At 35.9% G+C, this 238,658-nt stretch overlaps 12 protein-coding genes across 18 annotated transcripts; 4 read left to right on the plus strand and 8 right to left on the minus strand.

Annotated features, from left to right (window-relative positions):
* Positions 1-2,394: 2,394 nt before the first annotated feature.
* LOC120624576 lies at positions 2,395-3,892 on the minus strand. The gene is made up of 4 exons (XM_039891211.1): positions 3,751-3,892; positions 3,485-3,653; positions 3,173-3,387; positions 2,395-3,038 (listed from the first exon to the last, which is right to left on the minus strand). Exons 1-4 carry the CDS (start codon positions 3,890-3,892, stop codon positions 2,395-2,397), a joined length of 1,170 nt encoding a protein of 389 aa, XP_039747145.1.
* A 4,549-nt stretch (positions 3,893-8,441) lies between these two features.
* On the minus strand, positions 8,442-18,994 carry LOC120624272 (adenosine receptor A2a-like). Its single transcript, XM_039890720.1, has 3 exons — positions 18,976-18,994; positions 18,643-18,917; positions 8,442-9,198 (listed from the first exon to the last, which is right to left on the minus strand). The coding sequence occupies exons 1-3, from the start codon at positions 18,992-18,994 to the stop codon at positions 8,506-8,508; spliced, it is 987 nt and encodes a 328-aa protein (XP_039746654.1). The 3' UTR covers positions 8,442-8,505.
* A 6,808-nt stretch (positions 18,995-25,802) lies between these two features.
* On the minus strand, positions 25,803-27,598 carry LOC120624215. 2 transcript variants are annotated; one of them, XM_039890631.1, is made up of 2 exons: positions 27,275-27,598; positions 25,803-27,157 (listed from the first exon to the last, which is right to left on the minus strand). In XM_039890631.1, exons 1-2 carry the CDS (start codon positions 27,396-27,398, stop codon positions 26,172-26,174), a joined length of 1,110 nt encoding a protein of 369 aa, XP_039746565.1. In that variant the 5' UTR covers positions 27,399-27,598; the 3' UTR covers positions 25,803-26,171. The 2 variants fall into 2 exon arrangements, with proteins under 2 accessions (XP_039746565.1, XP_039746564.1); XM_039890630.1 differs by having other exon boundaries at positions 25,803-27,597.
* A 2,281-nt stretch (positions 27,599-29,879) lies between these two features.
* Positions 29,880-32,114, minus strand: LOC120624214 (serine-rich adhesin for platelets-like). 2 transcript variants are annotated; one of them, XM_039890628.1, is made up of 2 exons: positions 31,916-32,114; positions 29,880-31,870 (listed from the first exon to the last, which is right to left on the minus strand). In XM_039890628.1, exons 1-2 carry the CDS (start codon positions 32,062-32,064, stop codon positions 30,061-30,063), a joined length of 1,959 nt encoding a protein of 652 aa, XP_039746562.1. In that variant the 5' UTR covers positions 32,065-32,114; the 3' UTR covers positions 29,880-30,060. The 2 variants fall into 2 exon arrangements, with proteins under 2 accessions (XP_039746562.1, XP_039746561.1); XM_039890627.1 differs by having other exon boundaries at positions 29,880-32,114.
* A 5,866-nt stretch (positions 32,115-37,980) lies between these two features.
* LOC120624216 lies at positions 37,981-38,943 on the plus strand. The gene has a single exon (XM_039890632.1). It carries the CDS (start codon positions 38,094-38,096, stop codon positions 38,682-38,684), a length of 591 nt encoding a protein of 196 aa, XP_039746566.1. The 5' UTR covers positions 37,981-38,093; the 3' UTR covers positions 38,685-38,943.
* Positions 38,944-97,619: 58,676 nt separating this feature from the next.
* Positions 97,620-98,386, minus strand: LOC120624273 (adenosine receptor A2b-like). The gene has a single exon (XM_039890721.1). It carries the CDS (start codon positions 98,061-98,063, stop codon positions 97,620-97,622), a length of 444 nt encoding a protein of 147 aa, XP_039746655.1. The 5' UTR covers positions 98,064-98,386.
* A 2,650-nt stretch (positions 98,387-101,036) lies between these two features.
* On the minus strand, positions 101,037-107,774 carry LOC120624577 (kelch domain-containing protein 10 homolog). The gene is made up of 3 exons (XM_039891212.1): positions 107,198-107,774; positions 106,028-106,239; positions 101,037-104,896 (listed from the first exon to the last, which is right to left on the minus strand). Exons 1-3 carry the CDS (start codon positions 107,522-107,524, stop codon positions 104,239-104,241), a joined length of 1,197 nt encoding a protein of 398 aa, XP_039747146.1. The 5' UTR covers positions 107,525-107,774; the 3' UTR covers positions 101,037-104,238.
* A 1,688-nt stretch (positions 107,775-109,462) lies between these two features.
* On the minus strand, positions 109,463-118,182 carry LOC120624448 (RING finger protein 10). Its single transcript, XM_039890994.1, has 11 exons — positions 117,794-118,182; positions 117,319-117,496; positions 116,536-116,727; positions 115,864-115,954; positions 114,055-114,276; positions 113,306-113,464; positions 112,626-113,103; positions 112,135-112,271; positions 111,728-111,842; positions 111,087-111,364; positions 109,463-110,423 (listed from the first exon to the last, which is right to left on the minus strand). Exons 1-11 carry the CDS (start codon positions 117,882-117,884, stop codon positions 110,199-110,201), a joined length of 2,166 nt encoding a protein of 721 aa, XP_039746928.1. The 5' UTR covers positions 117,885-118,182; the 3' UTR covers positions 109,463-110,198.
* Positions 118,183-118,839: 657 nt separating this feature from the next.
* Positions 118,840-124,709, plus strand: LOC120624746 (zinc finger CW-type PWWP domain protein 1-like). Its single transcript, XM_039891448.1, has 6 exons — positions 118,840-118,997; positions 119,172-119,263; positions 119,480-119,667; positions 121,218-121,414; positions 122,446-122,965; positions 124,177-124,709. Exons 1-6 carry the CDS (start codon positions 118,932-118,934, stop codon positions 124,290-124,292), a joined length of 1,179 nt encoding a protein of 392 aa, XP_039747382.1. The 5' UTR covers positions 118,840-118,931; the 3' UTR covers positions 124,293-124,709.
* An 8,980-nt stretch (positions 124,710-133,689) lies between these two features.
* On the plus strand, positions 133,690-138,894 carry LOC120624661 (elongation factor Tu). The gene is made up of 7 exons (XM_039891330.1): positions 133,690-133,729; positions 134,243-134,443; positions 135,508-135,674; positions 136,222-136,465; positions 136,886-137,077; positions 137,722-138,088; positions 138,627-138,894. The coding sequence occupies exons 1-7, from the start codon at positions 133,690-133,692 to the stop codon at positions 138,808-138,810; spliced, it is 1,395 nt and encodes a 464-aa protein (XP_039747264.1). The 3' UTR covers positions 138,811-138,894.
* A 1,370-nt stretch (positions 138,895-140,264) lies between these two features.
* On the minus strand, positions 140,265-142,807 carry LOC120624501 (GTP-binding nuclear protein Ran). Its single transcript, XM_039891087.1, has 3 exons — positions 142,654-142,807; positions 141,835-142,287; positions 140,265-140,761 (listed from the first exon to the last, which is right to left on the minus strand). The coding sequence occupies exons 2-3, from the start codon at positions 142,258-142,260 to the stop codon at positions 140,546-140,548; spliced, it is 642 nt and encodes a 213-aa protein (XP_039747021.1). The 5' UTR covers positions 142,261-142,287; positions 142,654-142,807; the 3' UTR covers positions 140,265-140,545.
* A 141-nt stretch (positions 142,808-142,948) lies between these two features.
* Positions 142,949-238,410, plus strand: LOC120624499 (syntaxin-1A). 5 transcript variants are annotated; one of them, XM_039891085.1, is made up of 9 exons: positions 142,949-143,266; positions 182,934-183,017; positions 201,614-201,713; positions 219,111-219,185; positions 220,171-220,427; positions 223,035-223,172; positions 224,145-224,255; positions 234,417-234,530; positions 238,184-238,410. In XM_039891085.1, the coding sequence occupies exons 1-8, from the start codon at positions 143,234-143,236 to the stop codon at positions 234,492-234,494; spliced, it is 876 nt and encodes a 291-aa protein (XP_039747019.1). In that variant the 5' UTR covers positions 142,949-143,233; the 3' UTR covers positions 234,495-234,530; positions 238,184-238,410. The 5 variants fall into 5 exon arrangements, with proteins under 5 accessions (XP_039747019.1, XP_039747017.1, XP_039747016.1 ...); XM_039891083.1 differs by lacking the exon at positions 234,417-234,530 and adding an exon at positions 234,662-234,756; XM_039891082.1 differs by lacking the exons at positions 234,417-234,530; positions 238,184-238,410 and adding an exon at positions 228,933-233,642.
* Positions 238,411-238,658: the final 248 nt, after the last annotated feature.

Here is a 238,658-nt window from a genome sequence, read left to right on the forward strand (position 1 = left end):
ATGTCGGGATAAAAAGTATTCTATATTACTTCTAACACTTCCAAGAATATGTGTACAAAGTTTCATGATGATCGGTTTAGTAGTTTTGGCGTGAAAGCGTAACAAACAAACTTATATTGACATTTATAATATTAGTAGGGATAGGGTGTCTTTCAGTTCCAAAAGGTTGCAGTGTTGAGAATTGCGCATTCGACCAGACAAATGCAACGGGAATTTGTTATTATTATAGAGTCTTTTAGTTCCATAAGGGTGCAATATAATGACGCATACGGAAATTTCCCTGATACTGCAGTGCGTCGCACTTATTCGGCGAGAATATCGATTTCTTTGGTACCCAGGCACGTATTATTTCGGAAAAGATTTTGTAACTCTAGCCATAGCATCCTCCAGGAAGTGTGCCAGGATTTCAATTACAATTAATTTGCATTTTACATTTTTAATACGTTACTTATACATTGTTCATTATAATATCAAAATAATAAAAATCAGTTGTAATGAAAACTTGTTAGGGAGCCGCAATTGGGGAAGTAGAGGGGTAGACCAATTAATAATTAAAATTATAATATTTCATTACTTTAAAAAATAGTTACCTGTGTAATAAGTTTTATTATTTCAATATTTTTAAAGGTATATATGAATACGTTATAACCTTTTTTTTTAATTCGAATGCACATTGTATTTGGACCAGAACTATGCAATTTTTAATTTGATTTTTATTAGAGCAAATTACGATTACGATTACGATAATTACGATTTCGCCGCAGCTCATGATAACGTAGGAAATACTGAGGCTGCTTTCGCACGAATTAAGCTATTTCCAATATGGGTTTATATAATATATACATGGGAGGTTTAAGATTCCTAAAGATTTAAAGTCTTGCGCACAGCTTTCCTTATTTTTATATTAGGTTAATGCGTACTCACTAAGACTGGCATGTTGGATCCCGACACATTGAAGTCGAAATAGGAAATAGTTAAGCAGACCTGAAGGTTAATGCAGGTGCAGTATAAAATTCTAAATATCAGAAGAGAAAGAACAACAGGAAGAAAAAAATACTTTATTGCACACAAAACATAAAGGAATGCAGATAATAAGAAGTTTACATTGCGGAACATTCTAATTTTAAATCTGTAAAATTGTTTTGTGTTTGGGTTTTTGCCATTATAAAAAAGTAACATTATTATTATACCATGTATTGATTTTTGGTAAGATGTTTGTAGCTTATTTGGTATTTGTATTGTATTTTGTATTGCACGATTTGGTTTTTTCGTAAAAAATGTCCTGTCTGTTTTTTTGGAGTTCTACGTATCCGCGATTTTTTGTTACTATACTTTGATGTACTTGCTTGTATTTTTTGAATCTCTAATTCAAAATATCTCAATTTATGTTTTTTGATAATTATCACTTAAAATTGCAAATATAAGTTACAGTAGTACCATTATTACATTTTTAAACATTATAGACCCTTTTTTTATATATTTTATATACACATCACTTCAATCACGCTCTACTTACTCTACGGCAGGTCTGGTATCGTTCCATTTCGTTTGCAATAGTACATTACTTGTTAGACACATAAGATGATCTAGTCTAAGATGGATATCGGAGAAGCCCTTCAACATTTGAAATAGTATAAAGTCTATGTTCCCGACACTTAATCTAGCTCAACTAGCATCGTCATCAACAACCAATTGACGTCCACTGTTGAACCTAAGTATTTCTTAGAGTTATCCAAATTTCGTGATCTGGTGGCGTTTGCATCCAGTAGCTCCCTGCAAATTATTTGATGTCCTCTATCTGTCTACCTGATAGCTCATCAACGTTTCGTTTACTTGTATGCTGTCGCCACTCCGGCACCTTGAGGCCCAACGCGTGTCCGGGCGTCTGAGCTACGAGGAATAAGCATAACCTGAAACCCGTTTGCGAATGTATCATAGGCAATTGCGAATATAGTATAATTATTAAAAATACAAAATGCTCTTAGTTTAGTTTATGCAATGTTATACTTTAAAAAAACGATACCGAATGAAACTCGTAAAGTGTATCAAAACTTTGCGTAACATCAATTCACTAGGTACTAAGCATTGCATTCTGAGCCCAGTCTGAAATCACTGCTTAACCGTAGCTACGTATTTTAAGATAATTCATTTTATTTCAAAAAATGTGTAACATTTATAATTGAAGTAACAATATGTAAAAAAAAAATTAACTTCACGCTAAATTATTTCAGAAAAAGCTTGGGTTAAGAAAAAACAAGAAATAATCTCTAATATTATTCATTTATAATTTAAGCCTCTCTGACAATATTTCAAAACAATTTGTGTGATCCTACAACTGTATGCGTTTTGTATTTAGAGTGGCTATACTACTATGATACATAAAGTGCGCAATATTTAAAATTTTACTACAGTAATAAATTTAAATATCGCTTGCAAAGTAGTAGCAAACGTATAAATATTTACTGGAATTATATCTGCAGCTAATAGAGTAACAGGTTTTTGAGCTAGCAACATCATGACATAAACTGTTTTCTTTTCCTTCAAATCAAATTTCTCCCACCCGCAACTGTAGACTGCATTTTCAAAATTCTCCGAAGCGTTTATCAGTTTTTGACAAAGGTAACAGTACAAAAAGAAAACAAGGAAACAATAAACGAGAATCGGTGTGAACATCACCCATTCTTGTAACGGTAAGTAGAAAAACAGACTGATGCAAACAGCGTTCGACCCAAAATTAACTCCAATCGGCACGCTGTACAATGCTTTTAGATTTTGTATAATAGCCAAAATCAAGGCATGTCGTTCAATGAGAATCGGCAAACGCTCTTTTACTAAGGCTTTACTTCTGGGGCAATCTTCGTAGTCATCAAACGCAAGCATCTCAGCTGAAAGCATTTGATACATCGCTGAAGTATGAGCTATTAGAAATAGCAGAAGAGCTTGGTAGTTTAGGACTACCGTCATTATTGTCAACTCTTGTGCAAATAATATAGCGTGACAGATCTCTCGATTAGGTGTTGAATTCAGAGATCCTATTCCTGAAACCAAAATAATATCAATGATTTAGAAAACATTAAAATTTAATAGAAACATTTAAATGCCGTATTACAAAGTACCACTCGAAGTGTCAGTCATTGCCACTGACTGACACTTCGAGTTAGCTTTCACTTACCAACACAAGGTGTCATGGAAAAATAATTATTTGATATGTTAACCCGGTGTGGTAAATAAATAAAAACAGCATCCACGAGGTTGCATCCATAGAATATCAACACAATACTTTTAATGACAAACAATAGCCTTTCGTGCTTTTTCTTCAAAAAATCTGTTTTCATCGAGAGCCGGTCATTCCTTGTAACTTGTTCGAGCACTGCTTTCAGTAGAGGTCTATACAATGATATTTAGAATGGTTGGATAAAGTAATATTTACTAAAGTTTAAAACCAGAATTTTATTTCTTTAGGTATAGAAAAACAATACTTCACCTTTTCATTAAAAACCAATAGCTGTTGTTAGATATTAAGATCAATAAGGAGATATTGACATAGCTCTTTATGAAATCACGGGCTCCCTGAGCGTATTGTACCTGGTACACGGCATTGCCCACGCCATACACGTATATAAGCAAAGACAGGTGTAAAATCCAGAAAGGGGCTAAAATTTTGAATAACATGTTATTGTATTAGGAATACAGAGTCATTATATTCCTAACAGTAGGAACATTATAACAGCAGGAATTTAAAGTCCTTACCAGAAATAGTATCTTTCAATATGGAAAAACCTGCTTGGGATGGGACTAAATTTACGAGCCATATTATGCTCTCTAGCCTATTGTTTATTAGATGATCCTTACTTCGAATCAAGGAATTTTTAAAACATGTTATAAATTTCATATTGCGATAAACTGTAAGAATGGTAGATATTATTCGACTATACCTTCGGAGTACCTAAAAGAAAATCAAATATGAAATAAGTCAGGGAAAAAGAAAGCAATTGAAGGTGTGAATGCTATTAAACCAACTAGTAATTAAATTGTTCCACTTATTAAGGACCGCGACGCTGTCTGAAAGAAGCTATTCAAGATTATCTTATGTACTGTATACATTGTGTCATTAGGTAAATGTAAAGTTCCAAAACTAGCTCCATTAGTAAATACTTATTAATATCACAATGTCAAAATTTTCATGTCTTCTCTCTATTTAACTTTTATCTTCTTTACTAATAATTTCTCCATAATACTCTTAGAAAAAGCGAATATTCTATATCTATATGAGGTGATTTAGAAAAACGGTGTTACGATGAAGTAGCTACTTATCATTAGTATATCATAGTATTCGTGATAATAATATAATTTTTTTATAACAACTTTTTCCCGGAATCTTGGAATTCAGAGATCGCCAACCAATCTAAAAAAAAATTATCTTTTGTTCGCGACACTAAGGAACACAAAAAAGGAACATTTCTTTTCTGTGTTAAGGAAACCCCTGATAAATCTCAAAAATCGAAATGGATTCTCTTGAATCGGGTTTAAGAATTACAATAAAAATAAATCTCGAATAATATTATCATCTACAGAATTATTTCTTAATATGGCACAATTGACTGCTAATCTGTACTTGATAATTAACAAATATAGTTTTATTACAGACAGGAATTGGCAATTTTATTTTACATTATCCGTACCTAAAGAATAGTGGCGAAAGAAATTACATGCTTTCTTAAACCTATCATTAGTTAATTGTAGATCAGGACACACGATGTTAGAAATTTTTCTACGCCTGTCATTAGTCAATACACATTACGTGGTGTGTGTCCGCCTTTGTATATATCCTATAATTACTTAAAGTTTTTTTTTATATAATTTTTTTTTAATAAAATCAAAAAATGTAAATCTAAACAACCCAATCCAAAACCCAATTCATTTTCATTTCAACATAGTTCTACCTTCATCCAGAGCTAAGTGACCACTCACAAAATATAAAGATTAGAATCTCTTTACTCAGCGATAGAGCAGACCAGAATTGTCCACATCGGATTGCTCGGGCGTCTAGCAAAGTCAACAAGAGAGCATGCCGTAGTTAGTTAGTCCTCTTTCAAGGGAGGAGTTCCACATGACCTCCGTCCCGGCCAAAGGACGGAAGTAGCCATAAATAATTTCCACCAAAGCTTGTAAAAGATTTAAGCAGATTTGATTCTGTGTCACTTTCCACATAATATTCATTTGCAAATTGATTAATTCGCTTTCGGTGAATTATGGGCCTCTAATTTAAAAAAAAATATTGATTGTTTACTTTTAATATAATGCATGTGCACCATAATAAAATATACAGCTAAAGCTAATGTAACTTTACATGTTATTTTTGTAGGTTTAAATATAATATAAGCTTTGACGATCTCTGTTTTTTTTTAAATTTCAAATAAAAAAAAACCGGCAAACTGTTATCAGGGTAATCGCTAATTACGATATTGGTACATACAACTTTTTTAAGCTTATTTAAAAAAACTGAATTATTTATTTTTAATTTGTAATCACGATAAAGTTAGATATAGAGTTGGTAGTGCGCCAACTTATTAGCGGTAGCCAGTTTATTAAACGCTAAAAATAAACATGGTTGTCTTTAAAACCATAAACAAGTTAAGAAAAAAAAAATACCGAAAGAAATGCCAAATCAAATTAAAATATTTATGAAAATAAAAATAAATTAATTATTATTACAAATGTGTGTTATTCATTCCGTTAACTGAATTTAAACAAACTCAACTTGCGAGATTGGTTATTTGCCTGTATTTTGCCATACAGAACGAACATAACTGCCACCTGGATAAAATATCTTTATCTCTCGGAAACCTCTAAAGTACTATGCAGGCGAAAAAAGGCGCGGGCATCCGCTTATTTTTTATAAAAATAAGTGAGTGCGTATTTAGTTCTTGCGCCTATATAATTTTTAGCATAAATTTTAAATCCACAACCTAGTTATAAGAAAGAAAAGTGCGTATCACAATAATTGGACCATCTAATAGATCACTATGAAGATCTTTCTTTCGATAATAAGTTGTATAAATATCCCTATTTATAGAACTAATGGTAAACCAAACCAACCAAAGGTAAGAAACAACTTCGATATGTTATAAAAGCTCCATCTAGTATAATATGGTATGAATTCTTATGTGCAAACAATCTTGCAAGGAAAGCAGTATATAATATGTTAAGAGAGTAAGCGTTTAACCTGTTCATAGATGGCGCTTGTGTTTGCACTAAGCCTCGATAGATGGCGCATAAATATTGCTACATTATAAGCGCCAATAATTTGGCATCCGTTTTTATTTACACAATGAATATTAGGCAAGGAATTTATAGTAAAGACTCAACCAGTCTAGTATCTTTATATTGTAATTATTTATAACATGTGATCATTTGATGGTTTTATTGTACTTAAATATCGTGTCCTTTGTCCTTACTCGCACCTTGTCGGCACTGCTTCCAGTGGCCTACGATAATGTTTATCATTAAATGTTTCACCGTCATATGATTATTGTTGAGGTCATTAGCAGTAGCCAGTAAATGTCTATCAGATTCATAAGGAAAACCTAGTAGTTTTATTATCACAGGTATCGATTTGTGTATGTTGTATTCTTTATGTAGAACCATATTCATAGTAATATTATAAATGTGAGTATGTTTATTACCTATGTTTGGCTCAACTACTGCACCGACCATTCATCCTCAAGAACGACTCATTCTATCCTTAATTAAAACCAATTTTTATCCCGAAAAAAGCACCAGGGTAAAGTTCCGAGGGGATTTAAAGTAAAGCATTTGTTACATTTGCTATATATGTATACCTATTGCAGCTATACCAAACGCTAGGCCGATTATTTCCAAATTTTCGCATGCATAAATATAGTTTGGATTGTTTCTTCATCACGGTAAAACTAACGGTTCTCGTGGGACTTTTGGAAAAGGAAAAAGTTCAAGCTATTTTCTGGCGCAGTCGGCAGCGACCCTGCTTTCTGAGTCTAAGGCCATGGGTTCGATTACCACAACTGGAAAATGTTTGTGTGATGAACATGAATGTTTTTCAGTGCCTAGGTGTTTATCATATTATTTTAGTTTATATATAAGTATTTATGTATATTATTCATTATAATATTCATCAGTCATCTTAGTACCCATAACACAAGCTACGCTTACTTCGGGGCTAGAGTGCGATGTGTCCAGATAAGTCCAGTGGCATTGTTGGATAGAATAAAACCTTAAAAAATCCTTAATAATTAATTCCAATGCATGATTTCGGTCTAAAGAGATCTATCTCCCTATCTGCAGTCAGTGCAGCTAGTTTTTGGAGCAAGGTGTTGCTGTATCAAGTACGAATGATCTTTATGGAATGCTAGCTATTGCACACGTGCTCTGCTTGATTATGGTTTTTACAAATTCCGTAGGAACCGTAATTTCTTTTCCTGGGATAAAAGGCGTATGTTACTCTCCGTCCTTTCAATTTACACCATGCCTAAATTGATGTTGATTTGGTGCTTAATCAAGGCGTGAATGAAGGACAAACAAACAAATATATTAGTAAGGGTTAGATGCAAAACGTTGGCATATGGTTCGCATGGAATCCCGAAATTCATCCAAAATCCGTCTCTTCTCAATTCTCTCGTCCTTTTGGTGACTCTATAGTGACTCTATATATATTGTATATATTCACTGAAAGTATGGTTTGTATTTTATACTACTGTTTCAAGATTTTTAAATAGGTTTATTACTATGCCAAAAAGGTATATACTACTGATGCATTGGCAATGACTAAACTTGGCTGAACTCCATTAAAAATAACATCAGTTGCTCAGTACTATCTGTATCTTCTCTCCTTTGTATTTAAATTCAAATGAATGCTACGATTTTATGTCATTTAATATTTTGTATTTTTAAATCTGTCAAACATAAACTGGAATAACACTTTGTTATTGTTTGTTTGTTTTTATTTCGCCCTTGAGTGCAATCTCACCTGATGGTAAGAGATGATGCAGTAACTGCCTTACCTATTAGAGGTATGTCTGTTAGATTAAACCCATACTCCAAATTGGTTCGGCCACGCGACACTGTACCGGAACACTAATCGCTCAGCGGCACGTCTCTGACCACAGCCAAAGAATATTCAGAAATTATAAATTCCTAAAAGGGTATCTGAACCAAACCAAGAACCTGCATAATAAATCTAAATGAAGATACCACCAATATACGTGAACATACATGTATTTTTATTTCCGTTATCACGTTAATCACATTACACCAACACATAAACATGAATAATCTTAAATACATTCAATTATTTTAATAAACGCTCTCTTTATATTTCCATAAATAGATAATTTACCTTAGAAAAGTATATTATAAACGTACATCTTAAATAAGTTTAAATAAATATACAAAGTCCTCTGTTCTTAAAGTAAATTAAAGCTTTGATTATGTCACACTATAAGCCGAGGGCACCCGGCTTGCTTCATGTCAGCTGTGCTCAGAGCTGACGCTTCGCACCCTACGGATGAATTCTTCTACTTTTTTATATGGACTTTGGCATACTTGACTAGCGTCTATGAGATATGGTCCGTTATTACTTTCACGGCCATCCGGAGTATGTCTTCCGCTGGAATTTTCATTTACACTTCTATTCAAAAACGGTTCTAAGTCTGGACTCACTGGAGATGCAGTAACTGTCTTACTCCTTTCCTGGCTCGCTACTAATTCAGCCTCTTTTTGTCTCAGCCATACTGGGGAGTTTACGTAAACCCTTGGTCGCTCACGTAAAGCATTACATCGTTCCAATGCAGGTCTTCTAACTGGCACTGGTGGTCTGTACGCTGCAGGTAGCGGAACTCCCCTTCCAAACACAGTGCAAATTAGACCTTTTAAGGCTGCTCGGAAATCTTTTAGATGATATGCGTACAATAGTGGATTCACCGCTGAGTTAAGATGGGAAAATACGATACAAAAGTAAGTGAGCGGATTAGGAATATCTAACTCTGGCATGAAGGCCTTGATCGCGTTGATTGTATAGAGCGGTATCCAACAGACAATGAAAAAAAAGACTATGATTGCGAGATTTTGGGTAGCCTTGACCTCTCGCTTCTGGGCTGCCCCCAGAACCCGTAACATGGTGCCTCGCCCGTGGCATCCTTCCACGGTCACTACCGCGCTCATCTGTAAATAAACGAAATTAGGTTTAAATTTCATTTAAAGTGTGATGTTGTTGTTTGGGTGAAGAAACAGACTTGTTGGCCTTGATAGTTCAAACATCTCTTCGACCTTAATATAAAGACGCTTTAGTTGTCTATACTTGCAGAATTGTATGTGTCCTTTAATTAATTCAAAAAAAATCAATTCATTTATTTCAAGTAGGCCTAATATAAGCACTTTTGAAACGTCAAGTCTGTCTGTGTGTAGTGGCTCTACCACCGGTTGGGAAGGCAGATTCTACTGAGAAGAAGCCGGCAAGAAACTCAGCAGTTGCTCTTTATATCTACAATTTACATTTTACATTTTAAAATTATTTTTTCTATCTTATGAGAGATGAAAGCGGAGCCGGCAAGCAACCTTGTCATTAAGAAATTCATCAATTGTATAATAACCTCGCTGTAATAAATGTGTTTTAACACATTCTTTGAACTTATGCAGGTCCAAAATTACCTATTATATTTTAATAATTGTTTATATGAGGAAACGTGTTGGATCCGCAGTTTTATATTGGAATACCTGCGTATAAATCTTACTTACTAAAAGTATGAATGTGAAAGTGTGTATAAGATTATAGGGAAGGTTATCAATGGATATAGGGAATGGCAGATCAATGGATTTTTGCGATTCTGTACAGATTTTATGGGCCGTTAAGTGACTACTTTTAACTCAAGAATTTCTAAAGTATTTTTTTACCATAATGGTCTTCTGACCATTAACAAACAAAAAAATAACTTAATGCGCAGAAGCGCATGAGTGATGAGGCTTACCACCTCAGTCACAAACTGTTGGAGTCACAAAACTGTGGGCGGTACGTTGTTCCTGGCATGCTCAGTGAAGTGGTGCTTTGGGTATAAGGAATGGTTTTCCACTTCCAACATAATGGACAATCCATCTGCTTGGTCCGTAAATTGTTACTTTAAAAAAAAACAAAGAATCACTTATACTCGATTTAGCGAAATAGTTTTAAATTATACCTACAGTGAAATATAATATTTCAGTTTTCGCATAAAAGTAAACTAAAACACGATTGGCATCCATTACTAATTGTAACAACTAAAAAAACTTTTATGTATTCACGCGTATGTATATAAGTGCGAGTTAAATGGCAAAACGTACCTACGTGTGAGTAAATTATTAATTTTTTTTTTCATCATTATGTATTCTGTCATAACCCTATAGCTTAGTTTCAGTTTCCCAATAAACTGCAGAGATAAACTTATTATTTGTGTCTTCTCATAATTATTCAATTTAAAAATGGTAATGATAACTCAGTAAGTTAAACATGGCGTCACATTTCAGTAAACAGGTGTCAGCTTACTGACACCGAAATAGAACTGAAGTATTGGTATTTATTATCAGTACACGCATTCGCCACAAGAAGATATAATGCTGCGTAAGGCAGTCTGTGAAGACTGGTTTAAATGGCCTTCAAGTAACCTCTAAATTTGACTCATTACATTGGAAACAGTTAAAAATAAAAATGAAACATTTTATTCTCTTGTAATGTGTAACAATTACATGTTCTCCTAGATATAACTAAAAGATTGAATAATTTGAAATGATAAAACCAAAAATATATTCATTATTGGTAATTTAAAAAATTGAATCAAAAATAAAAAATAAAACTTTAATAAGCTTTTATAACGCAATCTTGTTAAATACATGTATAAGAAGGGCTCCACGAAGCTAAATAGTTTTAGAACGATTATTTAAACTTTTTTTTTTATTAACAGAAATTTTAATAGAAATACATAAATAACAATCTTTTAACTGTTAAAAATTCGAGATGTTTTTTTGTTGACACTAAGATTTTTAAAATGTTTGAATTAATATAAAATACTATAAAAAATATCTTTGTGTGATATTGTTTCGAGCGGCGCGGCGGCTTTGCCCCCATACCGTAACGGCCGCGCGGAGGCCTATTTTCGGCATTGAATAAAAAGTATTATACTATACTTTTTATTCAAGATAGTTTACCGAGAAAAAATTCCTTAAATTATTAAAAGTTTTTGAGTTTTTAGCAAAAAACAAATGCTATCTTTATCTTTCTTAATTTATTTGTAAAAATTGCCATTTTTTATGTACTAATAGGTATACCCGATCAAGCCGGCATCCGACCATAGATCAAATACATACGCTGTGGCAGGTTATACAGAAGACCGAAGTATAATCGGCCACTTTGCTTAGCGTTTGTGGACTATGAGAAAGCCTTTGATTCGGCGGACACCTTGGCTGTATGAAGGTCACTGCAAAGATGCCGTATTGACTACCGGTACATCCAAATATAAATACAGGACCAGACTACGAGGCCGATAAAATTGCGTTGCGAGAAAGCGTTGCTGCAATTTTATGCGACAGGGAGATGTTATCTCCCCGAAGCTGTTTACCGCTGCGTCAGAGGACGTCCTTAAGCTTCTGGATTGGAACAAACTTAGCATCAACTCAATGGCGAGTACATCTGGAGAAGAGATTCTGGGAGACTTTAAAACGATGCTTAATGACCTTAACAGAGTTTCTCAACAGGAGGGCCTACGTATAAACATTTAATTTAAAGAAAGAGGTGAAACGCCGAATCCAATTCGGATGGGCAGCTATCGGGAAACTTCGTGACATGTTTTAGTCCAAAATCCCTTAGTGCCTGAAGACCAAGTCTTCGAACAGTGCGTGATGTCTGAAACTATGGACCTTATAAGAAAGCTCAGAGTCACACAGCGAGCTATGGATAGAGCTATCATTATAGCATTAAAGCTTTTATAGCTACGTTAGGAGCTAATGGAATGGCAACCCCGTACCGGTAAACGCAGCGTTGTTTGACCCCCAACCATCGCTCATATTTTTAGGAGCGTGCTCTAGAATTAGCACGTTTTTTAACTAGGTGACTAATACTTTATAAATCATTATTTTCTCTCCTTTACTCTATTGATTTTCTTCGTTATTTTCTTTTGCCTTGACCGTCACCGTCATCCTGCATCTTTTATTTAACCATAATAGAAACATAACTGTGAATATAACAACCAAGTCGAAATCTAACAGCTTTTATAATATTACCATAATAGTCTTGCTCTCAAGAATGTGGAAATCATAGGACGTATTTTAAGATTTCGCTTATATAGTGCCACTAAGTTTCAATGTCTTAATATCCATGTAAATGACGCGCAAGCGGAAAATCCGAGATATTGAGAAAGAGCATTATAATTTTGCAAGATCCCTGGAAAGCTGTGTCTGCTTGTGACTTTCTAAACGCCTCATTTATTATATTGTAAGAAAAGGAGGCTCGTAATTGTTTACGCTGTTTTTATTGTAAGATTGTAACGTTTAATAAGTTTTAGTACCTTCATGCTGGATCCAGGGACTATAATTAATAGATAGTACCTTCTTGTGGAAACCACAGGTAGCAGAGGTGGGGTGAAAAATATTTGCCACTGCCAAGTTGGAAGACAGTATAGTTAGTATAGTTGCACGGTATAAAATGTGTGTTATGTGTGTTTATTTATCTATATTGCCATCGAACTCAGAATTTTATTCTGAGCGAAAAGTGTGTCACCAAAGCGCTCCCTCGATACCATATAAATCGTACTTAACTCTCACGCGATCGAATAAGTAAACGTCGGATGAAAACCTCACACTTGGCATTCGGTCGTTGTACATCGCATATTAGTTTACATTTACTTTTATTTAGTTTATAAGTTTTTTTTTTTTTGGAAACTTTATGTAAATAAATAAATAAAAATAAATACTAAATATGTTAGTATTTAATAATATTGCATTTTACTATTTATAACGTCATAACTACGCAGAAATATAAGGTTGTCCACTTAACTAAAGTCGCTTATGTATGTTTTTTCTTATGTGCAATAAAGTAATTAAACAAACTTACAAACAAACATCGCTAAAATAAAATATGCACATCCAATTGACAACATCGTCCTGTTCAACCGACTCTTTGAACTCCCCAACGAACTACAGCTAGTCACTCGCAATCAGTGGATCGTTTGTCGTAGAATGTGACATGTGTGAGAATCGACAATGTGTCGAAAAAAAAAAAACCTTACTTTGTTGAATTCCATGCTATACAATGCATTTTGTATTTAAGTTATTTTCACAGCATTACGCCCTACAGCATTTTATTATGGGGTAATGATGCTGATATAGATTCTATTTTCGCCCTTCAGAAGAAGGCTGTTCAGGCAATATTTAAAATGAGCCCAAGAAAAATTCATTTATTTCCATAAAAATATAACAAGATTTAAAAAGAAAATGGACTGTAACAATATAAATATTAGAAGCAAAAATAAACTTACTGTGCAGTTTACTAAGCTACATAAAATTGCTAATTCATTCAAAGAAAAATTGTATATTTTCTTATAACAAATTACCGAATGAAATCTTTGAGATGTCTATCAATAACTTCAAAGTTTATATAAAACGTAAGCTTCCAGCAAAATACCATTTTAATGTTAAGGATTACATAAAGGATAAAAAAGCCTGGAGAATTGCTCTAACTTCATAGCTTATTAATTATTTTTTTTAAGTTGGCGAATGAAGTTATCACCATCCCCTTACAATTATGAAAACATATATGTATGATGTGATAGGTCTACATGAATAAAGAATTTATGAAATTTAATGTGCTGTACACCGCTAAAAGCAGGATAATCTGTAGGTACGGTGTAATGTATAATAACTTTAATCTTTATACTCCACACTAAACAGATCCTCGGTAATGTACCTACTCTAAACACATCTCCTGAGGGTGCTCCGATGTCGAAGCGAAACTTGCTTAGAGAGTACATTGCCGAAGATCTGTTTGATGTGGTGTAGCTGAACCAATAGTCAAACGTGGCAGTTTATATGAAGAATCTAGTAACTAGAAACTGTCATTTATAAACTGTGGTACAACATTCGTTAGATAAGTCAATCGGCTTTTTTATTGACGTATATTGGTCATCTAATCGAGTTCAATTTACTTCGGTATTGGTGCTATTTCTGTTATAGATATAAGTCGCGTCACGTAAAAAGAGTGCTAAAGATTCTACTACGTATTGAATGTTTAAAACTGGAATTGGTATTGTGTAAAACTGAACTGGCAACGCTCGTCATTCTGATAAAAGTCCCTGGGCCGAGTGGGTTCTACCCCATTATCATATTAATGTACGCTCCTCATTCTGAGAAGAGCCCCTGGGCATGGTGGGGTCTACCCCATTATTATAATATTAATGTAATGCTTTGATAATGATGGTGAAGAATTAAAATTGAAAATAGCATGCTATAAGCTGTACTAATTCCGTACTTAGTGAGGTTGAATACAAAAATAACCATTTAGTCAAATGTTTAGTATGTGTTTTCATGAGATAATGGGATGGGATATGTGCCACACACGCCATCGTAGACTGCATCACTACTTACCTAAGGCCTAAATGGTGGTTGAATAGAAAATAAAAATAAATCAACAGAAAACGTTCCGTTTTCAAAACTTAAAAAGATAATGGACTGTAACAATAAATTTATATTGTTACAGTCCATTAGAAGCAAAAATAAACTTGTTGTGCAGTTTACTAGGATACATAAAATTGCTGATTCATTCAAGGGCAATTGTATATTATTTTATAACAAATTACCGAATGAAATCTTAGAGATGTCTATCAATAACTTCAAAGGAAACATAAAACGTAAGCTTACAAAGACAAACATTATACAAACGCTATCTACTTATTGTATTTTCCTCATTTGTCTCTATTTGGCCTTCAGTAATTACTGTTGCTATGTTTATAGGTAAATATAATAAAAGCACCGCCGATACAAATACACAAAACGTGTCGCAAAGTTTCACTACTCACGGTTGATTACTTTGCGGGTCACTTCTGCGGAGCTCGCGTCCATTTGCGGAATCGCTTTTCTGTTGTTTGTATGGAACTGTGTTCATGGATTGTACCGCAACAAATAGTCGAATCAACATTGCCTTTTTGTTATGCTTGACAAACTTGTCCTTAGCTACTATCTCATGTAACGTAATGGAAAAGGAGTGGGGTAGTTTTTTTGCATCTCTTATCAGGTAGTAGAGATTACCAAAAACTGGTGAATGAAGTACATTCATATTTGTTTTTTATTTAAATGATTACAACTTTCTCCGAAAAACAAGATCCTACGCAATAAACACACAGCGAAGCTCGTTCGCTTCTAAAATTTAAATTTAAATTTCGAATTCCGAAGGTTATAAATGTAATCAATTTATGAACAGTATATTAGTATTACATAGTATTTATTATTTAATTATTAATACATGTTCTTCCTCGCCCCTCGTTTGGGAGGTATTTGCCTAGGGCAAACGCTATTTAAATAATTCAAGCAGTAAAAGTAAACACTAAATTACGGTTAGAAAGGCAATATTTTTAATACAATTCGAGCTACATGATGAGGGCGGAACATGTTCTCTCGGGGTGACAGGCGTCGTGTATTAGCAGATTCCTGAATCTCCCAATATATTCTTAGGGCGGCCACCGAAGGAGGGTTTTTATTAGAAAGAAATACTATATATAACGAACGTCCTACTGTACATCTTTTGGAGAGATTTCGGATTGCATTTTTTAATATTATTAAAAAACAATAATTAACTAGGTACTAACGATTTTCTAAATTAAACAAAAATCATAATTTTTCTGTGTAAAAGAACTGTATGTCGTGGTCAATGGCTTCTGTGGCGTGAGGTGTGCGGCTTGGAGTTGTTGCGAATTTTCTTTCTTTAATTTTAATTTACAATTTCATTAAAAATAAATATAAATAAAACTTTTTTTTTTAATCTGTGAGTGCGTATTTCTGAGCAACACTTCGCAGGGCATGCAAGGAACACATCCTTCAAGTTGCCGCCCTGTGACCATCAACCTGAGGCGTAGGTGTTGGCATCTGCCAGTAATTACACCGGCACCCACGCCCGGAAACCGGACCGGAACACAGCATTGCAACAATGCTGCTTAGCGGCAGATATAAGTATGGTGGTAGTACTTCTCCGGACGAGCTCTGTCATAAAATGCTCTACTACTACTTATAATGGCGTCTGTCGATCTAGCAACGCTAATCTAAGTCGGGGTATAATTTTATTATTTTATTATAGTTAAATATCAAATATGTAACTATAATCAAAAAGTTCATAGAAAAAAAAATAGTTTGACGGCCGACTGGCGCAGTGCGCAGCGATATGTTTTCTAAGTAAAAGGCTATGGGTTCGATTCCCACAACTGGATAATGTGTGTGTGATGAACATGATTGTTTTTCAGTATCTGCGTGTTTATCTGTATATTATAAGTATTTATGTGTACAATACGCATGCACTCAAACGCATAATTAACATGTCCCACGTCAGGAAAGGAGAAAAACGTAAGCAACGCGTCATGAGGTTGCCCAACAGAAGCCCAACAGCTTGTATGATATGAGTGCGTAATTTACTAGGTATTTGACTGGTTACTCGCAGAAACGAGTGACTCACAACGTTAATCGTAATTCTCTTTCATTATGGTGGGATTTTATCAGGAAACTCACATTGAAATAGCGTTTTTTTTTTCCTTTAGTACGTACAGTTTTGTGTTATTGTTAAGTTGTTATATATCGATGAATAACAAGCTAAATTTTTTTTTTATACGGAAAGAAGGTAGGTGACAACAATCTAAGTAACTATCTACGGAAGGATTGGCATTAATTTTGTAGTTCAAATGTACTTAGTAAAAAAAATATAAACGTTTTTTCCAAGATCTGTAAACCATTTATATTGTGCTGCTAAGCGTTTTAGTGTTCTGGTGCGATGTCGCGTAGAAACCTATTAGGGCTATGACTAACATACTCCCTAACAGGTTAGCCCTCTACAATCTTAAACTGCATCATAACACAAGTTGAGATTGCAGTCAAGGGCTAACTTGTACTTTGTAGTGGAATTGAAAAAAAAATCACGTCCAAAATCAACTGATAGGTCCTAAACAGAAAGTTAAGTTAAAACAATGCATTAAAATAAATTAAATAAATCGTGGTTACTACACGATTGATGAATTTCTTTACGACAAGTCTGGTTGGAAGCAAGCCGCTCCGCTAGGTACATCTCTCACAAGATCAAAATATTAAAACTTAAGATTGTTCGCTGCGAATGCTTTTGAAAAAGAAATTTCTTGCCAGCTTTTCTCGGTAGAATCTGCCGAGAAAAGCTGGCAAGAAATTTCTTTTAGATTTTGACTTTGCAGTGGGCCGGTAATAGGTTGATAATGTAAAGTTGACAGACTGTCTTTACATTTAAAAGTGCTCATAAACTAGGCCTACTTGAAATAAATGAATTTTGATTTTTTTAAAACAAAATAATATTTTAAAAAAATTAGTACTTTTTACCTAGTGTGTAAACAGAACCATTTCGAATATTGTCTGAAGTACTTCTTTAGATTGGATCCCAGCTTAGATCCCACTGCTCATGTGAGACACTGTTTAACAACAACTACCTCTAAACGCAACTTCGCCCAGAATTTACTATTTTCCTGAATTGTAACACTGCTGCCCTATATTAATGTTATAAAAATTAAAAATCCGAAATTGCTGCGTGAAAAAAGGGCTCTTAATTTTACTTGGCATAAAGTACGGAAATCGAGATCACCACCATTTGTATTTAGAAATTAACTAATAATATATATGCGAATGCTTAGTTGTTCGTTTGTTACGCTTTCACGCCTTAACTACTAAACCGATCATCATTAAACTTTTTTTTTAGTAACAAGTTAGCCCTTGACTGCCTGGTGGTAAGCGATGATGCAGTCTGAGATAGTAGGGGGCTAACCTGTTGGGTTGTATGGCAATACCCCTAATCAGTTTCTACGCGACATCGTACCGGAACGCTAAATCGCTTAGCGGCATGTCGTGATAACAAAAAGAACACCCGACTAAGTTTATTGTGGTCTGCTTCTTAGAAGGGCGCGATCGGCATCCTCGTAGCTTTAGTTTAAAGTTTACGTATATGGAAGTCGCCATCGGCTTACTAACATGTACACCTCGACAGCCGGTTGGTGTAGTAGGCAGTGACCCTGCTTCCCGAGTCCAAGGCTGTGGGTTCGATTCTCACAACTGGAAAATGTTTGTGTGATGAACATGCTTTTCAGTGTCTGGCTGTTTATCCGTATATTATAAGTAAGTATAATTGTGTACCTTTTATATTCATAAAAGCATTCATCAGCTATCTTAGTACCAATAACACAAGCTACGCTTACTTTGGGGCTAGATGGTGATGTGTTTATTGTCGTAGTATATTTATTTATTTAGTATTTAGTAAGTGTCATCCTACCATCTATGGGCCTAATTGAACAAAGATATTTTTGACTTTGACTTTGTAGTAGGCCAGTAATAAGTTGATAAAGTAACTTTGTTGAAATAAACCCCATCTCTTACCTGTTTAACAACAACCCTATAAATGTGTGCGTAGAAGGCCGCCAGCAGTACGCTCGGGGTCACGATGGTGGCGAAGTAGAGGAATAGCAGATAGTTGTAGTCCATAACCTCCACGAAGTAGCACCCCGGGGTGGAGTTGGTATCGTAGCCGCGGTGCCACCCGAACAGTGGGAGCAAGCCCACCCCGCCACCAGCTACCCAGCAGGCGGAAATTATAACTGAAATGAAGAAAACAAGTTCAAAGTTTGAATGAAGCGAAAGCTTATAAATAAGTCCTATCGTAGTATAAAGGATTACGTAAACGATAAAAAAAGCTTGGGTGTGAATCTGTACCAGGTTTTTTCTTAAACATTTTCAAAAGACAACGTGAGATGGTGATAACAAAAAGGACACCCGGCTATGTTTGTTTGTGGGCTTCTTTTAGACTGCACGTTTAGAACCCTCGAACTCTTTAGTTTTAGGTAACTATGTACATATTTGAGCGCATCAAAAGTGCCATCTATTTGCCTACTTGAATAAAGAAATATTTGACTTTGACGTTGAAAAAAATACTATAAAAAATCCTACAGAAAATAAAAAAATAACATAATTGTTTAACTTAATCAAAATCAATACACAAATCGTTCCAGCACTTGTTAGTATCATTATAAAATGTCTCTTTTTAACATTATTTGCAAATACGACAAGGTCAGTCATTTGAAGTTGGACTGCCTAAAGTAAATGGTGCCTCAGGTAGTGTTTACCTTATTGTAAAACCGGTTTACTATAAAAACAACAAGATAATTCAATATATAGATGGTTACCTACAACAAATATGCATTTAACAAGCTGTTGATTACACTTCCATTTTAGATATATATACATTATATACATAGACTCGACAAAGCAATAGGAAGTTTTTATAACTCGTACTGGAGATTTTCTTCATTTTATATTATCTTCTATATTAATTATGAGTATCTAATCTACTATTGTTTATTATATATTATATATCTATATCTATGTATATATGATTATTTATATGCACCACCTACCTCTCTTCTTGAGCTGTGTTTTACGCCTTTGGTTGCCTGGAAGAGATCGCTATGTAGCGATAAGGCCGCCAAATTGTATACTTGTTGTTAATTTTTTTTTATTTATAATTTTAATATATGTTTATGTGGTGTACTATAAAAGTGTATTCATTCATTCATCTTCATACCCTGTGCATACCCTCTATGCACGCCACTGGCCTATGCCTCAGGTCGTTGGACACTGCGCAGAACTTTGAAGGGCGTGTTTCTTGTATGCGCTGCGAAATGTTGCTCTGTTTATAGGCGATGGTTTCCCACTTTCTATCCCGTCAATTACTATTACTTATTTGATAATATACATACCCGATGGCAGCGGCGTGCACTTCATACATACACAAAAGCGATGCCTACCCTTTTTTTGGCGTGGTGGAAAAGCTTTATTGCTTTCTCCGACGCTTGGGCAGGACGGAGCTTATGTGGGACTTTCCCTCTAAATGGGTACACCCAAACTAAAAACCACCACGTCGCCATGTCTCTCTTATGTTGACTTTGTTGCATGTAACTGGCAACAGAGAGTGACATTTGATGCCAATTTAAGGCTGCCTGTCCACTGGAACGGAGCGAGGCAGCGGAGCCGAGAAACGGAGAAATTTTAACCAATAGCACAAATCCGCTGCTCTTAAGTGAACCAGACACAGTACGCAACTGCGCTCCGCATTAGTCCGTTTCATTTACATTTATTTCCATTTAGTGGATATATGTTAATGGTTTCATGTAGTTTTTTATAAAGTCTAGAGCTGAGGATGTAAAACTGTCTCCCTGATAAATTGAAATGGAAATTTTGTATTATTTATTAATTATAGACATAAACCTCCTAGAATACCAATAATGATTGTAATTTTAATTCCTTATCATATACCTACCTACCTATTGAGTAGGTACAGAATAAAAATAAATTATTGTTAATTTAAAACATCGTTTTCACGAGTCGTCCGATAAGAGTGGAAAACCACGTTCGGGGAAATCAATTCCTAGTTGAACGTCATTAACATCAGATTTATAATAAATTAATTTGTCAGCCATGTATCTGGGTCGAGATAGCGACACAAACAACCAGAATTTAAACACTTGGTACACTTAATTTAAAACGGCGATAGACTAGTGATTCGGGCTTCTACCCTTTTGGATCAACCGAGTTCAATCCCAGACGCATACCTGTAACTCCTAAAAGTTAGGTGCTTTTTTTATTTAATCAATTAAAATAACCAGAGATACCGACATAGCAGAACGAGTCGCGAAGCTGAAGTGGCAATGCACGGAAAACATAGCTCTGAGAACGGATGTACGTTGGGGTCCTAAGGCTGGATGCAAGCGGCACAAAACCGTGGAATTACGAGCTCCCTAAAAAGATCTATGTCCAGCAGTGGGCGTCTATCGCTTGCTATGATGATTATGATAAATTAAAATAACACAGCGATATCGCTATATAGCGATAAGGCCGCCAAATTGTACCTTCTACCTTAAAACTCAGTTGTATTTGTATTTTTGTGAATTCTCTCTGTGGTGTACAATCAAAGTGTATTCATTCATTTACTCACTTTAACGGTGAAGGAAATACTTGTGAGGAAAACTGCAGGCCTGACAATTTTCTATGACGTTTTCAAAGGCGTTTGAAGTCTACCAATCCACACTTGGCGAGAGAGGACATTTTCTACAAATAAGATTTACTAAATGGTCCAGTGAAACATATGATGAACTACTTTATTTAGCCATTCGATTACCTACTTTATTATGATTGCCAAGCAATTTATACTTGTCACGATGAACACGAGTCATGATGACAGTGAAATACTAGGAGAACTACACAATAATTAACGGCTTAGCGATATATTGATATTTTGTAACAGATGATCAACAGTTGAAATTGAACAGAACCCTCATTTAGCCAATCTTGCATGAAGTGCTTTGTGTCCAAAAACAGTGAATACGCCCCGCGAAAATATCCCTTCACACCCGCGGAAAGTTGCTAGCTCGCTAACTTTTCCCATTTTCTCCATTTTATGGTAAACGTTTAGGATATTAGAGGTAAAATAATTACTGTCGACTACTAACCGCATATTCAAGAAACACTACTTAAGTGGATTGGTTATTTATGCTTCAATATTAGTCGTGTACACGGTTTCGGTAAGTTCTCATTTCTGTGTATTTAATCTTAATGCAAACCAAATCATGAAAAAAATGTTTTTAATAAAGAAATACACTTTGTTAATACGTAAACTATTACTAGTTACAAGTGTAGTAAGTCTGTACAGAATGTGGAATGCTGGAAGACATCCAGCATATCCTTTTGGAATGTGTACGTAACGAGGTGGAAAGAACAAATTTATTTAATAAGTTTAATTTAGAACGTATGAATATTGGTATTTGTAATAGCATTCTAGCTTCTCCGTTATCACGAGAGGCTAGAATGCTATACAAAATGATTTATATAACAATGCGGCGTAGAGAGTAGTAAGAAGTACGTGTAGATACAACAAAGTGTAAACCTATGAGGGTGACATGTTCAGTGTTGAACAAACCCTATAATAAAAGAAAAAAAAAAAAAAAAAAAAAAAGTGTAGTAAGTCTACATATTAATAAGCAAGAAATAAATATTTTTAGATACACTCTTCTTTGGCACTCATTAGCATTTATCATATAGGTAGGTGAGTATTACCAAGTTTGTTTCAGTAGAGTTCGTCATATCGTAACAATGTAATTCGTAACATGTGGTCGTATAACACATAATTTGTATGAAACAACAATATTTTTCAGTTAAAACTACACAGTATACTTAGTTGTAGTTAGGTATTTGTTTCAATGTAATTTTGAAAACTGTTTTACATATTGTTTGTTCAGCTGTACATATATGAGTAACCTTCTGACTAATAAGAGTGCTGTACGAAAATAAGTTTATACATTTTTGTCATTAGCTTATTGGGATGAGTTTCATTGAAGTACTTATAGGCAATAGGCATGTAAAGGTATTCCATATACGCTTGTAACCCCAAGAATTGAACATTTCATTCCAACATGTGGCAATCGATTGTCTGAAATAATATACACATAATTTGGCAGCCACAGTTTTACATTATGAATCTATAGTGTACACTGTGCTATATCGATCATCACACGCGATTTGTATTATGAGCACAAAACGCAAGCGAGCGCGATTTGAGAAACGCAAATGTACCTAATGATCAATGCACACGTGATTTATACGACGTTTGAGAGCAAAAAACAGATTTGACTTTCAAATAGTTTCTAGTACCCAGACAATGAATAAGCATTTTAGCTACTGTAATAGTAGTTTCCTAGGCCGCTAGGATCTTTTTAGATTTTGTCGCCAAAGGCTTGACAGCCGTTCGTGCCGTGACGTGACGTTAAGGAAAAAGGCGTGCAGTATTTTTCTTTTTTTGTTATCCAACGATGTCGCACAGGTTGGAGCAAGAGTGCGAAAAAAAATTAGTAGCATATATTAAAAATCTAATAAAGCTAATATTCATAACATAAATTATAGAGAAATGTAAATTTGATCACATGAAATGTTTAATGATCTTATAGGAATGCATCTTCTAGGCAAGTGCGCTCCACCTTTAGCTGCATCATTACTTACTATTAGGTGTGATCGCAGCGAAAGATTATTTATAGTCAGTTAGGCTATAAATATTAATTATTATTATTATTTTGATTTATTAACAAACAATATATAAGTATTCTTTTTTTAGCCTTAATTAATTTAATGTTTCGACTTCACCTATATATAACTTGCAGTTAGGTAGGTATACCTAAACTTAACTTAATCAAAACAAGAGGACAGTATTGTAAGGTAAAAGAAACGACCCGCGGTTTTTTGATTTTTCATGAATCCTGCGGGAATTTTTCCGGGATAAAAAGCAGTCTGTGTTAATGCAGGGTATAATCTATCTCCATTCCAAAATTCAGTCAAATTGGTTCAGTAGTTTTTGCGTTTAAGATTTACAAACATCCATTCATATAATATAAGATAGGATATGAGCTTTAAATTCAAGTTATTAAACGTTTAGCTCATTTTATTATGTTAGTGTGATAAAATGTAAATTTTTTTGTGTGCAGCAGATGTCAAATTCGAATGCTTGCTTTTAAGTCTGCGCTGGTCGAATACCCTGTATTCGAAATAATAACATTCTCTTTGGTCTATTTCCCGAATCGATATACAAGGCTGGCTGGAGTGGGGTTACTAAAGGGGGTAAATAATGATGATTGCCCTTTTATGTCATCGACATTACCAGCTCACGTAACGCAACGTACCTACGTATCTATATACGAATTTAGTATGCGCGCTTCCAACGCTTTACGCTAGACTACCGGTGCCTAATTATACACGTACGTACACCTATTGTATAACAGACAATAGAGAAGTTCGGCTACGAATTATTATTGAAAATTAGATAGGTATTACCTTTTTACCAAACAAGAACAAAGAGTTAACAATTAAAGCTAGAACTCTTATTAAGGTTGTCTACATGCTTTACAGACGATACAACATTTATGGGCGAAATGCGTAAACATCGCCCCATAAATTTGCCTGCTTTAACATTCACCTGCTTTAACTAAGAGCCTTACGCAATGCATAATAGATAATATGAGCCGCTTATAGACGTAAACGTCCCTTACGTATTTGAATTTTCAGTGTCTCCTAAACTAAACGTCTGAATAACATGCTGTAAAGTGCATGATTCCTCTAAATAAGATTGTCTTGATAGTGAAAAGACAATTGCAAGGAATGTAAATCATTTTCGACATAAAATTCTATAATGTGGCTTATTTCTATGAGATATGTAGTTAGGTATATGGTTCCGCGTTATGTATTTTGGGTGTAATAAAGAACAGTATTTTTATAGTACACAGCATTTACCAATCACAATAAATGTGATTTGAGCAGTCTTGTAACTTTTCGTAACTTCACGCGCATAAAAGGCTAACTTAAAAGCCGCGCCGCTAGAAGGCAGTTAGAAAACGCGGTCTGACCCTTGCGACCCGTTGTGACGTCATGTGACGCCACTTTCTCCGCAGCCCAGTCAAACTACACCATATCTCATTCTTTACATATATTTTTTATTACAAGTTAGTCGTCTGCAATCTCACCTGGCGATAAGTGGTGATGCAGTCGAAGATGGTAGCGGGCTAACCTATTAGGGAGTATGGCAGTTATATTAAACCCATACCCTGCAAAAGATGACGAGTAAATGTTTTCATCTTTTAAAATAGTACAGAAAGTCTCAAAGATGTTTACGGTATTTCTAATCCACTCATACGGTAGGTACTTATATGGATCCTCGTAAAACTTTAAGAATTCCTTTCTACTTTCTTCTGTGCCTCTATAGGTAGTTCTATATATGGGTATATATATTTTAGGTATATATAGTAGCATACATTTGCGCATTGCATTAATTACATTGCACGTATTCGCACCCTGTCAGTCAGAGGTTCGCATTACTAACCATTTTATTGCTTCAGGGAAAATCCTGTCTCAAGGTCTCACTCAATACCTACACAACAGAAAAATTATTATAATCATTTTTAAATTTTTAAATTTGTTTTAGTAAACAAATAGGAAATTTAATAACTATCTACTATAATATTATACTACCTGCCTGTGTTTGTCGTTTATTAATTTTTTTTTTTAAATCCCCTGGGAACCGTTTGTTTTCCTGGAATAAAAGTCGATGGTACTCTCCATCCTTTCACCTAACTCTAAGCTAAAAATCAATTCGATTGGTTGCCGAGTTAGAGCGTAAGGTAAGGACAAACAAACATACTTAGGTCTAAAAATACCTGGAAATATCATGCACTGCAAACAATATTTTGATAATAGCAAAAGAATATTTATTCCACAACATTATCAGCAGTTTTCATGAATAGGATTTATATAGAAATATTTTATAGAGGGTTAGGTACCATTCCTTAGTATATTTCAATTTTAATTAATTGCAAGTAGATAAGGTAGGTACACCAAATCTACTCGCATCTTTATTCTGTTAATTAGATGTAGATTAAAGAGGTACAAAAATGTTATTATTTATTTGAAAGCAAGTCAAATCACATGTTCAAATAAAATAAAACAACATTCAGTAACAAAATTTAATTAAATCAAATACTGTGTCATAAAATATCACATTTAATATATCTCGAGACATTATAAAGATTCTATGATTTTCTACTTACTTTACTGACAAACCTATATAAATGTAAGTACAAAAACAGATCAGTAATTACTTTGGCCATCTTCAGGCTTTAATTCAAGGAAAAAATGTCATACATCTTTCATTCTCTTAATAATTCACATGTATAAGATTTCAAAAAGATACTTATATCAAAAATACTATATCATTATCTGGTATGGAATGCAAATTGTTACAAGTATTGAACAAATGTAATGAAAATAAAAGTCCAAACATATAAATAAGAACTACCTAGCTAATTTTTTTTTTTTTTTTAATAAACAATGAATAAAGTGAAGACTGCACTCAGTATATACATTACTGGAAGATTCCTTGATGCAGAATTCCTTTTCAAAGATTGTGTTGCATATGTCTGTAAAAGGCCACAAGGCACAGATCTTTTCATATTACTAGTTGGACTATGCCTTAGAACATAACACTGCATGCTGGGTGTAACTTCAACCGGTTTCCCTTTGACATCAAGTGCACTGGTGGTTGTGTTTGTTGTAGTGACTGTTACTGACGTCACAGTGCCAGGTGAAGCTGGAATGTTAGTTACATTGGTGTTAGCAACAGTAACATTGACAGGTACCAGTGTGTTGTTTGGCAACTTTTCATACAGGGTATTAACTACCGGAGGTGGAGGATGATCACTTGCATTAGAATTCACAGTTGTAACATTGGTCACTGTTGTGGTCACTACTGTGGAATTTGTGCCACCACTTTGTCTCTTAGCCTCCTCCTCATAAATGAAACTAGATATCAAATTGCAGTCTATTCTAGTTTCCTCATAGTCTCCATTGTCTTTTTTCAGACCAAATTTACACACTTCACCGGGCTTTGTTTTGTAGGTGTCCCCTGACGAGCCGTGAGACTTAGTTGCTGCATAAGTGGCGACGCCAAGTGTACCAAGGTTGAGTAGAGCTAAACCAGCTAAAAGTGTGCCATATTTGCTTCCAGAATCTTTGTATTGGTACACGTATGATGGAGGGCTCCCATGGTACACTGGATAGCTTTGAGGATGTCCGCCGTGCGTGGGCGTGTATCTTATTTGTTGAGGGGGACTGTAATGGTAATGATGGTGGACGTTTGTGGTGTGACCCGCTCCGGTGCCGGAATGACTTGGTGTGTTACCAGACAAGCCTTTTCCTGCTGGATAGCCGTGGCTACCACCCGAGGATGAAGACCCGTGCCCTGATAGACCACCTGACGAGGGATAGCCGTGACTGCCTCCTGATGAAGGATAGCCATGACTACCCCCTGATGAAGGATAGCCGTGGTTGCCACCGGAAGATGAAGACCCGTGCCCGGAAAGGCCGCCCCCGCTCGACGGATAGCCGTGTCTGCCTCCCGATGAAGGATAACCGTGCCCGCCGCCTGACAGACCGCCACTCTTCGGATACGAATGTCTACCACTAGTGAACGATCGTTTGGACCTTATTGGATCGACTATACTAAGTACTAATAAGGCACAAAACAACGCTTTTATAAAGCGATGCATTTTAAATGATCAACTTTCACCACTTTTTAAAGTTTAAAACCAACAATACGTGATACACTACACGACAACTCTTGCGCACTGAACTAAATAAATAAAAATAATAGCCGTCTCACGCAATTTTTTTTCACAGATAATATTTGACTAAAGTATAGATTAGAGCACCAGTAAGCAGTGTTTATATCCTCTTTGCACCAGTTATAGCTCGGCTAAAACACAGTTTACCTTCATGTATAGTGAAACACTGTGTAATATGACTAATATAAAGTGTAATAATGTATATTTCACAACATTTCAGCAATATTTCTTGCATTTAACATAACTAATCTCATTTAGTATCAAATGAGATTAGTTATGTCGAGCCGGCCGGTCCGGACGATTATAAACTGAATTTTCTTTGTGTTAGAGCATATTTTTGGTAGAACAATTTATTTATGACCACGGAGAAATATTATAACTAACCCAGTCATACCAACATTAAAATTTCGAGTGCCATTTGATTATTTTTAGCAGGAACAAGGAAACAAGGATTTATCGAATGAATCTGTAAAATCGGTTAGTTTAGTAATTTAATCTAATGAGAAAGTAGCATGTTCGTAGTATTTCGTTAGGCTATTTTTGAGTAGTGAGAAGACTTCTACTTTTTTTTTTCTAAAAAGTGATATTGTATATTTATCAATATATAATTATCACATACTTATTTTAGAATCGATCTACATAATCTATTTTACTTGATTATTTTCATGTGTGTATCTACATACTTAATGAATTCATTTATTAGGGAGAAGATTTCCACATAGCACTAATAGTCAAACGTTAGGCTAGTATATATCTCACAAGATAGTCGTCTATTTCAAAGAAAAATCATTAATAAGCCAGAGATAGCGTATGAAAACAATTTAAGTCAGTGCATATGCCATATACTATTATCATTCTACGTAGCATATGCTACGCATAAGTTAGGTACCTACTGCACGCCCTACTCACTAGTAACTATCCTTATCATATCCATATCAATTAGGATACAAACGCTACTAATACAAAATTACTTAAATACCAATGTGGATATAAATACTACGTTAGATGGGTACTATTGGTTGGTAGAAATACTGTGACCTCAGTTTATTTTTGTACCACTGGAAAGGTTTTCCAAAAGCAAATAGCTCAAATCTTGTCCAGATTTGAAGCGCCTAAATGGGCATATTGATTTCGGAGCACTTTGGCACTGAAATTCACTGAATTAGTTAATAAGTCAAAGTGACAATAGCCTGTTCAGTTATAATAATAGAGGTTATTGGGTACTATTAAGCTTTTAATAACCCCCAACTATGGAGGGTAGAGGTAAGGAGAGTCATCTTATATGGGAGAAAAGTTGAAAAAGTGTCCAGTGTATGCGCTAAATAACAGTTCAAAAATCCTCCACAATGGCGCTGGTGGATGCACAGGGTATGGTATGAATGTAGCAATCGTAGATGAATTGAAGTATGCCGAGTTAACAAATTTAATGTCATAATCGACTAAAGTAGTTAATTATTGAGAATTTCAACAACTTACGTTGTACAAAATATTGTGGTAAATATAACCTTACTTCCTTAAGTATCTCCATACTTCCTTGTTTATTTTTCAAGCCTACTCTAACAATATTTATATTTGGCGCTTCTTTTAAGAGTTACCCTGATGCAAATGTGGCGCCATCCTAATTTAATACATTTTGACGACACTTTTTCATATACACAGATGACTCTCCTTACCTCTACCCTCCATACCCCCAACGCATAAACGACGAGTGTTATTTGTTGCTGAGAAGGTACTATTTACAAGTTATGTTTAAGTAGCAGGTAAATAAGAAGCATAATTTTATTGTGATACTAAGATTATTTATTTAAAAATTATTACTCTTATGTTCAAAAATTTTTCATCGCATCGGAGCATCAATTTATTATGTTACTACTGTCAAGGAGTATTTACCTATACCTATGGCCTATTAAAGACGGCCGATTGGCGCAAAGGGCAGCGACCCTGCTTTCTGAGTCCAAGGCCGTGGCTTCGATTTGCACAACTGGAAAATCTTTATGTGATGAACATGAATATTTTTCAGTGTCTGGGTGTTTATATTATGTATATTATAAGTATTTATTTATATTACTCACAACACCCACTTACTTTGAGGCTAGATGGCGATGTGTGCATAGTCGTAGTATATTATATATTTATTTATTATTTATATATAAAACCAACCATATTCTAACCAGCCGAAACTAAATTGAACTGCCATGTATTAAAGTAATGTCGTCCTTTTCTTAAAACTTTTTAAGTTGTTGTAATATAATAATCTAGTAACTTTAAGAAGATACATAATCAGAGAACAAACACGCAGTTGTATTACTAAAAAATATATTTATGAAAATTACAAAATCCTTACTTCCTTACTAATATTACAAATGTGTATGTTGGGTTGTTTGTTACAATTTAAATTCCATTAAATATTCTAGGTAGGTATTTAATTTAACATTTAAGGCAAATACACACTTATCGCTTATCTACTACTAATCTCTATTTTAAATTAAAAAAGCACTTATAAATAACACAAAGTAAATCTAACTTTTTAGGACATAATAAATGCACAGATTAGCTAGGTATAACATATATATACATATATTGTATTTTAAACCGCTATAAACAATGACATCCACCAAGGTGGGTTAGAAAGCCAAGATTTTAATTTACTTCTTGAAGGTAAAATAACACTTTTTTCTTTTTTAGGTTCTGGCATTTTTGCATATTGTAACAAAGTGCTGCAATCGACTTTACTTCTCAATACATGTAAATCTTTGGTAACAATGTCCACTTCACACTCTATTTTCGAAGCATTCACAGGTGGCCCTTTTATTGCTAAGGGATCAGTTCTCACAGTACAATTTGTAGCATTCAATACTGTTATATTAGTTGTTGTCATTGTAAATGATGTCGAGTTCGTAGTAACACTTATAGGTTTTACAGTAGTCGAAGTCGTAATATTAGTGGTTTCATTTCCTAAGGGAGTAGATAAAGTAGTAGAAACGTTAACATTTGATAAAGTGAAACTAATATTTGACAAGTTACTTTCAGTAGTGGATGTGGTGGTGTTCAATAAAGATGTAACATTGGACAGCGTAGATGTTGCGTTGACTTTGGAATCCGTCTGATTTGTCACTAAAGTGGAACTGTTTTCTAGTTTCGAATCCACTGATGAAGTAGCGATCGAAACATTATTGGGTACAGTTATATTTACAGGTACAGTTGTTGTTGTAGCAGGAAGCGTTTTATTAATCACAGTATAATTCGATACACATACTGTTTGAGAGAATGTTTCTGGTGCCACTTTTTTGCTGCCTTCGGTAAAAGTCGATACTATCTCACATGGTATTTTAAGAACTTCAACTTTATTATCTTCTTTAATCCTTAAACTACAGGTAGCTTCATCTTTCGGTGTATCATACGAAGTAGATCCAGGCGTGTTATACCTCCGCCTGTAATAATCATCATTATAGTAATAATGATTATGATAGCTGTGAGAGCGGCCCATGTTATATAATGCTAAGCCAGTCAAAAGGTCTCCGTATCGGCTGCCCGAATTCCGGTATTCGTTTATATAGACATGCTGTGGCGCAGTATAATATGTTGGTGTGCTAAAAAATCCTTGGCTTGGCCTATGCGGTACACTTCCATGCCCATAGTTATGCGTACCGTAATTATTGTGTCCTGATCCATATCCATTATTTGTATTAAAGGTATTGCTTGAATGATGTGTATTGGAAGAAGTAGGATAATAATTCTGTTTCTGAATCCCAGAACCTGACATGCCAGTTGAAGGTGGGTATTTGCTTCCTGATCCTGATAAGCCTGTTGATGATGGATATTTGCTTCCCGATCCACTACTTCCGAATCCAAAATGATCAGAGGACGATGAAGGGTATTTAGGAGCACTGCTACCGGAACCAGACAGTCCAGAGTTTGATGAAGGGTATTTAGGAGCACTACTGCCAAAACCAGACAGTCCAGAGTTTGATGAAGGGTATTTAGGAGCACTACTGCCAAATCCAGACAGTCCAGAGTTTGATGAAGGGTATTTAGGAGCACTACTGCCAAAACCAGACAGTCCAGAGTTTGATGAAGGGTATTTAGGAGCACTACTGCCAAATCCAGACAGTCCAGAGTTTGATGAAGGGTATTTAGGAGCACTACTGCCGAACCCAGACAATCCAGAGAGTGACGTAGGGTATTTAGGAGCACTGCTGCCGAAACCAGACAGTCCAGAAAGTGACGAAGGGTATTTAGGAGCACTGCTGCCATAACCAGACAGTCCAGAATTCGATGAAGGGTATTTAGGTGCACTGCTTCCGGAACCAAACCAACTAGACGAGCTTTGAGACGGTTTACTGCTTCCAGAACTGAACCAACTAGAAGAGCTTTGAGATGGTTTACTGCTTCCGGAACTGAACCAACTAGAAGAACTTTGAGACGGTTTACTGCTTCCGGAACTAAACCAACTAGAACTGGGCTTACTAGCAGAACTCGATCCCCAGCCCCTGCTGGATCCAGACGAACGTGATCTTCCAAATCCTTTGCATTGTGAATAGTCCACTACAACGCACAATAACACGAGGCACAGCAGAACCTTGCCGGCCATTATGACGGGGTTTTCGATACGCGTCCGCACTCGAACCGGTCCGAGTTTTATTGAATCGAATCTCACAATATTGTAAGTATAACAGCCTCAGTGGATGACGTCAACGAAGTATTCTGGGAATATCATAACAGAATTGCCCGTTACAGTTGAATGTTATTTAATGATAACAGGGCCAAAGTTGAATACAAACATGCTAGCAATTAAGAACAAGATAGCTAAAATTATTAACAAGAATCATTAATTCTGTTCTAAATTACTTTAGAGAAAAAAAGTTACAGTTTTGGAAGTAGAACATAGAATATGAGCAACTTGTGAATAGAATAAAACAAAACCACAATCGTATGAGACAATATTACAATGGAACGAATGGTTTGAAAAAGTGTTGTGAAATGCAATAATATTTATCAAAAACATAAATTCATTTATTAAATAGTAAAGTTGGAAACTGAATTACGTCTATATAATGCACCTTATAATAACCATTAACGGAAAGGAGAAATCAATGGAAGTTGGTTTTTAATTTACCAACTTCTTTAAGATTTGTACACTTTAAATAAATAACCATATTAGTGTTAACAATATAATAAAATTAAAAAAAGAAATTGTCTCTAATTTAATTAAACAGAATTTATAACATTGAAGTCGCTGCGATGAGCGAGATAAATAAAAAACAACAAACTCTTCAGCTTTATGTTTACTATGCAGTTGTGTAACAATAGGGTGGCAAGAAGGGCTCCCACGGATCCCATCCGTTTAGGACCGAGGAGGAGGTGAGGGCAAAGGAGGCTAGAAGATCTAAACGTGTCACCATGTTTATTGTGTCAACTCTGTACCCTTACCAATATTCTGAATAAATAATAAAAAACAAACTACATATACAATATATTATCATCAATACTACATTAAGTTCTTTTTTTCCTAATTCAAAGGCTGCCTCGCAGAGATCGCTACTAAGCGATAAGGCCGCCTCTTGTATTCTACTTCTATATTTATTATATTTTGTATATGTTAATTTTGTGGTATACAAATGAAGAGTTTAATAAATAAATAAGTTCAACTTAATATAAAGTTTATATTTAATTATTTTAACTTACCTACTAATGTATAGATAAGAAAATTAATCGAAATGATTTAAGGATAATGCTCATTAAAAGGAGTTAAAACAGAAATTGTTAATATCTCTAAATAAATACCCTGTTTGACGTCCTAGTACCCGATTGACCAATATTTGCTTTCGAATACTAAAAAGCCCTTATTACACTAACTGAGCCCTCTTTCCATGTGTAAGGGCAAGATCTCTATGGGACACTGCACTAGCAAGTATGTAGGAAGATACTTAAGTCCAAATCACTATTTTAAAGTAAAGCATGTAAGAAAAGCTATTACTTTACTTTAATTTCTGATACGTGTGTTCGTAACGCCTATTATTTTTAAACTACTGTTCTGCATCATGTATTTTGCTATCATCATCAAAACAGGCGTTTTTCAGATTGTAGTATTTTTAGTTAGTAAATTTCTAAATCTAAATTCTTTATGCTTATATATTTATGTATTTTGATAGCTTACTATTATACTAACCATATATTACCCAGCATGCGTTGAAATAATCTTGTTATTTTTTTTTGCTAGATGAATTCGCGTTTACAAGGTTTTAAGTTTCAAATCATCGCAATAGAATGATTGACAACAAAAATGGAACGCATATAATTTTTCTTTTGATGTAGTTTGTTATTTTGTGATATCTTTATTATAAGACACAGAAAACAGACAAAAAGTCATTTTCTTAAAATAAATTCCGATAAAAAAAATCCGACAAAACAAAAAAGGACCTTTGTTCTAAAAACCAAAAAATATTTTATACGTAGTCATTGAAAGTCCCGTGCCACTTTACTTTACTACTGCTTAAATTGTTAAATATAAAAGTATCTAGTAATTCATACCATAGTATTCATAATCATCTTATCAACACATTACCGACCCACTATAGGGTCAAACCACCTCCCACAATGAGAAGGGTTTAGGCCGTAATCCACCACGCTGGCCCAGAATATTTTGGAGATCTCTAAGGCATTAAGGGTTTCCTCACGATGTTTTCCTTCACCGCTGAAAAGTAATAGGTGCGTGCTGGGATTCAAACTCGGCCCCTCGAAAATGCAGCCTGAGTCCTAACCTAGGCTATCAAACACAGACAATATACAAATACAATAATGAATGCATAAGTTAAAAAATGGTCTTACTGGAAAAAATTGATGGAAAATATGTTATTTTCGTTAACTTTATGATTGAACGCATGTCATTAACTTTATGAGTCTGGCATGCGTGCAAGACTTCCAAATCTTTGCTTATTAGTATTATAGAAAAAAAAAATTTTCTGGCCTTCTTGTAAACTTAGCAGTAGAGTTTTTCCGTGGTATTTTACAATTTTGCATTTTGCAACCGCGATAGGGCAAAAATTACATTTGTTTAATTGTTTTTGTTGCATATGCAAAACTGAGTAGAAACTTTCGTTGAATTACTTCCTTGATAGTATAGGAGCTAGCAACATTTGAAAAGTAAGAATTTTAGGTCAGCTGATTTTGTGATATGTCGTCCTTCTAGCACTTTCGGTAAGAGTCTGGGCTATCTGGCTGGCGATAGCGGTTGCGTCCATGAGTGCGCATCCTAATTCTGGGTTTGAAAAACATTTTAATTTTTTGTTTTTAAATATGTCTACCTGACGTACTTTTTTTATTGCCAGACATTTTTGACAATACTAACTATGTGCCATTTGCGAATTTTATTTTTTTTAATAAAAAGTTCAAAGTATTTTATAATGTCTGTAATTTTAATATTATGTTATTCAGTGGCGTGCATAGAGGGTATGCACAGGGTATGCAGATGATATAAAATGAAAAAAATCTTTTGGTAAACGGGTTATAAAAAACTTAAGGATAGGTATTGTAAGAGTTATAGAAAGCCAACCCTTAATTATTTATAACTCACACTGGTGATTGTATTCATTTTATATCATCTGCATACCCTGTGCATACCCTCTATGCACGCCACTGATGTTATTTAAAGATAACAAAACTTAAAATAAATTTGCCAGACAAAATATATGCCAGACAGAAAAAAAATAAAAAATCGCGTATTTGGCATTGTCAAAAATGTCTAGCAATAAAAAAAGTATGTCGCCTTCTACAATGATTTTAAAATCCAGAATTATTACATGGACAGGTAGGATGCACACTAATGGACGCAACCGCTACCAAGTGCAAGAAGGACGACATATCACAAATCAGCTGACCTAAAATTCTTACTTTTCAAATGTTGCTAGCTCCCGTACCATTATAAAAATGTCTGCAGGCTGGCTTGAAATCGTGCAGTTTTACTGAAAGCAGCCCTCTTCTGCTTGCCGATACAATAACAGCTACAGCTTTTTTATTTGAGCAAGGGTCCCCCCTTGAACAAACGCAGAAATGCCATTTTTATAAGTTTTTGCGAATCGTTATACCAGGAGTGCAGAAATAGGAAAAGATTGCTCTGATAGATGTACGCCTCATTCTTAAACTGATTTGGAGTAATATAACAATTTATCTTTTATGCTGCTTATATTGACACTAAATACTCGCAGTAGAAGAGTAGAGACATGCCTACTCAGCTCGTTTGATAGGATACTTGGCAGAAAATTTGGGAGTTTGAGTTCAGAGCTTGCGTTTATAAAAATGTCTGAAGGCTGGCTTGAAATCGTTTAGTCTTACTGAAAGATACAATAACCCCTGTTAGCTACAGCTTTTTTATTTCAGCAAGGGTCCCCCCTTGAACAAACGCAGAAATGCCATATTTATAAGTTTTTGCGAATCGTTATACCAGGAGTGCAGAAATAGGAAGAGATTGCTATGATAAAAGAACGCCTCATTCTTAAACTGATTTGGAATAATATGAACAAATTATCTTTTATGCTGCTGATACTGAAACTAAATACTCGCAGTAGAAGATAAGAGACATGCCTACTCAGCTCTTTTGATAGGATACTTGGTAGAAAATTTGGGAGTTTGAGTTTTGAGCTTGTGTTTATAAAAATGTCTGCAGGCTGGCTTGAAATCGTGCAGTCTTACTGAAAGCAGCCCTCTTCTGCTTGCCGATACAATAACCCCTGTTAGCTACAGCTTTTTTATTTCAGCAAGGGTCCCCCCTTGAACAAACGCAGAAATGCCATTTTTATAAGTTTTTGCGGATCGTTATACCAGGAGTGCAGAAATAGGAAGAGATTGCTCTGATAGAAGAACGCCTCATTCTTAAACTGATTTGGAATTATATGAACAATTTATCTTTTATGCTGCTGATATTGAAACTAAACACTCGCAGTAGAAGAGTAGAGACATGCCTACTCAGCTCTTTTGACAGGATACTTGGCAGAAAATTTGGGAGTTTGAGTTTCGAGCTCGTTTATAGTATCGAGTGTTTATAGTATAGGAGCTAGCAACGTTTTTGAGAAAGAATTTTAGGTCAGCTGATTATGTGATATGTCGTCCTTCTTGCACTTTCGGTTAGAGTCTGGGCTATCTGGCTGGCGGTAGCGGTTGTCTGGCAAATTTATTTTAAGTTTTCTTATCTTTAAATAACATAATATTAAAATTACAGACATTATAAAATACTTTGAAATTTTGATAAAAAAAAAATATAAAATCGCGTATTGCATATAGCATTGTCAAAAATGACTGGCAATTAAAAAAGTATGTCAGGTAGACTTATTTAAAAACAAAAAATTAAAAATCACGCCTTCTAAAATGTTTTTAAAATCCAGAATTATAGGGGTAGGACCTGTCCAGGTAATAATTCTGGATTTTAGCACTCATGAACGCAACCGCTACCGCCAGCCAGATAGCTCAGGCTCTAACCGAAAGTGCAAGAAGGACGACATATCACAAAATCAGCTGACTTAAAATTCTTACTTTTCAAACGTTGCTAGCTTCCGTACTATGATGAAAGTAGGTAAATTGATAGGACTTAACAGTCACGCTCTTATTAATAAAGGTGGCATAACTTTGCACTTTTCCCACAATTCAAATGACAGCACTTTTCTAATGTCAGAGCGTGTTAAATAAAAAAAAAAAACAAAATCCAAATGTCATTTATGTCAAGTAAGTCTGTTTATTAACACTTTTGAAATGTTAAGTCAGTCGTTTTTTTGTAACTCTCCCACCGGCCAGCAAGAAACTCAGCAGATTGCTCTTTTTTAACAACATTTTACAGTTTACAATCTTACAAATTTCCTATCTCGTGAGAGATAAGAGCGGAGGAGCCTGCTTCCAAGAAGCCGTGTCGTTAGCCTTGCCTTTCGTATTCATCAATAGTATAGTAAACACGATTTATATTTATATGTGTTTTAATACATTGTTTAAGCTTATGCACTGGTAGGTCAAAATTATCTTGGGAATCATATTTTAAAAGCATATATCTACTCAACCCTATAAATGAGGTGGTTGCTTACATCCACTTTTCCTTTATAAAGAGTAATGTTTTGTTTAAAAAATACTATATATGTTGTTACAAATATATTGTGAAGCTACCGTAAGTATACCTATATTTTTTTTCATTTCACGAAGAGATTCACGTGATTTAAGTCTATATATTGACCGTACAGCATTGTCGTTGCGTTATTATTCCAACGTTTTATCATTCCAATGTTTACTAATAAGGGGGATAAAAGTATTCTATAGTCCTTAAAGAATGCAAGTAACACAAGATCACGATCACAAGATCGCGACCTCTAAAACAATTGAAACTAAATTTGGGCACTAAATTATATACAACAATGTACGAGCTACGGCGCTCGGAAGCACTTAGGTATGTTATTAATTAGGCAACAATAAAAGCGTTAATCGTAACTAAACGCTGTGACAAAGAGTCGTAAACTGTAAAATAGTAATCTCATCATCCGATAATCATTGTCTGTGAAGGCAATTCAGTTTGCTTCACTTTTTGTAGTTACACAAAGGCTTCACAATCAGTTTCAATCATGACGTTGTACCAGCTGCGCATTTAAAATGTTATTCATTCTCCTACTCGCTATTCCGTGTATAGCTTCTGTGGAAAATGAGGAAACGAACGTGCCGAAGCCATACGTTATCTTACCGTTGCCCTTGGATCTTCCAAATAGAAACGATCGAGCGGAACAATGCTGGCTGAGGATAGAGGACATCGAGCTAACTGAAACCCTCGCAGTGTACTGCCATATAGCCGAAGCATTCCTTCATTATTTCATCCACGAATACAACACTCGCAAGATGATTGAAGACAAAGTGGATGTCAGTCTATGGAATGAGAAACCAAGGTCCATAGAGGATATTCCGGTTCCTAGGGATGATGCGGAAGTGAGGACAGATAATGAGAACACCTTAATAGACTGGAAATGGACGACCATAGAGGACCCAACGATACACAGACGATTCTACGTCACCAAGAAAGCTGATTGTAGACTCATCATGTACAGTCGCGATGGAATGAGCAATTATCAAGTGGAGTGCGGCAAAGTTTTGTACTTTATCAATGTTCGTATGAACAGCTGTGCAGTGTACAAAGGTAACGTTGAAATATTTGTTATAGCATTGTTTATTTTACTGTTCAATAGCTTATAGACAGCCATATATTTTTTATTTAGTTCAGTTACATTCGTTGGTGATAATATTTTTATAAGTAGGTAGGTAGGTAGTCACTTAGTGTTTGAGTAAAAAAAATATATTTATGTAAGTAGGTTTTATACCAAAAAGAACCTATCGAGTATTATATTTTTGATATTTAAGGTTGCAATGAATTCTTTCACTTTTCATTTTCAAATTGTTATTGTAGGCATATATTGTGGCCTTTATGTTTTTTTTTTCGTTTGCACAATGTTAACCTATTAATTAAAAACTATTAAAGGCTTTGGTATTTAAAGAATATCATTGTTATTTTTATTCAGATGTCCGTTTACCTATCATCGATTTATACCTATTTAAGAACCTCAAGTGTGCTTACTATACTGCAAACTACTACGACTTAGACTATTAAACTTCTAAGACTACTATTACTTGTGTATTCAAATAGAAAAATAGATATTAAGGGTCTGGCGAAAGGCTGCGGCCGTGGCTTGGACCCTACCGACAAAGATGTGCCGCTAAGCGATTTATTTATTTAGAGGTATGTGTTTTATATAATGGCCGTACCTCTAAAAGGATAACCCGTTATCATCTTAGACTGCATCATCACTTACCATTTGAGTGAGATTGCAAGGTTTTTTTTATGTTACATCATTTATCCTTTTTTTTTAGTCCTATACATTAGAATCATCAAGACACCTTTTTTTTCTCTATAGAATTGAGACATTGGTCCCAATTGTATTGGTACCTTTAACACCTAACCTTTAAATATGGGGGGTAACGGAAAATAGTGCTATCCTTTTCTATCTGAAACATTGTGAAAAGGACATAACTTCTTTTAAACCTGTATGATTTCGTACAAATTTCAGACCACTAGTATTAAATTTTTCTAATTTAAAGAATAACTAAAAAACTACCACTAAGTATGTTTTGGAAGAAGAACTTCGCCGAATTAGTATAAATTTTATCTCTTCTTTTTCCATTTCGTTTCTTGTTATTTTGTTTGTTTCATTATTACAAATAATACTTTTTTTCTGTTGTGTAAAAAAATTACCTATGTAGCTATAAAATTTTTACGTATTGGGATTTTCCGTTTTCTTAGTAGGTACCTACCATAATGGCTAATGATGCGAATTTTTGATTCAAAATATTTTTAGATATTATTTTTAGATGTTAACTTGGCGGCGGAAATAAACATGGCGATAGTAGGTACTTCCCCGGACGAACTCTGCCACAATAAGCTCTTACAATCTTCTTAGTTTTGGGCTATTTCTTACTAAATTAGGAAATTCGTGACAATTCACGCTTTATATTGGCACTCATCATTACGGAACGTATTGATTATCCATACAAATATAACAAATGCGAGAGTGTGGCTGCTTGTTTGAATATTATTTTTTTATTTTATTTTGCACATTAACTGCACTCTTCTTAGAGGTAAATGTACTCAGTGGCGTGCATAGAGGGTATGCACAGGGTATGCAGATGATATAAACTGAAGAAAATTTGTTCTTTTTTTTTCTCGTTTTTCTGAGTGGTGTACAAAAAAAGGGTATAAATAAATAAATAAAATCTCCGGTACTAGTTATTAATACTAAAGGGTAGGCTTTTATAACTCTTATATCCTATCCTTAATATTTTTTAAACTCGTAATGGAGATTGTTTTCATTTTATATCATCTGCATACCTTGTGCATACCCTCTATGCACGCCAGTGGATGTGCTCTAAGGAAGAAGGGGACTAATCTGTGGTAAAGGTTCCCATACCCCTAATCGGCTTCTACACAGCATCGTACCGGAACGCTAAATCGCGGTTCTTTGTTGGTAGGTTGGTAATTAGCCACGGCCAAAGCCTCCCACCAGACCCAACAAAACAAAATAAAAAAAAAATCTAAATTGTCCCTGCTGGTGAACCAAGGACCGCCCGGGATTATAAGACCACAGAGCTCAACACTGCAATAGAGCGGTCGTTATTTTTTTCGTGTATTTGTTTACTTTCCAATTAGAAAATAACAAACAAAGAAGGAACTACAAGAAGACACCCATAGGTACTTTATTTATTACGGTTACAGCTAAATGTACCTACATGATACGTGAAGGTCATTGCAACAATAGAATTAGTTTCCATTCGTTCGCTCTTCATATTCTGTTTACATCAAATAAAATAATTACTCGCCTATTAAAAATATCCTCGTATTTTTTATATTGAATCATTTAGTCTAGTCACTATCACTTATATCACTTGTTTTCAACGGTGAAAAAAAACGTCGTGAGGAAACCTGCATGTTTGAGAGCTCTCCATAATGTTCCGTTCGGTGTGTGGAGTCTACCAGTCCGCACTGGGTCAGAGTTTTTTTTTTTAATACTCGATAGACTTGCGCTTGACAACTATCATGCCTCATGTAAAGCAATGATGTATATGTTGGGGCGCGCTTGCCTAGAAAATGCCTATTCACTCTTGCCTTGAAAGCATTCACAAACTTTAGCAGTCCGTATCATAAAAGAAGATGTAAGCGCTTCGTGCGTGTTGCCTGTCTTTCAACCACATAAGGATGCCACCGTTCACGGCGTCCCGCTGTTCTGTGGAAGAATGGTGGAATGGTCTGTGAAATGGAAGACTTGCGGACTAAAGCCTTAACCGTGCCCTTTTGTGGGCCGATAATGGGTTGAGGTGATGATGATGATGATTTACTCGTTAGTAGACAAGTAAAGTAGGTAAAATTATAGGTAGGTATGAATGTATGAATGAATGAATTCACTTTTATTGTACACCAAAGAAAAAAAAGTAGTTACAAAGATATAAATACATATCAAGAGAGTACAATTTGGTTTAGATATCATCACATAATAATACGTTTTTTAACATGAATAATAATTGAAGCGCCAACAAGTTGTGATGGCTCTGAGACTGCGTTCTGGAGATGTTCCTCTAAACGAATGTGGATATCATATGAAAAGGGTGAGTTCACCTAAGTGTGTAATTTGTATTATAGACGAAGATGTCCTGCATTTATTGGGGGAGTGTGTTCGGAATAGACCAATGAAGGACCAATTAATAAAATTAATCTTTATGATGTGGGAATTTAGCAGAGTAACCTGGCGGCACCTTATTCAGAGGTAGCAAGGAGACTATAAGATTTCTAGTTAAGATAACAGAAGAAGGAAGTATTAATTTTCGTAAAAGGAACGATGGGGCTGAGATTCTTATTATTAAGAAAAGTCCCGAATAAATAAATAATTAAAAAAAAAATTGAATCGTGTGTGGATCATCTAGTTCAGATCTAAAACAACTTGGCGTCCTTAACATGGAGCTTGTACACGTGACCAGATGCGAAGCCAATAGAATATTAAAGGTGCAGTCAATCTGTGAAGTTCCTACGCTACAAAATCGAACTTGCTCACGTACACTATGTCTGCTAACGAGAATCGTTACGGCAGTGCGCTTCTTTCCGATTTTGCTTTCGGATTATATACACCTAAATCCTAATTATATGTACTAAGTATAGTTAATTCCGTCCCTCAAATAGTTGGTGCGCTTTGCGTGCGACTGCCAGCTCATGTCGAAAGACTCGGCACGTACTAAGATGATAAGAAGACTTATCCTAAGTATTTAGATTTTACGCTGTGACGTTTAATAAATGTAAAAAAAACAGGTATTTATTTTCAGTTTAAAAAAAAAAAATTTTTTTTTTATTTATTCCTCTACGAGTTATCCCTTGATTGCAATCTCACCTGGTAAGTGATGAGTCTAAGATGGTAGCGGGCTAACATGTTAGAGAGTAATGTTGTTATAGCCCTAATCTGTTTATACGCGACATCGCACCGGAACGGTAAATCGCTTAGCAGCAGGTCTTTGCCGGTTGGGTTGTGACTAGCCCCGGCCAAAGCCTACCACCAGACCAGACCAGAGAAAATTCTGAAATTATAAATTCACAAATAGCCTCTGCCGGGAATCGAACCCCGGACCTCTTGCTTAAATTTACAGCGCTCATAAGCAAGCAAGGTCGTCAAAACCTCTGGGTGAGCTGTAAAGTATTTGAGCGGATAAGAAATAATGACGGTACGGGGCAAAACGCAGATTGCAGGAGACGTGCGCTTCATACAGGCGCTCATCTTGGTAGTGCCCGAAAGCTATTTTGCACATTTTCAAAAGGGCTGAAGGAGTTGATATGGCCTTGCCTTAATAGCGTACTGGCATTTATTACTGATATTGCTGGCACAATACTTCTAACGATATTTCAAATACTCGCAAATCGCTTATGGATCTGCAATTTGATCTGTAACTGCTTATGTTGGTTTATATCACAGGTTATCCCACATTGTGATTTATGCGAATACCTAATATAGCCTCTTTTAGTTTAGGTTTAATTAGTTAGAATCGTCTGATACTATTGATACTTCCTTCCTCATTGGTTTCTGCATCAGTAGTTAGAGAGCTAGGAATTGTAAAAATTAAAAAAATACAATTAAAAGAAATAATAAAAGGAAATGTAGATGTAGGTGCAATTATTATTATTTTCAACTCGTTCGAATGTTTTGATGCATAATTTTAATAAATGAGACTTTTTTTAAAAATAATAACCTAAAGTCAACAAACCTACTATAGACAGCAGGATACTAATAGAGTATATTTGAACAACCATACACTAACTCGTAGCGGGAAATTTTATTTTACTCACGCAATGTTTTTAGATCTTTAAAAAGGCGACTTTCTTCAGGATGAAAGAAGTGGAATTTTTCTGCGTAGATAGTTCTATTTTATTAGCCGTATCATGGTTTGAAATAATATCAAAAGCCTGAAAGAAAGTCGGTGACCTTGCAATCGATAAGGTTATCTGATGCTACTGCGAGTCATTCGCATTTGAACTGTTGAACTAACTCATTAATTAAAAAAAATAAACCCATAGAACCACCTCGTTTTTTGAAGCCTTTAAAAAAGACATTGTGTCTTTACTTTAGTCTACTTATTATTTCCCGCTGAGATTTTCAGCGTAAAGGTTTAGCCCGGATAGGTTTACAAAAAAGAACGGTTGTGCTTGTATAAGGAAATCAGAAGCAGGACACTACTCAAAAAATACTATATCAGGATGCGGTAGGTATATGTGGAAATATGTGAAATTTAACATATCAATTGTAAGATTTAAAAAAATCGCGTTCGTTTACCTTTACCTTTTATCTTACTTTATGATTTGTACCGAATGTAGTAAGCATATATATTGTGTGGATAACGACACCAAGGTCCATATTTCTGCTAGATTTTTAAAAAACCCAAATGCGCCTCCGCGTTTAAATTCATTTTAACAATTACAACTAACTCTAACAGGTATCCAATTTACCGAAGGGCCAATCAATTGCCGATATTACCAATAGTGACCTACTAGGCCTAGACACACGCCTTTTTTTTACCAGAGAGCTAAATCTCTCTTGACCTGGAAGGTCTTCTTTAATGCGGAAAATTATATATATAATAAGTATTCATATTAGCATTGCTTGGAAAAATTGTACGTGACAACCCTAATTGCATCCCTCCAAAGAGTAATTAAATACCAATGTACCAAAGGTCTCATCAGTTAATTGCCTCTTTACAAGCACACAGGCAGCTAATACTTTGAAACTGTCCACGTGCAATTTCCATCAGTTGTTATCTCATCTGGCCCAGGGAAAGTACAAGGAACTTCCCCAGACGAGCTCTGTCACGAAGAGGTCTACCAATACTATCTGCTGTAACTGGTCTTCCTATATCTATAGATTTTTAATGATCCACTGCTAACCACACGCCCCCTCTCTTTAGGAGAAATCTATACCCCTCTTAATTAGACCCGGAGGGTCTTCTCTAATACGGAAAAATTCCCACTACCTCAGTTTTTAGCAAGATTGTTATTTAGCATTATGGAAAATTGTATACGGCAACCCTAATCGCAACCCTCCAAAGAGTAATTAAATAAACACTATTAAAGCTAATCTGCTCTAACAGGTCTCCAATGTACCAAAGGTCTCATCAGTTAACTGTCGCTTCACAAGTAGATAGGTAGCTAATACTTGGAAATTGTGTACATCCAATCTCCATAATTTGATGTATCAGCTCGCCTTGGAAAGGCTTCGTTTAATTAATTGCTTTCTGCTAATTCTAGAGCTATTATACCATGCGACATGGGTATAGAGGAAAATTACCTGGCTATGATAATAAAACCCCGCTCCGTTGGTCTAGCAGTCAGTATGTTGGAATACTGATTACATTTATTGAGGTTCCGAGATTTGAATAACGAGTTAGATCATAAAATATTAGCTATTGTGGATTTTTTGGGCAATAACATCTTAATACCAATACGCCAGAAAGAACTCAGGGTATCTCGAGAGCGATGGAGCTATGCTTGGAGTATCTCTAACATGATTAAAAAAAATAAGGAGATCCATAGAGTTACCGACATAGCTCAGCGTGTCGCGAGTCACGAAGCTGAAGTCGCAATGGTCACATAGCACGTAGAACCGATGAATGTTGGGGTAAACGCACCGTAGGTTGGCCCTTAACGAGGTGGACAGACGACATCAGGCCAGTCGCAGGAAGCCGCTGGAGGCAAGCGACCCAGGACCGTGGATTGTAAAACTCCCTCCAAAAGACCTTTGTCCAGCAGTGGACCTCAATTGGCTTAATTGATAATGATGATGATGACCAACCAGACTGGAGTTAGAAGGTCGATGTGGTTTGGAATTTCACCTACGTGTTTAGGGGTACCTACCTCTGAATAAGTTCCAAGGGCCTTCATTATTTGCTTAGTGGAGTCTCTAAGAAACGAAAGGAACTATCTCGTTTGTCAATTATTAGTTAGCCAGTTCAACTAGCCCATATTTGGTTCAGCTCGAAGTTTGGAAATTGGCTGTACCACCACCTGGCTGGCCACCCTCGTGCACACCGATAAAAATTGTAAAAGTGAGTAAGTATATACATGCTTTTAATGCGGGTTGGACCCGCATTAATAGCATGTATATACTTACTCATTTATTGTATGTTAAAGTATTTAAATATGTAAGTGTTGTTATATATACTAGTTTATTTTTATATTTATTTTTTGTGTACACTAGTTTATGTATTAGGATGCAGTTATTCGCATGTGTGTATTTTAAAAATTTGTACCACCTGCAGTCTATTCTTCGCTTTTTTTTTTTTCTTAATTTAAATGTTGCCTGACAGAGATCGCTATTAAGCGATAAGGCCGGCTTTTGTATTCGACTTCATTCTTTATGTTTCTGTTTTTATTATATTTTGTATATGTCAATGTTGTGGTAAACAAATGAAGAGTGTAATAAATATAATAATAAATAACCCGCATTGGAGCAGCGTGGTGGGTCTCTGAACTAAAAACCCTCTTCCCTGTGAGTAATATGAATGACGTTAGAATAAAATGTAGAAAGGTCATATCTTTAGTAAAGAGACCCTAGTAGTAAATTAACTTGTTTATAGGCGAAAATATTTTAGCAAGATAATGAGATTTTCGGCTTATATAGGAGATTTTTACGCAGCCCTTTCCAAGTTTATGAAGGGCTGGGTATCTTCACCCCATTTGGTTTCAAAAGAGCCTTTTTGTAAAATAATAACGGCATGTTTACCCACTGGCTTTTTTCAAACCTGGTGGAACAGACTAACCTGTTTGGGGATATTTATATAAAGAAATTTTATATTGAGTCCATATTCAATATATAATCGGATTCTAGGCGGCATCATAACGGAACGCTAAATCGCTTGGCAGCACGTCTTTGGCGGTAGGGCGTTAACCAGCCACGGCCGAAGCCGAATTGCGCCTTCCGGGAATTGAACCCTTATTTAGACCGGACCCTTACTTAAAATCGCAAGGTCGCAAGAACTTCTGGGCCGGCTAAGTATATCATTATGAAATTGTATGATTTTGTTCTGTGACATACTTTAACAAATTGATAAATATGCAAGTAGGTTTATAGGTTGGTAACGCTGGTTGTACGTTTGATAAGAAGATAATTGAATTAAAGAATTTGTATAATTATTACCAACATATTTTATTATTTGCTTTACTATCTTTGCCCAAATATATACATAGTAGCAGTTTTGTTCTCAGTTAATTTAATAGAAAACGATTCACAATAATTCGCTAATATTAATTGCTAATGCAGTAGCAACATCCGCTAGCAACTGCGAGAGATGCTTTGCGTTAATATATAACATGACAGTCATTAACTTCAAAGAAAAAAAATACGATTACGTACTTCATTTGATCAGCTCTTTTAATTATTGGAGACTAAACACATTTTTAAGGGTCGCTAGATATATTTTTAGATCAAGTACATAGAGAGAGACTATTATTTATATATAAATAAATAATAAATAAATAAATAAATATACTACGACAATACACACATCGCCATCTAGCCCCAAAGTAAGCCTAGCTTGTGTTATGGGTACTAAGATAGCTGTTGAATATTTTTATGAATATAATACATAAATACTTATAATATACATATAAACACCCAGACACTGAAAAACATTCATGCTCATCACACAAACATTTTCCAGTTGTGGGAATCGAACCCACGGCCTTGGACTCAGAAAGCAGGGTCGCTGCAAATCTACTCTAACTCATATTTAAGTATTTGTGGCATGTTAGAGTATTTATTTTTATATTTATCAATAGTATTGTTGTATTTGTGTAGTCTGGTTTATGTATGAGTATGTATGTACTAAAACCACCTATTCGTTTTTATTTTTAGTTTTCCTAATCCTAAGGTTGCCTGGCAGAGATCGCTACTTAGCGATAAGGCCGACTCTTGTATCCCTCTACATTCTTGAAGTATTTGTTCTTTTTTTGTCATTCTGAAGGATGTGGTTTACAAAAGAGTATCAATAAAAAAAAGAGTGAGACCATGTAATTAAAGACATAACGAGCTCTATTACCTGCGACCTGTCGTAGAATATACCTGCCCCTATTATTTCCGGCAATAACACAAGGGTGTGGTCTAAACAAGCTAATATAATCGATGATTAATGACATAACCGTTAACAAGTACCTGTAATAAGTAAATATAAAGGTGAGTATACGTCTGAGGTAAACGGTATGGCAACATGGCGCAGTCGTTGGTGGGCGTTCATAATATACGTGAGATGTTTAAGGGGAGAGGGGGTCCAGTAAAATCTTATTTTATCTTACGTTGGAGAGAGGGGGGGTCTCGGCAAATATCACGCAATTTTTTTTCTGATTTAAATAAAAAAAAATTGTACTATTTTGGTCTATAGGTCGTTCTAACAATCCAACGCGTTAACGTAAGGAACCCGCATGGGGGAGAGGGTTGAATAAAATCTCACGACAACTCACCAGGAGGGGAGGGAGGGACAGAAAATAAAAAAAAACACCTCACGTAATTTATGAACGCCCCCTTGGTCCCAACAAAAACAATATAATAATTGTATTAAAAGGTATACAAGGTCACAGACGTAAAAAAAGAGAACATTAGTTTAATTTATTATATAAAAAGAGCAATAAAATAGAATTAAAATGATTAGAAATTGACACAAATTATTTTAAAAGGTTATTGTTTAGATATATTTTTCTTTTGTTATTACACTTATTGCCAAACTGCAAATGTTTTGCGAATATCATGTTTGCGGAAGGTCAAAAATATGAAGGCCCTGAATCCCAAAGGATTGTGATATGTTACCTCGTAAACGTATTGGCCGCCAAATTACTCGGTAGATAAATTATTTAATTAAACAATAGGTGCCTCAATTTACTCCTAATTGACTTGCAAAAAGGCAAAGGCTAAAACTGGAAATTTCATTCAACTACTATTATCTATTGATAGTTATAAAAATTATTGTGAAAAAAAACAGATAGGGTACAAAATACTCCCACGTTATTACTGACTTGGAAAGGTATATCTACTTACAATTTTGTTTATCTACCAAGATAGGTACCTATCTTTTTAAATAAACCAAATTGTAAAGAGGGATAGGTACTTATGAACAAACATTGTTATACTACTGGTTCCAAATTTGGTTTAAACAATATAAATTTAATTATCGCCTAACAAAGTAACCCAAAACCTTGTTATCATATTACTATAAATCAGACATTTCTCATTTTGACTTGTAACAAGGGACGACCCTCGAGGGAAAATAAGTGAGATCTCAGTGAGATAGATTCTACAAAATAACCGATATGACTTTTCTTGAGTACAGTTTGGTAGTACATTGGGTTTCATATTGACGAATTTAGTTATCGCCATCAACTCACTTCTATGTCATATTTTACATGTAATGTACGCTTCAATAGTGCAAGTCTATTGGAATAAAGAAATATTTGACTTTGACTTTGTAGGCGTTGATTTTTGAGGTGGGCAATCTGCTTAGTCCATCAAACAAATTTCGCTCTCAATCTAGACATATCCCGGTTAGAAACTGTCTGGTTCGTTACAAAGACAAATACCTAACGTCGCATGCGTCCGCGAGAACGTTTGTACATCAACAACGTTTGATCTTAGCTTGTTCGTTTTGTCACCCACAAATTATTTTCAGAGGAGTAAAAAGCACCAATAAATTTGTTCACACTTCCGCCTCAATGTGTTTAGTTGAAAATTTTGTTAGAAAATAGATTTATTGATGATGTTTGTTGATAAAATCAAAATAAAAAATGAAGAATTTGATAGGGTTCAAGGTACGAACAAGCTTTTGAGTCGCCACTGTATTTAATCTGTTCCTGTCCCACTCCGATGCATAAACGTACCGACCGTTTGTGGAAATATAGTAACCAAAGGATGGAGGATAGACCGCGGAGTCACAATAGATCGCATCCTATCGACATCCGTAGTGACAACCACGGACCAAGCGAATCTGAGCCGCAAGCAGAAGAAGAAGAAGAAGAAGAAGAAAAAATATAGACTGTTTAATTCACAGATTCGGTCTTTGAGAACGATATTGTTATTGGTAGAGACCTACTTCAAACTACGTATCAGGCTAAGATCATAATTCGCTATTACATTTGAATCGCAACATACAAACTCGTAGTCATAATAATTTGTGACGTCAAAGTTGACGTATGAAGATGTTCTAAATATGTCAAAATGTATTTCGCTCGCAGTTATGCCCACTGTAATATGTTAAATGCAAAGTGGGTCTGTTTCTTTGTTTGTTCCTTAGCTTCGGCGCAACAACTTCACAAATCTTGATAGGTTTTCGCACATATATTAATAGCTTTTATCCTTAAGATACCATACTTATTATCTGGAAGATGATTGGTCAAGGTTCTACTGGAATAATTAATAGCCTTTGTTACATGCGCGCGGCTTTACATCTAAGTCAACCCTTTTGCATACCGAAATAACGAACGGCACTTTTTAAAACTGAAAAAAACGCCGATGAAGTCACGTGCAACAGGTAGTACTATATAAATCATATAGAAAAGACCCCAGGGAAATAATTATTTCGCCAGTCCCATAAATTTTTAGCCATCCATAAATCCAGCATGACGACAGCATGGATCGCCATTCATTTCAAAAATAGAAAATAAATATCTACAGGATCTCACTTCTGATATCGGATCAAATATCTCGTTAGGGCACCGCTGTTTTATGTACTATTTTTTAGTAGTAGTAGGTAGAGTTTTTGTGACTCTCTCGTCCGGAGAAGTAAGTACTATCGCCATGCTTATTTCTGCCGCTAAGCAAGATTGTTACAATACTGTGTTCAATAAGGGCTAAGTTGCCGGTGTAATAAAAGGCAAATAAGGCTTAACACTTTCCCTTGAATTGGTAGACACAGGACGGCGTGTTAGTGCATAACTTAAAAAAAACAATGTTTAATATACCTACGTACTCTATTTTTCTAACTAGCCTTATTAAGTTTAAATTCTAGTCAGAATAAAGAATATTTTATTCAATGAAAAAAATAGGTAAAAATTAAAAAAAGATTTTAATGTACCATAAATATATATCTATATAAACAATAATAATCTCTATAAACACATACAGATGTTTTATTAGATATTTTAAAACAATACTTTACATTAGTAATGAAAAGCCTGTTTACATAATAAGACCACAAAAACAAATAGGTATATCGCATGTTTTCATAAAATAACTTCTGACTGCCATTCGGAAACGCAATAAAAGACCAGCCGGTGATTTGAAAGACACAACTTCAGCGTTTCTACTATATAAGTTTTTGCGACTTACACTTCTGACCCGCTATCTATGTGGAGACAGCAACGTCGAATAACTAGGCAAGTGAAAAAAGCACGCTAAAATAAAATAGTAATACCGTAAATCAAAATCAGAGTGCATCAAGCCAGGGAACGGGCAAGGGCACAGGGGCCCAGGGCACGGGTCTCCTCTGAGAATTAAAAGGGTTTAGGCCCAAGTCCACCAAGATGGCCAAGTGCGGATTGGTAGACTCCACACGCCCTTGAGAATATTATTGAGAACTCTCAGGCATGCAGGTTTCCTCACGATGTTTTCCTTCACCGTCATATCAAGTTATATTTAAATTGCTTAGATTAAAAACGCACGTAACTCCGAAAATCAGAGTTATTCAAAACAAAAAAGCCTTTTTGCGGAACAAAACCATTACATTATTAGCAACAGCAGAAGCCATATTAATGTCGTGGGGCTCGACAAAAGACAAGGCGAATTAAAAGAAACTGTCGGCCCACCTTTACTAGTTGGAGAGGCAACAACAAGACAAAAGTTAACCTCTATCCAATGCGGGTCCGTAGACAGGTAACATACGTACAAATCTTAGGTATATTATGATTTGACTTCTTTATATGCTTTCCGAGACAGGCTGGAGAAAAGATAAAGGCATACTTCTAACCTCCAAGTTGCACCTGCTAAACTAGGCCACACTGTACAAGACGGAGAAAAGACTTCCTTAAATAACAAGAGTTCAGTCCAAGTCGCTTTAGCAACAATATCGAATAATAAGTCATTGACGATCGGAGTACGAGAGAGACAAGATTTAACCACCGATGACTTAAGAATTCGTTCCTAATCAGCACTGGAACGACATCAAATTACCAACTTTCAGAACGATCGAACGAACGATCGGCACTATCTTAACCACACAATAAAAGTTTTATTAGTTTTGTAGTTGTTGAGAAAAACATTCTGCTCGAGCAAATCACACACTGTTTATAATATCGAAAGTATTATATATTATTATATTGTTTTTAATCGCATTGAATTAGCTTTATACAGTGAGCTTACACCTTACACATACTAACTAGTATATTAGACTAGACTATTTAGGTACAGTTTATTTATGTAAGATTTAAAATGAAAATCTTAGCTACATGCACGTTACAATAACTTATTCTTAATTTTATGTAGTTAATTAATGTAAGCCTTTTATGGTTATAGCAGTACTACATCTTTAAAGTCAAAGTCAAAAGTCAAAGTCAAAAATATCTTTATTCAAGTAGGCCCCGAGGTGGTTCTTATGTACGCTTTTGATGCGTACATAAGAATTTCACGGTAGTGAGATGATGGCGATAACCACATTCGTAAACTTAAAACTAAAGCTACGAGGGTTCAAAACGCATCCTGGTCTAAGAAGAAGCCCACAACAAACTTAGCCGGGTGTTTTTTTTTGTTATCACCATCTCAAAATGCCATTTAAAATTATTAGAAGAGCAACCTGGTTAGAGCAATAATTTACACCCAAGCTTTTTTATCGATTACGTAGTCCTTTATACTATAATGGACTTTTCTATAAGCTTATGTTTAAAATTGTTTTGATGGCCTGAATGAAATTTTATTCATTGCCCACACTGGATATACTTGTATCTTGTTTGTGTAGATGTAAGCTAGTTTAACACTATTTATTTGCATGCGGTGTTATTCCATTTAGACCGCGCGCTACTAGAGGGCGCTAGTAATAATTGCACATGGGCTAGAGACGATTCTGATTACAGGCTCAAGAGGCTAAACAACTTCGCTACAGGTTGGTGGACACAGGGCTGCAGGACGTATTTCCCTGCGAGGGGTTGCTGTTTTAGGCTATGGTTTTCGTCAAGTAGTCCATCTTCTTGGTCTATGAGTTATCACTATAAAAATAAAAAAAAAACAAAAATGGTTATAGACTGACAGGTGTGATAAAATAATCACTACGAAACCTTTGAAATAAATAGTCGTGAACCAAAATATTATGATGTTATTTGATACCAAGCCTGACAAATTATGGATTAATTCATTGCAAAGATATAAATGCACAATACTTGTCTTGTCAAAGCTCTATGATTGATGGTACCTAATTGATGAATGTTAAATCCATCTATCTAGCAAATAAACACAACAAAAGAAAGCATATTGCAAACAACATCCCTATCAAATAACAAATCCAAACTTATTTGTGATTAGGTAACATTCTCATATCCATAATAATATTATAAAAGCGAAATTGTGTTTGTTGGTTTTTTAGCCATTACATACACAATTTTTAGCCATTAGAGGAAAGTAACATAGGCTTATTTTTAACCACCGACGCAAAAACGACGGGGTGTTAAACGTTAGTGTGCGTATGTGTCTGTCTGTGGCGCCGTATTTCCCAAACGGATGAACCTATTTTTATTTTGTTATTTTTGTCCCCTCTACAAAATGACGGATTATATATTTTTTCACAAAACTTTCAATGTGGATATCAAATAGAAGAGCTCGACTTGTAGAGTAATGACAAAGAACATTGAAAAAGAATAACTTAATGTTGGAGTTTTTAGTTGTCCCAGAAAAATGCTTCTATGAAATAGATTTAAAGCAAAATCCCATTACGAACCCAAATCATATTGCTGACATTTTTTTTGGAATTTCTTATTAAGTTCATTTATTTACCCATATTTGCGTAAGGTTGTAAACCTTTAATTTTTAGTACAAAGGGTACTTTTAATTCCCATAAAACTACTAAAATTATAAATTCGATGTCATCCTTCTTTGACGCAGCAACTATAGCTTTTATAACACAAGTAGGGAGGTAGGCAAATTCCTAATTCCTATATGTGAAAATGTATTGATAGAGGGATAGTGAAAACCGTATCAAAATCCGCTCGCTTTAGGACGAGTTAGCAGATAAACAAACTCAGGCGGAAAGTTACTTTGTTTTACAATATGTAGAGAAATGCATAAGGTAAGTAGGTATAATAGCATTAGGTTTGACGGCTAATTGGCGCAGTGGGTAGCGACCCTGCTTTCTGAGGCCGTGGGTTCGATTCCCACGACTAGAAAATGTTTGTGTGATGAACATGAACGTTTTTCAGTGTCTGGATGTTTATATGTAAATTATAAGTATGTATATATGTATATTTCTCATAAAAATATGTATCAGTCATCTTAGTATTTGTAACACAAGTTACGCTTACTTTGTTGCTAGATGGCGATGTGTGTATTGTCGTAGTATATTTATTTATTTATAACGGTATAGGCGCATATAAGCGCGGTCGAATATCTACGCATATTAAATAATCCCACAAAATAGGTAAACATCCTCAATTTTGTTCAGTCGCAATGGATGTAAATTTTGTTACCGCGATAGTAGGCACCCGAGGTAGTTAAAGCTGTGACATAAAACACAAAGGTAAACGTAATGGCGTAACAGGATCGTGACTGAGGTACTAAGAACGCCGCAAAGGACGTACTGAAAGGGAATTTCACGACCAAGTTCATGTTGCAGATAACAACTTTGAATTGACCTCCAAAAGTCAAGTCAAGTCAAATAGGTACATCCATTCTAAAGTAATCCATACCAAGCGACTTGTTTAAAGTAAAAAAAAGTGTTACGTTTATTTTTGCGTAGGTGATAAAGTTAAGTTTTAGTTATCATATTTTTATTTACTTATTGCATATGTTTACTAAGTGTCTTAGCCTGAAAAACAAAAAATATTAGGTTACGTTAGCAATAAGAACTTATAATATCTATTGTCTAACATTTGTTACATTTTATTGACAAAATAAAGACATTTTCAAACAAATAATCCATACCAACTGTAATGCGAATTTCGAATTCATGCGAAAGTTTGTCTGTTTACCTTTGTTTGGCTTAGCCACTGATTTTGACACAAAAAGAGACTCATGGGATACTTTGAATATTTCACCTATTTTACCTAGAAATAAAAGCGTAACCTAGGGGATTAACAAAAATCACAGAATTAAAAACATACAGAAACCGTGTACCCGACTAATATTGAAGCATCAAAAATCACACATTAGAGTTGTTTCTCGAAACAACGGGAAGTCTCTTCATACCATTTAGCAGTTGAAAATAATTATTTTACCTCTAATGTTCTAAACGTTTACCGAAAAAGTTTGTGAGCGGTCAAAATTCCGCGGCTGTGAAATGAGACGTGCGCGGGGTGTTATCACTGTTTTTGGACCCCTGGTTCGTACGCAACGTCGATCTAAATAGAGATCTCAAACTCCCCACTATAACTCAATATTTCAAAAAACTTTCGACTTTCGATTTACATTGAGAAGTCTATCCGACATCCCAACCCTCTCTTAGTTGCGGATTCTTTTTACTCACAGGCCTAAACATATCCTTCACGACCCTGACGATCAGATTACTACTGACAATGCTCCCTATCAGAATACACAATCAACCTATGCACAGCGTCTTCGCCGGCGAAGACGAGGTCCCCGACTTCTAACGTCAACCGGACGTGGGCTCGCACCACGTTCTCGGGAGCGTGCGGATTAATCACCGTAACCCTTTCACTCCAATCGTCGCCTGAGCCGAGGTTCGGCCTCACATGAGGCGCCCTCAGGCAGACGATCCCTTCGCTTCTTCGAGCCCTAGGGCTCAGACTCTTCCTGGCAGAGCCCCATTCCGAGGCTCGCCAACAAGCCCGCGTTACGCTGTTAAAATCATTAGGGTTAATCAGCTACACACAATCCGAAAAAAAAATTAAAAAAAAACTGTTTTTGGACACAACTACTGCACTACGTACTATAATGGCTGAATGAGGATTTTGTATGTCCTTAGTTCTGTGCCAAAAACATTACTTACACAAATGATTGTACTTTTGACAGTAGTTAGTCGTGAATGAGCAAGGAAATACTATTTCACTTTTATGTATTTACCTAAGAACAATGAATAATAAAATTTTTACTAACTTGATTACTTAAACGTTTAAGAAACATCTAGTAGAAAGCTGATGATTATCCCAATAACTTCATTGTCTAACTAGATTTGCAAAGAGCTGAGCGAACTTTTAGATTTTATAGAAATGAGACTGATTTTATATTAATGGGGCTTTATATTTAACCTTACCGAGACTTTCAAAAAGTACAATCGCCAGATGAATTTTTATTTTTTTTTGCTACTTGTAGGTAGCAAAAAAAAATAAAAATTCATATAAATATAAAGAGGACTAGTAACATGGGATTCTAGGTTTAAACTCTTTTAATATTTGCTGACTTTATTATATGTATTTGTTTTTTTTTTTTTTTATAATTTCCATAAAATACCAAAGTTTAATAATCTACGTAAGCAATATAAAGTGTACACGACACGTTTGTAACATTGATTTTAAAAATTTACTCTTTGCTGGCTCTACCCATAGTTGTATTATATTGTATAAGTGCGCGCATACACACGAGAGAGTAGAGAAAGATGGCATGACGACATAAGAGAGCGTCATGTCGTTTACCGTGACGGCATACAGATTGTCTGGACACGCCGATCGATGATTAATATCAAAAATTTCTTTCAACATTATAGCTATTTGCTTAAATCCTGTATGCGTATAAGCTATTGGTGCTTGACGACGGAAAATTGAGTGAAAAATAGGGCTAAGTGAGCGATAAATCAAATAGAAGCCACAATTATTGAGAACGAGGTCACGTTAAAAGGCTTCCTCTTACAAACCTACTGCCTTTTAAGACCATATAAAATACCTAATTCTATACTGCTTTAGCTGCAACTCTACATTTTTTTCCGCGTAAAAAGGATAAAATTTCATCTTCTTCCACAGCTTAATTAACTCTCCGAGCATTGGCGCACGTGTGGAAATAATATCCAAATAATATACGTGTAATAATAAACGGGGTGTTGAGTCGACCGTTATTGTTCCGATAGTCGTTTCAGTCAAAAGTCTTCTCGCGAAAAGCTTCGACCAACATCGTAATAAGCTTTCGCTTGGTTGTTGGATCAAGGGTCAGATACAGAAGGCGCCTTGAAATGGCGCGCGTTTTGAGATGGTTGCTCACTCTAGATCTCTGACCGCCGGTAGCTTAAGCATTCAAAAGCCCCCCGAGTTGTTTTTTTTATAAATTTTTAATGGTGCTGTTTTTATGAAAACAATTTAACATTGTTAAGAATTATAAAAAAATGTAAATCAATGAATGGGTAAACTTCTCCCTCTCCCTGTTGCCGTGCTTTTACTGGTGGACACGTTAATTTGATCCCTTGTCAGTGAATATAATCGAAGGTTATAATTTTTTTCTCTGGCCTGCGCTAGCCGTACTGTGTCGGAAGTTATCCCAATTACGCGTCACAACTTGATTGAAGACTGCGCAGAAACACAGTTTTCATACACAGAAAACCACTACTATCATCCATCTTCAATTTGCTACCTCCAAATGTCTTATGGCTAAAACACAAGAAAAATTAAAACCATCAATGTGAATATTGAAGTCGTACAAACGGACTCGAAAGTCGTAGATCCAAATATACAAAGAAACTGTGTGGCTCTATATCTAATATGCCTGTTTTCAAAACATTACAAAACCTTTTAGAAATCACGACAAAGTGAGACAACCTTGACTATGAAACAAGGAATGTGAAAATCGGTTATAATTTCATGGAATTATGGAGTAAAATCTACTATCCTCATAAAACTATAGTGTTTTTCGGAATAATATAAAAAATTAAAGGACACCCGACTTTCAATATAGTTTACATTATTCTACTAGTCAAGCCCTTTCATTAGATACCTACCCATTTTGAGGGTGTTTGGGAGATTAAGTAATCAGCCACATTTTTTTTTTAAATAAATAAATAAATATACTACGACAATACACACATCGCCATGTAGCCCCAAAGTAAGCATAGCTTGTGTTATGGGTACTAAGATGACTGATGAATATAAATAATATACATAAATACTTATAATATAGATAAACACCCAGACACTGAAAAACATTAATGTTCATCACACAAACATTGTCCAGTTGTGGGAATCGAACCCACGGCCTTGGCTCAGAAAGCAGGGTCGCTGCTCACTGCGCCAATCGGCCGACAATTGCCAAGAACACAACAATTCATTTGACACATTTCACACAACGATTTATTGATTATAAGAATGTTGTGGCTAATTCACTTTTCAAACAAAATCAAAATGGGTTCAACTGTTCGGAAACTACGATGCCACAGACAAACAAACGTTTCCGTTATACATTAATTTGATCTATCTCCTAATGTTCAGTCAGGTTTTTTATTTAAGCGCACAACACAATGTTTGTTTCTATTATTGAACTCTGTATTAAAATCCGTTGCGTAGTTTTAAAGATCTAAGCGTACAAACAGGGAGAGCGACTTTGTTTTATACTTTTTAAAGAAGCTGCACAAGAATCGTCTAGTACTATTAAAACTATAGTTAAGATATTTGTAACGAACTCTGACACCATGGTTGTAATTTAAAAAAATATTTTTGTAAACCGTTTCATTTTGTTCTATCATAAAATACTGAAAGGCAATTTCCTAGATTATGCCTTAAAATATATCTCACAAGATCTCTCTTCCATTACCGCTATCGGAACACCATCTCGTTGCATATTTTAGTATCTAATAATGCAAATTTAAATGGAACGAAATAATAATCGATTTAAAATATCTGGTAGAGGCGGAAATAGGTTGTTTTTACGATAAATAATTACAGATAATATTTCGATTATTTATACTAATTCCTATATTTAAAGGGGGTACTAGGGGGTTTTTACTAACACAAATGCGCATAATTTCAAGTGCCGTTTATTTCGGGTTTCATATAAAAGTAATCTTAACAATTTACTACTCTAAATTATTGGAATGTTTTGAATATTAACGTCACATTTACACGACTATGTTTGTGCTTATGAAAATCTGTATGGATCTGACTCACGGACTGATTGGTATATCAATGCATTGATTGCGTTGCTTACCTATGCCGTTCGGGCTGGGGTCACTAACTAGATTTTATTTACAGTTACAGTTGGGGATTTTTGGTTTAAAGAATTTAGTTATGCGATTGAAGTTTATATGAAAGTTATCAAATTCTCCGTGAAATTTAAAATTTTGACTTGCGATTGAAATTAACAAATTGTACAGTAAACATTGCGACACGGTGGGTATATTGTGTAAATGCACGGACATTTTTTTTTATTTATACTCTTTATTTGCACACAAATAAAAATACAGAAGAAGAATAAAAGAATGCACGGACATTCCATTTTTTTTTGGTGAAAGTATTTGCTATGCATTTTAAAGCACATAATTTGGATGTCATATGCCATATAACTCGCATCCACCCACATAGTTAGGGCGGATGAAACCGCAGGGTGTATACCTAATCATATATAGCCTATACAGAGACGTGCATAGAGGGTATGCAAAGGGTATGCAGATGATATAAAACAAAGAAAATCTTCCGTAAGAGTTATAAAAAGCCTACCCCCAAGTATTTATAACTCATACTGGAGATTTTCTTCATCTTACATCATTTGCATACCCTGTGCATACCCTCTATACACGCCACTGAGCCTATATTATACATATCTACATGTATGTGCCTTGCCTTGTGGTGACGGCATATCAGAATACAGTTGTCGCCACCCCCTCTCGTCTCCATCTTCCCGTGGGTGTCGTCCAGGGCGACTAAGGGAATATAACTGAGAACGCGCAGCAGCGTCCTCTGTGCTACTACTACCATTTGTGATCACCAACCCATCTGCCCAGCGAAATGATTACAGACAAAACCAGCCATCGGCGTCTAGTCCAGCAGTGGAAGGTTGTCTGTTATAGGCTTTTGCTGACATGTATATCGGTTATCCGATATACATGTCATCAAGAGCTACTCTTACAACGGACAGCTGCAAATGGAAAAATATGGAGGAGGCTTTTACTGCCGCTGGCGGTCCTTACATACATGTTATAAATTAGATAGTATAAGTACAATATTACTTAGTAAAGAAAACATTATAAATAGAAAATAAGAAATTTAAAATTATAAATAGAAATTAAGAAACATTGTATTTAACTTATACGAATGTAAATAAAGCTTTATTATTAAATCAAATTCAAAATTTATTTATTTCAAATAGGGCCTAATTAATAAGCACTTTTTAAACCGAGCCAAGTCAGTCTGTTTGTAGTGACACTACCGCCGGTTCGGAAGGCAGATTCCACTGAGAGAGAAGAGCCGGCAAAAAACTCAGCAGATTGCTCTTTTCCAACATCATTTTAAAGTTTAACAATCTTTAGAATTTTTCTGTTTTGTGAGAGATGAGAGCGGAGTCTGCTTCCAAGCCTTGTCGTTAAGGAATTCATCAATCGTGTAGTAACCATTATTTGTTAAATGTGTTTTAATATTTATTGTTTAAACTAATAATATCGGTTATCCATGTATGTATACTATATAATTAATTTAAGTAAGTGCCGAAGCTGTCTCTGTATAGTGCTTTTCTAATCTATTAATTCCAACAGCGGTTCTGTATCCCAGGAGTTTACGAGAATTTAAATTACTAAATAAATGCCGTACTGAAATCCAATTTGAAAGTTTAAATTAGATCTATAAAGTAGGGCTTTCTATTAGTGATAATTTCGCTGAAACTGTTACCAGTAACAAAGCAAGCTTGGTGGAATGATTCATAATTCATTTATTGCATAAACTGTACATATAACTGTCTTATGAGCTAAAAGTTTGGGGCTTACAGTTTGCCATTTCAGGCGTGCATTATTATTTAAGCAGTGAGCTTATAAATAGTTCCATATTAAAAAATTAAAAATAAAATCGTATTAAAGCATAAGTATTATTTTAACTAAAACAAAAAATTATATAAATAATATTGATGTCAATTGCTATAATAAACTAGCTGTTGCCCGCGACTTTGTCTGCGTTAGATTTTGTTTTTAAAGTATTCAGTATCGCTAAGCCTTAAATGAGTATAGTAGTATATATACGAGTATTTATAACATGTGACTGTAAATTAATTATAGACAAATAATTTGCAATAAAATAAAATTGCGACTATAATTAAAGATCTAAGCTATCCTATCTCTTAAGTTGGAGCAGACTGCTCACGGTGTGCCAATTTAATTTAAAATCGGTTAAGTAGTTTAGGAGTCCATCGCGGACAAACATCGTGACAGGAGATTTATATATATTAAGATAAGATGTCATTTTCAAAATTTATTTTTATTTTTTAATGCTTTACTTAATATTTTTTATTTATTTATTCATAGCCAACCTTTCGTTTACTATAATAATATTTATTCAACAACCACGCAAACCTGGAGGTAATTTGTTATATATTCTTACGCACATAGCATAACTACTTTTGAGGTAGAAAGCAGTGTTGGGTTTATGTGTAAGTATTAGTCTGCCAACGTGTCTAGGGTCTTCGGGTTAAGGTTACCTGCTTTGATAAACAGATAGTCATATCGTTTGACAAATGTGTTGATTTCAAAGATATATATGCACGGAAGTTGAAGAATTCGAAACCTTTGAAACAGCGGCCGGCATTAGTCTAAGTACGAGGCTCCTGTTATGGCTCGTATACATTTATTTTGAGCTATAAATGCCTTTTTGGCATCAATAGAATTACCCCACAGAATAAGTCCATACCGTTCGTACTAAGGTCCTTAACCTCAATTACCTCATTCCATACTCAACCTTAACCTCACTGTGGGAGAAGACCCTTGCCCAGTAGTGGGCCGGAAATGGGTGTAAGACACCCATTGAAAATATTTTCGCTGTTAAATTTACTCACGTAAAATATAAAAACTAGGCCATTTTGCTATCTAGAAGTTGTCCGTGTAATCGTTAAAATAATGTACTGGAGACAATCGATATAAATAGAAGCGATTCATGTAATGTAAACATGACATCAGTTTTAAAATAATAAAATTAAAAGTTTCAGACAGTTGATAGTGCAGACCAGAGATATATATAAAATCTCTGGTGTCATAAATATTATTCGTTCGGACTTGTCGTAAGAATTATGTGCGTGAACTTTTACACCTTTTTAAAAACATGACAAATGTCTAGGCGGTAGTTAGGTAAATTAAGTCAGTGGTCGCGTGGTTTGCATGTACGGATGAAGAGGTCCTGAGTTCCTACCTTATGTTTTAAAGTTAGCTGAACATAACGCTGCCTCTGCTTGTTGCAGCGTCTGAGTCACTACAGTCATGCATAGGTCTAGGCAGTGCAGTGGGCGAGAAAGGACCTAAATATCCGACGGATTTAAAAAGTGTGATTTGTGTGAGTGCGTTTGTGTGTGTGTGTGTGTTTGTGTAATAAATAAATAAATAATTATACTACGATATCACTTACTTTAACCCCAAAATAAATCATCGTAAGGAAACCTGCAACCCTGAGTCAATTATATACTCAAGGGCGTGTTCCTCCGCCTATTTTTGAAGTCGGTTAATAGACAGAGTATATAATAGTAATAATATAAGTAACGCAATAGAGGTGTTATATTATCGACCGGTGGTATTGTATAGATCACATTACCGCTTAGCTATACATTTAAATTATCTATTGTGTACTATTGTTTTGTTTGACCTCACTTAGGCACTATAAACGTAAGATAACATTGATAAATAGTATTGTGCTAATCTTCTTAGTAGTATGAATCAGCATACATCTTCGTGAGTTATATTAATTAATGATACAATTGCGCAAAGTTGTTAATTAAAATTAAGGCATACATTTAAAGCCCGAGCCTATTCAATAGAGTCGACAGTTTTATAATTTTTTTGAACAAATGTATAGTTTTTTAGAGTATAATAGAACTTATCCGTTTTGCTTGACAGCTCCATTAGCCACAACTCTACCGCTACAACTTTTGACATAACATTCGTAAAATTACAGACACAGTTGCACAGAATATGCGACTCAAAAATTAAGAAAATTTTGCTATAACGGTATATTATTTCAATAAACGAAAGCGATGCTCTGTTTGCGTCCAAAACTTATACTAAGAATTCTGTCCTTTGAAAAACTAATAACAGAACAGGCGGTGCTTTGGAAGGCCAAAGTTGCGAGAGTTGATGCAATAAGTTTTTTTGATGTGTCTTTGCTTTGGAAGCAGGAAATTCGTGATTCCCTTTTTTACCGAATGACTTACACCCAGCTGAAATCTGTATTCTTCTCAGTCGGTTCGCTCTTGTCAGAGCGGTCGTGGTCGTCATTTAAGGGTTGTGGCACGCTTAAATATTCGTCGCCACTCCTCTCTGGCAGCTGCCTTTCTAGCACACTCATGTAAGGGGACAGCCACTGCAGCCTTTATTTGGTCAGCCCATCTCATGGGCGATCTTCCGCGTGATCGCGAGATCACGCGAAATCTGTATAGAAATTTCAATTTTTCCACAGAGGTTTATTATCTCTTAATAATATAAGAAACCGTGTAAATTAGTTATAATAAATATGTACCTTCATTATTCCCTAAATTATAATAATGTTGTATTTATTTGAATTTCAATACTGAATATAGTATCAAACACGTGTTCTATTTTTAAATATTATAGATATATTTTAATGGTTATGTATAAGTGATATTTAATTGATAAAATTAATAATATGATTTATAAATATTATTTACACAATAACAACATCATGACACCTGTCAATAATCTTACTCATTCAACTATATAAAAAGGCGGAACTCGAATGTAAGGGGGATCATTTGTGTTTTGAATTTTGAAGTGAAATAAACGTTTGTGAGCGCTTTTATTCTCTTGTTCTATCGCGTGTGTTTTTATCTAGCGGACTCCTACTAAAACACAACGAATTTTAATGCGATTTTTGGCACCGTTTAGATATTTCACAGATGGTTAAATATAATAAAGCCTAATTAGGTTATTTTGAAAGTAGCAAAAAATATTTAACAACCAAGTCATTTACCAAATCATTATTTATTTTCTTGTTAGTAATTGCATTCTGTCTTTCTTATTTATATCCGTGCGAAGCCTTATTTTATTTTATACTCTTTATTTGTACACAAAACAAAACAAAACGCGGCCTTATCGCTTCGTAGCGATCTCTTCCAGGAGTTCCAGGCAACCTTAGGAATCTCTATTCATCCTTATGAATCTTAGGAATCTCTATTGTTGATAAAAAAATATTAATCGAATAATTTCTGATTAAGAGATTTATTATAATCTTTTAAGCGGAATTAAACACTTACATAAAAAATCAAAAGTAAATAAATAAAATTAAAAGTATAACAAAATATCATAGATTAAAACCTTCATACCCCTAACAGGCAAGCCCGCTGCCATCTTGGACTGCATTATCCAAGATATATAGATGTGATATAGCCATGAAGAATAGTAAAAAAAAAATATCCTCGGTGTAGCTTGTTTGAGCAGTAACCAAACTACACACACTATGTACACTTTGTGCACTTCATACATATACCAAAGCACTGCCTACCCTAAAATTTATATATAACTCGTATAAGAGGAGGATTTTTGCCGTTTTATGCAATTTTCCTACTGTATGCATATCCTGGTAAGAAACCCGATGCACGCCACTGTTAATATCCTATTGTACTGAAACAAAACTCTGAACTAAAGGGACAAGTCTAAAAGCTAAACCTACCGCTCTTTTTTGTTGCCAACAACAACGCTGCTTAGCGGCAGGCATGGTGGTACTTAGTACTTCCCGGAAGAGCTGTCACCAAAAGTTCTTCTACTAAAAATCAGTAAGGGTGTGCCAAGACAGTGTTACAGACATTTCAATTCTTGCAAATCAAGATTGGCGTGAGCCTTGAACGAGAGTATTTCTTTCACATTCCACTAAAATCCTAAACATTTAGGTGAGAGAAATCTATCCACGAATCCATTCAGCAGGAACGTGCCCGTAGCAGGGATGTACCCCTAGTCTTGAAGCTGATGCAGTATCACATCAACACAATTTAGAAAACCACTGTGTGCCAGAGTTGGCACTTAGCTGGATGGTCTTATACCAAAAACCCTTACTGAGAGATCTGTCTAGTTCTTGTCTGTGGAAAGGATGACATTATTTATAGATCTGTCAATCTAGTTATGTTTAGAGTGTGCGACAGAATTAGCTGGTGCTAACTCTGTCGTACATGTCAAACATTTTGTGGCCGTTATCCAAATAAGCGTTCGCCCGAGCTCCCAAAATTCCAGACCAGTTCTGTTACAGACAGGAAGTTTACATCAACACTATTTCAGCTATATTTTACAATTACCACGCCTTGGTTACATTGAGTGCCTTTTAAAACGCTTCTACCGAGTCGAATTTGTGGCAACAATGTCGTAAAGCGAAAATAAAACAAAGAGCAATACCATGTTCTAATCATAATAAGAGTAGGTAGATATATAATATATCCATATATTCAAAATACGTTATTTCGTCTACCTAACATAAAATCTTAGAAGTATATAATATATGTCCAGCAGTGGACTTTAATCGGTAAATTTGATGATGATTATGATGACTAAGTATCTACTTATTCAAAAACTTCGTCCGCCTTTATTTTATTTATTTATTTCGCCCATGAAAACAAACGGTACCCAACCTTTTTTTTTTTAAATAGTAGGAAAATACCTGACTCCTACTGGTTAACGTCGTTGACCTTTACCTTCCCTTTCTTTCGTCTCTTTCCTTTACTTGTATTGTCGCTTCCAAGTATTTTATATAGATTCCCATTTCTCTGATGCCTCCAGAATTTTGGAGGTTAGGTTTTCTGTCTTTATTCCACTGCCTATTACCTTCTTCTTCCTATTTACTTTTTCAAATAATCTGCATCCTGGTTGTTATTATTATTATTATTATTATTCATTTCAAACAGTGCGACTCAATCAAGGCTCATTGATGCCCTAAGCAATCCACGTTTGAGGGTCAGCTATCCACTGGAAAACTTCTTATTCAAATGCCTTCCAATTACTGAAGGTCAGCAGTCGATTGTATGAAATTTTCCTTGTCTATGGCTAAAGAATATTTAATCGGTGGTCTTGATTCCCGTTCACCCCCCTAATGTATCGTAGCCAGGACTTCTTTCGCCTTCTAACCCCTCTTTTTTCTGCAATCTTCCACATCATAAGGTTTGAAGCAGCCGGCATCTATTGTGTTACAATATGGCCTAGGTACGAGATCATGATCACGCAATATATATCATCTGCACTCTGGCAATTGCTTCAGCGTTAGATACTTTAATCGTCCAATTTATGCGGAGCATTCTGCGAAAGTTCACATTTTTAAGGCTTCGATGATGGAGTAATTTCGTAATATATTCAGATTAGATATCATTTTAGATGCTTAACGAATTTGTGTGTAAAAATATTCATCAGTCATCTTAGTACCCATAACACAAGCTACGCTTACTTTGGGGCTAGATGGCGATGTGTGTATTGTCGTAGTATATTTATTTATTTATTATATGATAAATTGAACTAAAAATTACAGTTTATAAATACTTGGCTATTTATATTATTTAATAATGATTTTACTTTAGTGTTTTATTTAATTTTGATTTTTTAAGAGTAAAATATATGTAATATAATCTATTAGTTAATAAGTATCGGCTAATATTTTTTACGAATGTGTACGAAGTATGAAGGAGTTACTGAGAGTAGACTTATCTATCACAAAGCGTATTATAAAGCAACTTTTTTTGTTATTCTTTGAAATGCGTATTTCAAAGCAGTTTTGTTTTCAAATTCTAATAGCAATCATTATTTCGGTGCTGTGTATGGGGAGGCGTAATGCCCTAAGGAAATAACTATACTAATCCGGAACTGATTTCACATATCAATCACGTTCGATAACCACTTTTACAAATTTTCACCAATATCTGTTGAGCTATTTTGGGTAATAGGGCGGGAATAGGGCCAGCCCTATTCCTAGTAGATATAACTATCTAGTACCTACTAGGATATACTAATAATGCGGCTATAGTTTTTCTTATTGTCTGAACGCGAACACCTAGGAGCCGAGAAAAAGAAACAATAGCGCGTTGGGAAAATATAATCTGTAAATACATTTTCTTATATTTTTCAACAACTTGTACGGGTCCTTTGTCTTCGTAAATTAGTGATATCTGCATATCGTCTTCGAAAAGTGCAGAACTCCTTTGTGGGGTTGAGTATACGCTTTTACAACATGATTCCTCAGGAAATTCTTGACCTACCAATGCATACATTTAAAAAATGTGTAAAAACGCATCTAGTACAGCGAGGTTACTATACATTTGATGAATTCCTCAATGACAAGGTAAAATGGAAGCAGCCAGCCTCGCTCTCATCTCCCGCAAGATAGCAAAATGATTGTAAATGTTGATGTTGGAAAAGAGCAACTACTGAGTTTCTTGCCGGCTCTTCTCGGTAGAATCTGCTTTCCGAACCGGTGGTAGAGTCACACAAACATGCATACTTGACGTTTCAAAAGTGCTTATAAAGTAGGCCTACTTGAAATAAATGAATTTGAATTTGAATTTGAATTTCCCGCCAAACCAGACCAGACCAGAAACGAAATTGTAAAATCCCAAATGGCCCGAATCGAACCTGGGAGTTTCCAAATAGAAGACAACACCGCTCACCGATGTGAGGTAGTCGGTTCATGAGATACAGTCTGCTGTGATACTAATGATCGTTCACTAAGCCTAGGAATCGCCTACGCAATTTCTTTAGAAACATAACACAATCACTACTCCAGCAGATATGAACCCAAACGAACTAAACCCACTCTCCCCCCCTGCTTGTAGCTTGATTTATGGCAGTTTCTTTAAAAAAAAATCAAACTTCATTTATAAGTTCTTCATTATAAGCACTTTGGAAACGTCAAGTAGGTACCCTTTTTTTTTTTTTTTTTGTTATCGGGGGGGAAATCTTCAAAGATACCCGACCTCAAAGAAGATCGGGTTATGTGGGATTTTTACCCACTAAAACCCCCTCGGTGGCCATCCTCGGCACATAATTGGGAGGCTCCGGGATCTCCTAAGAACGCACCGGTGCCTCCCTCGTACAGCGCATGTAGAGCTCGTCCCGGGAGAAAATATTCCCCCGACCTCATTTGCCTTGCTTTGGCTACGGCAAGCTGCTATCCTACCCGGGTCGTGTAAATTGGTATTAAACGGCGAGAGCCCCAGACTGTCCGACACGACCCGATGTCCCTTCATCTGGGACTAAAGATCAGATGGAATTGGGCGATGATTGCCATCTGCACGCCTCGGTCGTCTCCGAGAAGGATCGGCTCTCTCTCGATCGCGCTCGGCAGCCTCCTTTTTAGCCATTACGATCTCGCAGAAGGTGACCATCGCAATCCATGCTTCATCCTCTGCAAGCATTGCTGCTACTACTGCTGAGGGAGAAAGGTCGCTCCCAACGTGACTGACTAGGGCAACGCGCTCTGGGTTCCAAGCAGAACACTCCGCAAGGGTATGCTGTGCTGTGTCCTGATTCTCCCCACAATGGTGACATCGCGGTGTTGCCTCGCGACCGATCCGACACAAGTACTCCCCAAAACAACCATGCCCAGTGAGTACCTGTGTCAGTCTAAAGGTGACATTTCCACGGCTTCTTGCCAACCAGGCCTCAAAGTTTGGGAGTATCGCACCAACAGTGCGTTGGCGAGCGTTTCTTTCCTGCTCAAGACGCACCCGCCAAATGGTGATGGCCTGTTGGCGCGCTTGCTGTCTCAGCGCTTTGGGTTCCACCTCTGCGTCCGTACTCCTCTGGCTAATAGTGCGACTTTCAGCATATATCCTTGCGTCCATGTCCGCCAAAATATCAAAAGGCGGACAACGAGCCGGAACTGTTGCCGCCTCAAATGATATCGTTCGATATCCTCGCGCTACCCTGATGGCCATCTTGCGTTGCACGCTGTTTAGTTTTGTTCTGAGGCGCTGAACGCTAGACAGCCTTTTGGACCAAACTGGCGACCCGTAAAGGGCTATTGATCTCACTACTTCAGCGTAAAGTTGTCGGACTCCTTCCTGCGGTCCCCCGAGGTTAGGCAGCAGACCATGCATTGCACCCGCTACTTTTTGTATTCGAGGAACCAAGCGTTCGAAGACGTGTTCCTCGAAGCCCCAGCGGCCGTCCAAGGTCAGCCCCAAGTACTTTAGATGCTTGCTCACTTGGACATCTGCATCACCAACCCGAACTGATGTGCTGGGTGGTTCCAAACGCCTGGGAAGCTTATGAAACCATAATGCTTCGGTTTTGTGGGGCGCTACCCTAAGTCCCAGTCCGTGAATTTTGGTGACTACTCTTGCCAGACCGACCTCTGCAAGACTTAGCGTCAAGTAGGTACCCTACCTGGTTGTAGTTACTCTACTACAGGTTCAGAAAGCAGATTTTACCGAAAAGAGTGGGCAAGAATTTTTCTATCTCGCGCGAGATAGAAACATTCTGTGGGATTTGGAAAAAATATTTATTAGTGTCTGACGTTAATTATGTTTCCGGCGTCGGTAGTCGCTTGTGGCCGCTAAACTAAAACATTTCAGCTATTTAAACTTGTCACCTTATGTCTGGACGATTTCGGGATATTTATCGAAATTCCTCACGGCTATACGTACCATAGGTCAAGAGCATTATTTTCTGAAATCTGGAACGAAGTTTATTTTGTAACGGATGTATCGTCATATGAATGAATCTTAGTTTCGCTGCGATCCTAATAGAAACCACTGGCATACGAGTACTTCGTAGAGGACTTACTCAATTACTTATTTTATTTATTATCTAAAAATGGTTTCTAATGATCGCCAAAAATCTCGTAGTTAACAAGCCTTAATTACGTTTGGTAGGCATTTTTTTTAAAGAAGCTATTTAACATCGCTACATACCAAGCAAAGATAAGGAGCCAAGCAAAAAAAAATATCTTGGGCGGTCATCAATGCAATGCAGGGTCGACCGCCCGCATTATATTGCGTAGAATAGGGAGTGAAAGTAAGTATCGGTAAAATTTACCTATCAGCACTTAGCCATACCTGGACAAAGCCGCGAGAACTGTTGTTAAATAAGTCGAAATGTAATATTAAAATGCCAGCTCTACTAAGCATGTTATCTAAATGTCATTACGGTTCTTAACATATCCCGTGGGAACTGTTTGCTGTCCTGGAAAACAAAAGAGGTTATGTTACACTCCGTACTTTCAACTAACTCGATGCCAAAAACCACGTTGATTGTTAGCATAGTTGGGGCGTGAAGGATAAAATTTTGCATTTATAACACCAAACAAAAATAATAAAATCTTATAATCTTTATTGATAGGTATAACCCCAGTTATTAAAATACAATTAAATAAATTGAAATAGTAAATAACATCAAAATAATAATAATAAAAACCACAAAAAATACGTAAGGATTACCGGCCTAATACAGGACTTAGGCCGGAAAACGTATCCTGGCACGGTCCTCCCCTCAGAATGAGAAGTGTTTAAGCCGTCGTTCAACAAACTGGCCTAGTAGGTATTAGTAGACTTTCAAGTTCACAGGCCTTTGAGAACATTATGGAGAACTAAAAAGGCATGCAAGTTTCCTAACGATGTTTTCTAGTGATATTTAAACGCACATAACTCCGAAAAGTTAGAGGAACGAGCCTGGGTTCTAGCTTTATTCTCTCCCCCAGCGGAGAGATTGAAGATTCATCACTAGACTATCAACGCTTATCGCTTATCGCGCAATAAAGCAAGAAAATGCTATATGATGCATGGTTCTCAGAAGCTAGTAAATATTTCGCTGCTGAATAAAGGGGGAAAATAATTTCCTCGAGAAAATCACTTTCCTATATTACATATACGCTCATTTTAGTGGTCCAGCTACTTGAGAAACACTACGCTAAATCAGATGCCAATATCAATGTACGTATTACTTTGTTACTATAGCGTTATAGTACGTACCTATAGGGATGTTAGCAAAATTCGCAGACTCATCAACCTATTACGAGCCCACTACAGAGCGCGTCTCTTCTCAGATTGAGAAGGGTTCAGGCTTAGTCCACCATGCTATCCAAGTTCATACTGTTAACACTACCACTCGAACACAAGAATATAGATAGGTCTAACTTTCTAAACTCAAGTAGATCCCCGCGTAGAGCTCAATCCCGAATAGTGAGCGTTCTCGCGTCCCATGGCTTCTATAGGTATTTAATTAAGCTTAACTTAAATTAAAAACCGCAATGTCGGTAACATGACATCTTACCATTTTCGTCAGTAGGTACTATGATTTACAAGATCACAAAACGCAGATCTTAGGTATCAATAACAGTCATATTTTTCTCAAAATCAGCTGAGAAAATGTTTTGAATATTTTATATAATAGCACTAGATGGTAATTTTACGCAACAATGAAACATTTCTATGCGCGCCGTAACAATTTTTTCTTTTAACAATTAGGCCGGAAGCCATCGAAGTGTCGACCTGAATGTTTATTGCGAACCTAACCTTCCGAAAATGGATTAATGTGTTTTATTTATTAAAAAGTAAGTATTTCCTATCGTGACAGTCTAGTGGTTAATACTTTGGTCTTTCTTTATGGGGGCACCGAGTTTGTTAAGTCCGTCTTATCAATTGCTGGAAATGTTAAGAAAAATCGTGAGGAAGGTGACCATACACGTCTGAAGTTGTCCAGGGCGTGTGAAGGTACCAAACAACACTTGGCCAGTTGTGAACTACGGTTGCCCTTCTCATTTTCCTGTAGTGGGCCGGTAATGGGTTGATGAAGATGGGATTATATCGCTTCTGTTGCGCGTAGCAAATGCAAAAAATGTTTAAAAGTGACTGAACGTAAGAGAATAAAAGCGATGCAGGCGCCGTGATATACTTGTCTGGAGTTCGTGGTCTATGTAACACGTAGGTACTTGAGGCTTACAACCTACACCTCAGGTTACACAGGGCGGCACGTGCCGACGTTGCAGGGCGTGTTTCTGGCATGCCCTGAGAAGTGTTTGCCTTATTCAAATTTTCAAATTCAAAAATGTTTTATTTATGTAGACCTTATTACAGGCACTTATCAAGCTTTCATACATTTAACATGTTACACTAATGTTAGTGATGGTGATAACTGCATTCTTTAACTTAAAACTAAAGCTAGGAGGGTTCCAAACGCGCTCTGGTCTAAGAAGAGCCCACAACAAACTTAGCCAGGTTTTTTTTTGTTATCACCACCTCACAGTCTCGTTAATGTTGAGCTATGAAGTAAGAGCAATTCACACCCAAGCTTTTTTATGATACATGTAATCCTTAATATTATAATAGGATTTTTCGATAAACTTACGTTTTATATAACTTATTTAAAGCCACCATTGAATCGTTGCAAAAAATCGCTGTTAGTGATCTACCTTTCTGCTGGTTCAGTAGACTTTGACCAATCATTAAGCATGAAAAAGGCTTCCATGTTTGACGTATACGGTCGTATAAGGTGGGGTTTCGATTCTCATAATGAATGATTGATTGAATACACTTTTATTGTACACCAAAGAAAAAAGTAGTTACAGAGATATAAACATATTAGAGCAAGCTGGTACAAGTCCACAACTATGCTATCTACGCAGCAGATACCCATTTATAGACCAACGCTTATTGATTAATACTGTAATTTCCCATCCTCCTGTCCACCTTTCAGTAGCGTGGTGGGTTAAAATTCTAAAGCCCTCGCTTCTATGAGAGATGACTATGATGACTGAAATTTTGGCTATGTGATTCCACATACTCTTATGATTTATTTACTTCTAAACAATTTACAATTCCAAATAAAATGAAAAATTGAGCTTGTAGATATATTTCGCATCCCACGAATTTCATAAACATGCAATAAATAATGTCTAACATGATTTTATAGTGGGAACTGATAATTTATAGGAAACTAGATGTTGCCGTGAAGTTATCTGCTTTGATTCGGTGTTTTAAAAATCCTTTGAACGCTGTTTCGTATTTCGTGTACTTAGTTTGAGATCAAATCAAAAATAAGGAGATCTGTTTATCGACATACTCATGGAGCCTGAAAGCTGAAGTCGCAATGGGCGGGTCATATGGATCGTAGGACCGACGGACACTGGGGTCTCAAAGTGCTGGATATGGCATCAGTAAATGCTACTTCGGTAGACCCCCCAATGGATTGAAATATATCCAAAGACACCGTGTCGTAACGTCCTACAAAACACCTTTTCCATAATATAAGAATAAGAACTAAAAAACAGACATACTTCCGCATTTATAATGCTCATGTAATATGCATTTATATTATTTTAGTTTTCGTGCATAAATTACAGCAATAGGCTCATGATGACTGGCTTCTGCCGTAGGTGTCGTGGGAGGTAAATATACGACGATTATACTCTGTAAGAGATTTCAATGGACTATAAATTTTACTGCTCTATTCGACGCCAAGCTTGCTTATATTCATGGGTCATTTAAGTAGATCATATAATATGACCCGACGAAGTTTGTTGTGGGCTTCTTCTTAAACCCCTTTTGAGTAAAGTCTTTATTGACTTCCCAGCATTGGTGAGCGCGGTGGGAGGTCCAAGGTTCAATCTCCGGCATGGGCAGTTAGAGAATTTATAACTTCTGAATTTACTCTGGTCTGGTCTAGTGGAACGCTAACAAAAACGTCCCGCCAGGCGATTTAGCTTTCCGTTGCTTATTAGATAATATTAAAATAATAGTTCATGAACACTTTCACGTGTAAAATAATTTCACGTCATTAAGAAGGGGATGCGTAAAGGCAATTCAAAAACACAGCGTCAAAAAAAAAAGGGTTCCCTCTAAAAACTGAATATAACTTACCTAAATTATAATAATTAATCATTTCTTTAAAAAAAGTACTTTTCGGCAGCCGGTTGGTGCAGTAGGCAGCGATCCTGCTTTCTGCATCTAAGGCCGTGCGTTCGATTCCCGTAGCTGAAAAAATGTTTGTGTGATGAACATTTTTTCAGCTATGGGAATGTTTTTCAGTGTCTGGGTATTTATATTATGAATATTTATGTGTATTATATTCATAGAAATATTTATCAGCCAGTCTAGTACCCATAACACACGCTAAGCTTACTTTGGGGCTAGATGGCGATGTGTGTATCGTATAGCCCTCAGGACTTTAAAATCAAATAATTTATTCTTAAAATAAACTCTTAAATATCTTTTTTAAATGTCGCATCACTGTAAAACACATTGGTGACTTTAAGAAAAGATTCGAAATATGAACTCGAGAAAAGAGTTCTTTACATATTTATATTTATTATTTATTTATTTTATGAGTAGTACCTATTGAATAGCCTATTCAATCTAGATAACTAGATAAATCATTATTAGCCCGATAAAACCTACTCTGATATTGTTTTCGCTAGTATCTCCTCCAACAATTTTCGCTCCTAAAGTGATGGGAAAGATTCATAGACTGAAAACAAACATTAACAAACATTTAACACTCAAAGGACGGGGGACTTTGGGAGGAAGAATGTCATCAAAATAATTTGAGTTTTAGTGCCCTCATCCAGACGCACTCACAGATAGAGTTGTCCCTTATCCTGAGTTCGGCCAGATGAACAGGTGTGCAAGCATGACCAAGACGCAAACGGGAAATTGTGGATGTAATCCAGCGATTCGTACTCCGATAGTGACAAAACCAGGGATGTCTTGGTATGTTTGGTTGGATGGAAGCGTAAAACTTACCCTTAACCGATTTTGAATCATTCCAAAAATGTTTCCAGGATCTGTCCATATTCTGTTACTCAAAAACTTTCTTCTCTATATCACATTTATGCAGATGATGTTCAAATTTACACTCAAACACTCTTGAGAATCTTCCGACAGCCAAGCAAGCCAAGCCAGCAAGGATGAACAGAGAACTTGATGCTATCCTTGAATGCCCCATTCAATCTAGATAACTAGATAGATAATTTATTAGCCCGATAATACCTACTCTGATATTGTTTTCACTAGTAGATCCTCCAACAATTTTCGCAAACTGCGTTCCCATTTACTCTCAAAGTGATGGGAAAGATTAATGGCCGTTGTCAACACCAATGCTTTGTTTTTGCTCGGATGTCTAGCACAGCCCTATCTCTTCGTTGGGCAAAAACACTGCAACCATTATTACTTATTATATTATTACGACGATGCGGTGATTGCCTAGTGGGTAGGACATCGACTTTTGGGGGGCCGAGTTCGAATTCACCTCCAACTTTTGCAAGTTAGGTGCGTTTTAAATAATTATTCTAATTCACGGCGAAGAGAAACATCGTGAGGAAACTTGCATGCCTGAGGGTTCTTCATGATCTTTTAATTTATGCAGTCCATTGATCCGCACTGGGCCAGCGTGCTGGACAACGGCTTTAACCCCTTCTCATTGACCCTTGAGGAGGAGACCCTTGCCCTGTAGTGGTAACATGTATGAAAAATACTCAATATTAAAAGATTCTAAATAAAAAATCTCAATCTAATACATAGTTTTTTTTAGTTTTGGTAGTTAAATAATCAAGCGATAATTCAATCATATAAACCCATTACCATCCCACTAGGCACGGGTCTCCTACAATGAAAAGGGTGTAGGCCGTAGTCAACCACGCTGGCCCAATGCGGATTGGTAGGCTATCTAACACCAAAAGTGGACACTTTGTTTTTTTCTCCAATTGAATGACGCCATTTTGGCGCTGTTAGGCTGTATGATGTTTATTTACGAGAGTTCAAGAAACTAAAAATCAAATTAGTATCAACAACGATGTCGATAGTTCCAGAGACACTCTACTCCAGAGTTGGCACTTTAAATGGGGGAAAAATTTAAACTAAATAAAATAAATAAATATACTACCTACATCGTCACCTAGCCCCAAAGGTAGCGTAGCTTTTATTTTGGATACTAATTTGACTGGTAATTTTTTGTATGAATAATATACATAAATACTTATAATAAACACCCAGACACTGAAAAACCGTTCACGTTCATCACCCAAACATTTTCCAGCTGTGGGAATCGAGCCCACAGCCTTGGACTCAGAAGGCAGGGTCGCTGTCCACTGCGCCATTCCGCCGTCTAACTATCATAATATGTATAAGAACATCGATCCTAACTAAAATTATTCATGCGAAAGTGTTTTTCACGCCCTAATATGGCATAGTTAGTTCAAAGGACAGGGAGTAACTTAGTTTTCTTTTTATCCCAGGAATTCAAGACTTCCAAAAGGGATTTGTAAGAAAAAGTAATTAACGCTGTCGAAGAACGCAGGAGACAGAATTTTTAACCGAAATATTTTTGTACTACAAATTAGCCAAGTAACGTCGTAACCGCCTCTTTTGGAATGGATATCATATACCTACTATGATATCAGTCCAGTGTGATAAAAGAGGTCAGTGATACCAAGTATTGATATCCCATGAAATGTGAGTGTGCACTGATTTAATGTAGCATTTTAAAAGTTCGATTGCCAGTGTTCAATACTTGAACAATAAAACATTTAAGTATCGATCCAGTTACTAATTACATCTTTGTTCATAGTCATCCCAGTCGGTGTAAAGATCTACGGCGTTTTATTAGTTTTACTTATTTTGTTTTGTCTATGTTTTTTGCTCTCTTGTCTACGGCAATAAAAAAGTAATGTAGCAAAAATAATGTTTGTTGTTACAATTAAAAATAAACAGTTGTGAATTGTGAATTTGGCTCTATAAGTTATTTCAATATATCCACAACCTAACAGCCAGACCCGCAACAAAGTTGACCGCTATGTTGTAATCTTATATCTTATACTAATATATAAAGCTTGCGAGTTTGTTTGTTTGTTTACTTGAACGCGATGATCTCAGGAACTGGTCGATTTGATAAAATATTTTAGTGTCTAATAGCCCAATCGAGAAAGGCTATAGGCTATAAAACATAACGCTAGCGCAATAGTAGCAAAGCACTAATGAAGAATGTTTAAAAATATGTTTTTTTTCAATTTTCAGAGCTTCCGGGCGTTCGTAAACTTTTAAAGTTTCGATAAAGTCTACAAATGTATGACAAAATGGTTTCCATTTAAACGTTATTTAAAAAAAAATTGCGACAGAATTGTACATCTTATAAGGTTGGCTTATATGCGGACGGCTTCGGCCTAGTCATTCTTAGGTGACGCTTTAAGTCCAATTAAAAGGGTATTCCAACGCTCCGCTTCAAAAGCTTTGTCACATATCACGCAGCAGAGCTTTTTGTGCTCAGAGCTCTTCCGGAAGTACTACTGCCATGCTTATTTCTGCCGCTAAACAGCATTGTTGCAATGCTGTGTTCCCGTCGAAAGGGCGTGGTTTTCAGTGTAATTACAGGCTTAAAATCTTCGGCTCAAGCTGGTGGACACAGAGCGGCATGTTGCAAGACGTGTTTCTTGCATGCCCTGCGTTACTCTGTTCATAGGCGATGGTTTTCCAGGTGGGGCATCTGCTTGGTCTATGTTGACCAATGTATCGCAAACTGCTCCCAAAAAACAAAGTAACTTGCCAAACCTACAAAAAAAATATTTTCTTTTCTTAAAATCAAAATTGTGCTTTCGATCAATCAAAGAATTTTTATTTAGGTCAATATTTAGGAACTGAACCATATATAAGACTAGATGTGCCCTGCGGCTTCGCCCGCGTAATTTTGGAAGGCAGCGTACTACTTCAAAGTCTACACCTATAGTAATATGTGAGATTTTGAGATTTTTTTACAAACATTTTTTTGATCTTACGTAATTTTTTTTTTTATGAAAAGTATACTATGTTATTTCTCCAAGTGTTACCTCCAGGAGTATGTATAAAAAGTTTCATGAAGATCGGTTCAGTAGTTTTAACAAACAAACTTACATTCACATTTTTAATATTAGTAGGGATTGTACAATACATAACTGCTACGAAAATGCATAGAAACATCTCTTATTATTCTGTTAGGTTTCACTTATTTTAAACTTATAATGGACCTTGGGCCCTAGACATTGGACACATCTCAATTTTGAAATTGGTTTTATTCGTACGAATAATCTGCGATAGATTTTTACTTTGTTTGTACCTAATGTATTACTTTTAAATAGGTTTAATTTATATTAAAGTAATAAAAATGTTTGTCACCTTAGTAGTCCGGAGTACTTAACTACTAAGTACTTTAATATAGTTTTTTTTTTTAATAAATATATTACGACAATACACACATCGCCATCTAGCCCCAAAGTAAGCATAGCTTGTGTTATGGGTATTAAGATAATTGATGAATATTTTTATGAATAATATACATAAATACCTATAATGCACAGATAAACACCGAGACACTGAAACCATTCATGTTCATTACACAAACATTTTTAGTTGTGGGTATCGAACTCACGGCCTTAGACTCCGTGATCTCACCCATCATCAGTCACTTACTGAAAACCAGCGCTGCAACTTGCTGCAGCTGATGCTGTGTGGGTGACCATAATTTTGTCAATGTCTTGTATACAATAATATATAAAGATAACTATATGTATTGGCCTACTAAAAACTTTTTCTCTCTTTCTTTCCTTTATCTCTGTTTAAAAGCAACCTGAGTGCAAATCACTCATATCAACGTTATGACGCAATGTCAAGGTTGACAGAAACGTCACATCCCAGCACCTGTTCCATTTACAGTTTTATGAAGTCAGATTCAGAGTCAATAAAATTAACAGGGAATTGAATTTTTGCCAAATTTATTTAATTCGTAGATAAATTCAACTCCTGGACTTTAGTCTAATCCTTATGTTCTTAATTTTTCTCACTCTATCACATACATAGAAACATTTTTATTACCTCAACCACACGGCAATATTCCACGCTGTAACTGAGACATTGAAAAATACAATAAAAAACCATGCGATCTCAAAATATCACAAGTTCTAGTTAGAAACTATGAATTTTTGTATCGATGCATCGCTTTTTTAAAGGTTTATTCATTTTAATTAATAACGTTAAAAACATTTTTATTATCACGAGCACTCGGCAATATGCCACGCTGTAAGTAAGGTATAGAAAAAACACAATAATTGTAAACCACCCTACCTAATCAAAACACCACAAGTTCTAATTGGAAACTATTACTATTTCTTTAACGTAGGCTTGGTGAAAACATATGGGTGCATCGTATTTTTAAGGTTTATTTATTTTAATTAATAATGTTACAATAAAAGGTTAAAATAAAATTACTAAAGTATTGACGCCTCAGGTTCTCCGCAGCAAAAGGAACAAACCTGTAACTTACTATTAGAGAGGCATAGGCACCTATTGCCGTTTTCAGCCGCGGCTCCCGGTGCTGTGTCGATTATATGTTTTTTTATATCGATATATTAGTGTTATATTTATTTAATTTGTTATACATAATAAATATTAGGTATCGAAATCGTTAAAAATACGATATATTTCCTGTGACTTTTTGACGACCTCATTGTCTCAGCGGTGATCGCTGTGGTTTTAAGTTGACGGTTCTGGGTTCGATTCGTGGCGGGGGCAATTTGGTAATTATTATTTCTGAATTTTCCCCAGTCTGGTCTGATGGGAGGCTTCGGCATTGGTTAGTTACCACTCTCCCGACAAACCTTAGCTTTCCGGTACGATGTCGCATAGAAGCCATTAAGTGGCAAGGGTTAAATATAACTGCATTAGCCCGCTACCATTTTAGCCTGCATCATCACTAAACACCAGTTGAGATTGCAGTCAAGGGCTAACTTGTAGTGTAATAAAAAAAAACCCCAAAATGTTAGAATGCCAAGCTTGATTTTGAAACTTTTTTACGTCGAGAAAATTTTATATGATCGCGTCGGATTACCATAGCCACAAAAAAAAAAAAATACTACGACAATACACACATCGCCATCTAGCCCCAAAGTAAATGTAGCTTGTGTTATGGGTCCTTAGGTGACTGATGAATTTTTTTATGAATAATATACATAAATACTTATAATATACATATAAACACCTAGACACTGAAAAACATTCATGTTCATCACACAAACATATTCCAGTTGTGGGAATCAAACCCACGGCCTTGGACTCAGAAAGCAGGGCCGCTGCCCACTGCCCCAATCGGCCGTCAAAAATATTCACGAATAACGAAATTTTTGGAATACGCAGCATCTTAAGAATGTTAATGTAACCCTTACAATGAGAATTTTTGTCTTCTCCGAAATTGTACACAGATGAAGTCTCGGACGCGAAGTATAGGTGGGTATTAAAATAAAGCTATGTAAAACTTTGAATTTCTATTTCTTGAATCTTCATTATTTAATAAGTAACAAGGTGAAAGTAAGTTGTAATAAGGTACGTCTGGTGTTACAGAGTTATGTTAATTAAACAGAGTTAATTAAGAAAATCCAAGGGACGTTGTGATACCTGAGCAAGACTTCATTATATCATGAAACTTGTCACCTACCCTCGGTGCCATCATTTTTTGTTTATTTTATTTTATCGTGAAATTTATTAAAGCTAAGCCATAATGTTCTAAAATGCGTGTGAAATAGACCAATCTGTACTTAGCCAGCGTGGACCACCGTCTAAGCCCTTCTCATTTTGGGTCGCTTTTAGGTTAAGTATTTTTTTAAGAAGTAAATTGCTTGCCTGCATTCATATCTGATTGACTTAGGTGTAGCACTTGCCTAAAAGAGACATTTTCACTCTTGATTTGAAGATTATTGCAGCTCATTCTGTTGGACACACATTTTCAAACTAAACTTGTTTGGCACAATAAAATAATGCTGACCTTTTCACACTGTATCCACTTGAATGCGATTACACTTTATTTTGTCTTGGTAATTTAGTTTAGTTTAGAAATTTCTGTACAAAATAATCGGCACTATTGTCTTTATTGGTCAGTGGTATTTTTTTTTTCCCACTATAAGTCAGCCCTGCAATCTCATCTGGTGGTAAAAATCTCATCTGGTCTAAGATGGTAGCGGGCTTACCTTTTAGGGAGTATGGTAGTCATACCCCTAATAGGTTTCTACGCTACATAGCACCGTAACACTAAATCGCTTAGCGGCACGTCTTTGTCGGTAGGATGTTAACTAGCCAAGGCCAAAGCCTCCCACCAGACCAAACCAGAGAAAATTCAGAAATTGTAAATTCCCAAATTGCTCCTGCCGGTATTCGAACCCGGGCCCTTCTACTTAAATTCACAGCGCTCATCGTTGTTCCAGGGAGTTCGACAAAAACACAATACCAATTTTACTATACCAACAAATATCTATAACAGACTACAGCTAGGCTAAAGGAACTCCCAACGGGTGGGTTTGCATATTAACATCACGCTGCTGGGCAGACGGGTTGGTGGGCGCAGTAGATGGTAGGTAGTAGTAGCACGGAGAATGCCACTGCTAATTCTCCACTATATTCCATTATTCGGAAGAGGAGTGGTGACCACGGTATTCTGATATGCCGCGGACGTAAGCTAACGGCGAATGCCCATAAGTACCTATGTCCTGACTATATCTCACTGCAAATCATAACGATCCATAAACAGTGGGGTAACTACCCTAGACTAACCTCGGCCTCCGTGAATGACGTTCGAAAAAGTTATATAATATCCCAGTTGAATTTTCCTGTTTAAAATTTTTAAGCCCCTGACTAACAAACCTCGAACGGCTCGAACTCCAATAATTTTGACGACCTCCCTGGCGCAACGGTGAGCGCTATGAATTTAAGTGGGAGGTCCCGTGTTCGATTCCAATTGGGGATTTTATAATTTCTGAATTTTCTCTGGTCTGGTCTCATTGGCAGCTTTGGCCGCAGCTAGTTTCCTACAACATCCACATCACATACCAACATCTCTATACTCTAAGAAATCGGCATTAAAAAACGTCTTTCGGCGTTAGTACAGAGTCGTATCTTACAATTCTTCGGGCACGTCTCCCGGCGTGCGAGTGACTCCATAGAGCGTCTTGTCGTGCAGGGCAAGGTGGAGGGCACTAGAGGGCGAGGAAGGTCACCCATGCGATGGACCGATCAGATTAAGTCTGCTGTGGGTGGACCTTTGCACGAGTGCACCAAGCTTTCGGCCAGCCGAGAGAAGTGGCGTATGCTCGTGGGGCGTGTGACATCTGCCCTCAAAGACGCTTCATGATGACCACGACCACTCTGTCAAGAGTGTAACGACAAAGAAGAAGAGAGTTTCCTACAAAGACGTGCCGCTAAGATGTTGCGTAGAAACCGATTAGGTATGACTACCATACTCCCTAACAGGTACTTTCAGATAGCAAGTCCAATCGTTTATTTTTCCGTGCTTAAAATCCTATAAATCTGTTTAAAGGATGCGAGGCGAGCTATCTCTATACAATTACTTTTTGACGTGACAACGTCTTATAATTCGATGGAGCCGGCTGCACGCACGAAAAAACATGGCGTATGCGGCGTTACCTCGCTCTGAGGCGTTCCATTCAAGGCTTGAAGTGCAAGCGAGAGCGCGGAACGAGCGACAAAGAGGCACAGTCGGCCTCCGCGTTCGACATCTGTCTCTCTCCTACTTGAGTGAGCGATGCGTCCGCGTGGACAGCTTCTATAAAATAATACATTTACATGTTTTCGGCAAGGATGAAATGCAGTGAAAAGTGAATGTGGTATCAATTGTTTATAGCAACTAACGATAATATCTATCAAACAAATAAAATTAAAATTTTCTTTTGAAAAATGCAACCATTCCATCAGTATTTTCTTACGACGTTGTCACGTTCAACTATCGTCAGTAAGCCGACTTTACAGACAAACAATTTTTTTTTTTTAATTCCCTTCGTTTTATGCGGGAAAAATATAGCCTAAGTTTTACAGCTTCAAGATTCTATCACTGTACGAAATTTAATGAAGGTCATTGCAATTTTAGAGCCGAATATAGGTAATAATATGAACAAATAACAAAACAGACACATTTTCGCATTTATAATATTAATATTAGAATTAGGACTTTGATCATATTGTTATGGCACCGTCCATAAAGAGAACGATCAGGTTTCATGAAATACATGTGTCACAATCTTATATTGCCCTTAGCACCTACTTCTTAATTAGATCAATGCAATTAGCATAAATTCGCAAGAAAGCCAGACGCTACTGCAATAAGGTGACAATTTATACATAGGTTATGCTATCCCACAAAGACTAATATAGAGAACAGGCGGATTTCCTACAGTTAATATAGAATGTTAATGTGAAATGGTGATAATCGTATCTTAGCAGGGTAGGGTCTGGGCCAAGGTAAAGGAAAACATTGTAAGGAAACCTGCATGCCTGAGAGTTTTCCACAATGACCTCTAAGGCGTTTATGGTCCACAAATAAGCACTATTATGGGATTTCTCAATTTCAAAGTGACGTATTCAGTGTAGTAAGTCGAAATACCAAATTTTTCGTTCGTTCGAATAAATATGTGGAAAAAAAACGAGTAGCCAGTAATAATTTAAAAATGATATTGTATATTAATTACTTTTCTCGATTAACATAAATTATAGTAATAAGAGAAGACTTTTAAGCGGAAGTAATATATATATATTAATATATAGAAAATAGTCGTGTTTGCGATAGTAATACTTTTAATTGATGGTGCCCTAGTACCTACGCCCGTTGGAAATGACCTTGCTTATATACTAATTGTAGGTATAGCTTATCGAAATTAAAGCCTTACAAGCAAGATTGATGGCGATAAATTACAGAAGCCAACATATGGTTCTGAAATTTCCAACAGTTTCTAAGTATGACGTACAAGCCTCACACAAACTAAGTTATTCTAATTGAAATAAAAACTTTACTAGAAAGAATAATTTTTCAAACGATCTTAAGATCTAATATCACGGTATCAGTGGTATTTGTGAGCAGGTAAGAATACAGTTGAAAAGCGAGTATTAGCCAGTGATAATGTAAAAATGATATTGTGAGCTCTTCCCGTACGAGTTGACTAAGGGAATGTAACGAAGAACGGGCAGCAGCTTCCTCTGTGCTACTACTGTCTACTACAATCAACTGCGATCATCTACTGTGGTGATTATGGGCAAACTCTCCTGATGAGAGAGGCTTTCAGCAGAGCAGTGGACTGTTATAGGGTACTGATGATGTACCCCTCTACATTGGTCTTTTAACAAACGAGTGTTTGACTTCTGAGCATTACTTCTGTACCAAAATTTAAAAAATAAAAGTTGATAGACTTGAGAACAAGAAGAATATATAAAGCAGCTTTAATTTCAATAATAACACAGAACCCCCGAACGCAGAACATATAAATTGTTTTCAATAAATCGTTAAGATAATAGTTATTATTAAAAAAAATTATAAATCAAGAAAACAAATGCAAATGTGAATTTAACACTTTCAGTCGTATCAAATCTTTTATAAAAGCATTTACCATACAACAGTCAACACACATGTTACTATCCGTCAACATAAAACACCATATTCGTGCACCATATATCAGCATATTTTTTTATGTATAATTTAGGTATGTTTCTAGATTACTACTTCGTTATTATCAACATACCTACCGACTAGTTTTTATAGCTTTAGACACTACACGTTGCAAACTATCTAGAACCTAGATTGTTATTACATATTACAAACATGTGCGCTTTCCCAGCATTCTACTCTAACAAGAATAGGTTGGTATAAAGCTATATAAATACGTCAGCTACATTAAAAACCCTTTTGCTCACAAGGGCTTATACACAGTCTAAAAACACTATATATTGGCTGCAAACATTTCACACAAGCTTTTTTTCAAACCATTTTTTTTTTTTTCAATTTACAGTACAGACACTTAACCACACTTTCCAAGCAGGCATATATTGGGATCGATCTATTCGCAAGGACGCCTTACGTAGCACACACGCAAAAATGGACGAAATTCAATACAAAAAAGCTTAGCTTGTATTGAACAAACACCGCGCGATGTTCCATTCAAGAACAAGGATTAGTAGTTGGTGCAATAGTCACGTGGTTGGATAAGACCGCTATTGATCGGCACAGATTCCTTCTTTATCCGTCTCTTGCAACAACAATGGCAAAACATATATATCGTTATCACTAATGCCAAAGTCGAAGGTAGCCACACGTACACAGGTATTCCCGAAGGCTTCATAGTGTCAGAGTACTGTATTAAAAGAGTGCAGGGTACTGTGTACCTATGTTTGTCCAAGGTATTGTTATGCCACAAAACGCAATCCTGGTCTCTAGTGACTTTTAAAGTAGACGAGTCGTGTGGCAGAAACGGACGTATATCGATTTGCGGCGATGATATGTCCAGTGCGTTTGGATCGGGTAGGAAGCTCTCGGGCGATCGCTCTACAAAGGTTGACAGTATGAAGCATGGAACTTTCACTTCCTCGGAGTGTTTGCGGTCGACCACTTGCATGCAACACTTCTCGTCTGCTTTCATCGGATAGTAACGAGAGTACTCCCAGTGTTCCGCTGACGCTCTTCCCAGGTTATACAAAGAAAGTCCTGTCAGAAGCTCACTGAATCTTCCACCGAATTCACGATACTTGTACACGTACGTAGGTGGTAATCCGTGAAACACAGGGTACGCGACAAAGTTTGAGCAATGGCGGCAGAGGAAATAGATCCGTAAAGGCGGGTGGTACGAGTAGTGAGCGTGGCGGGCACTAACATGATGGTTGGTAGAGTTTAAATGCTTGTCGAATCTCCCTCTAGGTCCGCCGCTGATTTTTGCTTCGGCGAATGCAACTAATACGAAAATGCAAGCGATATAGGGAATGTTCATGGTGCTGTTAGGGCGGGTCCCGGCACGCAACTGCGGGCTTTCAGGACAAGGCGGCTTGGCGCCGGGGGTTATGGCGCCAGCCTGGCGCGCCAGGTCCGGATAAATGAATGGAGGGAAAACCGAATGAACTCAAACATTTGGATAATATATTATTCAGTATTGTACTATGCCTTTGGAAATGCATTACTATGGACTTTTTCGTATTTTAAAAACAAAATATTTATTTTGAAGTACGAAAAACACAATGATAGCTCAGTGGTAAGGCTTTCGTGGTCTTTTTCGGGAGGACCGAATTCCTTGTCCGGCAAGCACCTCTAACTTTTCAGAGTTTTGTGCGTTCTATAAATATCAGTAGAAAACTCCATTCTACGCCGTCCATGTACATGTCATTCTAAATATTGTATTTACTATGGACATATATTTCTTGATAAACTTTTTTCTAATGTAATACGAAAAAAGCTGTGATAGCTCGGTGGCTCGGTGGCTCGGGGGCGAGGTCGATCCCCTGCATGCGCCTTTAACTATTCAGAGTTTTGTGCATTCAATAGAACATCACTTGAAGAATCCACGGGAAAAACAATGAATGTATACTTTTTTGTGAAACTGGCCTTAACGCCACCTTCGTAGTGCATTTAAAATTATAGAGACAAATGATAATTACTTAATACAATAAAAATAACATCGTAAAGAAATCTGCAATGCGCTGTAAAATAAAAGACATGAGAAGTCATCAAAGACTTAGAGATAGTAGCAGACAAATTATCAGTTAACAACGGATATTAAAAATACGGATAATGAAGTCTACGGTTCAATTCTCGAGATGGAACATGTTTTTAAATTTTAAAAGCCCCATTAAATACGAGTAACATTCTCCTATCCCATCTAGACTCCAACTAAGCGAGACAAACAAACAGGAGAGCAAGATGAGTTTTACTCAGATATTATTACCAAAATGTGCTTCTGATAACATAATCGTTGAAGTCCGCCAACCCACACTGAATCAGTTCTGACTTCTGAGGCTTACCTACTAACATCGGTTTTAGCAATATTATTTTATGACCTATTTTATGGAGTTGACGCTCCTAACCTATTCAAAAGGAGTTTGTAAGTTCATTTACTCTTTGGTCTTCTTTTCTTTTAATGATTACCTAAGTTAAATATAATTTTCTAAATCAGCGAACATTAAATTCGCTCCAAACACATTGCGACCAATATTAAGATTATTTCTATCTTCGTAAACAAGCCAGTAGCTGTAAAATGCTGTAGATCCATTTTATTCAGGCCTCATGAAATTTTCTACATAATGGAAACAAACGTGAGTGACGTTTAAACTGCCTGACTCATTCTCTAGATTACGTTCGTAAATGGTTAATTCCGTTCCCGGCATTTAAAGGGGGCTCCGACCGTGCATTCCAAACTTGGGCAGGTACATTTACATACAAGCTTAGATATACGAGTATATTTTCCGTCAACCTTTCTGGTGCTTTGGTGGGTGCAGCTTGTAAGTTGGAAGAGGAGGGAGAAGATAACATTTTAGTTAGGTATTTATAATCTTTATTTGTACACCACATACAGTTCAGAAAAACAAAAAAAAAGAACAAAACTCTTCAAGAATGTAGTAAGTAGTATACAAAAGGCGGCCTTATCGCTAAGTAGCGATCTCAGCCAGGGAACCTTAGGATTAGGAAACTAAAAAGGTTGGGTACACTGTTTAAAACATACATACGAATAACCAATACATAAACCAGACTACACAAATACAACAATATTATTGATAAATTTAAAAAATAAATATCCTAATATATAAGTTAATATACCATAAATACTTAAGTACTGCTTAATTTTTAATACTTAAGAGTGACTTCGACTGTCATGTTTAATGGGAGTGCATTCCACAATTCAGTAGCTTTCACAGTCAACGAATGCTTGTAAAATGTTCGTTTTGTCCTTTCCCGGGGTGAGAAATGTTATGTGGAGCGCATTATACATAATGCCTGAATTTTCTCTGGTCATGTCTGGTTGGAGAATTCGGTATTGGCTAGTTACCGCCCTATCGACAAAGACGTACCGACAAGCGATTTAACGTTTTGGTACGATGCCGCTTATAAAACCAACCAATGGGTTAAATATGACTACCATACCCTGCAGGACTTATCATGGATAAATGTTTAAAGTAACGCCTGTTTCAATCTAATATTTAAGCCTGTTACTTTTTAGTTAACAACCTTGTGAGCAGTAATGCGAACCCTTGAACTCGCCTTGTTGTCCAATGTAGTAACAATTAAGCGAATTGCGCTAACGACCAAAATTCCACCAATCCGCTTAATAGCTTTCGTGGGTGTGCTTTATAAGTAAGTAAGTTAATCTATAGTAATAGTTAGGTATACAATCAAACCTATTTTTGTTCAGCCAGACAAAAAAGGGAGAGTAAGGGAGTACACTTCCATCTCAGCTGTCAGATCCTGCACACTCATAGGCGTACCCAGCTTCTGTTGTGGCGGGGGGCTGTTTTGTAAAAAATAAAATAGGTCATCTATCATCGATACAGAAACCAAAATGTATTTTTTTTTTCTTTTGTCTGTCTGTCTGTTTTCAGACAGTTCATACATTTTCTGCGAGATTGAAAATTCTTGGAAATATAACTATTCCGAATAGATAAGGCCACCGAAAAATGGAAAAAGCTGTGACAGCCTATAATTGTCAGGACAGGGTAACAAGTTGAATCCCCGGGCATAGTAATCAAAGTTTTCGGAGTAATACCTATTTTTTCAGTAAAATTTGACGGAATAAGCAGATGACCTACCTGATAGTTGAATACAATCGCCTATGAACAAGGCAATAATAAGGCATGCAAATAACTCGTCCTGCAACGTGTCGCCCTGTGTCCATCAGCCTGAGGCTAGATTTTAAGCTTCATTTGCTTGTAATTGCATCAGCAATAACACTCTTCAAACCAGAACACAGCATTGCAACAATGCTGCTTTACGGCAGAAATAAGCATTGCAGTAGTACCACTCCGGACGAGCAGTCAGTAGTCACAAATAGATCTACTACGATATACTTAAATGTATAAAAATGTCAAAGTTTTTGGTATTCTATAATATATCCGCGAGAGTGAGCGGTCTAGTAAAATTCATTAAAATCTAGGTGATGGATGGGTCGAGTGGTGTTTTTATTTCTATCTGCTGTCACGCCATACTCAATAGCATAGGTTGATGAAGTATTGATTGCGTTTTTGGTAACATCGTTATAGCAGTGATGGTTTTCAGGCAGGTTCAACTTTATATTATTTACTCTATAAGTTGCCCGGGGCTTTGACAGAAACGAAACCAAAAAATTTTATCTTCATAATTCCTAACTTTCATAACTTTATCTGAAATTACAATAAATCCCCATAAAACCCTTAACCTACACTGTAGTTAACAAAAACATATACCTAAAAGTGTTTATAGATTTAAGTAAATGCTTAAGATTTTTAACTAAGATTTTTGAGGTTAATCAACGTTTCTCATATATCGATACCCATAATATTATCGTGGTATGTACCCATAGTAAATACTCCTACGTCTGTCATCAAAATCGTGATACTAAAAAAACTTGTCTACAAACTTCGCTGGCCAGCAATTGATGAGTATCGGCGGATTTGGTCTAAAAAAAATTGCGAATCAGGTTTCAAGTTTATCTTAATCAAAACAATTCTATTTTTAAAAAAAGTTCGGTCATTCACTAATTCATTCAAGATATTTTAAACTTTTAGTTCCCAACTTCGCCAGCAATAAATAATAAATATGCTATTTATGGTAAGAAGCTTTTTCCAATCATTGATTTCGTAAGTAATCAAACACTAGTAATATTTGGTTTAGCCCTATGAAAATATCACCACAATAACCTAGCTGAGGAACGTGACAAATTGTAACCAAAGCAGATTTTCGTGATTGCTGTGTAAATAATTATTTATTTGGGAAAAATGTATCATAGTTAATACTTATAAATAGAGAAAATTAATTAGCGAAAAGTATTTTTACAATTGTTTATTTTGAGTGTTCAAACTCTCAATATCAAAGTTATCTTATCTTATATATATATGTATTCTTTGCTATCTTTTTTACTGTGTTCTCATATAATAGTATACATAGGAAAGATTTATTTGTTTAAATGTAATCAATAAACTTTGAAACTGCAGAACCGATTTTCATAATTAGGTATTCTTTGGCATTGGAAAGCTATTTTATCCAGAATCCTTTGGCATTGGAAAGTTATTTTATCTCCTCTTCCCGAGGGTGTCATACGAGGCGACTCAGGAAATATAACGGAGAAAGGCGATGTCCTGTGTGCGTGTGCTTGGGCGTGTCTGTCTATCAGTCAGTCAGTGAGGATGAGATGAGCGGTATTAAATATGCGGGGCCCATAGCAATTGCTACTCTTGCTACGTGGTTAATCCGGCACTGGAAAGGGTGAAACTGCAATGGTAAAAACTGTGCTGCATGTACCGCCGCCACGTTTATGTGTTGTGTTTGTGTGAGTGTGTGCATGAGTGCGTGCGTGTGAGTGCGTGCGTGTGTGTGTGAGTGTGTGCGTGTGGGTGTGTGTATGTGTGTGTGTGTGTGTGCGAGTGTGCGTAATTTGTTAAAAATAAGTAAATATTTGTTTGAAGTGAGCAACCAAGGGACTTTATTTTTGGCATAGTTATTTGAAAGCACGTAGAGTATCATAGGCTACTTTTTATCCCAGGAAGACCAACGGTTCCAAGACCAAGAAATTTATAAAAAACTTACTAAACGCGGAAGAATAACGCGGGCAACAGCTAGTAATGAATAACTGTAACAACGTTACATACGGTCATTACATTAGGTACGTTACGGCTTTATAGATCAGGGGTTGAAACCGATAGTAAATCTACACATCTTATTTCTAAATACAGGTGTCAAATCGTCGGTGTATCTATGCCTACGCCTAATAATGAATCAAGCTAGCCCAAGGATCGCTCGTGTACACAGTCAGCTACACACAATGCTCAGGAAGTGGATCATCTTGATATCTCACAACTCGCAGGAAGTTTGCGGTTGCAGAGGCGCGTATATTGTCATGGCTTGAGACGATACAACATTTATCCACACTAATATAATAAACGCGAGAGTTTATTGTGTTCGTTTGTTTATTTGTATATGTTTGACACAAGAACTTTATTTTTAACTACAATTTAGCCCTTGAGTGTAATTTCTCCTGGTTCACCTGGTTTTTGGTGCATTCTAACTATGTAACTTTATAATTATTATTTTTATCTCAGTAATTACTTTTTTCTTTGGATTACAATAAAAGTGTATTCATTCATTCATCCATACTTTAAAGCAGTTATAAAAATTTAAAAATATATTAATTCGGTTTTTTAATAACCTTTATAAAGGTTATTAAACATTTATACAGGTTATTAAACCGTACGAAAAATAAAAAATATGATAATACAAACACAACTACAACACCTTGTGGCTAGAACCATAGACAAGTTAGGTTATTGAGTTGCCTTGTGAAAAAAGATTAGTGAAAGGTAATTGTACCTATGCCCAGGATTCTTCTTTGATAAGGCGTGCCTACTGTGGCATCCTTATGTGGTTGACATTCAGTCAACACGTGCGATGCGCTTCCTGGTTTCTGATACGTACCGCTAAGGTTTGGATCCATCTTCCGGCATCGGTATCCTGCCAAATACAGCCTGAATGCCATCAAGGCAAGAGTGAACAGGCAAACGCGCTCCAAATAAGACCTCGTCAATCATTATTGCTTTCCATCTGGCATGATTTATGCCAATCGCAAGCCTATCTTGTATTAAAAAAAACCTAGACGAACAGTGAGTGTGGATCTTAACTTTACGCCGAATTTAATGAGGTTAATTCGGGTTTTTTTAAATAACCTTAAATCCATACGAAAAATATTATAAGATAATCACAAAATGGCAAAAATCATAGATTATATTATGAGTGGCGGAGTGAAAATCGATTGGTGTAAAGTAAAAAAAATTATGCGTAGGAATCTTCTTTGATAAGGCGTTACTAACTTGGGTATTGCCTTGTTCATTGATTGCGTCAGTGAAAATGGGCATAAAGAAAGGTAGTCAAAATGGCAATTCAAGGTTGCTAAAACAATTACTAAGCTAAATTAATTTCCAAGTGAAAAAATAATTCCGACTACGAGGAACGCGTAAACCGTTGCTTTTAATGATCGGGCCATTATAGTGGATATACTGATAATATACGTAGTCTGTGGTACGGGTATCGTACGAAGTACCTACCTACTAATGCTGGTGATTTTATTTTATTGTTACAACAGCGCGGATCCCCGTACATGTAAGTAAGTACTAAGTAATTTAAAAATTTAAGAATTTATTGTTTGGTTCGTTTTCTATCAAGGAATTCCCAATAGGTATCAGTCTAAGACTCAAGTCTGCTCCTGCAATAAGCATAATGAGTTATTTCGAAAAACTGTACTAATGTTCGGAAATATCTACTATAAAGAAATTATTTCCCACAAAAACGCTCGACGGGTGTCATCGGCAAATTAAAGTTTTAGAAAGTCCTTGTTCCATAGCTAAAGATTATTTAATCTTGGTATCAAGGGCTAACTTGTAGTCGTTTAAATAATTTGAAAATTGATCACTGCGACAGATTACTTTTAAATGTTTGAGTTTGATAGCCGATTGGCGCAGTGGTCAGCGACCCTGCTTTCTGAGTCCAAGGCCGTGGGTTCGATTCCCACAACTGGACAAACTTAGTAAAAGAAGTAGAAAGAAAGAAATTTTTATATTCGCTCACATATTTGTTAATTTAGGTAGGTATACAAATATATTAGACAAATTATTATTGGACAAATAGTGTGACTCACAAGAATATTTTTAGGGTCTGGGGTGTTCATCTATATATTATAAGTAGGTATTTATATATACCTTTTTTATGCATAAAAATATTCATCAGTCATCTTAGTAGGTATCCATAACACAAGCTACGCTAACTTTGGGGCTAGATGGCGATGTGTGTATTGTCGTAAAAAAACCTTTAAAGTATCGCATATCGACCGCAATAATAAAACTACAGTGTGCAATTATTCTTGATAGTTATAACTATCACCTGCCTACTTACCTAACTATATTAGCAAACACTTTAATTTTATCGCAGTTTATCATGCACAAATCGTGTTATTGTAATAACTTTGATAACAATTTGTCGGTACTGACAAAATTTGAAACAGAAGTATTATTCATGTAGGTACGGTCCCCCGCGATTTCATCCGTGTACCATCAACATCCACCCATTACCGGCAACTGCGGCAAGGCTAGAATGGGCAGGAGACAATAAGGCGATATATAAAATCGGCCCAAGGGAGTCATTAAGGGATACATTTAAAGAAGTTAAAATAATGACGGTGCATAGTCAGTACATATATGAAAATTAAATTTATGTCCATATGAATATAACAAAATTTAAAAAATGGACTGTAACAATATAAATATTAAAAGCAAAAATGAATTCGTTGTGCAGTTTACTGGCTACACAAAATTGCATATTCATTCAAGGGCAATTGTATATTATTTTATAACAAATTACCAAATTAAATCTTTGAGATGTCTCTCAATAAGTTCAAAGTTTATATAAAACGTAAGCTTACAGAAAAATCTTATTATAATATTAAGGATTTCTTAAACGATAAAAAGGTTGGGTGTGAATTGATCTAGCTTCATAGCTGAATATAAATTTACTGTGAGATGGTGATAACAAAAAAAAAATTACCCGGCTAAGTTTGTTGTGGGCTCTTCTTAGACCAGGGCGCGTTTGGAACCCTCGTAGCTTTATCACCATCCCGTTACAATTATGTAAACATTTATGTATGAACGCTTCATAAGTGCCTGTGATAGGCCTATATGAATAAAGAAATTTTGAATTTGAATTATATCCCCGGGGAAAGTATATAAATTTATCTACTCCCATAGCTTTGTCAACTCTCAGAGCATTGGCACACAAGTCGAATTAATATCCAAATAATACATTGTGTAATAATAAACGGGGGTAAACTTCTCTTATTCCATATTCCAGTACTTTAGCAGGTGTACACGTTAATTATATTCCTTGATAGGGGATATAGACGGGGGATATCATTTTTGTCTCCTGCCCGTACTAGCCCTGCAGGGCACGGTTCTCTTCTCAAAATAGTATTATATAGGGTAGTAGTAACAATAAAAAAATTCTACATTGGTTAAAGTATGTCCTGTCTTGGTAACTATAAGTTCAGGCTTCTATCTTTATCTACAATTTTTATTCTAAGTTAATGGTCGTATCTATGTGCACTTGCACTTAGATAATATACGACGAACTTACACGCACGTGCGTGGCTTCGAAAAAAGGAATGAATATACTTTCACTGCACACCACAAAAAGTCTATAAAAAAAAGAGTACTTATTACAAAACAACGTATACAATTTGGCGGCCTTATCGCTTCCTAGCGATTTCTTCCAGGCAACCAATGGCGAACAAAACAAATACAGAGAATAGTTTTACCTTGTCAGTCTTTGGTTTGCTTTTACTCAACATGTACAGATAAAGGGAAATTAATTATACACACAGCTATCATGGGCGGGAGACCATTGTCTCCCTGGGAAAGAATAAAATTTTATCTTCTCATACAGCTTTATCAACTGTCCGAGCACTGGGGCACAAGTGAAAATAATATACGTACCCATAATAAAGTGAACTTCTCCTATATTCCCCGTTGCTGTGCTTCGGCAGGTGGCCACGTTAACTTTATCTCATGTCAGGACTCAGGGGATCTTAATCTTATCTTCTATGGTAGAACTAGTGTGATCGACACTTGCTTAAAAAGCCAAGCTGATGGGACAGTGGGCTAGGCACATAGTACACCACGGCTGGCAAGGCCAGGAGACATTTTTCTCCACGGGGAAAGGACTAAACTTTATCAACTCTCCGTGCATTGGCGCATGGACGGAAACGGAAAACGGTAAACGGAAACGGTGTAAGCCCAGTGATTAGCACTTAGGCTTCGCTTTTGGGAGGCTGAGTTTACGGCACGCACCTCTAACTTTTCTAAGTATGCGTTTTCGTTTTAAGTAATTAAAATATCACTGGCTTCAACGGTGAAGGAAACCATCGTGAGGAAACCTGCATGCCTGAGAGTTCTCCATAATGTTTTTAAAGGCGAGTGAAGTCCTTTTGTCCATTGTAGGAGGAGACCTGTGCCCTGTAGTGAGACTGTAAATGGTTGATGTGATGATTATGACGAATAATAAACGGGAGTAAACTTCTCCTATTCCCTGTTGGCGTGCTTTGGCAGTTGGACACGTAAATTTTATCCCTTGTCAGGGGATATAATCGGGGATGAAATTTTTGTCTCCTGCCTGTGCAAGCCGTGCAGAAGACAAAAGGAATTTTGGAGCAAAATTTGAGGAACAGAACGTAATTCTTAGGTTAGGGTTAGGGAAGTAAGTAACCGAGCTCTCTTCTTAGGTTATAAAAATAAACTCAAAAGATACTTAACTAATTTTGCTAGTCAGTAATTTGTTGAGAACCTTTACAAACTTTGACGATTATTAATTGATGTTCCTTAATAAGAGTTTTTGATTCGCGATCCCCAATGAAGATAAAAAATTAAATGAAGCGAAAATATTCATGGCCTTTTTTAGACCAAGAGTTTCCTGTTTTGCTTACAAACCAAAATGGTTTAAGACAAGATTTTAATATTCGTATATGTATAATAGCAAAAATGCAGTGAAAGTAATGGTTCCAACTGCGGCCTCACATTCGGGTGGACCCAGTTCTATGCCCGTGTTAACTAAAGTTATGTGCGTTTTATACAATTAAATACAACTTAACTAAAACGGTGAAGGAAAATATCGTAAAGAAACCTGCATGCGTGAGGTTTGTGATGTCAACCAATCTTCTATAGCCGTTGACTATGAAGATGATGACGATAATGATGGTGATAGTAAACTGGTACCTATTCTGTTGTGAACAACTCTCTACTCTAAAGTAAATTGGCAGGTTTAAACAGCTCTACTTCTAGAGCTATCAATTTAGAGAGTTATTAAAGCGATCGTCCACATACAGAAGTTTGCGCTTACGTGAGTATTACGCCCGAATAATGAAAATAATAAACAGTAAAAAAAATTCAAAATCAATTCATAATTTGACATAAATATAAAGTCCATAAAAAACACATCCTCGCCAAACCACGCTAGCACGCAAGTAAAAAAAAATGCAAACTGAAAACATTTGACTTAGTTTATTTGAAACAAGAATTTCTTTTATCGAGGTGTGAATAACGTGGGTTAGCCAACACTATTTCAATAAAGATATTTGCAAATTAAAACAAACCAACGAGGAATTTTGTTTTACAATTTAGAGATTAGCTGATGGAATAAGTAGGTACTACAAATCATTCTTGATCTGTGATTATAGCGATCGTCCATCATATACAGAGTTGATGTCCATTGTGCTCGAATAACGACGGCAATAAACGGTAAGTGGTGCCTACTATGTGACCTCTGATACGTAATATCATTCATAAAAATTGGTCACTTGACACGTACCTTTGGATTCTTAAAACATTATAATTTTTTATACAATAATAAATAATTGGAGACTATTCTGTTCTACAATACTCACTAAATTACACTAAGTAGCGTTCTTTAAAATAGTGTTGTCCTTTTCCACTAAAAACATAGTTAAAAGGACTTGCATTGTCAGTTTAGTAAACAAATATTTAAACTCAACTAAATGGTCAGGTCTAAAGGGTAGAAAGATGGAGAAGTCGCTTAAACAGTTCAAGGTTTGTGTTAAATGTAAGGATACAGAAAAGTACTGTTAAAGTATAAAGGATCACATAAACGATAAAAAATCTTGTGTGTGAATTATTGGTCCAACCGGATTGTTTTTATAATATTTTAAATGACAATGTGAGATTGTGATAACAAAAAAAAAAACAAGCTGAGTTTGTTGGGGGCTACTTCTTATCACTAGGAGGCGTTTGGAACCCTCGTAGGTAGCTTTAGTTTTAAGTTTACGAACATGGTTATCAACGTCATCTCACTACCATGTACACATTATTTATGTGCTGAATGACTGTGTGAATACCGATATTTTAGACTTTGACTTTAAAATCAGTAGTATCATTTCCAACGGGGAGCACTGTGAATATGGCATGTCTACTTTTAGGTACATAGTAATGTAAATTTAGGTTGAGATTTGAGTGACTTGGCACCATTGTTTTTGAACCTCCTAGCACAGATTTTTTTGTTAAAGTACCTAATGATTTATGGCTGCAAAAATGCTTACAGCTCAGAGTTACTAAGATCTCTACATTATCAATATAAGGAGCCCTGTGGAGGTACCAAAGTGATCGTCATAGCTCCAAGAATTGCGATACTATAAAGCCGCAATTGGTGGGGGGTAAACTCGAAGGAATGATGGATTTTTGTGTCCTAAAGTACTGAAGTGATGACCACCACGACGGATAGCTCAGCGTTAGTTGTACGTCATCGGATGGACGACATCAAGCGACTCTCAGAGAGTCGAACGGGCATAAGCAAGACCGTTGAGTATGCAAATCACTACAAGGCTGTCCTGTACAGCAGTGGACTTCCATCGGTTGAAATAATACAGTTATAGATTTGAATTCTCAAAACGGCAACTGTTGTGTTGCTTCTGATCCTAATCTCAGCCATGCGTTTAAGAAAACAAGATGCAAATCCCTTTTTGCGACTTTTTGGGATATATTGACAATATACGGATGTAAACCCGCCGGGTGGATGGATTGGATATACACACACTAGAATTAAAATACAACTTAATAGTCTACACAACAATTATAGGAACGGTGTGATCCCAAAATGGTCTTCACTCAGCATGTTTGCAGTGCCTGTTAAAGACACAGCGCTAAGAGGGAACGATATCGAATAGTTCCTGAACAAACACCAAGAAGTATATCCTATAAAACCCCGACAACCACCGACCAACCGACGATGATCGGCGATCCACATCCGTGGATGTATACATTTTTATTTAAGTTAAATTCCTAAATACTTACGAATCGCCGTCTTAGTTCGTACGTTTCTCGAGTAGCACATAGGGTGTAGTATTGCCCAATAGCGGTCCACCGACACCGCTACCAAGCAGAAGATGCTTATCGTACACAGCATAACCAACAGCGAGGTTGTGAAAAGGCAAGCGTAAAGGTTCCGCGGCAGTCCCACTGAAGCCAATATCGCGAAGGGTATACCCAGCATACCGACTAACAAGTCCGCGATCGCTAAGGACACTATGTAGTAATTAGTTCGCCGCCGCAATCTTCTATCGCGGCGGAACACATGTATCACCATAGCATTGCCAACGATGGCCACTATCGCCACAAGCAGTTCCAGGGATGTATACGTCGCGTGTATCTCTGGTGTGGGCGAACGATGGGGTGCTGCGTCTGCAGAACCCGCCACCGTAACGTTTTCTTCACTCATACCGATTGCCGGAGTCCACAATTTATTTATATCTTAACGAACAATTTCAATTTCATAAATGTTTTAAAACAACGCAGTTGCAGTAATCGCACAACCATTTTAATATCGGTACGAGTATTTAATATAATAATTATCAAGTATACTTAAGTATTGGGTGTATTCCCTGATATGGTTATCAATTTCGCCGGAATCTTAAACATTGTTGAAACTAAAGGGTTGTTTAAAAATTTGAATGCGGGTATAGAGTTTTTTGTTACTATGCGTTGGCCCGGTAACTTTTCGTTTTTGAGATCGCGGGTTTACAAGTCCGATGGGACAACCAGTGTCCCGCTCGCGCGGAGTTTTTCCCACCACTGCAGGCGAATTGGCGCGAAACCGCGTCATCGCCGGTTGGGACACGCGCCCTACGCCGACGCACACTTGTTGCGATCGCGAACTACCGCGACCGCTCCGCTTACCCTTGAAATCGAATAGAGACATCATCTCACGGATGTGTATCGCTTAGACCAAAAATTGTTTAAACGGTGTACCGATGTTAATATCCGCAAGCAGAGAGACGGAACAAAGGGGCCGATGCACAGGTATTCAGTATTGTGCACTTATTATCCCGAACTTGAAGCGGCGATAGCCTAGTGGGTAACGCCTCGGCTTTTCTTTCGTGGAGACATACCTCATAGAGCAATTGTATCACATGTGACGCTACACTAGTTCTATTCTAAAGAAATTAGGCACATAAAATTTTAATTTAAACCAGTTCTGTAAATCAATAGTGATAAAATGTAATGCTTATCCTGTTTTTTGTCATGTACAAACGGCCAAAACTTTAACCACAACTAAACACTATGATACCGGTTTCCCTCGGGCGTTGAGTTGACCAGGTTGAGTCAAATAAGCCTAAGCATATTTTTATTATAAATATATTTTTTTAATTCTTCTGCAAGTTAACCCTTGACTGCTATCACACCTGGTGGTAAAATGGTAGCTGGCTAACATGTTAGGGAGTATGGAAGTCATACCCCTAATTGGATTCTACACGACATCGCACCGGAACACTAAATCGCTTAGTGGCCCGTCTTTGTTGGTAGGGTGGTAACTAGCCACGGCCAAAGCCTCCCTCCAGACCAGACCAGGCCAGAGAAAATGCAGAAATTATGAATTCCCAAATTGCCCCTACTGGGAATCGAACCCGGGACCTCCTACATAAATTAACAGCGCTCAATATTGCGCCAAGGTCGTCAAAAAAAAAATATTATGTGAAAACCTGCAAGCTAAAATAAACCTTATGACAGTAAACAGTCAACAGACCACAAAAGAGAAAAGGAAGATAATTTAGTGGTAGAGTTAATCTATCTTAACTTATAATAAAACTGTAATTCAACTGGACTTCTACACATTCAATATATATTGAAATTATAATTGGATGAGGTACCTATAATATAGATATGGAACCCAAAATTTTTTTTGTTTTATTTTGGGCTCGTCATGTCATCAATTCATCGATTTCGGAAACGTTTTTTTTTTTTATTTTGAGCGTCCCCCATAAAATCGGTTTCCGCACTGTACGATATTTTACTTATGTTTTGAAATCCATAAAGTATTTAATTTTAAAATATGGCTGCGTCCAAAAGTATTTTAAAGATTGTATTATAAATGTAACATTATGTAATGTGCTTTATAAATTTAAATTTAAATTTAGACAGAGTTCGAGCCCCGGCACGCAGCACGTTACGTAGTTATTTGCGTTTTTAATTTAAGTAATTTAAATACACTTGATTAAAACTGTGAAAGAAATCATCGTGAGGAAACCTGCATGCCTGAGAGTTCTCCATAATGTTTCTAACGGAGTGTGAAGTCTACCAATACGCACTTGACCAGCGTGGCCTAAACCCAGTGGCGTGCATACAGGGTATGCAGATGATATAAAATGAAGAAAATCTAAACTACGAATCATAAATACTTAAGGTACTTACTTATTAACTCTTACAATGTTTATCCTTAAATTTCTTTTAACTCGGAGTGGAGATTTTCTTGATTTTATATCATCTACATTCCCTATGCATACCCTCTACGCACGCCACTGAACCCCTATCAATCTGAGAAGAGACCCGTGCCATGTAGTGGGCCCGTAATAGGTTGATGATATTGATTATTATTCCAAACTTGTGGTAGACTTGGACTTAGGACTGGACTGTTGGACTACGGCTTAAACCCTTATCTCGAAGAGACCCGACCCTTCGGTCGGTCGGAGTTAGGTTGATATTATGACGATGACGACGAAGGTATGTGTGCGAAATCGTTTGTTGGTATGTCCTTATATCACGCGGAAATGAACAGAAATAAGTTTATACAAAGGTAAATTATGAGCTGCTTTTTATTCTATTCTTTTTATCCACTACAAGTTAGCCCTGGAATGCAATAATGGTAGGAGGCTAACGTATGCGGTTAGGTATATGAAACCCATTCCCCTATATAGATATAAACAAAGGCTAAATGGACCATACCAAACCCACCAACCCGCATTGCAGCTGCCTGGTGAGTCTATGCTCTGAAACCGTCTCTCCTATGAGACGAGGCCAGTGGCGTGCACAGGAATTTGGACCAGGACATAAAGCAGTGAAATGGCATAAAGGTCAAAATCTCTCTCTGTTGCCAGTTGTATGAAAATGTTAGTCTAGGAAGCGCTTTTGTGCATGTATGAAGTGCACGCCACTGGACGAGGCGTATGCCCAGCGGTGGGACTTTAATAGGCTCCACGCACAAGGCTAGCTGGAAGTGAGGTATTTTGGGGAGACGGGGTATTTATAAAAATCATAATAAATCTTTATTTCAGGCATCAAGGCTCATATCATTTGTTAGTAAAAAAAAAGTTAAGCAAATGTATTTATAAAAAATTATAATTAAAAACGATTGTTCTACAACTCAATTACTGGAGTCAATAGTTTTGGAGAAATACGAACGAGGTTATTATAGTAATTTGTCTATATCATGTAGGAACTTATTAGATATTCTTTAAATAGGTGGTATCCCAGTTAGTAATTTCCCCCTTTACAAAGAGCCTAGCAAAAGAAAAACTAATTTTAGGTCTGTAATAGTATAATTCCATATCACGGTCACATGTAACTATGTAAATATTATGCAGAATAATAAACACATGATCATGATATTATTATGAATAATTGACATAGGTACCTTTTAATATAAGTATACAATGTTACGGCAAAAAAGAATCCTATCATATGACATATTGTCGTAGTCATAAAAATTTTTACGACGTTATAACAGCACAACATAATAATTCTAAATCACCACGATACTGTAATGTAATAGAACGGGGATATTGTACGTGCCATGAAAGTTAGTGCGATGAGGAAATCTTTACACTCGACTGCGCAATGCAGCGGGTATTGTATTTAGTCTATGACGCCTATGTCTACGGGAATTTTATTTTCCAGAATATAGGCAAATTATTTTAATCATTCTTCCTGCATAACATTAATTCAATAATATTTACTGTTTGTTTGTTTGTATTAAAGAATGGAAGTATGTCTGCCCGCACAGTCAATATTGACAATATTATTTACCAATACTTGAATTCTTTAATACGCTACGCACACATGCAATATTATTGACAATATGCAGAATAGTGTCAATAATATCGGTGTGTGCGGGCAGCCTATGGATAAAAAATAATGTCAATATTTATATGTATTGTCAATAATATTGACTCTGTGCGGGCAGACCAAAGATAGCAAAGTAATCAAAAGTCAATTTGGCATTAAAAAAAAATTCAAATTAAGAAGGAATCCATGTTGTAGTTTTTTTTTTTTTATTATCCTCAACTTTCGAAGCGCGTACAAAACTAGACGTATCTAGGGCTGATTGAACATTCCAGGCATACGGGTATGCGCCAATATTTACAAACAGCGTTCAAAATTTAAACACGCCTAGTGCGAAATTATTTCCTCGCACGCATTTCCTGCATTGCTTCTGGCTCGTGTCCGAATGTGCGATCAACTTTAGAAAATCTTCATTATTACATGTATTCATTTCATGTATTTTTAACAATTAAAAATACATGAAATTAATACATGTGTATTATAAATCATAATATTTTAATTTAGTATAATATGTACTTGTATAAAAGTAAACCAACAACAGTCAGTAAATTATGCATAAAAATTTATACTTACTGTACAGAAAGTTAAATTAAAAAAAAACTAAAAATATCTATTTGACGAAAGGATATCTAATTTAAGTTTTTTTACAGACTAAAGAATTGTACTTCTCGATTCAACCTGTGTGAAACACCTATAAAATATATATATAATATATATCCTATTAAATATATATATATATATATATATATATATACCTATATGTACTATGAGCCTTATTAATAAACGTGACATAGCGTCGGAATAGTTATACAGTGTTTGCTCACACTTCAATTGACATCACCTTTCAAATTTTAGAACGTGGGAAAACAAATCGGAAACTCTACGGAACTATTCCGGCGTTATGCTACGTTTATGAATAAGACCTGTTGAGACTGGCTTCGTATGGCAGGTACTCTTAAAATACATGATTTCCGATACGCTTCGTTTGAACAACTTTAGAGAGAATACTAAGAACAAATGTTCGTAACCTCACATAAAATTTTACGATGACCATCTAGAAACTCATTCTATATAATAATGTATGTTTAGTGAATATTCACAAAAATCAGAAGTCCTGATTTAATTTATTTATTTTTAAAAATAAATGCCTCCTGTCGCCCCTTAAAAGTGATAGAATACATTTATTAAACGAAGATTACTATACAATAATGATTTTTTTAATGACAAGGTTGCTTGGAAGCCAGAATGTACTTAAAAAACCTTGTGTGAATGTTGATTGAATATAAATATGCCACCGCTTACTTAGTCTTACTGTTCTGAGGTAAGATGACGACGAATTAACAAGAACTTAAAGTTCATGAGCACACTCAAAGTATAAAATAAATATAAAATTTGTTACTTTCGTTCTGCAAACACTTTAATATGTACTTAATTTCTCAAAAAATAATAAAACAATTATATTTACACAAACTTACTCACTGGACGTTAAGGTTATCGCACATATATAAATTCGACTAGAGGCGTTCTTGTTATATTTTGTATAAAACTTCCAATTGCTACGCAAGCTAATCAGCATCGTAACGGGATAGCCTCGCTTATGGAAAAGTTCGTGGACCTAGGCGGTGCGCCGTGTCAACATGCAGCATCCGTAAACTCGCCCATTCTGGTCTGGTAGGAAGCTTTAGCCGGGGCTAATTACTAGCCTTCTGACAAAGACGTGCCACTAAGCGATTTAGCGCTCCGGTACGACGGCGCGTAGAAACCTATAATTGGGTTATAACTGCCATACCTCTAACAGCCCGTTACCACCTTACACTGCTTCATCACTTACCGGGTGGTAAGATTGTAATCAAGAGCTAACTTGTACTTGTAGTCGAATTTTAAAAAAGTCCGATAATTCGCTAATGGGCTACGCCTAGCCGTAAACCATCAATAGCGAGCCGCAAGCGCGGCGTCTTCTTGCAGTAGCCAAGTCGACCTATCGAAGTTGCTCTTCCACAACGACAGGCGAGTTATATGTGTGCGATAAACTTTATGCTCAGAGCATACAAAATTATGGACATCTATAGTAGAACTAGAGTTATCGACACTGCTTCAAGACCCAAGCTGATGAGAGAGTGGACTGGGCACATAGTATACCACGGCAGCAAGGGCAGGAGATATTTTTCCGCCCGAAAAGGACAAAACTCTAGCTTCAGCTTTCTTAACTCTCCAAGCATTAGTGAACTGATGGAAATAATATTCAAATAATATAGGTGAAATAATAAACGGGGGTAAACTTCTCCTATTGGAAGGTGGACACGTTGATTTTATCCCTTGTAAGGGGAAATAATCGGGGGATATTATTTTGTATCTCCTGCCTATACGAGCCGTGCATAAGGTTCCATGGGTGCTGGAATAGGACCTCCCACTAGAAAATGAGTGGTTAGACCCCCCACTAGATGGAAAGAACTGAAATGTGCAACTGAACCGATAGCACAAGACCATTGACTGTAAAAATTCTTACAAAGACCTCTATGTCCAGCAGTGGGCCTCCACTGGGTACAACAACAGCCCATTCACTGGATGTGTACTCTTTCTACAAAATGCCTGGGTATCCCAATATTAATTAAAGTAGACTTTTCAACCTGGTCCATAGTTGGATGAAAATTTAACATAGCCTCCCAACAAATCTCGCTCAGCTTTGGTATACACAACCATACTTTGTACAATATATTGTTTCTTCTTGTCTCATTATCATTCGGTTCTATTCCCCCGAACATGTACATACAACCATAGGAAGTTACAGTTGAAGAATGGAAATAAAGAGGGTGAGGAAGAATTGTCTTTTGCATTAAATGCCACTGCATATCTGGGATGTTCAACCTCCAGATATCGTCAAACACCCCTTGTCCGTCTGTACCACCCGCCACAAACACTTGTACACCATTGGGAGTTTCTATTTGCACTGCACTGTGACACTTTCTAGCTAAAGGTTGTTGTACGATATCTTTCGTTGAATCATCAGCCTTTGGTGTTATTATAGTCCATGTCTTTGTTTCTAGGTCAAACATAGGTATTTCCATTAATTCAAACGCCCAATCACCGGTACCACCTCCAATAATATATAATTTATTCCCCACTCTTGCCACTTCATGTCGGTACCTGCCGATTGGCTCATCCTCTTGACCAGTCCCAACAAAAACAGGCTCCCAAGACATTGTTCGTAAATCTAACCTGTAAAAGTATAACGCAAAAGAAATAAGTCAATTAATCAATTATGTATTATTCATTGATCCTAGTAAATTATTTTGAAGCAACGCAGTTGTAAAACGAATACAAATACTAAAAAGCTGGTTATAGCACTTACAATGTCCTGCCGGAAATTTTGGTATATAATAATATAAAAAAATAAAAAAATGTACTACGACAATAGACACATTGCAATCTAGCCCTCAAAGTAAGCGTTGCTTGTGTTATGGGTACTCAGATGACTGATGAATATTTTAATGAATAATATACAAAATTACTTATAATAAATATATAAACACCCAGACACTGAAAAACATTAATGCTCATCACATAAACATTTTTCGAGTTGTGGGAATCGAACCCACAGCCTTGGACTCAGAAAACAGGGTTGCTGCCCACTGCGCCAATCGGCCGTCATAGCTAAAAAGCTAGTTATAGGTTTATATAATTTTGTGTATTTTAGTTGTGCAGCTTTAAATATAGAATAACAATACTTATAAAGCTCACATCATTCATTATTTAAATAGTTGCTAGGCTATAGAAAGATTCAAGAGGAATTGTAATAATCTCTTTCTATTGAATCAATGAGGACTTTGCAAGGATTAAACAGAAATTCTAAACACACTATGTCAATTATATCAGCTATTTCATTAAATTAAATTATTATATATTAAATTATTTACAAAGAAATGAAAATGACAAGATTTAACTGTCCTCTATCACGTAACTAAGGTCTTGTAGACCAAGATGCAACGGTTATCAGAATGGGCATGAACAAGGGCACAGTAAAGATAGTTTAAGAAATATTGGTGGTGTTACAGATATCTCTAAACAGAACTAAATTGTGTAAGATGTGTCTCTAAGTGTTTTAACACACCAGTACGATGAAACGTAGAAACTGATTACGGGTATGGGTTCAATATAACTGCCATACTCCTAAACAGATTAGTCCACTACCATCTTAGACTGATTCACCATTAAATACCAGGTTTTATTCATCTTAAAGTTGAATAAAACCAAAATGAATTATCAGTAATGCTGTAAGTGTTACTTAAAGTAGTGCTAACCTTTTTGCAGTGTATAGGGCAGGATATTAGACTTGAAAATTATACTGACCTATAAATATCACAGTTATATGCATATCCATTAGTACCGCCAACAGTATAAAAGGCACCATTGTGGCACAATATAGACTGGCCATACTGCCCAGGTGGTCTAGTACCTGTGACATTTAGCACCTGGAGTTTAGCATCACATTCGCTTGTGCGCCATGTTATGACATCATTACTACACTTATTGCCAAATGGAGCACCAGTTCCACCGTATATCTGAAACTCAAACTCATGCTTAAATGTTTACATTACTGTAACGGGTCAAAGGTAATTTGTTTTCTTTTTTCTAAAAACAAAATTAGAAGAGAATTGTTTAATGGATGCAGCGGTCCAATTGGCTAGGCATCTAGACTGCCGCTGTAAGGAAGTGTATGGGAAGAAATAAAAAAATTAAGATCTCCATAGAATTTTTTTTAGACTAGCTACTTGCTATCCTTGTCTGCAGAATAAGAAAAAGAAAGCACTTATAAATTATATAGGGATGTTGCCTGAATCTTAATTTACCTACATCTAATTAATTTTAAACTCAAAAATCTTAACTTTTGATTTAACCTCAGTTTCTGATCCCTGATTGATTTATCTTTATTGGAATAATAATAATATAACTGAGTTTGTTTTTTTGAACACATAATCTCTAAAACATACAGTTGGATTTAAAAACTCTTGTATTTGATAGCCCATTTTTAAGGAAGACTATAGGCAATTTAACTTTTCCAATTTTCACCCCATATCCTGATGGATATGGGGTGAAAATTGGAAAAGTTATGGGGTATTGAACATCACACTACAATCTCTAGGATCCCTACAAATGCAATAGGGCTGGTAAGTTTACATAATGGGTGGTATATTGTTTAGTACAGAGGAAAAGTTATTATGGGAAACTTATAAGAAGTTACACAGCAGAGTTACAGTAGGCTGCTAGTAAGTGAATAATAATGTTGTTCATCCACATGATTCTGAATCTGGTGTAGATGCTTAAAAATGTGTTTTACTTATTTTTTTTTAAACGTTATTTTGAGTTGAAACAGTTTTGATAAGGCTGCAATATATACATCAATAAAGCAACAATCACTTGATGCATTCCTTATTCTTAGCATTAGGTTACGAAAAGCTACATATACTTCAGACAATTTAGTTTGAAGATGGTTAAGAGAAATATAAACAAAATACATACCATTAAATACCTTCCGTTCATACACATAGCATTTGATGCCAGCTCTTCTGGCATATTCTCAAGAACTTTATGCTGTGTCCATTTCCTAGTTGCTATACAAAAACTCCAAAGCTCTTTAAATAGTGGCATTGCTGGTGTCCATGTAGGGTTATTCCTTTGAATAGTATTGATCGGTAAAAAGGGGTTATAACCTCCAAAACAGTAGATCCTAACATCATCACACGCTATCCTATGCCCGCTTCTAGGCCGGGGGCTTGCGGAGCCCCGGTATACTACTTCAGTAATTTTAAATGGCTCAAAATTATAATTTCTACTCGATGAAGTCATTACGTAAACGACTTCAATATATTAACATAAACAGCAGAAATGTACTGGAACTTTGTTTTTACAGATGAAATTAAAAATTCGCGAAATTTATTTGGAAATTGGAATAAACGTGAAATCTGTCATTTTTGACAAGAGATTGACAATTAGCACAGCTGATGCTAGGTTCATAGAGAAACAATCATAGGTTCTTTACCCGAGGAAATAATAGAACTTACATAGAAAAAAATATATCCGAATCATTATTTAACACTAACCAATACAAGAGATCAGTCTAATCTAATTTAGGATGATTTCAACCTGTCTTCGTGACAATAATTATCGTGCCGTAGAATTTAGGATGATAATTTTGACAGCCCACAGAAGGGATTAGTTTTTTTTATGGAGGGTAGAGGTAAGGAGAGTCATCTTATATGGGAGAAAAGTTGAAAAAGTGTCCAGTTGTTGCGCTAAATAACAGTTCAAAAATCCTCCACGATGGCGCTGGTGGATGCACAGGGTATGGTATGAATGTAGCAATCGTAGATGAATTGAAGTATGCCGAGTTAAAAAATTTAATGTCATTATCGACTAAAGTAGTTAATTATTGAGAATTTCAACAACTTACGTTGTACAAAATATTGTGGTAAATATAACCTTACTTCCTTGTATCTCCATACTTCCTTGTTTATTTTTCAAGCCTACTCTAACAATATTTATATTTGGCGCTTCTTTTAAGAGTTACCCTGATGCAAATGTGGCGCCATCCTAGTTTAATACATTTTGACGACACTTTTTCATATACACAGATGACTCTCCTTACCTCTACCCTCCATAGTTTTTTTAAATCTTTAATGAACCTATTCGATTATAAATTATTCTTTTCATAGGAATTGTAATTGCTGATTGCATGGCAATGCTGTATTTGATATTTCATTTCTTTTTTCGGTTAAATTATTACCATCTATGAATTATGTATGCTACACAACTGGACAACACAAATATACGTGTGTGAACAACAACACAAATATACATGTGTAATGATTTCTTATTATGTTTAAAAGTTTATTTTATCAAATAACTTCGTGATAAATAATTGCAAGTAATTTAAATATTTACCAAATAATTAAATTACTTGAAATTATTCGATATGCGTGAAGTGCACTAAACACCCCATCAATGAAGTACGACCTTATCTGTATTATATTTTATAAGAAAAATTACGAAACTAAACGGGCGTGCATCTGCCAAAATTATCATCCTAAATTAGATAAAACATAAATATAAACACTGAACCATTACCCTCTAAAAAAAGATAAGAATAGAGGAAGCAATGCAATCTTGAATAAAAAGGGGATAAATAAAAACCAAGTGTGAGTATTCTCAATGGGTTTCTCAGATGATGCTGTTTTTTTTGAATAATTATCCTTTATAGGCCAGGCAAAGATTAGTTACCATACAGCCTATTCAGTCTTAGTTGTTTTTTTGTTTAACTACAAGTTAGCACTTGATTGCAATCTTACTTGGTGATAAGTCATGATGCAGTAGGCTTATCTGTTAGGAGAATGGCAGTGGTTATATAAAACCAATACTCCAAATAAGTTTGTTGTATGCAAAATTCAGTGCATAATGCAGTCCAGGGATTTGGTAAACTAGAGCTCTAGTTATCATCTTAAAATGTATCTTTCTTTACCTTAATTGCCAATATTAGTGTGATACCTAATTAGGGATGGTTTGCCAATAATTACCACGCCGGGAAGACGGTTTGGTGAGGTAGATGGTAGTAGTACTAGTAAATAGGACGCTGCTGCATGGTGTTATTTTCTTTAATTCACCTCATACAGGGGAAAGAACAGGGTTGGTGGCAACTTTATTCTGATGAGTTGTCACCACACAGTGTGATATTGTGTGCACAGTGGACCTAATACCACATCGTTTATATAACGAAAATAAAAGAAAACATATTTTACATTGAAGTTTATTATAACCCATTTAAATAATTATATGGGTTGGAACAATAACTACTATTATAACCCCTTTTAACAAGCAAAATATTCTTAATATTTTGATACATAATGTATTACTATGTCTAAAGAACATTTATTTTTATAAAGCAAAATAAAATTGGATCAATTTGTTTGTAAAATAACCATGAACCCTATGATATTAAGTAGATAACAAGATTGCAAAAATCACATTTATTAAACTATGTACTATTTTCACAAAATATTGTTCCCTATTCCAAACTACGGAAAGGAATTTCGTGTGATTAAACAAAGAGACAAGCTCTTCAAAGATAATTTGTTCATAGTGTTAGTTTATATTTTAATATGTCATTTTGTCAGAAAAAAAAGCAGGTTTGTAACGCAGGAACTGAACAGCGCTTACTCAAAAGAAAGTGTTAAGTTGTATTTCTTGGTGGGCCAAAATAAAGTGAATAAAAGTAATATTTACCGAACTGTCATTAGTACTTTAAGACTCTTTAAATATATCGCCAACAGTGTACAGTGAATCTTTAACGTACACGAGTCGCGGATCTACCATTATCTGTTATATGGATATGCAACCTCCTTGACATGTTTGCGCTTCTATGAAAAAAGTCTTACAAAACTGAACAGTATTGAATTTTTGTTGGTAAGATTTACTGATCTTTTCATTTTGTATATGGCGCGAGTTTATCTATAATATTGGTAACATTCTACGCCGCGCGGTGCATCCCAGTGGCAAATAGGACTTTTTGCTTGGTCTTCTTTGTCTTTTTGCCGGAGCTTTTCGCTGTTGGGCTGCTAGCTTGCAACGCGGCTTCTATAGCATCACTCAATAGAGCGGCCCTAGGGGTGAAGCCTTCTTCCTCGTCAGGCGGAGGCGGCGGAGAAGGGGCGGTTGATTTACGCACACGCCATGTACCGCTAGCACCCGCCATCTATAGAAACATCACATTTCAAATCTTAAAGGTATCTCTCTCTTAAAGGTCTATATGGTAGTAGCAGGTATATCAGTTTAAAGAAGATCACTGATCGCTCGATTTAACTTTTCCTTCATCAAGTTAGCTGACGATAACTCCAGATTATATACATTATAGATGGGGTGTACTGTATGGATGGTATTTTTAGGGACTGCGTTTGCGCGTCTAGGTACGTTGAGCACGCGTACAGCACGTGTATGGACTATGGTGACTTTCAATGCGAGGTGGTTCGATCGATCAGTTGGAATAATTTTCATTACTAACAGTGATCCATTTTCTGTCCAAATAAAGCACAAATATCCTCAATGATACAACTTAGGTTAAAAGCCAATGTGCATTCCAGTGCACGCGTATCCAACAACGCGTACACAGGAACGCATTGGCTTTATGAACATCCAACGTAATCCAAGTACATATGAACATTTACTCAGAAACACTGTATTGTAATTTTTTTTTTTGAAACACCTAAGCTGCCCTCTTAGATTAAGATATCTTTGCGTCCGTCCGAACCCATTAGACCTTGTTTAGCGTATTCCTAACGCTTAATTAGGGTATCTGGCCTTAGTCTTAACAACAAACGGTTGATAGACAGATAAACTGTTCAGTAAATCAAAAAATTACCTTAGCAAAGGACAGTCCTGCAGGTGAAGTCACACTTGCTGTGGGGCTAGTTTGTTGCAATGATGAAGTTGAACTGATAGATGGTGTTTGCTCAAAAGTTTGCATAGCAACTTCAGCGAGAGGTGGACTGCCGTAAGTGGGTGGAGCGGGTGGGAATAATAGTTGCGAAGAGAAGTCCGGTCTAGGCGGTCCCTCCATAGCTCGGCGGTATGCTCGCTCTCGACGTCTTTCATCCCGCTCGTGTTTTGCACGCATGCGTGCACGTCGTTCTAGTTCCGCTAATGTGGAAATTAAAAATTGACAAAACATTCACATCTGTTATATAATTAATGCATATTTTACCATATTTTAAAGTCTTATGTATAACGTTCATATATAAAAACATCGTCACCATGAGTAGTCATAGATAGGTCTATGCTCTAAAATGGTACTAAATGCAAGATCATAAAATTTACACATTTCTATTTATTACTGTATTCAATTCTTCCTCTATTGTTTACAAACAAACAACATTTCAGCCTTTATGCATATACAAAATGTTATTTGCCTCTACAAAATCGGCAGTATCTTAGAAACAAATCTTTATCATTACAATTTGTTCGGATGATAATAAACTTTCGTAACTTTAGTTTATAACGAACCTGCATAATTTCCGAGTGCTGCATCAGTCACAAACGGCAACTTCAAATCCAGTTCTACTATGTCAAAGGAGCAATGGAGAGGTAAGTGGGCAGTGAATGGCAAGTGTTTTCTTGTCTGGAACGAATTTCAATTGTTAATAGTAAAAAAATTACCCAGTTGAGTGGTTCTAAACTATTTTTTGAGATGTTTCCAGATCATTGTTCCTTTTAAGGTTGTACGAATATATATACAAATATATATTCGTACAACTATAATCAGATACATTAGATTCGAAGTAAATAAAATTCATTGGTTATTAAATGGTAAAGTATATACTACTATTCTTAACCCGCTAGGCCATAGAAGCTGTTCCTCGTCACATTTGTTGAATTAGTAGAAAGTATTTTTTTATAACAGCTATTATTACCTGTTCAGTTAGTGAAAGTGTCTCACGATGTAGGACTCTGCCGCGGATTACGTCAGGCGCTGAAGCCAAAGCTCCCCACGATGCGTTCAGAACGCGCACATTCAGGCTGTGCAAGAAAACCTGCTGGCCATCTTCAGCTGTAAACAAGAAGTAATATGTTATATTATGAAAGTTATCGCAAATTTAGTAATAGTTGAGTTGTGGTAGAGCGTCACGAGAGCTGGTTCGGGGGAGTATTATCGCCATGTTTGCAATGCTGTGTTTTTGGCCTGAAGGGCGTGGTTACCGGTTCAATTACAAGCACGTGAAGCACGTACACCTCAATTTGATGGACCCAGGGCGGCATGTTACAGGATGTGCTCCTGGCATGCAATAAAAGAAAAAATATACAAACGGAACTAGTTTTACATGTAAATGTAAATGTGGCGCGCCAGGCAGGCTTTTGCTACTACATGCTTATACTAATAATAATTCTAGGTCAAGAGACCTACCTTGATAGAAATAAAAGTATTTCGCCTGGTTTTGCTTATCAATATCTGCATAAACAGCTTCTTCAGCAACATCTTCTTCTATTTCCGGTTCACAATCGATAAGAGGAAACTCCTCGGATGGAGTCAAATCAACATTTGTATCACATTGAAACTCTTGTGCATTTGGATTCAAATCAGATTGTATATCCAATGTTGTCATCTTATCTACTACTTCTAGACAAGTTGCGCCTTCATCTGTGACATCAAACCAGTCAAGTTTCACATTATTTGTTACAGCATTATTTTCAAATACTGTAGGGGCTTCATCAACCTTGTCAGTATTAATGTTTGATGGTTCTTCATATTGAATATTGATATTATTTTCTTTCAATTTGAGCATTTCCAATGCTTGTTCCAAATAGACAATTTCTGTGGTGTCAATTTCTGCAAATATTTGTGTTTCAATTTGTGTCCTGTCTCTCTCTAGGATGTCCTTTACCTACGAGAAGAAAATGACAAGGGATAATATTGGTTTGAGAAAAAGACAAAATTATAAGAACTGACAATATTAACTTAACTAAGTAATGATATAAATTGAATCAAGTCAGTAATATATAATAAGATAATGTCTCCAAAGGTCGTACAGTAATTTATTTTACAGTATTTACTGTAACAGGTAAATGTTCTAGAAACCAAATTACCTGTTGTTTAGTAGCTGAAAATAGTTTGGCGAAAGGTGCCCCCTGCAAGTCTTCTAGGGGCAGTATGTGAGTCTGATCAGTTTCCTTTATTTGACCTCGGGGAGGAGCTACCTCAACAATCGTGGAACCGCGTAAACGTCGCACGAGCCGCATTGATACCTATAACATAATTTTAATATATTTTAATTTTAAGCAAAATGAATTCAAAGTAGCAAAGTGGACTGTTTTAGTAGACTAAGAGCGTTATTATTTTCTTAAAAAGCTTTGCTTGTTTTAGATTTTTAAAATTTATAACCTTTTTCAATAAACATGCTATCCTGTGGCAAAGTTCATAAAATTAATTATTGAAGATCAGTATATTACACTTTTATTGGAACTTACAATATAAGGTAGGACAAACTATTCACTTGTTCTTTGTTTCATGATTGCACATAGCCAGCTTGTATTGCTCAAGCAATGTGTCAATTATCAGATAATTGAATCGCAATGTAATTGAGACTTGTGTAGAGTCAAATGAAAGCATTATATTTTCCACTTTAACATTCTATGTGACATGCTAAAATTATGTTTTGCATATTATTTGTATCGTAATTTAACTAAGTTTTATGCTTTGGTAATCCCCAACTTTTGGTTGCAACTGTTGCAACATAATTTGTATATGCTATATTCGAGACTTACGAAAATATATGAGTAAAACTGCTGAGGTGCATAACTTAAACCATAGTACTGTAAACTTGTAAGATAATGACCTCATCAGGCGGCGACTCCCATTGCACCATACGCGTTGGTTTCATATCAGCCACGTTCAAGGCCATAGCGCACACTGGACATGGAGGCGATTGCTTCTCGTGGGCCGCAGCGTAGTGCAGGATGCAAGCCCAGCAATACACGTGACCGCAGAGACCTACGCGTCCCGCCACTGGGGCGCCCAGGCATATAGGGCATTCTGACCGGCCAGTGCTTCTCACCACCTGAATATAATTGCAATGATATAACAATTGACGGCAATTGATTGAGTGGCGCAGTGGGCAGCCACCCTGCTTTCTGAGTCCAAGGTCGTCGGTTCCCACAACTGGAAAATGTTTGTGTGATGAACATGATTGTTTTTCAGTGTCTGGGTGTTTATCTGTATATTATAAGTATTTATGTGTATTATATTCATTAAAAAATATTCATCAGCTATCTCAGTACCCATAACACAAGCTACGCTTACTTTGGGGCTAGATGGCGATGTGTGTATTGTCGTAGTATATATATGAAATTAAAAAAAAAAAAAAGGTGTTACCCTTATTACCTAATATTAGGCTGTGAATGTATGGCAGCAGAATCTTGTAATATTTTTCAATGGATTGATTTTAAATGGGATGCTCGGAAATCCGTAAATGTATAATCTTATATCTTATAAATTGATTGGTGAAATATAATATTTCAGCAATCAATTTATAAGATATAAGATTTTTATAGAATTTTTATTAGTATAAGATATGAGATTACAAGATTTCTAGAAATCTTCTTTGACAAGGCTCTACTTACCTGGCACGGCATAAACGTACATTGCCCACCAACTAGGCTTCAAGGAGGGTCTATGCTGTAAAACCATCTTCCCTATGAAAGCAGGCCCTTGCCTAGTAGTGGGACGTTAATAGAAAAAATGATGACAATGCCATCTAGACATTCAGTTTTGACACATAACATAGTAGTAGGTAAGTCTTGGTTCAAGTAGGATATTTATTTGCATCTTTTATTTGCACAGCTGCTGCATACTCGAGAATATTGATATAATTTAGTAATTTTTTTTTTTACTAAGTTAAACTTAAAGTAGATTTCAGACATTGAATTAATTGAATGCAGTGTATTGTCTCCAAAAAAGTGAAAACGCACCGCACACTTCTCACTTTCCACCCGCAAAATGTTGCTAGCTCACAAATATTTTCCCAATACCCATTTTATGGTCAACGCTTAGAATATTATTTACTATATGTTTATGTGGTGTATAATAAAAGTGTATTCATTTATTCAATATTAGAGGTAAAATAATTAGTGTCAACTTCAAATAATATGAAGTTACTGAACTGTTTGGTTGAGCAACCATTCTAAAGTGGAGTGGTTTTTGACGCTTCAATATTAGTTGTGTACACAATTTTTTTAAGTCCTTGGTTTCAGATCTGATTACCGTATAATTAGCTGAATCACATGAAGCATTGTTCATCATTGTGGATGCTTTTCAGTTTACTCTGTTTTATATGGATAATTATCTCTACCTGTTACTCGTATTTTTTATAGAGCAATATATGAGATAATAAGTAGAGTGGCAGGTCTTAATGTTGGACTATCATTAACAAAATACTCCCTGTACAAAAGTTACGTTTAATTTAGAAATTTGTTTGTGTAAATACTTTTATAATGCCAATTCTATATTGGCACCATAAAAGTATTTACTTTTATATTATCGCAACTACAGTATTATTTACTTTAAAAATTATCATGCTATAGTTCCCCAATTCCAATACATTAATTATTGTTATATAATTTTAAATAAAAGAATTGGTCAAACTCACAATTTCCTCAATATGCTCCCACTTGAGTGGTAAGTCCGGGTCCATCAAGTTGACCTTGTAATCTCCATCTTCCTTGACCACAAACTGACAGCTGTAGAAAAAAAACATTACAGTTGATTATTAAAATGACTACTCAACTTAATTTACTATAATCTAAGTCTTCAAGCTTCAAATATATTTTTGGTGAGTTAGCATCTGAAATTATACATTGCACAATTTTAAATTGGTGTGTTGTGGATTGTAGAAAATTATGATGTATCTTGTCTGGCAGGAAGCTTCGGCCATGACTAGTTTAATCCTACAGACAACGACTTTTTACTGTTCCAATATAGAAAAGTTTTAAGCTTGAATGTACAATAATAATTAAAAAGTTAATACAATATGTTAACCAACATGCATATCAAAAATATTTAACCTTTACCCTATCTTTATCATTAATGAGATACTCTTACTTCATCAACTGGTTGATATTTAGATGACATCTATAAAATTTAAATTCAAGAGGAAATATATCCTATCCTGAGATCCTGTGTCAACGTGCAATCTTATTTAGTCAAACCTTCAAGAAGTTTATATTCTTCTTTATATTATTGAACCCAAAATACTTTTGATTATAGTTTAAATCCCCTAAATTAAAAGGACAATGCAATCCTTAAATGTATGTTATCTTACTAGGCGCGAAGGTAAAGATCTTGTTCATGTCTGTAGGAGACTCGCTGCTGGCCTTGCCGACGTGGCACGGGACCACTCCTGTCAGTACCACCTCGGGAAGGGTACATGAAGTTAAGCAAATGATTCAAATTTTGCTTTTTGCTGCCAGGCATAAACACTGAGCCTATTTCAGGCTCCTCATCTTCTTCTATCCTGTAAATTAATAAATATAATATACACCTATCTCTCGCTCACTAATTTTCATAATGCTTATTTGATCTAAGAAAACAATATGACTTTGAAGTAGTTAAAACTTTATGCATTGGCTTTTTTATTTACAATGGAGATAACAATGTAGCATATGCAAATATATATTAAAATGGGTATCTAGAAAAAATTGGTCAAGCTTTGTTTAATTTTATGTGTTTTTATATGGGCCTGTTTACCCGATGCAAATAAATAAATAAAATTAATTATATTTAATTTTAAGAAATGATTTCTAAACGAAAGAGGAAGGATTTTAAGAACCCAAAAACTTTTAAGATTAGAGTAGTGGTATTCATTTATAAACTTAATAAAGATAAGGGTTTGGGTGAACTCAAAATAGCAATCACCAATATATAATATATATGTTATAACCTAAGGCCCTCTTAAGCCAATTGAACAGCCATCCTTAACCATGAGCAGTCTAACAACTACCCATCATATATTGAGTAAGTGCTGCTGGCTGATGCAATCTTGAAGTGAATTGATCTGAATAATCTTGTTTCATTAAGGATTGAAATATTTCTACTTATTGCTTACCCGGTGTTCTGCGCTCCACCCACAGAGAAATTGGGAGCACCACGGGTCCGTGGGCGCTTATCCATTTGACCTCTGCCTCTCTGTGATGGGACATTCTTCCGAGACGGGTCATATTTTGGTAGGTTAGCTGATCCTTCGCGTTTTTTATTATTTCTTGGCCAAGGTTTATGAGTTGTTTCTATGAGAACAAAATTATTTTTATATGTTAAATAATGATTCTATCTTTAAAAACAGCGTCGTATTTCGCTGGTTAACGAAGCAATACATTTTTACACGATAGAATTTGATGGGAAATTGAGTTGTGTTTTTATAGGTTGTTTTTTTATCTTAATTTTCTGGCAAATTCTAACAAGTACAAATAAGATATGCAACATCTTGAGGACGGAATTATTAGAAAATTTACAAATTACACAATATTTATTTACATGTTTCGTCTATTTGAAAGGAGAGTGACTAATGACCTTTCAAGACTCACCTGTGCCTTTTTTAGAGTCGATGGCTACGGGCCTCGACTGTTGTAAAGAACGATTTAAAGATTTCTTGTCCATTCTGGATTCTTCCAACATCCACAATAACAAAGGAGCGGGTTACTCCGCAAGGAGGCGAATATTTTACGTTCAGGGCCGACATTTTAAAAAGCCATGTTTTTAAATACAAAACAAAGATAAATTTATACTTTCCAACAATTATCAAAACTAGCCTAGTAGTAATAACACTGAGCAAAGCCTTATACACAAAAAAAGGGAGTATAATATACTCCCTTTCGCCGCTGACGACGAATATCACAAACGAAAACAAATTATTTAATTCGCCACCAATATGGCGACCAGCTTACCAGCCGGCAGCCAGATATAAAACAAGATGCGCACTTCCGTTTTCTGTGATTTAAATTTCGTCAATAAGTAAAGGAAAGGATAAATATGTAAAAAGTATATTTAAAAATGATTTTATTTCTGTCAGTAAAATTTCAGGATATAAAAATGTTATGATAATGTTTTTTGAACTAAAAGTATTTTTTTGACTTTGGTAGATACTCTGTAGGTATCTAAAATCTAGGTTATTTTTCAAATTACAATTTAATCCTACATTTATTCTAAATAACAACGTTTCAATAAAATTAAAAATACATTAAAAGAGCCTGAAAATATAAGAACAACAGTTAATATTTAAATATATTAAGCATAATAAAAATGAAAAGCTAAACAATAATAATAAGAATATATCATTATGACATACAGTCCATGCATACAACCAACATACCTACAGATGTGGTAAAAAAATACAAACAGATTTTTAATGTTTATTTTTTATTCAATTTAATGAACTGAAATTGTATAAAATATAAAAAAGAAAGTACTGTAGCTAAAAACAATATAGAATTAATCTATATTTTAATGTAATCTATAAATTGTGTCAATAAATAATATCTAACAAATTATATACACTTTAAATAATTCTAAAAGTTCTGAAATTACTAAATGAAATGAAAAATACTCGATGTTTGTACGATAAAATACCCAAACGGATATTACGTTGGCGGGAAATATAAGCGCGAAGTGCAAACACGTACAGGCAAGGCCTAGGTGATATCGTTTGATTTAACCGTAATTACAATGGATAAAGCCAATTTATCCATCGAAATTGCTCGTGAGCCAGAAGAAGAAGCTCATCAACCATTGGTAATATATTGAGATTTTATTTTATGACTTAATACACTTTTAATACACTTTATTAACTAACATGTAGGGTACCTTCAAAAATATGAAAAGGAAGAAATTTTTTACTTCCAATTTTATGTCGGTTGTTCGAAAAATATTTTTTATTAACATGTCATTCCGATGGTTGTCTTATAGCTTCTAAAAATGCCTCCTGTTCCAAATCGAGAAAGGAAAACGGTTCATATTAACTTTGCAGAAGACGAAAAACCGGATTCCCAAAGTTCCAGGTAAATTAATGTTTGTTAATAGATAAAAATATTACTTCAAATTGTAATATTAGTTGATGGTACCGAAGCGAAATTATTGGGTAATTTGGTATTCTTTGAAAATTTATGTTTACATTTTCGATAACATTATAATATATTTTCAATTTAAATTTGCTCAAATCTTGATACTTTGTATTTCAACAATACATTTTCTAAAGGAACTACGATAAATTTTAGCTCTTACAAGGATGTTCTAAGCCAGCCAGGTGATTGTATGACCCACTGCCAGCGACTGCTATGGCTTCAGAAACGACGCACGCAAGGTCTTTGGGCGCAATGTGACGATTGCAATCGTTGGCGATATCTACCGGATGTCCTAGATAGACATGATCTCCCTAAAAAGTGGTATTGTCGGATGAATTCCGGTGAGCAAAAGTAAAAGTGTATATGCCCGTTTTCACTAAACCTAAATCGAGTGCCTAATGTTTTATTCATAATAAATCATTAGGCACTCGATTTAAGCTTAATTTGCTTAATGGAGATTCTGTATGGTGTAATTTATAATTTCTTCAATCCTCATACTCCACACCAAACAGATCTTCGGAAATGTACTCTCTACGCACGTTTTGCTCCGAAACAGAAGCATCCTCAGGAGATGTTGACTATACAATTATTCATCGTAAAGTCCACATATACCGATACAGTTTCTGCTGCTTTTTTCGCGGAGTATAGCAAATTAAGCTTAATTTTCATAATATATCATGAAAATATTCAATTTCCGCAATGTAACGCCTGCTTAGGTGATAACTATTGGTGTTAGTTGATGGTGCCTAGGAATCACCTTAAATTAGGCGTTACTTATGAAGCTTTTGCCTTTTTTCGGCGTATGTGGAAACGGGCAATAACAACCTAAAGGAGTTGCATAACGACTTTTTTATCATTTTCTTTTCTACATTCCCTTCGCATTATCTCGTTATAACAGATGAGAGCTCCCAATATTTTGGTGGCATTTTAACCGTAACTTCTTCAGAAAATCACAACACTGACTTTCTAACGAAGTTCTACCTGTTTTTCCTGTAGAATAAAAAAAGATTTCTAAGCATATATTCACCAAGACTGCAAGAAAATTTCCCCTATTATCTGACCCCTGATGTTTAATAATATAATCCTCAATAACCAATATAATCCAAAATCTTCAGATTCAGAATCTATTTAGTCGTGCTATCCATATATATGGGAATGAGTTGAAAAAGGATAGCACTACTAAATTCTATCTGTCATCTGAAGATGTTAGATTGGATTGATTATTTTCGGCCATAAGCCTGCTTTTTTCAGCTTATCGATTAAAATAGTGGTACTTTAAAAGTATTACTTATTGCAAACCTAACCGTCTCGGTTTTAAGCGTCTAGATGTTAAGAGTTACTAAAAAGTATCGCACCATTATATCTAAGCAAATTGTAACTGTAGCTAGGTATCCAGGGTATAATAATTCGCTTGGAAAAATCAAAACACATTAAATAAATAAAATTAATAGATATACATTCTGTCAATATCTTTGGCCACTTATTATTCTACTCATTCTGCAGGTGTTACATTAAATACTTATAATACATATAAATACCCAGACTGTAACACTTCACACAAACATTTTTGTTGTTGTGGTAGTAGAAACCCTTAAAATAAAATAAATAAATATACTACGACAATACATACATCGCCATCTAGCCCCAAAGTAAGCGTAGCTTGTGTTATGGGTACTAAGATGACTGATGAATATTTTTTATGAATAATATACATAAATACTTATAATATACAGATAAACACCCAGACTCTGAAAACATTCATAATCATAATCATTTATTTGAAATTATCACACAAACATTTTCCAGTTGTGGGAACCCAACCCACGGCCTCGCACTCAGAAAGCAGGGTCGCTGCCCACTGCTCCAATCCCATAAGCAGATATTTCCACAGATTTAGCCTTTTCGTCATGTTCGGCCCCTGAGATACCCATCCGTATTCATGACGAGGAAGATCTTATACATAGCGAGTATAGCGCGGGATCTTTGGTGCTAGCGCGTATAGACGGCTGGCCCTGGTGGCCTGCCATGGTGGACGATTGTCCAGACACCGAACAGTACTATTGGCTGGATGGATTTTCGGATATCCCTGTAAGTAGAATTTCCAAATGATTATAGGAACGCATAATCTCGCTCAGCCCCTGGGATAAACATACTTTGTCCTCAGCAAAGGAGATCTCATGTATTCCAAAAAAGGCGGAATGGCGGTGGGTTAATACCCAACGCCATTCCGCCTTTTTTGGGACTGTCAGCAGTGGCGTGTATAGAGGGTATGCATCCCTACTAATATTATAAATGTGAATGTAAGTTTGTTTGTTACGCTTTCACGCAAAAACTACTAAACCGATCATCACGAAACTTTGTACACATATTCCTGAAGGTATTAGAAGTAATATAGGATGCTTTTTATCTCGAAATTAAGATCAGTTCTCTCGGGAGAAGGGACGAAAGTGTTTGACGATTTTACACCAGGCTTAGCTATCCTAAATACATAAAGTGCTGCCACATTTATGATGCACATGTCTTTCGAAAAACAAAAGCGGACGAAGTCGCGGGCAACAGCTAATATGATATAAAATGAAGAAAATATCCAGTACGAGTTATAAAAAACTTAAGAAGAGGCTTTTAAGAGTTATAAAAAGCCTCCAAAAGTATTTACAACTCCTACGGGAGATTTTCTTCATTTTATATCATCAGCATACCCTATGCCCGCCACTGACTGTCAGGAATCGGTACTTAACTGGGTGGAGTCCAGGATAGCTTTATTTATTTTCGCTTGGACCGTATACCTACTCCATTGTGTTATACAAACGTTTTCTAATAAGAGCTAGTTGTAGCGTGTAGACAAAATATTTAAGCCTTCAATCAAGGTAAGGTCAAGCATGTTAAATACTCAGCTCAGCCTTACTACCAAGGTGGAGAAATTATGTCAAAATATTTCAATCTGTCCAAGATAAAATAGCCAGCCTGGCGCATTGAATCGCGATCATAAACAATACTGTAAATGTTATGACACAGGGGATGGTTTTTTGTCAAACGCACGGTACACACCCAGTCTTATTAGACTACTATTAAAATTGTAATCGATAGTTTGCTATAATATCGTTTATTCTATATTTCAGACTCATTACAATGTAGTATTCTTTGATTCTCTTGAAGTGACTAGAGCGTGGCTGGCCCCCTCTCAGCTAAAACCGTACAAAGAAGCAAAAAACATAGTCAAGGGTTCGTTGACGAATAAAAATTACAGAAAACGATTGGAGGTCGCAATAAAACAAGCAAACGAAGCCGAAAAATTAACGCAATTAGAGCGATTAACTAAGTATAGTTTCATATCGAGATATAAAGGGACTATTGCAACTCCAAAGAAGATAAACAGGAGTGAAATCCAAAAATACCAAAAACAGTTCAAAAGAAAGTTTTCTGTTGCAATTGAAATATCCGACTCTGAGAATGAAGCCGAAAGTCAGCCCATAACGGAAACTCCCAAAAAGAGAAACGTTATTACACTTGGAACTAAGAAGAAGAAGTTGGAGAAAGACGTCAACCTTGAAACTAATATACGCGCAATTAATCAATCGTTAATTGTTGAAGTGGATACAAATTCCGATTTGGCTAAAGCAGATTTGGTTTTAACGAACGGTAAAAAATTGAGCAATTTTTTTGAATTTCCAACTTCTACCTGTTATTTAAACTATCCTACCTCCCTATTATGGAGGGTAGAGGTAAGGAGGATCATCTGTGTATATGAAAAAGTGTCGTCAAAATGTATTAAATTAGGATGGCGCCACATTTGCATCAAGGTAACTCTTAAAAGAAGCGCCAAATATAAATATTGTTAGAGTAGGCTTGAAAAATAAACAAGGAAGTAAGGTTATATTTACCACAATATTTTGTACAACGTAAGTTGTTGAAATTCTCAATAATTAACTACTTTAGTCGATAATGACATTAAATTTTTTAACTCGGCATACTTCAATTCATCTACGATTGCTACATTCATACCATACCCTGTGCATCCACCAGCGCCATTGTGGAGGATTTTTGAACTGTTATTTAGCGCATACAACTGGACACTTTTTCAACTTTTCTCCCATATAAGATGACTCTCCTTTATTCTACCCTCCATACTCCCTATGTATGTTAAATGTACATGGATGTATAAAAGGTTGAATGAACGGGTATACTTTTATCGTATACCATAAAAAGTATTTAAAACAGGATGGCAATCACAAAAGATCTTCCTGTCGAATGACTTCATAAATAATATCGATTATCTGTTATGCGACGAATTATTCATGTTGTGTTCAAATCTCTTTCCGTTCGACTCTGTATCACTCTTTTTGTTATTGTGTACAGAGGGCAAACAAGGCTCGGTTCCGTAAAATTTAACATTTGCTCCCATTCTTCTTATATTTATCGACTGGCCAAACTTGCTCTAAAAATTATTTCTGTATATGCTATTTGCAGCATTTTTACGAAAATGGCATTCGGCCTGCTGCCTTGTAAGGCAAATTAATCTTTAATAATGCTGTGTTCTATTTGTCATGATATTCCCAGCCAAAATCAGCATTCGAGAGCCTCACTTTTTCGTTTATTTATTTAATATTCCATTGCTTATTTCCTGGCACCCGGGAAAATGTGTTTTCTTCTTCTTCTTTAAAAGGTGTTTTCATCATTTGACTCAGTGATAATAAATCAATGATTTGACTGGTCTAACTGTCAAATCACATTACTGATGCAGATCATTATTATTAAACAAGTTTACTAAAGCAGATGAAAAAAATGATTTATACCTAACTTGTGAATAATTTTATGATTTAAAAATTATAAATATTCATTGATATTTTCAGATATAGATACTTCTACAACTTACGTGCCTGATACTACAGTTCCAAATACTGTGGAAGAGTCCCATGGAACTCCTGACCGTGCATGCTCATCCGGCAGCGAAGACTTTGATTTCTAAGCATATTATGATATATTCAGCTTAAGGGTACCTTTTTAGGTATCGATGTAATACAATTTCTATGGACATTGTTAAAGTAATAAATAGACTTATTTAAACTAATAATAGAATTGAAAAGGCTTGTTTATTTATTTGAACGCGAAAACATCTTTTGATAGCTCAATTCTTTTTTAGGGTTCCGCACCCGAAGGATTTAAGGCATTTGCTGTTAGTGAGAGAGAGTTAAAATTTTCACAGAATTAGTTAATCTTTTTCTATCCTAATATTGAAACAGCAAATAATACGAAAACTTTTTTTAGTTGGAAAACGTATTAAACAGATGAAGTTTCGGGGAATTCCTAATTATTACGAGTACATAAACCTAACTGTTTTGTAAATATAAGTATAAGTGTAGTATAAAGTACAAAATTAAAACTATTGTTTATTTTTTTATGTAACGCTCTGATTTAAATTTGCGGTAATAGGAATTTAATACTGCATCCCTTTGGTATCGAAGATTTAAACAAGTTTAAAAAGCTTGAAAGAGTGTAGAATTCTAAGAACAATGAAGTAGAATAGTCTACGAAATTGAAGTCAAGTGACTTTATTCTCTTTGATTCCCTGTTTAAAAATATAAACACTAAATGTTTAATAATCTAAATAGAACCGTGAACCAATGAGTATACAAGCTCTAAAGTACAAGGCTTGTACGATTGTTTTTAGACTAGACTTAGTATAATTTCGTAGACTCAGTAATAAGTTTCCTCACTATATTATTTTTGAAGTGAAACTTCTTTATTGGGGTTGGAAAAAATTTAGTGTAACATTTTTCAGTTACGCGTCACATTTTTTCGTTACGCGCCGTCTTTTTCTTGTCCCAACCACGGTTGATTCGAGTTTATTCGAACTTCAAATGCATTGCAAAATTTAAACGGCTGAAGACGTAAGACGTATCATAATACTAATGATGTTGTTAACATTTTAACTTCATCGATAGATTTTTCTGTTCTTTCTCCTGACTTATGTATGGCTCAATGCCAAATGGAAAATAGGATGAATATTTTGATTGTTGCACTTTATATATCTCCAAATCAGAAGTTGGACGATATGATTAATTTTTTTCTTCCTCCTCCCTCTTTGTGCCTCTTTACTCGGTTGCAATAATGATAAAAAACCGATCTGCATCAGAAAAATCTTTGAAGCTAGTTGAATTTTTGAAAGATTATTTGAATTTTATATATTATTAAAAAAACGTCCTCAAACATTAACAACAAGATCCGGCACTAAAATTGCTGGAGTTTTTATGGAATGTAAACAATATTTGACGGCCGACTGGCGCAGTGGGCAGCGACCCTGCTTTCTGAGTCCAAGGCCGTGGGTTCGATTCCCACAACGGGAAAATGTTTGTGTGATAAAAATATTTTTTTTTCAGTGTCTGGGTGTTTATGTGTATATTATAAGTATTTTATTTATATTACCTATTCATAAAAATATTCTTCAATCATCTTAGTACGCATAACACAAGTTTACTTTAGGGCTAGATGGCGATGTGTGTATTGTCGTAGTATATTTATTTATTTATATTTATATTTCATATTTCAGTTACCATAAGCCATAATAATAATATTACAATTAAATTAAAGCTGTAATAATCTTAGTAGTTGTTGTGGTTATGTATGTTGTATTATTAATTTTTATGTGGGTATGCCTATAATTAAAAACAATAAAGCAGTTCTGATCAAGTGCCGAGTTTGAATCACAACATGGTGACAGCGGTGAACTAGTAAATTAATAATTACTAAATTAATAGGTGTAATTGGTGTTAAAATCGGTAAAAGTGCGTTATTGGAGGCTTTGCGCATAAGTGATAATGGAACACGCTCGACCGCCATCGGAATTATGCTTAGAAGGAGGACCGGCATGCCGCGCGACCGCGTGGCGAAAATGGCGCCAGCAATTTTTCGTGTTTTTAAAAGCGGCCGGCGTTCACAAAGAAACTACAGATGTTCAAGCTAGTCTGTTAGTAAATTTAATAGGATCGGAAGGGTACGACATTTATACGACGTTTAAATACACAAAAGATGAAAGTCGCGAAAATATTGATACCTTGGTGAACAAGTTCAACGAGCACTTTGGGACGAAACAAAATACTACCATGGTTCGCTTTAAGTTTTTTACCCGGAATCAAGAAGCCGGCGAGTCTATTGACGAATACGTGACGGCGTTGAAAATCTTATCTGAGCATTGTGAATTCGAGCACTTGGAGGAAGGTCTTATTCGCGATCGAATAGTTTGCGGTGTATTGGATGGCAAGGTACGAGATCGGCTACTAAGGACAGAAGAGCTATCATTGCTAAGTGCCTTAAAAATATGCCGGGCTAACGAATTTTCAAAAGAAGAAAAACAACACATCGAAGGCGTCAAGTTGAAAAGTGATGCTGGTGAGGCGTGCACATCATCGACGGCGGTGGACGTCATTTACGGCGCGCGCGGCGGTGGGCGAGCAGGCGGCTGGGCGCCGCGGGCACCGCGCGGGCGCGGATGGGCGCCGCGCGGGGCCGCCCGCAGCGCTGCGCGGATGCAGCCTCGCGGGTTTTCGTCTGATGTGGTGGGGCGCTCGTGCGCCAAGTGTGCCGGGTTTCAGTGTGATGGTGGTTACAGGTGTCCTGCTAGGAGTGCCGTATGTTTTTTGTGCAATTCTCAAGGTCACTTTAAGAAAAAATGTACATTGAATACGCGGAAAAGTGTGTATCAAATAGTGGAAAATAGTGATACGGATGAGGAATTATACAGGGTCTCGACGATTGATAGTAATACGGACTGTAAGGACGGCAATAAATGGTATGAGACAATGCAATTATATAATAGTCTAAAAACTGAAAAATTCAAACTCGATACGGGATCGGACCTTAATGTTATGTCTATAGAAAGATATAAACAGTTAGGTTTGCATGTTTCAGCTTTATGTCAAATTAATGTTAAGGCTCAATCATTTTGTGGTAATCAAATACCTATACTGGGTTCTTGCTATATTTCTTGGATTTATAAAAACAATAGATATAACTTAAATTTTTGCATTTGTAAAAATTATTGTCAGAGCGTGTTAGGGAAATATGCTTGTGAGGAATTAGGTATTATCAGACGCGTTTTTACCATAAATATAGATAAATATTCAGATTTGTTTAGCGGACTAGGTAAGTTACCGGGCGAGTATAAAATTATTATTGATCCAGGAGTACATCCGTCGGTCTGTCCTGTAAGAAAAATACCTATCGGTGTGCGCGACAAACTACAAGTGGAATTAAAGCGTATGGAAGACATAGGTGTCTTAAGGAAAGTATCTCATCCTACGGAGTGGGTTAATGCGATAGTAGTAGTAGCAAAGAAAAATGGTAGTATTCGTGTCTGTCTCGATCCGCGGCCGCTGAACCGGGCTGTGCGTCGTGCGCACTACCCGCTGCCGACCCTCACTGCAATAGCGGCCAGGTTGCAGGGCGCGCGCTACTTCAGCAAGCTGGATGCTCGTTCGGGGTACTGGATGATTCAGATTGACAATGAAAGCGCGGATTTATGCACGTTTGGAACACCTTTTGGACGGTATCAGTTTTTACGTTTACCTTACGGAATTAACTGCGCCTCTGAGGTGTTTCATGCTAGGGTACGGCAACTGCTGGAAGATCTGGAGGGTGTAGACTCATTCGTGGATGATATTATCGTATGGGGTTCTACTATGGCACAGCACGATGAAAGATTGAAATGTTTATTGGAAAGGGCACGGCAGGTAGGTATCAAATTTAATAAGGAAAAGTGTGAGTTTAGGGTACAGGAAGTAAGTTATTTGGGACACACGTTTAGTGCTGGTGGTATGGCAATTGACAAAAATAAACTTAAGGCTATCGAACTTATGCCGACCCCTCAAGATAGGCCCGCTTTAGAGCGTTTCTTAGGTATGGTAAACTATTTATCAAAATTTATTACAAATTACTCGGAAATAGCATCACCCTTGCGTAGTCTCTTAAAAAAAGACGTAGTTTGGTGTTGGGACGAACAGCATGATAACGCGGTGCGCCAGTTGAAAGGCCGGCTGTGCGCGGCGCCCGTGCTCGCGCTGTACGCGGCGGACGAGCCCGTGCTGCTGTCCGTGGACGCTAGCTCGCACGCGCTGGGGGCGGTGTTGCTGCAGGCGGGACGGCCCGTGGAGTTTGCGTCGTCCACGCTCACTGATACGCAAATTAGGTATGCGCAAATAGAAAAGGAATTGCTAGCTATTGTATTTGCCTTAGAGCGATTTCATCAATATCTATTCGGCCGGGGTGACATCACAGTAGAAACGGATCATAAGCCTCTCGAGGCCCTTTTCAATAAGCCGTTAGATGCCGTACCTGCACGTTTACAACGTATGATGCTAAGAATTCAAGGTTACAGGTTCAAGGTAGTATATAAACCAGGAAAATATATGTTCGTAGCGGACACTCTGTCGCGTGCGCCGTTGCCTGAGCTGATGACAAGTAATGTCTCAGTCGAAGTTGAGGAACAATCTTGCTTTGTGATTGACAACGTAAGGTTCAGTGGTGATAAAATTAACCTAGTTAGAAAAGGAGTCGAATCTGATAAAGAATGTCGAACTATTATAAAGTATATTAAAAATGGCTGGCCAGCAAATAAATATGATGTCGATGAATGCGTGCGAAAATTATGGCCATATAGAGAATGTTTTGAATACATAGATAATATTATTTTGAAAGACAATTTAGTTTATATACCTCAAAGTCTTCGATCCGAAATGATAAACCGGGTTCACGAAGGTCATATGGGCATCGATAGGTGCAAGCGACGTGCTCGGGATGTGATGTTCTGGCCGGGCATGTCGCGTGACGTGGAGCGCGCGGTTCGCCAGTGTGTGACGTGCGCGGAGCACGCGCCGCGGCCCACTCGGGAGCCAATGATCCCGCATAAGATACCTGACCTTCCGTGGTCGAAGGTAGGCTCGGATATTTTTCAATACCGAAACAGGAACTTTTTGCTTCTCGTTGATTATTTTTCAAACTTTATTGAAGTTAGTACATTGAATAGTATTGGGAGTAAGGCGGTGATACAAGCTATGAAGGATCAATTTGCAAGGCATGGAATTCCAGCTCAATTATTGACTGACGGAGGCCCGGCCTACCGCTCTAAGGAATTCATGGAATTTCGGAAGAAATGGGGTTTTGAACATATCTTTACTTCACCCAATTATCCTCAAGCTAACGGTCGAAGCGAAAAAAGCGTTCAGACAATAAAAAATTACTTAATTAAAGCGACTAATTCGGGATCAGATTTTTATTTAGGCTTATTAAACTTTAGAGCATGCCCACGCGAAGGGTTAGCATCTCCGGCGGAATTGCTTATGGGGCGTAGGTTGAGTACCAGACTTCCAGCATACGAGCAGATGCTCAGACCACACCGCGATAACCAGTTAGATTACGATTGCATGTTACGTAAGCAGGCTAAGAGTAAATCATATTATGATCAACACTCGCGAGCGTTGCCTGAGCTAAAGCCGGGAGAGAATGTAGTTATGGTAGATGAAGGCAGACGCAAGCACGCTAAAGTACAAAGTGCAGCGCCTCAGCCGCGCTCGTACTTCGTTACAGACATGTCAGGGAGGCGATATAGACGAAATAGACGTCACTTACTTCGTATTCCTTCAGCGGAGGGCACCGCAATGTTCCAAGAGGAAGAAAAGTGGAGTAGCGCGGAAAGTGATGAACAAAATGCGCCGGATGAGATTTGTGCTTCTGCTACTACTGTCGTAGAAACCTTGCATGACAATGCACAAAGGGTAGAAACTCATAATAATAATGATATAGATATATCAATCAGACCGGCGGCTGTCAAGGCTCGCATTAATCTCAAAAAATATAAATGATTGTTACTCTTAATATAATTATAATTAGGTATGTTCTTACAATGAATTAATTGTTAATATATACTAAGTGCATGAGGTGATTGGCTTATGTATATTTGTACATGTATACATAATCAGTCTACCAGTATTGAATCTATACCTATATGCTTTTAAAATTTTATGGAAGAGATGTTGTGGTTATGTATGTTGTATTATTAATTTTTATGTGGGTATGCCTATAATTAAAAACAATAAAGCAGTTCTGATCAAGTGCCGAGTTTGAATCACCATGTAAGTGTAGTAAGCATTCGTGTCTGTCTCGATCCGCGGCCGCTGAACCGGGCTGTGCGTCGTGCGCACTACCCGCTGCCGACCCTCACTGCAATAGCGGCCAGGTTGCAGGGCGCGCGCTACTTCAGCAAGCTGGATGCTCGTTCGGGGTACTGGATGATTCAGATTGACAATGAAAGCGCGGATTTATGCACGTTTGGAACACCTTTTGGACGGTATCAGTTTTTACGTTTACCTTACGGAATTAACTGCGCCTCTGAGGTGTTTCATGCTAGGGTACGGCAACTGCTGGAAGATCTGGAGGGTGTAGACTCATTCGTGGATGATATTATCGTATGGGGTTCTACTATGGCACAGCACGATGAAAGATTGAAATGTTTATTGGAAAGGGCACGGCAGGTAGGTATCAAATTTAATAAGGAAAAGTGTGAGTTTAGGGTACAGGAAGTAAGTTATTTGGGACACACGTTTAGTGCTGGTGGTATGGCAATTGACAAAAATAAACTTAAGGCTATCGAACTTATGCCGACCCCTCAAGATAGGCCCGCTTTAGAGCGTTTCTTAGGTATGGTAAACTATTTATCAAAATTTATTACAAATTACTCGGAAATAGCATCACCCTTGCGTAGTCTCTTAAAAAAAGACGTAGTTTGGTGTTGGGACGAACAGCATGATAACGCGGTGCGCCAGTTGAAAGGCCGGCTGTGCGCGGCGCCCGTGCTCGCGCTGTACGCGGCGGACGAGCCCGTGCTGCTGTCCGTGGACGCTAGCTCGCACGCGCTGGGGGCGGTGTTGCTGCAGGCGGGACGGCCCGTGGAGTTTGCGTCGTCCACGCTCACTGATACGCAAATTAGGTATGCGCAAATAGAAAAGGAATTGCTAGCTATTGTATTTGCCTTAGAGCGATTTCATCAATATCTATTCGGCCGGGGTGACATCACAGTAGAAACGGATCATAAGCCTCTCGAGGCCCTTTTCAATAAGCCGTTAGATGCCGTACCTGCACGTTTACAACGTATGATGCTAAGAATTCAAGGTTACAGGTTCAAGGTAGTATATAAACCAGGAAAATATATGTTCGTAGCGGACACTCTGTCGCGTGCGCCGTTGCCTGAGCTGATGACAAGTAATGTCTCAGTCGAAGTTGAGGAACAATCTTGCTTTGTGATTGACAACGTAAGGTTCAGTGGTGATAAAATTAACCTAGTTAGAAAAGGAGTCGAATCTGATAAAGAATGTCGAACTATTATAAAGTATATTAAAAATGGCTGGCCAGCAAATAAATATGATGTCGATGAATGCGTGCGAAAATTATGGCCATATAGAGAATGTTTTGAATACATAGATAATATTATTTTGAAAGACAATTTAGTTTATATACCTCAAAGTCTTCGATCCGAAATGATAAACCGGGTTCACGAAGGTCATATGGGCATCGATAGGTGCAAGCGACGTGCTCGGGATGTGATGTTCTGGCCGGGCATGTCGCGTGACGTGGAGCGCGCGGTTCGCCAGTGTGTGACGTGCGCGGAGCACGCGCCGCGGCCCACTCGGGAGCCAATGATCCCGCATAAGATACCTGACCTTCCGTGGTCGAAGGTAGGCTCGGATATTTTTCAATACCGAAACAGGAACTTTTTGCTTCTCGTTGATTATTTTTCAAACTTTATTGAAGTTAATACATTGAATAGTATTGGGAGTAAGGCGGTGATACAAGCTATGAAGGATCAATTTGCAAGGCATGGAATTCCAGCTCAATTATTGACTGACGGAGGCCCGGCCTACCGCTCTAAGGAATTCATGGAATTTCGGAAGAAATGGGGTTTTGAACATATCTTTACTTCACCCAATTATCCTCAAGCTAACGGTCGAAGCGAAAAAAGCGTTCAGACAATAAAAAATTACTTAATTAAAGCGACTAATTCGGGATCAGATTTTTATTTAGGCTTATTAAACTTTAGAGCATGCCCACGCGAAGGGTTAGCATCTCCGGCGGAATTGCTTATGGGGCGTAGGTTGAGTACCAGACTTCCAGCATACGAGCAGATGCTCAGACCACACCGCGATAACCAGTTAGATTACGATTGCATGTTACGTAAGCAGGCTAAGAGAAAATCATATTATGATCAACACTCGCGAGCGTTGCCTGAGCTAAAGCCGGGAGAGAATGTAGTTATGGTAGATGAAGGCAGACGCAAGCACGCTAAAGTACAAAGTGCAGCGCCTCAGCCGCGCTCGTACTTCGTTACAGACATGTCAGGGAGGCGATATAGACGAAATAGACGTCACTTACTTCGTATTCCTTCAGCGGAGGGCACCGCAATGTTCCAAGAGGAAGAAAAGTGGAGTAGCGCGGAAAGTGATGAACAAAATGCGCCGGATGAGATTTGTGCTTCTGCTACTACTGTCGTAGAAACCTTGCATGACAATGCACAAAGGGTAGAAACTCATAATAATAATGATATAGATATATCAATCAGACCGGCGGCTGTCAAGGCTCGCATTAATCTCAAAAAATATAAATGATTGTTACTCTTAATATAATTATAATTAGGTATGTTCTTACAATGAATTAATTGTTAATATATACTAAGTGCATGAGGTGATTGGCTTATGTATATTTGTACATGTATACATAATCAGTCTACCAGTATTGAATCTATACCTATATGCTTTTAAAATTTTATGGAAGAGATGTTGTGGTTATGTATGTTGTATTATTAATTTTTATGTGGGTATGCCTATAATTAAAAACAATAAAGCAGTTCTGATCAAGTGCCGAGTTTGAATCACAACAGTAATAATAAAGTAAAATGACATAATTGTATTATTTGTATTCATGTCCATGATAATAAAAGCCTTTTGTTAAACTATATCTAATTTAACTTTATTTAACCAGTTTCTGTAAAGTTGCAGTAGATAATTTTTCGAAAAATAAGGTCTTTAAGAAGTTTCACTTTTTACGTGTGTACACTAGTACACGCACACATTTTTTCAATTAAAATTTTGTATGCCATTTAATTTTGTCCACTTGTTTTACTTACACATTGTCTATGGATATTTATTTACTGGTCTGTGCCGCGGTCTTTGGATAAGTATTGATAATTTTTCAATATCGGTGTGGTGTAATAAAAATCTATACCATTTTACTTATATGACTAAAATATAGTGAATTATTGTTGCATTGAAACAACCTAAACATTAAATAATACGGGCAATTCCTGTGGTTTGCTCGGTAGAATGGCGACAATATCATTTGCTAAAAGTTTGGTTAACCCAGGTATGATCAATATTTTATCTTATTAGGTGAATAGGTCCTAAAATTTAGGTGAATTAATAATGCTCTGAATTGTGGTTGGATGTAAATAAGTTGGTTAATCGTTTATCATGCTAATAATAATAGTAATAACATGTCTCTTATTCAAAAGGTTAACCTATCCCTATTATATAAAACATTGAGCCTCCTAGTCAAGCATTAAAATACCTACGCACTTAACTAATTTAAATTCCTGATATGTTATTTTATCTCAAACCACCTTCCTACATTTTTCTGAACTGAATCACATTAAAAAAAAATTGTCCTATCCATCCAGTTGGATGTCTGGTATTCCTTGAAAAATCGCCAAAAACCGAGGAAATGCTGTATATTTTTAGATAGTAGTTTTTTTTTAGGTATAAAAAACTACTATCTATGGTAAATGCTTTATTGCATACAAAATCATATAATGTTTATGTATATCTTTCCTTCTGGGAGAGTTTACATTAATATAAATTTACTTTCTGCATATGACAGCTGTCAAGTTAGTGTTAAAACAGAGCCACTGTTCTCATATAAGATGTACCAGCTTGCCTACTCTGACACCATTAAGCATCATACTTAGGAGAAATTATGCTGAGAAACAGGTGTTTGAGAGGAATAAACCACATTGCAATGTGGGCACAATCGGGCATGTGGACCATGGCAAAACAACGTTAACTGCTGCTATTACCAAAGGTAAGGATTTGTTCATATTTTTATTACCTAAATTTAAATTAAATAGTAGTTTTTTCTTTTAGTGAGTGGTACAAGTTTAATAGAAATAATGTATTATAAACTATTAGGACTTAGGCATAAAGCTTTGCATAGCAAACTATGGCACTAGTCTGTCTGGTCCCACTTGTTAAAAACCAAATCATTATTGCAATAAGAAGATTGAGATTAACAAATTCAAGCTTTAAGTTTATGAATGTGGCTTAGCACTTAATTTTGAGTATTAGGAGTTTGTCTACAATCAGCCAAACTTAAGTTTATTAATGGAGGTAAAACTGGGTACTAAAAAAATATAAAATGATTTTTAATTATGTGCTTTATACAAGTAGCATGTAGGTCTGTTATGGGTAAAAAGGGCATACTCTTAGTGTGAGTTGTTACACTAGTTTTTGCTAAAAGCCATTTTTCTTGTTAAATAATTAAACCCTAGTTAATTAATAATGATTAAGAGAATTTGACGGACGAGAGGCGCAGTTGGCAGCGACCCTGCTTTCTGAGGCCAAGGTTGTGGGTTCGATTCCCACAACTAGAAAATGTTTGTGTGATGAACATGAATGTTTTCAGTGTTTATCTGAATATTATAAGTATTTATGTGTATTATATTCATTACAAAATATTCATCAGCTATCTCAGTACCCATAACACAAGCTATGCTTACTTTGGGGCTAGATGGCAATGTGTGTATTGTTGTAGTATATTTATTTATTTATTTAATGATGAACATTCAATCAATATTTCTGTCCCTTTCTTATTTTACTGACACTGTAGGTTTATGGTAAAATTGTGTTAGACTATATCAAATTGCATACATAGAGACATGTACAATGGATGGTTCAGACAAACCAAGTATCGAGACAGGCCAGGAAAAGTTCTGAATGTATCTAGAGATGTTCTCTGTCAAGAAGAATCTATATGAAGCAATGGTTTTAACAACTCAATGAATGATATAATTTTAGGGCTAAATATAATTTTCTATCAGATACTAAAAATTGATAAGTCTTAAACTCTTTAAATCATATTTTTTACAGTATTATCTGATCTCAATTTGGCACAAAAGAAAGGCTATGCAGATATTGATAACGCACCTGAAGAGAAAGCCCGAGGTATAACAATTAATGTTGCTCATGTTGAATATCAGACTGACAAAAGGCATTATGGACACACTGACTGCCCAGGACATGCTGATTACATTAAGGTAACTAAGATTTATCTTAAATTCATACTAATATACAGTTATTTTAATATTAATAATGAGGGCTGAGTAGTTCCTGCTTTCTGAGTCAAAGCAAGTGGGTTCAATTCCCACAAGTGGAAAATGTTGATGTGATGATCATGAATATTTTTCAGTGTCTGGGTGTTTATCTATATATTATATATTATATAGTTTGGATGTATTTTGTATTCATTAAAATATGCATCAGTCATTTTAGTACCCATAACACAAGCTATGCTTACTTTGGGGCTAGATGACGATGTGTGTATTGTCATTAATAAATATACTATATTTATTTATTTTAATTTTAATGTCTCTAGCCAATAGTCACAAGTTTTTTTTTACAAATGAGTAAGATACTCACACAGTAATCTGCCAAATCACAGATCCAATGATAAGATTTAATATGTTATAAATAAGATGGGGCACCAGATTAGACAGGCTGGATTACTGGGGGGGGATACATTATACTCACTTAATTCTTTCTCTCCTTATTTTGTTAATCTTATTTTGCTACCTCATTTTTTAGAACATGATCACTGGCACAGCCCAGATGGATGGGGCAATACTTGTAGTTGCAGCAACAGATGGTGTCATGCCTCAAACTAGGGAACATTTGCTTCTTGCCAAGCAAATTGGTATCGAACATGTTGTTGTTTTTATCAATAAAGTTGATGCAGCTGACCAGGAGATGGTAGAACTTGTGGAAATGGAGATTCGTGAACTGATGTCGGAAATGGGCTATGATGGTGATAAGATCCCTGTTGTCAAAGGTACCTCTCGCATAAACTTTTGCTTTTAGTCATGTAGTATTTGTGTCAAACTATACTCTGTAGGGTAATTTATCCAATTCTAAACATTGTTGGGTATCTGATAAAGCCCATGTCAGGCTTTTACCCCATAATTTTTATGTATGTATTATAAATCTTTTTTATCGAATTATCTCCCTAAATTTCAAATTAATGGGATGATTGATTTTGTGAGCTTTAACCAGTCAGTAAGACAGTCCTGGTTTTTCAGTATAGTTTTTGTTTTCTGTGTTTATCTTTTAATCAGTCTGTGGACTATGAACAGATGTTTTGTAAGTTGTAATAGTGATAAAGCAAGATAACTTCCCCAGTGTGAAAATCTCCCACGTATCAAATTAATAAATATAGACATATGCAAACTTTGTAATCATCAAACATTTACAGGTTCCGCATTATGTGCATTAGAAGGAAAGAGCCCTGATATAGGCTCAGAAGCAATCAATAAACTGCTTGAAGAGGTGGACAGTTTCATCCCAACTCCAGTGCGTGAGCTGGACAAGCCTTTCCTTATGCCCGTGGAGTCTGTACACTCAATCCCTGGCCGTGGCACTGTGGTAACTGGACGCTTATACAGAGGTATACTCATTTATCTGATAATAAGGATAATTTTCGACGCTTTGTGTCATCAAGCATTCTAATTTGATATATCATAACACTTCTGAGCTAGCTCGGAGACATTATCATTACCAGATTCTTAATGGTTTGGGCATAGATCTATCTCATAAGGGATTAAGAGATTCATTCTGGAACCTCCATAATGTTGTAATGAATATTACACAATGGAGTATTAGTGATGGCTTACTTAACATGCTCTGCAAAGGGCTGAACCGAGAGCAGCAATTTCGTAATGCTGAGAATTTTTTGATACAAAAACCGAAATGCTTAGGGCCTTATTAATGTTATTTCGTAATTCTGCCAATTTTTTTATACAAAATGCTTAGACCTTATCATTATAAACAGAATAATTATGAAGTGGTCTCTCTTAACTAATAGGACCTTTCGATTGACGAGCATGTTACGCATGATTAAATACTGCTTATTTATTAAGATAATTATAGGCTGTTTCATCCCAAACAATTGTTAGGGCTTCATTAATAAACGATTAATGAGGCCCTAACAATTTTTTAGCACAACCTAGGATTATTGGTAATCATCATTATGCTAACTGCTTAGCCAAATATGTACCTTTCAATTGAAAAATAATGTTATATTACTTTTAGGTGTTTTGAAAAAGGGCACAGAGTGTGAAATTGTTGGACACGGTAAGGTCATGAAAACAACAGTGACTGGTGTTGAGATGTTCCACAAGACTTTAGAAGAAGCTCAGGCTGGTGACCAACTAGGTGCTTTAGTCCGTTCAATCAAAAGGGAGCAGATCAAACGAGGCATGGTTATGGCAAAGCCCGGTACAGTGAAAGCCCATGACAGTTTTGATGCAGCAGTGTATATCCTAAGCAAGGAAGAGGGTGGGCGAGCTAAGCCGTTCACATCGTTTATCCAGCTGCAGATGTTTTCTATGACTTGGGATTGTGCCTCTCAGGTTACTATACCTGACAAGGAGATGGTTATGCCTGGTGAAGATTCTACGTAAGTATTACTATGCTTTTTCTTACTATTTTTTGTAAACCATGGAGAAACAGTTCAAATTTAATTACAAAAACTCTTTATACATGTAGGCCTATTACAGGCACTTATAAAGCGTAAACAAAACAACCACTTATGGTGTGTAACAGTGGTGATATGATGTGGAGGTTCAAGGTTTGATACCTGCCGGGGTGATTACTGTGGGTTTGAAAACTGCCGTACCTCCAAAAGTTCAGCTTGGGACAACCTAGGACTGCATCATTACTTACCACCAGATTAGATAGCAGTCCAGATTTAGTTCAAGTGGTATAAAAAAAGCTATTACACAATATTATCAAAGACTGGATAAACATCGCTCAAAAGCTGTATACTCTGAATCAGTAAATGGCAAAAAAAAATTGGTACCATCATTGATGTAGTGTTATTATAGTGTCAGATAAACGTTTATTTCTACTCAATACGCATCGCGTTTCGTGTTGTTATAAGTAAGATTACGACTAAACATATTATCGCCATATAACTTACAGATTATCTTTATTAGTTTGCAGTTGAGGCTCCTGAAACCCATGGTTTGTGAGACTGGCCAACGGTTCACTCTTCGTCTTGGAGATATTACTCTGGGAACTGGTGTCATCACCAAAATCAACAAAAACCTCTCAGAAGAAGATAGATTGAAGCTTTTGGAGGGAAAGAAGGCGAGGGAAAAGGCTTTGGCCAAGAAGTAGATTGTCAATATTAATGTTTAAGAATAGAATTGTAGTTAACTATGTACGCATTTAAATAATAGAAATATAAACGTTAAAAACATGTATCTTCTTTTAATGTGGTCTTTTCTATATAATAATTTTAAAGCTAGGTTGTTGTTTGAACATGCTAATGCAAACTTTGCTGCTTATTATAAAAGGCAACTAGCATTCATAGCAGCAAAAAACAAAGGTAAAATGCCACATATCATTGTTTATTTAACTGTAAAAAGACTGGCAAGTACATTGCTGCTGCTAGATTTATTTATTTCTCCAAACAGTAGCAAACTCGTCTTAACTTTACCGTTTTAATACTACGGAAAGCTATAATTCGTTTTTAAAATGTATTTATTTAGGAACAAATTTAAAAATTAATATATAAAGTACAGGACGACCACAAGAACAACTTATCTCTGGTTACCTTGGGTACAGTAACAATTTTAATTGCAAACTGATAGTTTTTATGATAAATAGAAGCGGTGATGGCCCAGTGGCTTCGACTTCACTTTCGGGAGGCAGAGATCGAATGCCAGAACTGGTCTCTTTTAACTTTTCTAAAATGTGTGCGTTTTAATCAATCAAAATCTCACTTGCTTCAATGGTGAAGGAAAACATCGTGGAGAAATCTATATGCCAGAGTTCTCCATAATGCTCTCATATTCTCGAAGGTGTGTTAGTCGCACAGGGCCAGCGTGGTGCCTTAACCTCTTTTTATTGTGGGAGAAGTACCCATGCCCTGTAGTGGGCCAGTAATGGGTTGATGTATACCTAGATTTGTTTTTGTTTGAATTGATATGACGACTCCGTAACTTTGTCCTTCTTTTTCCCCAGGCATTCGATTGTAGACGACTATGTGCATAAAACATTGAAATTTGTTCAACCCGTGCGTAGTGGGGGTATTACTAAATCAAACTAAATATTTACATTTAAGTTTATTCAAAAAGTATCACCACAATTTTAGAGTGAAATATTGTCAGTCCTTAGGATTTATTAAATAAGGATCAGTTCAGATAAATTACAATAATCAATGGACAATAATTGTCACTTTTAAATTAAAAACATGTTTTAATTTAAAAGTGTGTTATGATGCAAGTTTTTAATTGACGTTAAGAAACTATTAAAGATTTTTTACAGTGATCGCATTTTGTAGCTGCAACCTTAAGATACATTATTATTTTGTAGTTTCTTACTAACATGCCTGTAGGTTATCTAACGTTCAATCTAAACAGCACTTGACAAAAATATTCACTACAAAACATCATTATTAATTACACCAATAAAAAGATTTATCAGCAATATACATAATACAAACGCTGTAGCAAGTATTTAGTATGTGTCACAGTAAGACTTATTATTACATTGAACTAACATTAAAATTATGAAGTTGATTTTATGATTGTATACAATATTGCAACCATGTACAAACCAATTGCAACCTAATGGAATGAAAATCTATTGAAAGAAACAATTTCAATGAGAATTTTTAGCTTAATCATCATTCCTCATAACACACATCACAAATTTTGAAAGAGGGGCATTGAGAGTTTTAGTTTTTACAACCAATGCTCTATATTGGTAGGGGATACAGTCCTACATATATGCTGCAAATACAAATGATGCAATATTTTAATTTGCAAATACTGTACGAACATGGAGTATTTTTATATAACTCCCAATGCAGCCCCCGATGACCTTTAATGCTATACATAATAGTTTTTTACAAATCTTCATCTTCTTCCGGGAGAGCAGTATCCTGTGCTTCTTTGAGATCCTTTTCAATTTGGTTCTGCCATTGTGGGTCCATGGTGACTTCAGGTGGTACAAGAGCGGGCATAGCAACAAACTCTAGGTTACCATCACCAATTAACTTTCTTGCCAACCAGAGGAAGGGCTTTTCAAAGTTGTAATTTGACTTGGCTGAGATGTCATAGTACTGAAAATAAATAAATAAGTTAAACTTCAAATATCAATAACCTCTAAGATCCTGCTGATTTATTTTTTATGTAGCTAGTATAAAATACACTTTTTGGGACTAAACAGATTAAGTCTATGCTTTTAATATTTATGGTCTCTAACCCTTGCTAATCAAAGTTTTCCTATGATATATTGTACATAATAGAAAACTTAGTCCCTATAAGGGAGATGCGGTGAGCTAAGCATATATAATATGTAATATTATGCTACAACTACCTGTCTCTAAGTTTCAAGATGAGATTAAATTGTTGCTTTCAAGCATCAATAGATGAATGTGATGTTATGTAATTAAAGTGTTTACGATGCTAACTAGCTCTAGTATGGAATAATAAGTTATCGAAAAAAACAAAACATCTCCTTACTTTTTCCATATAAACATAATATATATACTAGGATATACCCTTGGGAGAATACCCATGCCCTGTATTGGGGTGGTAATGGATTGATATGATTACTAAGATATGCACATGACTGCATTATTTCAATTTTGACACATACCACAGGTTTGCTTTCCTAGTCTAAGTATTCTGTTAGTAACCAGGATGCAAGCAAACTAAGTAAAATATTGCAAATATTGGTTTAGTAACAAAGATTTGTTTAATCCCAAATTATTACTTCCAGAGTGCATTTCTAGAATAAACGTAATGTATGTAGTCCGGAATGGTTATTCCCATTTGTCATAGCTCTAGAACTTATCAGCATCAGATAAAATGAGAAAATATCTTATTTTATTCCAAAGATGCAAGCTATCTCTTTGCCAATTTCATCAACATTAGCTTTCTATTCATTTCACTCATGCAGAGGTATAACAAATTAATGACCTATACATAATAATTAATCATAATAACATCTGCTAATAAGTGATGATGCCATCTATGTGTTAACAGGCTAACCTGTTACGGCTGTACCTATTATCTGGTTATATGTTTGAGATCTATTTATTTGATTCCATTTCTTAATGTTATAATCCATGAATGGACAATTATTTTTGGAGAAACTAGATGAATCTATTCTATAATTAATTAAAGGTACCTGGAGGTTCTTTTTCCGGTGGAAAACGATTGTTTTTGCTTTTACTTTTCTGTCCTTAATGTCAACTTTGTTCCCACATAATACAATAGGGATGCCTTCGCACACTCGCACTAAATCTCTGTGCCAATTCGGTACGTTCTTGTAGGTGACACGAGAGGTTACGTCGAACATGATGATTGCGCACTGACCCTGGATATAGTATCCGTCTCTCAAACCTCCGAATTTCTCTTGACCCGCTGTATCCCAAACGTTGAATCTGATAGGGCCACGGTTGGTGTGGAACACTAGAGGGTGCACTTCGACACCCAGCGTTGCGACGTATCTTTTCTCGAACTCTCCAGTCAAATGCCGTTTCACAAAGGTGGTTTTGCCAGTGCCGCCGTCTCCGACCAGCACACATTTAAATGTGGGCATATCATCTGCCATTTTTGTATTGTTTTAATTATTCTTTACCTGAAAACAAACGTTTACACATTTAAAATAATGTTTCTTTTGTCATCAACTCATGACGCACCATATAAGCACACAATTTAGTTTATCGGTTTCATAATAACCAATTCCGCTATTTTTTAGTTCTATTCGATACGTATGTATTCAATAATTACACGTTTTCTATGTTAACTTTCCACTAACTACTTGAATATTTGTTTTAAGTTAGCCCGAATGGCGCTCAACTGTCCTCACAGGAATTTAGCTCAGTGGTACCGAAGTTTAACGGTTATTACTCACGATCTACACAAATATTGCTAAAAATACAATGGTAATAAGAAAGTACGTCACAAATAGAACAAATTCACTGTATATAAAAACACAATTTACCAAGATTATTTAAGTAATTAGAGATTAAACTCTGTGCTCCTATAAGTCGTTACGGCTCACAATGGCGTCACTTGACTAAACGGAAGAAATCCTTGACATCGACAGGCGCAATGACTGCAGTAGTCAAGCGATTAACTATATTTATAGGTAAAATAATTGTTAGAAAATGAATTGAATTTGTTTTGAAAACTTATAATATTTTTTATTTTTATTATATATTTGTCAAACTTAAATTGTACTTAAAACTATTGTTTGATCAGTTTGTAAATAAATAAGTTTGAAAATGATATCGGCCGAAACTGCTTTACCGACAAAGTTGTTTGACGTCATAGTTCATACTTCAAACTCGGTCACGCCATCTACAACTTTATCACATTTTGTCTTCGTGGTTTCTTACTGGTCTGGTGTTTATGGACTGACGGATGGAAATTGGAAGTTTCGTTCGTTCGTTGTATCGATTTTTTGAGTGAAGTGAACTAGTGTTCGTGTCCTTTTATAGTGACGTTTGTTAGAAAAATATCTGTGAATGGGATTGTATAACGAGAAAAAACATTATTTGGTGTGTGATTTTCTATAAAGGATGACGAAGGACAGGTTAGCGGCGCTCCAAGCGGTAAGCCTCCCCTTTTCTCTTCATCTCCTAATATAACCAATGGTTTTCAGATGACCTCGAATTCACAAAGAGGTGGCGGTGTAACTAGGTATATCTTGTGTCTATGTATCTCTCTACTTGTGCATTCAGAGGACTAAAAGCGTAAGAAGTAAGGTAGTTCACAAGATTTCATTTTCTAGTCGCCCCACCCGCGACTTCTGCTGAATGGTAGTGGTCGTCCTGTCAGTTGAAGCGCGACAATTTGTTGCGTTCCGCAGTCTTGATACAATCCCTTGGTAATCTTTAACAAAACTTCTCCTGCCTCTGTTGTCCTGGTATCAGAAACAAATACTTTTCGTACCATTGCCAAGCATTATCTAATCTGCAATAGGCATCAACTTTTTTAGTTCAACATCTGAAGTAAATCTATATGAAGTTATCTTATCATTAGTCATCAAATCAATTGCGTAGGAGGTAGAGTATATCATGCCTAAACAGAGAGTGTTTTCCATGTTCCACTATGAAGATGACCAAATCTGCTTTCCTACAAGAAAAGCTTCAGTCAAATGACTGACTTATATTATTTTATATCTCAGTAGGTATTTAAAGTGGGTTAAAATATTTTGTTTCACTAAACAAAATATTTATTATAATATTTAAACATCAATATTGGATTGAAACATTTAATGTTTAAGAAGCCAGGTATCTTTTACATTTTCTTTGCAATTTATCCTTGCTGTAATGCTTGCTTAGCCATGATACTTTGTCTTGCTTGATGAACAGTTCACTGGATCACAAAGACTGGATACCTTAGTCAAGTCTGTGTAATAATAAGGAAATACATGTACAATATATCCTTTACCCCTATTATAACAAATTTATAAATCCATTCCAATTTCTCTATTATTCTATCTTGAATGAATTGCTGATTACTTACAATCTTCATCGCTGGAAGGTCCAGTTGGAGATTTTCATTCTGATTGTCATTCCAGTAAGTTTTTAACAAAGCTTTTTCAATCAACTTGAAGACAAATTTATTCACAATAATATGATAATTTACCATCAGAAGGCATACAAAATCATGGAAACCACTTCTGTGTTTAACAAACACTTATAATTTGTATCCTTACGAATGTTGGATTTATGAACTTCACCCAGTATTTATAGCAGCCAACTGACCAGCCATGACTGTGCAGTCTTTTTAAATATATATAATGGTTGAAAGAAATTAATAAAGAAACAAAATAAATATTTTCACATATATCTCTCACATAAAAATTAGTTTTTAAACAAATAAAAAATTCATTTTCCTTAGGTAGCCTCACTTTTTGGTGCCTTTAAAACATTTAAATCTGTTAGTAGTGTCTACCATCATTCCACCATTGGTTCGGAAAGCAGTCTCTTCAGAGTAGAATCTTTTTCCAAATATCTACTTTTTATGAATTAAGAATAATTATTTTTCACTGTGTGTAGATGAAAGTGGAGCTGATTGATTCCAAGTTACTGTTTAAGAATTTCCTTGATAGACCTTGATCTACCTACCAATAATACTCATCAGCAAAATATTTTAGAAAATCATGTTTATGCTGCTGTCATTCTCGCATAAGGAACCCAATGTTCTCTGTGGATGTTCTCCAGTCCAGCATTCTTTCTGGGTTTGCATCCAGGGCACTAAGGAAATAAGCACCTGGGTAGCAATCAAATGTTGGATAGCTGTAGATAGGGAAAGCACCAAGCAAAATCTCAGTTGCTTTATTAGCCAGTATTGGAAATAGTGAAAAATAATTAATAAAAAAATTTGCAAGTGAGCGTTAAATATTTTCTTTACCAATCGCGACTATCGCAATGCATTTGAATCTCGTCGTTATGATTTCTTGGGGGTACAACCCCGTAATGAGCTACTATTATATGATACCTAGACGACAGATAGTGCGTGGTAGCACTTCATTAGAGGACGATTTCAGACTACCAGTGGGTTGCGATCCTCCAGGCTTTGAAATAATTTAATCATTTTTAGCGAGCTTATGTGAATATTACGTGACGGTATAAGTTCTACCAGCCGACGATACCTACTTTCAGGTTCAGAAATGGCTTCGAGTAATCTATTTGCGGGAGATTCGATAACTGATACTATAGTGATGTTGCTGGTTTAATTTTGCCAGCTGACGATTTTAAATTCGAAGTTCAGAAATAGGCTATTCATCTTCGGCTAGATCATACGATAAGTTGTATGCAGGCTCGTGCGATTTGCCGATCACGACACTATTGTGAAACAGCGAGCCACAGAGAAGCTAAGCGCTAAAAGCTGACATCATCCAATCCAACCAAAAAGTTCAAAAATGGTTTAGCTCAAGCTTCTTAGAGTTTTTAAGATACTTGCGATGTACCTAGATTGTTAAATTCTTTCAACAGATTACGATACTCAACGCCCAAGTTCATAAATGTAGTACACTACGATACTAAAGCTATTCGTCTGGCTCGCGCTCTATCACCAGACTACTGATTTGATATAGATCAAACCTCAAAGTTAAGAAATGGTTTTGCTATTTGCGAAATATGAAATATTGTTGAGGTATCATTGGCTATGTGGCGGAATAGGTTATTAGCTGACCTTATCAGACCCCCAGCGAGTCGCGATCCCCAAGTTCAGAAATGTTATAATGTAATTATCTTATACGATACTTGAGCGATGTAGTGCTGGTTACGCTTTATCAGTATCCGGTGCGCGGCCTTCGCGCAAGTTGACTCATAAACATCCGTCATACTTGCATCATCGATCTCGCCTTTAATCACCTTTCGTTCAACGATACAAATTACCAACAGTCCGTTTTACGTAGGCATTAATTGTTTATTAAAGTTGGCGCCGCGTTACAGGACTATGCGATTCAATTATTATTTATTCCCTATAAAGTGAGATTCGGGCATGTTGCTTTTTTGTCGTTTCAGTGTGAAGATACAAGTTTCCTGAGATACAGATCGCGCTTTGTTGGCCTCTTAACTACCCTTCCACTGAAAATCTAACTTACTATTAAACAAACTGATGTAGTTATTCTACCCATGAACGTTAGTTATCTATATCATACTGAAGTATCTACATACTACAAATTATAATGTAATTAAAAATATGCACATACCTCGCACGTTGTAAGTCAAATATTTGACGCAAAAACATAGCACATATCCTTCACCTACTCGGTGAGAATTTTTACGTTTGTTTCTGATGACCACAAATTCAACAAAATAGACGAGACAAGTATATTTATAACGGAGATAATTAAACAGTATTCCGCTAATAATTATTTATCTTCTAATTAGGAATGTATTCTACATTATTTTTATATAGAAGTCGATCTCATCATAATCGAAAACATCCAGGTGTAAACATGTAAAACATGCAGATTTCCTTAATCAAATTCTAAAGGGATCAATAAACTCATCCAAGTAGTAGTAAAATATTTCTGCTCGGACTAAACCCAAACTGTTAATATAACGAGTCACAAAAAGTTATAGGACAAGGACATTTTTGTATGGCTACCTATCTTCCGCTCGCTGTTGAAATTTGCTTGAAACGGACATTAATAACGGATATAAGCTTTACAATTGTTGGCAGGCTTTTCCGATACAAGGTAATTGCAAACCGTAACTTCTAAGTTATAAAAAGGTGGAAGTTTTGCAATGCAATTGATAAAGTATTATTCTGTCTTCAAATGAGTAAGTGGCAGACAACTAACAAACTAAATAGAAGACTACTGGTGGAGATATTCGCAAATCTAGAAAACCTATTCCTGCAAAGCGGTTATAGCCTAGTGTTTAGGACGTCCGCCTAACTTTAAGGGAGATCGAGTTGGATCCCCATCTTACTATCACTAACGTATCTTGCTATAAAGGTGAAGGAACAGATCGTGAGAAAACCTGCGTGCCTGAGCGTTCTCCATAATATTCTCAAGAAGGTGTGAAGTCTACCAATTCGCACTTGGCCAGCGGAGTTGACTACGGACTCTTGCCATTCTATCTAGGAGAAGAATAGAACGTACTGATAAGTTGGTCGAAAACAAGTCTGAAATAATCATTCAAAATTATACGGACCTACAAATTGTCTTGCGTGGGCACGCTCTTTTTTTTATTTGATGCTGTTGTCAACAATGCCCTGCATTGTGATCTGTCGTCTAACAGTAAAACCGCTAGGCCAAAGATGCCTATATTAAAAGGTTTTCATATTCATAAATCATACTCTGTGGTAATATTTTTTTATACGCGGATGATGTGGGTGGGAGGTTTAGTGTTAGCCCCATTATGAAGCCTCTACGTCATGCACTCGACATCAGCTGATTCACGTCTTTCGTCGTGCCTATAGGTATTTAGATGCTGCCTTGTCTCGAGTGGATACTGTTTTCCACGATGCTCTTTCTGTAAATTCCCATAGATAAACGTCTATTTCTGACACCAGCTGTGTTTGAATACTATTGGCTATTGCATTCTAGTTGCAAGATTGGATTTTTAGTAGGATTACCAAGTTGAGACGGAGAGGGTTGAGACTAGTAGAAGGAACCCTGTAAATTAGCATGATTCAGATGTTTACCCTTATTAAATTTTTGGATCATAAGTATTCCAATTGGACCATCCGCAAATTGTTGACGCATTGTGCTATGTATTTATCGAAAGGTAACATTTAGGACAAAATGAAAATTGTTCTAAATACGAATCGGATGTTCAATCAGCGCAAATTGGCTTCTATTTTTTTAATTGTGAAATCGAGTTGGTATATTTTCAAAAGCATTAGATTCAAAATCATAATTTTTCATATTTTATCAAAATCATTGTTTTTTTCTTACCTTGAAATATACTGTATTCCAATTTCCAATATAACCAGTTTAAGAATATAGTAAATTTGGAATTTTAAATCTCATCAAGGAAGTACCCATCAATAACTTACTTAGTTTGAGATATAAATTTGCATTGTTAAATCGTAAATCTGTAAACTGTTTTATTCACGAAAATGGAGAATTTAATTAGTTCGCGTCTAAATCCTGTGCTACACAAAGTCCCAGTTTATTGTGGAGATAAAATTTGTTGATAAAATGTAAGAGAATGTTATTAATTGAGTCGGCCAGTGATGTTTAATACGTACGTTATACTGTTTTATAGGTTTCATCATCTAATTCTCATTATATTGATATTTCACTGCTGGATGCATTTCATAGAAAAAACAGAGTAAGAGTTGTCTATGCTGTTCCGGGGCTCTGTTGATTATTATCGGCTTATCGTGATATTTGAGGGCAACGTAAATTTAATTAACCTACAAAGAGGAGACCAGTTTGTCTTCCCAAGACTTGTACTAGAAGGAGGACTTGTATATATTGTTTGGAAGAGATCTCCAGGATGTCAGGGACACAAATGGTTGGACGATGTGAAGGGGTATACCGGACTTAGTTACCTAGATCTAAAGAAACCGGCACTTAATAGGAAGTCTTTTCGATTGTTCTTGTCGATTGAAAACCACAGTACCTAACAGACAGTGGCGTGCACAGGGTCTTTGACCAGGGTATGCATAAATAAGGAAGATAGCTTAAAATTGAAAAGTTCTTTGCCTTTATGAGTTATACTAAAAATTTTGGGTAGGCTGTGCTTCAGTGCACGTATGAAGTGCACGCCACTTCTAACAGAATATAAGCCTGACACATTAGCGCATTTTAAAAAATCCTAATGTATTTAATAAAATATCTGGCAAATATGAATTTATAGTAATCAAAAGTTTTATTATTTACCTACTTTATAATAAATTACTGTAATACAGTACTTATTACCAAGCTCTTAGGAAAGAAAATGAGAATAGGTGTCGATGCCAGTTCATAGAATTGATGGACGTTGGTGTTGTCCCGAAGTGCTGGAATGGCGAACTCAGACCAGAAAATGTAACGACTAGATCCTCCACCTAGGTGGCGGGCGATATCGACTGTAAAGAGTGGAAATTCCTACTGTAGGTATCTATGTCCAGCTGTTAACGACTATCGGTTAAAGGTTTACAGAGTTATATTAAAATCTCATACTTGACAATGCCAATAATCAGATAAAAACCGGATAACCTACCCTACTATTATTCTTAAGCGGGTCACGACACATTAAAGTAATTATAAAACTAATCATATCCACTTTTATTGTTGTTTAGCAAGGCAAAGACGTTTTAGTTGTTTGGTACTTACAGCAAGGTATAACGCCTTGGAAATATTTCATGATATCAAATTTCACTTAAATTCACTTAAGTACGTATTTTGATGACTTAGTAAGACGTAATTCGTATAGAATATTAAAACTGTGAAATCGTCCATATGAAAATTGCACTAGCGTCTGATGAAGGTGCTTACTTTGTTTTTCTAATTATATAGCGGAGAATGGAAGCAGCGTCATTTGTGCTACTTCTACCATCTACTGCGATCACCAACCCGTCTGCCCAGCGTGGTGATTATGGGCAACCCTCCCGTTGGCCTTTAGTCCAGCAATGGACTGTTTTCGGCTTTTGATGATGATGATATCTTAAATACGTAGTCTCATGTCTCTAATCCGTAAAGCTCATCATACACATAGCTCGAAGAACCGAAGGACGTTGGGCTCCTAAAGGGCTGGAATGGGTACGGAGCGCACATGGAACGCACTGGTAACCGCAGCGTAGGTCGGCCCCTAACGAGGTGGACAGATGCCATCAAGAGGGTCGATGGGAGCCGCTGCAGCATTGGACCTCAATCGGTTTGATGATGATGATGATGAATCCCTAAAGTAAGGGAATTGTGATGTTGAACGAACATGTTGACCAGAACACCAACGAGGCAGTTACGTCTCTTAATACTGTTGAACTGATATGGAAAAAGTTTTGGTTATTACTTTACTCATTACGAATATTCGCTACGAATGTAACTGTTCTACAACTTTACCCTATGAAAGCCAGATATAAAAAACAAACGTGTTTTTGCCTGTTGGCGCCATCATTTATCATACCTGTAAATTGTAATCAACCGGGAATTTAAATTCATTCAAACGGGACGGACTTCTGCCGATTGCCAGAATCGCATTTTATGATTAATATTTCAATATTGGTTTTTTATTTGCATATCGGACAGTGTGTTTTTTATGGTTGATCAATTGTAAATATTAAATCGCGTTACGTCGCGACAAAGCTGTGTGGCGTAATTTATATTATTTTTATTATACGTAACATTGGACTGGTCCTTCAAAATAGAGAATACTCGGGGCATGTTTACTTGAAACCTACAATTGCAATCTCACTGTCATCATCAGCCTTTAAATGTTCTACTACTTGGAGTCCTACTTTATCATAGAAGTCTTGATGAAAATCACGCTAGCTATTTGCGCACGTACGCAAAAGTACGAGTAGTTTAGGTTGCAGCGTTTACCACTAATTTGAATAGGTATTTTGTCATCAAATCATTTGGATGCAAGTTCGCGCGCTATAATAATTATCATTATGATCCTATGTCAGAACTTCTTCCTATCATAACAAACACATGAACGTTCTTAGCTTTTTACAGCGACAGCTTGTGTTCATGAAAAAAAGTACGCCACCTATATGTGTTCTCTCACGTGCACATACTTCGTCGAAATTGCTGCATTGTTAGACGCTGCGTTTTTCACAATTGTGAACAAGCATCTTGTGCCATGTAATCAATTTGATGGCGCTTTGCTAAGATCGCGTGAACAAACAACTGTAAAATCTGTGACTATCATAATTAAAAACGCTTATATGAGAACTTCTTCAAATCGAAACGTATATTCGAATGTTATTACAGCGACAATTTGTCTCAATGAAAAGAACGCCACCTATATTTGTTAACTAACATACACAAACGTAGTCGAGATAGATGCATTGTTTGAAGCTGCGTTTATCACAGATGTGATTAAGCATCTTCTGCCATGAAATCAACTGGATGTTGCTTTGCAATGATCGTGTGATCAAACAACTGCGAAATTTGCGACTATGTTAATTGATAACGCCTACGTGAGAACTTCTTCAAATCTAAACGAACATACGAATGTTATTACAGCGACAGTTTGTCTTGATGAAAAGAACGCCACCTATTTTTGTTCACTCACGTACACAAACGTAGTCGAGATTGTTGCATTGTTAGAAGCTGCGTTTATCACAATTCACAAGTGTGAGGTGGCTTTTTATTCCGCCATCGAATCATCCTGATGTTGCTTTGCAAAGTTCTCCGTATTGAATATACGACAAATTGCAATGATAACGCACCTAAAAGTCGTTTTAAGCAATCACGTTTTGTGAATCTGGTTTGTTAACCATGTAAATCGAATCGCTGCCAGGACGTAACATTTATCGTTGATAAATTTTGCCGCATGTTATTGCACATTAAGCTGCCGTTTCACCAAAATTCAAATTCAAACTCAAAATATTCTTTATTCATGTAAGCCTATAACAGGCAATTATGAAGCGTTCATACATATATGTTTACATAATTGTGAGGGGATAGTAATAATTTCGTTAGCCAAAGTTAAATGTCTATTAGGTTGCTTTGCGTAAGAATTGAATTTTTTGTAAAATCTGTGAAACCCACTATAGGATAGCTTTATTTTCTCGCTTCATATTGACTTCTTAGTCGACATTCAAATTGGTGCTAAAAAAAAATACAGAATTTGCATAGGTATTTATAGATAGAAAAAGATAATTCTATTACAATTCTGTGGTATGATGGCATAAGAGAGCGTCATTCCATTAGTCGTGACGGCGTACGTATTAATTTGTCCACACTAATAATTTATCAGCGCGCTACTTTATCTAATGTTTTACATTAAAAAAAAAAAATTGTTGAAAAATAATTTGTTAAAAATGAATCTCCTAAAACTAGTTAATTATGCGTATGAAATAAATCTGACCCGAATTTAAAACTAATTTTTCATTGAGCGTAGTCAAAGTACTCTGTAGGTAAAGATCTCGGCCTCTTTACTAATACACTGTCTTTGTTTTCCGAAGAAATAATGATTAAATTTATATTTTATTCTATTAGGGCTGGGTTTATTTGTTTGTATTGTTGTACTTAACTTCTCAACAAACCTTTCGTGAAGAACACTTTAAACATGCATAAAGCCTACCCTAAAGTTTTAATAACTCGTATTGAAGAAGAATTTATGCCTGTTTTAAGAGTTTCCTGTTTATTGCTTCATACTTTTCGATTAACAATGTCAAAATCTAGGAGAAAAGTGTCCTGTTTTTGATTTTCACATTATCTGTTGTTTGTTTTTTGGTTTCTTCTTTACAAAGTAGCTCCCGCTGTTTGTACACTTAAATATTTTAAACTACGCAACGGATTTTAATGCAGCTTTCAGCAACAGATAGATTGATTGAAGAGGAAGGTTTATGTGTAGTATATTTTAGAAGAAATACTTTGTCGAAGTCTATTCTGGTATCGGCTATACTATGTAAATAAAGAACATATAGTATAGCTACAAAGAAAATAAGCTACCTTGTGGGTAAGGCTTCGGCTTCCGTTACGGGAGTACGATCCTAGGCACGTACCTCTGACGTGCGTGAAGTTATGTGCGTTTTTAATTCAAGCTAATAAAATAGCTCTTGCTCTGACGTTGAAGAGAATCATCGCGAGGAAACCAGCATGCCTGAGAGTTCACAATAATGTTCTCAAGGCGTGCGAAGTCTAACAATCCACACTGGGCCAACGTGGTGGACTTATCCTTAAACGCTTTTTTCTGAGAGGAGATCCGTGCCCTGTAGTGTTTGATGATTATGATGATGTTTGGTTGAGTTCAATGCAGTTCAATGAAGTTCAATCTGGTGGACATATCATCTTTATGTTATCCTAACACGTCCCACGCACTGACTACATAATGACGATCAATTTATGAACACCATTACCAAAACTTTACAGCCTATGTTGGTTTCGGATTGGAATTGCAGTATTTCCTCGACAGCGAGTTGTTTAACGTCCCCCGGGCATTGTACAGTTGTTCACTTCGGGGATTGTTACTACGTTTATGCATTAGGATCGGGCAATTGTATCGGTCTTAAACATCTGCTTTGGCAATTTCGGATTTCCTGTTGCTAATAGCCACTGTATGTTTTAGTCTATCCAGTTTACATAAATTATAAGACTCTCCAATTTATTAATAAAAAAAAACCTACTCAAGATGGTTTTTTTACATATTTAAAATAAGTTTTGAAGTAACACTGAAAAATCAAAAAGACTGCATAACTATTATATATCCCATTTATCTTTTTATTCTATTTTTTTGGGTATTTTTTAATAGTAATTATTGACGGATCAAGCAGATGGTAAGGGTAAATCCATCGCCTACAAACGCTCGTAATTACATCAGCAATTATCTTGAAATCTGAACTCAGTAATGCTGCTTGGCAACAAGAGTGCTGCTTTGCGGTAGAAATAAGCAAAGGGAATGTCCTCTCAAACACGAGCTCTGACGTGAATCTGCTCGTCTGTCGTCTGTTCGAAATAAAAGGCGGTCTGACGCCTTTTTTACTGTATTGCTTCGTTATATTCTGCTACATTTAGTCAGTCATCAGTTTTTAAGCTTGTATAAGATACACGTTGTGTAACGGTTAAAATTGGATCCCGATCTGTATTGTACTAATAAATTTCTTTTATCGACTCTTTAAGCATTTCTTGGAATCAATGACGTCCAAGTGCAGACTATAGCATAGAACTGGTGCATTTCATACTAGACAGGCGTCGCCGATGGCTTCATATAGACATTAGCAGCACACTCTTGTACACTGTCCAACTTACCATAATATTTGTGTTAATGCTCTTGGCAGCTGTCCAAGTCAAGCCCCACTCGACGGGTTTCCCCGAGGTCGTCGGTTTAGTTTATAGTGCCCAAATAAATTCATGCTATTATCTGTATATCATTAACTTGCGGTTTTGGAATTCATGTAAATTTTCCCCTGTTAATCATATTTTTCTCTCGACTACAAGTTAGCCCTTGACTGAAATCTCACCGGGTAGTAAGTGCTGAGACAATCTAGGTTAATAGCGGGCTAACCGGTTACAGTTTATCAGTAACCTTTTAACAGACCACTGCTGGGCCAAAAGCCTCCCAATGGAAGGGTTTGCCTATGATCATCACGCTGGGCAGACGGGCTGGTGATCGCAGTAGCACGGATGACGCTGCTGCCATTTCTCCTTTATATTCCCTTAGTCGCCTCATACGACACCCGCGGAAAGAGGAAGGGTGGTGAACACTGTCTTCTTATTTGCCGTCACCACACAACACCCGTTTACGGGTGTACGGGAGTTATAGTGATACGCTCGACGGTAACAATAGGAAGACCTTCCTCTGAGCGGGTAATCGTGCTCGTTGACCGAGATCCGAACATTCATTTTTGGAAGTTGTATATATATGCATTCTTTGTGAAAACTTCGCTAGCGCGATGTAGGATTTTTGTTGCGCCATCTAGTTCTGTATGTAGAGACCGCTACACGGGTATGACAGTTATATTAAACCCATACCGGAAAGCTAAACAGCTTATTTGCTGGATAGCTGGAATGCTTAATAGCTATGCTTTCTCCATTATGTCTTTGTCGAAGTGAGTAGCCATAGCACAAACCTCCCACCAGATAATAGGACCCTAATGCTTTAGCGTTGTTTTCAAGACATATGCTGACTGTCTGGTTAATCTAGTAAACATGTTCGGCTACGGATCACGGAGTCCTTTGTTTGATTCGAAGATTATTTAGAAAATTGGCGTTGTACGACCCCGTGAAGTTTGGAAGCGAATGAATAAATCAAATATGTTATGTTATCTTTTAAGACATATAACTGGTTCGATATATGCTAGCCTCATCGCCCTCCTTTTGTTACAATGGAATGTAAATTCCCATTTATTTCTCTTAAGGTTTGTTTTCTTTGAACGGTCCCTTCGACGACCTTAGCCGTTATGAACATTGTGTAAAAGGTCTTCATAATATATTCCTTTACACACATTGTTTATACAATCGTCGCCATTATACGCATGCTATAAATTTGAACACGCTAAGCGTTTGGTATATTTGTGAGGTACAATTTCAGAAACAGAATTATTCATGTAGTTAAATTGAAGTTCTCGATTCTGACTTTAAGTTAAATTTTCTCACACATAATTATTTATTGTTATCGTAGAAGGCTGATGTTAAATGCCACGAACCCGCTTAGTTTTTTTATTCTACAAGTCCTTGATTGTAATCTAACCTGATGGCAAGTGACGATGAAGTACTTTTTTAAATAGTTATTATTTCAAGGACCAAGCAAATGGTCCACCTGATGGTAAGTGGAAAACCATTGCCTATAACCAGAGCTACACTTCGCGGGGTATGCAAGGAACACGTCCTAAAGTGCCGCGCTGTATCGATCAACCTGAGGCCTGCCTCATGTGCCAGTAATCACACCGTCTAGCCTGTTTGAGTTTGGTAGTTATTTAATCCACCAATCCACCAATCCGCACTGGGCCAGTGTGGTGGAGTGTGGTCTAAACCCTTCTCAGGTGTGGGAGACCCATGGATGGATGATTGATGGATGAATGGATGGATGATTACAACCCAAATCCTTAATCGGATTCTCTATCGGCATCTTATCATCAAATTGCTTTGTCGCACGCTTTGTCGGTAGGGTGATATCTAGCAACGGCTGAAGGCCTCCCACCAAACAAGACATGAGCATAATATGCAGGACTGAAAAAGATGGGAGTCTGTGAAATATAAGAGTTATTCTGCTTATCTCCGTAACAAAAAGCGGAGGTAAAGTAAATAAGCTCCGCTTAAATTCGACCGTAAGCTACTTCTGTACTTAATTTTACTTTTTAAATGTGGAAATTTGCACATTGATAACATGTTTTATTCACTCAACTTTCGTGGTTGGAAAGCTAGTGAGAGTAAAATCACATTTGTCAGCAATGATTCGCATTTTATGTGTGAATTTATATTGTGGATGAAGATGTTAACGTATCAATTTTCCAATACGAATGGATTCAGCTTTCTCGTGTATATTATGTATAGCAGTCTATTTTAAATGTGAAATAAAGGTCAATAGAAACGCCATATGAGAAATGATTCCAAAACTCATTCGAATGCTTCTTGACATACCTAATTTCAACTATTCAGCTGCGATTGTAGATAACAAACTGATGGAATAGCAAGAAATTTAGCTGTGCTTGCGGGGCATGCGTTAGCTAACTATGGCAGCCTTTGACTAACGATGCGTATAAGTGTGACTAAATGTACCCAGCGAACTGCGAATCAATGGTCATAAGTGTGATTTGACCCAGTGAGTCTTTGTGAATATATCAACCACCAGTTTCACATAATTGCCAGTTTTTAAACAAACTTTAAAAAATTAGGACACCTACAAACATGGTCCGACGATCATGTTACAATTGCTAGCTCGGGTTGTCAACGCAGATGGATAGTGAGAGACATATGGATGGCCAACTCGTGCATGTAAACTTTGCGCCAAAGCTAAAATCCTTTTTTACCTTAATGATTAATAAACTGATTTTTATCGGCCTCCTTACGTCTCGCTATACGCACAAGCCTCATAATAGAGAGGGTTAGAGAACATAGACACGCCATACTGCTCCAAGATATTAACATCGCTATGTCCTAGTGTTGGTGGGACATAGTATATTGTGATATTGGGATAAAACAATTTCACCCTCAACTAAAATTGGCGGCAGACGCAATGCCTTCAATGGCTAAAGGTCAGACAATAATGTTGCTGTCAGTCATAATTGTAATTTGAAATCTCTGCTGTCACTACCGAATCGCAGCGAAATTCTAATCAACTAACAACTCCTCAAAGTAGAGCGTAGTCCCAATTAGATTTATTTGCATGAAGCACCGCAATTCTAATTAGATTAATCTACAATTAAAAATAAAGTTAACTACTTACTATTTATATGGTATCGAAAGACCGCCACCGACAATACTGGGAAACCGTACTGTCACTAGATGTCGCACTTTCGATACTATTATATAAATCGTAGTTAACATTCACACACACACGCGCACACACTCACACACACACACGCGCGCGCGCGTACACACTTGGCAATCAGAGAGCAAAACATTATCTATCTTATTATAAGTTTTACTTTTAACAGACATCAAGTAGTAAGGCGAAGTAACAGTGGTTATCAATTGGAATGTTTTTTTATTGGATTTCCGGGCATAACTCCGTCATATATGGACGCTTTTGCAAAATTATTTTTGTTGTTGGGAAGGTATTTATTCTGAAACAGAACCATTTAAATTTCATATGGATCTGATGATGACTTCCAGAGACGCACAACGGAACTCTTCAAAAATGAAAGCAAGACAACCGTGAATGCTGCTGTAGCATAAATATGTATTTTTTACGCAATCACACAACATAACATCACGCCTGTCCACTCGAAAGCGCAACGCAGACTTATTTAGTATAGGGTACACCGACATTTTCTATCAAAGTTAGTAGTCGTTGGAGATATTTTCGCGACTGAGACCTAGTTGTAGCACATAACTTGTTTTGCACAGTTAAGCTTGCTTTTATACAAAAAATCATGAATGTTTTAGTGGGAGAACATTTATTTTTATTTATTTTCAAAATTGCCGGCGTTTTCTCGGTAAATCTGCTTCCCAACGGTTGGTAGAACTAATACATATACGCAGACGTGAGATGTTATAAAAGTAATATTAATATAAATATGTATCTATATATATCTACTTGCAAGTATGTAATCTTTTTTGAATTTTAGACAAAAAGAACCAATCCTTTGATTATATGTTAGCGAACATTATGATGTGTGCTCGTAAAGTATATTTACTAATCCTTACGATCCCATAATACAACAATGCCAACTTATGTTCGCGCTTATCTCGAAAATTATCTCATCGGTTAGCGTTGTTAGAATGCGTGGGAATATTCGGTCCAAGATTACATAATCTTGATCTGTATGAGCATGGTGCTGCCGAATGCCCGCGATATTGTTACAGACTTCAATAACGAAATTCATTTGTTCAAACATTTCAAACCAAAAGCAATCTTCCGTGCCGATGCTGAGTGGCTTATAACTTCAAAATATTTCTATTAAGACTAAATTAATAAGCCCAAACACAACATATCTGTTCTTAGGTTAAAAAATGAGTGCAATTTCCTTACATTTCCGAGAAAAAAACTGTTAATAGTCCACAAAAGATTCAAAACATATATATCGAAGTTACTTAAGGAATATCGTGATTCAACATCCCCCGAGATGAATGGTCAAATTGGTCCATCAGTTTGAGGGCTGCGATGACAGTTTTTTGTCAGGGGTTAAAAAAGGTACTACTCATCACTCAGATTCATCGTTGACTAAGATTTATTTCTAGGAGTGCGAGAACTATTGGATGTAGTACTAAGTTCTGCTTCACCTTTCTACCATCGAATCGCCAGGCATTTTAAGGATTTCGGCCCTTACTTTGATGAGACCCCATATAGGTATGCGAACGGAGAACTTTGTTACTGAAGGGCGACCTCGCAACTATAAACATAGCGTTCGTAGACCCTTTATTATGTAGATGGACGTTGCATTAGCAAAGTAATAATAGTTATTATCAATTGTCAAACCGTGATGATGTAAATAGTGTGGTAAATTTTTTGGTTGCGGTATATAGTTTGAATCTAGCCATAGTTTGAATTCTTCTTTTCTTAGTTTCAATTCTTGACTTTTTGTTGAAATATTGGATAGAAGCAGGAGTTACTTTGCGGAAATCCATGATATATTACGATAAAATTAAGCTTAATTTGCTATACTCCGCGAAAAGCAGGAGAATCTGTACGGTGTAATAAATATTATTGAATTAAGCTTAATTTTCATAATATATTTGTTGAAAGATACTAAATCAACTTGAATATTCATCTGGAGCAAAATTAACTAATTAATAGCCGTAAACCATAAACTCTGCTGAAAAATCGTGTTTAGATTTTTTCCAATTTACCATTTTCATGAATTACTTGGTCGATTTTACGTATTTTGAATTATGAAGGTTTGCCTTAGACCCACTTAGTTTATATATTTATAATTTCACACTTAAGATAAACTTCCACCTTCCGTAGAGGTTACCATGGAATAATTGTAGTTTAATGAATGAAGATTTACTCTTTGAAATCTTAAAGACTTTAATTTCCTTCAAAAGTATTGTAAAACTAGCTATAAACGTAGACAAATAACGCAGGCGACGTTCTTTGTCTACGTTTATTATGGATTTTTACAAACCCGTGGGAACCGTTTGTTTGCCTGATATAATAAGGAACCTATGTTCCTTTCCGCCCTTTCTACTATCTCCATGCCAACTCAAGTTGATAAGTTGCGTAATGGCGTTAAGCAAGGACAAACTGTTGCATATATAATATTAGTATTATTGTATTGTACTTACTATTCGCGTGCATGTTTCAGTGTACAACCCAAAGACATATGTAGTTTATGGTTATCGGTTCGTGAATTGTAAAATATGTGCCAGATTGAGTCTGCAGGACCCCGCGACATTTGTCACGAAAAAAACAGAGAATGGGCCCATGTAAAATAGCCTCACCTTTATCAATTTTATGTGACGGTATAAATAATTGCCCTGTTGTGTTTTACTTTTTACCTAAGAAGGCTTAGTAAATGCGAAGGTATCATATTGTTTAATGCTCATATTAATGCGAGTTTCGAAGTGTATTTCTTTCAGCGCTTTATAATAGTCTAGATTTAAGAGACTTAGGTAATTTTTGAGGCTGAAGCTAGTTTCCAATGAGATTAAGTTTCTGTGATTTTTTTTGTTAATAAAGATTTAAATTATCATGAAAACGGTCACGAAGTTCACACGGACAACTTATCTCATAAGAGATTTAATTAAAGTGAAGTCAGATCAATGTTTTTCTACAACATAGTATTTAAGTATGATGAACCATCATATGATAGTGAGTGCACGTAGACAAAGCAGCTCGTTTAGCTCTTTTTTTTCTGTGTTTTCACAAGTATTATTATCATCATCATCATGTCAACCAATGGACGGGAGGTCCACTTCTTGATATACGTCTTTCTTAGGGAGTTCCAAATACCACAGTCTTGTGCCACATGGCTCTAGGGATCCCCTGGAAATATTATTATTCCCACTGCTGGACATAGGTATTTTATAGGGTTTCCCACTTACTACGCTAGACCGCTAAAATCGATAAAATCATAATTTTCTCTACCGAAATGTAGTTTTCTAAAGAGGAAATAAGTTTAAGTAGTTTTTGAGTGTATCCATTACATAGAATTACATATGTAACATTCAAAATATCATGTATTACCTCTTTATAATATTAGTATAAATATAGATAATACAGACTCACTTAAGCGGCCCGTTTCAGGAGTGCCAAAGAGGGTGGGGTGAAATGACTTACGTAAGGGTTGCCGCAGCGCTCACTCGGATCCGTTGACTTCGATACAAATGACTCACATTTTGGCTGGTTTATAGCTCGCCTCGGGCAGGGATCCGAGCATGTTGCCTTTAACCTTCCCGATAGACCTCAAGATTTATCTAAACTCTCATTCGGATATTTGTGAATAAATTCAGATTTTTTATTTCCCACGGGAGCAAGCGTCCCGTAAAAACTCAAGTTTGTAGTGAATATCAACGGTTTGGATTGCAGATTGAACAAAGAAGAAACCAGCAAAAAACGGAGCAGTTTAAGCTTTTTCCAACATCAACATTTGCAATATTTTTTCTAACGTTGCGGGGTTGAAAGCTTCAATGCTACCGTTTCATTAGAAACAAACATCGTGTAGCTGTGTAATAAATGTTTTAACAGAGCGTTTAAAATTACCCTCGGAAACACGTTATAAAAGTGTATACCTACTCAACCCACAAAGGTAGGCACCTTTCGCCTTTATTTTTAACTAGTACCGAATAATTTTGTCTCATCTGATGGTAAGTTCCATGCATGCTCTACAAAGTTGTCATATAGTCTGTATAGGCGCTGTTCGTCAAATATTATTCGTATGAAAAAGGGTTCAAAGTTCAGTCATTCGCACGTAATTGCATAAATCATGCACCGTTGGAAAGTCAGCGCTTTCAAGTGATACTTACACAATACTAGCGATCCTCCCCGGTATATTAAGCTTAATTTGCTATACTTCGCGAAAAGCAGGAGAATCTGTGTGGTGTAATTTATAATTTCTTCAATCCTCATACTCCACACAAAACAGATCTTCGGCAATGTACCCACCCTCTACGCAAGTTTCGTTCCGAAACCGGAGCATCCTCAGGAGATTTTGACTTTACAATAAATATTTTTTAAGTAATCCAATAAATCCTCCCCGGCTTTGCACGGGTGCAATGTTTATACAAATGTGGGGCAGTGATTATTACAGAATATCTATCACATTACATATCTTTAATAAAAATAAATTGAAATGAATCTAAATTTCTTTGCTTTCTTCTTAAATAATATGCGTTTATACCTAATACATACAAACACTCCATCTAGTGCTGAAAAATACAATAAATCCGTTGCGTAATTTAAAACATCTAAGCATACAAACAACGGGGGCGCCTACTAGGTAAAGATTTAGAACAATCAGAAAAACAACTGCACAACAGCAAATAATTATTTATTGCGGATAAAACAAAGTAGAAGCCGGGTCCGGATATTATTTACAGTGTTTGAGATGTATTGTGTTTCACACAATAGGTACCGTCGTCAAGTTACCCTGAAGAATACTCACAAAGATGGGGTTTAGAGGCTGTAAAAGCTCGTGTTAGCGACCGAGTTGTCACTCCACAGCTTTACGATTTCATCCGAATTCGTGACGAGCGTGACACCCGCGCCTTTGTTTGGGCCGTAATACCAACCTTCCCGTTTCATTATTCAGTGACACAATTGATAAATAGAATCATACTCTCGACTTATATTATAAGCTTGCGGATGCCAGCAAGTTAGTATGCGTAAAATTTCTGATATATAATAAGATTTAAAAAAAACCTTTGGTGACATGTACGTAACGTAAAAAATGGTCGGTTACATACAAACATACATACAGGTGAAACTAATAAAAAGAGAGTTGTTGCCGATGCATTTACAGACACATGTGGTTCTTTGCATGTCCTGGTCAGTATTGCTCTGTTTATATGCGATAGTTTTGCACTAAGCATCAGGTGGGCAAAAGTTTAAAGAAAACGTATTCTACTCCCAAATCTAAAAGCAAACAACAGTAAAAGAACGAAATTTGTGGATATTTATTGCCAAATTAAAAATTCCACAAACTTTTATTCCCGACGAACCCTTATAAAGTGAAATTTTACAAACTGCGTAACCGTACTTTTTATGTTTACATTGAAAGCCAGAATGTCACTAATTCTACTCTCAAATCTAAAAGCAAACAAAAGTCAAAGAACGAAATTTTACAATATTTATTGCCAAATTAAAAGTTTTACAAACTTTTATTCCCTACAAACCCTTATGAAGCGAAATTTTACAAACTGCGTAACCGTACTTTTTATATTAACATTGAAAGCCAGATTGTCTACTAATTTTCATAGTTATAACTTTTTTTTAATTCGACCGTTTCGACTGAAGCTTGTCTGTCAGTCAGTCATAACAAAGGTCTTATATCTATAACTATAGAATAGATAGAAGATCGGAAAGTTGGTGTGGATGTTACTTACTCCGTCACGCCACAAATACTGAACTTGTTCAGCTAGACTTTGCAATGGAGATAACTTATACACTGAATGAAGGCATTGGAAAATTTAAAACGGAATTCCATGTGAATGACCTGTAGTGCTATTATAATAAATACTACGGATGAAAATTCTGGATCCGATTCCGAAGTTTACGCAGGCTAAGTCGTGGGCAAAAAAAAGTAATATACAAATATTACGTTAAGCTCAAGATTTCGTTAAGGTTGTTAGAGATTAGTTTAATAATACACAGGTATCATTTTGCTTTGTTATATAAGTCAATCCACAGCACGCTCGAGCAAAAGATCTAGTCTAGATAAGTCGTGTTAAGGTATTGAACCACGAGTTGTGCGGCTAAAACGCAAGGGATGGATACAGCATAGTTCAGAACTGGCAGTTAAATGTCACTGATACGTTATATACCATAGAACTTTAGTAAATAGACGGACTGACTGTTTTCACTGTGATTTTGAATTATATTTACCTTGACGACAAAGTTATAAAAAATAATTATTAATTCACCTTATGAGTATTTTCTCGCAGCTGTTTTTATTAATACCTTAATTTAATAATCGCTCTTAATACCTAAATTTGAGTAATCAATTTTAATTAGTATGAGCCAGTAACACGCAACTAAAATTTTCTTTACATTAAAATGTATTTCAATGCTTAGTAATGTTTTTGCAATTTTTGCGCAATAAAAATTCATAGTTATCGATATTGACCTAGAAATTCGTCACTTGCTCGGAAATGCTTCAAGGGCAAAAAAAAAACATTGAAATTTATTGCGATCTTATTGTTTTCGTTCAAAATATTTCCTGTTTGTATTATTTTATTTCACAATCGTACTGTCGCTGCGATAAGGTAAATATTTTATCTCACGAATTGTTGATAGTAAATTTTGAACTAAGTACAAGCGCTTTTTATTATTAAATTCATCATCATCATCATGTCAACCGATAGATCTTTTGTAGGGAGTTCCAAATTCCACGGTTCTCTGCCGCTTGGAACCAGCGGCTACCTAATTAATTTACATAATTGAAAATACTCTCTCGATTTACTATCTCGATTTTTATTTACAATGCTCTTAACCTTGACTACTTTTAAGTGGGTTCAGACTTCATAATGAAACCCTACAGTCATGCATACATTCCTCTCGATGAGAATTACTCAACTCAAGCTGCTGCCGCAAGTTATCACTTTCATTTTTCTCTGAGACATATAATATTGATTTGGCTTGTTCTGATAAGTAATGTCATAAATCATATTGCGAGAAATGCCATTTCGCATTTTACGGAAACTCACTCCAGCATTGCTACCAAGAAAATTTCGTACTTCTTTGGTAAAACATTGGTTCATCGAAATATAAGTTTTGCGCGATTCTAGAGGTTGCTCATTATTAGTTTCGTAATTAATATTTGCAGTGTTCTGTTTAGTGAAGTCTCAAATTATATAGCGAGAGATACATTACAGTTCATTACTCTTACCTCAATATTCTCCTCATTATCGCGGTTTAAAATTTTATTATTCATTATAATTTTCCACATAAATAATAATCATCATCATCGTCATATTACCGGCCCACTACAGGGCACGGATCTCTTCCCACAGTAAAAAGGGTTTTGACCATGGTCCACCACGCTGGCCTAGTACGGATTGGTGGACTTCACACGCCTTTGAGAACATTATGGAGAACTCTCAGGCATGCAGGTTTCCGCAAGATATTTTTCTTCAAGTTAGAGGTGCGTCCAAAGGTGAAGGGCGAAGAAAAGGGAAAAGGCGAAGTCCTTACCACTGGTCTATCACAAAAATAGTAATGTCAACATACATTTTCTGGAAAGTGGAAAGTAATAAATCACATGTTTTCGTTATGCCGGAGTTAATAATATATTATTATGATAGCATACGGAAATTTAAGCAAACATTCTGAGCAAAACGAATGTCTTTAATTTATTTTATTAGTTCGTTTAGTTTTTTTTTTTTTTAAAGTAAGCACTTGCGTGTCTTACTTGATGTTAAGTGACGATGCAGACTAAGATGGTATTGGGCTGTTCGAGGTATGCCAGTTACCTATATTAAATATTCTACTCGGCAACGTTCGGGAACGCTATACTGCTTACGATACTTCTCTGACCGTTACCGTTGCTCTGGACCAGAGCAAATTCAGAAAATATTAATTCCCAAATTATCTCCGCTGGGGATCGGACCATCGGATTTATAAGTGGGAGGTCCCACTAATAAATATCACAAGCCTTATAGCTTACACTGAGCCAGGGAAGTCGTCTACGTTAACAACGGTACGTGAGGTCGTTATCATCGAAACTATCCAAGTTTTGATTTTAATTTTTCTCTGAGACACTTTTGTTTAGTAAAATCATTAATCACTTCCTGTCAGTGGCTCGCATAGTGGGTATGCAGAGGGTATGCAGATGATATAAAATGAAGAAAATCTCCTCCGAATTAAATTTTTCGATAGATTCTAATAAGAGTTTAGCAGAGGCATTATCATTTCTGAACGTAGTTAGGTTGTGTTGTTACAAATACCTCTGAACTATGTTAGAACTGAAAATGGCGTAGCATTATTTTTTTTTATTGATTTACCTAGAATTCCGTTCCTCGGAAATGAAACTACTGTCGTTATGATATGCAATTAACATTATTTACGACATGCATTACTTAGTGTTAATACGCTGTGACGTCGTGACGGCATATATACCTATAGAAGTAGGTCACCAAATGGAACGAAGTGTATTTTTAATTTATTTGGTTTTAATTTTTAAGGACTGAGTTAGCTAATACCGATGCACGTCCTTCCTGGCGCAGCGGTGAGCGCTGTGGTTTTATGTGGGAGGTCCCGGGTTCGATCCCGGCAAGGACAATTTGAGAAATCATAATTTCTGAATTTTACCTGGTCTGGTCTGGTGGGAGGCTTCGGCCGCATTTAGACGTGCCGCTAAGCGATTAAACATTCTGGTACGATGCGATGAGATAAAAACCATAGGATATGAACTGCCATATTTCGAACAGGTTAGTCCGCTACCGTCTTAGGCTGCATTATGACTTACCAGCAGGTGAGGTTGCCGTCAACCGCTAACTTGAGCCTACTGCTACTACTATAATCACCTTCCTGGGTGCCTCGTACGACACGCGTTGTATGACGATGGGTGAGGACAACTGTATTCTGATATGCCATCAACACACTGCATTTTCATGGTGCATTGAAATTACAGCCACATTATCATCATGATTTAAACCTATGGCGCCCAATGCTGATTATTATAAGTCTTATGTAGTGAGTTCCTTCGAACATCTCGCTCGCAATCGACGAATCGTTTGCGAGTACGGAAATACTTAAACATCGGAGTAACAAGGATCTTATTTGCATTAGGTATATGAAATCCTCAAATCCTACTATGTTTTAGAGCTTTGAGAGGACGTTTGTAAAAAAGGAATCAGATGCACAGGATTTGCGACTTGATTTGCGATTTGATTTGCCGGGTCACTCCAGCCAGCCGAGCTCACTCCAGAAGATTAGCAGGCCGCCCAAGTCGCTAAGTGCTGTTTTTTGCGACGATAAAATTAGTTACATTCCATGCATTTTACATAGACGATACAGAGTTTGATATGCGAAACTACTCTACGAATCCTTGCTACTGAGCTGGACCGCTTGTGTTGTCGGGATATCGTCTGTTCACCTTTTTCAGCGAAAATTAATTACAGCGTCGATTTTCTTAAAGTACTGACACAGAGCTCGTCGATGAATTTTTAAAGCTTCAGCTGCCGTGGTATGCGATATAATAGTTAATCATTGCTGATACAAGCAACTTTATTAATTAAAGTAGACAATATTGCGCTCTTGGTATAGGATTTACACGCCCACAATCAACGTTGAATCCGAGTATTTAAATAGTCGTGAATGGACCTAATTTTCTTTGTTTCTCATAGGATTTGCACGAACCCGGTGACTTTTGTCTTACTACAACGACCCAGTTAATGAGCACAGTGTGTTTACTGTTCATTGCTTAAAAAAATATATGATTCCAATAAGTTATTTAGCTATTTACTTCCGCTCTTCTTTTGAGCAGTACACCCACCGGCTATTTTGATCCAATCAATTATTATTATTATTATTACACTAGCTTTTGCCCGCGTTCTCAGTCCGCGGTTTTTACGAATTTCCTGGTATAAAAAGTAGCCTATGTTACACTCATCCTTTAAGGTCTACGTTAAAAATAGCCTTGATTGGTTGCTTAGTTAGGGCGTGAAAGAAGGACCAACAAACACACTTTCGCATTTATAATATTAGTAAGAATTATTATTTTGGAGACTCCGCGGGGTAAATAAACATTCATGCAATCTTTAAGAATTTTATTTATAATTTTTTTTAAATTTATTACATTAAAAAGCAAGGAAATATAAAAAACCAGTAATCACGCTGTCTGTTCAGCATGACGCATCAGTATATTATGCGCGTGTACAGCACGTGCCGAATCTTGGAAATAGCCGACGCTGGCTTTCGCCTTTGTGTCTGTCGGCTTAAAAGCTTGCGAACTATTTGGTGTAGTTCGACATCTGCACGGCTACAGCAGCGCTGTGGTTAAGCGTTATGAATTTTACGGAAGTCCGTAGCACAACTCGTCAGAAATTCTTGAATATGTTATGCTAGCAATGAAACCGCGACAAATTTACGATTTTTGTCTGTCTCTCCAACGAGATGCATTAACATGAAGTTGCTTTACTTTTATGTTGTTGTATTTTACTGCATCATAAAAAAAAAAAACTTTTTATAAGCCAAGTTTTGAGTATCCATCCCTTTGGAAAGGTGAATGTATTACGCTAAACAGTACCTACGTAAAACTTGTTCGTAAACTTCACCAGACAACGAGTCCCCTATCCTACATTTAACGCGAATTATAACTCTGACTGGATGCTTGTTATTTATGACTTTTAAAGCTTCATACCCTGAGGATACAGAGCTGTGTGAAAAAATCTCTTTTGCTCACGTTGTTGTTTACCTACTTTATGGACGTCTCTTTCTTGCTATCTCTCCTGTCAGAAGCTACCCTTCTCATATTTATCTTCAAAGGCCTTTCCATAATGTACGTTCTACAAGAACAAATGAGTTTTTTGAATGAAAAAGTTAGACGCGGAAGTTTATTTTTCTCGTAGCCATATAATTGTGTGTCTAATTTAGAGACAAGCCTCGCAAGTGACCCAGATCCACGTAATCCCATTAACGCCTGTAGTTTGTTCTATCCAATACTATTTTTATTTTCTATCCCATTGTTTCCTTTTTCCGAGAAGCTTGTCTCTGAACTTTTGGATTGTTGAGTGTTAAAAGTAATAATGGAGTACACTTCTACTTTTGTAGGGGACTCATTGTACAGATTGTGAAACTTTGTTACGATATCACTGGAACACAAAAACATTTTGTCCACAAAAATTATGAAGAACTTTTTTGAAAGATGATTTTTATCTCCGCTAAGAGCGTAGAAATTAAAGCGATTAAGTCGATTCTTATGAAATAATAATGGTGAATTTATTGTTCACTTTTAACTAGAGATATTTCGCCCATCTAAAAATACTAGCATTAGATTCTACGATCGATCCAAGACCAAGGTCTGTCCCATTTCAATCAATACTAAGTACGTGTGAATAGTTAATAACTGCAGATCTTATAGAACGTGCAAGATCAGTAAGTAACGTACTATACAATTTTCATGGGAATGTAGTAAATGTATGTGTGTCTAGAAAGCATCGATTTTATGAGAAACGGTGTTCTCAATCAGAAGATTATGGCACCTTTGACCTTTTAATCTAAAGATTATTATCAAGTGGGTCTTTAACATGGAGGACACAAAGATCCAACTGATTAAAGGTGTATTCCCTTTGCCGGATCCTATCGTAAGCTTATGTCATAATTAACAATGATTATCTGTTAAAAATCCCTAGGGATTAGTAATTTTGTGAGCCAAAGGGTCTTATGCGTAGGTAATAATATTATAAGAAAAATATATCCAAAATGAAGCTTCGGCTAAAGATCTCCAAATATTATTATTATAAAAAAAATTAACCTATAGATACATTTTTTTCTTTCACTGAATGAAAAATTCATGCACTATCATAATTAGGACAGCAAATATTAAAAATACACATCGGATTCATTTAAAATTCACTATTATTTTAATGACTAACATGTCACTCAGAGTCTATATATTTTTACAGAAAAATCAGCTATTCGTTCCGTTGTTACTGCTTTTAAGAAGACGAACTATAATATAAGTATGATGACAAACGTAGATGTCTTAATGTTACCAAAAAAAGAGGTCCCAGAAATTCTCTCTCTGGATCGAGATTCTGGGTCCGCTTTTTCCTTTACCAGCAAAATCATAAGTTATATTTCAAAAGTACCAGAATTGTTTTTGTGTAATTTTATATACTTAGTATCTTAAGTTTATTGTTAATCAGGATAGTTTGTTAGCTGTAACTTTAAAAGCCTTTGTCTCAGGCTTGTTAAATTAGGTCCGCACATTGTTTTCCCTAGAGACCTAGTCAAAGCCGAATGCGAAAGCAACATTCTTGTTTATAATGCTAGGCCATTACAACACAAAAAGAGTACTAATTTTTTTCTGGTGATGATTTTTTAATGTTAGTAGTGCGATTTTGTTTTAGGCTTAAACGAAACTCCAACCTAAATCAAAATAACCGTCTATACTGAAAGCGCTTGTTAATAAAGCAACATTTCTGCACTCAATCCGCGCACTCATTTAAGCAGATCATCATAAATTGGAACACTCAATCCATCGTGTACGCGTATTAGGTAAAACCGACGCTTTGTGTACAGCTTCATTTAAGCAAATAAGCTTATGCTTTCATCATAGATATAATACAGTAAAGATATGGAGCTCGGAAAGGTTAAATAATGCAAACCGTTAAGAGAAGTACTGCGTCTTATGTAGATCTATAAACCCCTAGCCAAGATGGTAGATTTTAGCCTAAAATAGGTTAAACAACAAGTGACAGCGTTGAAGTCAGTCGCAATGCTTGGTCATGGTTATCCGACCCCTATTACTCTTACACTCGCCATACACCAAGAGACTTCTGCCTGTCATGAAGAAACCAAAACACATTATGGCAGTTGGTGCAAACATTCATTTCACAACATGGTGTATTAATAAAATCAATACCACTTTGCCTCGAAATCTTGGCGTGACTAGCTCCACTTGAACACATATGCTATACTTTTAACACATTATTTTACATTTTCGTGTGCCGTTCGATGAGTGACAACCGGTCCTTTTATAACACATTATATGTCAATGACGGAATTGATTAATTCTACTTACACAAGCAGAATTTTACCGCACAACCAAAAGATTTTATAGCAGTATCTAATTACGGCTCAAGAGCTGATGGTAATTTCACTATAGACTATTATTAGTTTGTAGTTAAACGAAAGCATATTGAAGCGTGGGATCAGGACAAACGAAGTGGAAAATTAAAGTGTGTATAATACTTGATAGGTAATATTTACTTTAATTTATTAGTTATTACAAAAGTTTAAGGTAAAATTTATATTATGAAATATATGTATTATAGGTAACTAATACGGGTAACCTATTTGATAAGTTTATAGACAATAATTTAGTTATATTTTGTTTTAACAGCCAGTATTATAATATACCCTGGCATTACCAACACATTAATGAATGGTACACTAGTTTTGGATAGTTAATAGTATCTTATATAATATAAAGATCTTAATAGAAATGAAAAGAATAATTTATTCTCGTTTGTTAAGTATAGTTTCTTGTAATAGTTGACTAATCTCTGGTTCGAAAGTCATGATGCCTTAAAGGCATTTCTTTAAATTAAACAAGAAAAACTAAGTTAATGATGCTATCATCTCTGTGACAAGTCACAGTGTTAATTGAAATGATGTTACTTAGTTCTATACGATTCCGTTTTAGCAATGTTACCTTTACAGATTACTCCGTTTTTCTTCAAATAGGTACGTGATCTGACATGCAACAAAATGTAGGCTCACCAGGAACGTGCAACTTTTAATTCGTTCTAGTTCTGCTTTCTAAACGGCATGTTTATTTACGCGAAGGTGATTCTCGAATGGTGATTAAACCTTATACCTCACAATCCTGCTTGTGTGAATTGCGGCTAAGTCAATAAAATACATCTTACAATTTTCTTCAATGTTAAAGCGTTACAATCTGCAAAAATCAACAGACATACCTAAGTCGATAATAATCGAAATACGTAGTAGGTTTAGCTTTGGAAGATAGTTTTATAAGCGGGCCGCTCGTTCTAGCTCTTGACTATCTATGAAATGTATCGTAAAACCATTCCGACGACTGCGGTTATCAATATTACGGCTATAAGCTACAATGTTCCTCTAAGAGCGCTGTAGCTATGACTGCTGTGTATATCAGTTATTGTAGCTAAATAATAACTGACACATTTACTTTGAATATTAATATGAAACAGATTTTACTATATATTCACATTTAAAGCTCACAAGATAAAGCTACAAGAACTGTGATAATTTATTGTAAGTAATAAATAACCACACTTTTCGCTCTAGACTTAATACTACTCGTGCAGATTTAAATCCCTATTACTCCTTTGAAAGACAATTATAAAAGGAGAACATTTCTCAACAATCACTTAATTTTCAAAATTCATATACTACATATTTCATCATTAAAACTGAAACGATAATATATAAATATACAACGACAATACAAACATACACACATCGCCATCCAGCCTGAGCATCTACTTAGATGACTGATGAATACTTTTATGATTAATATACATGGATACTTATAAATACCACCTATAGATAAACACCCAGACACTGAAAAACATTCATTTCATTCCAGTTGTGGGAGGCGAACCCACAACCTCGGACTTGGAAAGCAGGGTCGCTGCCCCCTGCGCCAATCGACCGTCTTATTTTTAATTATAATTGACAGTTTAGTAGGAGTGGATTCCACAAGAGGGTTGACATAGGACAGGCTTACTGTTAAACCAAAAATCTGTCTTCAATACTAATTTAAAAGCAATCTATGTTTTAAAAAAAAAAAACCCTGGTTATGGAATTTTGGTTTTCGAGTCCCGCTACACACTTGGCAGGTTCGTTTAAAGAATTGGTTAAAGCGCCCCAGAATGACGTAGATATTTAGAGTCTACGACGACGTAGACATTTTATTCCGGTAAAATAAACCCTCGCCGGCAAAAGGTAACAGATTTTCCCGACAGGCCGACTTCGTAACATAGTAGAAAAGAGAGGTAAGGTATCTTTATCTCGGTTTCCTACCTTTTGTGTTGAACGTAAATTGCGATCTTGTCTTCCATTACTACTATTTACTTGTATTATTATTACGTAAGTTTTTCTCGTACTCGTGAGGTGCTCTTGAAGGGCTGTTACCATTTTTAAGGTAAATTCAATAAATAAAATAGAAACTTCGACTTCACATTGTTCTGTTTTTAACCCCCAACGCAAAAACGACGGGGTGTTATATGTTTGACGTGGTTGTGGGTGTAATACTGTGTGTCTGTAGCATCGTATTTCCACAACGGGTGAACCGGTTTTAATTTTTTTTTTTTTTTGGAAGTTAGTCGGGAGTGTTCTAAGCTATGTTTGATAAAAATCGATCCAAAATGCTCCCGTATTCATATCAAAATACCCACCAACACAATTCATGAACATTGATTGCGAATGAAATATAATTTTAATTGTTTCTTGAAAACTATTTATTAATTAAACAACAATTAAAAGCGCATTTGAAAAAATTCTAATCAAATTAATGTAATATGTGGCAAATATGAATTTATAGTTATCAAAAGTTAAATTATTTACCCATTTTATAAAATTACTTTAACATATGATACTTTTAAGCCCGTGTAAATAAACATTTCTTCCCAGGTTTTTCAGAAATCCGAAAAAAGGCAACCGCTAGTCCAGTTAATAAATAAACCTCCGTATTCGATATCGAAATTGAATCATCTGAAATTGGGCAGTAATTTCCAGCAATACTTACGAGAATGCCACTTATAGTACATTTCTGTGTAAGCTCGAACGTTCCGCCCAACGTGCTGGGCAAGCTTGTAGATTGAAATACGTGTCAAGACTCACAATGTCGTCGGCTGTTGCCACCGCACCCTGCGCCCCGAAATAGAAACAAAATAAGCAGGCTTAATTAACTATTGCCCGATTTCTGTGTAATTCCGTTGCGTGCGTGTTAGTTGTTGATAGAATGTTTTTATGTGTGTTTTAATGCGAACATTCTTTCAACTAAACTATAGTTGTTTGGGGAATACCACACGAACTCTTATTTATTTCTTTAAAATAGCTTTAATAGCTAGCAGAAAGGGGAGTTCACTTTTTTTCATCTTCATTTGACATCCATCCAGCTCTGTCTGCTGGACATTGGTCTTTTTAGGGCAAACTTCACGATTCTGGGCCGCTTGTTGCACGACATCAAATAAGTAGCCAACGGCTACTTGTTTGATGTCTTCTGTCCACCTAGTTGGGTGTCTATCAGCGCTGCGTTTACCGGTGCGGCGTTGCCATTCTAACACCTTGGGACCCCAACGTCCATAGGATCTCCGAGCTATGTGCCCCGCCCATTGCCACTTCAGCTTCGTGACTCGTTAAGCTATGTCGGTAACTCTAGTTCTTCTATGGATCTCCTCATTTGTGATTTGATAACGTAGAGACTTCTAACATAGCTCATTCCATCGCTCGCTGAGGGTCTCTGAGCCTTATTATAAGTCCAACTTTTTGTTTAGCTTAAATTAATAGAAAAATTACAATTAATAAATTAATGTTAATAAATGAAAATTAATAAATTTATTGATAAATTGAACGGGACTTTCAAGTGAGAGGTTCTGAGTCATATCTTAAGCTGCATCTTCCCTTAAGTTAAATAAGAAACAAGAGCCAACTTGTACAGGCAAAAACAATGGCATCGATACCAGCCTCCTTAACACCCTATTTCTGTTACAGCCCTCCTTTTAATAGGAGATAGAGATATACAGCTTCAGCCCACGCTTGCAATGGCGAGCTGCGATGCCAAACTCAGATTTATCCGTTGTAATTTCATTAATATTTGGTTTATCGTGATTATTTATCACTGATTAGTAATTCAATAACTGGGGTTAAGAGTTGGGTTCTCCGAGTCATGGAGGAGAGCTATAGGGCAAATTACGATTTTAAAGATGACTAGTCACCCATCCAGTTTCCGATTTCGGTTTCCGTCAATTGTGTTTAACAAACGTAGTATGTTCGCTAACGTATTGTCAAAGGTGCAATTATGAAATCCCACGTACTTTTACCAAACGGGTTCGTAAAATTTCAGTAGATCTAATCATTCAATTCATGAAGAATGAAAAAAGTTTCCACCGGTTTCATTAGCCTCTTCCAGGTACAAAAAAAAACGTCATAAACAGAACGTTAAAAAAAGGCAAATAATTTCCCAACTTCGCTTACAACGGTCAGGTATTTGAAAACTTTTGTGGAAGAAAATTTTCACCCAGCGTTACGTGAATATTTTTCTCCACCGGTACAAGCGTATATGGTCGCCGGTTTTTCCCTTTATGGATTTTTAATTAAGGCGTCGGGATTATCCGTAGATTCGGCGAGACTATCGCAACATGGATTATGTATAATCTGCGAGGGTGTAATGGCTCTGGTTAAAAGGTTTTATAAGCGGGAACGCCAACAGGAACGTTGCGATTTTTGGATGTTTCATTGTATCTTGTTAACTCTAATTGCGCTAGCTCTGCTTAAGTTCATTTCTAAATAGCTGTAGCTTGCGGTGATTTACTATACACTAATTTTTTTTTTATTTTATTGCAATTACGTATACAGAATTTTTCCCCGTGGGTATCACCGAAGGGTTAGTATAAATGAGTATAAATCTAATTTCGAGAAAGTTTTCTACAGAAAACAATAATAGCTATAGTTGTAGCTTATCGACGTGAGACTCAGTTTACCTCAAATCGCACGGGCACCATGGATTTTACCGGAGTAAAAAATAGCCTACATGAAGGAGTAACAAAAATACACTTACGTACGGACTTTCACCTTTATAATATTAGTGTGATAATAATAATTTATTTTTATTTCAAATAGAAAAATCTGTACAGCAGGAATCTATTATGGACTAGACACAGTGAAAGTGTGATTATGGTTTTCATTTGTTTTTCTCTTCATACTTATTATTTGTTACAACTTATTTTTATCATCATCATCATTATCAATAGAATCCAAAGGATGTAGACTGCGGTTGGACCACGCTGGCCAAAGTGGGTAGGCAAGAAGCCTTAGAGAAAATTATGAAGCACTCTATACAAGTGCAGATTTCTTTGCGATGTTTTCCTTCTTCGTTAAAGCAAATGATAATTAATAAGAACAGCGTAAGAAAATCTATATGTTTAGGAATTTTGAATAATTTTCTCAAAAGCGTGTGAACTCGACCAATTCACTTGGCCAGTGTGGTGGACTACTGCCGAGACCGTGCTTATACAGTGAGTCGAAAATGGTTTCATGATGATGATTTATTTCCTAATTGGAATACTATTGATACTTTGTATGGGGCCCAATACCGGCCCACTACAGGGCACGGGTCAAACGTGAAGTCGAGCTTATACCCACTGGGCTATCACCGCTACTACATATTTGGTTACATTTGCACTGCAAAAAGTAACGTGCAGAACACCGCTTGAACTCAGTGTAACTGACATTCGTAGATCTCATTCAACTTTACAAATATAAATAGAAGATGGTAGACTTCGCATGAAAATAAAATATGCTGACACAAGTCTACATATTTGTTAGTTCGCAACTCATCTCCGACCATAAATTCCAACTCCAGCTTTATTGAAATCAGAACCATTTATTGGAATCGAATGCTGAAAGCAAGCACTTTTATTCAGGAAAATGAACGTACCCGGCTCCTCAAGTTGAACTCATTGATGGAAAGCCGCTTTTTAGAGTTCCCTAGTGATATGACAGCGACAGGGAACAATTATTATTTTCTCCCGTTCGTGTGTATGTCGATACTTCAAAATATATGACAGCCCCCTATACAATTAAATATTTCATTAACAAATTAATATGTTGAAACTCGAAAAAAAGTAAGAATGCCACCTTATAAGGAACTGAGGAATGATAATGATGTTTTTTATTTAGGTTTGTGTGTGTGTGTGTGTGGGAGAGAGAGAGTGAGTGAGTGAGTGTGTGTGCGTGTGTTCGTGTGTTGTGTATGTGTGTTTGTGTGATACCGAATAATATCTAAACAAACACATAAATGTATAGGACACAGTGAGATAGAAAACATTATACATTTTTATACCTATTCTAGTTACCATGGAAACTAAATATAATCAATTCAATCAATCTCTCGTAGGCTACTTTTCAGAAGTTACACATCTGCCGTGCGTGATTAAATTGGACAGATTTTTTTAAATTTATTTATTATATTTACGAATCTTACGGCCTTGCCAACTACGGAACTCTTAACTATGCGTCGTCTTTCATGCTTGTCTCTATGTTAATTATAATCGTCCCTTTCAAGAAGTAAAATTCGTTTGCAAAGCTGTGTAGTTCAATAGTCAACCTTCGTAAATCGATTATTTAAACAGGATATTTAGATTAGGCTGATTGTAATTCTCCACAGTGATGAACTTACTACGAAAAACTGACGTAACCAATTTTTCCCTTAGAGTGAATCTTCTGAAAGGAGGTCCGGGTTCTATCCCTGGCGGGGCAGTTTCGGAATTTATCATTTGTAGAAAATTCGAGCCTGGACTAGTTGGAGGCTTCGGCTTTGGCTACTAACCACTTAAGCGATAAAAACGTGCTGCCATCCGATTTAGCTGTCCGGTACGACTTCGCGTAGATACTGATTAGGGTTTATTGTAACTGCTACCCCTAAAAGGTTTGCCCACTACCATTTAATGCATGATGTTTTCCGCCAGTTGAGATTGCAGTCAAGCACTAACATGGAGTTGAATAAAAATAAACCAGCAGTGGGTTTAAGATGCTATGAAAACTTAAGAAAAATCCTTTTTATATATTTATGATCAGATTATATCAGATCGTTAACCTGATAGACGATTACGTCAGGAAAAGTTTAAAACTGCGTTCCAGCCGCCACGCCCATCTTCGTAACTTAAGCTACGAGTGTGATTATATGGTCTAAAAAAGTTGTATGACAGAAAGATGCATGCCTTTGGTATATTTAGCACAAAATTAGGCGCGTGTGGCGATATCACCACGTAATACCCGCCATCAACGCCTACCACTACCATGTATCGTGGGTCATATTATCGTTTTATATTCAGCGAATGAATCGCTCCCATTCCATGCGTACAATTGCCTTACAAAGTTCAATATAATAGAGAGGTCGAGAAGTATATTTATTTCCGTGTTCGTTAGCGGCAGGGATGGAGTTTTAGCATTTTTCGTCTATATTGTTTACTGCGTTGACATATTTGACATGAGTTTACAAATTATTTTTATTTGCGTAGGAACAGATACTAATTAAATATTCGTTTGAGGTAAAAGGTTGTGTTAATTTTTATATTACCATTTTCACGAATCGTACACATCGTTTCTGCACAAAGACTCCATGGCCCCGGGGACTCCACGGCAAAGGAACAAAGACTGAAAAACTAATTTAAATTGCGCTTGCATCTAGAAATATTTTCTTTCGAATCTCGTAAATCCTAAACCGTTGGTAGAGTCACTACAAATAGACAGACTTTACATTTCAAAAGTACAGTGAGCTTACATATAATAAAAGTTTGCTAGTCTTTGCCGTTTAACTCATATTATAAATGCTAAAGTGATTTTGTTGGTTTGTCTTTCTTATACGCGGCGAAGGACTTAGACGCGAAACAAGCCGATGGCATTTTTACAGTAGAGCGTATAATAAATCTCCTTTTTATTCGTTTAATTCCCGTTTTTATTAGCTTTCGTGTTAACTGTTCATTAAATTCTCTCAATGCCTTCCTTGCATTCTCTAGACAGCCACTGTTCGCAGAATTTCCTCATCTAATTAAAATAAAAAGCGTAGGAAGTTGTCTATGAATGAATTACAATTAAACTGCTCTGTAGGTAGCTAGTAACCATCTGGTATTGAAAAAGGCGTAGTTACAAATTGAACCAGTAGGAAAAAAAAGGTAAAAAAAGGATTTAAGATGATGGTAAATAAAAAAAAATACAAAAGCTGTCGTTATTTCAGAAAAATATAACACACACACACAGATATATTGTATAGTTGGTCTTAATTATTGAAAACTAAGCGTACAAAGAAGTAGTACAACCATTTTGTAGTCTCATAGATGAAATACTTACTTCGCTTGAATTTATTTTAGTACCCGATAGTACTTTACCCGGAAGTAACGAACGTGGCGTATTTTCTATGTCCAGACAACGCACGTTGATGCCTTTTAAGATTAATTTACCCTAATCATCCTCAACGTATTGAGTTAGAATGCTGATTTTACTGAGAAGAATCGACAAATAACTCAGCACTTTTTTTTTTTGTACTACAAATACTTCTCAACATCGCTAACCTATTACCTCTCAGAATGAGAACTATTTAGGCCATAGCCCACCACGCTAGCCCGATGCGGATTGGTGGAATTCGCATGCCTTTGAGAACATTATGGAGAACTCACAGGCATGCAGGTTTTCTCACGATGTTTTCCTTCACCGTTGAAGCAAGTGATATTTAGTTACTTAAAACGGACATAACTGAGAAAAGTTAGAGGTGCGTGCTGGGATTCGAACTCGGCCCCCCACCCGACTCGGGTATCACCGCTTCTTTCATTGAATACCTTAGTGCTTAGATTTTTATTTTAACTAGTGTTGAATATAGGTACACGGTTGAGATGGCACTTGTCCCCTTCTTATTGTGGGAGGAGACCCGTGCCCCGTAGTTGGCCGGTAATGGGTTGATATGATGATGATGATGATGATGTTGCAGGTGTTTAATAAATAACTTTAATAAATAAAATTGTTTAAGAAAAATACTCAAGCTGTAGGTAAAACAGCGCAACAATATTCTGTAAAAAGCCCTACCTTCAAATAACAGAATAACCTACTTTTGTAAATATCGTGTAGCAAGTGCTCGAAAAGTGGATCACAAAATTTGAAACTGAAATTCATAAGTACGAAAGAAGCGAGTCGATTGATAAAGTTTGTAAACAAAAATAATTATGTCCACATAGTAACCAGTAGACGCACTGAACAAATATTTTAATAAAAATCAATGAAACCTGGCGACCATCGCGAGAAGTTCACTTTATTACGTAACCGTAGTTTCTTGGAAATTGGAAGTATAAATAAGTTGGCAAATTAAGTCAGTGTGTCGGGCGGGCGGTCCCCCGGGGCTGCAGTAATGGTTCGATGTATTATCGCTGTACCAGGCCCGCCTTGACCCACATTTAATCGCTGAACAAAGACTGCTTGACATACGCTAGGCATATGCAAAGTGATTAAGATACACACTTCTAACCGAATACAGAATGATTTTTTACCACCATCCTTTTTATCGCTCTGTCTGTCTGTGTTCTCCGTAATAAAATGCGGAGTTTTATTTACTCATTTATTTCGGAAAACCAACTGGTAACAAATTTTTTCGTGGCCATGTTTTTTAGTTGTGAGCTATAGTGAATTTTCTAAATATTATTAAAAAAAATAATAAAAGAGTTTTTCTATATTTATAATTTGGGTATATGACAATTTTTCGTTAGATTACAAATCGTAATCTAACGAAAAATTGTCATATATCCCCTCCACGCTATTAGAAATCAACATATTATTTCATTAATAAAATAAGTAAACATCAACATTTTTGATTAATCATAGAGTTTAAATTAGTATACAGGATAACAAATACGCACTTTTTAACAAAGATTTTAAACTTTGATTTTATTTTTATGATGTTTTAGGTACTTTTGTTACCTATTCTATTATAATTCATGGACTATGTGTCAAAATGTCACACATACCTTGTTACAACATCTTTTCAAAATATCCGTATGAAATTACATTCGGAGTTGAAGAAATGGCGGGAGAAGCGTCTTCTTTTATACCGGGGGTGGTGAAGATGCAGTCTAAGATGGAAGTGGGCTGCCTGTTAGGGGTAACGCAGTAATATTAAACTCATACTCATAATCAGTCTACGCGACATAGTTCCGAAACACTCAATCACTTGGCCACACGTCATTGTCGGTTGGGTGGTAACTAGTCTAGGCAGAAGCCTCCAACCAGACAGAAATATATCATCGTTCTCATAATCATGATGCCTACAAGGATTGCTAAACGATGATCTTTGAGAGCTGAGTTTCTTGCCGGCTTCTTCTCGGTAGAATCTGCCTTCCGAACCGGTGGTAGAATCACTACAAACAGACAGACTTGACGTTTCAAAAGTGCTTATATTAGGCCTACTTGAAATAAATGAATTTTGAATTTGAATTTGAATTTGATCAGATGACATACAATATGACACATATATGAAGTTATTATACCAACATAGATTTCATATTTATGAGAGTCATAATAGGATAATTGATATGATTAAATAGCAGCCTAAGAGCCATACTTGATTACCAGCGATTCTCAGAGTTAATTTGCCTCAATTATTAAAGAGGAAAGCGAGCATTTAAGACAGAAATTATATCATTAATCCTAAGTGTCTTCGTCGGGCCATTCGTTATTCGGTTAGAGACAAAAAGAATATTAAATGAACATTCTAATATATAATTGCATGGCGTCATTTGGCTTTCCCTTATATCCCGGTAAATCCGGGGCGTGTCGGGGACATTGTGGCGAGTGGCAACGGCAGCGTGGTTGCCCGCATAAATAGAATAAGAGGCAAAACTAAGTGGATACAATTTTACTGTAGGGCCGAAATAGACTTAGCGTATTTGGTTATGCTGATTTAACGTCGCGCTTATATACACTTATATACGTAATTACGCTGATTGCAACAGGTGGAGAAATTCACTACGTCAAAAATACAAACGGAATTCTCATAGATACCGCTATAACGGAGAGGCGAAAAGATTTTGTCGGACTTTTACAAATTAAAACCCCACGGTTTTACAATTCATCGCAAGTTTCTAGGTGATTTTAACAATCTTCCTGTAATTCGAACGTAGGTATCCGAAGCAGCTCAGCACAATACGCATTTGTGGGTTTTTTTTTGGTTGAAGGCCTCGTATTACGGAGCATATTTTTAGTCTCTAATCAAGCAATCGTGACACAAAATACGCTGTGTGTTTTCGTCCTTACGCCATCTGACGTCGACAGCTGCTTGCTTATGAGCTACGAAAATTCTCTTTGTTTTTTCTTTTCTCCCGTCGTTGTTTCTGTGTGGGTTACCTTTCTAAGGTTGATATTTTATGTATAGCCAACATTCATTATGTCATTTTGGGAAGAAGTGCCTTTAAAATGATTTGATGTTGATTATTTTTGGGATAATTGACCCTAAATCTAAGGCCCCGATAAATGGTCATTGCTAAGCGATGGCTTATGCAAAGTAAGCTTATCTGCTCTTAGCATTACATTCACTTAAATATTACGGTAGGTACTTTAGCATTTACTTTCGTTGAAAGTCATGCTTAGCTTAGTCATAGTACAGAATTTTGTTGATCTACGCATGTCAAACTTGACAAAATCATGTTCGTTCAATTTAGTAAAAACTTTATACGCGACTATTTTCAAATACAATGTTAATATGTTTCCAATTTTTATATGAGACTCAAGAATAATGGTCGTTAAAAATAAATATTAACAAAGAAATAAATTGGTTTCTGTTTATTTTGGTTCCTCATCAAATAAGTATGTTGTAAACGCATCCGAAAATGAAAGGAAAGTTGTACTTTGGCTTGAACTATGACTATGCCTGTGCTAAGCAAGGCAATGCCCTTAGTTAGACTACGTATCTCGCGACAGGCTAGTGATAGGCGTAAATCTTGCAATCACTGCTGTCAAACGTAATTTTTTTTATACAATAAATAATCAGAAGTGACGTTTTATTTAAATCGGTATGAGTACTTAGCTATGTCAAAGTGGTTCTTTGCGGAACAATACTTTCGACTCACGCTAGACATTGACCATTTATCTGGGCCTAAGCTTCTTCATCTGTGCCTGTTAAAAGTCAGAACGATACATTCGACAATGCATTTAAATTTTAATTCACCGCGTCAGGAATTCCCAAGGGATAACATGGTTTTACCTACCTACATTTCATCCCGGTATATCCGGGCTGTGGCAAGGCCTTTGTGGCTAGCCTGTACAAATTGAATAATGGCTAGCTGTGCTAAGTGGATTCAATTTTGCTTCACGTTCGCCATCCGATGTCAACTCACGCATACATATTATGAGCTACGCTCCCCCTGCTTTTATTTACCACCCTTTGTGTTTTTGCATATTTTACCGAGGTTTATCGGTTTATTTATGTAAAACCTTTTTGTTATTAATGTAATTTGGTATCGTTTTGAGGCTAAAGCTGCGTGCCTTAAAATTGATGTGGTTTATTTCATTGCTGGATTAGCTTTGATCTTAATGGTATGAACAATTGTCAGATAATCCGCCTGTGGAACAAATTTGATAGATTTTTTATGCAACAACTCACAAAGCGACATATTTACACTCTAAATTATTGATCAATCAAATGCTTCAGTTGGCAGATTGAGTTTAATAGTAGGTACTATTATTTGCCTACTTTTCCCTGTAGACAAAGATAGTAGTACTAAATTCAATTTGTAATACGAGGATTTTTTTAACCGATTGTTTATTAAGTGCGTTACAAACTATTTGGCCATTGAATATATGTATAATTGGGAAATGGTGGATTTGTATCAAATCAGGCTACCACTGCTAATTCCGAATCTTACCTCCGTTTTGACAGTAATATATCTGTAATTAAATTTCAAATTGTATATTGTTGCAGGCACAAAGTGACGATGACGATGTCGGGCCTGACGATGTCAACGTCCCCGTTGAAGGCGGCTTCATGGACGAATTCTTCAGTGAGGTGAGTGTTTCTACTAATAAATAAACAACACAATAATATTGTCATGGAAATTTTAATCTTGCAAACCAAACTCTAGATCCTGATAATTGTATTAATAATTCTTAAGTCGCATTTTCTTGGAATAACAGAACATGAAAGCTGCTTTTTTTTTTTTTTTAATTGGAATCATTTAAATTTGACTGACCAAGCAGATGTACCTGACTGTTGGTAAGAGGTAAAAGCATCGCCTATATAAACAGACCAACACTTCGCAGGGCATGCAAGGAACACGTCCTAAAAAGAACCGCCCTGTATCCATCAACCTGAGGCGTAGGTGTCCGTATTGCGTCTAATTACAAAAGCCTGGAAGAGTAACGAGTAGTGTTTCTTTGGGGAGCGTTCTTGATAGGTCGTAAAAATAAAATTTATAGATCTCGGGAATATTTGTCCTGGACTTGGAAGTTATAGGTCACGTAGGCTTCGTTACGAGACAATATCCTGGAGAACCAGCTATTTTATTGATAATTTAATTACAGTAAAATTAAATATATATTCCAAATAGGTATTATGTAAATGCGAAAGTGTGTCCCCTTCAGCACGTCGTAACTTAGCAAACAATCAAGTTGAGTTTTGGCGTAGAGCTAGTTGAAAGAACAGAGAGTGACATAGGCTTAACTTTTTATCCTAGGAAACCAAACGGCTACCACGGGTTGTAAAAATCCCTAATAAACGAAGTCGAAGAACGAGAGCAAAGCTAGTGTAATAATTATAAATAAATTATTTTCTCTTTTATCTGTTATCATAATTAACCTCCGTCTAAAATTAACCTAAATTCACACTTCACTTGTTCTGGCCAGTGCAAAACGGAATACCAGGTACTTGGTTCCAAATTTACTGAAATTTCTGTATGTTTATTCAACTAATTTAGCATCCCGAAGGTGTGGGAAAGTGTCCTCAACATTTGCGTAGGTTCTAAAGACACACAAATATCTTCAAAACACGGTTTATCTTGAAGAAGCGATAAATTAAACAGACAGAAAACAAATACTGTAAAATAAAAACTGGCAAATTTATCTTTATTCTCGGTGCTTCTTCTATTCGGAAACAGAATGGCAATAATGAATCGCAAATTCACAACACAATGGAAGTTCATTACATAGGGCTGATTGATTAAACTGACCACTGCTTGTAATGAGGTTTAATCGCATACTTTTATTAGACCATTGAGAGACTGTTTTTGCTAAACTTCAAATAGTAATAAATAATTGATAGCCCTGCAATGTATACCTACCTAGATACAAATTAAATGTAAATTCTTTATTTCGCGAAAACAAAGTGTTTGTATGAAAGTCTTGTTTCACTGGAGGAAGTTATTTTAATCAGTTCTTGAACCTAACTCGCTCGATCGTGATTGCTTGAGCTATAGCTTCCGTTCTATAATTAATAAAACTTCAAAGCTTATCAATCCATGCCGTGATTTATCTGTATAACAGGCTTATGTACTTAGATGGTTCTTTTCTAGCTTATTGATTTTTTACTATTACGATGTTTTTATTTTGTTATTGAATGTTTAATGATTAACAAGTGAAAATGTACTCACAATTATTAAATTTTATAAAAGAGCCCTTAAAATCGGCCATTTTAATTCAGCATTTCTATCTTTGTAAGATTTAAGATTTAAGTAAATATTGTTTTGATGTTACCCCACAACATCATACCGCTACATGAATGCTTTTAAATAAACAAAATAAACAGTAATAGCTCTTTCAGTTTCAGTGAACTGTCTAATTTAATTTATATAAAAGGCCAAGCGTCCTACTTGAAAATAAGTTTATCAAATAGTACGAAATGTTACTATAATTTCGACGTTTTGAAATGAAATTTACAAATTTCGACACAGTCTGAAGGATCAAAGTTTTATTTTTAAGTTCGCAATAAAAACAATTAAAGTTGTTATAATTCCCTTCCATAATATATTCCATAAAGGGGAAGAAAATCCAATTTCCATATTAAATTATATTTCCGCTGGCGATACCCTACAAGCTGGTTTGCGTAAAGACAGTAATGCTTCGAAACAAACAATCTTATCAACAAAAGTCTCGATAATTATTTTTTGCAATATGTATTGTTGCGCTGATAGCTCATTGGGTGGGACTACGACTTTACTTTCGGGGGGCCGACTTCGAAACCCAGCATGCACCTAACTTTTCTAAGTAATGTGCGTGTCGGTGCTTCAACGGTGAGGAAAAACATCTTAAGAAGGAAGGAAACCTGCATGCCTGAGAGTTCTCGATAATGTACTCAAAGGTGTGTGGAGTCCACCAAACCGCACTGGCCCGCGGCCGCACTTGGCCGCCTAGCGTTGAGGCCGTAGTCCACGGCCTCAACCCCTTCTCTATGTGGGTAAACACCCGTGCCCTGTAGTGGAGCGGTAATGTGTTGATATGATGATGATGATAATTAATATAAACGCAAATATACTAATATTTTAATTAAAAACATACATTACAGACTCACTTGCGAAACCTACAGGTTTGTCCGTGCGGTATTTTTCAGAAATAGTTGCTTTAGTTCCGACTCTGTTGTTACAATTTCTCAATCTCTAATCTCAACAATCGATCATTGATATTACTACCTACTTATTTTAACTAATATTATAAATGCGAAAGTATTTATGATTATTAGTCGTTCATTAACGCGCTAACTAAGAAACCAATCATCTGTACATTATATATGATATTTATGTATGTATATTTATGTATATTATTCAGTAAAATATTAATCTGTTATCCAAGTACACATAAAACAAGCTACGCTTACGTTGGGCTAGATGTGTGTACCTAATGTAGTAATATTTTTTTATATTTATGTTTCCCCATCTTGATTTTTGGCATTGAATTAGTTGAAAGGCCGAAGAGTTATATAAGATTCCTTTTATCAAAGGGATACGACATTTGTAAACAAACGTTTTAAACGCGGACGGAGAACGTGGGCAACGGCTAGTGAAAAAATATAAAATTGGTAAAAGATTTTCTATGTTAAAGTATTTTGCACTAAATTAAATTTCCATTGATCGGTTTGTATTCAAGTTGTTCCAACTTTACGCTGAGTTATCCATTAATTTTGACAATGAATCATTTAAGAAAATGCTGCGCTATTCATTGCCATACCCGCATACATACCCTTCGTTTACTATTTGTTACACATAGTATTTAAATGGTAATAAAACTACGATCAATGCCACAATTCATAGTTCCGAGACGCCATTGTAATAACAGAGCTAAGGCCCTGTATATCTTTAACATCTTCATACGCTTAATCATTACCGAATTTATTTTAACGATGGATCGTCGCGCCAGGAGAATTATAGGTGTCAAATCGATAACACAGACGAAACTACATAGTCTCCAGCACCGACGCAATGTTGCCTGTTTATCGGTTTTTTACCGGATATACTTCGGTGAGCGTGCTCAGGAACTTCACAATCTTGTTCCTCCTTCCCCGTTTTACCACAGAACAGCGAGCCACCGTTAGCGGTGGAATCCTTATGTGGTTGACGTTCCATCAACACGCACGAAACGTTTTTATCCACGTTTCTGATACGCACCGCTAAGATGTGGAACGCAATACCGGCAACTGTGTTTCCTGCAACGTATAATTTGGGAACCTTCAATGCTAGAGTGACTAGGCTTCTTCTAGGCAAGCGTGCTCTAACCTAGACCTCATCATTGCTTTCACTTTTTTGCGCTTGACGACAATCATGCCCGTTAGGCACGATAGCGCTGGCCTATCTATATATTATTAATAAAATAAAAAAAAAAACGTCTTTCAGAAACGTACTTATAAATAAAAGCCATTAAAGGATTCAGTTGTAGATGCATTACACACATCCACGCACTCTAAAAATGCGCTTTAAATTAAAAAGCTTACATTGAAGCTCTGAATTAGGTCGTCTTGTGTTTCTCCTATCTTATTTTGTTCGCGTAATATTTTTCGTAATACACAAAAAATCCAAAGATTTAAGATGATTCAAAGCTTGAAACTTAAACGTATTATATAAAAGCACCCGCTTGTCTGTAGGCTGTACCATTAAAGCTTAAAATACTTTTTCATCTTAGTCTCAGTAAAATGAAAACGGCGACGTTACTTTATTTCCTTTTAAATAAACTTTTGTCTCCTTCTGACCACTTTCGTAGACAACGACGAGTGTTGAGTGTCTCTGAAGACTAATTTAATGGCTCAAGCCTCGTCGGGTCGCGTGAAAGCTTTATGAAATTATACAGCTTGCCTGAATGCCAGTCAGTAGTGTTCGACCTTCAATGGCATATATAGAAGACGCGACATCCAAAAATCGCGTTACGCAACCACTCCATTGCCTTTATGAAGTCTGTTCGTGCCAAATAGACCTGTATTTATTCGCTGATAAGTATATCAATGCTTAGTTATAACATGGCAATTATTTGTGGTATAAAATTATGAAAGTAGGAAAGTTTATACTTCTAAAACTGGTATTAAACATCTAATTTAATTTACTAACTACTTAGTTACAAAACTTGCTGAGTTATATTATATTACGAAAATATTAAAAACTATTAAAGAAGGCTGCATAAATTATTCTGAAGCAATGATCTAAAAAACTTCAAGCAATAGAATTAGCATCCATTTTGCTCCTATTTATGAACATAAGCTTTAATTCTGTAATAATATGTTATCTCCACTTCTCTTTTTATTTATCATTGATTTGGACGAAAATTGATATGCGTGCTAAATTGTTGAGTGGCTTTCATAAACAAGTCTTTATAATTGAGAAAAATGAGTATCGTTACTTTTTCTATCAATTTAATAATTTCTAACCAGATTTGTACTGCCAGATTTCCACCAGATCTGTACCAAACGCACGTATTTATTCCAACAGTCATCTTGGTACCCATAGCACAAGCTACGCTTATTTTGGGGCTAGATGGCGATGTGTGTATTGTCGAACTATATTTCTAAAAAAAGAAATATTACTTTGGTCTAAAGATTATCTAACTAATTTAATTACGAGTACTAAAGTCTGCTGCTTGGGTGAAAGCTTATAGCTCGGTATATAATACTCTAGACGCAAGGCAATAGTCGTTGACCTTGATGTTAATGGTCAGTGAAATTAGCAAAACACAGTTGCAAAGGTCTTCGCCGAGTTTACGGTTTCTATCTGTGAAGTCAATCTCTACATTACGTAACGGTAAATGTACAATTATTGTCAGCATTTGTCTCGAGTCTATTAAGTCGTAAAACGTAAGTAAAATTACGCCACGCTGCCTCCTGAGTTCTAGGTACTACAAAGAAGGACCTATTTAACCGGCTTTCAGAAAAGGCGGAGTTTCTTAATTAAGTGCGGGTTTCATGAATTCGTGTTATTTGTGAAAGCTCTTTCATATACAATAAAAAGTTCTTGAACTCTGGTTAAATAGTTATAACTACCTTAATTCGTTAATTTAGTACAAATTATAACCTCAAATTTTATAATTGTTGCAAAAAAGGCCTTAAATTGCAAGAAGAACAATCTAATCTCAACTTACTTTACGCGGATGACAAAATATATGTATATATTTATTTAATTAAACGACGGATATTGAACCACCTTCCTGCGTATTAGGTTCTGCGATGTACCGCAACTTCTGTTAAAGACCAAAATCAATGGAGTCAGCCCAGTCACATCAGTGTAGTTTGCAGGCTTTCTTTGTTATTGCAACAGTTTCTTAGTATGGCTTTCTATAAAGAGCTTTCTTTATAAAACTTACATATAAGTAGTCTAATTCCGATACATAAAACATACAAGTTATAATAACAATATGTTTGCCATCAGTGAATCATACTTCATATAACTTAGAGTTAAATTCTTACACGAGCTTAGAAAAAAGTGATCAGATCTTAATCAAACATAGTTACGACATGTCACGCTAAAACACCCGTTGACTTGACAAAGAGTAGATTAAAAATTCGCTTAAATTTCTAAAATCCTTTTCGTCTCTGGTGTATAAAAATGCGCCACAGAATCAGAACGTCTCGAATCAAAAATCGAAAGAAACTGCGGTATTTTATTCGGCACCCTGAATTTATGCTAAATATTTCAGTGACGAAATTTTTTCCTTCGCCAATTATAAATCGTCCATTCAATTTATTCAAAAAATGTCTACCGAGCTTGTCAAGGGGGTCTCAGGAGTCACGAGAGCAACGTAATCTTCAAAGCTACGCCGAGTCGCAGGGATCCTTTAGTTAATTATTCAACTTTCCAGAATGTCTGTCAAGTCAATAGCTGTTCATACGTAATGTAGGTCATTGCATTCCAAAAAAAAACTTTTGTTTGATGGCCATAAAAAGACACATGCGGGAAGAGTGTTTAATATACGTTAGATAAGAGAAATGGAGATTAAAAGATCTGATATACGAGTTCACAATGTCGATTAAGTTTAATAAGACATTCAAAATACAATTGTGTATTGTATAGCTTATTCGCTTATTCAAAGTGTGCCGAGTAGATCAACTGAAATACCGCATTGGATTTACACAGCATATGCATACCTCGTATGTGCTATGTTATCAGAACAATAACCGTGCAAACTATTGTTCGAAACTCACTCCGGTATGCGTTATGTTTGTTTCACAATTTGTTTTACTCTGTTGAAAATTGCAAACTGCAAATGTTGTGACACGTCGCATGTATTGAACCGTTTGTTTAGTTTTAACTGGTGCCATTTTAATTAAAACTCGCAAGTTCCAATATATATATATAACTAACTTGCCAAACTATGTTACAGTACGTTAGGACATTGGGTTCAATCACTATTAATAATAACGCTGGTTTAGGCATAAAATAAAGCGATCAATTATTTTTAGGGTTTCGTTAACAAAATAGCAAGAATTGACTCCTATTGTGCACTATATCTGGAAAGAAATAGAGTTGATAATAGTTGGATAGTTTTTAAAGTTTTTAAAACATAGTTAAACACAAAAGTAAGGTAAGGAAATATTGTTACATAAGGGACTCATAAGAAGCATCAGAGTCACTCAGCGGGCGATGAAGAGAGCTATGCTATCTACGTGATCAAATCAGAAGAGATCCGTAGAAGAACTAGAGAAACCGATATATTTATTTATTTAACTGTTTATTTGTACACCACTATGAAGTTAGGAAAATAATAAAAAAACAATAGAAATAAAAAGAAGAAGAAGAAGAATACAAAAGGCGGCCTTATCGCTTAGTAGCGATCTTTGTCAGGCAACCTTTTGGATTAGGACAAGATGAGCGGGAGCGGACAGGTGGTGTAAAATTATTATAAACCTACATTCAAATTGCTAAATACATAAACAAAATTGCACAAATATGAAAAATATAATAAATAAATATAACATTATAAACTAATATGTACTCAATCATACATAAATACTTAAGAACGTATAGATAATAAAAATAAACATATATAGATATAGCTCAGCGACCCAGGATCGTGTATTTTAGAACTCACTACAAAAGACCTTTGTCCGTGATAGATAATAACCGAAAAATGATGATGATGAGGGCAAGAGAGAAAAAAAAAAGACTTATTTTTAGGCTACGAGTATAATGGTTGCCTGGAAGAGATGCTATGTAGAAATTAGATGTGTTTGTGTGTGTTCTTTTGTCTGCTTTTCTGCATTTTTGTTTTATATAATGTCACAAAGCATATAGTATAGGTAATTTTTGGCGAGGTTGTCCCAAAGTTCGTAGATTTGGTTGGTCTGCGAAAACGAAGTTGAAGGGTACTGGCGTGACTATCAGAATTTCTGATCAAAAGTTGGCATAAGACCTTTTTTGCGGCACGACAGTGGTTTGGGCTGGCAAAGTGTTGGACCAGGGATAGCAGAATTTTGGTGCTTGACTCGGATGGTAAGCGGCATCGCATCACGACTATGTCAGAGTTGAACGCCATCACCAGCACTATACAAGATTGTCAGCCTGCCACTGTAGGCTGCTGCTGCTGTCCCTATAATATCGACAATGATAGCTTTTCACGATATAGTATATTCACATAAAATATAATATTATATCATGAAAAGCTATCATAGCGTAGATAGATTCTCTTGGCAGGTATTAGTCGTTAGTCAAAATATTGGTTTTGTGCTAGACAGTATGCAAATTGGATAGCATTGGTATTCTGGATAATTTCACTGCGCTTTTGTCATATCTAATGATAATAGTGAAAGAGAACCCCTAATTGCTGAATCGCGGATTCTATTTCCAGACATTGATGCAATAGCTTTGTTACCAAAAATAAAATTTGTATTCGTAGGTTTGGTTGTCGGATCTAGCTGGTTGCTATCGTGACCTCGGCGCTTTCTTCTCCGGGCAGGATTAGCTCTCTCTAGCTACCAGCTAGATCCGCGCACTTAATTGTCCCAGGCGAAGGGAATTTGTGGTCAGAAGCGGTCTGAGTGGGGGAATTGACCGTCCACTCTTGCAGAGGAGAAAAAAAAAAAAATTGGGAAAGTGTGCAAGTGTTCTTCCCGGGACGTGCCCAAAAGTCGTCGTACACGGGAGGCACCGGTGCGTTCTTAGGAGATCCCGGAGCCTCCCTTCATGTGCTGAGGCCGGGGGGGTTTTAGTGGGTAGAAATCCCACATAATCCAATTATTTACAATTCGGGTATCTCGTAATCAGGAGATTTCCCCCCCGTCAACAAAAAGTTGTCGGAGAAGTTATAGTCACACTCATCACATTTGTATGGATATTTTCCTTCGGTCTGTCCGTCCGTCCGTCTGTCTGTCTGTCTGTCTGATTGTCACTAGGCTGTATCCCATGAATCGTGATTAATAGACAGTTGAAATTTTCACAGATGTGTATGTTGCCGCTTTAACAACAAAAAGTAAAAAATAGAGAAAAATAAAATATCAGGCAAGCAGGCTCTCATACAACATACGTAATTTTTTTGCCTTTTCTATAGATAACGATGCGGATTTAATTACATAAACAATAAAGTATGGCGTTTGAGGCGCTGTCATAATTTCTGCAGTATCTCCAATATTCATATAAAATGTTGCAAACTCCTTATGTTACGTTAGTTTATAGGTAATATAACTCAGTAGTTATCCTCACATTCATTAGTTATAATATTACAAGAAGGCTTATCACATTGTTCCAAACTGTTGATTAGGCACGACGCTATCAAAGTTACATTGGATACAAATATTAAATTTTCCCTAATATTTTGTAACTCGACATTTCAACGCCGCTACGCCGATCGTTGGAGCCGAGTGAAATAATGAGGTCATCTGTGTCAATTGCAGGCGATGAGTTGATATCGGTTTTATATTTTTTTGCTTTTCTGCTGGAAATCTCGCTAGGCTAGGGTTGCCTTTATACCAATTTTTTTTATTTTCTTACAAGTTAGCTCTTGACTGCAAATTCATCCACGCGTGCTAGCCCTACGGCTAGCATGCGTGGATGAAGACCTCGAGGAATTTTAACTCGTTACTCGTTTATTTTCTATAGCGATAGGCGAGATAACAGATTCATATGTAGACATATGTAGACATTTTCTCGTGATGCGCATCCTAGCCCTAACGTGTTAAGTGATGGTGCAGTCTAAGAAAGAAGCAGGCTAACCTGTTCAGGGTATATTAAACCTGTACCTACCCTTAATCGATTTCTACACGACATCATACCGGAGCGATTAATTGTTTAGCGACAAGTATCTGTCGATAGCGTGGTCACTAGCCACGGCCGAAATTCCCAAATTGTCTCTGCCGAGGATCGAAACCGGGATATCTAATCACAGGACCAAAGCGCTTACAATTCCGCCACGTAAGTCGTCAAAAAGCTTTAATTTATTATAGCGAACCACCCCGGCTTTACACGGGTAGACATAAATAAAGTTGTTTTTTTTTAATAAAAAAAACTACTTTTTGTGACTGAAATATAAAATTAAGATAAGCCGTCGCTGACTTTTATGCAGGTATTATCAAGCTCTACAACTTTTCTCGCAAATTCTCACTTCTATGTCATATTTTACATATAATGTACGCATCAAAAGTGCCATCTATGTGCCTATGACTTTCTCTATAACTCAATCATATACCTAGAACGAATCGTTAAGGTAGTGTTCGTAAGAAAGGTTGTCCGTTTTTTCCAACTAAGTTTGCAAATCCGAATACCATGAAAAAGACAGTTCGAAGTGTGACCCAGATTGTAGCCCTGTTATAAGTTCCCATAATAAATCACGGATGCTGGTTCAGGGGTTGGCTGGTAATTGGATAACGGACGGGACCGGCGGCGGTGAAGCGGGTGGGAGAAATAGAATCTATACCGACAATAAGCGGTCAGCGCAATTATAGAATAGATAGAGGTTTCAGTTATTATTATGATAGATATCTGCTGTAAGTACTTTGATTGTTTACTGTACTCACTGCCAGTTGTGCCCGCGGCTTCCTCCGCGTGTATACTTACTCACAGTAATCAATCTTATTAAATACTTGCGGTCTCTCCGCGCACTTCTACCACATACAACTTGTGTTCAGTAAATTTTCCAATACAAGCATTAATTCTACGAACGTTGCTCTACTAAAAATGATCGGAGCACGTTAAAAACCCTGTAGGTATGTAACGTGCCTCGAAAATTGGGAAAATGATTATTAAAATCCGATCTAGATCCGACTGGTAGTTCCAGAGTCGTGTCGCGCGTCCATAACAAAGAAATATCAGTTTTGTTATTACACTTAGTATAGACTTGTTTTGCCCGCAGCTTCGAGTACATGCACTTTTTTTTAAATCCCGTAGCAAACCCTTTCTCTTCAAAAGAAACCAAAAAAACAAACAAACTTCAGCTTTGTTATTACGATGAGTGTAGACTTGCTTTGCACACAGCTACACGAGTACATGCACTTTTTTTCAAAACCCGTAGGAATTACTTGCTTTTCCGGAATAAAAAATAAGCTTATGCCCACAGAATTAAGAACATACAGAACCCGTGTACACGACTAATATTGAAGCATCAAAAACCACTCCGCTTTAGTAGTGTTTCTCGAACAAAAGGTTATTCACTTCATACCATTTAGCAGTTAAAAGTACAGCTGGTCTAAACGATCACCATAAAATGGGAAAATGAGAAAAGTTAGTTAGTTAGCAACTTTCCGCGGTTGTAAAGTGAGACGTACTCTTGGCGTTTTGACTGTTTTTGGACAATGCACTGCGTCCAATAATGGCTGAATGAGGATTGTATGTTTGTATGTTCTCAACTATTTTAATGCAAAAATTCACGTCAATTCGCGACACACATTAATCAAGTATAATTAATTCCACATATTCTTCAATCGAGTACGTCCACTTATACGTCATAATAAGTTAAGGATGGAATATAACATACTAGCTCTTTCCCACGGCTTCATCCCATCCCAATGCAGTAAAGGGTGAATTACTCCGTGGCTGCGTGATTGAAGGACAAGCTAACCAACATACTTTCGATTTCATAATATTAGGATTGTGTGATAACGAAACACCAATCACTCATTTACTGACTATTACCAAAAATATATTATTCATTCATTATCATCCTCGCGACTCGTTTGATGTCGTCTGTCCACCTGGTTGGGGGTCGACCAACGCTACACCGACCGGTGCGGAGTTGCCACTCTAACACCTCGGAACCCCAACGTCCATCGGATCTCCGAGCTATGGGCCCCGCCCATTGCCACTTAAGCTTCGCGACTCGTTGAGCCGTCAATTCTAGTTCTTCTAAGGATCTCCTCATTTTTGATTTGATCACGTAGAGATGCTCCTAACTTAGCTCTTTCCATCGCCAGCAGAACAAATAAATCTGTTTCAGTACGCGGATTGACAAAATAAATTTGCATGAAACGCCAACACGTAAAAAAAAAAAAAACTTATAATTAATTTACATAGTTACCACAGCATTCAATATTCATCATATTATACCTACGTGCATTTAATTTGCATGTTACATGAGCGTGTGTGCACTGCCTGCAGTAACGCACTACGACCGCATTAAATGTTTTAGAACAGTGGTTCCCAGAGATAACAAGGCCGCGAATCACCTGACGAAAGCTTAAATTTTTTTTTTTTTTAAGGAAATGGGCGTGAGTGCACTGCACACAGTAACGCCTTGCGACCGCATTAAATCGAAGAGCATATTAAGTTGTCGTGTCGGTCAAAGCCTATTAATGTTCCAATAATAAAATCCTACGCACAGGGTACAGGCCTCGCACAGTCCCACCATGTTTCTCCAATACGGGTTGGTGAGCTTTCAAATGCTTTTGATTCGTTGAAGTTCGGAAAATCCGTATCGGAACAGTTTTAAATGTGATTTCTCCAATAAGGCAAGAGGCCCGCGTCGTGGTCATCAATTGGATGAAAATGATTGTGATAATGCATAAATATTCAAAAACCCATTTATGCGCCCTAACCTGCGCGTGAATTGTTCTCGTATCATATTCTTAAATCACACGGAACGACAACGACAAGGCAACGGGACGCCGAGGCCTATGTCGACAGACGCCGCCGAGACGCCAAGCTACGTAACTCAGCTATGACGTTACATGCGATATTGAGCGTTGAAATGTTTGCTATGCTCCCAGACTTGGCTATTATTAGTCGCCCTATTTAGGTATTCATCTCGTGTGTACGATATGAGGGCAGAATTATGGTGTCTATATGCGTACAAGGGCGTAATCTAAACATCATTATCAACCCATTACAGAACCACTAAAAGGCTCTGTTCAGAATAGAAGGGCTTAGGCTGTCACGCTGGCCTTTCATGGTTCACACACCTTTGAGAACATTATGGAGAACTCTTAAGGTATCGTGAAGAAGGCATGAGGTTTCCTCACGATATGTTTCCTTGTCCGGTTTTAAGAAAGTGATATTTAGACATAAAATATACACTTCGCACTTCTAGTGCGTGCAGGTGATCTATCAGATCTTACCACTAAGCCTAAATCCTAACCCCTTCAAACCTTTTACCATCATACTAAATTCAAAAAAGATTAACTATCTTAGACGCTAAATTGAGGAAGGTTACGTAGCGCTGCCATATTTAGGGAGTCCAACAACTAGAAAAAAGTCAAAGTTAAGCAAAAGTAGCTTAAACCGTATTGCCCGTGCAGGTGATGTGACGGGTCTCAGAATAGCTAATAAAAGTTTCTACGGGAAATATTCACTTACCAGAAGTTGTACGCGACCGAAGGCTCTAGGAACAGCTAGTCCATACTAATATTATACATGCGAAAGTGGGTCTGTTTGTTTATTTATTTGTTTGCTACCTATATTCAGCTGATCCTTGTCGTGATGAAAATTAGCTCAAAGTTAGCTGGCATCTTGGATAGGGACATAAAATAATTTTTATCCAAGCCGAGATCATTTATAGTCGAACATGTAAATATAAACCGAAAGAGTTTGTATAAAAACCAACACTAAGTTGGTCCGGACCGAGTTATCGAGTGCCAGCGGCCGATAAGTTATCTCGGTAATCTGATTAATTGATGACTCACCAGTTACCAGTATGGCTCTATTTGGTTCCGACCCTCGTATCGGCCCGATCACGGCCATGAACTTCAATAAAACTTGCTCGATTAAACATCCATAGGAATTAGAACATAGCTGACTGTCTACCGGTTATAAGAATTTGAAATTTGGTCAGTAGAATTCCGAAAACGACACAATTCTATGCGTTTTGTCTACCAAAAACCTTTATGTATGCACAACTATTTCCCAGCTGCAGTTTGTTGACCGATTTGCGTGATAATTGTTTTATTCAGTAATGGTGCTTCCAAAAAGGTTCCATAACTGAATTAAATTAAAAACAGCCTCCAATAATAGGAATTGTAATTCATCATGTCAACCCATTACCGGCCCACAGGGTACGGATCTCCTCGCACAATGAGAAGGGGTCCACCACGCTGGCCCAGTGCGGTCTCCACACACCTTTGAGAACAATTATAGAGAACCCTGCATGCCTGAGCATGCAGGTTTCCTCACGATGTTTTCTTTCACCGTTGAAGCAAGTGATATTTTAATTGTTAAATCCGCACATAACTTTAAAAAACAGTTACAGGTACAGGCATTCGAACTCGGGGCGAGTTCCCGAAGGGAAGTCGAAGTCCAACCCACTGGGCTATCACCGCTTCAGTTATAATTAATGTGAACTAATTTGAATATTGTGGTTAATAAAATAAGCGTAAAATGACAAGAAAGAAATCTTTCTTTCTTACGTTATAAGTTTTAATTCATGACGCAATAATTCTTATTAAAAGCAAATAAGTTTAATGCCGCTTAGATAGCATGATTCTTGTAAATTGTAAACATTTTGAAGTACTAACTACATCGGCTCAAATTTAACGATGAAAGTTATGTTTTGAGTATCGATCGTTTTACTTCCCTACTAAGCCTTTGCAGCATTTCTGTTCAAGTTTTATAGCTTCTTTATATTTAGTGCGACCAAACACAATAGTCTATTAAAGAAAGGTAAGCATATTCATAGAATGACATGTTCCGTTTGTTCAGCTTTACAGATCTTCCGTTGTTGAAGGTTCCGATGTTGGAAGCCTCGCTGAGTTTGTTAAAACTGTTCAGTAGGTAATCGTTAATTTTTATGTAAAGCCTTTTAAAACGCCTAGTTTGTCAAAGTTAAAGGTTTTTCATTATGGATAAAACACACTCTTTAGTCTCAAATTAAAAAGTTTATCGACTATTTGATAAAAACAATTTAATCTTTAATCCTCTTAAGTCGCGTTATGTAAATAATCCTTGGGATTTCCTTAAAGTCAACAATGTAAAATACCGCCTGAGTAGGTATAGTTATGGACATGGTTTTGTGGTTGGAAACTAGCCAGCGCAGCGATCCTTTAACCGAATTAACATTGATAGGCCTAAACAGTTCTGCTATCGGTTGTTGAATTCAACCACAGCTCAACTGTAGCCTTAGTACAAGATTAATACGCACTCGCAATCGAGCAGTCGTTTTCGAGTATGGAAATATTTGAATATCGGAGAAAACGGGTACTTATTTGCATAAAGTTGAAGCTCAAATTGGCCTACAATTCTTTAGCTTTTGACACACATTTGTAAAATAAAAATCAGAAATACACTATTTGTGACTCTAATGCCCGTTTTTATTAAACCAAGGAATCGCCTTAATCGGATGCCTAGTAATTTAAGTGATTTCCATAGAAATAAAACTTTTTACGAACTCATAATATACAATGTCTAACAACGTTAGGCCCCGATTCGGATTCGGTAAAGTTTAGAGGACTCGTAAACTGACTGATGAAAAAAAGTAAATTCGGACTTTTAGTAATCTTAAATAAATACGATAAATAAAAAATATGACAATATAAACACAAAATAACCAAATGTGGCAAGAACCACAACAAGGTTATATGAGTCTCGTAGTTAAATTCGAATGGTGGCAGGTAAATTTTTGCCTATGAATCTTCTTTGATTAGGCGTTAATTACTTAGCATTTCCTTTTTCGTCTTATTGGATAGAAGCAGGCGTTACTTTGCAAAAATCCATAATAAATTATGAATTACACCATACAGATTCTCCTGCTGTTCGCGGAGTATAGCAAATTAAGCTTAATTTTTATAATAACTTCAGTGGTAAGTGAAACGGGCATAAAACTGACATTAGGTGGCCATTTTAGTTTGGCGATACAGAGTTTGTTACGCCACAAACAACTCCTCGATTGCGAGCTAGCCAATCTTGTACTAAGGCTACTTACTATTATTTCCTGTGTTAATACCTACCTTCATGGGGTTTATTTTAAGATATCAAAATTGTATATTATCTTTTTCATGTGCCTACATTACTTTTAACAGATAAGTTAGCATTGTATAATAACAAGCTTACTGGTTTATTATATAATAATAACGTAGATTTCGGATTAAATTCCTTAGCTTGGTGTTCGCAGTAAAAATATAAAATTATTTATTGTTAGTTAGTGAATTTAATTATCTTATTAACTAGCGGTATCTTATTAAGTATTAACTTAAAGGTAATTCTAAAATTATTTATGTCGGTTATCGGAACTAAAGGTTGAATAGCTGCAAATAGGAAATAGAGGAAATGGTAAATTGTAGTTAATACTTAGTATAGTTACGAACAGTTGACCACCATCACATCAACCCCCTACAAAGCACGGGTCCCACATGAGAAGGGGATTGAGACCGCAGTCCACTACGCTGGTGCAGAGCGGATTGGTGGACTGCGAACAGTTGAAATAGATCAATTCTTACAAAACACTGTCCTTCCTAAGGTTTAGGTGTTGTATATATAACTTTCTTAGCCATCCGATTTGAAGTAGGCACCTTGCCAGCTTTTTTACCTTACCAAGTTGACATTTCAAATCCTAAACAGTTAGGTATATCAGTAGAAAACCACATATCACATATCACAAATCAGTTCTTTTTCCTTTGGTTACTATTTTATTTTATTTTGCATAACTAAAAACCCTGGTATATTATTAACTTACTGGATTGGACGAATCAATTCGGCGTAGTAGTTAGTTTTTAAAACAGCAAATATGAACTTGGTTTTATAATGGTATTTTTAAAATCTTTTTATTTGAGAATGAGATAATAGGGAATGTTCAAATAAGAATATAAAACATCTCCAACTTTCGGTATGAATCATAACCTCATTTGATTCGCTGAGGCCGCTATATCAAAAAGTCCTAAACGGATTTACCCAAGTTTTTAACAATGGATTGAGTGTCTCCCGAAGAAGTTTCCAATATAAATAAATACTAATGCCGCCAGCGCGAAGGCGGGGCTAGTAAGCTAATATGTAGTTTGTAGAACGCTTTCCTGAATTCAATCGGAGTACATTTTTCAATTCCATCTAATCTTGTTTACCACCAAAGTTATTGCTCTCCATTTTTCAACTTTTTAAATATATCCTGCGATACGAGGCCGGCTGCAGCTTACTGGCTCTATTCCAAATGTCAACATCTCTAAGCTACGTTCGTCTAAGACTGTAGATAAACAATCAAGCTAGATCTGGAACTACAAACATAATACGCGTGGTAGAGCTAAGAGGTAGGTAGATAGGTATGTAAGCTGGTTCAATGTACGGAAAAGTCTAGATGCTAAGCTGGTAGTAGCATGCTCTTGATACAAACAATGCACATTTTTCAGGAATTCATTATTTCCAATAACTCCTAAGTCCTAACCGATCGATACACGGTTTACGAGTAGAATTAATTTGTACATAGTCCGTTCTTCAAAACAAAACCCCCAACGCGAACGTTTCTCTGTTTGAGCTCAATAAACTCAAAAACTATCGAACAGATTTTTATAGTTAATTAAGGTATACGAATCCTAACACCAACTCCTCAAGTTGACGGACACGGTGCAAGCACTCTGTAGGACGTGGACGTGTCTTGCATGCTTAAAAGTGTTTTGCAATGCTTATAGGGGATTGTTCGCCATAAAAAAATTAAAAAAAAAAAACCAAGTTCATCCAATGGATGATAAAACATGAGAGATCAGGAATGTTAATCTGTTTAATTCATTCGCTGCGAAATATGACTATGGCGGTTGAAGATGTCGAAAAAATCATGCCGACCGGGAGCTTCAATGACGTGCACCGCATAAACCAACAATCTCAGCAGTCTAATTTCTAAAAAAAAATATTGCAGCTTCATAACGACGACATATATATTGTTAAAAGATGCTTGTTTCCTGGCGACCACCACATGATCTCTTAGCTCATAAAAAAAACGATACCTGCTAGATTACTTTGAAGATTCTGCCTTCCGCCTTCATGATGTTCATTTGTATAAGCAAGTAAAATATGAAGTATAGGAATCTCGTGCTTTGTGAATATAAAAGAGTATAAAAGAAGAACCACCCTGTGTCAATTTATTCAAAAAGGGTTCGGTTTGCGTAAAGACCGTAAAATTCTTGAACAGAGATTTTAGTGTCTAGTTAACAAAAGAGATGGGAGGTCAAGTTGGGTGGTGATGGCTTTTCTTACAAAGGCTTAAGCGTCGGAAACAATTACTGCGATGTAACTTTTGTGTCTCTTTTTCTTCTAGGTTTTTTTGGAGGATAGTAGGTCAATAAAATGTACCACTTGTATACTATAAACTTATTTCCACACATGAATTATATGAAGTGGATATATGGCTCCGATTTTATTTAATTAAATATTGATTTAACTAAGACATTTTGTAATCATGCTTAGTCTTAGTAAATTTAACATAACGTCGAAAACATTGTAAAATAATGTAAAATCGAAAGCTGCCTCGGTGGTCCAGTGGTTACCATGTTCAAATATGTCCTGGGTTTGATTCTCAGGTCGGGCCTGGAACTATTAGGTTTGTATTGGGCTAGGTGATCACGATAAGCCGTTGGTTCCGGTTATTATCATTATTATGTGACATGTCAATGTGATTGTAATCGTTAAAGCCTACCAACCGTCATTGGGTCAGCATGATGGTTCAATGCTCTATGGCCCTCTCCCTTATGATAGAGGAGACCTGTGGCCAGCAGTGTGGCGTAAAATGCTGATGATGATGGTGATACATTGTGTAACAAATTAGCTGTGAGGGTTTAAAAATAATATTTTCGTTTTGTTTTCACAGGTGGAAGAGATACGAGAAATGATAGATAAGATTCAGGCTAATGTCGAAGAAGTAAAGAAGAAGCACAGTGCCATTTTATCAGCGCCACAATCAGATGAAAGTAAGTCATTTTTACCTTCTAAATATCAAAACCAAATGAATAAAAAATGTATAAAAAACAAACGGGTTCAACAATCACAGTAAACGAATATAAACCAGCAAACAAAATTAAAATACCGACATGTTTACGCTCCTATTTCAAGTTTGCTTTGTACATTAAAAGGGCAATTTCTCTAGAAAAACGTGCCCTTAAAAGATCTTTTATATCGTATATATTGAAGGTTAATGTGTAGGCGAATGCTGAAGTGTCTCTAAATATAACAATGATTGAATGGCTGTCTACGAGCGTCACAGGATTAGGTTGTATGCAGCGTGGGATGATAGAACTTTGTCCGCTTAAGTGCTTATTCCTTAATTGAAATACCGGGATATTCCCAGAATACATACCCATCGTCGATGTTTTATAGAGCGAATATTTACTCATCAATGAAATGAGAATACTTGAACTTCTGACCACACAGATATAATATGGTGATATTTGATAAGCATGGGTAACTTATATCTTTGCATGCAATAGTTTATTTTATGTCTGCAGAACGATTCTGTATTTCACTTGACACCAAATTTAGCTAGTCACAAGCTTTTTTATGGGTACAAGATAAGTGATGAATATTTTTTATCTTTAATATACATATATACTTACTTGCAATATACAGATAAACACGCACACACTGAAAAACATTTGTGTTCATCACGCAAACATTTTAAAGTTTTGGGGATTGAACCCTCAGCCTCAGAAAGCATGGTCACTGCCAAAACGCCAATCGGCCTTCAAATTGTATATGCCAAACAAGTTGAAATGAACTCAGTTGGAAATTTAGGTTTTAGAATGCAAAATATGGATTTAACAGGTAATTTGGTGGCAGTGACAGTGCACAGTGGGTAGCTTAATTTGGTGTCAACTGAGATACAGAAACGGCCTGATGATCTGCTGCATCTGCAACTGTGAGAAAACTGTTCACGATTCGAGTCGCTAACTTTTTCTAACAGTTGTTAAGTGGTGGCCACAGGATACCACCATACAAAATATGTGATGCGTTGACGACTGTCGCAATGAAATTATGCATATATGTATGAAGACGGCGAGTTGGCAACTAGTTGGAAAAATTAGTAAATAGGTCAGCTGAACCTAAAAACGGTATAAATAATACATCTTATGAGAATCGTCAGGAAAATTGAATGTACTCGGTATAAGCTTATCGTTTATCCTAAGTGGTTAGAGAAATTCAATCAGATCCGTTTCAAGACTTTCCAAGTAATTTACTAAACTAAATTTGGGAAAGACATAAGACTAAGCTAGCCTTTGGTTTATTATTAGCCTAAAAAACTTGCACGTCGTCTTGCTTACAAAAAAAGTTATTAATGACATTTTTATGATATAAAGATTTGGTTTTAATTTATAATTTAGCCGGTTTCCTTACCTAGCGAAGGACACGGTTTAGAGATAATGTATCTGCTTCTTGCTCTAAGCTAACATCTGTAAAATTAAATGGACATTTCAAAGTACAAATACAATAATTTTGTATGATTATATTTAAAACAGTTAATAAAAATAATTTGTGGTAATTGAAATATCTGTTTTAATTGACCATATAGGTATCTTCCAATATTGGCATTACGTCGATGAAAGTGATTAGATGCTGGAAAGTAGAGCCAGGGCACCAGGGCCTTAGAGGATATTAGCTTATCCGGCCCACATCCGGCTCAGTGTCCGTACTCCCTTGGCCTCGCTTGCAATAAATTATTTAGTGTTTTATGTTGTAGATTTTCAGCCTTGTTTGTGGCGTTATTCGAATTGGTATATATATATTTTTTTTCCTCACAATAAAAAATATGTTGTTTCAGTAGTTGAATTCTGAAAAATTGTTAAATATTTATCATTCGTCAAATTAGATAGTGTTAAATTCATCAAGCGTACTGTACGTATTAAAATGTTGTTTATTTTCGCCTTCTTTTTCAATTAAACCTCATAGTCCGCTTTAGCAGAACATTGTATAAAACTACAGATAAAAGACTATATACCAATATAATTTGCATTAATAAATGTACATGTTCAAATCTGTATAAAACACTGTCATATTAGCCGTCGCGTGCAATGATTATAACTTGACCCGACCTGAATTAACTCTCATTCGCTAAATAAATAAATTTTCTCGTCGTTACTACTTCTCACGCCTCACTCGACATTTGTCGTGAATTTCTCAAATGACTATAGATTTGTATGGTCGAGATTTTAATGATTTGTAATGAATTGTTTAATCAATTATGACTAGGACTATAGTCAAAATCAGCCGTCTAAGATTATTGTTAATTAAATTGAAATTATGTTATGGAAAAGAGCAACTGCATAATTCCTTGCCGACTTCTTCTCGGCATAACCTGCCTTCCGAACTGTTGGCAGTCATAACAAATAGACTTGAAAATACTGAGTGGTTATAAAAGGGACTACTAAAAATAAATGAATTCCTCTTGGCAATCGAAGCCTATTTGTGATCTTGAAACCTATGTTATTCTATCTAACTATTCACAGTCGGAAATCGGAAAGCTTCAGAACTCTGCTTCTGGATTTATTTTTCGCCAAAGTTTTGAAAATGCCGTAACCCGCCGTTTATAAAATGTTAGGTATGTTACCATTTTTTGTATTACAAATTTCAATCAAGCTATCGTGTTGATGCTTTATCTCGTACGATGGAATACATAGGAAAGAACCGAATGTGTCATAACTAATTGAGATGCACGCGAACGCGAATTTAGAATTCATGAAACAACATAAATCTAAATTCATGTGTTCGTATATCTCCATTTTACTACATTATATTACGGTCGGGTGCCGTGTGGTGACGGAAGATCAGAATACTGTTCTCACCACCCCTCCTTTACTCGCGGGTGACGTGCGGGTATCGGAGAACGGGCAGCAGCGTCCGCAGTGCTACTTCTATCATCTTGCGATCACCAACCCGTCTGGCCAGCGTGGTGATATGGACAAACCTTTCCTCTAGTCGAGGCCATTTAGTCCAGCAGTGGACTGTTTTACGCTATTGATGGTGATTAGCGTCGGATTCAGTTATAATAACAAATTATTTTAGCAAATTATGTTTGGTGGAATTAACTGGCGGTAATGTTGTTATGCGGGAAATTGCATTGCACTAAATATCTACATAATTATTATTCATCACTAGTTAGTTATTGCATTGCATTGTTCAACTGAGTATATTTGAAATATATTAAATCCCTCTTTCCGATCAAAATTGAATTATTTTTCAAAACTTTCGAAAGCAACTTTTATTGAGAAATAAGCATCGATAGCTTCACTAGAAGAACTAGGTAGAATCCAGGAAAGCTCAAAAGGAAACCTTTTGTGTGAGCGAATACGATAACTGGATGGATATTTATGAGATCAATAAATTCAATAGGAACCGACTCGACTCTTAAAGGAATAAAAGGTATCAACAAGTGAGTCGAGGATTCTAGAAATTGAATTCATCTTGAATCAAAAATACACGTAAGAGATGGTCGTTTGTGTTGCTGGAAGAGATATAAATATTTTTAGTTAGTATGCCGTCATCCGTAGCGCAGGCGAGATCCCGGGTTCAATCCCGGGCAGGGGTGAAATAAAAATAAAAATTCAATTAACTTTTGTTGTCTACGATTAATATTCTAATATTACTGATGATTCCTCAATTATTATTATACGACGGATGAACATTTTTTTTTTTTTTTTGATGTAAGGTGAACTAGTCTTAGCTTTGTTTGATGAAAAACATTCCCAGATGGCCGCCACCACAATATGGGTATCTAATGAAAGGGGTTGATTAGTAGAATAATGTACACTATATTGAACGTCGGGGTTTTTTTTTATTTTAATTTATATTTTACTAGAGTACTCAGCCCGCTTCGCCGAGCTAGATTTTGCTTTATTTTATTTAAACAATAAACTTACATCATTAAATTGTTAATTTAAGTCTCATAATATATTAAAACATTTATTGCTCTCCGTATTCATTCTCTTCTATTCTCTTCTCGAGCGGGTGAAAAACATTATCTACACCCATGTACACCCAACAATAGAATATCATCATAGTAAATAAAAGCTGTATTTGACAGTTCAAAAATAGGAGTGCTCCGGTCGTTACCAAACTTTACAGGATTACTCGCCAGGTCAATCCGGAGATTCCCTGAAAGTTTCATTGAAATCGGTCCAGCCGTTTCGGAGCCTATGCGGAAACATACCCACTTTTTCTTTTATGTATATAGATTAATTTTTTGATAGGCAGATAGAGAGTATGAAATGTATTTAAAAGAATTTTACATTACATTAAAATTTCATTCCGTAGTTCCACTTGCGTGGCATAATTACGACGAGAGGGCTGCTTGCTCGCATGACGTGTGTGACCTAAATGTTGAAAAGAAAACACTCTTTATTTATTAATCCATGTTACAATGGTGTAACTGTAAAAGTGCTAAAGTTTAAGAAGTTTCAGTCGTATTTCAATTTGCTAAAAATAAGCGTTGATAGCCCAGTGGTTAGGGCTTCGGCTTCCCTTTTTGGGAACTTGAGTTGATCCCCCGGGCACACAACTTTAACTTTTCTAAGTAAAACGCACATACGTTTTAAGTAATTAAAATATCACTGGCTTCAACGGTGAAGGAAATACCATCAACACGTACGAAGCGTTTTGCTTCTTCCTTTCTGATCCGCACATCAAAGGCCTGGAATGGCCTCCCATCTTCCGTCTTCCCCGATACTTATAATTTGGGTACCTTCAAATCAAGAGTGAATGGGCATCTTCTAGGCAAGCGCGCTTCATCTTAGTCTGCATCATCACTTACCATGAGGTGTGATTGCAGTCAAGCACTTGTCTATATACTTGTATATAAAAAAGGCAAACATCGTGAGGAAACGTGCATGCCGGAGAGTTCTCTTTGTTTCAACCATGTGACCAGCATTTAAGTCCTTAATCCTTAGTTCGTATTTGAATCGAGGCTTGAAGGAAACTAATTTTTGTACAAACTTCAAGGCTAAGCATTATTGTAAGTTGAATGAACTAAATGAAATAACGATTTCCCTTGGGTAAACTTGCTACAGATCCGATAAGAAGAAGTTATAAAGGAAATTGTGTACAAAATTGAGTTAATATTAAAATACAATCAAGATTACGTCCTTCCATTACGTAATACTGTTAGAATAAGTACTATTATATTAAAGCTTGTCGGAAAAGTTCGTGAAAAATTTATCCAATAGTGATATAAATCTATTTACGAAGTGAAAAATGCGTATGCTGTTTTTCCAATGTCTATTCTCTATTCACTAAATTATTCAATAAATAAGATAATTTACCCGAGAAGCTGAAGCCCAGTCAAATCGGCGCAGTAAATTATGTCTCTTTATTTAAAGGTTTTTCCACCAGTGAACATGTTACCCTCATCAGTCATCGCTTACATACATTTAATTTCGGTGAACATGGTTTTTTTACCTTATGTAATAGCGTTCCTTTTAAATACTACTTGTCCGAGACAAACTAAACATTACACTATTATGAAAATTAAGCTTAATTTGCTATACTTAGACTGTGCGCCATAATTTATAATTTCTTCAATCTTTATACTCTACGCCATACAGATTATTACTTAACAATAATTAATTCATTGTCATGTCAACATTTCCTGAGGATGCTCCAAGCGAAACTTGTCTAGAGAGTACATTGCCGAAGATCTGTTTGGTGTGGAGTATAAAGATGGAATAAATTATAAAATACACCGTTCAGATTATCCTACTTTTCACTGAGTGTAGCAAGTTAAACTTAATTTTCATAGCAGGAAGTTACCATGGAATTCCGCAAAGTAACACTTGCTTATATCCAATATTATTGATCGCAAGCAAAACTTGGTCGCGTGGTTCTCTTTACTTAGACTGATCTGTAATAATTAATTTCCATATAATTCAGTAGAATCAGATATATCTTCAAAGTAACTTGGTATGTAGTTTCATACCGCAGACGTAGTTACGACTCGGGTCGACGATGACCGTTCAATTGACAGTCCGTGACCTCTACACCTGCATTGCATATGAGACATGCATAGAGCATCTGCTTTTACAGTAATGAATTGAAGGATAATGTGTCTGTTATCTTCCCTGTTAATAAAGGAGGCTTTAAATTTAATAAAACCTATCGTTGACAAAGCACACTATAGTGATAGAAGAAATACTTCAATATTGTAGCATGCAAAATATACATTTATTTGAATCTGGTTATGGGTTTCCAGTGAATGGTGTATGTGATTGTGATAATTATATACATATAACTAAATAATATATGAATCACCTGACGTCCTGCATGTCCAGTTTACGCAAATGTACTGTCTTGCTCTATGTATATATCTCTGTCTCTGTAACTACTTTTTTCTTTGGCGTACAATAAAAGTGTATTCGTTCATTCATTCATACAGTATTTCACCATTCTCAGCTATGAATTATTAATTACAAGAGCAAAATGTGCCCACTACAGTCCGTTAACAATTATTTTACCTTTAGCACTAAGGTTGGCGTAATTTATTTTATTATTTATTTATTGTTATTTAACTAGAACGGACTAAACCCGATTAAACTAATTAAATTAATAGATTTCAACACTATATAGATTAAAATAAATTGGAATACTTGACTAATTAAATTAATGTTATAATGAGTCAGAAGTAAAATAACTGTGAATGGGCTGTAGACACGTAGAAACATATAATGGGATACAGACTACAATTCTAGCAATATGGTATGAAAGAGGTATTGTTACCATTTAAATATTTTTTTTTAGCTTGATATAAAATATGATCAGTTAAAATATAAAAATCTGTATTTTTAAGTAGGACTGTTTCATGACATTATTTATTCAGTGCTGTATTTTAAAAATACGAAAATATAGTATCTTTTTTCGAGAATTATATTGTTTTCTAGATTTTTGTATTAAAATAATACTATAATAACATATCAATCTTATTCATAAAATTATATGCATCGTACAATTCGTTTTGATACAACAACTCGATTGTTTGTTTCATTATTTAACCGTTATAGAATATTAAAGTTCGAAATTTTGGAGGTAATTTCTAACCCCAGAGATAATTAATTGAATCCAAAATGTTTAGGTTCCAGATTCAAATTAGTTGTGAATCTATGAGGAAGAGAAATTAATCGAATCTGCTTTCTTGAATTAGATTTATATAAATATCGGTTGTAAATAAGTCTTAATAGGCAGTGTTCTGAGATATTTAATAAACCTACCATCTAAGTAGTGTACCTAATAGCACTATAAGAGTAGGGGCGAAGTGTACCTACTGCTAATTGTATCACTTCCTCTAGCGCTCGTCACAGGGGAATGGGCGTTGTTATCACAGCGATTATTTTCTCCTAACAAGTTTTCCCGTCAGATGGATCCCATGACGCGAGATCGTAATGTAACGGGCTAAGTTTCATCTAAAGCAATTCTCTCAAGATTAACGCACTTTCCCAAATGGACAATATGATGTTATATCGACACCTGCTGATTTTTCGTGTTAAGTTTTAACAGATGTTTGTCTATTTTCTTCAATCATCATCACAAGGTACGGGTCTCCTCTAAGTTTTTTTTTTTTTTTCATATACTGGATAGACTTGCGCTTGACAACTATCATGCCTGATGTAAAGCAATGATGCGGTCTAAGTTGGGAGAAATTGCCTTGTCCACAACGCTGGCCAAGTGCGGATTGGTATATTAATACAGACACTAGCCTTTGAGAACGTGCAGGTTTCTTCGCGATGTTTTTCCTTCAAAATTAAAACAAGGGATATTAAAAATGCTTAAATTAAAAACCAGATCCAAATAGAACTCGGTCTCCTCAAAAAAGAAGCCGAAGTTCTAACCACTATGCTATCACTGCAGTTTTTCAATAACGAAATGTAAATCCCTTAAAGTTTTACTCATATTATGCTTTAACGCTGGGGAACTTATAATAAATGTCCATGTTTGAATCTAAAGTAACTCAACTTGATTAATTTGTGCGATTAGCAATAAAAGTTGAACCTAACCTGTTTACCTAACAAAGTTATAAATATAGTAATTTATTGGCTAGGTCGTTTATAATAAATCAAGCTAGATATGTCTCTATCTAGCATAGAACTTTAATTTATGTCATTTAGAATAAATTAAGTCAAAGATATTTGCTGTTTACAAGCTAATGTTCTAGATATTTTGGTTCGTAGGCTAAGTCGGCTTTATATAGTCTATGCAATTCATAATGTGAGGCGTAAGCGTATATTATTAATAATCCATTACCCCAACCCTTCGAAGTATTGTAGTCTGATCATAAATTAACTAATACTTTTGTAATTTATTTTATATTTAATATTTCCATTGGGAGTAATCATGCCGCGTAAATGTAATATATTCATCTGCAATAAAACTATCAGTAAGTGGACTTAATTTATAACAGGATCAACTTTTCTCGTGTGTACGTAATAGGCAAATGGGCTTGTGCGAATGCTAAAACGCTTAATAATACACAACCGACTAATCCAATAAGTTAGACAACACTTGCGGTACGAAGATAATTTGCAATGTTAATTATTCAGGATCATCTGCTCGCTTCATGAATGCCGTTGGGTTCGAAATTAAGGCTGCATTGTATACCTCTGAAGTATAAGTAACATGCAACAAACAGAATCCTATATATCAATTGTAAAATAGTTCGCTCTTTGGCGTCTTAACTTCTAAGTATCTACTGCAATCCAAATCATACCTCCAAAATTGGTTTTATTAAGTTCGTAAACTACGACGATATATATAATAAAAAGGAATGGATTCCGTGAGCACCTAGAAAACAAGCTTTCAATAAATAAAAGTAAATGCAGCAATTTGTGTGCAAAACACGGGAATTCCTCATATCAAGCGCCGAGAATACTGCAGCTTGGTATTGAGTGTTATATTACGTTTGGATATGAATAATAACGTATGATAGATTGATGAAATATTGATCGGTTGAAATTGATTGTCCGGAACCTTAGTGAGCAAACTAGATTAAAGTTACTAACCTTTTTTCTTTTCCAACAATCACAAGGTTTGAGGACTTAATGCACATTAATGTTTTCACATTTCTTATGGATTATAATTTTTTACAAGAAATTCAGCTATTAAAATATCACTTGTTTGAACGGTGAAGGATAACGTCGTGAGGAAACCTGCATTCCTTAGAGTTCTCCATACTCCTGTGGAGTCCACCAATCCGCATTGGGCCAGCGGGGCTACGGCCTAGACCATTCTCATTTTCCTCGTAGTGGGCCGGTAAAGGGCTGATATGAAGAAAATGATTAAGTATCATGTTCTTTTACGTGCTTTATTACCTGCCTCTATTAAATTTTAAACTTTAAGGTAAGATTAAATCAATTAAGTCTGTTATTATATTTATTCTATTGACTACTGCTACTCGAATAATAATGCAGGTATGAGATATAGGGTGCGAAATAAACAACAAACACAATCTAACACGGAGTTTCTGAAACAGGTATACGAGTAAGCAATCAGTGTGAACGTATTTGTAACGTGCGTATATCTCAAAGAAAAACTCTTCGAATCAGGTGATATTATATTATCTGATTTGTGTGATGCCAATAACAAAGAAATAATACAACCAAATTAGCATTCTAAATTTAATCCGTTGCTAAACTGGATAACGTCTGTATTTTTGCCGTCTACTGCGAATAAATTGGGACCATCTAAAGAAATTGTGGTTTTTATGAATTTAAAAAAAAAAATAATGTAACGACGTCGTTCGATGGAGGTCCACTGCTAGACGTAAATATATTGCAAAGATTTCCACATTCCACATACGATCTCATGGTTGTGTCAGCTTATGTTATTTAAAATATGATTAACAATATTTAATTGTTTAGTGCAGTATTGGTGGATGAAGCCTGCGACGTCGAATAATTAATGTTCATATAATATTGGTAAAGCTTGAAAATGTTATCATCCTTAACGTCATTTGTTAATACAGATAGTATCAGCAGATATTAACTAAAACTTAGTTATCCTATTGAACTGGTTGTACAATAATAGTATAAATATTAGTATTTGGTTGTATTCGACAGTAAAGTTATTTTTATCGCTCGGTTCAACGAAAGAATTCTGCTTTACTGCCTCCTGTTTTAAAATGGGTTAAGTGTTTTCAAAGCGTTTCTTTTATATTAATGTGGTCTAAGACTTTTGTGCAGAATTAAATTATTTGCTAAATAGTTTTTATTCCGTCTTCTAGTGCGGTTGGGTATTTTAGATTGTCATTATTAATTATATAAAAAATATCTAACTCTTTGTAGTTATATGCGATTTTTAATCAATTAAATTTTACTACTTTTACGAAAACGTCGTGAGGAAAACTGCATGCCTGAAAGTGTTCCTTAATGTTCTCAAAGTCATTTAAAGTCTACCAATCTTCACTTGGCTAGCGTGAGGGTCTAAAACCTAATCCCATGCGCTGTTTTTCCCATGGGTTTTAGTGCACCGGTAATCGTTTATAATGATAAAAATAAAATTACTTAACGTATCGTTAGTATTAAATAAGCAATCGGAAATCCTATTTTAATGTTTAATTAAACGTATAAAATATTTATGATTCTACAAATGTTTGATCGAGAGAGAGTTTGTAGTGCCTTCAATATTTATAAAGTTAACTCATTTGTAGTCAAGTATTTGCATGTACGTTTTCTGCTTACTTAAATAATGTAGGCTCTTTTAATGCGTACCATTATACCATTTACGTACTATCATTTAATTATAGACAGATGGTTGACCTTAGGACATTTTGATTAAAACTAAAGTGGACTAAAAGAGAAGTTAATCACGTTTCGAAAGAAATTTGTACCTACCTATCTAACTTTCACAAGCACCCTTCAAAGACGAATGGGCGTTGTTATCGCACAGATTTCCCCGACAAGTTTTTCTCGGGATGAATTCCATCTTGTGAAATCGGACCCGGCAATGTTTTATCTTGAGATTTCCTTGTGTTCTTCACGCAACATCACGTTCTCGGACGATCAAAAATAAATTGTGTTTCCTATCATTTGATTTAAGTATGGGCATACAAGTAAAACAAAGTTAGTTTTAATTGACAAGAAAGCGGAACATAAAATTAAATCTTACTCGCGTTAATAATGATATGATAAACATTATAAATGCAAATAAGATTAGTTTAGGCAGCCCCCTTATTCTATCTTAAGACTAATAACAATATAAAAAATAGTATAGTAAAAAATCTTGCTTTTGATAGCCTAATTCTTGAGTAAGGCTTGACAGTACAGACGGACATACAGACATTGGTTATAACAGTATAACATCACGCAGCCAACTTAATAGGAGCCGAGCGAACGAAGTATTAGCGCAAGCGTCGCGTTTGTATGGAAAACTTATCTGAAGTTGTACGTGGTCGTAGTTGCGGGGAACCTCTAGTTTAACATTCAAATATTATAGTAAATAAGAACTTTAAGTAAATGTCTTTAAGCTGAAAGTCCGCCAATTTTCATCACAGCTGTGTAGTGGATCTTAGCCTCTAATCTAAGTCCACCATGATAGCGGAGACCTGTTCCCACCTGTTCATCGCAGCTCGTACATACAACATCAACCGAAGAACAGTTTATCAACTTAGGTCCTTAGCATAGATTGACTGTAAATTGAGAGTATGTTTTTATCTCGTTGTTAGTGTATTAAATATAAATAAAAAACGATTTAATAAAATAACAACTTAGTAGTCTGAGTATGAGGACAATAACCGAGTTCCTTAGACGCAGCACTTTATATTATGTCCATGCATAAGCTTGAGCCCTATGCAGCTAAAGCACTTTTTGAAATTAAGTTTTATAAAGGCTGACCTAGATTTTGGCCTGCTCCATTGTCAACACGGCTTGTATATCCTCAATATATAGCCGCTTTGACGCGGTTCACAATTTCGTTGCAGCATTAATCATGGCCCGTTGCAGCGTTTCATCTGTCATGTGCGTGAGTAGCTGGCTCGATGCGTATATATATATATATTACTCCACTATAAATTGTCCCAATGGTCTAGAAGTTAGCATGTTTGTACTATAAATATACGAGTAGGTATAGGACGAACAAGTTGATAACTAAGCCTGGTTTCAATTCTGGGTAACGATGCATCAAGGGCCGAAAAGTATCTATTTGATAGAAGCAGGCGTTACTTTGCGGAAATCCATAATATATTATGAAAATTAAGCTTAATTTGCTATATTCCGCGAACAGCAGGAGAATCTGTATGGTGTGTTATAAATGGAAATGAAATTATAAATTGCACCATACAGATTCTCCTGCTGTTCGCGGAGTATAGCAAATTAAGCTTAATTTTCATAATATGAAAAGTATCTATTTTTTTTAATGATACATTATTTTCCGTTGCGATATATCGAAAAAAAAATACTTGCATATAACAGTGAATATTTAATAAAAATAATAATAAAATCTTTTATTTTAGAAAAATACACAAAACACCAATTAACATATAGAGTACACGCTACACAAAAACATATCAATGACAACTTAAACTATAAAAAAAGGGTCTTTAAATTAGGTAACAAAATAAACTTAAATAAGCTAAAAACAAACAAATATAATTCCACTAGCTGTTGCCCGCGACTTCGTCTGCGTTTGATTTTGTTTTTTGATGTGGCATTCAATTTGGATGTAGTTCTAAAAAAAATTAAAGTATTCAGTATCGCTAAGCCTTAAATGAGAAATCCGCTGAGGAGTTCTGTCCTACCACATTCATCGGATCTACACAAACTTTTGGGCAAAATTAAACACATATTATAACCTCTATAGTACAAAAATAAATATTTAAATCAATTATAATTTCTCGTAGTTATGGTGTGAAATCGTCAAACACTTTTATCCTCTCTCCCAAAGGAACCGAGCTTAATGTCGGGATAAAAAGTATCCTATATTAACTTCTAACACTTCCAAGAATATGCGTGCAAAGTTTCATGAGAATCGGTTAAGTAGGTTTTGCGTGAAAGTGTAACAAACAAACTTACGTTGACATTTATAATATTAATAGGGATAGGGATTAGTAGGGAAGTAGGGATGTTGGCAGTGACATAATTGTGGTGTTGTTTCTCCTAAACAGAGTATCGCCTCAGCTTTATGCTGTAGCAGTGGTTTTGTGATCACTGCTACAGCGCTGATTTTCAGGCGACCTCTCTATTTCTAAAACATAGTCGGTTTTTTTTTTTACTTCAGCGGTTCATCATCAAACACGATGTATTTCCCAGTTTGTGGAAATTCATCGTGTTTGATACGTTTTCGATGCCTGATATTTTAAATCGATGTATCACCATCATTATCAAACCATTACCGGTCCAATACAGGGCAAGGGTAACCTCTCAGATATGAAGGGTTTAGGCCGTAGTCCACCACGTTGGCCATTTGCAGATTGGTTTCCTTACGATGTTTTCCTTCACCGTTAAAGCATGTGGCAATTAATTTCCACCGTTAAAAGCGCTTGCAGCGGATCGAACCCAATCCCCCGGAAGTTAGACCGAAGTCCTAATCACTAGGCTATCACCGCTATTTAATCGATGTATCGAAATAATAAATATCATCTTTATATATCATCAAAGAAAAATTGATGCATCGGTATTTTATTTTTCAATCATAAGCCCGTCCCGGGTTAGCCCAAAACTTGATCGGCATTGATATTCACTTCGGCCATTTTCTTAAATGCGTCAGTGGCCAGTACTGTTTTGAAAAAATCATACAACATCATTTTATACTTTTATCACGGTTCCTTGTTTATTAGTGGTAAGACACTAGACGCGTTTTCAGTCGTTAAAAATATCACTATGTGTTAGGAATACAAGGAAAAACTTGTATGGATGAGCAATTTCTGCGGAAATGTTACGTTCGACATTCTGAAGATTTAATCGTACTTATATCTATGGTAATCGAGAATATTGCAACAGAATGGCAATTAGTAATGCCGATAGCGTTGCTTTGCGGGTGTTTTATTATGCAGCAACACATTAATAACCGTAGTTAAAGTAGTAAACCGTAGTAGCGTGCTGAAATATTGAACCGATGATCCCACCTATTTTCACATGTAAAATATCTATTGAAAATGTAGGGTATGAAGATGTTGAATGGGCTTTCTTTATGTTATGTGTCAGTTTTATTATGAAAAAATACATTCATAGCTTGCATGATGAAATATTGAACTGACGATCCCTGCTTTCTAGTTCGGATGTTAGACACGTACGGTGCGGAATATTCTGACAAAATATGTCTTCGACATTTGAAAATGGCGACAATCAGCGGCCATATTGGAATGTTCCGTAAAATTTATACCCAGGGTCATACTGCACGTCTAACAAGAGCAGGAGACAACAATTTTATCCCCGGACTATATCAACTGACAAAGGATAAAATTTTCTGTTCTGAGAAAGAGCCCACGGCTATCCGTGTTATCACCGTCTAACATTGTCATTTAAAATAGCACGACACCTGGTTTGTTCTGTATAATGGTAAAGTGACACCTGCGAGCTTGTTATGTTATCAAGCACGTGCGGTAAAAACATTCCATACAATAAATTTAATATTTAACTTCGGCGATTACCGACTGAGTTTCTTGGCGAGCTCTAAGAAGAATCTGATTTCCGAATCGGTAGTAGAGAATAAGAGATACGACCAACAGATAGACTTAATTGACTTTGACTTTTGAAAGCCTGCAAGCTTTAAGGTGGCGTCCACGGCCCTTCACGTGAGGTGCTCGGGTTGAACCTTACTCAATCTCACGTGACTGAGTAGCTAGTGAAGTAGCAAGATATCTTATTAAAAAAAATCTAGCGTAATATAGAAGAGGTATCAAGAAACACAATACGTCCACTAACAACAATCATTTTTAAATCTGACTCTAGATTACGGTGCGAGAGTCGAACAAAATCTAACGACATTTCGGGGTGGGGAAAATTTCAATATCCCGAAAATCACCTCACGTATTGTAATATTCTAAGTTAGGTTACTTGTTGGATTGTAGCTGTAGCCACAATAAGGGTTTTACCTAACAGCTGCACGGGGAGCTTGGGCGAGCGCGAACAAGTAGTTGAGCCCAATGGCTCGATGACATGAGGGTTACGTCAATCTAAGAGCGCTTCCTGGAGTTAAAATTAAAAAAAAAATTCATCGTCTTGTATATCATAAATTTTTAATAAAATATACAGTTAAAACTAATTAAACTTAGCTCATAAATATAGTTTTTTTTTTTATATATTACGACAACGCACACATCGCCTCGCTTACTTACTCGCACACGAGCTACGCTTACTTTGGATCTAGATATTCAAAGTAAGCGTAGCTCGTGTTATGGGTACTAAGATGACTGATGAATATTTTTATAAATAATATACATAAATACTTAAAATATACATATAAACAGCCAGGCACTGAAAGACATTCATGCTCATCACACCAACATTTTCCAGTAGTGGGAATCGAACACACGGCCTTGGACTCAGAAAGCAGGGTCGCTGCAAACTGTATATTACTGATAAAAATATTTATCAATTATCTCAGTAGGATAACATAAGCTTTGGGGCTAGGTGGTGATGGGCGTATTGTCGTTGTATATTTATTTATTATATAAAAGCCATCATATAGACCCGATTGGAAAGCACAAGCACCCACATATAACACAATCAAACCTGCCAGCAAGTAACTTCGCAACCTCTAACTATGCGAATTCATCGCAACACCGGTGTACATCCCATGTACACCGATGTCTTAAGCCCCAGGGCTCGATGACATCGGGGTAGCATCACTCTAAGGTTGCCTTCTGTGAGAATTCAAACCAAGACTTAGGGTGACATCGGGTAATTTGGGTTTGTTAGACTACGGATTAGTCCGTACGACGCCGTGACCGTAGATTAAAGCAACGTCCGGATTACGTTTAGAAATAGGGGATCTCGTCTTAGCCAACGAAGAAGCTGTAAAGAGTTTGTATTTGTATGTTCTTTGTCTCAAGTAGCCTACATACTTGAGACAAAGAATATATTACTTGCTTAGTTATTTTGAATTCGTTTTTTATGTAATGCTCGTTTTCTAAATAGAGCGCATCAAATAGTATACAAATTCCCCAAGTTATTTTGGATACCTTTTATGTAACATTGGTTCCAAACTTTCTTGCATTTTCGTCTTGCTTTTGCTTCTGCGTGATTAATATTCCGAGCCACATTTGGCAATCTACCAGTTTGATGTATTGAGTTTCACAAATTAAACATATTTTTGTACACAGCTTATATTATACACGTGACTGAGAAACCTTAGAAAATTGTATTGTGTACTGGCCATTGTTCACAACTACGTTCGCGAATTATTTCTAAATTTAAAGGCCGTTGTTATTACGCCTTTTTATACAGAAAATGTTAAAATGTATTAGATAACCCTATGATATGTTCGATAGTACCTACTACACAATGGAAACTGAGCCTAATATTATACCTAATATTTTGTAATATTATTGCCTAATAATTTTAGTAGTAACAGATCTTTTGTGACAGAGCAGGTCTGGGGAAGTACCTACTATAGCAATGCTTACTTCTGCCGCTAAGCAGCATTGTTGCAATGCTGCGTTCCGGTCAGAAAAAAGAGCGTGGTTTTCGATGTAATCACAGGCACTACTGTCACTGTTAAAGCAATTTATATTTAAAACCCATGTAAAATTAAGACAAGTTAAGTTTAATTTAAGAATTAAAATGAAAGTAAGTAAAACCTAATACACAAATTAAAACCTTATTCCTTGAATACCCTTAAGATAAATCTACAGAATGAGAAATTGAAATTGAAAGAGTATGTTGAATTTCTCTTTCATTCAGAAAAATAAGCTTAAATTTTAACACCTGAAAGAAACGAATGTCCGCAAAAAATATGCGCATTCAAACGTAATGGAATGAACTGACCGTGTTTTTTAAATAGGGCTTAGCTTTTTAATATCGCTAACGACCACATAGACCTTGCTGTGATTACGCTCCTACGAGGGTCCTGTTTTAATTAACATTTCAAACCCCCCTGTATCAACCCAATTAGCGTACCTTCATATGAACTGTATCTATACACACGAGTATAAATAGAATTTGTGTGTCCGTTTGTAATTTCGAAATTAATGCCTCATATTTAATTTTATGATAATTTGAACGATAATATATCCGTACTTGGCCAGATTGGTGGACTACGGCCTAAAAGTGCACGGGTCTGCTCTCAGAAAGAGAAGGCTCTTTCAGCACACCGGTACCCTTTTGTAGCCTGGTAACGGGTATTATTAACCCATAATTAAGAAGAAATTTGTTTACTTATTGTGTTTTATTAATTCTTTCCAGAAACAAAGCACGAATTAGAAGATCTCATGGCTGACATTAAGAAAACCGCCAACAAAGTAAGAGGAAAGTTAAAACGTAAGTTGAGTTTCTATATTAATAATTTTACTAAAATACTAAGGTAAAAAACGCTGAATTTGATAGACGTGAAGGTAAACAAAAACAAGTAATCTAGAAATAAACAATTCGCATCCTTTAGTGCCATAGTTTAAAAAAATCATATATATAAGCATAGACATGGTAAATTATATCTTCCTAAGGGTCGGGTTTTCTAACAGATGTTGTTTATATGCTGGACAGCATATAACAAAATCTGTTTATAAACGATCCCATTTATGATTGAAATTCCATCTGGAGCCATCTAGAGCTACATTGAAGTAGTATGAATAGATGAAGTCAGTTTTTACAAAATTTTACCATGCATTAATTGGGTACCATAGTGGTATTGGAATTACTATTATGGTTTTAGAATTGGTGACCCACTGAACTTGGGCTCGTTAGAAAAGTCTTCTTCTCGTTTAGATCTCTGCAGGGCTAGCACGGCCAGGAGACAAAAATTATATCCCCCAAATATATGTAATTAACGTGTTCACCTGCTAAAGCAGGGGACATCGAATAGGAGAAGTTTACCCCCGTTTATTATTACACATACATTATGTTGATATTATTTCCACTTGTGCGCCAGTGCTCTGAGAGCAGATAAAACTGTGGGAGTAGATTTATGTATTCTTTGGGTATATAATATTCTCCTGCCATGCTAGACGTGTTGGGGCAAGCTATCAACCAGCTAACTAGTGGTAATCAGAGGCTGATGATTTCAATTTTTGTTTTTTTAACTTTTAATTCAATATTTGTTTTTCGATTTTAGTCCTATTATTTGTACGAACGCGTCGACATGCAATAATAATCTAGAAAAACCTATCAACCTGCTTTAAAGCAGCGTGTAGAGTTTAAGCTCTAGTTGTTTATTCTTCTTTTGTGTCTCTGCTTGAGAGTGATTTTTTATGCGTTAGCTTAAAGCTCTAAGGCCCTTATCTTCACACTATAAATCAATGTTCCACAGACATAGAGCAAAACATCGAACAGGAAGAGCACTCTAACAAATCGTCAGCGGATCTGAGGATAAGAAAAACCCAGCACTCGACCCTCTCGCGTAAGTTCGTGGAGGTGATGACCGAGTACAATCGGACCCAAACGGACTACCGAGATCGGTGCAAAAATAGAATACTTCGACAGCTCGAAATCACGGGTCGTGCCACCACCGACGATGAACTTGAAGCTATGCTGGAGCAAGACAATCCCGCTGTATTCACTCAGGGGGTAAGTGGCCCTTTTGAATTAATCTTCATCACCATTATCATTACAAACACAGAGGGTCTCATTTTAATAGTATTTTATCTGTTTTCTATTCTGTGCAGAATCATTTTACATGAGGCGTTTCAGAGTTATTTTTCGCCTTAGCAATAGGCATGAAAACAACTGTTTAAATAACAATTACAAAATCAAATTATGAAACCAAAATATAAAATAGCAAAATGAAAAGAATCAAGTACTAGTAAAGTCAATGTTTTGAGTGAAATGATATTGTAAAAATTTTGACTTTTTATAGCAAACGTAATATACTTACTACTAATCATAGTTAATAAAATTGACATATTTTTTAATATTATCTTTACTATTATTATTGAGGAAGTTATGATGTAAATCATCACGCAATGTCCGATAGATAACGCGGTTGAAACCACAGAAAAAAGGCAGTATCAATAGAAATAACACTAAAATTGCTACCGAGCAAAAGAAAGAAAAAAATAACTATACTTTATTTTTTACCAAGAAACTTTGAAATATAATTAAATAAAAAACACATAGCTTAACAGTTCTACCATTGGCCGCAAAGATAGCACGCATAGTGACTAAAATGTAACTCTAGATTTTTAGTACAGAAACTAATATTATATTAAATCTATAGAATGACAAAAATAATTGCACTTAGCAGATAATCGTGAATAAAGTGTTCTTGACATTGCTTATCTGCAATATTCTATTCAAGGTTGCCGCTGACACTAATATTTTGCATAAAAATGGAATCTCTTCTGAATCAGCAATAGAGGTAGACAATTTAAAAATTTTCGCTAACCTGCTGGTTCAGCAATATATGCATTAAAATTGTCGTATATCAATATTGTGTATAAATTTGGGAGAAGTATAGACATGGGACAGGGGAGGGCAGTTTTGGCTTCAATTTCGATCAAAGAGGGCTTCCTAAATATGTATGTTCACAAAACAGCCGCTGACGATCTGGCCTAAAAAATCTTAATTGAACACCTGTAGAACAGAAGCTGGGTACGCCAATGGGTATACGTACATATATACATTCCTTCGCTTCGCCCGTCCGCTTAGTAAACTTTCAGCGCCAAATATGAAGAAATTGTTCAATTCTCTCAACGCTGCCATATTTGCGATGTCATTGTTTGGTAATGATTCTCACAACTGACTGACCAGCATACAGAGAGAAAGCAGACAGTCGAAAAAAAGAACCATGGGAAGTGCATATAAGTATATCACCATTATCAATAGCCTATGACAGTCCACTGCAGGGCTAAAGGCCTCTTCCAATGGGAGGTTTTGCCCATAATCACCACGCTAGACAGACGGGTCTTTGATCGCTGTAGATGGTAGTAGAAGCACAGGGAACGCTGCTGCACGTTCTCTGATATATTCCCTTAGTCGCCTCGTACGACACCTGCGGGAAGAGAAGGGGTGGTGACAAATGTATTCATTTCTGCCGTGACCACACGGCGCATCATCTAATTATACTTCATTTAAAGTATTGGGAATGAAAAAAGTACGTAAATCATAGATTAAATTCACTTATCATTAGACCATAAAAAATGTATAACTCGGAAAATGTTACATTTTTTTTTTTTTTTTTTTTTTTTTTCTTCAGAAAATGACTCCTATAAGCGCTAACTCTAAATCTAAGTAAATAACTCTGCCTATTGCCTATAAGTCCTGACTCCTGATTCTTAAAATTACAAGAATATTTCATGAGACGACCGAGCTATACTCTTTCACCAATAATGTACAGTTTGTAGACAATTTAATGTTTAAAAAGATTTGGTATAGTTAAGAGCACTCAGAGCTATCTACTGAGTTCAACAGTCCCCGTGGGCTTTGATATGCGACACAAATCGGAAAGTATCTAAGAGCCTGCACTTACTAGATATCTTATATAACTTCTTAATAGAGTAAACAATATGAACTTGTGAGTCTTGTTAACAAACCTAAAACGTTTTTGGTTGAACAAAATATGCCCCACAGTATACAGATGGTGTTTTATTTAAAATCATCAGTTTTACGATAACTATGTAATCCATAATAATATTATTAATACGTTGAATTGCCTGTATGTTTGTTTATGGTGTGTGTGTATTAAGTGCACTGTTCGCGCAACGTGTGATACACTCACGGTCCCCCGCCAGGCGCCCGCGGTCTGTAGGCCGGATCTCAGTGGACAGGACTGGACATTTAACAGTTTATTTGTTTGTTCCAAGCATGGCCCACCTGTGTAAAACATAGTGTCGCCTATGAAGAGATGAACACTTCGTAGGTCATGCTAAGAACACGTCCTGCAACGTGCCGCCCTGTGTCCAGCAAACTGAGGCGTAGGTGTTAAGCCTCATGAGGCATATATTTTACAGGCATGGTACATGTACCATGCCTGTAAAATATACTATGCAACAATGCTGGTTAGCGGCAGAAAAAAGGGTGGTAGAACACTAATCTAACTCTATTTTACTAATCTCCGGCTTCGGTGGGATTTGTAAGAATCACAAATGAGCAATTCTAGAACAAAAACAAAATTATTATAAGCTGTTTGTCTTATAATTCAGTCACCCGTACTTATTTTATTCAAACTATTTCCAGATCATCATGGAGACGCAACAGGCGAAGCAAACCCTGGCGGATATCGAAGCGCGGCACGCCGACATCATCAAACTAGAAACGTCCATCCGCGAGTTGCACGACATGTTCATGGACATGGCGATGCTCGTCGAAAGTCAGGTCAAAAACAATAATCATTTTCTTACCGTATACTGTATTTTAAGAGTCTTGCACTTATACTGGATTAACGGAACCCCTGTAGAATATACTGCCCTACTTGCGATTCAATTTTTTGATATCAAGAGGATTCAATTCCTGATATTATTCCTGATTTATTTTCCGGTTATATTTCTGATATTAAATATTAATAATGTGTAGTATTATTGCTAACCTTTCCTTAACTAAAGTTATTAATTAATTCATAGGCCACAGCCCTGGATTATTGTATGATACGTTGATACGTTAAAACTGTCTAAGAAGACAATGTAGACATTTGGGATCAATATTTTCGGAATTCTTCTGGTCTGCAACGATAAACTGTCTGTCATGAAATTGAGATGCTACAAATTCGGTTATCGATTTGAAAGAATATAACGTGGATTTATTGTATTCAATAATTTTTATGAAAATTAAATTCATTGCATTTTATTTATATCAACTTTGAGTGTAGCTACTACAATTTTTAAGCTTCAAAGGTGTCTTCACGAAAAACACTCGCTTGCAATAACCATTTGTTTATTGATCCGTGTGTCTAAATTTGAAGCTGCGATAGCCTAGTGCTTAGGGCGTCGGCCACACTTTCGGGGGGCCGAGTTCGATCCCCGGCACGAACCTCCCACTTGTCAGATCTATCTGCGTTCTTAATGCAATTAAATATAACTTTTTTTTAACTGAGAAGGAAAACATCTTGGGGAAACTGGCATGCCTGAGAGTTGTATATAAGTGAGTTACCAAAGGCATCTGAAGTCTACCAATCCGCACTCGGCCAATGTGGTTGGACTACGACCTAAGTCCTTCTCATACTGAGAGACCCGTGTTCTGTAGTGGACCGCTTATGGGTGAGGTGAAGAAATGATGTGTCTAAATTTAGGAGCATTTTATGTCCTGTTTTTTCACGATAGTATTGTCTAAACATACTCCCTATGGATACAGGGTGAGATGATCGACCGCATTGAGTATCATGTAGAACACGCTGTGGACTATGTCCAAACTGCAACACAAGATACAAAGAAGGCCCTAAAATATCAGAGCAAAGCTCGACGGGTGAGTTTTTATTACATGTGTCGGTTCATTCGTTTCTAATGCGTTTTTGTTTTGTTTTTCCTCGTCCCGAATCCCCCATGCCCCGTTCTCGTTTCCTAGCTTCCCTCCTTTTTTTTTCATTGTGAACGGTTCAAATTTCAATCATGCATTTTGTTTTGCGACGGCGATTCGGTGATTGGTTCACACCTTTTTTTTTTTTTTCGTTTTCATTTTAACCTTTACACACATTATGCATCTACAAATTGGCTTTCATTGTTGTATTTCTAACTGTTCATGTAACTCGGACTAACAATCGATGGGAGTGGGCTTCTTAATCTAATCTCATTATTTGACTTTGTGTATCACTAATTTGTCTTTCATTTGATGTGTGCGTTATTTGCCTTCTGTATATGGGTGCTATGTGTTATATAACAAATACTTAACCTTCCTATTAATAATTTATATTACAATATGTATTTTTATTTTAACACGTTATTCTAAAAACAGCTGTTGTACTAAAAAAAAATCTGTATTTAATTAAGGCATTGTCTTATTGTAAATCACTTGTGTATTTATCATCTTTTGGGAATCTATTTACAGTTTTCATATCTAACTCTCTTAACCTTTCCGATTAGTACTTCGGTCGGTTCCTGTAACATACTCACTGGGTCGTATAAACTGTATGAACCAATCGACCGTATGCAAAGTTTGGTCGTGCGTCCCATTTCCTCCCAGCGCCACTGACCTTAGCGCGAGCAGGGTGAACTAATAGATCGCATCGAGCACCAAGTGACCACGGCTAAAGACTACGTAGAAACTGGCGAGAGCGAGCTCGTTTCGGCTTACAAATGGGCTACTAAAGCGAGAAAGGTAATAAAACTGACGCCTTTCATCCCTCCTATACTCTAATGGAGCTTCTCAAACACATTTGGTGGACACTTCGAACGTTACCAAGGTTTCTGGCACCGGGATATAACAAGATAATTAATTAATTTAATAATTACCATTATTAAAATATGCTATTAATATTTTATCGATTTTAACTTTTATATCTTTGTATAATTTTATTGACTTTATGTCTCTAATTTATGCATGATTAATGATATCATCATTATTATCATCCAGCTACTCTATACAACTACTCTAAATACAGATTTATTTATAAATAGCTAATATCTATTAATTTATTTTAAAAACTGCTACGTGCACACTATTGTTATTTATTTTTTTAAGCATGATAAATTAATGCACGGTCCGATAACTAGACTGCATTTTAACTAAATAATACATATACAAGGTGGAAACGACGAATATCCGAAGACCATTAATTTCTCAATATGAGTTATAAATTACTTAACTTAACTTGAAAGTGGTATGAAAATTAAGTCGGTCAGTAAAATCGTATTTTTATAAATAACTTTTCACTGGGATACCAATTACAATACTTATACAACGTGTAAAAGAAAACCGAAATAATATTTCAAAGGCTTTAGAGGTGCATTATGTACTGTATCTGAGACTTATTATCTACATATATGTGAAACCGAAAACCTAATAGTTTTTGAGTTAACCACTGCCATAGATTTTACTGGAAGAAATCAGGTACAGCCCTAATTTTAATATTGCATCATATGAAAAATTGTGACTTTTGTCACTTTATTAGGTACGCGTCGCGTAGCGTAGGTGCTGTGCGCGTGTCGGTCTTCTATCTTCAATAGGGTTGTCATAAGTAAACACTGAGTATGTTTACTTATGGAGAAAAAAAAAATGATTTAATATTATTGCGGGGTGATTCCTTATGAAATATACTTATGCATTCTTGAATATTATTTCGTTACGAGTTGTATATTAACTATTTGCCTTTAATAAATAGTGTAAAAAAAAACCAAACCTTTTCAAGAATATGGTTACTAACTGACTGATAGATGGACGTACTCTCCTCGTTGGTCTAGTGGTGAGCATGTTCGTCTGCAGATCACGAAGTCTTGCGTTCGATCCCCGGATCAGACCTACGAATGGTATTGGAGCTTTTCGGTCAAGAAATACTTAGGACTAGCCCAGAGTTTCGATGTTGGCGGTGATTCACCCCCGTCCCTCGGAGAGCACGATAAGCTGTCAGTCGGGCGCCAGATCTCTCTCCAGTCGTGTCGGAGCTATCGTGCCGTCGGCAGTGGCGTACACTTCATACATGCACAAAAGCCCTGCATACCCAAATTAGTTTATATAACTCGTATTGGAGGGGAATTTTTCTATTTTGTGCCATGTACCTGCTTTATGCATACCCTGGTCAGAAACCCTGTGCACGCCACTGGCCGTCGGACTATGAGAGTGAGGGCATAGAGACCTGTGTTTGCGCACGCACTATAAAATTACTCGCTTAGTTTTAAAAACTCTCTGGATATTGACTACCGTGGTGGAAATCGGGTCTGGAAAACTGCGTGCTAGATGGACGGATATTCCAAATTGGTAGACGATAAATTAGTGCCCGCGGTAATTTTATCGATTCCGCCATGTATAAATTGCTTAAGGTCGAAGCGTTTCTAGAAAATTTGTTAAATGTTCTGCTTTTGCGCTTTGGTTGTTTTGTTATTTGGTATGTGGACGTTATTTGTACGCTTCGGTATACTAAGCAAGAAACATACAGAGCCTGGGGCGTAACTTGTGATGAAAGAGGCTCGAGTCCCTTTATCGGATACATCGAAGTACGCAAAGATCTTTTTCCCAAACATGCTTGGAAATTTAAGCATTATTTTGACAACCTTCTTTCAGATTAATCGAAACTGCTGTACTGACAAAATACAAAATGTATGCTATTTTAAGTTTTTAACTTAACAATCTCTTTTGGATTTCAATAAGCAACCATGCAGAAAATTCTCTGCTCGCTGATTCCAAGAACAATTATATCAAAGTCATATAGTTATATCACATCAAACAAATATTCGTTCGACTTTTAAATGCTGAGTAAACGTTCGATTTTTTAATAATTACACTCAGACTTTATAACTCCAGACCCAAAACATTATTGTATCATTATTTTATTCAGTGCATTGTGTCCAAACACAGTGAAAACGCCACGAGCACGTCTTACTTTACACCCGCGGTCGCAATTATGGTAGGTCACAATTTTTTTCCCATTTTCCCATTTTATGACGAACACTTTAAAAATAAGAGGTAAAATCATTTCTATCCTCTGCTAAATGGTATACAATTCCTAACCGTTTGTTCGAGAAACCAATAAAGTGGAGTGGGGTTTGATGGCTTCATACCTTCGACTAATAAGTCGTGTACACGGTTTTTGTTTGTTCTTAATTATGTGCAGTGGCGTGCACTTCATACAAGCACAAAAGCATTACCTACCCTAAAAATTTTGTGTGTCTCATAAAGGAGAAGAGTCCTTTTTAACAGGACTCACGCCTTATTGTACAATCGATTATATACATATTAATAGAGCTTTAGCTCTTAGGCTGAAATTTAATGGTCATTATTTTCTAGTACATCTCCTGTTAACACAGTAAATAAAAATAAATGTACTATGAAGGCGATAAGTCAGTTTTTGAGGCCTGAGATTAAAAGAATAATATTACTGAAGTTAACCTTTTTTATTGGTATTTATAACTTCATGCTTAACGATTACAAGGATTACTCTGGAAGGATCGAATCTTTTTAATAGGAAGTAAAAGACTTAGTCTCTCTCATCACAATAGACGGAACAGTGTCATAAGGAATACTGTAACATTTACATTCAAAATCAATAACTTCTGTCTCTACACCGCACCCAGCTTGTGAATGTTTTTTTTAAATGTGTAATGTATTTTTGTATGATTTTATCGTAATAACATAACAAACTATAATAGTTGAAATTTTAATAATAACAGTAGTATTAAAAAATGTTCATGTAATGAATATTATCTTTTGTTGTGGTTGCAGTACTTAATTCAAACTGTTCCAAAGCGAACTTTTGATAACATTATACTAACAATTAGTAACGTAATAAAAATGGTATTATTTTATCTGTTGGAATTTTATCAATGCACCAGTTATTATAATATTAAAGTACCGATTGAATGCAAGAATATAATTTGAAGTACCTTTAAGTATATGTAGATTGCAGATGATAAGAAGTAATTAAAGAGCATCCCATTATCACGGCTGTTTTATATCAGAACCTTGTAAGCGACATATTGTGACAAATTAGCCTATACCGTCAACAGCAATCATCCAAGGTAATATATTATCACTGGAAGGCACCTTTTCTTGAGAATAATCCATGGAGGCTTTTCTCAAATAATTGTTAGTGAAATAAGTCATTTTGTAATAATGATCAAGAAATAACTTATTGCCAATTTTCATTGCTTGATGAGATCGATAACATATGTCCCGTCTTCCGCCTAAATAGCATTGGCTATTTATAAATATAAATTAAATAGATATATCAAAATAAAATAAAACTGATAAATTCATCAAAAACTTCTAAGAATGAGAAGATTTTTATATAATTTATAGGAGTTTCAACTTTTCGTACTAATTATGTCGCTTACTAAGTTCTGATTGTACACAGCCGCATTAATTAGCTCGCTAGTGAAATCAAGAAAGCGATGATGATTATTCTAGTCAGGTAGAGCTTTTTTTTATGTAGGTATATAATTTAGATTCATTACAGTGATTTTATTTTGTTTTTGTTTTTCTTTGTCATTACAGAAAAAAATCTTCCTCATAATATGCCTGTCAGTTACGCTGGTTATATTAATAATAGTGCTTGCGGTCGTTCTGAAGTAAGCGACGCGGGGAGGCCAGTGGCGTCATCGGGCGTCACATACGATGTATGGTGCACAAACTGATATTTGTAACGATAAACCTTATCACTAGCTATAAGTGTTCGAGAGTATACAAGGCTTTTGGAAAGTGGGTACTATGCCGATGGAGTATAAAAGTATTTATTGTAATAAATAAATACATAATAATAATGAAATAACTTTCCGCTACTTTGTCCTGAGATCAATGCTTTAAGAGGAATAACTGTATAAAGTTTTCATTAATAAATACACGCTAACAGCTGTTAAATAATATTTACCATATTTTTTCGAAGTTGTGTGCGTTGAAAGCCATTCAGTATAACTTGCTTTAGCGTTGAAGGAAAACATCGTAAGGACCTTCATGCCTGAGCCATACCTACTCGATTGTTTTTTTTAAACCTAGCATTTTTTGTTTTTAATTTGCCTAGTATCCATTTGTCAAAGGCCTTGTATAATACGTTAATGCAGTGATTTGTTAGTATTGCCTGCTATTAATTTTTGTATCGCACAAGGATGCGTGACGTCATGAGCGCACGGTGTCACAAAACTTTGTCATGGATTTGGCTGTGCTGGGCCTCTGTACCATTTTAATCTAAGGTGGCACTTAATCGGATTTTATTTTAATTATATCAATAATTATTTTTCATTCTTTATAATTCTTAGACTTTAAATGCAAACTCATTGGTGCCAATTCCGTTGTACTCCAATGTACTATCTAAATTGAATAACTGAATATTTTTCTATGAAAAATTAGGTAAAAAATAATAACATTAAATTTCATCAATTTCTAAATTCAAATTCATAAATTCTTATTCATGTAGACCTACTACAGATACTTAAGAAGCGTTCATATATTTAATATTACATAACTGTGAGGTGTTGGTGATAACTATGTTCGTTAACTTAAACCTAAAGCTAGGAGGGTTCCAAACGGTCCCTAATCAGAGCCCACTACTAATATAGCCTGTTTTTTTTTTGTTATCACAATCTCACAGTCATTTAAAAAAGATATATGACATTAACAGCACAGCCGTCTATGAATATTGTATCTATTTAATAAATGCTTCAGGACCAAATATTTATGGTAAAATATACGCAATCTTATAAATAGTATAAAAGTCAAATTAATTAGATGTATGGTTGATTTGATATTTCTGGGGGCCCCACAATCATTGCTTAAACCAGTATTATTTAATTATGACAGTTTTATATGACATCCTTTTCGTCCCGAAAATTAGGATTATAATTTTTACGACCTCGCTGAGCGCAAAAGAGGTCTCGGGTTCGATTCCCGGCAAGGGACTATTTGAAAATTAACAATTTCCGAATTTTCTTTGGTCTGATTTGGTTGGACAAAGAAATGCCGCCAAGCGATTTCGTCTTCCGTTATGGTATCGTTAACGATTGGGGTGGGATACCCACTGGTGGTTACCCACTACCATCTTAGAATGCATAATCACTTACCATCAGGTGAAATTACAGTCAACATCTAACTTGTAGTGGTATAAAAAAACAAATAATGAGAGTGTCATCAATATTAAAATAATACTGCTTCAAGCGATGTAAATAAGAAGCACCATATTAGATTTCAAGATTCATTTTGTTGATATTTCCGTTGGGCAATCCTTACTAATATTATTAATGCGAACCTGTGTTAGTTTGTTCGTTTTTCCTTACTTTACGCCCTAAACAAGCAATCAATCAACATGATGTTAGTTGAAAGGACGGAGAGTAACATAGCCTAGCTTTTTATATAAAAAATTTCCACGGGATTTGTAAAAAACCGTTATAAACGCGGTCGAAGAACGCGGGCAACGCCTAGTGATAAATAAATTTGGTCCTGACTCATATAAATTCTACTATCTGTAGATCGAAGACAATATGTGAAAAGTGCAATAAAGATATTGTGCTTTAGGATATTTACTGTTTTAGTGTACTTTTGTGTAAATATTATGTACCTGGTTTTGCCAGTAAGATTTGTAACTAACTGGTCTTTACAATTTTTGTATATACTTACCTTTCTTAATATAAATAAGGCTACAAATATAATTAACACTGTTAAAATTACTTTAAAAGAATAAAAACAAGTGATTGTAACTTATAAATATCAGGAAATTAATAATGTATCTACGGTACCTATCATGCGGTAGTTAATTTTTATTATTATTTTCTTAGACGATTGAATAGAACGCGTACCTATCACAAAATTAAAAATATTATTGAATTATTTTCTAACTGTTATTGGAGATGTATATAATAATGTTTAAGCTTTGCCATAAGATTAATTGTTTATTATAGTTTATATCCCTCCTCAAGAGAACAATTTATTATTCGCTTATTTATTATTAATTGTTTAAATTCAGGTTACTATAAAATTTAAATGGTTTTGAGATAACTCATTGACTGTTATCAATTTATATTATAAAGCACAACACGTATATATATCTAAACCACTCAGACTACCTGATTCTAGACTGTTTTGTTAATATTGTTACGTGCTAGGGTTCATTTATTTGGAATAAGAATAGTTTATGACTGTTGTCTCTATGCAGTACAAAGAACTTATAGTTGCCGATGTCACTATATTTCAAACAATTGTTTCACTAAAGTTCACACTTCGATGTCACTTCACTACGTTCTCAGAGTACGACTAACTCTGGCGTGTGAGGATTCGAAATTTTAGTAGCCTTATGGATTTCAACAGCGTCACCGATGGGTCCGGTAGGGCGAGCGCGAAGCATCGCCTGATAAAAGGGTTTGAGCGCCAGGGCTCGAGGAATATCGGGGTGACGTCTACCTAGGGACGTCTCCTGCGAGACTCGGCGAACGTCGGAGCTTGGTGGACTGATCGGACGGTGATTAGTCCGTACGACCCCGTGGCCGCAGATTGGGCCCACGTCCGGATGACGTAAGATATCTGGGACGTCATGTTCGCCGGCGATGACGCTGTGTTGTTGTTATTATGTGATTAGTGCACTCTGGCGTGTCCGGCACACGCTATTTGTATAGCTCAAGAGGCCTAGAACATTCTTTATTCGAAAATCGTAAACATGTAAACAAAAGGAAAGACTGTTTCGAAGTATTCTCGGAATTACATTGTTGCATCGTAGGTACTTTACTCCCTACAAAAACACGTCAAGTACCTACGTTAAGTTCACGCGCGATTATGAACAATTGACATATTTCAATTGATGAAACAACAAACAATGAACAATCAATTTCTTCAGATTCACCACCATAACAAAATGGCGTAGATATTGCTATCTACGGATAAATTAAACCAGTATTCACGTGTATATAGATTTAAGTATATGTTTCTGTTAACTAGACTTATAAATGTTTCGTTATAGATTGATATATTAAGCAAGGCATGTAAAAGCTACACTTTTGTATTTATTTTGAACAACAAGTAAGTATAATATATTTAGATTAATGACTGGCCTTCACTGCTCTCATTTAGATACCGCCGATATACAAGTAAAACGTGGCAACAAATACTACGCCAAAGTTGGCGTACTCGAGATGGGTTTTTTTGAATGTATGTATTTATTAAGGTAGATAATATTAAACCTAACTGCGACTTATTAAAATACATTTTCCAGCAGCAGAAAAATCTAGATGTAGTCCTAGAGCAGCGGATTCCAATCATTAATCTAAGATAAATAATATACCTGCTCTAACGTTCTATAACGAATGTCATTTTGATCATTTCATTACAAATGTTATTTATTTTTATTAGGAAAAACTATAAAGTTTAATATCAAAGCTGCCACTAAAATATAACAGATCTGTTCACAGTGTACTTACAATTTACGTTAAATAATACTTGAACAATATGTGTTTGACCACAGCAGAGTTAGAAAAAACCCTATATGAAATGTACATGTCAACAACAGAAACGATCTTGACAAATTTAAGTCTGAATATAATGTATATACTAAAGTACATATGATAGTTTTGAGAATGCGTAGTGACATTTAAATCCTATGTGATCATATATATAAATTTAATGCGTGCGATAGCAGCTATTATTCTCATAACTAAAACAAGTATTCGATGATTTCAAATTTTGTATTAAGACGTTGGCAACAGCAATGTTTATGATATTGCTTAAATAATACTATAGGATATTCAAATTATGCTGTGGTTGACTCTATGAATAAATCGCTAATAGCTGTACATTTCAGATTCTTTGCATTTTCGAATAACGACTGTATAAAATTATTAAAAGATAACTTATTGCTGTTATATAAAGATAAGTGCATTTAATATTAGCATTTCTTAAGCTTATGTCCTATATTATCAAATATATTTAAAAACGGAAGCGCACACTTCGTGTAATATTAATTATATATAAATAATTAGTAAATTATTTAATAACCTATTTAATGTTTATCAACTGTGATTGAATTTAAGTAAACTAATGTGCAAGAATTAAAGATTCAATTGTACTAGCAATATCTGTAGACTCCACTTTTTTAGCTTGTCTTATAATGAAAACAATTATTTCATTACTTATTAGTGTAAATTATATTTAGCCCCAAAGTAAGCGTTAGTAGTGTTATGGGTACTAAGTTAACTGATGAATATTTTTTATGGATAATATAAATAAACATTTATAATATACAGATAAACACCCAGACACTGGAAAATATTTATGTTCATCACACAAACATTGTCCAGTTGTGGGAATCAAACCCAGTGCATTGGACTCAGAAAGCAGTCAAAATCAATCGTCTGTCAAAAAAAGTAAAGTATGTTTGAAAAATATAAAAAACAAGTGCGATAAAATAAAAATAAATAAAGCCACAGATTTTCTTTATGTAAGTGTTTTTATTATGTTGATAACAGATTGAAAATAAACTTTACACTAAAAAGTAACAAAAATATTGTTTACATAATTAAGACAAGTCAAAAAATAGACTTTACATTGTAATCTTAGCTTCAGCACTTACACGTATTATAATGAAAATCTTATTTATTATCATTATTAATGTATACTTAATTAGTTTTCCTATTTGCAAAATACGTTTCGTATTAATTGTTTTCATGTTGTACGTTGAAGCAACCCTTTTGCAAAGGGCCGTTATTAAGTTGTTCACATTTTTTTGTGTTTTCAGAATGATTACTACTCGAGATGTAAATAATATGATTTAGAAAGTGAAAGAATTACATTTATTTATTTTATTTTATTTTTTTTTATTACCACCTTTTATTATTGTTCATTGAAAGGCAAATGACGCACCCGCCACCTAGATTCCCCAAGTCCGTCGTTACCTTTTTTTTTGTTTTCTTTTATTCATAAACTGTGTACGAGGCGATATGTCCACGCGACAGTCGCGGACGCGTATAAAGAGTACTGTTGCATGCCCGCCACTCGGCACCACAGAAGAAGATCATGATCCTACTGTGCCTGCTCATACTCGGCCTCATGGTCGTCGGCTACGTGTCCAGTTACTTCATGTAAGGGGAGATCGCACGCTCGCCGGCCGAATGCTCAAAGGTAAACAGTTGATTCAGCGAGCGACGCACTGTTCTCTCTAGACGCGCCTGGAAGCGTCTAGAAGGTCCGAGTCCGTCCGCTCGCCGGCCCTTTCTAGTCACTAATATCTGTTGTGTTTGTCCATTGTGCAGAAGAAGATTATGATTATGCTGTGCCTGCTCGTGCTGGGCCTCATTGCGACCGGCTACGTGTATAACACATTCTTCTAAACAGTTCCAAGGGGCAGGTTTGACGCGCTATAAATCTCTGCGTTTCCATAGACAGCATCCATAGTTAGAACATTGTACCGTCATCGAATAGATAAAAGTATTTCGCCATCATAGGTAAAGACATTATCGCTTTCTTCTTACGAGTCGATATTCAGCATTCGCAGTCGCACTATTCGTTTACAAAAAGTAGATCTCGATGACAAACTCGATTATTATTGGATTACCAAATTTGCATGTAAATAATTATCATGTGGATAAAGCATCTTGTTTCCATATAAATATAATCGTAGGGGAACACAAATTGTAGATCACAGTATCTCGATTGAAGTAAGTACATACCAAATTTGCATGCAATCATCTGGAGTAAGCTTTTATGCTATTCACAATAAAGTTTCGATAACAGGAATTTGATAGTTTGAGGGTAGTTAATGTATATAAAATTCCATAAATTGTTTCGGTTTTTCAGAGTGGGAAGACATCCAGTTTGTACCATAGGTGTTCGAGTAACCAAGGAGTTGGGTTTTTACCTATATTGTTGTAATTTGAATTCTTGAACTTTCTGGAAGTTCTAACGTTCACATTTGATATGTATGACAATTGCCTTTTCCTGGAAATATTTTCTTCTTAGTAAATTAAATTCGACCCTTTTCATGGTGGGAGGAGACCCGTGCCCTGTAGTGGGCCCGTAATGGATTGATGTGATGATGATGATAAATTTCAATTTTCGCTCTTACTTTAACCAAGTTTGTGGTAAATTTCAACGTTTACATGATTGCAGATCTTTCCATAGGTAACTTTTATTCGAAACTGCTTTCCTCAAAGCATTAAATGCATTTCAAAAATTCGAAAACATTATATATTTCAGAGGTTCGTTGCCAAATAAGGCATCTTTGCATGTCTGTTGGTTCGCCCTTCCATATTATTAAAAGAATGATTTAAAGAACGTATTAGATTTAGATTAGTTCTGGATTACCATCCAAGTAAAAATAACACTTAAACCCTACGAGTGAAACCTTATTGGATTAAATATGTCTTTGTGAGGTACTATGAAGTTACTGTTTTATGAGAGCGAAATGTGTAAAACCCAAACTCGACTCCTAAATAACTTTATAGCAATTCTGAAATTACTCTTCGATTCATCTCGAATCAATAAACTCTCGAGCTCTAACGGACCGACATAATGTGTAGGTACCTACCTAATTTTTCGAGCGTCTACTAGGAAGAAACTGTTGAGGGTGAAAATTAATATTGGTTTGTTAAGACGTTTAAAAGTTTGCTTCATTGGCAGAAGTAGGCCCTAAACATCTGTGTGATCTGGCACGCATTAGTGTTCGCTGCATAGCATTGTGCGTTTCAAAAACGGGAGATTGAAGCGAAGACGTCCAAAAATCAACCAATCGGATCTATGGAAAATAGCGTGATAAAAAGATTGCCAGAATTTTATATTGTAATGAAATCGCGTCCTGAACCCTCCGGTTTGTTAGATATGTCACTTGATTGTTCAGTTTCGTTATATTGGCCCATAACTGAACCTCGTTCGATCGAACTTCTTATAATTTAGGTGTAATTATAAGTTTATAGCACATTGCCACAGCCCTGTTGCCCATTGCCCTATAAATACGTTTCATCTTAACAAACGTAACGTAAATCGGTGAAACTTTTGTGAAATTGGATAAACATACAATTTGTGAAATTTGTTTATATCTATTCAATTAAAAAGTCCGCTATACCTACGCTCACGTCGATGAGGCGTTTTATAGCTTGAAAATAGACAATCAAGAGTATGGCAACATTTTCAACATAAAAGCGTCATTTACTCATACCGTAATCGTAATTTTCATTTAAAGTACTGAACGAATTTCGTTACGCTCGTCTCGCACGTCCAATATGGGGCAATGTGCTATAAAATTTGATTTTTACGTGTAATTTTTGTAATAATTTATTTCTACATTTTCCCTTACTTAATGTAAAACGTATGTCCACATAACAAACCACGCAAATATTTTACAACTCTACACTGCACTGGCTAACTATTATCATAAAGAAACTAATATATTCTAGGCATGATTGCTGCATGAATCATATTATACTATATTCATATGACTTAATCAACTTCAATTACCTACGTTACAAAAAGTAATGTAGATGTAATAAAAATATATACATACTAGCGTACCCCAGCGCCATCTGTCGGGCTAATTTATAAATCTAAATCATCCAGGATGCCACCCAAACGTATACCAAAAAATTCATTCAAATCGGTCCAGTCGTCTAGGAGGTGTTCAGTGACATACACACGCGCACAAGAAATATATATATAAAGATTTGGTGCGGTCAGTGAAGCGAACACGAAGTCCAAATATTTATTTTTAATTTGGACTTCGAATGTTGGTGGTCTCGATTTGAAAAACTTCTTTTTTGAAAAATTCTTATAATATTCCCTTTCATTTAAGAAGCTATGTTTTATTTACAACGTACTCTCATACATTAAATAATAGATACTACTTGAATTTTTTTTCAATTTAAAAATCAATAAACTTTGTAAACATTAAAGACAGTATGATGTGTCTCTTTAACCAATATACAATGAAATGCTTCGAAATATTAAGTAGCAAACATTTAAAAACAGTAGAGAGAAAACTGTAGATACCACGCTAGTCATTTTAATTAAAATAGCATTTAGAAAATATAAGTAGATAATATCCCAAGTATATTTATGTAAATGGAATAAATACTATTAGGCACAATATTATCTAACACTTAACTATAACATAAGAATATACTTTTTTAACATAAGAATTGGATTTTAATTAATCGAAAACATATTACGTAGGTAAATACTTACGAATTTTATAAATACATTTTTGGTAAATAAAGAGTGAGCGATGTACAAATGCCTCATTCTTGGTTTTCAAAAACAATATAACACAGCATTAGAGTTGTCGCACATTGGCTACTATCACCTGTGAAGAAAGTTGTTGCACTCGAATTTGTTTGATCCACATCGAATAAGACTATTTACCACCTGCCAAGCATCCACGACATCTCTATTGGTTCGATAGTTGACAATGTGCAATAACCTTTAAGAAAATATATATTCTGTACAAAATACTTTTTAATCTAAGTAATGTATAATATCAGCCATATTTTTTTTCGTATATGCTAAACGTTGTATGAAAAACCAATGAGATAACTAATATTTTGAGACATTATTTTATTGAGCTTATATATCTTAATCTATTCTTCTATAATTTCATTTTGTATTCACACTACATACATTTCATAACCCTTATTTTAATAAATTTTTATTTAGATTAATTTCTAGGGATTTTTTTTTGTTTAAATACATAGAACGTTTTGCATATATTTATAATAATAGTAAAATTATATATTAATTAAATTAAGTTTGTCATTTTCGCTAATGGTGTTCTAAAATTTTCGCAGGACAGAAGCAAAGAATCAATTTTTGCGCATAATCGGTGCCTGCAACCCGTCTGGCAATCTACACCTATCTGCCGAGTTCATCATTGACATTAAACTAAGCTCTTATTATTTGACGTTAGAGATTTTATTGGGTTAAAATATTAATATTCCAGTTATATTATATTATTATTATATGATTGTATCATATCATCCTCCTCGGGATAATGTTTAGCTATTATAATTGTTGAATTTGGTCACTATCAAAATAATCATTGACCGTTATTTATTCCGTAAATTATTGTTGTACCAAGATTGTAACAAGGTGTAGTTAGTTATCTATTAATTCGTTAATTTTGAAGCGTTTAATTTTGCAACTCTTAACAGATCTTTATTAGAAATCAATTTTTTGTTTTTTGTATTTAATTTTCACCGTAATGTATACTTAATATTAATTAACACTTCAATGTATACTTGGAAAGCCAGAAATAATACAAAA

Source organism: Pararge aegeria, chromosome 6, assembly GCF_905163445.1.
Source record: "Pararge aegeria chromosome 6, ilParAegt1.1, whole genome shotgun sequence".
Lineage (NCBI taxonomy): Eukaryota > Metazoa > Arthropoda > Insecta > Lepidoptera > Nymphalidae > Pararge > Pararge aegeria.

Coding starts and splice junctions, on each gene's coding strand:
- LOC120624576 (XM_039891211.1), bottom strand. CDS start 3,892: ATGAAATTTATAACATGTTTTAAAAATTCCTTGATTCGAAGTAAGGAT. Junction 3,388..3,484: donor TATTGGTTTTTAATGAAAAG/GTGAAGTATTGT, acceptor ATCATTGTATAG/ACCTCTACTGAAAGCAGTGC. Junction 3,039..3,172: donor TTCCATGACACCTTGTGTTG/GTAAGTGAAAGC, acceptor TTTTGGTTTCAG/GAATAGGATCTCTGAATTCA.
- LOC120624272 (XM_039890720.1), bottom strand. Junction 9,199..18,642: donor ATAGGGTTGTTGTTAAACAG/GTAAGAGATGGG, acceptor GTTTATTTACAG/ATGAGCGCGGTAGTGACCGT.
- LOC120624215 (XM_039890630.1), bottom strand. CDS start 27,398: ATGCATCGCTTTATAAAAGCGTTGTTTTGTGCCTTATTAGTACTTAGT.
- LOC120624214 (XM_039890627.1), bottom strand. CDS start 32,064: ATGGCCGGCAAGGTTCTGCTGTGCCTCGTGTTATTGTGCGTTGTAGTG.
- LOC120624216 (XM_039890632.1), top strand. CDS start 38,094: ATGTTATTCATTCTCCTACTCGCTATTCCGTGTATAGCTTCTGTGGAA.
- LOC120624273 (XM_039890721.1), bottom strand. CDS start 98,063: ATGAGTGAAGAAAACGTTACGGTGGCGGGTTCTGCAGACGCAGCACCC.
- LOC120624577 (XM_039891212.1), bottom strand. CDS start 107,524: ATGACTTCATCGAGTAGAAATTATAATTTTGAGCCATTTAAAATTACT. Junction 106,240..107,197: donor TGAACGGAAGGTATTTAATG/GTATGTATTTTG, acceptor TTTGAGTTTCAG/ATATACGGTGGAACTGGTGC. Junction 104,897..106,027: donor TATAACTGTGATATTTATAG/GTCAGTATAATT, acceptor ATACTTTTACAG/GTTAGATTTACGAACAATGT.
- LOC120624448 (XM_039890994.1), bottom strand. CDS start 117,884: ATGTTGGAAGAATCCAGAATGGACAAGAAATCTTTAAATCGTTCTTTA. Junction 116,728..117,318: donor GGTGGAGCGCAGAACACCGG/GTAAGCAATAAG, acceptor ATTAATTTACAG/GATAGAAGAAGATGAGGAGC. Junction 113,465..114,054: donor GGGAGTCGCCGCCTGATGAG/GTCATTATCTTA, acceptor ATTATGTTATAG/GTATCAATGCGGCTCGTGCG.
- LOC120624746 (XM_039891448.1), top strand. CDS start 118,932: ATGGATAAAGCCAATTTATCCATCGAAATTGCTCGTGAGCCAGAAGAA. Junction 118,998..119,171: donor AAGAAGCTCATCAACCATTG/GTAATATATTGA, acceptor GTTGTCTTATAG/CTTCTAAAAATGCCTCCTGT. Junction 119,264..119,479: donor CCGGATTCCCAAAGTTCCAG/GTAAATTAATGT, acceptor GATAAATTTTAG/CTCTTACAAGGATGTTCTAA.
- LOC120624661 (XM_039891330.1), top strand. CDS start 133,690: ATGGCGACAATATCATTTGCTAAAAGTTTGGTTAACCCAG. Junction 133,730..134,242: donor TAAAAGTTTGGTTAACCCAG/GTATGATCAATA, acceptor TGCATATGACAG/CTGTCAAGTTAGTGTTAAAA. Junction 134,444..135,507: donor AACTGCTGCTATTACCAAAG/GTAAGGATTTGT, acceptor TATTTTTTACAG/TATTATCTGATCTCAATTTG.
- LOC120624501 (XM_039891087.1), bottom strand. CDS start 142,260: ATGGCAGATGATATGCCCACATTTAAATGTGTGCTGGTCGGAGACGGC. Junction 140,762..141,834: donor ACCGGAAAAAGAACCTCCAG/GTACCTTTAATT, acceptor ATTTATTTTCAG/TACTATGACATCTCAGCCAA.
- LOC120624499 (XM_039891085.1), top strand. CDS start 143,234: ATGACGAAGGACAGGTTAGCGGCGCTCCAAGCG. Junction 183,018..201,613: donor TGGACGAATTCTTCAGTGAG/GTGAGTGTTTCT, acceptor TTGTTTTCACAG/GTGGAAGAGATACGAGAAAT. Junction 201,714..219,110: donor AGCGCCACAATCAGATGAAA/GTAAGTCATTTT, acceptor AATTCTTTCCAG/AAACAAAGCACGAATTAGAA.